This window comes from Symphalangus syndactylus, chromosome 9 (assembly GCF_028878055.3).
Source record: "Symphalangus syndactylus isolate Jambi chromosome 9, NHGRI_mSymSyn1-v2.1_pri, whole genome shotgun sequence".
Classification (NCBI taxonomy): domain Eukaryota; kingdom Metazoa; phylum Chordata; class Mammalia; order Primates; family Hylobatidae; genus Symphalangus; species Symphalangus syndactylus.
Window position 1 is genome coordinate 108048039 of NC_072431.2, and position 236529 is coordinate 108284567.

At 43.9% G+C, this 236529-nt stretch overlaps 1 protein-coding gene across 21 annotated transcripts; it reads right to left on the minus strand.

Annotated features, from left to right (window-relative positions):
- Positions 1–85583: 85583 nt before the first annotated feature.
- MELK (maternal embryonic leucine zipper kinase) lies at positions 85584–191279 on the minus strand. Of its 21 annotated transcripts, none has more exons than XM_055293695.2 (18): positions 191127–191279; positions 181048–181143; positions 179500–179585; positions 172894–173010; positions 167505–167648; positions 164691–164759; positions 162503–162595; positions 154956–155054; positions 132867–132935; positions 130040–130138; positions 120298–120384; positions 111433–111564; positions 105957–106079; positions 97765–97996; positions 93832–93928; positions 92100–92268; positions 88328–88431; positions 85584–86106 (listed from the first exon to the last, which is right to left on the minus strand). In XM_055293695.2, exons 2-18 carry the CDS (start codon positions 181103–181105, stop codon positions 85929–85931), a joined length of 1956 nt encoding a protein of 651 aa, XP_055149670.1. In that variant the 5' UTR covers positions 181106–181143; positions 191127–191279; the 3' UTR covers positions 85584–85928. The 21 variants fall into 21 exon arrangements, with proteins under 21 accessions (XP_055149670.1, XP_055149671.1, XP_063465813.1 ...); XM_055293696.2 differs by having other exon boundaries at positions 167505–167606; positions 191127–191273; XM_063609743.1 differs by lacking the exon at positions 162503–162595 and having other exon boundaries at positions 191127–191274.
- Between the last annotated feature and the right edge of the window lie 45250 nt (positions 191280–236529).

Consider the following 236529-nt stretch of genomic DNA (forward strand, 5'->3'; position numbering starts at 1 on the left):
ACCCGTCCTCTCCTCCCTGGCCTCCCGACCTCCAGTCTGTCTCACTAGACCCCTCTTCCTAAAACGGCACTGGGTCATGGCACTGCTCAGTGGCTCCGGAGAAAGTCCAGAATCCTTACCTTGGCACTCAAGGCCCTTAAAATCTCCTGCACGCCCCCTGCCACGCCTCTGGATCCCACTCACCCCATCTCTTTCCTGCCACTAAGGCTTTTGCTGGTGCTGTTCCTTCCACCTGGCATGCCTGTCCCCTCCCCGCTGTCACCTTACCGGGATGCCCTGACCTAGGCTGGTGCTCTGCAGGCATCCATGGTGCTCTTAGCCCTGCGCTTATCACATGACTTGGCTATCATCTGCCCCGCCACACTCCACTTTCCCCTGCAGATGCAGAGGCTGTGGCTCATCCACCCCCGTGTTCCCAGTGCAGGACAGGGCCTGGCCCAGATCAGGAAATGCATGTGCTTGGAATAAGTGAAGGAAGGCAGCCAGGCCAGAGGCAGCTGGACCCCACCCTGCCGGACCTTCCAGTCCTTCAACAAACATTTCATGAATCCCTTCCTGTGCTAGACCCTAGAATTGATCCTGAGGCACTGACTCAAGTAAGAGCTCGATCCCATCTCAAGGCTGCTCACAGGCTTCCAAGGAGCCCACAGGTTACAGTGGTTAAAAGCACAGGTTCAAATCCTGTCTCTGCTATTTAGCTGTGTGATCTTACACGAGTTTCCTACCCTCTCTGTGCTTGTTTCTTTGTTTTGGTATCTACAAAATGGGAACAACAGCAGCTACCTTAGATGGTGATTTGAAGAATAAACGAGATCACGAGTGTGAAGGTGGTTAGAACCTTGCCTGGCACATTGTTAATGCTCAATGTTACGCTCTCCCAGCTGGTCCCTGCCCTTGGAGCAGCCTCCCTCAGGTGGGTGTCCACAACCTGGTCCTCCTGGCCTCTCAGGGAGCTGGCGAGCAGAGCCAAGAAGGCACAGGCTAAGTTGTCACCCTGATGAGAATGTAAGACCTGGCTCCACCAACTGGCTGTGTGAGTTTGAGAAAGATACATGTGAAATGGGCCATTTCACCTAGAGCCAGTGGAGCCTTTGTTTTGCCTTAGGACAAGCAGGAGGGAAAGAATAATTGTTCTGCCTGCCTCACAGAGCCTTGTGAGGATAGAGCAAGACAGTGGGTGTTCAAGTCCTTTGTGGGCTGAAGAGGGATTATCTAATCAGAGCCACCATGTCCAGGGAGGCAGCTGGGAGGACCAGGCTTGTATGAGCCTGAGGACACGCACAATATACAGGAACCCTGGGACAGGGGGAGGGTGGGGGATCGGAGGGTCACAGATGCCTGACGTCTTGATCAGTAGGGCCTTTGTGAGCTTGGAGGGGCACACCCTGCTGAAACCCCATCCTCCGGCCCCAGGTGCTGATTTCCCGGCCTATCTCCCCAGTGCCTGCTGAGGTCTCCATGACAGCAAGTGCCACTCCCAAGGATTCACCCTGGCCGCAAGGCTGTTCCTATGCCCTTGAATCTATTAAACAGAGCAAAGTGATTAATTATTTTACTGTCTTTATGGCATCAACTTTAACTTGCTTCACATCCAGATTTCCAATTACATAAGCCAAATCTTAAACTCAGGAGGACGTGTATTATTGAACTATTTATAATCAGAGGTTTTCAGAGCAGAGAAAGCTCTGCTAGGCAGGAGCTACACAACCAAAATTAATGATTTGGAGACCAAAAGACAATCTTTCCATAATCAGAGGGTTGTGAGATGCATGCAGGGAGAACAGAGAGGTTGAGTCTGAATCAAGGATGGCAAAGCACTTTCTCCTGAAGGACACAGAGCCCCAGGGGAAGACATCAATTGGTGGGTGGGGTCAGGGAGACACGCTCGTGCCAACAGCAATCAAATGTAGCTTGGGGAATTATCCTCTGAAGAAAATGATGCGACCTAGCTTACCCCAATCACACCAACCCTGGGTGTGAAGGGGGTCATTATGGAAAACTGATGTTTCACTGTTTTATTGTGTCACCTCTACCTGCTAATTCTGGCTGTCTAGCTGCTTCCAGTACCTCTTCAAGTATTTCTGGAAAACTCTTATGTTTTTACCAGTTATCCTCTCAGCTACTGCTTCTCCTCCTTCTTCTTCAGCTTTCTACCAAGTCATGGGAGAATGCCCCCCGCCGCACACACATACATACACACTGCCTCTGTGCCCACCTTGAAGCCACCTCCCACTGGGCAGCACCAGCTTCGCCACCATTGTCTGCACCCTGGATGGTCCACAGCCATCCTGCGTCCCTGTGGGGACTGCCTCTCCCCCACTTTGGCATTGTTCCAAGGAGGCTTGTGTTCCAATACTTTTCAGAAGTTTTATTTGGACCAATCCCCTCCTCAGAGACCCCAGACACAAATCCATGATAGGCTTGGACCAGGAGGAAAGTTCTCCTCCTGACTGGTGGGTGACTCAGGCTGGTTGCCAGGCTTAGTTTATCAACCTGGCTCTCCTCACCACAGGCAGATTCCTGGAGGACCCTCCAGTCAGTCCCCCAGACAGGCTCAGCTCAGGATCAAGTTGGGTGGCTGCCACAGGACCACAGAGGGAACAGAAGCTGTGACATTGTTCCTATTTGTTGAGCTCTGGTTACATGCCAAGTGTTGGGCCAGGCTGTGTCCTCACAGCACCCCATTAGGTACATGCCATTAGTCCCATTTCACAGATAGTAAAGCTGAAGCTCAGAGAGGTTGAGTAACTTGTTCTGGGTCCCATCGCTAGAAGATTGTACCAGGCTCTACCAGGATCCATACCAGGTCTATTGAATGCTATTTTCGTCCATTTGAACTGCTATAATAGAATACCATAGACTGGGTAGCTATAAGCAACAGAAATTTATTTCTCACAGTTTTGGGAGCTGGGAAGCTGAAGGTCAAGGCATCAGCAGATTTGGGGTCTGGTGGGAGCCTGCAACCTCATTCACAGACACCTGTCCTCTTGCTGTCTCCCTACATGGTGGAAGGAGCAAAGAAGCACCCTCAGGCCTCTTTATAAAGGCACTAATCGCATTCAGGAGGGGTCTAATCACCTACCAGAGGCAACCCCCTCCAAATACCATCACCCTGGCATTAGGATTTCAGCATATGGATTTGGGGGGCCTTTGGTAAGTTCAAAGTTTTGACTCTCCCTCCTGCTGCTTGTTTAAGAGCACAAACTCAACAACTTGTTACCAGGATTTTATTTCATAGAAGAAATAAATGTTTTGTTTATTTGTTTTCTTCAAGGAAAGCAGAGGGAAGAACTCTCTCCTTGACAAACGTGGGCACTGGCTTGTTCCCTCCTGGAGTGTGTGTTTGCTGAAGTAAAGCTGTAGTCTTAAAAAGACTACCCAAGAAAATGTATCATGCCTTCTTTAAAAAGCTGTGTGTGTGTGTGTGTGTGTGTGTCCATGGAACTTCTTCCACTTCTTCCTGAGCACAGAACTGGACTACATTTCCCAGCCTTACTTGGAGTTGGGCATGGCATGTGATTGGTTCTGGCCAATGGAATGAGAGAAGACCCATGTGTTCTAGTTACTGCTCAGTCCACAAAAACCTCCCTCAAGTGATCCTCATGCTCATTCCCTTTCATCAGTTTGATACAAATTGGTGTCATGACTGTGGAAACCAGAGATTGAAGGGACAGGGCAAGGAGGTGAAGGAGCCTGGGTCCCTAAACCAGTACTGAAGAAGGACCACCCACCTGTCTAGAGTTGCCAGAATTAACAAAAATGAAAACAAAACATCTAGGTAGGTTTGAACTTCAGATAAGCAATGAATGCCTTCTTAGTATAATCCCAGCTTAGGGGCAGAGGAAACCCCAGCCACCTTTCTGAACCAGTCCTAGATGCTTAGAAAACCTGAGCAGAGAGTTATCACTTGGAAAAAATTATTTGCGGTTTCTCTGAAATTCAAATTTAACTAGGTGTCATATTTTATCTAGCAACCCTATATCTATCAGAACATGTGTCTGGTACTTTACAAGTGAGACATAAACGTCTGTTGTTTGAGCCATCATATAATTAGGAGTTTGCTATAGCAGCCAGCATTACTTTAGCTAATGCCCTGTCACTCTCCTGAGGCATTAGATATTACATAATCCAGGCAGATGAGCTTAGCCTAGCCTGTTCGGTGTCCATGCAGCTGTACATGTCATCAGCTCTTCTTGCCTGGACTACTCTGGTTCAATAAACCTTTGGGGTTTTCTCCCTTCCATGAACCCATTAGAGCACCTGGAAGGAAGAGAGGACTAACTCGGTTCTTGCCCAATCCCCACCCCCAGGAGCTCTCCACTTAGGGTAACCAATAATTCCAGGAGGCCCACAAACAGGTACAAGCTAAGTCTCAGAGGGCGCAGAGATTAAGTCATTCAGGGCCAACAGGAGGGTGGGGGGAATTTGGAGAACAGTAGCAGCAACACTGGGTCCCTCCTGGAAATGTGGCAACAGCCACCATTTTTGACACCCATAGAGCAGGTGCCTTGGTGGACAAATAACCAGCCCTTCCATGCTGGGACTGGCTAGATGAGGACTGTGAGGACGGGAATACAGAATCTTGCAGTTGGATCCCGGGACCCATCGTGGAGGTTTCCGGGGAGTTATTTCTAATGTGGCCCAAAATAAAGAGCCAAGAGTTTGAAGCTTCATAGACACCATAGACACAGGTTCAAGTCCTGGCTTTGCTGAATTCTGTGACCTTATTATGCAGTTTATTTCACCTCTCCAAGCCTCAGTTTCTAGCCCCATATGATGAGATAGCTCCAAACAAGTACTGTAAGAGTAGCCAAGGTGATGAACCCAAAGCGTTTAGCTCATGGTTTGTGCCTAGTAAACGATACTTCCTCTCTGAGGGTCTGGTTCCTGAAGAAGAGAGGTGAGGGGAGCCTACGTTTTTTATTATTCCCCAGTTTCCACTAATATGCCCGTCCTCCACCCCTACTTCCTTGGATCATGGCCTGGAGACCACAGCAACCGTGGTTGGCTTGAAGGAGCTATGTTTCTAATGCCTCTTTCTTTCCAATCAAGGTCAAAAGAGTTTCCATCGCCACAAAAATTGGGTTTCAAATAGAAGCTGGGCTCCAGGCCAGCCCCCAAACCAGCCTCATTAATAATATTGCTAAATCCCTGCCCCTTAATAGCAAAACAGACTTTCAGTGGGTGAGCCTGGAAACTCAATCGCTACTTCTAGCCTTGTTTCTTCAGGCCTGAGCCTTGCTCCTTCAGAAGAGACCCCCTTGTGAAATTCACACCCCAGGGATGGCAGGTGGGGCCTGAGCTCCAGCATCCACATGCTCATTTCCAGCGCCCACAACTCACCTGCTGCTGGAAACACTCCTGTTGATTCCTCCGGAGTCATTACCGTTCGTCATGTTTATCTGCATTTAGGTGCAGTGGGGATTCATGCACTTCAATCTGTCTTTGCTCATGAAGCAATGGCCCAAAAAATGGTAATGACACCTCTGACGCTGCAGCATTACTGTATTCCTCACAGAGAGGGTTGCCAGATATAGCAAATAAGAACAGAACGTCCAGTTAAATTTGAATTACAGATAAACAATGTGTTATTGTGTAGCGCAAGTATGTCCCACCTAAGCATGGGACATACTTATACTTACTAAAAATTCTTCGTTTATCTGCAATTCAAGATTAACAGGGCATCTATATCACAACCCTTCCTCTGCATCCTTCTGGTGCACCTGGGCCATACCAGCTAGAGAGTGTTCACAGTCAAGCAAGCAAGAACTGGGGTGGTTGGGCATCTCCCTCCTCGGCCAGATTCCGACCTGGCTTTCTGTGACACCTGCACCCATCCCAGCGTTCAGCAATAGGACCTCTTGCTTTTCCCTAAACACACACTTTCCCACCCCCAGGCTTTTGCCCACACTCATCTTCTGCCTGGACTATCTGTTCCTCTGTCTCTTTTTCTCTTCTACCTTCCTGCTCTTTCAAAGCTGAGTGCCCAGGCCACCTTCTCTATAACATGCCATGCTCCCCAGCCAGGTGATTCCTTCATCCTCTGCTTTTCCACAGTGCTTAGTGTCTGCCACTCTCTTAGGACAATGAACACTTTCACTGGAGCAGCTGCTCTGTGCAAAGCTCTGTGCTAGACTCTGAGGCTGGCAGAGATGAGCAGGTCACAGACCCTGTCCTCAAGCAGCCCAAGATCTACAGGGGAAAAGAGATATGGATGCAAATAGCCATAGAGGAAACCATTCTGACTGCAAGGCCAGTTTCTAAGTGCAAGCTGGAGAAAGCAAATGGTAGAGCAAGGAGGAAGCAAAGTTCCATTTCATCTGGGGGTGTTGGGGAAGACTTCCTGGAGGAGGTGGAATGGGGCTATGGTAGGATGAGTGGGAGCTTCAACAGGGGACTGGAGTTCCAGGCAAGGGAGTAAATCAGCAAAAGCATGTGGCCAGAAAGGAAAGGACTTACCTGGAGAATAGCAAGAAGTATGGGCAGCGGAAGTGTGGGTGTGAGTGTAGGTGTGGGTGATGTGAATATGAACCCAGAGCTGAAGGCAAGGTCAGGGTGGGGGGTTGCTGAATGACCCCAGTCTGGGGTCTCTGGAAGATGTTCTAAATCGTCAGAACAATAGTGACTGATTATTTTATACTTACCGTGTAGCAAACATTGTGCAGGGCACTTTATAAATGTGTTATCTTATTTAATTTACTTCTCCCTTTAGCCCCTACACTTTATAAATGTGTTATCTTATTTAATTTACTTCTCCCTTTAGCCCTACAGGGGAGATTTTGTTTTCATTTATAAATGAGGAAAATGAAAAATCAAGGGCTTTGTCGAAGGTCACATAGCCTGAGAACGTTGGAGCTTGAACCCTGATCTGTTTGATTCCAAAATCTGTGTTCCACCCACACCATCCTACCATCCTAACGACAATGGAGTGTCATCACAGACTTTGAGCAGAGATACGTTTGAGGCTTGGAACTGACTTGGAAGGGGAGTGGCTGCAGATGGGTGAACCAACTGGAGGCTGATGTCACTCCTCAGAAGAAGACAATAAGTCCCTGACACTCACTGGGCACTGAGAAGGAGATAGGTTTAGTCAACTCATCTGGCAGGGTTGAGCCCAGCAGGCCCCTGAACACACAGCTTCCCTTTGCTTCCCTTCAAGAGCACCAGTGGTCCTCAGGCTGTGTTCCAACAGCATCAAACTTTTCTTAGTCCCTAAGCTTCTGCAATGCCCTCTGGGTAAGCCCAGTGCACCTGATATCTGCCCATGAGAGGAAGAGGCCAGCCCTGAAGGAGAGGGACCCAGCCCCACCCTCTGCCTTTTAGGGTGACCAGCCATCCTAGTTTTATCAGGACAGGTTGGGGGGAGGTTCTCAGAGTCAGGGACTTTCAGTGCTAAAACCAGTAAAGTCCCAGGCAAATTGGGATGAGTTGGTCACTCCACTGCCCAGTGAAGACATCTGTACAGGCCAACCATGCAGGAGGGTGACAACTGCAAAGGAGGCTAGGACACCTTGGGGTGATTAATGTTTGCAGTTGTCACTCTCCTGCACAGATGCCTTCAAGTGCCTTCACTTCCTGGTGGCACCTGGAAAGGGGGATATTTTTATTGTGCCTAGATTCAAAGCAGATGAGCTAAATTCTCTATAGTGAAGTCAAGACTGCACGTGGCTTTGTGTTTCTGTGTCTATGCGTGTATCTGTGGAAATGTGCACAAGAGCTTGTATTGGGATGATATGGGAAATCCTCAACTATTTACATGAAAATAAATATCCTTATTTATTTAGAGGGAATAGAAATTCGCTTGAAGATTATGACCAAGGAAACTCATCTAGCATTTTTTTCTAAGAGAAAAGAAAAAGGAAACTTGAACATCCAAAAATAGGAAAATGGTTAAATTATGAAACTTGTATACAATGAAATATGGCATACTCATTACAAACTATATTATAAAAGAATATGTGATGACAGTAGTAAATATTCATGATGTATAAAAAGAAGTTAATAACAGTATACATGATGTGACTGTTTTTTATATAGACTTTGTTTTTTAGAGCAGTGCTAGATTCACAGCAAACTGAGCATAAGGTGCAAAGAGTTCCTGTACACCCCACGTGCCTGCACACGCATAGCCTCCCCTGCCACTAATGTCCCCACCAGAGTAATGCATTTGTTACAATTGATGACCCTGCATCGACACATCATAATCACCCGAAGTCCATAGTTCACGTTAGTGTTCCCTCTTGGTGTTGTACATTATATGGGTTTGGACAAATGTATAATGATATCTATCCATCATTAGAATATCAGAGTAGTTTCACTGCCCTAAAAATCCTCTGTGTTCTGCCTATTCAACCTTCTGTCTCCCTCTCTCCTGGCAACCACTGAGCTTTTTACTCTCTCCATAGTTTTGCCTTTTCCAGAATGTCATGCTGTATGTACCTCTTCACAGTGGCTTCTTTCACTCTGTAACATGCATTGAAATTTCCTCCATGTCTTCTCATGGCTTGATAGCGCATTTCTTTTTAGCACTGAGTAACATTCCATTATACATTGTCCAAGCTCATATGGCAAGATGGAGCCCAGCAGCCCCCTGAACACATGCGCCATGGTTTATTTATCCATTCACCCACCAAAGGATATCTTGGCTGCTTCCAGGTTTTGGAAATTAGGAATAAAGCTGCTATAAACATCTAAGTGAAGGTGTTTTTGTAGACAAAATAAAATTTCAATTTTTCAGTTCCTTTGTTTTGGGCATACACCAAGGAATACGATTGCTGAGTCATATGGTAAGAGTATGCTTCATTTTTTGAAAAACTGCCAAATTGTCTTCCACAGTGGCTGTACCATTTTGCATTCCCACCAGCAATGAATGAGAGTCCCTGTTGCTCCACGTTGCCTGCTCTCTTTGTAAATCTCCATGACAGGACACAAATCTGAGATGTTACCTGGCATGTCTCCTTGTCTCCCCGGCACCCCCTTTCACCTCACAACCGTCATTCCCCATGAGAGCGTGTCATGCTCCACTCCGCTCCCACCACTATCCCTTGGGGTAGTTGTCAGAAAGGACCAAAGAACAGAAGTCCCAAGCTCTGGGGTTTTCAGTTCAGGATCCACAGTCTAGACGTAGGATGAACAAATTAGGAGGGGCCATGACCCACTAGAATCAGTTATCCCCTGCCCACCCAGACAAGATAAAAGGCACCCAGGCCTGGAGAGGAGGAGAAGTCTGCAGATGAAGCTGTTGCTCAGTTGCTGGTGTGGGACAGCCCTGAACTCTGCCATCTACTCCTTTGGGCCAGATCTCACAGGAGGGGAGAAGATGCTAAAAGCCCCCAGATAAGTGTGGAGCCGCCAGGACACAGAGCTCCTGTGCCTACACCTAGTGCTACCAAGGAAGCAGTCACTGGAGAATACGTGAGTGACATGGTTCATCTAGACATGAGAGGCTCAGGGTAGCCCCGACCCCTCCAGTTCCCTGCAGCCTGGAACTGCATGGAAGGACATTCAGGACATTCTCAAGACTCACAAATGGGGCACTGAAGTTGGCTGGAAGCGGTCATGGGCCAGGGAGAGGTTCATGGCTAGGACAGCCCTCCCACAAAGGGCATGGGCAGATGCAGCCACACCCAGTGGGTTTCCAGCCCAAAGGGGCCACTCCTGCCCAGGCCAGAAGGGAAGAGGCACAGTCCCTTCCTCACCACTTAGCGTCAACCCAGAAGGTGGGATGGAGAGAAAACCCTGACAGGGGAAGCAAACCTGAGTGTGACAGAGCTCAGCTGAGAGCGTCAAGAAGTCCCTGAATAATTGACTTCAGTAAGAAATCGCTGGATTGATTTCTGTGCATCAGGCAGAACAGGAGTACAGGATAGAAGGAAAGCCCAGTTATAGGGAAAGTTAAGTTACATTTGGGTGCATCTACTTTGAACTACAAAATTCCTTCCCATGGACTACACATGCCTGTACACGCATCAGCTGGAAGACCTGGCCTTAAAATGTACACTGTGGTTAATAACACCAGGGATGGCAAGATTCCCAGTTATTTTGATATTCTGTGTTTTTGCTGAATTACCAGGACCCCCTTGGTAGCTGGTTTCTCTGAAGTCTCCAGGGAATCATGTCAGGACAGAGACCAACCTGACTGTCTAATCTTAGCTCACAGGAGTGGATTTGGTCGCTTCCTCTCCCCAGGCCAACTCGCAGAAAGTTGGGAGATTTCCAGAAGGGTTGTCTCTGGAAGGCTTAACCTCCCTCTAAACAGCAGCATCCTTCCCTCCACTCACCCATCACTCTAACAACACACATCCCATAATAGGCAATGGGAAGCATCAGCAAGAGAAGCCAGAGGAACAAACTTACAAATGTGACCTTCATCCCAATTCAGAGATGTGTGCCCTCCAAGGTCTTGACCAGTGACCTCCTGGGACCACATATAACCAACCTCTCACCATCATGTCAGAGGGCTCCAATCAGGGAGGCTTAAGAGCCATTGGGATCATTTACAAAGCCCGGCCCTAGGAGAGAAGGCAAATACTAACACTGCATAGAATTACACATGTGCAGAAGGTGAGGAATCCCAGATCAGACCACTCTATTAACTCCGGTCTCAAAAGAAGGTCACACAGTGTCCTGAGATGAAAAGAGAACACAAAATAACAACAATAAAGCTGTCTTACATCGAGAACTTGTACTCCCAGCTCTACGCAAGTTAATCTTTGCATTTTTAGCATTTCATTCTTACAACAACCTGTGAGTAGGTACTTCCATCATCACTAAGTGCCTGAATATCCTGGTTGGCCAGGACAGCCCTGGTCCATGCCTATTGTCCCAATGTGCTTATTAAGAGTGCCAACTTTCACTCTCAGTAGTGTCCCCATCTGGATGACTTCAACAGTCACCCTAATTATTATCCCCTTTTGTAGGTGAAGAGACAGAGGTTCAGAGAAGTTAGGTGACCTCCCCTATGTCACACAGCTGGGATGTGGTGGGGCTGAGACTTGGATGAAGTCTGTCTGACTCCAGGGACAGCCGACTCTGGAGAGTGCAGGCTGGTAGTGAGGTGCTGTAAAGAAGGGTGCAGCCAGACAGGGGAGGCAGGGGTGAGGTTACTACCCCCCTTTCAGCTTTACGTTCCGAATATTTCTGAATAGGCATGTATCCCCTTTTGCAAATCTCCCCCTAAAAATAAAAGCCAATACAGTTTGTGATTGGGATATTCTCACAGACAAAGACAGTGAGCATTAGAGGAACAGAAGGAACACAGTCCAAGGTGTGTGGAGCTCAGGGACTCTCAGCTCTGAGGCCACATGAAGGAAACCACCTCCCCCAGCCTGCTCAGGCAGCATCTGGCCAGGTGCCCCAGAGCCCTGTGTGTCTGTGCAGCCTCTTCTGCACCTGCCATTGGTGGCGGGCTGGCAGAGATGCAGCAGAAAGGGCCCTGCGGGAGTGCCTGCAGCCTGGTGGCTGTTCTCATCCACTCTTCCTCTCTGAGTGACATCTCTTCATCTGTGAAATGGGCCTGGTAATCCATGACCTACCTGCTTCCTGGAGTTCTGCAAAAGGGAACTAAAAGGAAAAGCTGTGTTTAGGGGTATTTTCTAAAAGCCCAACCACAGGAGCCAACCAAGCCATCAGCATCCCTCTACCCAGTGAACACTGTCCAGGCCTGTGATGTGGTCACCAGGGCCCACATGTCCAGAGCAGGCTCAGCTCAGCTGTGGGGTGAGCGGCAAACAGGGCTCATTTGGTTTGGGGTGATACATTCTCCTGTTAATAGGAAGATTCCCAACCCATTCTTTTTTTAAACCGCCCTCATAGAAGGTGTTGTTTTTTTAACCTTCAAGTAAATTTAAATGTAGTTCCCACCTGGGAGGAAAAGAAAACTGCAGCACTCAGCTCACAGTGTGTTGATCATGTTTCAGGCCAGACACTCCAGCCTCCAGCATGGAAAGAGGAAGTGAAGCTGAAAGGACGGCATTGACGGGGGGGCCCCACGGTGCAGGAACAAGGGTATGATCCCACTTTCAGCCCCTCCACTGGAAGGTGGCCCCTCCCAGCTGAGGCAATGCACACACAAGTCATCAAACCTCCTCTGGAAAATAAATCCTTCCTCCAGGAGCACCCTCTCCCCTTGCACCCTCTCTGACAGGAGGCAGCATGGCAATTTCCAGAGGAATGCTTACTTTGAAATGACAGTGGGACAGAGTGGCGGCCTCTGGGCCGTTGCTGGGAGGACTCCATGAGACCTCTCTGCTGAAGACAGATCCCTTAGTTTCTATAAACAGCATGTGAGGCTGGGCAATAAATGGAACTGGGTTAGGAATCCAAAGGCCCAAATCTGGAATGTAAAATCTATACGACTTAACCTCTGAGTCTCCGTTTCCTCATCCATAAAATGGGACCATTAAACCATGCTCTGACCGCATCCCAGAACGGTGAAGCCTCTCCAGACCATGAACTGGTGGGGAAACTGAGTCCCATAGGAAGGGGTTTCATGATTCACCTACCCTCCAGCCCAGTGCTTTCTCCTTTATCCCTTCCCCTCTTTTCACACTCTCAAAAAAGATGCTCTGTTACTTTGTCGCCAGAACACCATTCCTGTCATATCTGGAGTTTGATTCAAATTAATTCAGACAGAAGGTCTTTGGAGCTATTTTGTCCCCAAAGAAGGATGCCCAATTCCTGCCCTCCCTACTCACAGATTCCACACAGCCTCTCATGTGTCAGTCCACCCTGGGTCACGCCTTCCCACCCATGAGACCTCTGAGGTCACACTTGGCAAGGATTCCTGGACCACTGCAAGGGCATGGCTCAAAAGAAGCCCAGTGCTTTTCTCAACTCACCTTCTCAAAAGTGCACCCTTATCCCCACAAACAAGCCAGGAGAGCAAGGTGATGCCTCCAAGGGATTCCATTTACAGACAACCCTTAGCAGTGACAAGAGCAGGGCGATGACCTTCATAGGAATCCCTTATAGTCACATTTCAGCCCTGGCCCGCGACAAGCTCCACTGACTCCTGGACATAAATTACTTGTTCATTATCAGGCCCCGACATGGGGAAGAATGTCAGCAGCTTGGTTGTGTCTGATGTGGTGGCAGGCATTCTCAGGCTGGTCTGCCACTGTCCATGGTGCTGCTTTGTATGGGCCGGAGCTGCTGCCGTCCTCACCAGGCAGGCTCAGGCCGCGAGCCACCCACCAGCTTCGTGTTTCACTCAGGCAGCCCTAAGTCTTGGGTGCCAGGTGGCAGAGAGAATACACAAGTGCTCACAACAGGGTGGCCAGGTGTAAATGGAGATGGAAATTCAGCACCAATGTCAAGCCTCAGAGTCTGACTTAATACTTAGAGCCACCACTTACAGAGCCTTTGCTATAAGCCAGGTACTAGGCTAAGTAATTTTACATTAGTTGGGATCCTTTGGTTGCAAGTGACAGAAACCCAACTCCAACCAGCTAACCCAAAAGGGAAATGTTACGGGCAGTCCCTCAAATACTGAAACCACAGGAAAAACAGGAATGATGCTGGACCACAAGATAACTGGAACCAGGGATTCAAGGGCAATCCAGTGTCTCTCTCTCCTCCTCTCTGCTTCTTTCCAGGTTGTTCTTTTCTTTTTTTCTTTTTATATTTTTAGACAGAGTCTCACTCTATCACCCAGGCTGGAGTGCAGTGGCACAATCTCAGCTAACTGCAACCCCCACCTCCTGGGTTCAAGCTATTCTCATGCCTCAGCCTTCTAAGCAGCTGGGATTACAGGTGTGTGCCACCACGCCTGGCTAATTTTTTTTTTTTTTTTTGTAAAGACGGTGTTTCACCATGTTGGCCAGGCTGGTCTTGAACTCCTGACCTTAGGTCATCTGCCCACCTTGGCCTCCCAAAGTGCTGGGATTGCATGCATGAGCCACCACACCCAGCCCCAGTTGTTCTTTTCTGATGGGTCAGCTGTACCCTACCTGGGCGAGATCAGAACCCCATGTGCAGCCAACTTCAAGCTTACATCTTTTATCTTTACAACAGACAGGGGAGAGCCCTTCTTTCTCCAGCTACAGTATAAAATCCCAAGGACGGACTCTGATTGGCTGCATTCAGTCATGCGCTCTGGCCAGGGTAGTGCTGTGCCATGACCTGCAGCCCTGAGAACAACCGGGAGCACTTCTTGGGAGAAGGGAAATGCTCAACTGGGCAGAAAAACCATAAAGTTCACGCAGATGTTGGACACATTATCTCATTATTCCTCACAACCATCCTGTGAAATAGGCACTATTATAATACCCATTTTGCAGGTGAGGAAACTGAGACTCAGAAAGGGTAAATTATCTGCCCACTGTCATCCAGTTAGAAAGTGGCAGGGCCAGGGATCAAATCCAGGTCAGCTGGACCCCAAAGCCCAGGCTCTTTGCCTCCACTCATGAACATAGGCTTGGCGACTTGAAGGAGACACTGGAAAATCTTCCCGGTCTTAAAAATGCTGAAGGGTCTGAGCTGAGGGCTTGGCTCCTAGACAAGGAGACATGATGGGGATGGGGAAGGGAGGGCAGAGCAAAAGCAGAGTCCTCGGTCCACAGGCCTGGTCTGTGGCTTCTGGGTTGGGTCTCTTCTTTTTGCTGTGAAGGGATGGTTAGGGCAGAAATTAAACCAGAAGAGAAGGTCCAAGCAATAACCCAGGTGAGCTCAGGGGCTTGTGTGGGCTCCTCCACCTTGATGGGGTTCTGCTCCATTGAAAAGCACTTCTCTCCATTGCATGTCTTTCTCCTGCTAGAGGCTTTATGCGTAGAATAAGAGGTCCTCTTGAGAGGTAGCCTGAGAGGCGAACAGGAGAAAGCAGCCCTGTATCTGGCCACATGTGCCAGAAGGGGAAAAGCTGCAACATGGCCCTACGCCACCCCTCACCTGCCAAAACGCACACAGCAACCAGAGGCTATGAGAGCAGGGAAGAGCCATTCGTCACTTTGGCCATGACTTTTTTAGAGATCATTTTCCCCCACCAGCCCTCCCTCACCACATCTCTTCTCTATCAGCTGTTTCGTAGAGTCAGCATTTTACACAATCCCAGAGAGAGGATCAAGCAGGACTACAGCTCCCATTTCATAGAGGAGCAAATTAAGGCCCAGAGAGGGCATAACTTTCCCAAGGACACACAGCTAGTGTGTGATTTTAATATTTTTGTCATCGACATCAACATCTTCTCTTCCCCAGATAAAATAACAATAGTTTAGTAAAACACATAGCAATATTTACTCAATCTCTGTAAAATTGTGCTGGCATCTTTCCCCAGGTGGGGGCTGGGGTGCAGCAGGGGCCCCTTGGGGCTGCCTTTGGTTGTCTGGGACACACAGGGAAGTCTCAAGTGAAACTGCAGTTACCAGGGAGGATTGTAGAGCAGCTCGCCCGGGCACTGACTCTGAGGGGAACATGGAAACCTGAGCCTACCAGTGTCCGGGCCAGGAGGACTGAGGCAAACCCACAGAGGCAGCCTTGTCACCATGCAGATGGGGACACTGAGGCCCGGTGGTGGAGGGGGTTTGCCTGGGTGCATTCAATGAGAGCTCACATGTGGTGCTCCTCAGCTCTTTCTAGGGTGTCCCTCTGCATGCAGAGAAGCCTTCCCTGATCTCCCTGCCAGAATGGACGCCACCTTCCTCAGAACCTCCCCCACGGCCTCCTTACCAGCACCGCTTGCTATTCAATGCCTGATGCCTCATTCTCCGTCTGCCAGCCCAAGAACCCCTAGAGGGCAGGATGTGGCTGAGTCTTGTCTGCTTCTCCCCCCAGGGTAGACAACAGTTGCTTAACAAGAATTCGAGATGGCCAGCACAGTGGCTCACGCCTGTAATCTCAGCACTTTGGGAGGCCGAGGTGGGCAGATCGCGAGGTCAAGAGATCAAGACCATCCTGGCCAACATGGTAAAACCCCATCTCTACTAAAAATACAAAAATTAGCTGGGTGTGGTGGTGGGCTCCTGTAGTCCCAGCTACTCAGGAGGCTGAGGCAGGAGAATCGCTTGAACCTGGGAGGCGGAAGTTTCAGTGAGCTGAGATCACACCACTGCACTCCAGCCTGGTGACAGAGCAAGACTTCATCTAAAAAAAAAAAAGAATTTGAGGAACTTGAGCACCTCTGGGTCAAGCTGCCCATGCTGGGGGATCCCCTCCAGCTCTAGAAAGGTTACCGTCTGGAGTAAAGAATCCCTGGAATCCTGGCTTCAGAGCAGAATTAATGCAGAGAAACCCACCAGTGCCTGGGATGCCCAGGAGTCACCAGGGCCTCAGCTTCCAGGAGCACTGCAGCCAGGACTACACCTGGCCATCATTCTGCAAGATGGATACCTCTGCCCAGAAAGCACTGCAGGGCAGCGAGGGCCAAGGGACTGTCTAATCCAACCACATCCTCATCCCTAAGCAGATAAAGCTGTCAGCCCCTCTTCTACTACCGAATCTAATTCCCAGAAGCCAAGTCCAGTGCTTGGCACACAAGAAGGGCTCTGCCAAATTTGCTGAATAAATAAAGAAATGTACCAAAGGACAGCTGAATTGGTCAGGAAGGAAATCTATTTATTCATTTATTGAATACCACCTTTGATAAGCTGAGTGCTCCTCATAGCTTACCTCACTTAATACATGACCGCCATCCTCATAAAGAAATGACCCAATCAAAGCTCAGAGAGAAGAGGTGACATGCCCAGTGTCATATCTGACCACAGATAGGGCTGTCCAGTCCCCTTGGGATCTACAGGGAGAATGCCCTGAGGACAGGAAGTGGCTCTTTTGTTCACCACTGTCTCTCAGTGCTCAGCACAGGGCCTGGCTCAGAGGAGATGCCCAGCTGTCCTGTGAGGTTGTGGCTGGAGCCATGATGTCCCCTGGTTGGTAGCAGGGGGCCGTTCTCAGTGGCAGGGAAGAGACTCAAGCAGGCACGTCCCAGGCTTGGTCCCAGGGCCAGGAGGTCTCCTGAGGCAGAGCCCCTCCCCAAGGCCTGCTCCTGCCTCCCCCTCGCTGGCCCTCGTAGGAAGCACCCTGTGTTGCTGGCAGAGGGCTTCCGCAGCCAGAGTCCCCGGGCCAAGCAAACCCCGAGGTCCCCAAACTTTCCACTTCCATAAAGTGCTCTGATCTTGTCAAATTGCTACCAGAGGAGTCATAGCTGAGTGAGCACTTGCCAGGTTCCCGCGGCTCTCCCGAGAGCTGTCACCGTCCTCATCCATCATAATTGAAGCAGTCCACCTGCTCCGGGCCCATCTTTCAACCGCAATGATGGCTGAGATGCGATAGATGTGTCTTGTCATCACCTTGACTTTTTTTGGAGAATGCAAAGGTCAGTGGGGCTCCTGGGGTGGGTGAAGGTGCTATGGGCCCACCTTAGTGCAAGCCTTGACCTCAGGGTGGAGGGCTGAGTGCCTCTCCCACTGAGTGCCTGTCCTCACAATGGCCATCAGCTTTGTCAGGGCCAGAGGAGAGCTAGAGCCTCCCTTCACCCCAAGACCCTAGGTGCCCACACCTGTCTACCATCTGGTTCTGCAGACAGACTCCAGAGGGGCAAGGGAGTTTGGGAGGCACTGGCTTCCATGACACCCAGACCTGGCTGACCCTAAGATACAAACTTTTACATGTGCCTCCTCCCAGCCCATACCCAGGGCCACAAGCCTTGGATTTGCTTGTCAGGCAACAGAAATAGTTGTCGCTGGTTTTCTGCCCTCAGGTCCATAAATTCAATCAATGAGTATGGTTAGGTGCAGAAACACAGACTTCAGGCTGTACTGCCTCTAGGACTCCAGCCCCAGATGGGCCAGCAGAGTCACCTTCCTAAGCAGAGCTCTGCCCGTTCATGGTCCTCCTGCTCAGAGGCTGCCCAGGGCTCCCTCTGCACGCAGAAGAAAGACGAAACTCCTTGGCCTGGCACTGAAGGCCCTGGGGAATGTAGCACCAAAGAAGCTGGCAGCTTGAGGAGCAGTAGGTGCTCCAAAAAGAATCAATGCCCACTTCATTTAAGAAAGAAATTCATTTTGTATCCATCAGAGACGCCCAAGATACAAAGCAATGTCAAGGGAAGAATGAGCTCCGTGTCTCCAGAGACTTCAAGTGCAGCTGGATTATCTCCAGGAAGGCTGCTGCTGGGGCTCTAGAATGAGCTCAGCATTCCGAGAGAGGGGTAGGGGTTGAAGTGGGTAGCCCTGTACATCCCTCCAGCCATGAGTTCTCTGCCACTCCCCCTTCAGCCTTACCTGGCACTGTGACCACCTCCAGCCTTTGCTCATGCAGTTTCTTCAGGCTGCAGTGCCCTGTCCCGCCTTGCCATCTGCAGGCCCCCTACTCAACTATCCTTTGATTCAACAACACGTTTTCTAGCACCCACTCTGTGCTGGGGATATGGAGATGATTAAAACATGGTCTCTGTTCCCAAAACCCCAACCAGCTGTCTTCCTCCTCTCACCTGCCAGGCTGCGACTGTGCAGGCCAGAGCGCTGCTCATTCTACCCACCCCTCCCACTAGGAACCACAGGGTCATCTTCTGCCTGCGCCCAAGGGTGTGAGCAGGCATGGGGGTTCTGGATGGCAGTGGGGAGGAGCATGGGGTAGCACAGGCCCCAGTTTATGGGGACTCTGCCTGGGAAAACCACAGAGCCCCATAGTCCCAGGTCTACACGAGGCCACTTCCGGACCTCAGAATGTCCTGGGGCCAGGCCCCTAGTCTCAGTCAATTCAGTGATTTCAGCCAAATACCAGTTTATTCTCCTCAGATCTGAGTCACGGCCCCTTGCTTTATCCCAAGAGGTCAGTCCCTAACAGGCAGAGGAACCGGGGCCCTATAGCTCATCTGTGTTGAGATGTATGCGCTTGCACTCTGAGTTCTAATGCCATAATCATCTTGAAAACGTGAGGACCTTCCCTCAATAAGGGGATGTTCACCTAAGCAAATTAATTCTCCTCATTGGTGCTGCATCCTACGCACTCCTGCCTACCTAAGAAGGGTTCTGGGGCCCCAAGGGGTGCCCATAGACTGGGCAGAGGAAGGCGCAGGATGGGAGAGGCTGGGACAACAGTCCCCTTCCCTCCTCCCAGCCGTAGTGAGAATCACTTACAGCACAGCCCGGAAGAGTGCTTCTGCCTCTAGGAGCCCCAGATCAGAGCTGTGCACCTGCCCCTTTGGGGGAGGGGGAGGGAAGCTGCAGTTACCAGCTGCCATACCTGTCGGGGGAGCTCAGGATCCATGCAATGGAAGGCTTTTTAGCTGATCCCCCTTGGAGAGGGCAGTGCAGGTCTGAGCAGAGATTCCCGAAGCAAGGACTGGAGACAAAAAAAAAAAAGATACATGGATGAGAGGGTAGCTTGGGGTAGGAATTTCTTCAGCTCTCTACCCTCTTTCTCCCTATTGACACAATCAACAGACGTCAGTGTTCAGTGAATCTGTCATAAAAAGGGTTCAGTGGCATCTGTCATTTTTCTTAAGACGTGAACTCCCCATCCTAAAAGGAGAAGCCTCCATGTTCACTCCATCTCATCCATTGAAACAAACAGCAGGACAAGGGCAGTGCCACAGCTGCCTGACCTTGGGCTGGCCGGAGCCCCCTCTGATGGCACGTGCTGTAGTGAACAGGGGCTCCAGGATTGAAAGGGTGACCCAAGGTCCAGTTGGACGGATCCTGCTTGTTGCTTAGTTAGTGTCCCCATATTCGTTTCCCCCTTTAGCCTGTGAACTCACTGGCAGCAGAGTGAGGGTTGGTCACCTTTACTTCTCCAGCGCCTAGCACTGAGAGTATTAGATATTTTAGGCACAATTTCATGCTAGTAGTTATGCCTTAATTTTGTATGGTACTGTGCTTTTAAAAGTATTTTCCTATCAAGCACCTCATCTTACCCAAAAATCTCCCCTTTTGTAGTAGTGGGCCAAATATTATCCCCATCTGATGGATGAAGAAACTGAAGTTCCATGAGGTTCAGTTAAGTGCCTGCACTCTCCCATGCCACCCCACCTAGAAGCACACAGCTAATCAGTAGCAGCATCTAACCAGGCCCCTGCTCTGAATCTTTTTCCAGTGGCAAATTCTGCCACACCAAGATGACCCAGGCACAGCTAGAAATCTTTGAGAAACACCAAGGCATGGGAAAGTTGCCTGACAACTGTGACCTGGCAAATGTTATTCTGGTTTGTTTTAAAGGAAAATAGGGAAGATGGCGCAAACTAGGGACCAGTGACCTTGACATCAACCCAGTCAAGACTGATGGTTGTGAGCAGCAAGGGACAGACATCAGTAGGAGGTGGCAGGGCCTGGGTGAGACCTTGGCATCCACATTTGCCAAAGTCAAATGCCCATAGACAATTACAATCAACCATGAAAATCTGTGACCAGGAAGTAGAATTTAATGTAGCGGTGTAGAAACCTTTGGTTTCTATGAGTCCCCTGGTTCTTTCCCTCCCTGCCTGCCAAGTGTTCAATGTTTGCCTTAGCTAACTTCTTTTAGCCAAGTCTGTGTGTGTGCGTGTGTGTGCGTGCGTGCGTGTGTGTGTGTGTGTGTGTGTAAAATGCTCTAAATTACCCAGTGCCAGCCACTGCATCCAGGGCCTAGGTTCTGTTTCTTAATGATGATAGATGGCTTTGAAGATGCAGTGGATCAATAGGGTCTGAATTCCTAAACTCTTGACAAGAGCTGGAGAGAACACACATCTCAATGCCCGCCCCACAGAAGCAGACGGAGGCCCTGTCCCTCACAGTCCTTCTTCTTCCATGGTCAGGTAAGCCAAAGGTGGGGCCCCGTGGGGTCACTCTGAGAGAGAGTTCGCCATCCTTGGTCCACTGTGTGGCAGATGGTTGCCCCATGCATTCAACAAACATTCAGCCATCTTATCTGGAAAGGGTTGTGCTTGGTGTTAGGGCAAGGGAGACGGAAAGAGGGAGGAGATGGTGAGGCCTGGCCCCTGTCCTAACGGAACTCAGCACTGTGAAAGAGACCCCACCATATAGAATGACCCCAATCCAGGGTGAGACAATCACCTACCGCTGCGTGCTGCTGTGGGCTGGGCGTTACCGCCAGCTCTCAACATGCACCCTCTCATTTGGTCCTCAGCAGACCCTGGAGGAACTTGCCGCTGTCATCCCCAGAAGGGGAGGCCAGTGAGGTCATCTGGCCAGGGCTGCAGAGCTGGTGAGGTGGAAGCAGGATTTGGGCCTGGAATCCTCACCCACCGCAGATGGATAAAGCTTCAGAGGAGAGGGAAATTACCTGGGCCTGGAGCGGGGGAGCATGGAATCAGGGAAGATGATGCTTGTGGGCTAGACCCCGGAGGACAAGAAGGATTTGGGGGAAAAGAGAGAGAGAGAGAACAGTCTAAGTAGACCCCATACCTGAAGCAAGGGCAGAGGGCAGGCAGGAGAGGTTCAGGAAATGGAGAGAGGCCACTCAAGAGAAGGACTAGTGGAGGCTGAAGCTGGAAAGGTGGTTCAGGGTCAAATGAGGCAAGACCAGGGAGGGGAAGGGGATTTTCCTGAGTGGGGAAGAGGGAGCCACAGAAGGTAAGGTCTCTGTGCGGGAGAGTCACCACCAGGGCAGTGAGCCCAGAAGAACAGCCTGCAGGTTGCATCAACCACGAGACTGAACCAGAGAGCGAGGCCAGGCACGGAAGGCCTGGCCTGTGTACTCCGGCTCCGGAGCACCCCGCGTGGCCCCGCAGGTGCCACGGGAGGAGGAAGGAGGCCGGGAGGAGGCAGCCCGTTCCCCTCCACAGGTAAGTGATTGGATTAAGAGGCCTGTCTGACAGGATGTCCGTTCAGCCGCGGAGGCTAATCAACTTCCCCATCCTGTCTGCTAATAAATCCTGCTCCGGGGACCACTCCGCCTGATGATCTGTCCTCGGGGACCCGCGCAGCCTTCTCCCGGAGAACATCCCGCAGTCTATTAAGGCGGCCGCCGCGCGCTGTCAGGCCTCCGTCCCGGGGAGTCTCGGGAGGTGCCCATCACCCAGGTGCGCCCGCCGGGAGCCCAGCCTTTGTGCGGCCACCGCGGGGGCTGACAGCCGTCCCGCTCCGAGGGGCCCGGACCCCCCAACCCTGGCCGCTCCGAGCTGCCGCAGGCTCTGCGTGCATAAATTAGGAGGCGGCGATTGTGAGATCTATAATATCTATAGAGAAGATGTATAAATAAATTAAAGCTTTAATTATTTTCTTAGATTCGCTGTAGCTCAAGAGAGCTAGTGGAAAGCTGTCGGGGAAGGGGGGAAGGCCTGATTCTCTGAAGCCGCTCTAGTTTTCTTAGCTGCAGTGATTTTTTTTTTCTCTTTTCTTCCTTCTGCTCCCCCAACCCCCAAAAGGCAAGAATTGGGGCGGGGAGACAGTGAAACAATGTCCTTTGTTGCTCAAGATAAAAAGTACATGCCTTTTGACTTGCTTCCAAAACAGCATGCCCCCACCCGCCCATCTCCCACCCCCACCCCGACACACGCCCACACACCACCAGCTTTCTTTTCTGTGAACACTGTCTACAGGCAGAGTTCAATCCCACGTTTTTATCAGTTCTGGAAGAACCTCCAAGGGCGTTATTAAATATGTGAAATACGCCAGAAATATTCAAGCAATCCCCATCTGGCCCTGGGAGGGAGGAAGGAAGGACTGGGAAAGTAATAAAGTGTGTTTATTTTTTAATCTAGATGACATGTTTTACATCATTAAAAAGGACAATTATTTTTAAAATTCAGCCTGCACGCTTCGATGGTTCAAGAGGTCTGCCGCCCCAGAATCCCTCAGAACCTCACTCCACAGGCAGGCCTGGGTCCACCCTCAAGGCCAAGTGACATTTTGAAACATTCAAAGGCAATTGTGAGTTCCTTAGAAAGGCCTCATCTCTAAGCAGCAGGAAGGGAGGGGCCGTCTTATTACTGAGTCACGTCTTATTACTGAGTCTTATTACTGAGTCACCTGGAAAAGAGGGTTTCTGATCCCAAGGCTCAGAGGATCTTAACTTCAGGCAGAGTTTCGAAGCTTGGTGGAAGTTAGATGGAGTTTGAAATGGCTGAGCCTTCACCAAACCACCAATATCTCTGAAACAAAACACCAGTTGTCTCACTATGAAAACCCTGCAGATAGATCTCTCTCCAGAGCTGGAGTTCCTCCCTTCGTGCTGCCACTGGTCCAGGGCCACAGCCTAGTGAGGGGAGCAGCCAGGACATGGCCGAGCCCAACTCCAACAGCAAGCTCCCAAGACGGTTTCTCACCCTCATCCATTTCCTCTCTGCCCTGGACACATGCCAAGAGGTCAGTGTACTAAAGTGTGGGTCTCTTCAAAAGCACGCATCCCTTTTCACTCAGCAAGTGGATTTCTAGGCATGCAATCCTAGAAGTAATCAGAAAAAAATTATGCAAAGATTAGTCTCAAATATATTCACCGCAGCATCATTTATGTTTGGTCAAATCACATGAAGTTGCCATTTTTTAAGTCAAGAACAGTCAAATGTTAGAAATTTTATGTTGTTCAGTTTAATAAAATTAAAACATTAAAAATACTTTTGGCCAGGTGGGGTGCCCATGCCTGTAGTCCCAGTGCTTTGGGAGGCTGAGGTTGGAGGACTGCTTGATCCTAGGAGTTCAAGACCAACCTGGGCAACATGGTGAGACCCTGTCTCTACAAAAAAAAAAAAGAAAAAAAAAACTTAGAAAATTAGTTGGGCATGGTGGTCCCAGCTACTTGGGAGGCTGAGGCAGGAGGATTGCTTGAGCTGTGTCTGCACCACCGCACTCCAGCCTGGGCAACAGAGTGAGACTCTGTCTTAAGAAAAAAAAAAAAAGAAGAAGAAGAAGAAAGAAGGCCAGGTGCAGTGGCTCACCCCTGTAATCCCAGCACTTTGGGAGGCCGAGGTGGGCAGATCACTCGAGCTCAGGACTTCAAGACCAACTTGGGCAACGTGACAAAACCCCATCTCTAAAATTATATATATATATAAAAGAAAGAAAGAAATACCTAAATTTCCAATAATAGGGGGTGGTTGCTCCATTTCAGCACCTACTGGAATACCACATGGCTGTTGGAAATAATGTTGCAGAAGTATATTTAGTAGAAGAATAGTTTAGAATTATGTTAACTGAAAAATAATGTGTACAGTCTGATCACTTTTCTTTAAAAATGAAAAAGAAATATGCAGAGATAACGATGGACCCCAAGATGTTGAAAAGGGTTTTCCCTTGATGTTAGGGTTGCACATGAGTTTTAGCTTCTTCTTTTTGTTTATCTTTATTTTCTGGCTCTTATAACAAATATACACTACTTGTATAATAATAAGTATAAGCAATAAAAGTTTTTTTAAATAATAAAGTGTGGGGCTCCAAGTTGACTCTGCGATGCTGATCAAAGCTGACGAGAGGAGACTGCAGCCCCCACCTGGCCTCCACGGCTCTGTGGCTGGCTGTAGTCATGCCACATGTCATACCCATGTCCCAGGATGTCAGGACAGGGGTAACAGAGAGGAGTGGCACTGAGTAGTAGTCCTCTTGGGCCAGGTCATCTGGGCAACTGCCAACCCCACTGGAGCTCCCTGGCTGCCCAGGGTCTGGCCTCAGAGTAGAAGCAAGAGGGGTAGAAAGCACATGGACAAGGATGGTTTTCACTTGAAGAAAAGCAGGATTTCTCACATCTGAACGTGGCTCCAGAGAAAGGCAGAGTGTAACCCAAGGGTTAGTCATAGATCCACCATGGATTCACCAAGCCTCCAGTCCTCCGTCTTAATGGGGCCAGGTAATACCTGGGCCATACACTGAGGTGTTTTCCTCCACATTTCCTTATAACTTTTGCTCTTGCCTCACTCAAATTGCACAATAGGCGATCAAGTTGTTTCAGCAGAATCAGAGAGAGATTTAAAAGAACAACAAAAAAAGGAATCGGACGAAAGGACTGGGAACAATGCATCATTTGTCAGAGTCAGGTTTTTTTGTTTGTTTGTTTGTTTGTTTTTTCAGCTAAAAGAAATGTAAAACCTGCTGGGCTGGGAGAGAGAACCAAGTCAGAGGTGGGATGCTGGAGAGGCCCTGAACCCTGCCCTTCCCTAGGCTGAGGCCGGGGTTACAGAGATTACAAAAATCTCAGGTGGATTTGGAGAATCTTAAAGTGGAAGGGTCCTGGGCCTTTTCCCCAGGGGAGCCCACAGAGGATAAAGCCTGGCAGAGTTTCCAAGTGCCAAGTGTAGTGTGGGAGGGACAGAGTAGAAACGGCTGTGTGTGGTGTACCTGAGCAGAGAGGGCCTTGGGAGCCCTGTGGCTTCCTGTCGCGGAAGACAGCAGCTGGATCCTCCCATGCCCCTTAGCAGCCTCTAAAGTGGGTGAGATTGCTCTCATCTCTGGAGAGGTATGCTTCGAGAACAAGGGATGGTGGAGCGGCAGTCAGCAGAGATGAGTGTCTTCCGAAACAGAGGCAGCCCCCAGCTCTCTTTTGCCAAGGCACCAAGTGAACCCCCACCCAAACTTTAGACACAATCTGGCAGATGAAGAGGCGAATGAAGAGAGAACCCAAAGTAACCGAGATCACTTGGAATTCTCTGAGATGGCCCTCCTGCCGTGCAGCTGAATGACTCAGAAGAAAAAAATAAGTCCAGGGCTGGACGCAGTGGCTCACGCCTGTAATCCCAACAGTTTGGGAAGCTGAGGTGGGCAGATCACTTAAAGTCAGGAGCTCGAGACCAGCCTGGCCAACATGGTGAAACCCTGTTTCTACTAAAAACACAAAAATTAGCTGTGCATGGTGGCACATGTCTATAATCCCAGCTACTTTGGAGACTGAGGCACAAAAATTGCTTGAACCGGGAGGCGGAGGTTACAGTGAGCTGAGATCACGCTACTGCACTCCAGCCTGGGTGACAGAGCGAGATTCTGTCTCAAAAAAATATATATTAAAAATAAGGCCAGGTGCAGTGGCTCACGCCTGTAATCCCAGCACTTTGGGAGGCCAAGGCAGGTGGATCACGAGGTCAGGAGATCAAGACCATCCTGGCTAACATGGTAAAACCCCATCTCTACTAAAAATACAAAAAATTAGTCAGGCATGCTGGCACGTGCTTGTAATCCCAGCTAATCTGGAGGCTGAGGCAGGAGAATCGCTTGAACCCGGGAGGCAGAGGTTGCAGTGAGCTGAGATCGCGCCACTGCACTCCAGCCTAGGCGACAGAGCAAGACTCCATCGCAAAAAATAAATAAATAAATAAAATTAAATGTAAGTCCAGATAGAGAAAGACAAAATTGTCTTTCTTGGAAACCTTGCAAAAGTTTGTGGCCTGAGAATGGGTGAAAGAATGGTAAGGTCCTACCAAACAGCACATTCTGTGGGTGTCTGCTCAGGTGTTCAGGCAGTCAAGAGGCAAGAATGGCCAGGGTGGACAGATGGGGAAGGCAGGCAGACTTGGACTTGGAAGAACCCTTAGAGACTATTGTGTCCAACCTTTTGGCTAAACAGGTGGGGAAACTGAGGCAGAGGGGAACAGGGAGGTGCTTATGGACAAACATAAACCCATGTAGCACCAGAAGCAGGATCCAGCTCTTTCTACCCTCCAGGCACTGCAAGTGGCCACAAGACCAACAGAGCAGAGTGGGATGGATGGATGGGCACTGCAGAGCCATCCCTGGGGCTGGGCTGGGCTGGTGGACAGTCCTCCAGTCCAGGCTGCTCTCAGAGTCCGGCCCCCGGGTTGGGGGTCCAGGTGCTCACGTGCACACAGAGCCAGCTCATCCCCTGCCACAGTGTCCTGTTAATAATCGCACTAACTGTCTCCACAGCCGTCAACACTAATCTTCCACACAGCCTGCCAGGGCCTGATTTATCAGCATGGAGGGCACGCTCTTAAAGGGTCACAGCCCACCGCGGATCTCCAGCTCCTTTAGCAATAAGTGGCAGAACATATTTTCTCTGCTAACACTACAGTATGTTACAGGATAGATTATTTTAAGAATCAAGACTAAATTGAAACAAGGCAGGCTTGATTTTTTCCCCCAGAACCATAGGAGAGGGTCATCTATCAGTGTGACTCAGTGGACAAAGGACTAGAGAGTGACTCCAAAGCCCAGGGCTGAGGTCTCCGTCTAGTACTTACTGGCCCAAGTGACCTTGGGCAAGTCATTTACCCTCATCAAACCTCGGCCTCCTCAGCAATAAAGTGGGAGGGGGGCATAGTCCTCCATCCTAGTGCATCAGAGTCCTACAAATCTATCAGGGAAACACAAACCCAGCGATGGGAGAATGGAGAAATATACACATACGTATGGCCTTAAACATAGAAAAAACTGTTCAAAATCCCTAATAATCTTAGAAATACAGGTTAAACCTGTTAGAAACCATTTTTTGATAATCAAATTGACAAAGATTAAAAGGTGATAATAAGCCAGCATTAGTGAATGTGGGGAGATATTGGCACTCTCAAACCCGGAAAATATAAATCACGACAACTTTTGTGCAGGGCAGATTTGGCCTTTAAAATGAGCTTGGCCTTTGACACTGCAACTCCAAACATAGGTACTTGTTTAGAGGATTTCCTGTAATGCTAGCACTTTGGGAGGCTGAGGCAAGAGGATTGCTTGAAACCAGGAGTTCAAGACCAACCTGGGCAACAAAGCAGGACCTCATCTTTGTCTCTACTAAAAATCCAAAAAAATCAATCGGGTGTGGTAGTGCACTCCTGTGATCCCACCTACTCGGGAGCTGAGACGGGGGTATCACTTGCCCCCAGGAGGCTGAGGTTGCAGTGAGCCATGATCATGTCACTGCACTCCAGCCTGGGTGACAAAGACCTTGTCTCAAATATATATATTTGAGACAGCGCCTCACTCTGTCACCCAGGCTGGAGTGCAGTGGCTCGATCTCGGCTCACTGCAACCTCTGCCTCCCGGGTTCAAGTGATTCTCATGCCTCAGCCTTCCGAGTAGCTGGGACTACAGGTGTGTGCCATGACACCCAGCTAATTTTTTGCATTTGTAGTAGAGATGGGGTTTCATCATGTTGGCCAGGTTGGTCTTGAACTCCTAGCCTCAGCCTCCCAAAGAGCTATGATTACAGGCATCAGCCACCTTGTCCCACCAAAACCCTGTCTCAAATTATATATATATATATATATATACATTTTTATATATATATATATATACATTTATATATATATATATACATTTATATATATATATATACACACATATATATATATATGGAATTTGTCTGGAGGAAATAATTAACTTCATGAACAAAGACGTAAAAATTTTAGGAATTTTATTCCAGATTCTGCTTATAATAGTGAAAAAAAAAGAAAACAAACCAAATATCTGATCATTAGGGGCTGGTTAAAGTATGATACAACCATTTGATGGAATATTGTATATCCAGTTAAACACATAGGTTCACAGAACCATTAGTAACACAAAATTATTTGTTGTTAGGTTTTCTAAAAAGAAGGCTACAAAACAGTATGCAGAGTAAAATCTATGGAAAAAATTAGTAGAAAGAAATACTCCAAAATATTGACAATGGAGCAATGAGATTGATAACTGAGCAATGGGATTGTAAATGTGTTTTATCTTCTTTTTGCTTATATGCATCTTCTACATGCTCTATGGTAGCCATTACATTTTTAATTTTAAAGCAATGAAAGTCATTTATGGCAATAATAACTATTCTTTCTCTGTCCCCAGGATCAGAGTGATAAACAAATCGGAGGAGCTAAAGAAGCCGGACCACATAGTGGATCATAATGTCACTGCCCGCCCACAGGCCCTGCCTCTGTTCTGTGTCCCATGTACTTGTTGATGACTCTGCCAGGCCTGATCATGCACTGTTTTCCCTTACAGCTATGTACATGCCCATCTCTCTTGGAGAGGTCACTGAAAGTGGGGACCACCACGTCTTGTCATCATCACCCAGTCAGAGCTTGCCCCAGAATGGCTACCCAGTGAATGAATGTCTGTTGAATTACCCTGAATGGCCATCCCCTAGAGCTAGACTGCTTTGGAGGCACCACCCTGCCTGCCCGGTACCTCTGGAGGGATCCATTAACCTTGCTGGGGCCAGACCCACAAACCCTGCTCTCAGCACCATTCCTCCTGGAAGGCCACCCGCAGCTTGCTGGTCCAGGAAAACCTGAACTACAACCCCTCCTCTGTGGGCAGTGAGTGTACAAAGGCTTTCCTGACTATGTGTTCCCTGGAACCCCTTAACCCAGGGCTTAGGTCAAGGATTCTCAGCCTGCTATACTGACAAGGAAACAGAGGCTCTGAGAACTGGAATAACCCGCCCACAGTAGAACCACTGATACGGGGAGGCTCTGCTCCCAGCCCCGAGTCTGGTGCTCCGACCCCATGCTCATGCTCACAGCGTGCTGCTTAGCTCGAAGCAGCAGAAACCCAGATCCAAACAGATTCTGAAACCTGCAGGCAGTGCTGGCTTTGGTCTCCAGCATCACCATTCACTAGCTATTGTTAAAGCAAACTAAACATGGCCTGAGAAGAACTCTGTCCTTCTTTTTTTTTTTTTTTTTTTTTTTTTTTTTTTGACATGGAGTCTCACTCTATCACCCAGGCTGGAGTACAGTGGCACAATCTCGGCTCACTGCAACCTCCACCTCCCTGGTTCACGCGATTCTCCTGCCTCAGCCTCCCGAGTAGCTGGGACTACAGGCACTCATAATCATGCCTGGCAAATTTTTTACATTTTTGGAAGCAACAGAGTTTCACCATATTAGCCAGGCTGGTCTCGAACTCCTGACCTCAAGTGGTCTACCCACCTCAGCCTCCCAAAGTGCTGGGATTACAGAAGTGAGCCACCGCGCCCAGCCAGAACTCCATACTTCTATATTTGAGTCCTTGTGGACAAACTGTAACCTAGCTTAACAGGCTGACAAGATGGAAAACCTAACTTAGGAATATGCACCTGTAACAATAGCTGAGTTTTGGCCACTCCCAGCAGCCACACTTCAACCACTCATAGACCACCAAGTGTTCAAACTGTATTCAAATAAGGCAAATGCCAAACTGTGAGCAATCCAGCTGTTTCTGTACCTCACTTTCGATTTCTGTACGTCACTTCCCTTTTGTTGTCTATAAATTTGTTCTGACCAGGAGGCATACCTGGAGTCTCTCCGAATATGCTGTGATTCTGGGAGCTGCCCGATTCTCGAATCATTCATTGCTCAATTAAATTCCTTTATATTTAATTCAGCTGAAGTTTTTCTTTTAACACTATGTAGCCTTGGAAAGTCACTTTCCTTCTCAGAGCCTGTTTTCTCATCTGTAAAGTGGTCCTAATAACCTCTGTCTCAGAGGGTTCTTGAGAGGATTACATGGCATGGGGAAGCTCCTTGCACAAGATCTAACTCCGAGTATGCAATTTCTCTCCCTGGTCAGATGAATTTTGACAAAGGCCTGCCTCCAGACATGGCTGCCAGGTTGGGCCTTGTTCTGTTTCTCCATGGGAATGGCTCTGCCTTCCTGTGTCCTGAGCTCAGCAGGAGCTGCCCAGGAGGTTGGCCGGCAAACAATGCCACAACCTCCTTCCTCCCCACCTCCACCCCTTCCCCAAAAAAGGGTTCCAAATGCTTTCTATAGCTTCTTTCCTGTGCAGAGAGGGAGGGTGGGAGTAATGAGAATAAGAGAGGAGACTGATAGAGTTGGTCTCTGCCATGGGCTTCACCGTGGATATATCACCTTCTACAGTGCACTGAACGATGGCCCCAGTATCAGGGTCTAATTCCCAGATTAGACTGTGCACTTACCTTATACAGCAAACTAGACTCTACAGGTGTGGTTAAATTGACAATGAGATCGATGATCCTCGATTATCTGGGGGTGGGGGATAAATACAGTCACAAGTGTCCTCAAAGAGAGAGGTAGAGGGAGATTTAACCCAGGCAGAGGAAATGGCAGTGTGGCCACAGAAGCAGAGATTGGAGAGATGTGACCCCAAGCCAGGAACACAGGCAGTCACCAGGGACTGCAAGGCACAAGGAAAGCACTCCCCCTCAGAGCCTGCAGAGAGAGCATGGCTCCACCAGCACCTCCATTTCCACCCGGTGAGACTGATTTGGGACTTCTGGCCTCCAGAACTACAAGAGAATAAATTTCGGTTGTTTGAAGCCACCAGCTGTGTGGCCATTTGTTACGGCAGCCACAGGAAACTGATACACTTACCCTCCCCGAGTCCACATAAAAGTTCTGTGATCTCAAACTCATAAACCCCAAGGACTAAACAAACTTTCCTGTTACATCATGAAGAAAGGGACTCACTCTGGGATTACCCACAGTTATTTGACATCAGATGTCACCTTCTGAATGCCAGAGGGCCAGTACAGGATCCAGCACAACCTTGCTGCTCTTGGAGAAGGGTCAGGAAATCCCAAAAGTGCTTCACCAGCCCCAGAACCCAGTGCCTGGCACAGCTTAGCTGCGCTCATTTATATGCAGGGCAATATGTTTACTTTTGTGTGAGAAAAAAAAAGGGTCCAGATTCTTAAGAAAAGGACAAAAAAAGGTTTTGTAATGGTCCCAAAGAATGCACTTTTCGGAAATGAAACAGCAGCAGAATGAATTGCAAAAGCTACTGGGCTAGTCTAATGTCTTCCTATATAGGCCAAGAAACCAATGCCCAGAGAGGGGAAGGAAGGGACTTACCCAAGGACACACAGCCAGTCAGCCGAGATGAAGCTGCAACTTGAGACTTCCAGCTCCTCCCACCCTGACACACACACACACACACACACACACACACTCACTCACTTAGATTCCCAATACTCCTCAGTTTGCTAACTTTCATCCTCAAGGAGTTTGTTGCATTAGTTTCCAAGGGCTGCTGCAACAAATTACCACAAACTGGGTGGCTTAGAACAACATCAATGTATTGTCCCATATCTCTGGAGGCCCAAAGTCCAAAATTAAGGTGTCAGCTAGCCATGGTCTCTCCACGGGAGAAATCCTTCCTTGCCTCTTCTAATTGCTGGTGGTTCCTGGCAATCCCCATCATTCTGGGACTTATGAGTGCCTCCACATGGCCTTCCCCTCTGCTTGTCTCTGTGGGTCTCTGTCTCCTTGTCTTATAAGGACACCCATCACTGGATTAGGGCCCACTAGCATGACCTCATCTTTACTTGATTACATCTGCAAAGACCCTGTATTGCATTCACAGGTTCTGGGTGGACAAGTTTTAGGGAGGGATGCTATTCAACCCAGTATACATCTATTTATGCTCTTTATCTAGACAGATGAGGATCAGGGGTTTGAAAGCCCAGCAATAGCCTAATAATTAAACATCTGAAGCCTTTTCTCTGTGCCCCTCTCTGTCCTCTGTATGGTAGTAACCTATGGCCAGTTCTTTGGCCCTATCTAGCCTGTGCATTTTTTTGCAGGCAAACACTGTGTCTCCAGCCCCCTAACATAGCCCTGACACAAAGGAGGAACTTGGAACCATTCGCTGAACAAATGAATGAAATGAGACATTTGGAAGCACAGCCGAATGTAATTTCCAGAAGTGAAACAGCAGCTCAATGAATTGTAGCAATGTCTGCGCTCACTTCTCATGCTCTTGTAGCCTGCTGCTTTCACAGTAGGCAACTGACTTGCTGGGGGAGTCCAGCAAATTTCCGGGGAATCTCCCTGTGGGAGTCAGGAACAAAGCTGGCATTTGGCAACTGGCCAGCAGGGGGCAGGATGGTCTCAGGGACAGAGCCCCAGAGGCTGGAGCTTGGCTCCACTTACCCAGCAAGCAAAGCCTCTCAGAATCAGAGCGTTTCTGATTGCAAGGACTCTGCAACCTACTCGGACTCCTCTTTGTTCTTTTTTTATTTTCCCTTTTTTTTTTCTTGCTAGGTCAGTACCAATGAGTCTTCTTTGAACAGATAAAGAAACTGAGGCCCAGACAGGGGAAGGGACTTGCCCAAGCTCAGAGAGAGTTGGAATCCGTAACTCCAGACCCCATTCCCTGGGCCAATTCTAGTACTGCCTGCAGGCTTCGGTCTCCCTGGGACCAACTCTAAACAAACAAAAAATAAAAGAGCTTATCAATGAAACTTTGGTCTTTTTAAAGGGGCTGCTCCCTGATTCAACTAAATATACCCAGTGTATGTGCTCCAACCTGGGGATGCCACTTCCAGAAATGTATCTTAGATGCACACAAGGATGTTCATTGTGGTGGTGTCTTGATAGCAGAGAAAAAATTGGAAGCAACATAAAAATTGAAAACAAGCACTACAGGACTGCTTTAATAAATGATGACACAGCCAGGCCCAGCAGCTCATGCCTGTAATCCCAACACTTTGGGAGGCCAAGGCAGGTGGATCACTTGAGGTTAGGAGTTCAAGACTAGCCTGGCCGACATGGTGAAATCTCATCTCTACTAAAAATACAAAAATTAGCCGGGCGTGGTGGCGGGTACCTGTAATCCCAGCTACTCAGGAGTCTAAGGCAGGAGAATCGCTTGAATCTGGGAGGCAGAGGTTGCAGTGAGCCGAGATCACACCATTGCACTCCAGCCGGGGCAACAGAGTGAGACTCTGTCTCAATAAATAAATAAATAATGACATATCTGTTTTGTGGAATACTGTATAATCATTGAAAATAAATTTTTAGAAGATATTTATAAAGAAAAAAATTATGCTAGAAAACTGAGGAAATAATACATATTGTACTTTCCTAATATTTTAAAATTCCTTGTGCATATAAAATATAATTTGTGGTTCCAGAGGTACTCACTATTTAGCACTAATTTTCTATATATGTATTTTTTTAAATTACACCTTACAATATTAAAATAAATATATTAATTTTAAATTAAATATATACATAGTTTTATACACACACACACACACATGCACACGCACACACACACACACGCTTAGACCTTAGACCTGGGTAAGTGTGGTCCGTGCCTTAGATCTCACAATTCAAAGTGTTCGGCATTTCATAAACACGCATAGGCAAATAGTTATTATGAAGACATAGGCACTTCTGTTACTTGTGACCTGGTGCTCAGTGCTGCATAGCGTAACCCTAAACATTAACTTGGGACTAACATCATCAAGACCCAGGAAATGTGTCTCCAGCTCTTGTCCTCAGTCTTTGAGACAAAAGACACAATGCCACAACACCACGTGGGCTGTGCTTTGGCTGACATCAGAGATGGGCGATGCTTCAGAGTACAGGGAAAGTTTGAGCAGTGGACATGCTTAAGCATGTAAGAGAGCAGACAAACTAATTTGTCAAAAACTTCCTCTCAGGTAGTGTGGAATGCAACATTTTCTTACATAACAAAGTATAGTCTCCCAGCAGTGCCAAGTGTCCATTTCCTTGCTTTTCTTCATGTTCTAATTCGTGGTTCCAGAAGTACTCACTAATTAGCACCATATCTGCAACAGCTGCACCTGACAGCTGAAGACTATTCTGCAATAGCAAACGATTCATTGTACTCTTAAATTTGCCTGTGTGTAGGTCTAGACATAATATGTATGAAGTATATCAATTCTTTACATTGACAACTATGGACCCTGGACCCTGACCATTCAAATAGCATAGAGTTTTGCTATTTTTAATACCTAATGGAATATCATCAAATGTTTTTAAAAAATTTTAATGTCTGCTTTACAGGAATAATTTTCATCTAAATTTTTAATATTTACTCATTGTAATTTGAGTTTTGCCTTTTGGTCTTGACAGATAATTTTGAATGTTTTAGAAGAAAATCTTTCTTAGAAAAAATGATTTAAATATTAAATATTTAAACATATGGTATGTGGAACTCCAATTGTACTCTTGCCCTGGGCGCTTCAAATGTGAGATCTAGGCCTGTGTTTAGAACATAGATTCTGATAGAAAATACACCAGAATGTCAAAGGAAGTTGACTCTAGATTATTGGATTGCTGTGATTTTTATTTTACTCTTTTGGATTTTTTCAATTTTTCTAGATTTTCTAGTATTTAGTCATAAAAAAATGATAAATATATATTTTCAAGTGTTGCATCAGCCCCCAGCCTCCTCTCGACGTGAAATGACTTTCTACCCTCAACCAGGGTCCTGGGACAGGTATCTAACTCTGCCCCCATCCCCATGACCACTCCAGACTTTCAGCAGGAGGGACCCCAGGGGTAGCTCCTCCCTTGGCCCACACTGAGCACTTCCCCCCTTAGCTGGCACCACAAGGCTTCAAGGCTTCACATAATGAGATACCGAAAGCTGCCCCTGAATGCTCTGTGGGTCACACTCTAGACAAACAGTATTCTCAGCCTTGGGTTTCCCACCCTCCTACCCCACCCCCGCGAGCATTTAACTTAGTGCTGCTTTCAGGACTAGGTAGAAACTGGCTGCCCTCCCTGGAGTCTGTGCTGACCTCACATCATCCACAACAGGGTAGAAATGCCCCACCAGCTGACCTTACAGAAGCCTCCTCTGGAGGCTAATCAGGCACACTGGGTGGGGGAAGGTGCCGTCATGGTTCCATGGACCGGTTCTGAGGCCTAGCAAATGGAATTTTCCCACATAGGGAACCCACAATGAAGGGGGAAACTGCATGTGTCCATTGTGAAAAACTAGTAGGAACAAAGATGGAGAAGGCAGGACGTTCTCACTGGCTCCCATTCAGGTCCAGCAGTGCTCTGCAAGGAGTGTAATCTGACACCTGGAGCTTCCCAGGGAGAGTTGCATTCCCTTGGCAGACCATATATCCAGAAGGAAGCTCTTCCTGCAACTGGGAGAGGGGGACTTGGCCACCATGGGGGACCCAAGAGAGTCCCTGAAGTTTGAAGCCAGGAAGCCCTCAGAGCTAGAATCAATCCCTCTGTTTACACCGGAGACACAGAAAGCGCAACTGACTGGCCCCAGGTCCCAGAGCAATCATGTGAGCATGAAAACCAAGAATTTTCTCTTCTGGCACCCCATACAGCCTGGAACTCTCCCTCACATCTGACATTTTAAATTGCACATAGGATACCTGCCACATTCTTCGAGGAGACATACTTAGACCTCAGGAGTTTTTAGAAAAGTGTCTCCACCCAGAAGCCTGCACTGAGCTGCAAATTGAGCAACGGCAGAGGCTTTAACGGCCTTATTCACCACCAAGCCCAGAGGTTCCCAACGTGGTACCTGGTTCATCGATTCTAAGGTGGGTATTTTTTTTCACATGTTAGTATCTCTGAAATTGAGATATAACTTGCATTCTTTCCTTCGTAGTAGGCCAATCATTGTTCAGTATACAATTAATTGATGGCATCTTACATTCAATGAAATATGAGAAAATAGGGTCATAGTGGCCAAAACATATTTGTCAAATAAATAAACAAACCAAGCCCTATGCTAAGGTTCTACATGCATTATCTTGTTTACCCCTCCCCCAAATCCTCCTATGAAGGAAATATTATTCCCATTTTATAGATCAGAAACTAAAACCAAGAGCAATTAAAACCCTTGCCCCAGATCACACAGTAATGGTAGAGCCAGAATCAACATCCAGCTCTAAGGGTCATAGTTCCTTCTGTAACCACTGAGAAATCGAGCCTTCCAATAGAATGCTATTCCCTTGTTGCCAAGTAAAGTATGGTGACCAACCATCTCGGTTTGCCCTGGTCTGAGGGGTTCCTGGGACATGGGACTTTCAGTGCTAAAACTAGGATAAACCAGGGTAATTGATCACCTGATCACCAAGATCAAGAGTCCCTCACTCCTCCTGCCCATCTCTGCCTGCTCCCTCCACATGGCCTCCACCTCTTCCAGGGCCTGCACCCGCGAACAGGCCTCCACCCCAGCTCTTGGGCCCCTAGGCCTGGCAGGAATTCCAAGGGTTTGGGTCCCTCTCTGAATGAACGGCCCCTCCACTCTTCCGTGCCAAGGAAGCTGCCAATGTCCCTCTTTCTCCAAATGTCTCTCACCAGTGGGTGCCAGATCTAGATGTTCATTGGACCTGCTGGGCTCTTCCTACAGCTGATGGAACATCTGGCCAGGTTTTCCCACATCTTCATTGAAATGATGGACCAGGCTATGGCTCCTTAATTCCCATTTCACACTGCTATGTGGATTTCAAAGTTGCTCAATGTTCTCAGGTTCAGGAAGCCTGCTAATATTAGCACTTTTGGACCCAGATAGCAAGAATCCTTTCCTGAAAGAAACTTCTCAGCTCCTCCATCTGAGACTGCAGGAATCCAGACAAGGCCCAGGTTTGCTCAGAAGGCCAAGTTGCTGTTGGGCAGTGCTTCTCAGTGGAGTCCCCAACCCAGGGCTCTTATTACAATGCAGATTCCTGGGCCCTGGCCCGACTTGATAAACCAATCTCCAAGGATGGAGCTCAGATGTCTGCAGCTGCAGGTGGTTCTGATACATGCCGAAAGTTATGAACCACAACTGAGGATAGTTTCAGACCATCACATGGCCCCTGTCTCATGCTTCACCTCACTCCAGACCCTCCTGCAGCTGGACCCATTCAGGGACATCCAGAATCCTAGTGCCCCCACCACTGGGACCCTCGACCTCAGCCCCTTCCTCTAGAGCCCGTCACTGCTGACCCACAGTTGGTCAGGAGGTATCCAATAGCTCCATTCCTATTCAGGGGGATGGCTATGGCCCCTAGGAAGAGCCTGCAGTCCTGCTAAAGTACGCACAGGGGCAATTCCTGGAGCGGAGCAGTACTTACTCCATGCAGGCAGCTTACACACCCCTCCCGAATTCCCCACTCTCTATCACGCCTCACCTGCCTTGCCTACTGTGCTCTCTCCTCTCCTCACCTGAAACACTCCCAGGGCTCCCTGAATTCAGGTCTTTGGGTACTCCCTAGCAGTACCTGTCCATTTTACATGAGCAGTTAATAGATGGATATATGCCACTCCACCCTGACCACAACTCCAGAAATACAGAGGTGGGGGGCTGGATTTTGCCCTCTGCTATATCCCCAGTGCTTAGTACAGAGCTTGGCACATCGTAGCAACCTGAAAAATAATTGTGTAAATGAATATATAAATAAATCCCCACATGATCCTACAAAACGAGAACTATTATTATCCCAATTTTTACAGCTGAGGAACCGAGGCACAGGTTAAGGAGTTTACTCACACTGCGTAGCTGCTAATCGGTGGGACACAACTGGAACCCACCTGGGGTCCCAGGCCTGCAAACTCTTATCCACCACACCAGTGCACCCCTGGGAGAGTCCAGGAGGAGGCAGACCTGGGTCTAGTTTGGTAGCTTGTTTGCCTTCTTGTCCTGAGTCTGGGCAACAACACCACTTATAAAATCTCACTTCTGTTCTTGCTTCCATTTCCAGGCTTCCATTTCCGCTTCTCTTTCTTTCTTCCCTCCCCTCTCTCCTTTCTCAGATGTCCTCTGCCCACTGGGTCCACAGCCTGATAGAGTCACAAAGGCCCAGTGAACCCGTCATAGGGAACTTTTCAGAATCAAGATAGAGTCACGCTGGAAACAGAAAAAGCCCAGCATCCCACCCAGCTGAGTCAGAGAAACAGAGGCAAATAAATATCTAAAAGAATGGGTGCTTTTTAAAAAAAAGTCTGCCTTCGCTCTGAAAGAAAAATAAACAGAGAGAGGAAAAAGCAGCTCCTGAGGATGAAGAAAATGAATATTTGAAAAACTTGGAGAAATAGGTATAATAATGATCATTCGAAGCTGGCTTCCACCCTTTATAGCAAATCCTGATGAGATGCATCATGAAGTGTAAACAATTTGAACAATAAACTTATTGAACCATATACAATTATTTCTGGAGAGAAATGGATGAGCGGTTCGTTAGACAAGTGGAAGAGGTGTGAATGATTCTTAACACTCTGATCTGGCAAAATGGTCCTTGGAAATTAATGGAACAAAAAATTATACCGGGGAAGAGAAGCATCATCAGGAGAAAGCACTAAACATAGGAACCATGAAATGAAAATGCATTCTTATGAATAAGAGAATTAATGAAATGAATTTAAGAAAAGGTCAAGTTGGGGAGAATATCAGATGGGCTGCGGCTCCACAAAGCTTCTCAATTTACTGTGGCATTTGAAGCACAGGATTTTGGAAGTATAAAGTCCCTGAGAAATCATCTGTTCCATGCCCTTTTTCTATAGATGAGAAACCTCAGGTCCAGGGAGGGTGAGTGACTTGCCCAAGGCCACACAGCTAAGTGGGTACTGGTCCTTATGCTGCATGAATGCCACAGGTGGATCAAGGGAAGTTGTGTTTCCATCTTCTCTGGGCTGTTTTTAGTGACAGTTGCCATACTTTAGATTCTAAAGTATAGTTTATTGCCCAATAAACTATTAAGCTTCGAGCTCTGAATAGACATGACCTAGGATTTGCCCAATCAGCAGAGGTCTAGACAGGCTCAGGCAGTGCATGCCCATGTTAAGAACACATGGTCATAGTTCTTTAGATCCTTCAGATTAAACTGCCTGTTTTGACTGAATCAACTAAACAACAACCTCCTAGTTCAGATTCTGACATGTTCACGGTGACTTCTCAATTCTCTCATCAGGATCCATACCTCCTTCCTTTAACGCCCGTTGCTCCATGTTGACCAGTGTCTTTCTGGAACTTTAGATGTGCCTGTATGTCAAGTGGCAGCAACTGAGGTCAGGGGCCGCCTTTTCTTCATCCCCAATGCCTTTCGAAGCACCTAGCTGAGTACCTGGCAGATGGCCAGGGCCCAGAGCATTCTTGAAATGAAATAATTGTGTGAAATATGGCACCGGGCCAAATGGACTGAGAGGCCAAATTTTCCAGCAGCGGCTTTATTGCTTTTATACGCCTGTTCTTCCTAGGGAAACCCAGGGTAGCATCTACCAAGGGACTTGCAGTAAAAGGTATTGGACTGTGCTTAGTCATGGGCTTGGAGTTCCTGGAGGGCTGGAGGGGAGAGAGGCTTCTCTTTGGTGATGGATGGACCCAGGGTCAAACTCCAGTTCTACTCCTTACCATCCGGGCTTCATTTTCCTCATCTGTAACAAGAAGATCATAGAATTTACCTTCCAGAATTGTAGTGGGATTTATTTATTTATTTATTTACTTATTTATTGAGACGGAGTCTTGCTCTGTTGCCCAGGCTGGAATGGAGCAGTGCCATCTCAGCTCACTGCAACCTCCCCCTCCCAGGTTCAAGTGATTCTCCTGCCTCGGCCTCCCAAGTAGCTAGGATTACAGGCACACGCCACCACGCCTGACTAATTTTTTTTTTTTCAAGACAGAGTCTGGCTTTGCCACCCAGGCTGGAGTGCAGTGGCATGATCTTGGCTTACTGCAACCTCCACCTCCCGGGTTCAAGCAATTCTGCCTCAGCCTCCCGAGTAGCTGGGACTACAGTCATGCGCCATCATGCCCAGCTAATTTTTGTACTTTTGGTAGAGACGAGGTTTCACCGTGTTGGTCAGGCTGGTTTCAAACTCCTGACCTCACGTAACCCACCTGCCTCGGCCTCCCAAAGTGCTGGGATTACAGGCATGAGCCACCATGCCCGGCCTAATTTTGTATTTTTTTTGTAGAGACGAGTTTTCACCATGTTGGCCAGGCTGGTCTTGAACTCCTGACCTCAGGTGATCTGCCTGCCTCAGCCTCCCAAAGTGCTGGGATTACACGCATGAGCCACCGTGCCCAGCCTTGAGTGGGATTTAAATTTGACGATGTGAAAAGTACCTGGCTCATAGTAGGCCCATAAATACAGTAGCTTCATTCTCCATCCTGTTTTGTTTGCTTTATTTTGTTTTGTTTTCAGACAGATTCTCACTCTGTCACCAGGCTGGAGTGCGGTGGTGTGATCTCAACTCACTGCAACCTCTGCCTCCTGGGTTCAAGCGATTCTCCTGTCTCAGCCTCCCGAGTAGCTACGACTACAGGCATGCCCCACCACCCGCAGCTAATTTTTGTATTTTTAGTAGAGATGAGGTTTCACCATGTTGGCCAGGATGGTATCAATCTCTTGACCTCATGATCTGCCCGCCTTGGCCTCCAAAAGTGCTGGGATTACAGGTGTGAGCCACCACGCCCCGCCTCTCCATCCTGTTTTAAAGGGACATGGTGAGATAGAAAGTGGCTCAAGCTTCAGAGCTAGGCTGACCCAGGCTTGGTTTGGAAGCCTCCTTCTCCACATACACTTATTTGACTTTGGGCAAGTTATTTAATATCTGCTGGCCTCTGTTTTGTCATCTGCAGAATGGTTATAATAGTACCTACCTTATGTTTTTCGGGGAGGATTAAATTAGTTTAGTAAAATGCTGAGACTATTGCTTGGCAATTACTTCTAAACAAGCGGGCACTAGTATTATGTTCTTCCTTAGTCTGGGGTGTGGTATCCACCAGGCCCTCAATTAGGGTGGGGATTTGTGGTGGGCTCTGTGGATTTGGGGTCTCGGCTGAGAGAGCCTGCCAAGACCAAGGGGCAGACGCTCTGGCTAATTAATGGTGGGAAGCCTTCTTTCCGGTCAGCACCGCGGACAGCTCCACCACTGCCGTCACCTGGATGTGGAGTGGCTCCAGAGGTTCACGGTCCTATACTTTCCAAGGGATTCCTAGCACAGATAACTTTAAAGGAATTAATTTCCTAGTTCTCAGCCTCCATATCAACTCTTTCCTAAAACTGATCTGCCTATGGTAGAAACATCATGCCAGTTTTCTACTCCCACCTCCCCATCCGTAATCCCTTTCTTTTATGGTACAAAGAGACTCCTCTTTGTACTTTATGTCTTTTTCACACTGAATCTTATTACTGTGCATTGTCCTGTTGAGTCAAACCTTTTGGGGTCAAATAAAGGGATGATTCCACAAATGTTGTTCTCAATGTCACCTTTAATCATTATAACCACGACTTCCCAAATCCAGGGCCTCCACAAACATTGGTGCAGGTTGTCCACTGCAATACTGCAGGGGTTGCTATTTACATCATAGCCGATGTGAATGACTTTCTGGAGTTTTGTAGTGCACAGCCTTCCTGGCTGTATGACAAGATTCTGATCCCATCCATATTAAGAGAAACATTTTCAATAAAATTTAGCTGTTTAATAAAATTATTCATTAAAATTTGCAATACATCCATCTTATTTTAATCAAGTTTGTATTACTAATAGTTAAAATGATAACTCAATCCAAAAGAATTTTTAATACTTAGAGGCTTGCATTCATAGGAAATAAAAGGTTCAATTTATATACATCTTTTTGTTGTGGAGAAGTATGATAGGAAAATCAATAAAAGACTTTCAAGCATAAAAACACATTACATTAGGATAAAATTCTGTGGGGGAAGTGGATTGGAAATACAATTTCCTACTGTTAAATAAGAGCTCATTCGTGTATTTTTTAAAAGGATGACTGTGGGTATCAAATTGTTATGATCTCTGTATTTTATTGGACACATTTAAAACAGAAATGCAAGAGTTTTATCTTACAATGTCTATATTTATTATATACCAGACATTACATCCTTTATAATTATTTTAAATTGTTATAAAATATTCTAAACATCGACTTAAATGTTCAAGAAGGGACATGGATTTTCAAAATTGTTTTAGGCTGCATTGAGCAAAAATGGTTAGCCCCACTTGATGTTGTCAACTCCATTTTAAACACTAGCCTGCCCCAGCAACTGGAGGCATCCTCTACACAGAAAAAAACATATTCTCTTTTGGATGTGTTTGTTCTTTGCTTCTCTTTAGACCCTGCTCAGGCTCACAGGTACGGACATCGCTATGTGAGAAAGATGGTCTTTGGCTACCAGACCAGATATGCCTGGAAGTTTGCTGTCATTCTTTTCCTTGCTGAAGAACTTGGGTTTTCTTCTGTGTAACCTTGGGCAAGTGCTTACCTCCCTTTAGGCCCCAGCAATCTCCCTGTTGGGCAAATGAAGGGGTTCAATCAGGCCTCTTCCCACACAGGCCCCAGGAGACTCAGGTGGTGGTTTGAGCTGGTTTCTCCCTCACCCAGGCTCCCTCGCTGTGCAGCTAGTACCACACCTGGTACATGGTAGGCCTACAGTAAATATGCCTAACCGTGTGACAACCCCAAGCATAGAGAGATCTGCCTTTTCCCAATGGAAAGGTCCAGAACAAAGCTTTTGATCAACTTACATGTATAAACTTTTAAAAATATAGATGAGATAATCAAAGTTCTACTTATAATATTTAATTAATTTAAAATTTCAGTTATACATACATTTAAATTCACTCACATGAAATACATTAACATACCAATGTAGTCATAAATTAATGTGTTAATCAGAAGTTAAAATACGATATAAACTCTTTGGCTAATTACAAGTATATTTAGAAACATTGCTTTTTTTCCATGTTCACATTTAATTCATGAACCAATTGTATTCACTCTTCACGTACATCTTTGACATTAGTATCTTTGTCATCACTAAAAGCCACTTCTCGAATCATCTAGCACAGCTTTCCGGAGCATATCATCTTCACTTCCATCTAAGTCATTTAAGATACAGGACGTTTTGCATCATGGATGATGCTGTCACTGGAAATGATACTCCTAGCCCCAAGTACCCATTCGCTATTCATGAGCTCTGCAAACGAACCACTCAGTGTATTGTTTTTTAAAGGGATCGTTAAAAGGCTTGTTTACAACATCCAACACTTGCAATTATAAGGAAAAATGACTAAATCTATGCTTTGTGTTTTCATCTCCATTTTTGCTCCAGTAAGTGACCTTTATAGCATTTGAAACAGGATCGATTGAAGTTACTTTGGACTAATACACTGTTCCCAAATAGCGCTTTGTGGGTCAAAATTAAGTGATTGAGAGTAAGGTCTGTAACAGGAGGGATTTGGTAAGGACTTGAATGGAAGGTAAATCTCTCTTTTTTGAGACATAATGGGTGAGTGGATGAAGTTGAAAGTTGAAGTCTTTGGCTAAATTCAAGAGTCCCTCTCCCAGGTTGAGGTTTATGGAGGGCTGCCCTAGAGGGTCCTCAGTGTCCTTCATTGGAATCTCTCCTGACTGATCTACCCATGTACTGGATCCCAGTTTGGGTAGAGAGAGAGCCCAGTGGCAAGGGCTGTAATCCCTACCCAGTCCCCAGCCAGGTAAAGGAAGCCACGTTGACCAGGTGCAACGTCTGTACAAACAGTGCACCAAGGCTTCTCTGCTGCCACCCTGCTAAGTCTCCCAGTCAGGCTGTGAGGTGGGTATTTATGTGCATTTAGCCATGAGGAAATTAAAGCTCTAGATATTTTTCAACAGCATTTATAGAGACATGAAAACCTGGCCAATAATTAATCTCCCTAGTGGTTACAAACTTCTGCCCAGTGACTCAGAGCTAGCTTTGGAGGTAGACATCCCAGTTTAAATCTTTGTTCTTCTACTTAGAAGACATATGATCAGTAGCAAGTCATTTAATCCTTCTGGGCTTCACTTTTGTACCTATAAAATTGGGATGATACAGGAGGCGGAGTTTGCAGTGAGCCGAGACTGCGCCACTGCACTCCAGTCTGGGTGACGGAGCGAGACTCTGTCTCAAAAAAAAAAAAAAAAAAAAGGCCGGGCGCGGTGGCTCACGCTTGTAATCCCAGCACTTTGGGAGGCCGAGGCGGGCGGATCACGAGGTCAGGAGATCGAGACCACGGTGAAACCCCGTCTCTACTAAAAATACAAAAAAATTAGCCGGGCGTAGTGGCGGGCGCCTGTAGTCCCAGCTACTCGGAGAGGCTGAGGCAGGAGAATGGCGTGAACCCGGGAGGCAGAGCTTGCAGTGAGCCGAGAGGGCGCCACTGCACTCCAGCCTGGGCGACAGAGCGAGACTCCGTCTCAAAAAAAAAAAAAAAAAAAAAAAAAAAAAAAAAAAAAAATTGGGATGATAATGCCTACTTCATAGGGTGTCATGAGGATTAAAATAATAGTTCTTAGCCCAGAAACCAGGAGCCAGTCAACCCATGTGCTGAGTGTAGAGAACTGATATGGTTTGGCTCTGTGTCCCCACGCAAATCTCATCTTGAATTGTAATCTGAATTGTAGTCCCCAGGAGTTGAGGGAGGGACCTGATGGAAGGTGAAGGGATCATGGGGGCAGTTTCCCCCACGCTGTTCTTATAATAGTGAGTAAGTTCTCATGAGATCTGATGGTTTTATAAGTGTTTAACAGTTCTTCCTTCACATTCTCTCTCTATCTCTCTCTCTCTCTCACCTGCCGCCATGTAAGATGTGCCTGCTTCCCCTTCTATCATGATTGCAAGTTTCCTGAGGCCTCCCCAGCCAGGCAGAACTGTGAGTCAATTAAACCTCTTTTGTTTATAAATTACCCAGTCTCAGGTGGTATTTCTTTATAGCAGTGTGAAAACAGAGTAATACAAGAATGTAATATACAAAGAGAACCAATCTCTCCTTGAGAGGACACAGCTTTCCCTGGACAGCAAGTGACCACACTGTTTATCTTTGCACATGCAAAATTGCAAGAAAGAAGTTAAGCTTTAGTTCTAAACTAGCCACCCACCGAGACACAGTGCCAGTGGCTATAGCAAGGGTGTCAGCATGGGACAAGCATCTTAAAAATCATGTCCATGGCTTGTTTCTCTTATTATAAAAAAGATACAGTTCATTTTACAGAGGAGCAAAACCCACTACAATCAACTCTAATTCCCAGAGATAACCACAGTTATTTTTTTGGTATAAATTCTTCTAATTCTTTCTGTGTTGTTGGTTGATGTTTCATTTGTTCACTCTTTTGGTTACAATCATACGTTCATATTTTCCATATTATTTTGAAACTTGCTTTTCTGACCTAACCCTCCATGAACATCTTTCTATGGCATTAACTATTATTTCACATCATTTTAATGATTACATAATGTTCAGTAGAATTGGTTGTGCCATGCTTTTTAAAAACCACTCCCTTTGTTGGAGGCTTTTGAGTGTTCATTTTTCCCATTACAAAGAAGGCCGCTTTGAATTTTATGGTGATTAAAGCACTTGTTCCCATCACATTGGATTTCTTATTAACTTAAAGGGAAAACAATGTAATAATCACTCTCCTCATTTGACAGATGAGAAAACTGAGGCTCACGAAGAAAAAGTGGGTTACCCAAGGTCACCTGGTAACTGGTAGAACAGCATCCAATCCAGGTCTTCTGGGCTTCCAGACCAGCCAGATTCCTGACTTTCCTGTTTTTCATCATGGAGAAATGAATACTCCAAAGGATGCTTATGCCTTTTCCTCCCCAGGAGCATCTGGGTTTAAAGGGACTACGTAACCCAAGTCAGAAACCCTGACTTCTCAATGCAGTGTAGCCCCTTGTCTTCTCTCAATCCTGTCAGCCAGTTTTGTTTTGATAATTGTAGTCACTGCGTTATTATTTTCTTGTTTGTTTAGTTGTATTTTGACCATCACAGTGATTGGGAGGGAGAGGGGGACCGGGATACTAGACATCTTGCGAGGCATGGATTGTGTTCAATTTACACTGACTTTTCCAGGAATGTAACCAACATTTAGTTTTTTAGTTTTGTTCTGTTTTGTTTTCTAGAGACGGGTCTTGCTATGTTGTCCATGCTGATCTTAAACTCCTAGCCTCTAGTGATCCTCTTGCTTCAACCTCCTGAGTAGTAGATCTACAGGTGCATGCCACCCTGCCTGGCTCAGTTTTTCTTTTTTTTTTTTTTTTTAAGATTATTTTACTTCCTTCAACTTAGAGTTTTGTCATTTCAGAAAATGACATCATCAATGGCAACCCCTTCATGGTATTTGAGTCACTGATTCTCTCCCTCTATCGGTCTGCATCTGTGTCTGTCACATTGAAGGCAATTCTAAGTATATTTACCAATATACTTTTTTTAGCCCTTATTTCAAAATGTCAAAGATAAAGAGAAAATGTCATCAACATTCCGTAGGATATTATCTTTCTTCTTACATTCAAACACTCAATAAATAAGTGTAAATGCCTGAGTTCTTCACCGTGCTTTCTCATGTAGTTACGACCAAACATTTGCATATTGAAATACATATTTTTTTTAATTTCTTTCCTTTTATTTCTCCACGGGGTCCAACTGTGTTGAGAACCACTGGCTTGGTCTGCCTCCCCCACTAGAATACCAGGTCCATGAAGGCAGGGCCTTGTCTGCCCAATTCACTGCCCCAGCCCTTAGCACTCAGAAGAGCATGTGATGAAAATCAGTTGAACAAAGGAATGATGGAGGCATTAAAAGATTTTGAGTGAGGAAGATATTTCCAGGCAGAGCTCAGCCTTAGACAAGTTGATTAGGTGACGTTTCTGAAATTCCTTTTCTCCAAGTACAAATTGGGGTGGAAACCCCAATCTGCCTGGATATTGAGAGGATTCCAGGAGATCCCGGGTCTGGAGGTGGCTGGCCTGGTGCCTGGTGGAGGCGAGGGCTGAGTAAATGAGGGTTGTTGTTGTCATGATTAGATTTCTCAAGCAGTAAACCTTAACTCTCTATTTTCAGCTACCCCTCCTTCTCTGCTCAGAATCTGGGAGTTGTTACTAATACATTTTCCTAAGTACCTCCTATTCCCATTTATTTCCTGCCACTTCCCCCACCCTGAGCCTGGGCCACCTTCAATAATCTCACTCTAATTGGAAATTGGGGCTGTCAGGATGACCTCCCTCTCCCCTCCCCGATTCTCACCTTCGTCCCCTTCTCTGACAGATGCGCACGTCCCCACAGCTCTAAGCAGAAGCCACCAACCAGGGGGGTGCCGTGAGGGAAGACTCCCATGGGCACCGTGGCGGGCAGACCTGGTGCCCCAGACTTCAGCTGCCACGCAAGGAGTGAACCTGGCCCCTCTGCCAATTCTCCGTGATGAAATGCCGCCGCCCCCGGGGAGCCGTCTCCGGCCTTCCGCAGTGGCTCGGCAGCAGGTTCATCACACTCGCTGAGAGAAGACATAATCAATTCCCCAGCTGGCACTTTGCGCTGAATACCCACTTTTTCAGCTTGATAGCAGGACTAAATTAGTTATTTAGCAACTAGGCCCTAATTTAGAGCGAGCGAGGGCCTTGACAAGGATCATTGTTCAAGGCCATCCCCCCTTTGCCTTCAGATAGGAGGCCCACAAATCCCCAGAAGGTGATAAATAGACAATTAGAAAATAGATATATTTGGTTAGATCTACAAGGCTCCCTGGCGCTGTCAGGCTCACAATGAAGGGGGCCGGGGTAAATTGGTGGCCAATGAACACCAGCTGCATGGCCATCCGTCCTGCAGACACGCAGCCATATGTGGCCATTTACAGGCCGTCCTGAAGAATAGATCAGACCAATAAGACCAGAGGGAACTAAAAATACTTGACAAAGTTGGCTGCTCTTCATTTAACAAGAATAAAATATCTAATGGGGTGAAATGGAAGCCATCAATCACCTGCTGCCAGAGCCAGCCATAACACCACACTTTTAACTATTAATGCAACTTTTTTTCTCTAAAGTGGGACAGGCGCATCTGCTTTGTACACAGGGTGGATGTTTGGGGAGTGGAGATGAATGGGAGATTCTGGAGAGCTGTGGCAGAGGATGAATTCCAGCCTAAAAATAGGAAAGGGATGGTGGGAATGTGAAATGGTGTCGCTGCTATGGAAAACAGTATGGCAGTTCCCTAAGAAGTTCAGAAGACTTACTGTATGATCCAGCAATTCCACTCCTAGGTGTTTACCCAAAAGAATTGAAAGCAGGACTCAAACAGATACTTGTATGCCAGTGTTTATAGCAGCATTCTTCACAATATCCAAAAGGTGGACACAACCCAAGTGTGTACAAACGGACAAATGGATGAACAAAATGTAGTATATATGTACACTGGAATACTATACAGCCTTAAAAAGGAAGGAAATTCTGATATATGCTACCACATGGGTGAACCTTGAAAACATTATTCTAAGTAAAATAAGTCAGACACAAAAGAACAAATACTGCATGATTCCACTTACATGAGGCATCTAGAGTTGTCAAAGTCATAGAGACAGAAGGTGGGGTGGTGGTTACCAGGAGCTTGGAGGAGGGGAGAATGGGAAGTCATCATTTGATGAATACAGAGTTTCTGTAGGAAAAGATTTTAAAGTTCTGGAAATAGACAAAGATAATGGTTGTACAACTTTGTGAATGTACTTAATGCCATTAAATTGTGTATTTAAAAATGGTTAAAACCACAAATTTTATGTTACATATCTTTTACCACAGTAAAAAAAAGAAATTAATAGGAAAAGGAGAGCAGGCAAGACATTTGGAATCATCTGCTCAAATGGCAAACGTTGCATTCAGCAGCTCGGGCTATTTGGTTATTTTCTGCAGGATGAGGTTTGTCAGTCCACCTGCTTCTTTCAATTCCAAGAAGCAGTCACTGAGCCCTCTTCTGCAAAGAACAAGGTCCTAGGATGTAGGATGTGTGGGAATCTGGCCATGCCTGCCCTCAAGGAGCTTTCATTCTACTGCAGGAAACAGACACATGCGGAAAGAGCGCAAAGAACCACAAGAGCCTGCAGAACTGCGCAAGTGGCGTAGGAGAGGGAAGAGGCAGAGATAGGGAAGGAGAGATGGAGCGTGGTAAGAAGGCTCTGGCATTGTTCATGAAAAGCAGGCCCTTTCGCTGGGGTGAGAACAGGCAAGATTGGGCCAGAAAGAGTCAGAGGAAAGGCTCTCCAAGCAGAGGAAAGAATGTAGACAAAGAGAAAGACCCTAGTGAGCAGGACACACATAACCCATTTGGCAGGACTGGAGGACATGTGAAGGGGAGGAATAGAAGAGGAGGTGGGCTGGATGCAGTGCCTCACGCCTGTAATCCCAGCACTTTGGGAGGCTGAGGCGGGCGGATCACTTGAGGCCAGGAGTTCAAGACAGCCTGGCCAACATGGTGAAACCCCATCTCTACTAAAAACACAAAAAATTAGCCAGGCGTGGTGGTGGCACGTGCCTGTAATCCCAGCTACTCCAGTGGCTGAGGCAGAAGAATCACTCGAACCCAGGAGGTGGAGGTTGCAGTGAGCTGAGATCACACCACTGCACTCCAGCCTGGGGCGGCAGAACGAGACCTTGTCTCAAAAAATAAAATAACAAAATAAAAAATGAAAAAATAAAGATGAGGTGGAAGATGGGGTTGAAAGCAGTCAAGGAAAGCCTTCATTTATTCATTTGTTCATTTAGTTTACAAATATTTGTCAACTATGACATACCAGATATTGGGATTTGTAGAAGAGAGATATACAGGTATAGAAGATAAGGCTTTAAATTGGTCAATTAAGTTCTATGTGTTTGGCCTTATAATATCAGATTTAAGAATCATCTTACAGGACACCACTCTCTGTCCCACGACTTCATCAGGAGAGAAGGGCCCAGATCCTCTTTACCTAGAATGACAACGTCTGCTTTTCATTCCGAGTGAAAGCCCTGCCCCTAACTCATCTCCTAGTCCTGCAATGTTGCCATGAAAGCAATTCTGGCCAGCAGGGAGGAGGAGGAAAGAGAAAGCTGGCACCTGCATCAGTTAAGATGTGTTCAGCTGTAACGGGAACAGCAGCCCAAGGTGGCCTCAGCAATGAGGACATTGATTGGATCCCATAACTGGAAGTCAGAAGTACAGCAGACTCCTGGGTAGACGGATTTGGAGGGTCAGCCTTGCCATCAAATATTCAAGAGCTTTCTCTGTCTGCTGGAAATAGGATACTCACTAACCGATTTCCTCTTTTTCCAGAGCACACACCTAGAGTACATTTCCCAGCCTCCCTTGCAGGTAGATGTGGCCATGTGACTCAGTTCTAACTAATAGAATGTGGGTACAAGGGTACACCTCCAAGCCTGGTGTGCAGAGACCACCCACACGCACGTCTCCATTGTGCCTTCCCTCATCTGCCAACCAGATCCAGAGGACCCCAAGGTCCAAGGGGATTGCAGAACCACCCACCTGGAGGAAGGTAACGCCCTAAATGACCACATGTCCGGTTGCCAGGGCTGCCATAACAAAATACCACAGACTATGTGGTTTAAATAATACATTTCTTCCCTAGTGGCCTGGAGGGTAGAAGCCCAAAGATCAAAATGTCTGCAGTTTGGTTTTGCCTTGTCTTGCACATGGCTACCTTCTCGCTTTGTCCTCAGAGTCTTTTCCTCTGTGTGTGTATGTCCCTGGTGTCTCTTTGTGTGTCATAATTTCCTCTTCTTAGAAGGACACCAGTCAGACTGGATCAGGGCCCACCCTAACGGCCTCATACTAACTTAATCACCTCTTTATTTTTTTTTATTATTATTTTTTTTATTATTATTTTTTTATTTTTTTTTTTTTGAGACGGAGTCTCGCTCTGTCGCCCAGGCTGGAGTGCAGTGGCACAATCTCGGCTCACTGCAAGCTCCGCCTCCCAGGTTCACGCCATTCTCCTGCCTCAGCCTCTCCGAGTAGCTGGGAGTACAGGCGCCCGCCACCACGCCTGGCTAATTTTTTCTATTTTTTAGTAGAGACGTGGTTTCACCATGGTCTTGATCTCCTGACCTTGTGATCCGCCCACCTCGGCCTCCCAAAGTGCTGGGATTACAAGCGTGAGCCACCGCGCCTGGCCCTCACCTCTTTAAAGACCGTATCTCCAATACCTCACTTTCTGAAGTACTGGGGATTAGAACTTGAGCATATTAGTCTTGGGGGAACACCATTCACTAGAATCTCGTGCAAGTTTTTTTCCAGACTCCTAGTTGGGGTTTACAAGATCAAGTAATAAACCCTCTTGTAAGGCATTGAGATTTGGGGTTTGTTTGTTAAGCAGCCAGTGGGAATCATTCTGACTGATGCGCTATCGTTCTGCACTGCAGTCAACAGTGAGCTGCATCAGAAAGCTGGTTGCAACATGGCTGCCAAGAGAATCAGGACTGTCGGCTTCCCTGTTTACATCCATTGATAGAGAGAGGGTCACTTCCAGGAGCTCTCCAGAACAGCGAGGGCCCTCCTTTCCCAGAAGCCCCTAACAAACCTTCCCTCAATTTTCTTTGGCCAGAAATGTGTCACATGCCCATGATCAAGCACCACGACTGGGAAAATGGAATTATTCCGATTGGCTTATATAATAAAGGCACGTCAATTTCCTCCCAAGCACATGACTGCATGGGAGAGGAAGGGATATCAGCACAAAACTGGAATTTTATTAGATGGGGGGAAGAGAGAACAGATGTTGAGAATACAACCAACAACATCTGTTCCGACACTTTTATCAAGGTTCTTTGTTCTAGAGCCTTTAGGGACCAGAGCTCTGCAAAGCCCAGCCCTGTATGGGCAACTTTTAAAAGACCATATAGAATGTAAGGATTTGCAGAGATTTTTTTGAGATCATCTATTTTAAACCAGTCTCTTTATTGTATGAATGGAGAAAGTGAGGCCCCAGGAGTTGGTGGTGATGCCAAGACCGGATGCAGGCAGCCTGACCCCCACACCAGGCCTTCCTTCAATCCAGCAGTGGTTTCCACATCTTACAGCTCCTCAGGAACCCCTGGGGAAATTTCTAGGAATACAGATTCCCAGACCCTGCCCAAGGTTAAATCAGAATCTATAGAAATGGATTCCATCATTTTGTCTTTTTAAAAATCTTTCTAGTTTATTTTGGTTCAGACAGGTTTGGAAATTAGAATATCACACTTTCTCTCTTTTTTTTTTTTTTAGACAGTCTCGCTCTGTCACCCAGGCTGGAGTGCAGCGACGTGATCTCAGCTCACTGCAACCTCCACCTCCCGGGTTCAAGTGATTCTCTAATCTCAGCCTCCCAAGTAGCTGGAATTACAAGCGCCTGCCACCATGCCCGGCTAATTTTTGTATTTTTAGTAGAGACGGGGTTTCGCCATGTTGGCCAAGCTGGTCTTGAACTCCTGACCTCAGGTGATCCACCCGCCTCGGCCTCCCAAAGTATTGGGATTACAGGTGTGAGCCACTGTGCCTGGCCAAGAATACCAAACTTTTTCTAGAGAAATAATTCTTAAATTCCAACTTGCCTTAAGAACAGAACAACTTGTGAATTCAGCTAATCTAGGAATATTATTTTTAAGTCAACCCAGAAAATTAATCTTCTCATGGGCAAGTCATACTTTCTTAGGGTCTCAGTTTCCCTGTCAATAGATGATAGATAACAACCATGATCCCTGTACCGCCAGAGCTATAGTGAGGCCCCTATGAGATGAATGGGACATGAGCATCCTGTGAAACCGTTAAGCACGATTGTCTAATTTGTCAGTCCAAACCCCCTTCCAGCCCAGCTAAGAAACATTTAAGAAAACATACTAAAGGTACTTCTTCCATATGGACTGAGCCATCAATCTGAAAGATCCCACGGCTGGAAAGCCAGGTCCCCACAGATGGAGGCCAGACCCTGTCCTCAACCCACCACCCACTTGGGGAGGCTCCCACTCGGCCACTGCTGAGTTCATGCATTATTCAGTCATAAGAGTCACCCTACAGTGGCCTGCTGGTGTCCTTCACACAGTCTGAGAGTGTCTTCAGGTAGGGCAAACAAGAAACAATAAGCTGAATGACTTTGAACACACCTGCAGAATGCAGATGGGCCAGGTGCTTTGGCAGCGTGGGGCTGAGTGCTCTTCGTGGGGAAGGCAGAAGAGGTCTGGGCATTCGAGGGGACAATGACAGCTACAGAATGTTGGCCATCAGGTTCTTGGTAATGCCTGTGGTTTGGGATTTTTGTAGTCTTTTTTCCTCCAAGAATGTCTATTTGGGTTTATTGTAAAAATTTTTTGTATTTCAGTTTTTAAGCACATGCATGCCTCTTAACCCATTTGACTCCCAAAACCACCGTGTACATAAATAGATTGAATGTTTCCTCTTCTTGAATTTGGCTTGCTCTGCTTGAGTCCTGGTTCACCAAGTTTGAATTCAACGCAGTCCCTCTGCTCACTGTTTTATACACAATGGTGAATGCAAGGACCCTACGTTCTCTTTCTTTTCCCATCTGACTTATGCCAAATAATTCATTTAGCAAATTGTGTTACTTAGGATTCACAAGTAGCAGGAAACCAACTCGAATGAGCTTGAATGAGATAGATGGAGTTTTGTTTTGTTTTGTTTTGAGACGGAGTTTCACTCTTGCTGTCCTGGCTGGAGTGCAATGGTGCAATCTCAGCTCACTGCAACCTCCGCCGCCCGGGTTCAAGCAATTATCCTTTCTCAGCCTCCTGAGTTGCTGGGATTACAGGCGTAGACCACCATGCCCAGCTAATTTTGCATTTTTAGTAGAGATGGGGGTTTCACCATGTTGGTCAGGCTAGTCTCGAACTCCCGACCTCAAGAGACCTACCCCGCCTCAGCCTCCCAAAGTGCTGTGATTACAGGTGCAAGCTACCGCACCCAGCAGAAGACAGAGTTATTATAAGGATAAAAGAGAAGCTTGTGGAACTCACAAACAGGAATATGGCAGGGTCCCAGTGCAAAACCCAGGGGTACAGACTTTGCCAGGACACTCTCTTCATTTCCCTTTTCTGGCTGGATATTTATATCCTCTCTCTCTCTCTCACTCTCTCTCTGCCTTCTCTAGTTCTCTGGTTCAAAGATAAAGAAATATGGTGACCAACGGTGCCTGAGCTTTGCCTCTTAATGTTTCTATTCACTGAGAAGAAGGAAATCTAAGCTTCCTTCTATCCCAAATTTTAAAAGCCCTAGGAGAGAGCTTACTGTCCCAGATAACCACTCCTGGACCAATTACTAGTGGGAACCACCCCACCATATAGATAAAATAGGGGATTAGGGGGTAATCCTAGAAGAAGATGGTTTGGTGCTAGGGAACAAAACAAAATGTGTCCATTACACAAATATTTCTATAGTCCACCACATGTGAGACATTCATTCAAAAATATGTATTGAGCACCTACTATGTGCTAGCCACTGTGGTAGACACTGGAGACAAAGCAGTGAACAAGACATTACCCTTGCAGTCAGGGAGTTTACAGTCTATCTGGCAAGATAGATGACATATAGTTATAGTTATACTCAATAATTTATTGCAGTTATGGTGTTATGAAAAAAGAGGACAGGATAGAAAGGATACACGTGGACAGGATACAGACCAAACCAAGGTCAGGACAGGATATTGACCCTGTTTGGATGGAGGAGAGGTCTTCCCAGAGGAAGAGAGATTGAACCTATGATTGAAGGAGGAGCAGCAGTTAGTTGGAAACTCTACTGAGAACCCTGAAAATTTAAAGATGGAGCGCCATCTTCAAGAAATTTCAATCTAACACAGCAGTGTTTCCAGAAGAACTCCATAGAACATTGGGTCCACAGCATATTAACAAGTTTCCAATTTATAAAAAAAAAGTTTCTGTAGTCAAATACATTTTGGAAACAGCGCACTTAGCAAAGTTAAACTCTTCTTTTCACTGCAAAACTTGTTAGAGATTTTTATATGCCATGGTGCCCTGAGAATCTCCAAAGATATTCTCTTTCTCAATCAAGTCAAGCCTTTAAAAGTTATATCTTCAAATGCAAGCAAAAGTGCTCTGTTGGAAAACCCTATCAACTTATGGAAGGTAAGATACCTAGCCAAGAACACATAGCTCATAAATGATAGCGCATAGACTCTGTGGACCTTCCCACTGGCCTATCTTCTCCTCCGTCTTCCTTGCATGATGATAGAGGTTATAGATGCACAATAACTACTGTCCAGCCTTCTTTATAGCTATGGATGGCCATGAAACCCATTTCTGCTAGGGAGATGTCAGAATTTTGCTTGAAGGTTTGTGAGAAAGACAAGCCTTGCTCCTGATAAAAGGAGAGGCTTATAGGATGAGTTCTGATATGGTTTGGCTGTGTCCCCACCCAAATCTCATCTTGAATTGTAGCTCCCATAATTCCCCCATGTTGTGGGAGGGACTCAGTGAGAGATAATTGAAGCATGGGGGCAGTTTCTCCCATAACGTTCTCATTGTAGTGAATAAGTCTCACAAGACCTGATGGGTTTGTTTTTGTTTTTGAGACGGAGTTTCACTCTTGTTACCCAGGCTGGAGTGCAATGGTGTGATGTAGGCTCACTGCAACCTCCACCTCCCAGGTTCAGGCAATTCTCCTGCCTCAGCCTCCCGAGTAGCAGGGATTACAGGTGCCCACCACCACGCCCGGCTATTTTTTTGTATTTTTAGTAGAGATGGGGTTTCGCCATGTTAGCCAGGCTGGTCTTGAACTCCTAACCTCATGTGATCCACCCACCTCGGCTTTCCAAAGTGCTGGGATTACAGGTGTGAGATGGGGTTACAGGTATGAGCACCCGGCCAATCTGATGGTTTTATGAGGGGAAACCCCTTTCATTTGGCTCTCATTCTCTCTTGTCTGCCACCATGTAAGACATGCCTTTCGCCTTCTGCCATAATTGTGAGGCCTCCCCAGCCGCGTGGAACTGTGAGTCCATGAAATCTCTTTATCTTTATGAATTACCCAGTCTCAAGTATGTCTTTATCAGCAGCATGAAAACAGACTAATACAAACTCCCTCCCTTTCTGCTTTTGGACTCTGTTGACAGCAGATGTGGTGCTCTGAGCTACTGCAGCCATCCTGTGACCATGAGCGGAGACATCACCAACGCCACGAATGTGGTAAAACATAAAGCAGGTGGGAATGGCATTAGCCTTTGGTTGTATTGTTAGGCTGCTGGACTTAACAGAAGCTCTGGATTGATTTCTGGCTATGAATATGCACTTTAACGAGAATGTTCTATTACTGCAGCCCAAGGAACATCCTTACTAATTCAACTCTCAACCGTGGTCATGTATCTTGAAGTTTTAAAATACAGAATGTTTTTCTGTGTAACATTTTCTTGGTAGAATGCCTCTTAGTTTAAATTTCATAGAATGTATGTACCTTTCAATATATTATTTCAGCAAATATTCAAAAGGGAAATTTATATTTATGACTTCAAAAACTCACTGTAGATTTCTCAAAGAGCCAAAAATAGTTACCATTTGATGCAGCAGTCCCATTTACTGGGTATATGCCCAAAGGAAAATTAATCCTTCTACCAAAAAGACACTTGCACTCATATGTTTACTGTAGCATTATCCACACAATAGCAAAGACATGGAATCAATCCAGGTGCCTATCAGCAATGGATTGGATAAAGAAACTGTGGTGCATATGCACTATGGAATACTATGCAGCCATAGAAAGAACAAAATCATGTCCTTTGCAGTAACATGGATGCAGCTGGAGGCCATTATCCTAAGCAAATTAATACAGAAACAGAAAACCAAATATCACATGTTCTCACTTATGGGTGGGAGCTAAACATTGGGTGCACATGGACATAAAGATGGGAACAATAAATAAGAGGGATTTCAAAAGCAGGGAAGGAAGGAGGAAGGCAAAGTTTGAAAAACTACCTATCAGGTACTACGTTCACTACTTAGGTGACAAGATCATTAGAAGCCCAAACCTCAGTGTTATACAATACCTCCGTGTAACTGCATGTGTACACCCTGAATCTACAAAAAAGCCACATATCAGCCGGGTGCAGTGGCTCATGCCTGTAATCCCAGCAGTTTGGGAGGCCGAGGCAGGTGGATCACGAGGTCAGGAGTTCAAGACCAGCCTGGCCAAGATGGTGAAACCTTGTCTCTACTAAGAATACAAAAATTAGCCGGGCACAGTGGCAGGCGCCTGTAATCCAAGCTACTCGGGAGGCTGAGGCAGGAGAATCGGTTGAACCTGGTGGGTGGAAGTTGCAGTCAGCCAAGATTGTGCCATTGCACTCCAGCCTGTGTGCCAAAGTGAGACTCCATCTTAAAAAAAAAAAAAAAAAACCACACCTCACTATGACATTATTAACAAAACAATGACTGAAGAAATTCTCATTATATTCCAACTCCGATTGGTAGACTGTCAGAATCAACATACACAATTTTGAACATCACACCAGGAAACAACAAAAGGGAAGCACACATCTCAGATGGGGCTGGCACTGAAAGAGACACTGTCACTGCACACAAAAATCTGTTGACAACCCAATTGATCATTTAATGATGACAGGGATGTTGTAATTTTTCCATTGTAATGTGATAGTTTATAACATAAATAAAGGCATTTGATTATGCTGTAATTATATTTTTAGGAAATTTTGGTTAAAGATTTTGGGTTGACATGTAACATTGTATTTTATTCCCATCTGAAATAATGGAAAATAGGCTCCAGTCAGCATTTTTGTAGAAAATGTCTGATTTTCAGGAATGGATTGCTGAAAGTACAGATGCCTGTAATTTCCTGTGGCAGGAAACCTGAATTTGAATTGTTTTGGAAATACCTCCACTGAAATACAAATCAATACTCTTCTTGTATTAAGAATCAATATGATAATTGGCTATATTAAGAGTTTCTGCATCTTCTGCAGAACAGCAATTACTAATTCGTTTTCCATAAACCACTGAGCCATAGGCCTGGCTGTGCATCACACCCACCTGAGGAGTCTTTCAAATATATGAGTGTACATGCCCCACCCTAGACAAATTAAACAGTTTCTGGGGATGGGGCTCATGCATCCGAATTTTTTAAACTTCCCAGATCATTCTAAAGTTTGAGAACCATTGCTCTAAACAACAAATTTCTCCAAGAACTTAGAAGTAGGCAGATATTGACATGACAACAAGAATTACGAAACCCACTTATTTCCTTTTTTATTTTGGCTCCCAGGAAACTCAGCCAAGCTTAGTTATAATAACTCTCTTGTTCCTGGTTCTTCAATTAACTCTTTCCTTTCTCCAGATGTCCAGATGCTTTTACCTGGATGTCTCGATGCTTTCATCTTAATCCACTTGTATTACAATAAAATTCCAAATTTTCTGTGTCCCATCATCAGAACTTCCACCTACCTTGACCAACCATTCTAGCATACATGACCACACACACAAACACACACACACACACACACACACACACACCAGTGTTTATCCTACTATTCTACTCCTGGAAGTCACACCTCCTGCTTTTGACTTTTTTTTTCTCCTCCAGTAGTGTGATTGCCTTAAACGTGTTCTACAGTGGTTAAAACCTTGACTAATCCAATTTTCTATGAATCAAGGATATCAAATATTAATATCAACCTACTCTCTGTAGCTAAAAAATATTTTACTTTGGGAACAAAATATATATGGCCTTATTTATGCCTGAATTCATCAACCAGCTAAACTTTTTTGTGTTGCTCTTTTCATAACCTCTGACAAAGTGATGAGGAATTAGACACCCTGTGAACTGTTTTTTTGGCTCTAATGTGTGAGCTGCGCTTCACTAGAGGGAATAAAATAATCCACTGTCATTTCTGTTTTTATCATATTCACTTTTGGCAGAGAATTTATTCACTCTTCAATATATAGTTATTTATGTGCTACAGTCTTGCATTTTTGCATTCCCCAGAGAACGTACCATTAAAACTCTTAATGTGACACCTCATATTTTAGTAGACTAGAAAATAGTTACAATTTTAATTTAAATTGAAATGACTGTGTAATAGCTGGACAAATCAGTTTGAGATCCCCAGAGCTCTTAATTGTAATTCTCCATTGTTTTCTATGCATAAATTTCTTTTCCATAGTGCTCATTTTGAAATATTCACTCATTTTTTCAGCTGATCCATGCTCATTCCAAACTCACTTATTTAATAATTTTCTATGGTTAACAACTTCATGATTAAACTTCAATGTTAAATATAAATGGTTGAAATAATAAGCTTATTAGAGTGTTTAGAAAAGAAAGAGGATTAGACATTTAAGAAATGATGAATTTAAGTATCAAGAGTAAGAAAAGGAGAGATACTAATTCTGGCCAAGAACAAAGCAGAAGCACAGATGTAATAGCATATATATATATATATATATATGGAAAGAGAGAGAGAGAGATTAGAGATATATATGGTACAGGTTTAGTATCCCTTACTCAAACTGCTTGGGACAAGAAGTGTTTCAAATTTTTTCAGATTTGGAAATATTTGCATCATACCGGTTGAGCATCCCGAATCCAAAAATCTGAAATCTGAAATGTTCCGATGAGGAATTCCCTTGAGCATCATTTTGGAGCTCAAAAAGTTTCAGATTTGGGAGCATTTGGGGTTTGGGGATTAGGGGTTCTCAACCTGTGGATATGATGTCTAAGTCTTCTCCAAGCAATGGGGAGAGGAACTTAATATGACAGAATTGTGGGCTGGAAGCAGCTGGGAAGTGTGTGGTCTACTAATTTTATGAACGCAGAATACAAGATTCGGAAAAGGGAAAGATATTTTTCAAAATCAAATTATTTATTAGCCAAGACAAGGCTAAGAGAAGAATCGGAAACGAACTAAAAGAAGGCAGGGAGAATTCTACTAAAGCAGTCAAATAGCCTCTTTGTGTCCACCAACACAAGTGTCAGGACTGAACAATAAATTATATCATAGCCTCCCACTTACCTTCCATGCTGAGGATGTGTTTCATGGCATCTGATTTTTAGTTTAAAAACAACAACATCAGAAAAAAACAATACCTGAGAAACTGTGAGATCAGGTTTTGTTTTAATCCTTCTGGCAATGTTAAGAAGATAAAAATATCTCCAAGAGAAAACTGATGGAGGCCAGGCATGGTGGCTAACACCTGTAATCCCAGCATTTTGTGAGGCCAACGTGGGCAGATCCTGAGCTCAGGAGTTTGAGACCAGTCTGGGCAACATAGCAAGACCTCATCTCTAAATAATAATAATAATAAGGCTGGGCGCGGTGGCTCACGCTTGTAATCCCAGCACTTTGGGAGGCCGAGGCGGGCGGATCATGAGGTCAGGAGATCGAGACCACAGTGAAACCCCATCTCTATTAAAAATACAAAAAAATTAGCTGGGCGTGGTGGTGGACACTTGTAGTCCCAGCTACTCGGAGAGGCTGAGGCAGGAGAATGGCGTGAACCCGGGAAGCGGAGCTTGCAGTGAGCCGAGATTGCGCCACTGCACTCCAGCCTGGGTGAAAAAGCGAGACTCCATCTCAAAATAATAATAATAATAATAAAATAATAATACAAAAACTGGTGGGGTGTGGTGGCACGTGCCTGTAGTCCCAGCTACTTGGGAGGCTAAGGTGGGAGGATCACTTGAGCTCAGGAAGTCAAGGCTGCAGTGAGCTGTGTTTGCGCCACTGCACTCCAGCCTGGGTGATAAAGTGAGACCTTGACTCAAAAAAAAAAAAAAGATAGAAAAGAAAAAAGAAAATGGTGGAATGTCTCTCAAATAAGCCTTGAAAGGTTTGCTCAGCTCCTTTGAACATTGTTGGAAGCAAGGACATCTATTCTTCCCCTCTGTGGCACACACAAAACCCCCAGGAGACACACACACACACACATGCATGCACACACGCACATACACACAAAGGCCTAATAAGAACTGACTGCTGAGCTGTCCCTGTACTTAATGAAGAAGACTTAAGCCACCTACACAAGAGCCATGGAGAGGTTACTGAAGACCTGGGGTCTAATACTGACTCTGGCATTGACCTGGGTCAAGTTCATTTTCCACCCTAGGCCTCAAGTTCCTCATCTGCAGGATAAGAAGTTAGGCCACAGGACCACCCTTCCCTCTAATTTTCCATGGCTTCTCATTCCATCAGTTAACTCCATCTTCTTGCCCTTTATTCAGCATCTACTGAGCATCTTCTTAGGCAAGGCTATGCTTGGCACGGGGAACATCAGAGTGAACAAGACACTGCCCCTTCCCTCCAGGGGCTCAGAGCCTACAGGAATGAGACAAACAGTATAGAATGTGGGAGGGAAGCAAGAGGGCGTTTAGGATAAACATGAAGTTTCTGGCATGAGCTTTGAGTGGGTGGTCATGCCATTGTCCAAAATGGATGGAGTGACCATACAATGTATCATACAAACCAGGACACTTTTGGAGTAAAAGAAAGAATTATTAATAATTATGCTGGGAACAACAGGCTTCAACTGAGACCATCCCAGGCAACCTGGGACATATATCACCCTAAAGATGGAGACTATGCAGAAAGTAGATTTGGGGGGATAGTAGTTTGAGTCTAGAAATGTTGCCTTTTAGGTGACTATGGAACATCCAAATGGAATTGTGCACACAGGGACTTGGGACTCAGGAGAGAGGTCTGGGCCAGAGATACAGATTTGGGACCCATCAAAAGCCATTGAGCCACCAGGATCATCCAGAGAAATGTGAAGAGTATGAAGAGAAGGGGGTCAAAGTCAGAGCCTGGAATTAAGGGGAAGGCAGAGGAAAAAGCTGAAGAGCAGACTGAGAGGTGTGGTAGGAATGGTGGGAAAATCTGAAGATGGGAAAATCAAAGGTAGGCAGCCATGCAGATGGAAGAGGAGGTCAGCAGAGTCAGAGGCTGTGAAGAGAAACAGTGATCACGGAGTCAACAAGTAAGTCAACGGTGCCCTTGGAGATTCCACCTCTGAGCATTTCCTGCACAGCCACACTCTAAGATCACCCTAAAACCTAGAGATTTCTCACCTTACCTTTAAAACAAGTCCCATCTGAAACAGATGCCTGTCTGTGCATCTGATACCCAAAGGCTGCAGGGTACTATCTGATAAGGTTTCACTCTGTGTCCCCACCCAAATCTCATTCCAAATTGTAATCCCCATGTGTCAAGGGAGGGATCTGGTGGGAAGTGATTGGATCATGGGGGGCAAATTTCCCCTATGCTGTTCTCATGATAGTAAGGGAGTTCTCACAAGATCTGATACTTTAAAAGTGTGGCACTTCCCCCCACCATCCTCCTGCCACCACATAAGACGTTCCTTGCTTCCCTTCACGTTCTGCCATGTTTGTAAGTTCCCTGAGGTCTCACCAGCCATGCAGAGCTGTGACTCAATTGAACCTCTTTTCTTTATAAATTACTCAGTCTCAGGTAGTTCTTTATAGCAGTGTGAAAACGGACTAATACAGAAAATTGGTACCAGAAGTGGGTCACTGCTATAACAATACTTGAAAATGTGGAATTGACTTTGGAACTGGGTACCAGGCAGAGGTTGGAAGAGTTTGGAGGGCTCAGAAGAAGACAGGAAGATGGGGGAAAGTTTGGAACTTCCTAGAGACTTGTTGAATGGTTTTGGTCAACATGCTGATAGTGATATGGACAATAAAGTCCAGGCTGAGGTGGTCTCTGATGGAGATGAGGAACTTATTGGGAACTGGAGCAAAAGTCACACCTATGCTTTAGCAAAGAGAGTAATGGCATTTTGCCCCTGCCCTAGAGATCTGTGGAACTTTGAACTTGAGAGAGATTATTTAGGGTATCTGGCAGAAGAAACTTCTAAGCAGCAAAGCATTCAAGATGTGACCTGGCTTTTTCTGAAAAGGTACAGTCATATGCATTCACAAAGAGATGGTCTGAAATTGGAACTTATGTTTAAAAGGGAAGTAGAGGGTAAAAGTATGGAAAATTTGCAGCCTAACCATGTGGTAGAAAAGAAAAACCCATTTTCTAGGGAAGAAACTCAAGCCTGCTGCAGAAATTTGCATAAATAACAAGGAGCCAAATGTTAATAGCCAAGACAATGGGGAAAACGTCTCCAGGGCATTTTCTCCAGAAAATGTTTTCTCCAGGGAAACTTCTCCTGTGATGGGAGGGGCTGCTTAGTTCTTCACGGCAACCCCTTTTATCACAGGCCTGGAGGCCTAGGAGGGAAAAATGGTTTCCTGTGCTGGGCCAGGGCCCTGCTGCTCTGTGCAGCCTCAGAATATGGTGCCCTGTGTTCGAGCCACTCCAGCTCCAGCCATGGCTAAAAGGGGCCAAGGTACAGCTTGGGCAGCTGCTTCACAGGGTCCAAGCCCCAAGCCTTGGCAGCTTCCACGTGGTGTTAGGCCTGTGGGTATGCAGAAGACAATAGTTAAGGTTTGGGAACCTCTGCCTAGATTTCAGAGGATGTGTGGAAATGCCTAGATATCTAGGCAGAAGTCTGCTGCAGCAGTGGAGCCCTCATGGGGAACCTCTACTAGGGCAATGCAGAGGGGAAATATGGGGTTGGAGCCCCCACACAGAGTCCCCACTGGGGTACTATCTAGTGGAGCTGTGAGAAGAGGACCACCATCCTCCAGACCCTAGAATGGTAGATCCACCAAAAGCTTGCACCATGCAACTGGAAAAGCCTCAGGCACTCAATGCCAGTGTGTGAAATCAGCCGCAGGGGCTGTACCCTGCAGAGCCACCAGGGTGGATCTGCCCAAGGCCTTGGGAGCACACCTCTTGCATCAGTGTGCCCTGGATGTGAGACATGGAGTCGAAGGAGAGAATTTTGGATATTTAAGATTTAATGACTGCCCTGTTGGGTTTTGGACTTGCATGGGGCCTGTAGCCCCTTTGTTTTGGCCAATTTCTCCCATTTGGAATGCGAGCATTTACCCAATGCCTGCACTCCCATTGTATCTCGGAAGCAACTAACTTGCTTTTGATTTTACAGGCTTATAGGCAGAAGAGACTTCCCTTGTCTCAGATGAGACTTTGGACTTGAACTTTGGGGTTAATGCTGGAATTAGTTAAGAGTTTGGGGGACTGTTGGGAAGGTATGATTGTGTTTTGAAATGTAAGAAAGACATGAGATTTTGGAGGGGCAAAGGGCAGAATGATATGGTTTAGCTCTGTGTCCACACCCAAATCTCATCTCAAATTGTAATTCCCACATGTTGAGGGAAGGACCTGGTGGGAGGTAATTGGATCATGGGGGTGATTTCCCCCATGCTGTTCTCATGATAGTGAGTGGGTTCTCATGAGATCTGATGTTTTAAAAGTGTGGCACTCCCACTCTCTTTCTCTCCTGCCACCAGGGAAGATGTGCTTTGCTTCCCCTTCACCTTCTGCCATGATTGTAAGTTTCCTGAGGCCTCCCCAGCCATGCAGATCTGTGAGTCAATTAAGCCCCTTCTTTATAAATTACCCAGTCTCAGGTAGTTCTGTATAGCAGTGTGAAAATGGACTAATGCACTATCTAAAAGACCAAACTGCATCGTGGACCTGGAAAGAACTTTACAACTGTAAATACTGTACTGAAGTCCTCTCTCTCCTCTACCTAACATACTTTCTGTCTACAGTGTGAAGCAATTTCTCCTCACCTTCATCCTCATTCCCTTCTGCCTTTGATATTCATAGGTCTTATTGGTCTAGCCTCTACCCTATTATTCTTGCAGCCAAATTCATGAGCATGTGGTCTGAGCTTCTTGTCTCCACATCCCTGCCATTCTCTTGTCTTCCTGAGGCCAAGCTTCTGCCCCACCACACTCTAGAAACTGCCCCTGGCTCCTCCTTGACATATCCAAGGCCCTCTTCTCATTCCCTAGACTCCTTGTCCTCTGCAGCATCCAGTACTTCCAATTATCCCTCCTTCAAAGCTCTCCACTCTTGACTTTGATGACTTACTGTTTCTTTTCTCATTTCTCTTCAACTTCTTCACCTACTTTTTAGGGCCACGGTTTACAAAGGCTGAGTCTAGCTGCAGTTTGCCTAAGGCTTAGACCTAGTCATATATTGGAATAGGGCCATGGGAGATGCTGAGCCATTGGTCAGGGCTTAATTTCTCCTTCCTAAAGCCTGATCCTACACTTGAACTTTCTATCAAGAAACTCCTCCCACTCTACAACCTAAAATCCAGGTCCTAGATTCTCAAGTCAAGGACCTCATAGAATTATTGCCTCTCAGGGTTTGAAGGTGACCCCAAGTAATTTAGTTCCAACACCACCTAATCCTTATAACCCCTCCTCAGCAGTCCCAGTGGAGGGACTCCGATGCTTCTGCGTGAGCACTCCAGGGACAGAGAACTTGCCACTTCCAGGGCAAGCATCTTTCCTTCCCAGACAGCTAAAAAGAAAGTCCTGCCTTCTATTGAGCCAAACTAGACTTATTATACCCATGCATTTGGTCTTTTTAATACTATATGGGTCTACCCAGAAGAGGCCAAATTCCTCTTGCACACATCTTCCTGTTTTTGAAGACGCCTGTCCCATCTCGTCCTCAGTCTCTCCCTGCAAAGCCTGGCCACCTCCATTATTTTCACCACTCCTCACAACACAGCTTCAAATCCCCTCACAATCCTGACCCACTTATCTGAGTGTAACCATTTCCAATAGTGGTGTGTGTGTGTGTGTGTACAAAGGGAATTTCTGTAAGTAGTTCATTTTTGCAAACATCAGGGAACAATTTCCGAGAGGCAGCATGACATATGATGACATAGGAACAAGGTTATACAGAGCCCAGCACATCAGACAGTCTGGAAAACCCTTAAGTGAAGAATGCTTGTCTTCATGAAACCTTGATAATTTAGAAGGGACAATGACTATCAGAAGCAGTCAAGGTCTCCGTTAAATCTGGCAAAGCAAGGCGACTAGAAGGGGGGGGCTTCTCATGCAAGGGGACCCTTTGGTCTTTAGAGACATCATTATCTGTGGGTTATTATCATTACTACAAATACTAATACACTTTTATTAAGCACTGGCAATGACCCAGGGCAAGTGAGTTTAAGTTCATATTATATCCATTTTCATTATCAAGAGAAAAGAGGAGAATGAACAAAGGACTATAATGTGAAATTCTAAAGTAGGAAAAATGAAAAAAGGTTAATTAAAAAAAACTCACAGAGTAAAGAGAAAGGCTCCAACTGTTCGTAGTCAGGAGCCGTGATGGATGGTGGATCTTGTCACCCTGGACTTGTTCCTGTGATTTCTTTTCATCTCTCTCTCTCTCTCTAAAAAAAGATCCTCCTCTTAGTTAAGGACATGGCAGGGACAGGAGAAGGAGTGAGGAAAAAGGAAGTAGACTTTGATCTAAAGGGCTCCTTTGGGCTCTGAAATTCTGCAAATCAATGCTTCCTAATTCTATTATCTAGCCCAAAACAAAATCAAATTTAACATTAAGCATACATTAAAATGCAAAAATAAAATGAAAATATTAAATGCTGAGAGATGGCCCCTTCCCCAAAGCTCTTTTTAGCACCTCTAACACTGAAATATTGAAGTACACCACTCTCACCTTTGGCCTCTGGTTTATGTCATTCAGGACAAATGTGAGAAGTTTCCTGTTAGCCACCAAACTTTTTCTTTTCTTTTTTGAGACAGGGTCTCCTCTGTCATCCAGGCTGGAGTGCAGTGGCACAATCACGGCTCACTGCAGCCTTGACCTCATCAGGCTCAGGTGATCCTCCCACCTCAGGCTCCTGAGTAGCAGGGATTACAGGGATGCGCCACCATGTCTGGCTAATTCTTGTATTTTTTTGTAGAGATGGGATTTCACCATGTTGGTCACTATGGTCTCGAACTCCTGGGCTCAAGTGATCTGCCTGCCTTGGCCTCCCAAAGGGCTGGGATTACAGGTGTGAGTTAGCATGCCTGGCCCACCAAATTTCTTTGAAAGTCTCCTATGAAATTACATCTTTCTTTTTTTCTTTTCTTTTCTTTTTTTTTTTTTTTTTTTTGAGACGGAGTTTCACTCTTGTGGCCCAGGCTGGAGTGCAATGGCACCATCTCGGCTCACTGCAACCTCTGCCTCCTGGGTTCAAGCTATTGTCCTGCCTCAGCCTCCCGAGTAGCTGAGATTATAAGCACCTGCCATCATGCCTGGCTAATTTTTGTGTTTTTAGCAGGTTTCACCATTTTGGTCAGGCTGGTCTTGAACTCTTGACCTCAGGTGATCCACCGGCCTCAGCCTCCCAAAGTGCTGGCATTATAGGCATGAGCCACCGCATCCAGCCTAAAATTACATCTTTTGCTATACACTCTATGTTTGGCCATTTGGATTATGCTTCTATGAAGTTATTCTTCTCCATCAAGGGAATGACTGAAGTTTTCCAGAGAGATTGCCCAAATGAGGCTGAGAATTTAGGACACCAAGCAGGTTAGCAGAATGGACACCTCAATGTAGAAGAGGTGTGCTGTTCAGGCCAGAGCATCTTGGGAGGAAATGTGTATTTTGAGTATTTTTACATCACACAGTGAGCTGTTTGTAGCTACCCCGCTGGAGATACTTACCTTGCTGAAACTTTTTTTTAACTTTTATTTTAGGGGCGGGGTACATGTGCAGGTTTGTTATACAGGTAAACTCTCCACCTTTCCAAATTACACATCAAGTCCTGATGTCATTTGTGATGTCAGCTATGAGGAATCCTAAATTAGGTGTGTATGTGTTTGCATGTGTACAGAAACAAACCTGCAAATAAGCAGTGCCTTACCCAAGGTGTTCCAGGTCTGGAGTCCAAGTGTCTGAGTTCCAAAATCTAGTGCTTTTCTCACTAATGTGCACAGCCTCATAGGCAGTGATTCAACACCACAGCTGGTCTTAGAGAATTCCACTGTGCCTCACAGTAGGAATAAGAGGTCATATGTCAGACCTTCCTCTCATATGCTATGAGAAACAGGTGGCTTACAGTGAAAATTGTGTAGAAAGGATCCACCAAAAAATCTTATGTGTAAACTTGTATGCGTCTTGTTGTCACCCGGTGTGCTTTTCACTAAGGCCCTAAGCAACTTGATGGCAGGATAATACATGTTTTCTTTTCCATATACCACCCAGCACCAAGTATGAAGTTCAAATTTAATAAATGTTGACTGGATAAATGAGCTAAATGAAGTTAGAAGTGAGCCAAGGATGAATAAGCTGGGTGCCATGACATGCACCTGTAGTCCCAGCTATTTGAAAGCCTGAGGCAAGAGGATCACTTGAGCCCAGGAGTGCAAGATCTGCCTTGGCAATATAGCAAGACCCCATCTCAGAGGAGGAGGAGGAGGAGGAGGAAGAGGAGGAAGAAGAAATTAAATTAATATTCAATAAATGGTATTGGGTCAACTAGCTAATCATGGGGCAACATAGCAAGACCCTATCTCAAAGGAGGAGGAGGAGGAGGAGGAGGAGGAGGAGGAGGAGAAGGAGGAGGAGGAGGAGAAGGAGAAGGAGAAGAAAAGGAGGAGGAGGAGGAAGGAAAGGGGTAGAAGGATGGAAAGCGGGAGGAGGAGGAGGAGAAGGAAAAGAAGAAGGAAAAGGAGAAGGAGGCCAGGTGGGGTGGCTCATGCCCGTAATCCCAGCAGTTTGGGAGGCAAAGGCAGGTGAATCACCTGAGGTCAGGAGTTCCAGACCAGCTTTGCCAACACGGTGGAAGTATTCTCCTTGCAAGTATTCACCATCCAATTGTGAACAATTGTCATGCATCCACCATTATAGTATCATAGGAAATAGTTTTACCATCTAAAAATCCTCTATGCTTCACCTATCACCTATTCAACACCCTCCCCCTGCCCCCCTACTATCATTGGCAACAACAAATCTTTTTTTTTTTTTTTTTTGAGACAGAGTCTCAGTCTATCACTCAGGCTGGCGTGCAATGATACAATCTAGACTCACTGTAACCTCCGCCTCATGGATTCAAGCAATTCTCCTGCCTCAGCCTCCCGAATAGCTGCAATTACAGGTGTCTGCCACCAAGCCCAGCTAATTTTTGTATTTTTAGTAGAGATGGAGTTTCACCATGTTGGCCAGGCTAGTCTCAAACTCCTGACCTCAAACGATCCACCTGCCTTCAGCCTCCCTAAATGCTGGGATTACAGGCATGAGCCACTGCGCTGGGCCAACCACGAATCTTTTTAATATCTTTATATAGTTTTGCCTTTTTCATAATGTCAAATAATTGGAATCATTCAGTAGGTAGTATTTTCAGACTGATTTCTTTCACTTAGAAATATAAATTTAAGTTTCCTCTGTGTCTTTTTATGGCTTGATAGCCCATTTCTTTTTACTGCTGAATAATTTTCCTTTGTATAAATGTACCACAATTTGTTTATCCATTCACCTATTGAAGGACATTTGGTTGCTTCCAATTTTTAGCAATTATAAATTGCCGCTCTAAGCATTCATATGCAGGTTTTTGTGTGGACTTAAATTTTCAAACCAATTGAGTAAAGACCTAGGAGCTTAATTACTGGGTTATATGGTAAGATTATGTTTAATTTTGTAAGAAACTGTCAAACTGTCTTCCAAAGTGGATATAACATTTAGTGTTTCTGCTAGCAGTGAAAGAGAGTTCCTGCTTCTCCACATTCTTGTCAGCATTTGGTATTTGTTTGGTGTGTGTGTGTGTGTGTGTGTGTGTATTTTAGCCATTCTAATCAGTGTGTAGTGGTATCTCTTAATTTAAAATTCTCTAATGACAAATGATGTTGCATCTTGTCATATGTTTATTTGCCATCTGTATATCTTCTTTGATGAGGCATCTGTTCAGACCTTTTGCCCATTTTTACTTTTATTTTATTTTTTTTTCTGTTCAGACCTTTTGCCCATTTTTAAATTGGGTTTTCTTATTGTTGAGTTTTAAGAATTCTTTTGTATTTTGGATACAAGTCTTTTTGCAAATGGATACAAGTTCTCGCAAATATTTCCTCCCATTCTGTAGTTTGTCTTTTCACACTTTCTTGATGGCGTCCTTTGAAGCAAAAAGTCTTTTTAATTTTGGCGAAGTCCAATGTGTAACTTTTTTCTTTTGTTGCTTGTGCTTTTGGTAGCATATCTGAGAAACTATTGTCTAACCCAAGGTCACATTTACTCCTACATTTTCTTCTAAGAATTTTTATTTTAATTCTTACATTTAGGTCCCTGATCCATTTTGAGTTTTTATATGTGGTATGAGGTAGGGAATCCAACTTCATTTTTTTTTTACATGTGTATATCTAGTTGTTCTAGCACCATTTATTGAAAAGACTATTCTTTCCCTATTGACTTGTCCTGGCATCTTTGTCAAAACTCAACTGGCCATTGTAATAATCAGAACAATGTGACCCCCTACACACACACAACATCCTAATTCGTGGAATCTGCAGATATAATATGTTACATGTCAAAGGAGAATTAAGGTTGCAGATGGAATCAACGTTGCCGTTTAGCCCACCTTAATATAGGAAAATAATCCTGCAGCATCTAGATGAGCCCAGTGTAATCATAAGCATCACTAAAAGCGAAACAGAGAGACAGAAGAATTCAGAGTCAGAGGGAATGTGACTACAGAAAAAGTCAGCATGATGTGACGTGAGAACGACTTGACTTGCCTCTCTTAACTTTGAAAATAGAGGAAGGGAACAATGAGTCAAAGAATGTAGGCTGCTTCTAGAAGTTGAAAAAGGCAAGAAAATGTATTCTACCCAGAGTCTACAGAAAGGAATGCAGCCCTGTCAGTGCCTTAATTTTAGCCTGGTGGGACTTGTGATAGACCTCTGACCTACAGAACTGTAAGATAATAAAACTGTGTCTCCAGCCACTAAATTTGTGGTTATTATGAGAGAACTAGAAAATAATACAATTATATTGTGTTTATTTTTGGACTCTCAATTTTATTCTCTTGATCTTATATGTATATCCTTATGCCAGTACCACACCATCTTGATTACTGTAGCTTTGTAGTAAATTTTGAAATCAAGAAGTGTCAGGCCTCCAACTTTGTTCCTTTTCAAGATTGTTTTGGTTATTGGGTCTTTGCATTTTCATATTAATTTTAGAATCAGCTTGTCAATTTCTGTAAAAACAACAACAACACACAGCTGAAATTGTGATAGGGATTGCATTGAATCTGCTGGATCAGGTTGGATAGCACTGCCATCTTAATGACATTGTGTTTTCCGATCCATGAACATGGGATGTCTTTCCATTTAGGTCTTATTTCTTTCAATGATGTTTTGTAGGTTTCAGGGTACATGTGTTACACTTTTTTCCTAAGTATTTTTCTTTCTTAATTGTTGTTTTTTAAATTTCATTTTCAGATTCTTCATTGTTAGTGTATAGAAACAAAACTCATTTTTATATATTGACCTTGTATCCCACAACTTTGCAGAACTTATTAGTTCTAATAGTTTGTTTTTGTATGTGTGTATTCCTTAGTGTTTTATATATACAAGATCATGTCATCTGCAAATAGAGATAGTTTTACTTCTTCTTTCCAATATGGATGACTTTCATTTCTTTTTCTAGCTTAATTGCCCTGGCTAGATCTTCTAGTGCAATGTTGAAGAGAAGTGGCAGGAGCAGACATCTTTGCATTGTACTTGATCATAGAGTGAAAGCATCCATTCTTTCGCCATGAAGTATGATCCTAACTTTGGGTTTTCAGGCTGAGGAAGTTCCCTCCTATTCCTAGTTTGTTAATTATTTTTATTACAGAAGGGTGTTGGACTCTGTCAATTCTTTTCTGCATCTATTGAAATGATCATGTAGGGTTTTTTGTCTCTTATTCTCTTCAAGTGGTGCATTACATTAACTTATTTTTAGATGTTAAGCCAACTCCCAGGGCATTTTTAAAAACATCCATTTTGTGCAAAGTTCTATGATTCATATACATTAATTCAGGTCATTTACAGGACATTTATAGACATTCTAATTTCTTCTTTATAAAACTACTGTCTCACAGGCATTAGTTTCATATAGATGAAACTAAAGCAATTAGAGGGATAAAGCAACTTCCTCAGGGTCATGTGTCTAATAAGTGAGAAACCAGCATTACACCCAATTTTGACATTTTGTTCTCCTCACCCTGCCACTCTGTGTCTCCATACTCCTCAAACATCAGTCCCAGGGCAGACAGCTCCCAATGCACAAAAATTACAGGACTAAGGGAAGGATTCTCCCACAGTCAAGTGATCCTCCTGTTACTTTAATGCTTTCAGATAATAGCTGATCATCCAAGGGTTGAGGACGGCATCCAAGTAACTGTTGAATTCTTTCATCTCTCAACATGCTCCTCTCCTCCCTCCAGACCCTTATAATCAAACCCATTTCTAGAGACGACAGTTTTGAGGTATGGACCCCACCTTTAGCAAGCACCAGATTAAAGCCCAGACCAGACCTTCCAGATACCTCAAACCATTCACCTGTCGAGGGCATGAACTCTTCCCCTAAGCCCTCCTGCATAGGGGTAAGGCTTCTCGCTGTAGTTTATCTGAAGATCCAAGACTGATAAAGAAGCACTCTGAACAGTTGACAGTGCTGGATCCTCTTTGAGTACGAGATAGTCTGCCTTTTGACTTCTGGTTGAACCAGATGTCTGTGTAGCCACCACCTGGCCATGAGGTTTTCCTAGAGCAGGCTTGTGCTCTTTCTTCCAGGTCCTTATTCTAAGGCCCTTCCAATCTCCACTATCCTAGATTCTCTGCATTCCAGTCTCATTTTCCGGTCTAATCCATTTTATTCGAAGTTTCCTTAGCTTCTTACCATTTTCCCAACAACATCATCAAGTCGCCTGGGTTCTGAGGATCTGTATCCCCACTGATGCCAGAATAGACAGACCTTCTCAGGGTTCAGCAGTTCACACTTGCATGTTAACCATCGCCATCACCTCACCCTCCTGCTTGTAGTATGTGCTCCAGATGCCGCATTACAAAGTCAAACATCAAAGGCACGGAATCACATCATTTTAATACATTAACCTTCAGGCTCTTGCTTACTCTTTGATTACTCCAAATACTGTTAGACATGGCAGTGGGGGCAGGAGATTTTGCCATGGTAGTGAACAGGAATTCTGTGAAAGATAGTTCTTGCAATAAACTTACTCTCCAAAGAAAGGTGCCTCACAACACCTTACAGTTCAAAACAATACCCAACACTCTGGGAATACCAATGAACATAGGACTTAATATCATAGTTCCTTCATTTCAATCCCTTTTCCAGAGTCTCCCATACCTTTCCCACAGCTTCTTTCAGTTCCTTTAACTCAGAAACAAGCTAAATCTTTGCCAAGGTTCACCCCAAATCCTGATGTAGAGCCTGCTAGATGAGTATTGGGCTAGCCAGAAAAAGCTGGGGCAGCTAGAGTCCATCTACCTAGGAAAAGAGCAGTGAAGTCGCATCTGTATCTGTACCACAGTCTAGAGAAGCACACTCCACATTTATTGCAGTTGGCTCTGCCCCCACACTTGGCAACAGGCACCCCAGATCTGTTGTGTAACACAAATAAACTCACAACAACAAAACTACTAATACCACCACCTGATATCCAGATGTCTTGATCATTTTTATCTTCGTGGTTTCTAAAAGATCATTGTATCTACTATCTTATTTGACAGGATATTATTATTATTTCATTATGAAGATGAGAAAATTGATGGTTAAGAGAGAGGTAAGCTCTCCTAAAGAGATTGTAGATACCTGAGATTTTATAGATAGTAAGTGGGAGTCAGAACTAGAAGCTAAGTCTTGAGACTCCTTGTGCGGTGCTTTCTGCTACTCTCTGCTAAATCTGCTCTTCAGTGCAGCTTCACTATTTGTTTGAAGAAGGGTCCCAGGATATATCTTTATTCAAATATATGTATACATATCTCAAAGTCAATGATAATTATTAATAAATCATCAAGGCTGGACTCGGTAGCCCACACCTGTAATCCTCTTTGGAAAAGAGGGAAAGAATTGAAAAAGTATTTTTTTTTCAGGAAGCTTATGGGACAATCTAAATAAATTAATTCAGATATACTTAAATTACATCATTTTTTAAGACTATCACAAAATCCCACTAGTTTGTAAAGAGATTAGTCTCACAATTATTAATAAATATTTGCATTATAAATCATTGCAAAGAATAGGATTTTTTTAATTATATAATGCTGTAGGCCCTGTATTACATAACAACAGAAAGTTCTTTAAAATGCATGAAATTACAGAGGAACCTAGAAGCTGAAGGTCTTTTGATTATCTTCTTAGTAGACTCTATTCTTATTCAGAGGAAAACACTCTGAACTTGTTACTTTAACAAATAAGAATCACATAAGTCTCAACTGTAGTAAATACACATAATCTGGTCTGAACTGGTAAAGTTTTCCTATACTTCAACAGTTTGTGTAAGATTGCTGCTATAAAGAGGCAATGTCTTAATAAATATCATATATAATCATGCTTTCATATATGGTACAATTTCAGGAGAGAGGTAGAACTTCTATTTCTAGTATAAGAAAGAACATGGACTTTGGAGCCTGCCATACCTGGTTCCAATCCAAACCACTTATAAGTTCTTTGACCTTGAGAGTTATTACTTTGCCTCCCTGAGCTTGAGCTTCCTCTTCTGTAAAAAGGGACACCATCTACCTTGCAGAGTTAACATAAAGATTAATGAGTTAATATGTATAATATGCAGAGTTGTTATATTTACCTAAATCAGGGGTCAGCAAACTTTTTCTGTAAAGGTTCAAATAGTAAAATACTTTACACTTCGCAGGTCATCAGTCTCCATCAAAACTACTCAATTCTGCCACTGTAGCACAAAAGCAGCCACAGACAATGTGAGTATGACTATGTTCCAATAAAACGTCACAAAAAGAGGCCACAGGCTGGCCCACAGGCCAAGTCTGCCGATCCTTGATACAAATTTTTGAGCATAGTGTCTGGCACATAGTGGGTGCTCAATATATGATCGCTGCTGTGATCATCATTTTATTTCTCCCTATTACAGCCAACAAACACCCAAATAATTGATCCATTATCTTCCATATTGTTTACTGGATCACAGATGCTAAGGTTAAAGGAAGCTTTTAAGACAATGGGATTTAGTTCAATACTTAAATGCCTTCTATGACAACATCCCATGAATGGTTGTCCAACGTCTGAACAACTCCAACAACAAGGAAACCACTGTATAAGCAGGCCTTTCTCTTGTCAGGTAGTTTTGAGTGTCTCTGAAAGCTTTTTAGTGTGAGCTCAGGTTCAATGTGATTCAACTTTATGAGCATCTGCTGAGACTCTGATGTGTTCCAGACTCTACTACATGCTGGAAACACAAAGATGAGTAAGATGCAGCCTCTACCTCCAACTTCTCACTGGACTTAGTCTGTGTGATGGTTAATACTGTCAGCTTGATTGGATTGATGGATGCAAAGTATTGATCCTGGGTGTGTCTGTGAGGGTGTTGCCAAAGGATATTAACATTTGAGACAGTGGGTTGGGAAAGGCAGACCCACACTTAATCTGGGTGGGCACCATCTAATCAGCTGCCAGCGTGGCTGGAATATAAAGCAGGCGGAAAAACATGAAAAGACTACACTGGCCTAGCCTCCCAACGTACCTCTTTCTCCCATGCTGGATGCTTCCTGCCCTTGAACATCAGACTCCCAAGTTCTTCAGTTTGGGGACTCAGACTGACTGTCCTTGCTCCTCAGCTTGCAGACAGCCTATTGTGGGACCTTGTGATTGTGTGAGTTAACGCTTAATAAACTCAATACTTAATTGAGTTAATTAAGTTAATAATTAAGTTAATACTTAATAAACTTAAATAATAAATAAACTTAATACTTAATAAATAGGAGATATATATATCTCTCTCCTACTAGTTCTGTCCCTCTAGAGAACCCCAATACAGCCTGCTAAAACAAGTCTCATAATCTCCCGCATGTGACAGTCATTTAGATATTTGAGGGTAATGCCCTGAGTTTTCTCAGGTTCCAAACGCTTAATTTCTTCAACTGTCAGTTCCCTTACCATCTCTTCATACTGCCTTCCTCTGGATGTAAGATTCCTAAATGCCCTACAAAGAAGCCTAGGTGTGGCTGGCCAGTGGATGATGAGGCAGACTTACAACTGTGCAGATTTAGTTTAGTGCCAGCAATCTGATCATACTTGCCTCTTAGGAACTAGCCCGGTCTCATTTGCCTAACTCATGTCTATATTCCTTTAATTTTCCAAGTGGTTCTATAGAATTGGAACTAAATGATAGGCTTTAGATGATATGGCAAACATTGATGTTTTATTTTCCTTAAAGAAAAGATTTAGGCCGGGCGTGGTGGCTCATGCCTATAATCCCAGCACTTTGGGAGGCCGGGGCAGGGACCAGCCTGGCCAACATGGTGAAACCCCATCTCTACTAAAAAAAAAAAATACAAAAATTCGCCAGGCATGGTGGTGTGCGCCTGTAATCCCAGCTACTCTGGAGGCTGAGGCATGAGAATTGCTTGAATCCGGGAGGTGCGGGTTGCAGTGAGCCAAGATCGTGCCACTGCACTCCAGCCTGGGTGACAGAGACTCTGTCTTAAAAAAAGAAAAAAAAAAAAAAAAGAAAGAAAATATTTAGCCTAACTAGCAGAGTACCTATTTTTACTTAGCATTTGTCAGCTGAATTGATGTGATTAACTAAAAAATGTACAAAATTGATGTGAAGACTTCTACCTATCCACTAATGAGTAACAAATTCACAGCTCCAGCTCCCATCTCTCTCTTGGGTTCCAAATAAGTGATTCGTTCTGCATATCAGAAATTTCCACTTGGATGTCATATAGGTATCTCAAACTCAATGTGTACAAAAGTAAACTTAATTCTCTAAAATAGATCCCTCTCCTGTTTTATTACTCCATCTTGGTAAATGGCTTGCCTATCCACCTGGATGTCTAAGTCAGAAAAATCAGCGCATTCTTCATTCCACCCTCTCCTTCCCCTTTGACAACTAAACACTTCCTAAAATCTTATAATTCTACCCAACTCCTGGATTTGTCTCACACATTATCCTTTATGCATTTCATAAACTGCAGGTTGCAACTAATCAATGTGTCATAAAATAAACTGAGTAAGCTTTAATCTGCATATTTAAGAATAAAATAGACTTCTCCCTCAAAGTAGGATAGAATAGTTTGTGGCAGATTAACACTCCTGCAAAGAACTAGAAAAAAAAAGGACTAAAATATGTTTGTTCAAACTACTATGGAAAACAGTATGGACATTCACTGAAGAACTAAAAGTGGAACTACCTTTTGATTCGGCAATCCCACTAGGTATCTACCCAAAGGAAAAGAAGTCATATGAAAAAAACACATGCACACACGTTTATAGTAGCACAATTCGCAATTGTGAAGATACGGAACCAACATAAGTGCCCATCAACCAACCAGTGGATAAAGAAAATGTGGTATATATACGCCATGGAATACTACTCAGACACAAAAAGGAATGAAATGTCTTTTGCAGCAACTTGGATGGAACTGGAGGCCATTATTCTAAATAAAGTAACTCAGGAATGGAAAACCAAATATAAGTTCTCACTTATAAGTGGGAGCTAAGCTATTAAGATGCAAAAGCACCAGAATGATATAATGAACTTTGGGGACTCAGGGGGCAGGGTGGGAGGTAGGTGAGGGATAAGAGACTACACATTTGGTGCAGTATACACTGCTTGGGTAACAGGTGCACCAAAATCTCAGAAATCACCACTAGAGAACATATCCATGTAACCAAAAACCACCTGTACCCCAAAGACTACTGAAATAAAAATTATTATTATTATTATTTTTTTTTTTGAGACGGAGTCTTGCTCTGTCGCCCAGGCTGGAGTGCAGTGGCGCAATCTCGGCTCACTGCAAGCTCCGCCTCCCGGGTTCACGCCATTCTCCTGCCTCAGCCTCTCCGAGTAGCTGGGACTACAGGCGCCTGCCACCACGCCCGGCTAATTTTTTGTATTTTTAGTAGAGACGGGGTTTCACCGTGGTCTCGATCTCCTGACCTCGTGATCCGCCCGCCTCGGCCTCCCAAAGTGCTGGGATTACAAGCGTGAGCCACCGCGCCCGGCCTGAAATAAAAATTATTAAAGAAATACAAAATTTAAAAATGTTTGTTCAAAAGCGTCAGGGAGCTACTGAAGCAATGAGGATTAATAGCCAAAATACTGGAGAGACCTGCAGAGAGCTGACCCCAGGCTTTATCCAGACAGAGGGGCACTGCCAAGGATTAGAGAAACAGCAGAGCTTTTTATGTTTGTACAGGGCTACAGTAACAAAACTGGAGACTTGGGGAGCCTCAAACACATAGTCTCCCCAAGACATTCTGAAGCTGTGCAAAGCTGGAAGTAAAAAATTAAGCCAAAAACTAACCAAAGCAGTTTTCCACAATCTTGTAGTGTTGAAGAAGCAAAACAGATATCTTTCAGGACCTGTTGGGAGCATGGATCTTGGTAAATACAGCAGGCTCTCAGTTGAAAGCCCTGGTTCAGCTGAAAACATCAGTTCAGTCCTGATGGAATTAATTTGATCACCCTTGACCCTCTCTGCCTGACAGAGAAACACTTAATTCTCCTTGAGGAAGGTATCATTGAAGCTTTAACAGTTTTTAATATACAGTATCTAGCATTCAATAAAAATTACTAGACATTCTAAGAAATGTGTTGAAAAACAGAGGGAAAAAATATACAATAAAAATTTACCCACAGGTGATTCTGAAACTAGAGTTTTATTAGATAAGCACATTTTAAAAATTGCTGAGATTTATGTCCAAGAAAACAAGACAAAATAAACAGACGAAAAGATGAAAAATTGCACTGGAGAATTGAAATATGTTTTTTTAATAAAATAAAAACTTTAAAGTTAAAAATACAATAGCCACACTGACGAATCAACATAAGCCAGGTGCAGTGGTGCACACCTGCAATCCCAGCTACTTAGGAGGCTGAAGCAGGAGGATCACTTGAACCCTGCAGCCAAAAATGGTTAATTGGATTTAACTCATTGAGCCCAGGATTAAAGACCAGCCTGGGCGACATAGTGAAAATCCATCTCTTAAAAACATTTTAAAAATCAAAATGTTTACAATTTTAAAAAAGAAATAATCTTTCTTAGTGTCTAGAAAGACTCCATTAAAAAAATAAAGACAATCGATACATAAGTATGACTGCAGATTAGACACAACAAGAAGACAAAGTTAATGAGCTAGAAGGCATGTTAGTAAGTAAACTGAAGCACACAGAGTGGAAAACATACAAAAGGGAATAAAAGTATGTGAGACACAAGGAAAAGGTTTAACTTACATGTCAGTGGAGCCTCAGAAGGAAAGACTAGAGCAGAAGCAGTATTTGAAGAGATAACAGTAGAGAATTTTTCAAAACTGGTAAGACATCAACATAAAGATTCAAGTCTATCAACAAACTCCAACCAGCATAAATTCCAGAAAACAAAATAAACAAAAAAATGTACATCAAAGTCAAAGTCCAAATCAAAAACAAATAAAAATAATTTTTTAAGCAGCCAGAGGAAAAGAAACATTACCTTCAAAGAAGCAACAATGAAACTGACAGCTGATTTCTCAAAAGAAATGATTGAAACCAGAACACATGCAATGACATCTTTAAAATGCTGAAAGAACAGGCAGGAAAGCAAACTTGCCCATCTGGAATTTTATTCCTAGGGGGAAAATCTTTTTAACATGAAAGTAAAATAGTCTTCAAACAAAACGAGAATTTACCACTGGCAGACCTGCACTAAAATGCATATAAAAGGGGATTCTTTATGCAAAGTTGCAAGGCAAAAAAATGACCCAAGATAAAAACACAGAAATGCAGGAGGAAATCAAGGGCAATGAAGTGGGTAAATCTAAATGAATACTAAGTGTAAAACACAGTAACTGCAATGTCTTTTGAAATTTAAAATGCAGACAACAATAATGCAAATTGCAGAAAGGAGTAATGTATTTAAACTATTGGAAAATGTTTGCTTTGTTTGGAAAATGCTATGGTAGACTATAATAAACTAACATGCATATTAAAATCTAGCATGACCACTAACAAGAGAGCAAACAAATGTATAACATTTTAATAAATGGTGAATAATAAAATAATATAAAGTATTTGAACTAAAGGAAGGCAAGGAGAGAAAGATGAGTATAAAATGGGTGGATTAAAAGAAAAACAAATAGTAAAATGGTAGCTGTAAATTCAACTATATAATTATATTAAAAGTAAATTGGTTGTAATTCACTATATGAACAAATTTAAGAGAAAACCCATGTAATCATCTTGATACAGAAAAAGGATATGACAAAATTCAGCATTCATTCATGAACAAAAATCTAAATGAACTAGGAACAGAAGGGCTCTTCATTGAACTGATGGCAAACATCTATGAAAAACCCAGTTAACATCATACCTAATGGTAAAAGAATTATTCTTTCCCCCATAAGATCACGAACAAGGCAGGAATGTTTTCTCTCACCACTTTTATTCAACATCATACTGGAGATCTTTGCCAATGTGATATGGTAAGAATAAGAAATAAAAGGCACAAAATTTGAAAAGGAAAAAAAATGACTTTGGCCGGGCACAGTGGCTCAAGCCTGTAATCCCAGCACTTTGGGAGGCCGAGGCGGGCAGATCACGAGGTCAGGAGATCGAGACCATCCTGGCTAACATAGTGAAACCCCCGTCTCTACTAAAAATACAAAAAATTAGCCGGGCATGTTGGCGGGCGCCTGTAGTCCGAGCTACTCAGGAGGCTGAGGCAGGAGAATGGCGTGAACCCGGGAGGCGGAGCTTGCAGGGAGCCGAGATCGTGCCACTGCATTCCAGCCTGGGGGACAGAGCAAGACTCTGTCTCAAAAAAAAAAAAAAAAAGAAAGAAAAAAATGGCTTTATTCACAAATGACATGACTATTTACACAGAAAATCCTTAAGAATCTACCAAAAAAAGCTACTAGAATTACTAGTGAGTTTAGGAAAGTTGCAAAATACAATGCCAATATATAAAACCCAGTTGTGTTTCTATAATGAACAATTAGAAATTGAAATTTAAAAAATACCAGTTCAAAGGCATCAAAAACACATGGAGGCACTGATGAGACAAATTAAAGATGACCGAATACCATGTTCATGAATCAAAAGAATCAATATTTTTCCTGACATGACCTAAAAAAAGAATCAGAAGTGGACAGATTACTTGAGGTCAGGAGTTTGAGACCAGCCTGGCCAACATAGTGAAACCCTGCCTCTACTAAAAATGCAAAAATTAGTTGGGTGTGGTGGCACATGCCTGTAGTCCCAGCTACTTGGGAGGCTGAGGAAGGAGAATCACTTGAACCCAGGAGGCGAAGGTTGCAGTGAGCCGCGATCGCACCACTGAACTGCAGCCTGGGCAACAGAAGGAGAATCCATCTCAAAAAGAAAACAAAACAAACAAAAAAAACCTCATATGTGCTAGTAACTGTTGGTAGTTCCCTCTACAAACACACTGACCAGAGGATCCATTAATTCCATTCCTGGATATTTACCTAAGTGAAATGAAAACACATGGCTGGGTGCAGTGGCTCACGCCTGTAATCCCAGCACTTTGGGAGGCCAAGGCGGGTGGATCACGAGGTCAGATCGAGACCATCCTGGCTAACACGGTGAAACCTCGTCTCTATTAAAAATACAAAAAAATTAGCTGGGCATGGTGGCAGGCGCCTGTAGTCCCAGCTACTTGGGAGGCTGAGGCAGGAGAATGGCGTGAACCCAGGAGGTGGAGCGTGCAGTGAGCCGAGATTGCGCCACTGCACTCCAGTCTGGGCAACAGAGCAAGACTCCATCTCAAAAAAAAAAAAAAAAAAATGAAAACACATGCATACATCAAAACCTGCACACGGATGATTACAGCAGCATAAAAGCTCAAAAGTAAAAACTCAAAAGTCCTTCAATTGGTGAATAAACACACTTTGGTATATCCAATTGACTACTGTCAACAATATTATTCAAACTATTATTCAACAATAAAAAATGAGCTACTAATATAGACAACCACATGGATAAGTCTCAAAATCATCATGCTAAATGAAAAGAAGTTATACCCAAGTCCCATGTAGTAAATGATTCCACTTATATACTACTCTGGAAAAAAAACTATAGAGATGGAAGTCCTATCAGTGATTGCAAGGGCCTGGGATAAGGAAGGATTGCCTATAATACAAAAGAGCAAGATGAAACTTTTTAGGGTGATGGAAACATTCTAATCTCAACTATGGTGATAGTTACACAACTACATATATTCATCAAAACTCATCAAAGTGTACACCTAAAAAGGGTAAATTCCACCGTATGTAAATTATATCTCAATAAACCTGATCCCCCAAAAGGATTTTAATTTAAAAGTAAATGTGCTAAAGAACTCTAATTTAAAGATTACAATTGTCAGACTAGATATTTATAAGAGAAAATAGAATATGTTGTCACTTACAGTAAGGCTAGGCAGTGCTTCATATATGTTTATATGTGATGGATCCCAAAGTCATTAGGGAAACGTAAATTAAAAGCAAATGAGATAGATACTACTAACGCACTAGAAGTGCTTCCATCATGTGTACTTGTTTCTTGCTGTGGCTAGTGGTCAAAAACTTTTGAGAATCATTGTTTCAAACCACGCCACTTCCCATAGGGATAGAAGATTAATCATACCTCTATATTTTATAAAAATAGGTAAATTGGACTTCAGAAAATTAAAAACTTTTGTTCTTCAAAATACACTATCAAGAAAGTTAAGAAGCCCACAGAATGGAAAAAACATTTGCATATCATATATTATATATATTATCATATAGCTGGTAACAGACATATCTAGAATATATAAAGAACTCTTACAATTCAACAATAAAAACATAACCCAACTTAAAATGTGCAAAGGATCTGAACAGACATTTCTGCAAGAAAGATATACAAATGGCCAAAAGCATATTAAAAACTGCTCTATATCATTAATCATTAGGGAAAAGACAATCAAAACCACAATGCCATACCACTTCACACCCACTAGGATGACTAAAATTAAAAACACAGATAACAAGTGTTTGACAGAATGCGGAAAAGTTAGAACCCTCGTACATCACTGGCAGGATCATAAAATGGTGCAGTGGCTTTGGAAAAACAGTTTGATAGTTCCTCAAAATGTTAAATGACCCAGCAATTCTGCTCCTAGGTATATATACAAGAGAAATGAAAACATGTCCACACAAAACTGGTATATAAGCATTCACAGCAGCATTCATAATAGCCAAGTGGAAACAATCCAAATGTCTATCAAGTGATAAATAAAATGTGACATATCCATACAATAGAATATTATTCAGTTATAAAATGAAGTACTGATATATGCTACATTATAAATCTTGAAAATGTTATGCTAAGTAAAAATAACTAAACCCCAAAGGTCTTATATTGTATGATTCCATTTATATGACATGCTCACACCAGTCAAATTCATAGAAACAGAAAGTAGGTAAGTGGTGGCCAGAGGCTGGGGGGTGGGGTATGGGGAGTGACCGCTAACAGGTATGGGGCTTTTTTGACATGATAAAAATGTTCTAAAATTACATTGTGGTGATGGTTGCACAACTATGAATACACTTTTATTTATTTTTTTGAGATGGAGTTTCACTCTGTCACCCAGGCTGGAATGCAGTGGCACAATCTCGGTTCACTGCAACCTCCACCTCTCAGGTTCAAGTGATTCTCCTGTCTCTGCCTCCCAAGTAGGTGGGATTACAGCCACATGCCACCACACCCAGCTACTTTTTTGTGTTCTTTGTAGAGACGGGGTTTCACCATGTTGGCCAGGCTGGTCTCGAACTCCTGACCTCAGGTGATCCACCCACCTCGGCCTCTCAAAGTACTGAGATTACAGGGATAAGCCATGGCACCCGACCTGAATATACTCTTAAAACCCCACTGAATTGTACACACTTTAAAGGGGTAAATCTTATATGAATTACATCGTAATAAAGCTGTTGTTAAAAAATTAAAAACCCTTTGACAGCTCTCCTTTGCCAAAACACTTATTTTAATGGGGCATTCAAGTACTTTCACGACTTATTTCCATCTAAACTTTCAATCCTCATCTACTGTTATTTCCCGCTTCCACTATCTTCTGCTTCTACCCCAAACACATAATGACATTTTATAATTCCCTGTCTTTGCATGTATTGTTCTCTCAAAAATGTCATGTCCCAAGTTGGGGTGGTGGCTCATGCCTGTAATCCCAGCACTCTGGAGGGCTGAAGTGGGAGGACTGCTTGAGATCAAGAGTTTTGAGATCAGCCTGGGCAGCACAGTGAGACCTTGCCTGTACAAAATGTAAAAAAATGTGCTGGGTGTGGTGGTGCACGCTTGTAGTACCAGCTACTTGGGAGGCTGAACCGGGAAGACTGCTTGAGCCCAGGAGGTCGAGGCTGCAGTGAGCTGAGATCACGCTACTGCACTCCAGCCTGGGTGACAGAGTGAGTCTGAGTCTCAAAAAAAAAAAAAAAAAAAAAAAAAAGAAAAAGAAAAAAAAAGTCATACTCCTCACTCTTCTCTTTCTGAACTCCTATATGTCCTTCAATGACAAATGCTGTTTCTTCCAAGAATTTGTTTCTAATTCCATGCAAAGTGGGTGGGTCCTGCTATGCTACAAATACATCTAGTAAATCCTTGGCTTTACTAGACAGTAGCAGCTTCAGCCTGAGGACCTAATGCTTGTAAGCACTTAGTAAACATTTATTGAATAAATGAATGACAAAACATTCCCTCCACTACCGACCAGAAGGAGTGCTATTTTTTCTCCAACTAGTTTAATTGGTGAAATCCATACCAATATAACTTGAGTTCTAGCCTTTGGAGACCAATAAAATGAAATAAAAATACAAATTTGGGGCCAACATTGAGACTTAGGGAAATTACCATAAAGTAACATTTCAGGGGGGGTTCATAGTTCTGATACTTACCATTTTTTGACCAAACATACTTACTGAAGTCAACACTCTTTTATTCAATATATTAAATGTGTTGTTTAACTCTGGTAACCACAGCTGTGACTTAGTTAACGATCTCAATAAATCCTACTTAAATCAGAGACAGGAAAAAATTATGCAAATGAATTCTTCTCTGTTTTTCTGCCCAAGGCATATTTGATAACAGATAAAACATACTCCAAATAGTCTCTGCTTAATAGTCAGGAAGCCATTTGAGGTTTTATTTGGATAAAAATCAAATACAAAGAAGAGAAGCCTGCTATATTCACAAATGGTTTTATTTCAGAAAGAAATTACACATTAAAGAGACATAGTTAAGAGCTTACATTCACATATGGAAGTGAATCTAAGAAAGTCAACAATTATTAATATACAAAACCACATGATTAAAAAAGACAGTAACAGATAATGACAGATGGGCTTGACTTAGATTCATCCACAAAATAATATCTTTTGTTTAAAAACAAAGAGATATTGGTCTTAAGATAGCTCTTTAGAAACAAGTTGGTAGTTCCAATGAACTTTAAAATCAAAGCGATCATGACAGTCTTTATGTAGGCTGTATCACACCCACACTCATCCGGCAGAATGGAACAATCCATCAATTATACCTTGCAGCTAGATAGGATGTCTTCCACTAATCTTTTGTAAACCCAGGCATCGCCCTTAAGCCGCTGCCTCCTGATACCCACCACATCCGGTTTTTGAAGCTGGCACACTTCTAGTTCAAATTGCATTGTCACTTTCCCAAAATCTGACTGTGTTTGACACTTCAGTGTATAACTGTGAAAAACAAGATAAGAAGCTAGTTAGTAGGAGAACCATATTCTGTATAAGAGTTTTCTAAGCCTCTAGGAGGCCAGTGGAGGAAATGAACCATTATTTCATATTAAGCAATGTATTACTGTTTACAGTTTCCAAATGACCTAGCTATGCTTTAGTAATGGAGTATGACTGGTGTTTTCCCAGAAACTGAACTAGGATCCTAAGAATCAGCATGAAAAGGCTTTATTAGACGTCTCCCTTGCTCCAAAGAAAAGCCCGTTTCATAGCTATACATGCCATTCATGCTCAAGAAATCTGGCATTCTTTATGCAATCCTTTCAACAGTATAATCCGCAAACATTGGGCATTTCCACAACATTCACAACAAAGGAAAGCACAAGAAAGACAATATTTCGTGTGTGAGCCTTGTCAGAAACTTCTGTCTTTCATATAAATAAAGCTGAAGCCAGTAACCTGTCAGAAAGGCACGTGTGTTTCTGAGGTTTTTCTAATTAGTAATAAGAGATAACCTCTTATGATGATCATCACATCACTTTATGGCAGAAAGAAAAGCAGAAGAAAAAGCCCAAGGAAATGGTATATTCCCATAACTGAAACATACGGCATTTATAGCTAGAACTGCTGCATTATCTACTCTGAGAATGGAAAGGCCCAGTCAAAATGAAGCCTGAAACTCATCTTAAGACATATGTATGATCCTGAAAAGCTGTATAAATTTAATTCACGTAATAATTTTTAATTAGTTTACATTCTATTTTAGAGTTTTGTTTGTCTTACCAATCTTCAATAAATAGGACTGATTCTAAGTTTCAATTCCCTAAATACTTAAGGGTTCCTGATTAGGTGCTGTTCCACAGATGTGTGGAGAAGTTACATTGTTTCTGTTATGTACTTTTTTCTGTTTCATACTGTTATCTACCAAAATATTCTTTTTCTTACTAACTTAGTCATGTGTTTTGGGAAAGAGGCTTGATCTCTCAAAAATAAGCAGTCAACATCAGAAATGCCAAAAGGAGCACCCTGCAGTTAAGATTCTTGACAGGAAGATGAGGCATAGAACAATTTAGTCACAAGTTAGATAATAGATCATTGAGAGGCCTGTGACAGAGATATGCCCAGAGGCTCATAAGCCCCAAGCATGAAAAAGAGATCAGAGTGGGAGAGATGTGTTCTGATGAAGCCTGAGAGGAACGCCAGGGTTCACAGAAGGAATGCTTGCCAACATTTACAGGTAACTAAAAACTAAAATTATATCTGCACAAGATTGTTTCTTCAAATCTTACTCTATATTGACTATTCTGTTTACATGTTTAAATCCATGCATGTCTCTTCTGGTTGCTTTAATAAAGAAATTTTAAAGGGAAATAATTGAATGGAAATGCTTAGAAATATGGCCATCTTGGGTAACCAGAAGAGACCTGGCTATTGAGACCAGGAGATCATAACCAAGGAGCCTTTGATGGCATTTCCTTCAACAGCGGGAGAGAGGTAAGGTGAAAAAACTTCCTAAAGCACTGAAAACCCAGGCCTGTAAAATAGCCAGTCATGAAGAGAAGGATTCTGTATAAATCCCTGATTTATTTGAAATGTCTCACAAATTTAGATTATAATTTATAAATATTATTGTAAAGCAGAAAATCAAAGGAAAATAGAGGATCTACAAGAAAGCCAAAAGAATTTTGAATTTTCCTATTTTGAAATAAAGTGGGACAATATCTGTGCTTCTAAAACTTTTATAGCTTGAACCAAACAAAAGAGAATAAATTATAAGCAATAACACTACCTTAAAAGCTTTTGGGAATGAGGTGGGAGAAATACATTTTTTCTAAAGCACAGGGGTGAGGAGATCAACTCCTATTTTCTCTTTTTTTTGAGACAGAGTCTCACTCTGTTACCCACGCTGGAGTGCAGTGGTATGATCTCAGCTCATTGCAGCCTCCACCTGGGTTCAAGTGATTCTCATGCCTCAGCCTCCCACACAGCTGGAACTACACGCATGCACCACCATGCCCAGCTAATTGTTTGTATTTTCAGTAGAGACGGGGTTTCTCCATGTTGGCCAGGCTGAACTTGAACTCTTGGCCTCAAGTGATCTGCCCACCTCAGCCTCCCAAAGCGCTGGAATTACAGGCGTGAGCCACCGCGCCCAACCAACCCCTATTTTCTCAAAGTCCAAAAGATATTAAAAAACGCAACAGCTTGTAAATGTGCTTCTTACCCCTTTTGTACAAAGTCAACATGCTTCTTTGGAAGAATAGACATTATTTCATTCAACAGTTGATCTGGATTCACTAATCTAGTTGTAGTCACATTATAGTGAAGCTTAAAAAAGAAAAAGAAGAGATGAGAAGTAAATTTTTACATCAACACAAAGACCACCACACCAGATCAAGAGTTCCAAAACTCCTCAATATAGTACCGTTTCAAATGAAACTATTTCCTAAAAAATATCTAAGGAATTTACAGTCAACTCTTAGTGAGTTAATGGCACACTAGGAGAGCTTGGAGAAATTATGGTTATTAGTAACCACACCCATAGCTTCCTTTTCATACTTTCATTTTCCTCTCCTACCAATCCTTTTAAAGAAATAAATATTAAAGAGCACCCATCTAACTGTTTGAGCTTTGCCTGTTTTCCCCTCCCCCTTAAGAGACATTAACAGTCCTGAAATGTATACCACGGAAAGATAAACAAACACCATACAAAGTTTGCTTTGTACCTAGTTGGATATGTTTCCTTAATTCTTTCTGGATTATTTAAAGAATATTATAGAGTTCCAGGAGCTGGTTTTATCACAGTTCTATGAGGAAATAAATGTAACAGGTATTCCTTTAAAAAAGTGATGTCATATTATTTTTTCTCATTGACTGAGAGCCTAATTCTCAGAGAGAATTTCATTCCTAATTGATATTTATCCTTCATTCATTCAACAACTATTTTTTGAATTTTACTATGTGGTAGCACTGTTTTAGTGGGTCCTGGACATACAAAAATCCCTCCCTTCCTGGTAAGTACCTTTACTGTCAAACAAAACCGTAGTTTCTATATCTTTTAGGTTTGAGTTCATTGTATAAATAACAAAATGCCTAGGAAGAAAAGTATCCAACTATCTTACTTTTCAAAATAAGAACCTATGGCCCAAAGAAGAGATATAAATTTCTTAAGGTAGTGCTTCTCATAGTGTGATACAAGATAGACAAGGTAATTCTGGGTGGCACATGGATAAATATTTTTAAATATGTATTTGTTCCCATCTGATTTCGAAAACATAATTAACAAAAAAAAAACCCTAATGATATATAAGTTTCCTTTTAAATAAATTTGAGTTTTAAAAAATTATCTTGATTGTGGTAATGGTTTCACAGATGTTATATATAATGCCAAAGCATATTAATTGTACTTTAAAATATGCACAGTTGGCCAGGTGTAGTGGCTCATGACTGTAATCCCAGCACTTTGGGAAGCCAAGGCAGGAGGATTACTTGAGCTCAGGAGTTCAAGACCAGCCTGGGTAACATAGTGAGACCTTGTCTCTGCAAAAAAAATTAAGAATTAGCCAAGTGTGGTAGCATGCGTCCCAGCTACTCAGGAAGCTGAGGCAGGAGGATAACTCGAGCCCAGAAGGTCAAGGCTGCAGTGAGCTTTGATCATGCCATTGTACCGCAGCCTAGGCAGCAGAGCAAGACTCTGCCTCAAAAAATTAACAACAAATAAAATAAAATATGTGCAAGTTTATTATATGTCAGTTATATCTCTATAAATCTATTTGTTAAAGGAGAGTCAACATAACGAAAATACCAGATAAATAATAGTGCACCCAATACACCCATAGAGCAAATGTCGTGAAACTGAGTGTTAATGAAGGGACCCTCTCTTTCGTGGTTCCTGATCCAGCACTCTTTTCACCAAACTAAACTGGCTCTGTTAAGATGATATTAATAATAAACTGAACACCTTCAAATCACAATATAAATTACTGCTTTGGTAAAATAAAGAATGAATCCTAATTTATCTACTTAAATTTTGGATTTTTTATAGACTGCTTCCTATAAGAGGACACAACTACATATGATTTGCTATCTTAAAAAACTAAGGTATTATTTCTACTATCCTTGCAACTCTTCTGGTAAGTGTATAGTTTTTAGTACAGTATTTGAAGTTGGTGAAAAAAAATAAGGTTAATTTCCCAAAGAAAGTCCTTCAGTTTTGCAAAAACTTAAAAGCATTAAAAAATGTTAATGATCTAAAGTTAAAGTTTTCGATCTTAGGACTGTGCTAATTAGGACCATGGGTCTATACATAGGTGGTAAAATGCTCAACACTGATAGTAATCCTTGACATTGGAAACACCACCTTATACTAATAAAGCATTTAATATGCCATGTAGCATCCCATATGTAGAGTCTTGTTTCTACGTCTCAGCCCTGTGAGGTTGCCAGGGTAGGCATTATTTCCAGATTTTACAAATGAAGAAACTGAGGAGATCAGGAATAAAATGATTTATCAAAGCTATACAGTACAAAGCTGGAGCCAGAACCCAGGTCTTCTTATTCCCAATCCTGTGGTTTTTCTCCTACATTCTGGAAGTACTGGAGAACTACCTAGAAAGCCAACTAACACCACAGTAGTTTCTATTGAAAAATGCATTCAGGTTCCAAAATATTTACATAAGTGACCATTTTTAGACGTTATCTGTTAGTGTTTGGTAATCGCTTAGCTTCTCAATAATGTATATATATGTGGTTGAACTAGTTTCCTTAATTTTATTTAACATTTTTCAGTGCAGTAGTACTATGGCTTTTTTAAATCTCAGTGTCAGTGCTTGAAATACTTAACTATCTCCAACCAGAGAAATTTCAGAACAAAAGGATAAAATATGCCTAATAAACAGCCACATGTAACGTAAATGTCTCAGCACACTACATAAGTTCAAGGCAATGACTGCTAGTGGGTAAGTCCTATCTTCTTCCACTTTAAGACAGAACATAAATGAGATCTCAGAACATTCTCCTCTAAAACACCCTTCTGCCGAAAAGCTCAGCATTTTACTTCTTTCAAACCGCCCAGATTTGCTCATTATGAGTCTCAGTGCAAAAACTAAACACAGACCCAGTCCCCAAATGATGGACACACTACCATCTTCTCCCCGGCTTGGGCTCACACCTCTTGGAATGTGTTTTTACTATAGCACTGAACCCAATGTTTCAGAACAACATCCCAGCCTGTTTTCACAGCCAGCCTAAGAGTTCCTCAAGGACACGGGCTGTGTCTCATTCGTCCCTTTACCTCTTAATTACTCCCCTTCCACCAAACAAACATGTATTCATTAGATGTTTGAATGAATGCTCAGAGAGAATCCAAGAGAATAAAAAGTACTTTATATCAACTAACAGCTTATTTTTCCTTTCCTTCCTTGACTAAATATATTGTCCACACCAGTGACACATTAACCCTTTTAAAGCATACTGGGTCTATTAAATAAAATCCACACCTTCTTAGCCAGGCCTTGAGGCCCTTCCGGCCTACCTTCCCCGCTTGCCACTCACTATTTTCCTGACACACACCACACTCAAAGTTCCAATTATCTTCCCATGCATTCAAATATTTCATGAGGGCCTACAAAGTATCCATGAATCAGGGACACAACTGAGCTCAATTCCCCCTCCTTAAGGCAGCTCTCAGCTCTCCATCTGTGCCCCCTGCTTCCTCACCTCCATGTTGCCCCTGTGACTAATCCCTCCACCTGTTCTTGAATATTTGAATGATAGCTGTTTGCTCCTTGAAGGGAGTGACTGTATCTATTTACTGACTGCACAGTAACATGCAGATTTTAGTTGCTCAAAAAACATATATTAACTAAGTGAATAAATACTCAAATAAAAAATACTAATCAATTCATTAGTAAGGTACTGAATGTACCTTAAAAAAAAAAAGGCAGTCCATTAGCAGTCAGCTTCTGCTCCACATGAAAGAATTCCAGCCTGCTTACCTTTAGTCTTCTGGGCCCGTCTCTGGCAGAGCCCTTCCTTTTGCTCCTGGTGAGCACAGTGATAACCTTATCCAACCCCCTTTCAAGGCTCCCAAACACTTTGGCTCCCTTTCTTTTTGGAGTCTCCTCCATATGTGCTTGGTTGAGATCCAGTTCCACTGAGCGGCACCTGAAACAAAACATAAAACAAGGCACAAATAGAGTTGGGCCTCCGGCCTGTGGGGTCCACAAGGGCGAACTTTTGTCATACACATTAGGGTGCCTCATTCAGGTATGCCAGGGCCAGATCACCTCTCTCCTCCTCAGGAAGCACCAAAGCCATCTCCTCCTGGACAGGAGCTGTCACACTTCCACCAGTCAACTGCCACTCAGCAAAACTATTTATCCCCTTCCTTTTTTCATATTTATAGAGAACTTCAAAGAAGAGTACAATGAACACCGGTATATCCTCCTATATTCAACAGTTGTTCATATTTTGCCACATTTGCTTTCTATATGGATATAGATAATATATTAATGTACATATGTATATAGATATATACTGATATATATACATCGATGTATATATCTATATATACACATAAATTTAATGTATGTAGATAATACATTAAATTTACTTATTTGCTAAGCCATCTGAAAGTAACTCATCTGAACATATCATGACACTTTACTCTGAAACACTTCAGTATACATCTCCAATGAATAAGGATGTTGTCTTCCATAAAGACAATACCATAAAGTGTGCTGAAAAGTTTACGTTACATATGGCTGTTTATTAGGCATATTTTATCCTTTTGTTCTGAAATTTCTCTGGTTGGAGATAGTTAAGTATTTCAAGCACTGACACTGAGATTTAAAAAAAACCATGGTACCATTGCACTGAAAAATGTTAAATAAAATTAAGGAAACTAGTTCAACCACATATATATACATTATTGAGAAGCTAAGCAGTTACCAAATACTAATGGATAACGTTCTAAAAATGGTCACTTATGTAAATATTTTGGAACCTGAATGCATTTTTCAATAGAAACTACTGTGGTGTTAGTTGGCTTTCTAGGTAGTTCTCCAGTACTTCCAGAATGTGGGAGAAAAACCGTAAGATTAGGAATGAGAAGGCCTGGGTTCTGGCTCCAGCTTTGTACTGTATAGCTTTGATAAATCATTTTATTCCTGATCTCCTCAGTTTCTTCATCAATAATTTAATAATAATTCCATAATATCATCTAATACCCTGTTCACATTCTAATTCTCCCAATTGTCTTGAAAATAGACAATGCATTTAAGAAATTGCTACAAAAGAATAGCAACTTGAAGGGCTACCTATGCTGCAGAACTTTTCATACAGAGGATTTTCTTTGAAACAACCGTATCTTTACGATTTGGGAGGACTACAATCTGTTCGAGGATATCTGTATTTTACTGGCAGAAGAGAAGGGTAAGATGGGCCTCAGAGAGGTAACTAGTTGGCTGGGGTGAGGACCACTGTCTTCCCAGCCTGTTGTATTTAAGGTGCCGTCCTACTGCTGATCAGTTTCATGATTCTACCCCATGAGGAAGGCAGTGGCTATAGGTCCAGGAATGGCCACAGGTCATCCACATATAAACAGATATTCCTACTCTCCAACAGAATCTATGTGATGATTTACCTTAATCAGGTCTATTAATACATTAAAAAGGAAATCTGGTTACATATACTAAAGATTAGAGTCTAAAAAAACCAAACACTTACCGCCTCTCAGGGCTAATAACACCTGTCATTAACTTGTCTGTTCCTGTTGAATTTACTGGTATTTTAATTGGCGTTTCTTTCAGGCACTGGTTTCTAGCTATTAGAAACAGAACAAACACAATCCATATGCAGCACATACTATGGTTCTGAAATTTCTATTAATAATAACGCATGTATCACATTATTCATTGACTCAGAAATAGTATCACTTGACCTGTGATGTCAAAGGCTCTAATTCTTTCAAGAAATCTTTCCATGTGATTTATAATAAAAACAAAATCATTTTGCCTTGTATGTGTGGCTCTTTTTTTTCTTCACTGCAAATTGAGGCCATGCTTTTAATTTTATTATAAACATCATATGATAAATCTAAACAGATCACATAAATACAAATCTCATAATTACTGATTCTTTTTCTAAAAATAAAAGTCAATCTGTATTTATACAAGGGCCCAATTTATGCTTTTAATTGATCTAGTATTAAAAGGTGTTAATTCAATTCATAGCCCGATTCAACTCATGTTAGGCAAAAAGAACAGACCCTTGTGAAAGCTTGACATAAGTTATTAAAGAGATGTAAACTTTGGCCAGGCACAGTGGCTCACGCCTGTAATCCCAGCACTTTGGGAGGCCGAGGAGGGCGGATCATGAGGTCAGGGGTTCGAGACCAGCCTGGCCAACGTGATCAAACCCCATCTCTACTAAAGATACAAAAAAATTAGCCAGGCGTGGTGGCGCACGCCTGTAAGCCCAGCCACTTGAGAGGCTGAGGCAGAAGAATCCCTTGAACCCAGTAGGCAGATGTTGCAGTGAGCCGAGATCGCGCCATTGCACTCCAGCCTGGGAGACAGAGTGAGACTTCATCTCAAAAAAAAAAAGAGATGATGTAAGCTTTGATTATTTTTTAAATTCTCTGTTCCAGAATTTTGTGTTGTATTCTAAGAAGGGTATTTGCATTCCAGATAGTTTATGACAAATTTGTACTAACAAATCTGGTTATACTGATTAGCTCATGATCTAAAAGTTTTATACCCTCTAGAGATAATATTCACACTATAAAAACAAAGATATAATATCAAAATTTTTAAAAGAGATTAGGGGCTTGGTTTTGTTTATGACTATTTGGCTATATTCTCACTTTCCACAAGAACAAGAAAATAAGAGCAATCAGAAATATCTATAAAAACAGTTTTCATCTTTGTATACAGACAGTATCTATCACCATACAGAACTGCCCTTCAACAAACTGCCAATGCCTGCATTGTGTAGGAGTGACAAAAATGAAATTAATGTTTATGTCAAAAATAACTCACAATGAAAGTAAAATGCAGGGCTAGGCATGGTGGGCTCACCCTCCGTAATCCCAGCACTTTGGGAGGCCGAGTGGGTGGATCACCTGAGGTCAAGAGTTTGAGAGCAGCCTGCCCAACATGTTGAAACCCATCTCTACTAAAAATACAAAAAATTAACCGGGCATGGTGGTGCGCATCTGTAATCCCAGCTACTCAGGAGGCTGAGGCAGGAGAATCGCTTGAACCTGGGAGGCGAAGGTTGCAGTGAGCCAAGATCACGCCACTGCACTCCAGCCTGGGCAACAAGAGCAAAACTCTGTCTCAAAAAAAAGAAGAGAAGAGAAGAGAAGAGAAGAGAAGAGAAGAGAAGAGAAGAGAAGAGAAGGGAATAGAAGAGAGGAAAAAGAAGAGAAGAGAAGAGAAGAGAAGAGAAGAGAAGAGAAGAGAAGAGAAGAGAAAGAAGAGAAGAGAAGAGAAGAGAAGAGAAGAGAAGAGAAGAGAAGAGAAGAGAAGAGAAGAGAAAAAAAGAAAAGAAAGAAAAATGCAAAGTGCCAGTGGAAGCTAGCAATCATGGCTTCAGCCACTTGCTTCCTTAAGTGGCTCTTGTGTTTAAAAAGAAACAACCAATAATAGCTTTGACTAACACAATCTTTCTCATCATGACAACATATGTCAACTGATAATATTTCAGATTATAAAATAAATTCCAAACTACCCACATTGCAAAACCTTCAGAGTTACACAAAAAGTAAAAAATGTCAATAATGGAAGGGATTATGGCATTAAAATTTTTTTAAAAATAAAAAAGCCCTAGGCCAGGCACAATGGCTCATGCCTATAATCCCAGAAATTTGGGAGGCTGAAGAGGGCAGATCACCTGAGGTCAGGAGTTTGAGACCAGCCTGACCAATATGGTGAAACCCTGTCTTCACTAAAAATACGAAAATTAGCTGAGCGTGGTAGCAGGCGCCTGTAATCCCAGCTACTAGGGAAGCTGAGGCAGGAGAATCCCTTGAACCCAGGAGGCGGAGGTTGCAGTGAGCCGAGATCGCGCCACTGCACTCCAGCCTGGCACTGTCTCAAAGAAATTAAAAAAATAAAAAGAAAAAAAGGGAAAAAAAAAAAATCCTTGAATGAGCTAAGGTGAGCTGAGGTCCATTTTATCTCCCTGCCCAATCTCATGATTCACAAAGGGTACTGTATTTACAGTAAGAGAAATAACAGAACAGAAAGAGACCCTTTCATTGGGAAAGAATGCAATAGCAGCTACCATTGCAGGGTAGAGGCTGTGTCACTGAATTCTCATAACAACCACAGGCAACGCCACCGCACACCCCCAACACACACACCATCTCACACACACACACACAAACACACATCATCAGGACACCAAACTGGCCTCACATTTTGGCGGAAAGTGTTATTTGAGTTGATGAAATGGAAAATGTCATTAACATAAAAATGGGACTTCTAGCAAATATTCTGGCAAAGTCTTCCATAATATCTTTATAGATAAGAAGTTAACCCCTCAAACTGGCTATGAGCTCCATTAGTACACTAGAAGCACAATGGTAGGATGTGGTTTCACAGCAGTTCACATGGCAATGCTCCAGAGTTTAGGTTTGTTAGAATCTTAAAACTAGAGAAGGTCACAATTGGTGGGGGGGAAAAGGCTAATAAAGTTTAGGTAACATTTTTTAAAGTGACATAAACAGGATCACTGTAAATAAAATTCCTCTGGGCTCTAATTTATTACTTCATTACATAAATATGGCCCCTATTATGTACTAGGCATCAGGTCTAGTACTATGTACTATGTACCAGACAGGTATGGCCCCTACTACAGACCATGCCATGCTGCAATAAACAAGGCAGAGAGTCTCTACTGTCATGACACTTACCACTCTATCCTAGTGAGACCTAGTCTAGAAAACTCAGTTTAGTTCTAGGCACTGTATTCTAAGAGGCAGACTGATCAAATAGAATGTGTCCAGATGAGGCCAGCAACCAAAACAGTGAAGTATCATAAAGGAAATGGTTTAAATAACTGGTGATGACTAAATTGAAGAGGAAACCAAGGGAAATGAGGAAGTTGTGATAACTAGACAAAGACAGGTATCTGGAAGGGCATCATGGATTCACCCTGTCTGCTGAGGACAGGCAGTAACACCATAGGGCAGAACAGGACCAGACACCAGAACTGGAGATCCAGATAAGTAAAGGCTCAGTGGAGGCGTCAGCTTGAGTCATAAGTCGGGGTAAATGGGCATGCAAGGTCTAAACCTGGGTGTATGACCTTGGGCAAATCACTTCACTCCTTCTGAGTCTCAGGTTTCTTAGCTGTGAAAAAGGGAGTTGGATTAAATGAGCTCTAACTTGTCTTTCAGCTTTGATATCCTACGATGCTATGACTCAATTTTATAAACGTGAAAAAGAGGAAAAACTTGGTATCATTTGAGAAGAAATTGAAATTGACAAATATGCTTTCATTTCAGCTAATGCAAATGACACGATAAAAAAACAGCTTCACTTCTCCTAGAAATTCCTGAAAGCTATGCTAGTCATTTCTGACCTGCTATATGTTTACTTAACATGGTAAGAAAAATGAAACTTCTTACTGCTTAATTCACTTGGCAAATACCTTTTGAGGGTGTAGTGTAACGATTTGGCGTAGTGAGTATTTCTCTCTTATGCTGGTTCTTATTAACTGGAGTCTTTGGCTCAGGAAACATAAAGTACTCTTCATTCTTTACAGCAGACTTAGGAGTATATACATTTTCTTTGTTCTTTAATTTATTTGCAGGTGTTCTGCATAAGGCTAGAGTTAATGATTTAGATTCCACCCCATTTGATTCTGTCCAGTACTTGGTAAACTGGAAAAAAAAAGTTACTAGATAAAGCACACTGAAGAAGAAAAGTCAATTTCTTTACAACATTCCTTAATCATTTGCAAACTACCTTCTACTATTTTTATTAAAATGAATTATCAAAAGAATATTATTGACAATATTAGGAAATTTGAAAATATATAGTTTCCTTTAATACATGTAGATCACTTTAGTCTGTTCTATTGACAGTAATTTTCAACATGATACAGGCTGAGTGTATACACATACCCAGATCCTAGGCAATATTGTGAATGGCCACAAATCAATCGCTAAGAAATGCTTTCCATACCTAGATAGTCACGGCTTGCGTCTGATATGTACCAAAAAAAAAGTTTAGTCAGCAATTAGGGCCGAAAAAACATGTTAAACTACTCTAACAGAAATGTTGGATAAAAAATACTTTTTAATCCTTTTAAATTTATGGTTGAGCTTGCAAGAGAGAAAGGAAAATCCTGAGAGGCCAAACTAAAAACATGAGAATGAATCCAAAGGAGTAACCAAGGCTGAAACTCTCTGCTGCCCTAAGGGCATCTATCTTCTGCCTCTGAACCTATAGCATGTGTTTCTACAGCCACAGAGGCCTTGGGCCTCTGCAAGGTGGTGAGTTAGATCCAAAGCTCCCGTATAAAGCCAGGAAGGGCTATAACTAAAATGAAAGGCTGAGTTAAATATAAATCTGCTCTTCAAAGGGAATAGGCAAGAAAAAGGGTGTCTTGGTCTTGGTTCTGAGGGAGGAGAAAAATGAAGTTTCTTTTAATAATTTGTAAGTAAACACAGGCCAGTCTTCAGATAAAGGTCCAAATTAATACAACCTGCATGGTCCCAGAAACCTCAAGCCTAAATTTAACTTGAAGTAGTCCTAGGCTAAGTTGTGCCCCAGGAACCTGGTAGAAGCAAGCACAACTCCTACCTGAAAGAAAAGCTTCACTCCAACCCAACTCAAGCCCTTAACCCAAGCCTCAGATAATTCCCATGGAGTTCAAAGAAAAATAAACCTACATAAAAAATTCCAAAAGACACAAGCACTATGAGCATAAAGATTTCAGATATTAAAATTATCAAATACAGAACATAAATATGTTTGCATGTTTAAAATAGTGAAACAAAACCATGAGAAAAGAACAAAAGACTACCAAAACTGTTCAAATAGATTTGAAAAAGAATAAAAACTTCTAGAAAGAAAAACATGACAAAAATGAAAAGTGCAATGCACATGTCAAATAACAGAATAAAAGAGACATTTGAATAGAAATATAAATCTGAAATTACTCTGAATGTAGCCAAGACAGAAAAAGATATACAATACATGAAAGACGGTTGAAGGAAACAGAAAATGAAATAAAATGTCTAACATAAGGCTATTCTAAGTTCCAGATATAGATAGTATGGACAAAGCAAAAGCAGCAATTCCCTCTACTTTTTTTCCCAAAGGAAAAGAAATCAATACATCAAAAAGATACCTGCACTTGTATATTTATCTCAGTACTTATTCACAATAGCAAAGATACAAAATCAACCCAAGTGTCCATCAACAGATGACTGGATAAAGGAAATGTGAGATAGATAGACAGACAGACAGACAGACAGATAGATAGAATACTATTCAACCATAAAAAAGAATGAAATCCTATCTTTTGCAACAAGGTGGATGGAAGTGGAGGTTATCTTAAGTGAAACAAGCCAGACACAGAATGACAAATATTGCATGTTCTCACTCATAAGTGGGTGCTAAAAAAAAGGTGTACACATGGATGTAGAGAGTGGAATGATAGAAAATGTAGACTTGGAAGGGTGAGGAGATGGAAGGGGGTTGGTGATGAGAAATTACTTAAGGGGTCCGATGTACATTATTCAGGTGACACCTTAAAACCTCTCATTTGACCACTATGCATGTAAGAAAATTGTACTTGTACCCTATAAATTTATATAAATATTGTTTTAAAGAAAAAGCAGGCTGGGTGGGCTGGCTCACACCTGTAATCCCAGCACTTTGGGTGGCCAAGGCATGTGATCACCTGAGGTCAGGAGTTCAAGACCAGCCTGGCCAACACGGTGAAACCCTGTCTCTACTAATAATACAAAAATTAGCTGGGCATGGGGACAGGTACCTGTAATCCCAGCTACTCAGGAGGCTGAGGTAGGAAAATCGCTTGAACCTGGGAGGCAGAGGTTGCAGTGAGCTGAGATCGTGCCATTGCACTCCAGCCTGGGCAACAAGAGAGAAACTCTGTCTCAAAAAAAAAAAAAAAAGAGAAAGTAAAGAAAAAGAACAAGCAGTGTATTATTCACGAAATTTTCAAAAATTGATTAAAAATACAAATCCCATACATAGAAAGCATGATGAATCATAAACAGGATACATAAAAGAAATCCACATCTCTACTTACCAGATTATACAACTCTAGAGGACACTATTCACAGAGACACCACACAGATGGTGTGTTCCCTGGAGGTGTGCAATGCAGTAGCCCTAACAGTGAAACTGCAGAACACCAAAAGCAAAGAGAAGGTCCTAAAAGGAGCCAGAGAGAAAAGACAGACTAACTAAAAAGGCACTAGACTCAGGTTGGTTTTTCAATAGCAACAATAGAAGCAAGAAGAAAGTGGAATAATATCTTCAATAACATCCTGTGAATCCATAAATATTTCAAAATAAAAAGCTAAAAACATTCAAGAGCTAATACACTGGACACATCAATAGCATGGAATCCAGGAGGGGTAATAAGACATTAAGTGTTCTAAGGCCTTCATATTGTTTAGAAGGAAATTAAAGATACAGATTCACGGCTGGGTGCAGTGGCTCACGCCTGTAATCCTAGCACTTTGGGAGGCTGATGCAGGTGTATCACCTGAGGTCAGGAGTTCAAGACCAGACTGGCCAATGTGGTGAAACCCTGCCTCTACTAAAAATACAAAAATTAGCCAGACATCGTGGCGGGTACCTGTAAACCCAGCTACTTGGGAGGCTGAGGCAAGAGAATCACTTGAACCCAGGAGGCAGAGGTTGCCGTGAGCCTGAGATCACGCCATTGCACTCAAGCCTGGGCAACAGAGCAAGATTCCATCTCAAAAAAAAAAAAAACAAAGGATACAGATTCACTTTATATTTCATTAAATTAAATATGTTAAAAATTTAGAGTAAATATTAAAAGAATAGATCTCAAATAGAAACCAATAAAATGTGGGAGGAAATTAACATAAAAAATCAAGAAATAAGGGGGAAATACAGAAAAAGACACATAGGAAACATAAAAAATGAAAGATATATAATAAATAAATCCATAATAAAAATAAATATAAGTTGGGTAAGTGCTCAATTAAAAAGACAGATTTTCAGTTTGCATACCAAATCTAGCTATGTTTTCTTTTTTTTTGAGATGGAATCTCGCTCTGTCACCCAGGCTGGAGTGCAGTGGTGCAATCTCGGCTCACTGCAAGCTCCGCCTCCCGGGTTCATGCCATTCTCCTGCCTCAGCCTCCCAAGTAGCTGGGACTAGAGATGCCTACCACTACACCCAGCTAATTTTTTTGTATTTTTTAGTAAAGACGGGGTTTCACTGTGTTAGCCAGGATGGTCTCAATCTCCTGACCTTATGATCCACCCACCTTGGCCTCCCAAAGTGCTGGGATTACAGGTGTGAGCCACCGCGCTAGGCCAAGCTATGTTATTTTTAAAGAGACATACCTAAATATAAGGTATCAAAGGTTTCATTGTTTTATTTGTTTCATTGTTTTATTTATTAAGGAAATCTTACTCTCTTTAATTTTATAATAGTTTTTGTATCAGGTTGACCAGTTTCCTCCCATCTTCTTATTCTTTAGGAATGATTTAGTTATTCTTGCCCCTTTGTATTTGCACATACATTTTAGAATCATTTTGACTTATTTTACATCCACTGAAAAGTTGAGATTACATTAAATTTAAAATTCATTTTGGGAAAAATTGAAATCTAGACCTTCAAATCTCCCTATCCATAAACAAAGTATACCTCTTTTCTTTCAGAACTCTGTGTATTAGCCAAAGATCACAGCATTTATTCATAGAAAACAGCTAAGTAGAAACAGTGAGCTTTGAGGTGTTTTAATTTGCCCTACCTATCCCCATTCTCCTCTCTCCAGCTCTGTGATAGCCTTAGAAACCCACAGCCCACAATCACGATGAAAACCAGCAACCTAGGAGCCACTGGAGGGGGCAGAACAGGTTGGAGGTCCTTCAAAGCTTCATGCTCAGAAAACTGTCATTATTTAGCCTGGTCAGTAGTTCCCTAGAAGACCCTACTATGAAAGCTGTCTTTTTTTATTCTTTGTTTTTTATTTGAGATGGAGTTTCGCTCTTGTTGCCCAGGCTGGAGTGCAATGGCATGAACTCAGCTCACCGCAAACTCCACCTCCCGGGTTCAAGCAATTCTCCTGCCTCAGCCTCCCGAGTAGCTGGGATTACAGGCATGCGCCACCACATGCGGCTAATTTTGTATTTTTAGTAGAGACGGGGTTTCTCCGTGTTGGTCAGGTAGGTCTTGAACTCCCGACCTCAGGTGATCCACCTGCCTTGGCCTCCCAAAGTGCTAGGATTACAGGCGTAAACCACCGCACCCAGCCTGAAAGCTATCTTTATTTGACCTTACTCAGAGCCTGCCCAGTATGAACAGCCTTTTCCCCAGCAGCATCTGTTAAAAAGATTTAGAGGTGCCAGGCACAGTGGCTCACACCTGTAATTCCAGCACTTTGGGAGGCCAACACGGTGGACCTCTTGAGTCCAGGAGTTTGAGACCAACCTGGACAAAATATTGAGACCCTGTCTCTACAAAATAATTTTGTAAAAATTACCTGGGCATGGTGGTGCACACCTATAGTCCCAGCTACTCAGGAGGCTGAGGCAAGAGAATTGCTTGAGCCCAAGAGGTCGAGGCTGCAGTGAGCCATGATCACACCACTGGACTCCAGCCTGGTTGACGGAATGAGATCCTATCTCAAAAAAAAAAAAAAATTTACAGGCAATTGTTGCACACTGTGGCTGCCGAAGCAGTGAGTAACAGCGGGTGGTGACCACAATAAACTAACAAAAATGCTGAAAAAATAGTTAGAGAATAAGATGTCCACAGTGAATTGGAAAAGCTCCAAAATATACCAGGGTATCTACAAGCCCAATGTACATGTATAGGATGTGCTCATACCCAGGGCTGTGCATTTGCTCAGGAAAGACTTTAGAAGGGGCTGGGTGTGGTGGTTCATGCCTGTAATCCCAGCACTTTGGGAGGCTGAGGCAGGTGGATCACTTGAGGTCAGGAGTTCGAGACCAGCCTGACCAACATGGTGAAACCTCGTCTCTACTAAAAATACAAAATTAGCCAGGTGTGGTGGCGCACGCCTGTAATCCCAGCTCCTTGGGAGGCTGAGGCAGGAGAATCACTGGAATCTAGGAGGCGAAAATTGCAGTGAGCTGAGATCGTGCCATCGCACTCCAGCCTGGGCAACAAGAGCGAAACTCCATCTCAAAAAAAAAAAAAAAAAAAAAACACTTTAGAAGGATCTAAGATCTCACCTCAAGCTGACCTTGAGGTTCTATACAAATAGGAAGTGAAATCTAATGCACAGTTGTCAGCTGCCTGGCTGAAAGTTGAAGGCATGCCCCAGATGTACACAGAGCCGGCACAAAGACTGAGAGACGAATTGATTCCAGGCATCTAAGGAAACCTCACCAAGCATTAGCTGATCACTATGCTATTGAGCAGAGAAAAGGTATAGTAAAAATATGGTATTATAATCTCATGGATCACCATCATAAATGCAGCCCAACACTGACCTAAACAACTTTACAGAATTAGTTCAGAAAAGTCACTAACCAACAACAACAAACAGCAATAATACCAAATCCTGAGGAGGGGATAAATCTGATTACCAGAGCTGCCACATTATATTATTTAAAATGTCTAGTTTTCAACAATTACAAGACATATGCATGCAAAGAAATAAAAAATTATGGCCGGGCGTGGTGGCTCATGCCTGTAATCCCAGCACTTTGGGAGGCCGAGACAGGCAGATCACCTGAGGTCAGGAGTTCAAGACCAGCCTGGCCAATATGGTGAAACCCCATCCCCATCTTTACAAAAACACACAAAAAAAGGCCAGGTGCAGTGGCTCAAGCCTGTAATCCCAGCACTTTGGGAGGCCGAAGCGGGTGGATCACGAGGTCAGGAGATCAAGACCATCATGGCTAACATGGTGAAACCCCGCCTCTACTAAAAATACAAAAAATTAGCTGGGCGTGGTGGCGGGCGCCTGCAGTCCCAGCTACTCGGGAGGCTGAGGCAGGAGAATGGCATGAACCCAGGAGGCAGAACTTGCAGTGAGCCAAGACAGCGCCACTGCAGTCCAGCCTGGGCAACAAAGCGAGACTCTGTCTCAAAAAGAAAAAAATACAAAAAAAAAAAAAAAATTAGCCAGGCATGATGGCGGGTGCCTGTAATCCCAGCTACTCAGGAGGCTGAGGCAGGAGAATTGCTTGAACCCGGGAGGCAGAGGTTGCAGTGAGCAGAGATCCCAACAATGGGCTCCAGCCTGGGCAGTACAGCGAGCCTCCATCTCAAACAAAAAACAAACAAACAAACAAAAAGGATGGCCCATATACACGAGAAAAACAAAAACAGTCAATAGAAATTGTCCTTGAAGAAGTCCAGACATGGGCCTTACCAAGCAAAGACTGAAAATCAGTTTTTAAATATGTTCAAAGAACAAAAGGAAATGTCTAAAGAACCAAGGGAAAGTGTAAGAGCAATGTCATAATAAATAGAGAGTATAAATAAAGATAAAATTATTTAAAAGAACAAAACAAACTCTGGAATTCAAGAGTACAATAATCGTAACAAAAAATTCAGTAGAGGGATTAAACAGAACTTTCAGTAAGCAGAAGAAAGAATCTGAAACTTGGAAACGGGTTAACTGAAATTAGTCTGAGAAACAGAATGAAAATAGATAAAGAAAAATGAACAGGGCCTCAGCGTACTGTAGGGCACCATCAAGTGTGCCAATATACATGGAAGGGGAGTACCAGAAGATAAAACAAAGAGAGTGGGGCAAATAAAATACTGAAAACTTCCAAATTTGATGAAAAACGTTAATCTATACTAATCTTCATTAATCTAAAAAGCTCAACAAACTTAAAGTCACAATAAAAAGATTATCAAAAGGAAAGAAAAACAGATCAATTGCCACCAAGAGTTGGGAGGGGAAGTTAACCACAAGGGGAATGAGGGAATTTTGAGGAGTAATGGAACTGTTTTATACTGTAATTTTGGTGGTGGTTATACAACTGTATGCATTTGTCAAAACACACAGAATTGCACACTAAAAAAGGTGACTTTACCTATTTAACTACATGTAAAGTATACCTCATTATACCTCATTTTAAACAAAAAAGAAGGCCGAGCACGGTGGCTCACGCCTGTAATCCCAGCACTTTGGGAGGCTGAGGTGGGCGGATCACCTGAGGTCAGGAGTTTGAGACCAGCTGCTAACATGCTAAAACCTCGTCTCTACTAAAAATACAAAAATTAGCCAGGAGAGGCAGCAGGCACCTGTAATCTCAGCTACTCGGGAGGCACGAGAAACGAGAATCACTTGAACCTGGGAGGCAGAGGTTGCAGTGAGCTGAGATCGTGCCACTGCACTCCAGCCTGGCCAACAGAGCAAGACTCGGTCTCAAAAAATAATAATAATAAACAAGAAATAAAGGAGCAGTAAAGAGCTCTAAAATAGAATCTTGGCTTTCTTCAACTTGGATATAATTGACTTCCCTTTCATTCGTATTCCAGTTATCTCTCATAAACATTTTCAGTGGCTTAAGCATTCATTAAATTTGCAAGCACACCTTGGTTTCACATTAGTCTGGTTGTTTTTATAATTGAAACAATAGATTCTGCCTTAAATAGTAATAAAAATTACTAACCTGTGATGTTTGGGGAGTAGCAGCACCTGTTGATAAATTATCTTCACACCAATCATAGTCTATTAATCCCGCCACATAATTTTTATCACTTGTGGTCACATCTTCCAGACTCCGATTATTTGACTATTCAGTGAAAGACAGAATAACTTAAAGATGACAGTACTATGATTCAATATTTAAAATACAGTCATGCATCACTTAACGACAGAGATACATTTTGAGAAATGTGTTATTAGGCAATTTTATCACTGTGTGAACATCATAAAAGGTACTTACACAAACTGAGACGTCAGAGCCTACTACACACCTAGGCCACACCTAGGCTATATGTTATAGCCTACTGCTCCTACACTACAAACCTGTGTAGCACGTTACTGTACTGAATACTGTAGGTGGCTTTAACATAACAATAAGTATTTATGTATCTAAACAAATCCAAACAGAAAAAGGCCGTCCCCGTGGTGGCTCATGCCTGTAATCCCAGCACTTTGGAAGGCTGACACAGGTGGATCACTTAAGCTCAGGCATTGGAGACCAGTCTGGGCAACATGGTGAAACCCCATCTCTACAAAAAACAGAAATTAGCCAGGCATGTGCCTGTAGGCCCAGGTACTTGGGAGGCTTAGGTGGGAGGATCGCTTGAGTCCACAAGGTGGAGGTTACAACAAGCAGAAATTGTGCCACTGCACTCCAGCCTGGGTAATACAGTGAGACTCTGTCTAAAAAAAAAAGAAAGAAAAAAAAAAGAAAAGGTAGAGTAAAAACATGGTATTATAATTTTATGGGACCACCATCATAAATGCAGTCCAACGTTGTCCTTATGCAGCACAAAACTGTATTCCAGGCATAGGGCAAGGCCCTGGAAACAAAAATGAATAGGAGACACTATATTGAAGGAGCTGACCATCCGGTACAGAAAAAGGAAGTCAGAAAATTTCAGTTCAAATTATCAGAAAGGAAAATCTCCAACTCTCAAATAATATGTCTTGCAACATTCTTACGTCATATGGCATACTACTTTTCATTATCACATAATCACTATAATACCAGACAACTCTACTGCAAAGTTACAAATAAAAAGATCTGATAAACTAGAAGATGGAGGGGAAACAACTTCGAAATATAGGTTTCTTCTTTGTAAGAATATACAGGGTAGTGGATAATTTCTACCAGGAAGAAAATTAGCCTTATGAAGGATCTGCTAGGGATAGGACATTTGGGGTCTTGTGCTAACAACGCCACCAAAATAACTTATGTTCTTTCATTCTTCCTTCTCTATAAACTAAGGGTATACTAATTATACCCTGAATTCAAGACTGTGGGTGTACTTGGAGTTTTTATTTCTCCTTATTTCCCTCAATATATTGTTAATCTAGCCAAGCAATTTTACTTGAGTTTCTTATATCTCATCCTTTTTTTCCCAAAGTCTCACTGCCACTATCCTAGATCAAGGACAAATCTTCTCATACCTAGACTATTCAAACAGACAGTATTGTCTCTACCACTAATCTTTCCACTGTCTCAACCAAGGATGACAGAGTTCTCCAGGATTACCAATTACCGTCATTTGGAACTGGACGCACGGAGAGCTAGGCTGAGAAAAATCCTAAAGCTAAGTCTAGGCTTGGTGGGGAGAAGTACAGTGCTGTACCAATGACGGCTGTCATGGGTACTCCAGTAGGGACTAATAGCACACATATCACCCCTGACTGAACAATTGTATACACCACTGGATGAATTTTTCAAAATCATGTTCATGTCTCTCTCTCTTGCTCACAAATCGATGGCTCCTCATTAACTATTGAACAAAGTCTAAAATTCTGATGTGCATTTTCAGGTTCTCTACTATCTGGCTCTTGTCCACCCTTCCAGCTCACTTGCGCTCTCTCTCTCTCTCTCTCTCCCCCTACTTGAACTCTTCTTTTTTAACACAAGTCCAGCCACTGTCAACAGAATACATCAAGCAAAGTTAGGTGCCCCTGCTTTTGCTGATTCCATTTATCTTGCCCTGAATGTTGTGCCACTTCTTTTCCATCTTTCTAACCTCGACTGTTGGTCCAGTTTGGATCCCATGGTGATCATTCCTGTCCTCTAAAGCTCCCCTGGACACCTCTGGTCACTTCTCTGGCCCCCATCATCTACTATGATGCAGTATTATCTATGTATATATATATATGTCTTGCCTCGACTTGACTCTTAGAGAACAAGTATCATACTTTACACAGATTTGTTTCCCAGTAGCCCAGCATGGGGCCTGAAAATGCTAATGACACTGATGATGATGTGGTTATTTGTGATTCTTGGATCAGTCTGTACTGCTGTTTCACTGAAAGGGCCACCTATTGATTGATTGATCGATCAGGATTACTTACTTTCTTATAAACAACACCCCAGAGAAAAGGGATAATTTTATCAAGGGGAAGAACAGTACAACCAGACTATGCGACTTGCTTCATGTCTCAATAATTTGCATAAAGATTAGAAGCAAACCCAAAATTTGATTTCTATTTCACTTCTTGTCATTAAAATGTCTCTTCATCTCCCATAAAATTGATTCAATAATATGACTTTGCAAATAATTAAATTATTAGGTAAATGTTCATTATGTAGTAGATGGAAGATAAGAGTAAATATGTTTCCAGGTCTTTTCCACTTACAACTCATATAAGCAGATCAATTGAGACCAGGCCAATTCAGATATAAGAAAATCCAGGCCAGGCGTGGTGGTTCACGCTTGTGTTCCCAGCACTTTGGGAGGCTGAGGCAGGTGGATCATCTGAGGTCTGGAGTTCGAGACCAGCCTGACCAACATGGTGAAATCCCATCTCTACTAAAAATACAAAAATTAGACGGGTGTGGTGGCACGCACCTGTAATCCCAGCTACTCGGGAGGATGAGACAGGAGAATCACTTGAACCCAGGAGGTGGAGGTTGCAGCGAGCTAAGACCACATTATTGCACTCCAGCCTGGGCAATAGAGCGAGACTCCGTCTCCAAAAAAAAAAAAAAAAAGACAATCCAATGTCTCAGGAAAATGTCTCAGGCCCCTTAACTGAGTGTCGTAAATTTTAAAATTTAGTGAAAGTGATTTTCCTAAGCATAGAGGTATAGGTATCTAATAGCTTTCTCCAATTACCTTGAGCAGATGCAAAATTCAGGGTTTTGCATTTTCCTGGACCCAAATGTGTTACTTGCACCTGAAAGTTTAAAGGGTTTGGCAGTGTGGGCGGGATGAGGGATTGGCTGATTCAAGGAGCCCATGTGCAAAAGAGCTGCCTAGGCACAGAATATTTACCAGCCATTAAAACTCTCTAACAACAGACTAGAAAACCATACAGGAATAAGATTATCTCCCTTCAGAGATTTCTTTACACAACAGCCAGTGTACTGACCAACTAGGGAAGGAAAAAGGGGCAGGTTAGGTCTGGCAGTGACATAAGACCCACTATATCCGTAGCACATGATTGATGAGTACCAAAAGGTGATCTAAATGAGATATTAAAGGAATTTGAGGGAGGGGGAATTCAACAAAAGATCACAAAAGAGGTGGTATTTTAACTTGTTTTTTTTTTTACAGTTTTGAGGCCTATAAAGGTGAAAAAAAAACAAACTTTCATCCACACAGTCAATTGTGTTATCTTGGATTTCATAAACAGGGCCAACCGACTACCTTTCTCTGAGGATGAGGTACAATTTCCTAGTGCTAAGAGTATTTACATTGCAACCTGAATTAATCTGAGGGAAGATGACATTACAAAGTTCCATACCCATCTGGCAAAGTATTTGGATAGCTGAATTTTAAGCCATGGAAAATACGAAGAATCACACAAAACAAGGACTAACACAAGCATTTAGGAATGACATGGTGCCTCTATGTACATAAGCTCCTTCACCATTTTAAATGTCCATGACAGGCCAGGTGCAGTCACTCACGCCAATAATCCCAGCACTTTGAGAGGCAAAGGAGGGAGGATTGCTTGAGCCCAGGTGTTTAAGACCAGCCTGGGCAACATAGCTGGACTCTATTTCTATAAAAAATTAAAAATTAGCCAGGTGTGGTGGCACACACCTGTAGTCCCAGCTACTAGGGAGGCTGAGGCAGGAGGATCGCTTGAGCCTGGAAGGTTAAGGCTGCAGTGAGCCATGATCACACCACTGTACTCCAGCCAGGACAACAAAGCAAGACTTTGTTTCAAAAAATAAAATAAAAAAATGTTTTAAAGTCCATGACAAAACTGAGACAAAGACAGCAAAGTAGAGAAAAATAATTTGGTTATAACAAACACTAATCAACATGCTCCATTTCAGTATGCAAATTTTAAAAGAAACAAAAACCTAAACCCTTAACATAAATATCAAAATATTTATCAAAATATTTCATGTCATATAAAGTATTATATATTCCGTATCACAGAACTTATTCCCAACAATTTTTTTGTTCTCTGCAATTCAGTAACGTGTCCTTTAAAAGTACTTGAATGCATGTAAAAGCACACTTTAAAAAAAAGACTGGAAAGACACAATAAATATTAACTACATCCTACACAGGTAGTTGGTTTATAGGTAAATTCTATTTTCCTTTTAGCTCATCTGTGGCTTAAAAACTTTCTCTCTTTTTTTTTTTTTTAAGACAGAGTCTTGCTCTGTCGCATAGGCTGGAGTGCAATGGCACGATCTCAGCTCACTGCAACCTCTGCCTCTCGGGTTCAAGCGATTCTCCTGCCTCATCCTCCCAAGTAGCTGGGACTACAGGCGCTCACCACCATGCCTGGCTAATTTTTGTCTTTTTAGTACAGACGGGGTTTCACCATATTGGCCAGGCTGGTCTCGAACTCCTGACCTTGTGATCCACCTGCCTTGGCCTCCCAAAGTGCTGCGATTACAGGCATGAGCCACCACGCCCGGCCTGGCTTAAACATTTTCTATAGCCATCAGGAATTGCTATTATGAAAAAAAGGGAGTTGGGGGAGGAGGTTTGTAAAATGCCATGTTAACATTCAGAATTTTAGAGGCCGGGCACGGTGGCTCATGCCTATAATCCTAGCACTTTGGGAGACCGAGGCAGGCTGATCACTTGAGGTCAGGAGTTTGAGACCAGCCTGGCCAACATGGCGAAACCCCGTTTCTACTAAAAATACAAAAATTAGCCAGGCGTAGTGATGCACACCTGTAATTCCAGCTACCCGGGAGGCTGAGGCACAAGAATCGCTTGAATCCAGGAGGCAGAGGTTACAGTGAGCTGAGGTCACGCCACTGCACTCCAGCCTGGATGACAGAGTGAGACTCTGTCTCAAAAAAAAAAAAAAAAAAATTAGAGTTCAACTTCAGAACTTCCCATTTTTCTCATCAAAAATATTGAAATCATAAAACATTTTGCCTCTGACTCCTTGATACCAGAAAGTTTACCTTCCCAGTGGTATATGCACTCAGGAACAGAGAGGGCACGTGGCAAGACACAACAGGCTGTAACACTTACCTTGATGTCTGTGAATGGGGTAGCACTGGCTTGTCCACAAGAGAAAGAAGAAAGCCTTAATCGAACTGGTTTTCCCCGAGCCTTCTTGGCTAGAAGCAGAAGATAGGTAGCTGTGAGGTGATCATACTGCCACTAAAGGAAAAGAAAATCAAGTTGGTTAGAAGACTACTTGTTTGTGGAAATGATGTTCTATCTTTAATTAATTTTTTTCTTCAGTGTAACATTCAGAACTTTAAAAGCCAATAGGTTTACACGGCATATGATGAAAAACAGCAACCACTGCACCACACCTCCACACACATACAATCTCCATTCCCCCTAAGGAACAACTTTTAAACACTTTTAGCTATTTCTTCTGCTATTAATTCTGTATTTCCAAACTAAATGCTTACAGAGCTTAAAATTTTTTTCAGCTTCAGATAGTATGTATAAATTTCCTAGTATGAGAAATATGAATTTAGCTCTACTACAACCTCCTGCCTTTCCCACACATCTCCTCCCTGTATCCTCCTACGATAATTTTATCACAATGTTTAGCTAAGTCAATATTTGCATTATTATGATTATGTAAATAGCATTCACAACTAAGTAGGGATAATGTCCAAAATATTTGTTACCCTGACATCAACCATCAAAATAGAGGCCAAGAGGTCAGTAGGGTCCTGGGAGACGCCTGCCTTTCCAATTATTAATCTTTTAATTGTGAGAAGAGGGGAAGGAGTAGTGTCCAGGGTGTCGAAGGGAAGTAACAGGGCAACATGGAGGGCACTGAAGATAGTGGTTATTTACCAGTCAGTATATAAATACACTAATATTTTAACAACCAATGTGGTCATGCTGGCTGAATATCAGCTCTGCAGCTAAACCACACAGGGTACTATTCTTGCATTTCCATTTTTTTATACCTTTGTTTTTCCTGAAGATAAAAATAAAAGAGTCAGTTATTCCTTACAAATTGAACTCCACCCTTTCCAACACTTTACCTCCTCTCAACATGTTCACACACATCTGCTAACTGCTTCCCCACTTAGAGAGATTCCATCTGATGTCTGCATCCTCTGCTCTACTCTGGACCAGCTCCTCAGCCAGCTACTCAATTGTCAGTCTAGGGATTCCTTTCGCCTCTATCTTACAATGTAGCCCCAGTTTCCTAGATCCTAAGTATTCTTGTTTCTTGGTTTAATCTCTCATTTTTGTGGAACACATCCTCCAGTGACTTCCTGAGGGCGCATGCATGGGAGGTAAATTTTTTGAGATCTTGCATGTCTGATAAATGACTGCATTCTATCTTCACACTTGATTCTGAGTAGGTTAACAGAATTCTGGGTTGATAATAATCTTCGCAGTTTTGATGGTAGTATACTCTTCTTGATTCTAGTACAGCTACTGAAAAACCTATAGTCATTTAGGTTTTGATTCTCCAGCCTTTGTGTATGAACTTTCATTTTTATCTTTGAAAACTTCCTGAATCTTATTATTTTCCTCCAGTTTTCTGAAATTCCACTAGAACAGGCCTTGGTGTGAATCTGTTTTCATCTACTGTTTCACCCCAGGTTAGGCCTGTTCATTCTTGAAAACTCATATTCTTCAGTTCTGGAATATTTCTCTTTTTTGTTTTTAACTTTAAATTTTTTTTTTAGTTTTTAATAAAATAGAGGCCGGGCGCAGTGGCTCACGCCTGTAATCCCAGCACTTTGGGAGGCTGAGGCAGATGGATCACGAGGTCAGGAGATCAAGACCATCCTGGCTAACACAGTGAAAACCTGTCTCTACTAAAAATACAAAAAATTAGCCGGGCGTGGTGGCGGGCGCCTGTAGTCCCAGCTACTCAGGAGGCTGAGGCAGGAGAATGGCATGAACCTGGGAGGCGGAGCTCGCAGTGAGCAGAGATCGCGCCACTGCACTCCAGCCTGGGCGACAGAGCAAGACTCTGTCTCAAAAATAAATAAATAAATAAATAAATAAATAAATAAATAAATAAATAAAATAAAAGAGAGATAGGGTCTCACTATGTTGCCCAGGCTGATCTTGAACTCCTGGCCTCAACCAATCCTCCCATCTTGGCCTCTCAGTTTTAGAATTACAGGCGTGAGCCACAGTGCCCAGCCTGGAATATTTCTTCTTGTATTATTTTTCCTTTTTTTGAGATACAGTCTCACTCTATCGCCCAGGCTGGAGTGCAATAGTGCAATCTCGGCTCACTACAACCTCTGCCTCCTGGGTTCAAGCAATCCTCTCGCCTCAGGGTCCCGAGTACCCGGGATTACAGGCGCATGCCACCACGCCTGGCTAATTTTTGTATTTTAGTAGAGATGAGGTTTCACCATATTGGCCAGGCTGGTCTCCAACTCCTGGTCTCAAGTGATCCACCTGCCGCCTCAGCCTCCCAAAGTGCTGGGTTTACAGGCATAAGCCACCGTGCCCAGCTGTTCTACCTTGCTCTGTTGCCCAGGCTGGAGTGCAGTGGCGTGATCTCGGCTCACTGCAAGTTCTGCCTCCTGGGTTCACGCCATTCTCCTGCCTCAGCCTCCCGAGTAGCTGGGACTACAGGTGCCTGCCACCACACCCAGCTAATTTTTTTTTGTATTTTTAGTAGAGACGGGGTTTCACCGTGCTAGCCAGGATGGTCTCGATCTCCTGACCTCATGATCTGCCCGCATCGGCCTCCCAAAGTGCTGGGATTACAGGTGTGAGCCACCGCACCTGGCCCACCAGGTTCTACTTTTAAAAGATTTCAAATGAATTTCATTTTCAAACACTTTTACTGAGCTTTTAATTTCTGTGGTCACATTTTAGATTTTCAAGAGCTATCTCTTGGAATGTTCATTTTTATTCATCTTATTCCTATGTCAAGAATGAAAATAACTTCTCTTATCTAAGAATATTAATTAGCAGTTTTTAGCCATTTTCTCCCGCTCCCTGCGTGTCTGGGGTTTTTTTTCTCAGCATCTACTTTTTCTTCTTTCCTCTCCCCACCTTATTCCATTTGTTTTGATCTCCGACTTTCATGTTAGAAGTTTTCCTCAAATTTCTAGTGATTTTTGGTGGTCTGTTTCTACTTAAAAGTGAAGAATTATGTTACACAGCTGATTAGAGGTTCTATGTGTATGACGGGGCTGCTCAGTACCTTGAAGGCTCCTCTCTAAGATGAACGGACAGGAACCTGAACTCCCAGCCACTAATATAGTAGGACATTTATCTTAGCTTTTCCCTGGAGATAAATCTTCCAATATTTTCCCCACCATCACTGCAAATAGGACACAAATCCTGGTTTCAGCATTCTCAAAGTTGAATAGGGAAGGGAATTTGAGATGGTGATTCACTGTTCAATATGAAGACTTCGTGCATCCATTTCAGAATGGTTCATCATCCGCATCTGAGCTGTATTTGGTACAAGAATGCCTTGTGACCTCCAGTCTTCTGCCGGGATGGGGAAGAGGAGGCTGTTATGCAGCACAGGTAGAGAAAGGAATCTGGGGTTCTAACTGCTTCTAATACAGGCTTTCACCCATCTTCCTGTTTTTCCTCTTCACTTCCCTGACTTCAGAGGCTCCTGGTGCCTCTGATTCCTGAGCCTTTCTGGAGCTCTCATCAGTTTGCTTGATGCCTTTCTCACTGCAAGCACTTAGCTTTCAGCTTTCTCCAAAACGCTCTGACAACTACCACTTATACCACTTATCTATATCTTCCAAACTTCTAATGACATCCCTTTGTCTCCCCTTTTATTCTGTTTGTAAATGTTTTGCCTTTTTATCCCTTTTTGTTAAGGTTTTAGGAAGTGTTCGATGTAAACTTAGCTGTTCAATCCACTATGTTTAATGGAAAGTTTCTAAATAATGTACTGAGAAAACTATGGGGCAATCTGCCCTACAAAAAGTGTTAACTTTTAACAGTACGGAATAGTCTTTCATGCTATGCAGCCCCCTCACAAAGTACATGACTCAAAAGTCAACTACCAACTCTGTTTTTAGTAATGAATTTTATTAGTTAATAACTTAGATGGCCACGATCATAGTATATGCTTTGAAATTTGCATAATGGCCCAATCAATCTAGTAGGGGAAGCATAAAATACTGTCATAAATTATGAAATGTTGCCTTTAATCCAAACAGGGTGAGGCAAAGAAAGGACAGTAAGCCTTCATGACCGGGTGCAGTGGCTCATACATGTTTTAATCCTAGCACTTTGGGAGGCTGAGACGGGTGGGTCACTTGAGGTTAGGAGATCAAGACCAGCCCCAGCCAACATGGTGAAACCCTGTGTCTACAAAAAATACAAAAATTAGCTGGGTGTGGTGGCAGGCGCCTGTAATCCCAACTATATGGGAGGTTGAGGCAGGAGAATCGCTTGAACTCGGGAGGCAGAGGTTGCAGGGAGCAGAGATTGTGCCGCTGCACTCCAGCCTGGCGACAGAGGGAGACTCCATCTCAAAAAAAAAAGAAAGAAAGAAAAGAAAAGAAAAGAAAAGAAAAGAAAAGAAAAGAAAAGAAAAGAAAAGAAAAAGAGGCTTCACGGAGAAAGTGTCTGGGAAACTATGGTGGGGTGGAAAATATATACTTATAATCACTCTCCACTTTCCAAAAACTACATTAAAGACTTTTTCCCACCCCACATCTATGATAGCCCCATGTACAATAGCCACCTTTTTGAAAGAGATGTCATAAACTGACTAGAAACAATGGCTAAGAAACAAGTTGCCACTTTCTTATCAGTGATGGCATGGCACTACCCAGGCATTGCAAACAATTCCTGGATAGTGCTAAGAGTTTTAGATGGAGTTTCCTAAACATGCCTAGGATTTCTACAACCATCCTCTAAACCCTCCTTTTCCCTAGGCAAAAAAAGCATCTTTTTCATAACTTTCTGGCCAGTGCCACTGTATACTTCTCATTATAAGATGTACAGGAGAGTTCTGTGTTCAATAGCAGATAAATCAACACATTAGTTATGCTTTCAGGTGATGTCAATCCACAAGTCTAAGACAAAGGTTTCCCTTATCTTTTAGGCAATTCCCTCTTTTGAAAGTCAAATGTCTGAAAGTAAAGTGATAGGGTTACCCATGAGAAAGTTCCATTTCTAGAAAACTAAGAACATTCTTAAATCCCCAGTTAAATGTTAAAGAAGTGTCCTGGCACCTGGGTTGAGGAGAGGCAGCTACTAGCGCAGAGGGGCACAGACACAGAGGAGCGGCCCCTACCCTTCCTCTGACCCTCCTCCTGAGGCCTTCAGTGTTTACACACATGGGTGTTTACATCGCAGGGGTGGGGAAAATGGATCTGTCCTGGACTGAATAGGTTCTCGAACACACATGTGACCCTTAGTGAAGGTCCCCTAGCAGAGAACTGGCTGCTGCCACAATCCAGAGCTACTCAGGGCTGGAGGAACAGGGAGACAGTAAGGAAAGCACTGTTGGGAATCTCAAAAGGAATACAATGAGATCACTCAAAATCATGAGACATAGGAGGCTCACCGCTGCATAGAAAAAGCAGTTCCAGAGTGCTGTATATAATATAAAAGTGGGAGTTCTTATGAGTTGAATGTTTGAGAGTAATATTGCTTCTCTCTCTCTCTCTCTGCACAAAGATCAGCAGCACCATACCAGCATATGGATCACACAGAACTAATCTCTCTCTGTCCTGTCTAATCAGCCCCAAAAGTGAAGGCAGAGCTCTCAGGATGTCACAGAAAAACATACAGACCCTGGCTAATCTCAAACCTGGTTTTCCTGAGGCTCTTCAAATTGGAAAGTATGTAGAGCCAGTATGAATTCTCTGAGCTACCCAGACAAGGGTTTCTCAACCTTGGCACTATTGACATCTGACCTGGATAACTATTTGTTGTGAGGGGCTCTTCTGTGCATTGAAGGATGTTTGGCAGCATCCCTGGCCTCTACCCGCTAGATGGCATTAGTACACATACACAAAGCCCAGTTACGACAACCAAAAACGTCTCAAGTCACTGCCAAATGCCCCGAGTGCCAAAATCACTCCTGGTTGAGAACTGACCTAGACCAATACTTCTGAAGCTTTACTAACCATATGAACCACTTGGAGATTTGACACAGATTCCAATTCAGTAGGTCTGAGGTGAGGCCTGAGATTCTTCGTGGCTAATAAGCACCTAGATGCTGATGCTGCTGGTCCTAGACCACACTTTGAACAGCAAGAATCTACAGCACTGCTTCTCGACTCTGGCTGCATACCACAATCAGCTGGGAAGATTTTAAAAAATTCTGATGCCTTGGCCATACCCCAGACCAACTGAATCATCATCTGTGGGGTTGAGACCTAAACATCAGAATTAAAGTTCCCAAGAAATGCCACTATAGAGCCAAGGTGAGAATCTCTGATCTAGAGTGAGTAGCCTATATCCTACTCATCCCTGGGACTCAACGAAGTATGAACAGGGATTTAAGAATGAGAAAAGAGTACAAAGGAAGAAAAACTATTACTTTCCTCACTACATTCTTGATGTTGGTCATGCTTAACTTTCAGAATAACTGAGAAGATCTTTAGAGAACTGTAACACCAGGAAACAACCTCTACTATGCTTTGTTATGTTTTATGCACCAGAAGGAAAGCAAATAATTTGTATTTCCATTTCACTTTTAAGTCTGAAAATTATAGGTAGAGACGTCATAAAAGATACCATTTTAAAGACTTTTTTTCAATGATTATTGAAACTCTAAGTATGTTATTTTTTTTTTTTTTTGAGACGGAGTCTCACTCTGTCACCAGGCTGGAGTGCAGTGGCGTGATCTTGGCTCACTGCAACCTCCGCCTCCCAGGTTCAAGCCATTCTCCTGCCTCAGCTTCCCGAGTAGCTGGGATTACAGGCATGTGCCTCCACACCCGGCTAATTTTTGTATTTTTAGTAGAAATGGAGTTTCACCATGTTGGCCTTGATCTCCTGACCTCATGATCTGCCCGCCTCGGACTCCCAAAGTGCTGACATTACAGGCATGAGCCACCGCGCCCGGCTTAAGTATGTTACTTTTAAGATTCAGATTTTTAAAGTTTGTGGATCTCATACCAATTTGTCCTGGATAAAATGACATGCTATCTGGGATTTACTTGGAAATATCCCAGCTGGAAAGGGAAGAAGGGAGAAAGTGGTAGGATATAGATTAAATTGGCAAAATGTTATTAACTATTGAAACTGAATGGTGAGAACATGGAAACTCAGTGTTGTTATACTATTCTCTCTACTTTGGTGGGTAAATTTTTCTATAATAACATTTTTTAAAATTTCAGTATCTAAAGTATAGTCTTCCATTAAAGATTATCCCAAAGAAAATGTCCTACAATTTATTTTTTCAGGTTGCTTAAATGGAAACTTCAAATTTTCACTAATGAAAGACTGAGGACCATACAAATCTTACAGCAATTCCCAATTCTTACTATTTCCCTAAAGGCATTATCCATGAAAAAGTAAATTACACTACCATTTCCAGATACATTCTGTGTGTCTTTACTTATTATATCATTCAGAAGAATTCCTTTATATTTTCTCCTTACTGAAAAGAATTGTGCCTTAGCAAAGCTTTGTTTAATTTTCAAAAAAAAATTGCTTAAGGACTCCACCTTGCAAGTTAAAGAACAGATAAAGCAAACATAAATCACAGGTGATAGAAGACATAGTACTGGGCCAGGAGCAAAGCGAGGTACAAGTCACCCTTCACATTAGAGACAGCTGTGACTGCCTTGATCTCTTAAAACACACACACACACTAAAAACACAGGTATGATCTAGAGACTGAGCATCTGAAAGAGCCAAAATAATCCAACACCAGAAATCATGATAATGCTTTCATGGTATTTGGTTTGTCCACTTAGGGGTGACGTGACGCTGCTGTTGCTTTCAGGTGAGAAGAAAATTGCTTTGTGTTTACCTCATTTCCACAGCAGAAACCCAGCTGCGTGTTAGAGAACTTTAAAGTAGTCAAAATTAGAACTCTGTCCATTCTTTGTGCACTAGTTTGTTGTTTCTTTTCTTTTCTTTTTTTTTTTTTTTTTTGAGATGGAGTCTCACTCTGTCACCCAGGCTGGAGTGCAGTGGCGTGATCTTGGCTCACTGCAAACTCCACCTCCCAGGTTCACGCCATTCTCCTGCCTCAGCCTCCCAAGTAGCTGAGACTACAGGCGTCCGCTACAACGCCCAGCTAATTTTTTGTATTTTTAGTAGAGACGCGGTTTTACTGTGTTAGCCAGGATGGTCTCAATCTCCTGACCTCATGATCCGCCCGCCTCGGCCTCCCAAAGTGCTGGGATTACAGGCGTGAGCCACTGCGCCCGGCCAGTTGTTTCTTAATTATTTTTTCACTGTAATTCTTCTTCATCAATGTTTTAAGTACGGAGTGTTTATTTTTAAAGAAGATATCTAGCACACATCAGGATTGTGTGGAAATCATATGTAAATATTTTTTAAATGCAATATTTGTACCCATAATAAAATCACAGGTCTGAAAATGCTACACTATTTTTCATGTACTGATAAAATAAAGAACAATGAAACAAAAGATACCACTCTCAAATTGGTGCTGTATTTTTTTTCTTTTTCTTTTTTGAGATGGAGTTTAGCTCTTGTCGCCCAGGCTGGAGTGCAGTGGTGTGATCTCAGCTCACTGCAACCTCTGATTCCCGGGTTCAAGTGATTCTTGTGCCTCAGCCTCCCGAGTAGCTGGGATTACAGGCACACGCCACCACACTCAGCTAATTTTTGTATTTTCAGTAGAGATGGGGTTTCACCACATTGGCCAGGCTGGTCTCGAACTCCCGACCTCAAGTGATCCTCCCACCTCAGCCTCCCAAAGTGCTCGGATTACAGGCATAAGCCACTGCGCCCAGCCCGTGCTGTATTTCTTACCAGTGAAATTAAATCCTCCATTGTTTGCCTGTTGTTTCTGTGATGTACAGAAAGTTCTGTTACGCAATCATCATCGAGGTGAATAAACTACAAAAAAAAATTATGCACTTTATTAACAAAAAATTACAAATATATTCATTGTTTTCACATTTTAAAATCAGTATAATTACTTTATACAATCAAATATCATTATGTAAAACATGAATCTGTCAATTTCTTGCGGAAGAATCAACATTCTCTATAATCTTTTAAGAAGTAAGCATATTCCAGCAAGCATTTCAAGAGATGAGCTCTTTCCCAGCTCTTTATCCCCATCATCATCTGAGCAACTGTTGTTAAAGTTCTGTTGTACAATGCCGGGCACAGTAGTTCACACTCGTAATCTTAGCATTTTGGGAGGCTGGGGCGGGCAGATCACCTGAGGTCAGGAGTTTGAGACCGGCCTGGCCAGCATGGTGAAACTCCATCTCTACTAAAAATACAAAAATTAGCCAGGCGTGGTGACAAGCATCTGTAATCCCAGCCACTTGGGAGGCTGTGGCACAAGAATCACTTGAACCAGGAGGCGGAGGCTGCAGTGAGCTGACACTGTGCCACTGCACTCCAGCCTGGGCAACAGAGCGAGACTGTGTGTCAAAAAAAAAAAAAAAAAAAAAGTTCTGTTGTACAGCCCAGGGACTGTATACCCCCCTTCCCTACCGCAAGACCTGCATTGGTATTTTCATCAAAGAGCAGCCACCTAGGCATCTAAAATCAGTGGCTATACAACAGACTGGTAAAAGGGTGATTCTAACTTGTAGAGCACAGGGTACCTCAGGTTATGTTTACGTTTAGCACAATTCAAGGAGCCTTTACGATGGTGCCATAGATGCCACACAATCATTATTTTGCTGAACCACAACTTTAAAAAAGAATAAGTAAGAGCCTCTACACAAAATTCATTTTGCTTAAGGACAGAAATTATCCAAATAATCCCTACATGATGGTACCTCACCAAAAGTAGGGCTGGAAATGGGTTCTCAGAACCAAGCAAGGATCACTGAGAACAAAAAGGCAGGAATCAGGAATAGCCTGGCCTGGACCTGGAAGGGAGCTCAGAAGATTACACGGGAAGAGAGGCAGAGGAATACGACTTTAAAGTTCATCTTTCCAACATAAGAACTCTCTTAGGCCAGGTGCAGTGGCTCACGCCTGTAATCCCAGCACTTTGGGAGGCCGAGGTGGGTGGATCATCTGAGGTCAGGAGTTCGAGACCAGCCTGATCAACATGGAGAAACCCCGTCTCTACTAAAAATACAAAATTAAGGCGTGGTGGCGCATGCCTGTAATCCCAGCTACTCGGGAGGCTGAGGCAGGAGAATCGCTTGAACCCAGGAGGCAGAGGTTGTGGGGAGCTGAGATCAAGCCATTGCACTCCAGGCTGGGCAACAACAGTGAAATTCCATCTCCAAAAAAAAAACCTCTCTTTATGGCAGCCCGAGTGAGGGATGCTTTACATTCTGCTTAAAGGCCTCCTCTCCAGGGTACACAGAACAGCTGGAATGGTTAGCATCTCCCTCCTGCTGCCTGCAGTCTGTCTCCCTGTGATCTCTGTCCACTGGGAATTGGTACAACATGACGGCTAACAGGCTTTGGAATTAGACAGACCTTAGTTTTAATTGCAACAGAACTTAATAACCATGAGGCCTTGAACATGACCACACCTCTGAGTCTCAGTTTCATCATCTGTTAGAGAGAGATGGTACGTGCCCTGCAATATATGCAACATAGAGCAAGTGCCTAGTACAACATCTCAACAGAGTAGGCCCTCAAAAACTGGTTATTTTCACCAACAGTCATAATTCTATTTCCTCTGTGACAAAAGAGCCTTTCAGAAATTTGCGTATTCCTATTATGAGCAAACTTTCCTCTGCAAGTCTTCTGTTTTCTAGTTCCGCCAACCTCCACTTTAATGATTAACTCCCCTTACCATTCCGGCCCTTTCTTTAGATCACACTCCAGGTTGATACTACACATCAAAGTGAGGTATTCGGAACCAAACATAACATGAAAGAGAGGTCTGCCCAGCACAAGGCAGGGCAGTATCATGAGCTTCCCTTGTTTTGAACATCACACTTGTAACAACGAGCTCAAGAGAAAGTCAGGCTGCCATCATGAAAAGAAACAGTAAAGACGAATTTTTCCCCTCAATTCATATGCTGAAACCTAATCACTAGTGTAATAGTATTAGGAGGTTGGGCCTTTGGGAGGTGAGTAGGTCACGAGTGGGCTGTGCCCTCATAAATGGGGTTATTACACTTATAAAAGAGGCCCCAGGCCAAAGCACAATGGCTCATGCCTGTAATCCCAGGGCTTTGGGAGGCTGAGGTGGGAGGATCACTTGAAGCCAGGAGTTGGAGACTGGCCTGGGCAATACAGCAAGACTCCATTACTACAAAAAAATATTCAAAAATTAGCCAGGTGCAATGGCTCACATGTGTAGTCCTAGCTACTCAGGAGGCAGAGGTGGGAGGATCACTTGAGTACAAGAGTTCAAGGTTACAGTGAGGTATGATCAAGCCACTGCACTCCAGCCCGGGTAAAAGAATGAGACCCTATATCTTTAAAAAAGAAAAAGAAAAGAGGCTTCAGAGGCCTTTCCCCTTTCTCCCCTTCCACCATGTGAGGACACAGCAAGAAAGAGCCATTCTATGAACCAGAAAGTGGGCCCTCATCAAACACCAAATCTGCTGGTGCCTTGATCTTTTTTTTCTTTATTTTTACTCTCCGGAACCCTAGCTCTATGATGCCTTGATCTTGAACTTCCCAACCTCCAGAACTGCAAGAAATAAATTTCTGTTCTCTCTAAGCCACTCAGTTTATGGTATTTTGTCACAGCAGCTCAAACAGACTGAGACAGCCTTGCATTATTGACTGGTATAAGCACAACCTCATGGGTTACAAAGTAGAGACCACAAAGGTTTATACTAGTGGTACCGTGAAAGTCCAAAGTGCTAAGAATAAGTTTTCATTGTGCCACTTTGACTATGACTGCTCCTAGAACTGTAGATTCCCCCTCAAGATGGTCTCAACCTCAGAAGCCTAGACACCTTAATACCTGGTATCCTCTTGTTGATGTCAACACTGCTCAAGCAAGAAAATAAATTTTTGAGGTTCCCTCCATCATCTTAAGTTTAAAAAAAAAATGCTTTTTTTTCAACTGTAAAAGAACCCCACTCTCCCGCAGCCTCCTGCCTATACCTTTACCACAAGGCATATGTGTGAGAAAGGCAGGAGATGGAAGAAGGAGGTTCTACCATCTCTGCTGGGCTCCTGAACTGGAAACAATGAAATGAGTGCAGTAGAAAAGATACCAAGGGTCTAAAAAACATGATTAATCTCAAGCTGTGTTTTCCAAAGAGGATCAATACTTAAAGCGCTCTGAATTCTCAGCCACACATGCTCAAATTAAGTACAAAACTGCATACCAAAAGCTAGCCAATTATTTTGGATTATCCGTGCCTACTACATTTCCTGTTCACTAGGGCAGAAAATGGAACTGACTGTAATTTCTATTTGATACAATACTTGGGTACCAGAACTATGTATGAAAATGGTAGGAGGAGATCATGCATAGAGTTACAGAACAGACAGCATCTATACCTTAAATATTCAAGGAAATCTGAATTTTTTTTAATAGTTCACTCTTGATGAAACACAATACTGAAAGAGAAAAGCAAATCCTTCAAAAAGCAACAACAATCCATCATGCCTCTCCTGTATATAATTCATTTGATCCTGTAACAGCTCTGCAAGGCAGGCAAAAGAGATTAATGATACAACATGTAAAGGTACTCTATAAATGGCAAAACATGACCTAAACATACACAGATTGACATTAGAATATCCGTATTAGAGGTGATAAAATGAAGACTCAGAAAAGTTACTGTGATCTGCCTAAGACTGGCATTTTTCATTCCTGGCCCCAGGTTTTCCTACCATAACACAATGCCACCTCTCCATCACTCTGCTCCAGTAGCTACTTCAGTAGAAACCAGATAAGCAATGCTTGCCACAAAGGCTGCAAATACACAGGACGTGGGCCCTGAGCTTGAATCAGCTAGCCTATCAGATCCATTCCATTCCAGAACCCTTCGGTGTGGGTTTAAATCCTGGTTCTACACTTACTTGTTGTTTGACCATGGGCAAGTTACTTAATGATTCTGTGTCTCAGTTGCCTCATCTGCAAAAGGGGGCAATAATAGTACCTTCTTTGGAGGGTTGGTGTACAGATTAAATGGATTAAAGGAGTTAAAAAAACATAAAGCCCATAGGATAGTGCCTGACTCTTAAAGGTACTATCCTAACAGTTCTACCTATATTTTACCACAGTATAATATACAGAGAGCCCTTACTATAATAGTACACTATTCTACTCTACGTGCTCAATAAATAGTAGCAATTATTAAATTAAATGTAAGGGAGGCCGGGCGTGGTGGCTCACGTCTGTAACCCCAGAACTTTGGGAGGCTGAGGTCGGCGGATCACCTGAGGTCGGGAGTTAAAGACCAGCCTGACCAACATGGATAAACCCCGTCTCTACTAAAAATACAAAATTAGCCGGGCATGGTGGCGCATGCCTGTAATCCCAGCTACTCGGAAGGCTAAGGCAGGAAAATCGCTTGAACCCAGGAGGAAGTGGCTGTGGTGAGCCGAGATCATGCCACTGCACTCTAGCCTGGGCAACAAGAATGAAACTCCATTTCAAAACAAAACAAAACAAAAAAAAAGATGTAAGGGAAACTGTATACTCTTTTGGAACACTCAAAACTTTATATATTTTACTTTATACTATGTCCCAAATAAAAAAAACTCTTGGGGTTGTAGAAAGCAGAGACTTTATTCATTTTGGCATCTAACACAAACAGTAATGTATTCTATCCTATTAGGATCATGGCTGAGAAGATGTGCAAAGCCCTCCACACATGGAGAAATGATGACCCCCAATGGCTGAACACAGGCATTTGCACCACCCACTCTCTCCACCTCACAAGGGGCACATCACAGCTTCCCTGGTTCTGCTGCTACACTGCTCAGATGCTTGCACTTTCTGCTTTTCTTAGGATCTTGGTGTGGTTGCTGTTAGAATTATGTTGTATTTGCTCAATAGATATTAAAGATGTCATGTAGGGCTGGGGGAATTTAGATAAGAGAAGTTTTAGGAGTTGACAATCATAAGAGAATCAGGAGTGATTTCAGCTTAGGCCACATGGCCAATTAATAGTGGGCAGAATAGTGAGAAGGGGCTTGGAGCAAGTATAGTCTATCTTTCCAAGACAAGCTGGCTACTGGGAAGGATATTTACATCGGTATGATTATTCCAGAAAGCAAATACCCCACAGCTCTACCAATTCTATGCTGTGGCATATCTGAGACACACCTCTAAGTTATTCTGTTGATTCATGCACATGTCCTAGTCCACTGCAAAAGTTTTGGTGAGATATCAGAGAATATCCCCAATTATGTGGGAACACTATTAAAATACTTCTATTTTTTCTAATTACATATCTGTATGAGGCTGTATTTTCTTCATTTGTTTCAATCAAAATGACGTTATCAAAACACGCTGAATGCAGAAGCACATGAGTTGTCTTCTAATAAGACAGACTTCAAAGAAATCGGCAAAGATGTAAAGCAATGCCACTCTTCTCACTAAATTTATTTCTTAAATAGTTGTTTTTCATTTTTCTGTTCCCTTATCTATAAATAGGGAATAAGAATTGTACAACCTTGAAAGATACACCTTCCATAGTGGCTCTGGGCTTTGTCACATGGCTTGCTTTGGCCAGTGGGACGTTAGTAAGTACAATGCAAGCAGAGGCTTGAAAAATGCTAGAGCATTAGGGCTTATCCTCTTTCTTCTTTTGAAATCTAGTTGCTGGCCAGGTGCAATGGCTCATGCCTGTAATCCCAGCATTTTGGGAGGCTGAGGCAGGCGGATAACAAGGTCAGGAGATCGAGACCATCCTGGCTAACACAGTGAAACCCCATCTCTACCAAAAACACAAAAAATTAGCCAGGTGGTAGCAGGCGCCTGTAGTCCCAGCTACTCGGGAAGCTGAGGGAGGAGAATGGCATGAACCCGGGAGGCGGAGCTTGCAGTGAGCGGAGATCGTGCCACTGCTCCAGCCTGGGTGACAGAGTGAGACTCGGTCTCAAAAAAATAAAGAAATCCAGTTGCTACATAAAAAAGTCCAGGTTAGCCTGATGGACACATGTGGCCCAGGAAACAGCCAGTCTTTCTAGTGAGGCTTGGACCATTCAGCCCAGCTACAAGTCGACTCTAGCCACGACTCCAGGTAAGGCCTACATAAGAATGGCCCAGCTGAACCCAGCCCAAATATCTGGTCCACAGAATTGTAAATTATTACTGTTTTGTTTTAATTAATTTATTTTTTGAGGCAGAGTTTCGCTCATGTTGCCCAGGCTGGAGTGCAATGGCGCAATCTTGGCTCACTGCAACCTCCGCCTCCCAGGTTCAAGTGATTCTCCTGCCTCAGCCTGCCGAGTAGTTGGGATTACAGGCATGCACCACCACACCCAGCTGATTTTGTATTTTTAGTAGAAACGGGGTTTCTCCATGTTGGTCAGGCTGGTCTCAAACTCCCAACCTCAGGTGATCCACCTGCCTCAACCTCCCAAAGTGCTAGGATTACAGGTGTGAGCCACCGCCCCAGCCAAATTATTGTTTTAAGCCACTAAATTTCAGGGTAGTTTTTAATGCAGCAATAACTAATACACAAAACATCCAAGTCCTATAGTAATATCCACATTTTTACCAAGTGGCCATTTGTTTGAATAAAAGCATTTTTAAGGTCAGGCGCAGTGGCTCACGCCTGTAATCCCAGTACTTTGAGAGGCCGGGGCAGGCGGGTCAGGTGTTCGAGACCAGCCTGGCCAACACAGTGAAACCCTGTCTCTACTAAAAATATAAAAATTAGCTGGGCATGGTGGCGCATGCCTGTAGTCCCAGCTACTCGGGAGTCTGAGGCAAGAGAATCACTTGAACCCAGGAGGCGGAGGTTGTAGTGAGCTGAGATTGCGCCACTGCACTCCAGCCTGGGCATCAGAGCGAGACTCCATCTCAAAAAAAAAAAAAAAAAAAGCGTTTTTTAAAAACAATGTAGAAATAATATTTTTAAATTGTTTAAACTTAAATAACACTTGGTGTTGTTTATGTTTTTTACATATACTCATATTAGACCAGTTCTCAAAGCACGGTCTGCAGATGCCTGAGAGTCTCCAAGGTCAAACTATTTTTATAATAATATTATTTTTCATTTTTCAAAAGTGCTGACATTTGTATGGATGGTACGAATGCAGTGATAAAATTGCTGGCAGCTGGGTGCAGTGGCTCATGCCTGTAAACTCAGCATTTTGGGAGGCCAAGGCAGGCGGATCACCCGAGGTCAGGAGTTCAAGACCAGCCTGGCCAACATGGTGAAATCCCACCTCTACTAAAAATACAAAAATTAGCCAAACGTTGTAGCAGGTGGCTGTAATCCCAACTAATCGGGTGGCTGAGGCAGGAGAATTGCTTGAAACTGGGAGGCGGAGGTTGTAGTCAGCCAAGATCGTGCCATTGCACTCCAGTCTAGCGATAATAGCGACATTCCCTCTCAAAAAAATAAAAAATTAAAATTAAATAAATTGCTGGCACCTTAGTATGAATCAATGCAGTGGCACCAAACTGTACTAAAATATTGTATTATTTGTCATATACCCATAGTTCGAAAAGAAGCCCGTTTCAATTAAGAATTTCCTTGATAAACCAGTAAAAGATATTAATTTTATTACATTTTTAATTTGAGTACGTTTTTAATACTCTGTGTGACTAAACAGGAAGTAGCATAATGTACTTCTACATACCAAAGTATGATAGCTGTGTCGAGGAAAAGCACCTGTGTGACTGAATTATGAGCTCAATTAGCCATTTTTTTCTATTTCTTTTTCTTTTGAGATAGAGTCTCACTCACCTCCCGGGTTCAAGCGATTCTCCTGCCTCAGCCACCTGAGTAGCTGGGATTACAGGTGTGTGCCACCACGCCCAGCTAATATTTGTATTTTTAGTAGAGACAGAGTTTCACCATATTGGTCAGGCTGGTCGCGAACTCCTGACCTCACAATCCGCCCGCATGGAATTCCAAAGTGCTGGGATTACAGACGTGAGCCACCGCCCAGCCTCTTTTCTTTTCTTTTTGAAATAGTCTCGCTCTGTCACCCAAGGCTGGAGTGCGGTGGCGCTCTCAGCTCACTGCAACCTCTGCCTCCCGAGTTCAAGCAATTCTTCTGCCTCAGCCTCCTGAGAACCTGGGATTATAGGCACTACCATGCCAGCTAATGTTTTGCATTTTTAGTAAAGACGGGGTTTTACCATGTTGGCCAGGCTGGTCTGGAACTCCTGACCTCAAGTAATACACCTGCCTCAGCCTCTCAAAGTGCTGGGATTACAGGTGTGAGCTACCGTGCCTGGCCTAATTAGCCGTTTTTTTCAAAGAACACCATTTTGATGAGAAAGAACACTGACCAACTATAGTTATCTAGACTGAAATGTTCAGCAGACATTTTCTCAAAAATGAACCAAGGGAACTTGTCAGTTCAAGGAAAATGACATATTTGTTGTCAATGATAGAATTTGACCTTTTAAGCAAAAATTAGAATTTAGAAAACTTTTATTTGCCACCATGATCTTGGGTGCTTTCCAATAAAGACTTTTCTACTGAGATCAGTAGTGATTTTAAGGAATGTGATTTAATGTTGTATAATGAAATGTGTTAACGTTTGGAAGATCTGCATAACTCAGCAAACCAGTGTTTTCCAAATAACCAATGCATCATGTTATGTGGGGAAAAGATCCAATGGACAGAACAATGGATTTTATGGAATACAGTACAAAATTTCATTGATATGGCTTCAGATTCCACATGCAATTACCCTTTAAGAAACTACCATTTTTTAAGTTTTAATGGGATATCAGAAACTGTCTGAAAGGCTATTAAATTTTTTCTTCCTTTTCCTATTACATATCTGTGTGAGGCTGCATTTTATTCCTTGGCTTCAATCAAAACAACCTATCAAAACAGATTGAACACAGAAGCAGGTGGCTATACAGGTGTCTTCTATTAAGCCAGACTTTAAAGAAATCTGCAAAGTTGTAAAACAATGTCATTCTTTTTGCTAAATTTATTTTGTAAATGGTTATTCTTCATAAAAATATTTGTGTTAATATGTAATAGTTTTATCACGTTATTTTTTAATGAATAAATATTAAGAGTATAAAGGGATCCTCAAACTAAAAAGTTTGAGAACTACTGTACCCTCATAACTTCTCTGGGAAGTAGAACTGGTTTAACCTACTTTTTACAGATGAATAAATAGGTTCTGCAAAGTTAAGTAACTTGCCCAAGATTCCCAGAGCACTGTGACTGACTGCACATGAGAAACACCTGGGAGCTTTTAAAAACTCCCATTAAGTGTTCCAGGATGGGGAGCAGGATTTCTTTTTAAGATCCCAGGTAATTCTCATTTGCAGATGGGGTTAAGGAACCACTGTCCATTAGGTTACAAGTCTCCCAAACACCAATCTGATTAATATATTTTCTTGTATATTTAGACCACATCATTGTAGGTTCTGAATTCACCCAAAGGCCACACAAACTTTAAAAAAAAAAAAAAAAATTCTACTGGATTTCATTTTACTTACAGGATTCTTGCTTTGCCACTCAACAGGATAGTTGTAATCTTGCATGATCCAGGGATGGTTCAATAGATTTTTCATAGAAATCCGTTTCTTTGGGTCCACCTAGTGGCCATTAAAAAGTAGCTAGAGATTAACATTTCAAATAGAGAACATAGAACACCTTTCCTCCTGAGAACTAAAAATGCATCAGAACAGATGTAAACTTTATCATCACAAAAATGCTGTCAAAGACTTCAAAATGTCCTTGGAATAAATTCTTTTAAAAAGGCAACAGAGGCAAGAAAACTATAGCAACCAACACAGGCTTAGAAGATAAATGTTTAACAAACATGAACTTCATTGGTATGGACATTATTCATGAAGTTCAGTCAATCTATTGTATGATGTAATAGTCTTTTGCTGGAAAACCTATTCACGGGAAATAGTCACCAATTTGACATTCAAGCAGCCACAATGCAGGGCATTCATACTGAATATGCAATCTCTACCTCCAATGAGCTTACAATCACACAGAACAAGTTGAAAAGCACACCTTTCCATTTGTAATTTTCAAATGTAAGGAGAGAAAAATTAATCAACAAAGATTAAGGTTATTTTGGAGTCTAGAAGAAAGAGTAAGGCATTTTCAATCTCATTACGGAGATTTGGTGGTCTGGTCCTACTTAATCAAGGTGAGTGAGCCTGAGGTAAATTTTGAATAAAAGATGGAGATGACTTAATAGATGAAAAAACCAGAAGATATTCTGAATACATAATGAAAAAAAATTGCACTAATAGGATACTCATATTTTCAAAGTGTTTCCTATCAATCTCATTTTGTCCTTATAACACTACATAGCAGTGAGGCCAGGCTCAGAACCCCCATTTTATAGATCAGATTAGGTGATACATTGATTAATTGGTAGAGTGCTTACCTAGGCTTCAGCACGCCTATCTTTCACCCTCAGAGGCTCATTCCACTAAATCTGTGGTTCTCAAAGTGTGGCCCCAAGACCTGCAGCATCAGCATCTTCTGGGAGCTTGTCAGAAATGCAAAATTTCAGTCCTGCCCCAGATCTATTGAATTACACACTCTGGGGCTGGAGCCCAGCAATCTGTATTTTAACAAGCCCGGGGTAATTTTGATATCTGCTGAAGTTTGAGAACCACTGCACTAGGTAACAGGGCCCATTCAATAGTACATCAACTCATTCAAGCATTTATTCAGTATCTACTAACATACTTAATGAGCAAGAGTTGGGAATAGGCGGAATGCCGTGGCTCATAACTCTAATCCCAGCACTTTGGGAGACCGAGACAGGCAGAACGCTTGAGCTCAGGAGTTCGAAACCAGCCTGGGCAACATAGCGAAACCTCATCTCTACAAAAAATACAGAGTTTGCTGAAAGTAATTATAAGGAATGAAATGATAAATAAAATTTAAAAACAACCAAAAAAAAAGAAAACTAAAGAAAGAACACAAAAAATTAGGTGTGGTGGTGTATACCAGTAGTCCCAGTTACTTGGGAGGCTGAAGTAGAAGGATCACTTGAGCCTGGGGGTCAAGGCTGTAGTGAGCCAAGATCATAGCACTGCACTCCAGCCTAGGCAACAGAGTAAAACCCTGTCTATAAAAATTTTTTTTAAAAAAAGAGGCCAGGCTGGGCGCGGTGGCTCACACCTGTAATCCCAGCACTTTGGGAGGCCAAGGCGGGTGGATCACCTGAGGTCAGGAGTTCAAGACCAGCCTGGACAACATGGTGAAACCCCATCTCTACTAAAAGTACAAAAATTGGCCAGGCATGGTGGCACATGCCTGTAATCCCAGCTACTTGGGAGGCTGAGGCACGAGAACCACTTGAACCTGGGAACCCAGGAAGCGGAGGTTGTGGTGAGCCGAGATGGCACCATTGCACTCCAGCCTGAGCAACAAAGCAAAACTCCGTCTCAAAAAAAAAAAGCCAGTGACTCACACCTTTAATCCCGGCACTTTGGATTTTGAGAGGCCGAGGCAGGCAGAAAACGTGAGGTCAGGAGTTCGAGACCAGCTAACATGGCTAACATGGTGAAACCTCGTCTCTACTAAAAATACAAAAACTAGCCAGGCATGGTGGCGCACGCCTGTAGTACTAGCTTCAGGAGGCTGAGGCAAGAGAATTACTTGAACCTGGGAGGCAAAGGTTGCAGTGAGCCAAGATCACGCCACTACACTCCAGCCTGGGCAACAGAGGGAGACTCCATCTAAATAAAAAAAAAAAAAAAGAGCTAGGGCCAGGTGTAGAGGCTCACGCCTGTAATCCCAGCACTTTGGGAGGCTGAGGCAGACAGATACCTTGAGGTCAGGAGTTCGAGACCAGCCTGGCCAACATGGCAAAACTCTGTCTCTACTAAAAATACAAAAATTAGCCAGGCATGGTGGTTCACGCCTGTAATCCCACCTACTCGGAAGGCAGAAGCAGAAAAAGCACTTGAACCCAGAAGGCAAAGGTTGCAGTGAGCCAAGATCACGCCACTGCACTCCAGCCTGGGGGTCTCCTAAGGAGTGAGACTCTATCTCCATCAATCAATCAATCAATAATTTGGGAATAAAAGAGAGTGGAACAAGAACTAGTTAGAGAAAACAGAAAATGCTCAAAGTAAGAAAAACCACACCAGCTATGACATATGGTAGGTGTCTAAAATAAACTGGGTTTACAACATAGTTAAGAAAGGATCTAATAGAGGATATTTTCAAGGTAGATATGAGTGGGATTTTTTTCAAGCTAATAGGAAATGATGTAGCACCACAGATACCTTAAAAGTTGAACCAAACAATTACAACAGACTTCTATTATTTAAAAATAAAGTTTACCTGCAGCATTTGTTGCAGCAGCAGAATGCTACTGGGAGAGAGCCACTTGGGAACATCATATTTTCCTCTCTACAAAAACAAAACATTTAAGAGATTCAGGTTCAATCAGCCTTGACACAAATTCCTTAGGTAATAACATGCTGGAGGTTTACGTTTAAGCTTGAAGACTTCACTCAACTACAATACTTGGTAAACATTATTAACTTAAAAAAATCAATTTCTTGGCTGGGCGTGGTGGCTCACACCTGAAGTCCCAGCACTTTGGGAGGTCAAGGTGGGCAGATCACCTGACATCAGGAGTTCAAGACCAGCCTGGCCAACGTGGTGAAACACTGTCTCTACTAAAAATACAAAAATTAGTCGGTCATGGTGGCAGGTGCCTGTAATCCCAGCTACTCAGGAGGCTGAGGCAGGAGAATCGCTTGAACCCAGGAGACAGAGGTTGCAGTGAGCCGAGATCACGCCACTGCACTCCAACCTGGGTGACAGAGCGAGACTCCATCTCAAAAAAAAAAAAAAAAAATCAATTTCTTGCCTTAAAGAACAAAATCGAGCATATTAAATACTATCATTGCCTCTAAATTATCCACATATCAGAGAAGGGCTAGAGCACAAAGAACATAACAGTAGAAAACAAAAATGTCATACACCTTTGGAATCTGTAGTATTAAATGGACAGTAAGTATACACTGTAGTCCATTTTTGTACTGCTGAAACAAGTATTAGTTTATAATCTCAGAGCAATTATCAGTTGACAAAATGAAGCAGCAGAAAAGCATATCTGGTGACAGTACATAGGCTATGGTTAAAAACAGGTCATCCACAAAACAGAATTCACAATCTTTGAGGAAAACTAGCGAAAGCCACTTTCTAAGGTAAATACCTCTTTTAGGACTAAAAGAGACTAAGAAGGCAAATGTATACAACCTAGTATACTCAGAAATTATGGCCACTGGCCGGGCGCGGTGGCTCACGCTTGTAATCCCAGCACTTTGGGAGGCCGAGGCGGGCGGATCACGAGGTCAGGAGATCGAGACCACGGTGAAACCCCGTCTCTACTAAAAATACAAAAAATTAGCCGGGTGTGGTGGCGGGCGCCTGTACTCGGAGAGGCTGAGGCAGGAGAATGGCGTGAACCCGGGAGGCGGAGCTTGCAGTGAGCCGAGATTGCGCCACTGCACTCCAGCCTGGGTGACAGAGTGAGACTCCGTCTCAAAAAAAAAAAAAAAAGAAAGAAAAAAAAAGAAATTATGGCCACCAAGTCATCAAAGATAAGATCAGGGACTTGGCTAAATACTAATACATGATAGAATATCTCTTACAAACCTGCCACACACATTCTCTTTCCCAATTCAGAGGAAGCAATACAACAGTTTCTCACAGCAGAAATCACAGTTTAATGATGCTAAGATAACAGGTTAATTATTTGAGAAAAATTGATTGAACTGTAATTCATAGAACATACCAAAATTAATTCCACCCAGATTAAATGAAAATACAAAACCAGGCTGGGCGCAGTGGCTCACACCTGTAATTCCAGCACTTTGGGAGGCCAAGGCAGGTGGATCATGAGGTCAGGAGTTCAAGACCATCCTGGCTGACACAGGGAAGCCTTGTCTCTACTAAAAATACAAAAATTAGCTGGGCGTGGTAGCAGGCGCCTGTAGTCCCACCTACTTGGGAGGCTGAGGCAGCAGAATTGCTTGAACCCGAGAGGCGGAGGTTGCAGTGAGTCCAGATGGTGTCACTGCAGCACTCTAGCCTGGGCGACAGAACAAGACTCCATCTCAAAAAAAAAAAAAAAAAAAAAAAGAAAATACAAAACCATAAGAGTACTTAAAGAAAGCATGAGTGATTATTTTTAGACTCTTTCTAGACATGACAGCAAAGCCAACAACTATAAAGAGTAATATATGACAAAATTAACGTTTGATATTTCTGTATAACAAAACATCATTGGCCGGACGTGGTGGCTCACGCCTGTAATCCCAACACTTTGGGAGGCCGAGGCAGGTGGATCACGAGGTCAAGAGATCAAGACCATCCTGGCCAACATGGTGAAACCCCGTCTCTACTAAAAATACAAAAATTAGCCGGGCGTGGTGGCGTGCACCTGTAGTCCCAGCTACTCGGGAGGCTGAGGCAGGAGAATTGCTTGAATCCGGGAGGCAGAGGTTGCAGTGAGCCGAGATCACGCCACGGCACTCCAGCCTGCCAATACAGCGAGATTCCATCGCAAAAAAAAAAAAAAAAAAAAAAAAAAAAAAATTCATTAACAAAGTTAACAATAAATTGAGAAAAGGCCTTTTCCAAAGGTCACAGGTAACTGTCACTGACTACTGCTGACTCCCAAAGAGCTGGCTAGAGCATCTAAAACCCCTCCTTCCCAGGGATAGGCATGGAGCCCAGGCAGCAGTGAGCCTTCAGGTTGGGGTCCAGTTGGCCATACATGAGGCTTGGTAAAGAGAAATAAATTCAAGGCTTCATTGCTATAATTCAAAAACAAACTCTGAGCCGGGCACAGTGGCTCATGCCCGTAATCCCAGCACTTTGGAAGGCCGAGGTCAGGAGTTTGAGACCAGCCTGACCAACATAGTGAAACCCGGTCTCTACTAAATACAAAATATTAGCCAGGCGTGGTGGCGCATGTCTGTAATCCCACCTACTCAGGAGGCTGAGGCAGAAAAATCACTTCAACCCAGGAGGTGGAGGTTGCAGTGAGCCGAGATTGTGCCACTGTACTCCAGCCTGGGCAACAAGAGTGAAACTCCCTCTCAAAAACAAAACAAACAAAAAAGACTTTGTCAGTTTCTGTCTCTGGCAAGTGTTAAGGTGCCCTGGCAAGGTATAAATAAGAATGGGCTCTCAGGCTGGGAGCAGTGGCTCACGCCTGTAATCCTAGTACTTTGGGAGGCTGAGGCGGGCAGATCACCTGAGGTCGGAAGTTTGAGACCAGCCTGACCAACATGGAGAAACCCCGTCTCTACTAAAAATACAAAATTAGCCACGTGTGGTGGCGGGCACCTATAATTCCCAGCTACTCAGGAGGCTGAGGCAGGAGAATCGCTGGAACCTGAGAGGCGGAGGTTGCAGTGAGCCGAGATCGCGCCATTGCACTCCAGCCTGGGCAACAAGAGCAAAACTCTTGTCTCCAAAAAAAAAAAAAAGAGAGAATGGGCTCTCTGGGTAATACTGAGTGCTTTCGATAAAGAGAATAAAAATGTAATAATATTAAAAGTCACTTGTAAAATGAAAGTTAGTGTTCTTCCTAGGAAACACTTGTAGGTCAGTCCGTCTACTCTCATCAGAGAGGCTGATTTTTGACCCTTTCTTTTTAGATTCATTGTTTGACAATGCTTCTCTGGGACTTTTATTACTTCTTTAACATAATTGAAAGCCAGCCTGCCATAACATCTTAGGACTCTGAGTGATCCATACCTGTCTGTTTTCCCCTTCACCTTTAAGGTGGACTGATTCTGTAAGAATTATATCCTAGACAGTTCATAAGAACAGAGAACCCCAATGTTGGTACAAGTCAATGGCTTCCTCACCTATCTGCCTCCATCCTTCTAGCCGCATTCATTTACAGTTGGCGTGTGTGTGTGTGTGTGTGTGTGTGTGTGTGTGTGTGTGCTTGTGCTTGTCCTTGTCTTCTTTGTGTTCCCAGACTAAACTGAGGGTCAGGCTGCTACTTCTTTTCTTTTTTTTTTTTCTTCTTGAGATGGAGTTTTGCTCTTGTTGCCCAGGCTGGAGTGCAATGAGTGATCTCGGCTCACTGCAGCCTCTGCCTCCCGGGTTCAAGCAATTCTCCTGCCTCAGCCTCCAGAGTAGCTGGGATTACGGGTGCCTGCCACCACGCCTGGCTAATTTTTTGTATTTTTAGTAGAGATACAGTTCCGCCATGTTGGTCAGGCTGATCTCGAACTCCTGACCTCAGGTGATCCACCCACCTCAGCCTCCCAAAGTGCTGGGATTACAGCCGAGAGCCACCACACCCGGCCTCTTGGGCTGCTATTTCTTGTGGCCCAATAACAAGATGTAGATGAACTGGGGAGGAAGAGTTTTTATTTCTGTAACCAGCCACAGGGAAAAGGCCTGGAAATTATCACCAGACCAACTCAAAATTACAAAGTTTTCCAGAGCTTATACACCTTCTAAGCTATATGTCTACGTGTAAGTGTGCATTTATCTAAAAACATAAGTGACTAACTTCTTTTAAGTTATAACTAAGGTCTGAGTCCCGAAGACCTTCTGGAGCCTCAGTAAGTTTACTAAATCTAAATGGGTCTAGGGGCTGGGGTGATTACCCTTATCTTGTATCCTGCTAAATCATAAAGGTTTGGGGAGTTCCTTTAGACTCCAATGAAATTGTTTGTGTTTTCTTCAGACCCCCAGTAAAATTTGTTTAATCCTAAAAGGGTCCTGAGAAGAATTCCTTCGTTATCTTGTCATGCTTCAAGGCCCTGGAAAAGCCTAGGCAAAACTCTTAGTGGGCTCTTTGTTACATTCCAGCCTTGGTATAAGGGTACTGGCTCAATCAGCTTTTAATGTATAACCTAGCCACTCAGTCAGTGCTGGGACAGCTGTAATGGAGGCCTGCATTAGTGAGACCTGGCCTGCCACACTTGCACTTACATTTCTAACCTAGGACCCTTATTCAGTGCATTTTGTCTTTCATTCGTTTTGGAGGCCCTCTGGAGTTTGTCATAGACCAATTCCTAATTATATCATAAACAATTCTGCGGTGAATGTTACCCTTCATAATTTTTTCTTTTTTTTTTTTGAGATGAAGTCTCATGGCACAATCTTCGCTCACTGCAACCTCTGCCTCCTGGGTTCAAGCCATTCTTCTGCCTCAGCCTACTGAGTAGCTGGGATTACAGACGTGCACCACCAATGCCTGGCTAATTTTTGCATTTTTAGTAGAGACAGGGTCGCATCATGTTGGCCAGGCTGGCCTCGAACTCCTGGCCTCAGGTGATCCACCCGCCTCAGCCTCCCAAAGTGCTGAGATTACAGGCATGGGCCACCTTGCCTGGCTCAAAGTTTGTTTTTGAACTACAGCAATGAAGCCTTGAATTTATTTCTCCCCACCACGCTTCATCTACAGCCAACTGGACCCCAATCTGAAGGCTTACTGCTGCCTGGGCTCCATGCCTATCCCTGGGAAGGAGGGGTTTTAGATGCTCTAGCCAACTCTCTGGGACTCAGCAGTAGTGAGTCACAGTTGCTTGCATGACTGGCCCTGACCTACTTGGCCCCACTCTCGTATCTGAGCTTTACTTTATTCCTGAGACCCAGGCTTTTCGTGATCCCAGTCCTGAGGACTTGCCTTGTTCTCTTTCTTGGCAAACTGCTTATTTGCCCGGTCTCAAATATTTCAGCTTGCTCTTGCCAGGGTCCCATAGAGAGTGGAGATCAGCTTGGAACAAAGAGCTTCCTATGTGCTGATCAAATGGCCGTGAGCTGCCTGAGTCTCTGATCACAGCCTGCTCCTAGAGTGTCCTCTATCAGCTTCACTCCCTGTACTCTGGGTGGTCTTCCCTCTGCTGTTTGCAAAGCCGTTTGCTGCTTACTCTCTGGACACTATCTGTACTGGGTTGAACAGTATCCCTCTAACTGCGCAAGAATCTATTTCTGTTGTTTTAACCCATCACTCTCCAGTATTTTGTTACAACAACCCTAGGAAGCTCATACACTATCTATGAGGGTTTAGCTGCTTCACATCACCTCCCCCATACCAGCATCTGCCCACCTCAAGGACAAGTCTGATTCCAGGTTTCAGCCCTTTCTGGTCTGCTCCAACACACAAACAACAGGCCCATAACCAGATCTATCATAATAAAAAAGACATTATGCCTTTAAATTCTGAAACTGTCATAATAGGAGACATTATGCCTTTAAATTCTGAAAAGTACTCTTAACTAAAAGTAGGAGTACTCCACAGAAACCAAATGTAAAAATAAATACTCAGACCAAAGTACTAAATAAAGAGAGCTCTACCATACTGATTCCAAATTCCTCTTTGCCTTTTTATCACCCCTTTTTATCAACCTATTTTGAATTCTTAAAGTATCTTTTAATAGATTCCCCTGTGCTTTGCTATAAGCTGGCACCATGGAAGCAATCCTATCCAGAAAGAAGCAGAGAAAACAAGTGAATGAGAAGTGTGGTGTTTGGCACATTGGAACAGCAATGGATTGGAGTCATATATTACATTTGAATCCCAGTTCCACCTCTTACTGGCTCCATGGGCTTGTAAGAGTTATTCAGTCTCTCTGGCCCTGTTTCCTAAAGGCTCTGAAAACAAATTGGCTAGGTTCAAATCCAGGATCTACCTCTTACTAGCTGTATGACCTTATACAAGCTATTTAACCTTGCTGTGCTTTAGTTTCTTCATCTAAAAAAAGAAGTATAACAACAAAAATTAGCTGGGTGTGGTGGCGCGTGCCTGTAGTCTCAGCTACTTGGGAGGCTAAGGCAGAAGAATCACTTGAACCCAGAAGGTGGAGGTTACAGTGAGCCGAGATTGCGCCATTGCACTCCAGCCTGGGCGACAGAGCGAGACTCCATCTCAAAAAAAAAAAAAAAGAAGTATAATAACAATACCTACTGCATAGAAATATTGCTAGGATTCAGTGATTTAGTATACATAAAGCACTTAGCACAGTACCATGGACACAGTAAGAGCTTGATAAATGTTAGCTTCGACTGCTGCTGCTGATACTATTACTACCATTATTATTATCTGTAATACAACTAATGCCACTTACAGGATTATAAACCAAGAGAATATATGTGAAAGCACTCGGCATACTGCCTTGCATGTAAGAGACAATAAATATGTATTGAATCTGAAATAAACAGGAGATAGGAATATTCAAAAAAGTAGTATTCCTTTTTTGAGGGCCAGAGATGGGCACATTGGCCAAAAGCCATGTATCCAAAAGTGCTAAATACTCAGTGCAGCAAGAAAGGCTAAAGGCATTCTCAGGAATGTCATAGACTTCCCAATGGAGCACTGCCCCACTGCGGCTATCTCAGAATCTCAGGATTGTCTGGTAAGGTACACATCGTCTAGTCAAGCCCTGTTCACATCACCTCCTGCAATGTCCCCATCCAATTCCCCTATTTGGGCAGAACACCTCTGTAGAGTATCATCTACAAGTGGGTCATAAGGCCTGTGACTCATTACCATGTCCTGACATTCTCAACTTCATTTTCTGTGCTGAAATACTGGCCAAAATAGAGTCCAAAAATGAGCTCTGCTGCCAGGCTTAACCCAATCTCTTATTTGTACACCATGCTTTAAAATGCACAAAACTCTTGTACATATATTTTACCCTCTGTAGTAGGCAGGGACTATTAACCACATTATACAAATGGAGAAACCGACTCTCAGCCAGGGAGATTAAGTACTTGTTCAATATTGTAGGGCACTGGTGCTCAACTGGGGATGATTTGTCCTACAAGGGGACATCTGGTAGTGTATGGAAACACTCTGAATTGTCACTACTTGGAGATTACCCCTAGCAATTAGTGGGTAAAGGTAATGGATGCTGCTAAACATCCTATAATGTATGACAGTCCCCTACAACAAAGAATTATGTGGTCCAAATGCCAATAGTGTTAATGTTGAGAAACACTGTTACAAAGCAAAAAAGGGTCAGAGATAGGACCCTTGTTTCTGCTATTCTTTAAAGAATTTGTGTTTGTTTATTTAAAGAACAATTATCTTGCAAATGAGAGCAAGAAACAGATAACAGTGGGAGAATCCAAGTGAAGAGGGGGAGAAAAGATCTATGGACTAAGCAAAATAATCCTGGGAATTCCAGTGGCTTGAAATTGTTTGTTTTTCACACTGTTCTAAGAGGGGCAGGCCATCTCTCCAATAAATAATCATAATGCTGTAGTAAACTCCGTAATTGTAAAAATATAATTTCATAAAGAGACAACTTGCTCATTTTCTTTAAAATTATAAATTGTAATTGTTAGGCAGCAATTTTATTCTCAAACTACTCAATTTTCAATTGCTAAATTATTTATACTTCCCTAATATTTGTATACCACAGCTGGAGTACAGTCGTGCTTGTCTTTGAATGCAGGGACGACAAATGAATATAGGTGACATTAATAAGATTAATACTCAAGCCATTAGTAATCATGCTAGAAAGCGCAGTTGAGTATTTTGGTTAAAATAGTCAACAAATGCAAAAGATAAACGAAGTCTGCCTTTTAAACAAGAGTTACATACGGTGCGTCAAATATTGCTAGGTTTTTCAATCAAACCAAGAACTGAGGAAAGTGTTATTCCCAAGTGAGGAATTTTAGAACATTCTAGGCAAAGATACATACTGCATGCAAGTGATACGACACCTTAATTAGATTCAACCAGCAGACTGTATTACACTGCGACTCGGAACAATAGTTCTGAGCCAAGATTACAATAAATTTCAAAATCTATAATGTGTGAAATTAAATTCCACAATAATGCATAAAAGTCCTAATTTGAATCAATTTTCAACTTGCAAATACATGAAAAACTAAAAAATGAAATTCAGAGTAGGAGAAACAAAGAATATACAAGTATTAGTAAATACTATTAATTAGGAAGGCCAAATCTCCACTGAACAAGAATTAGACATTTTCGACCATATTCATTCCACTGCAAAGATATTTAATTTTTCAAAACTATCAGAACTTGAATCTCACATATACTATTAGGATATACTTTTTTATTATTTTAAGGTAAGCTCTCTCCCTCAAAGGATTAATCTAGGATCTACTAGTGCATTCAAATAAATAAAAGTAGAAAACACTAAAGTTTGTATGTTGGTACATTCACCTTTTATTGATGAAACAATATACTGATAATAGTATGAATTCCATGGCTGCTATATGAATGTGAACTTGCAGTAACAACAAATGAAGACAAATAAACAGCATAGAGGATTAAGATCCAGACAGGTAAAAATATAGCAAAGGTTAGAGTTAAGTCAATAAATTAGGATCACCATGAATAGTTCCATTTCAGTAAGGTATTAACAAGGTAAGGTATTCAGTCTCTCTGGCCCTGTTTCCTAAGAAAGGCTCTGAAAACAAATTGGCTGGGTTCAAATCCAGGATCTACCTCTTACTAGCTGTGTGACCTTATACAAGCTATTTAACCTTGCTGTGCTTTAGTTTCTTCATCTAAAAGAAGAAGTATAATAACGAAAATTAGCTGGGTGTGGTGGGTAAGTAAAATAACAGTTACTTATCTTATCTTTGTGGGTAAGTCTACAAAACCTTAGTTAAGCGTAGCTGAAACAGAATAAAACTAAAAACCAATACTCGGAACACTTAGGGAGTGGTTCTGTTCTATTCAAGTTTTTTTTTTTTTTTTTTTTTCCTGAGACAGAGTCTCACTCTGTCATTCAGACTGGAGGGCAGAGGCGCGATCTCACCTCACGGCAACCTCCGCCTCCCAGGTTCAAGCAATTCTCTTGCTTCAGCCTCCTGAGTACCTAGGATTACAGGCATGCACCACTATGCCCGGCTAAATTTTTTTGTATTTTTAGTAGAGATGGGGTTTCACCATGTTGGCCAGGCTGATTTCGAACTCCTGACCTCGTGATTCGCCCACCTCGGTCTCCCAAAGTGCTGGGATTGCAGGCATGGCCACCGCGCCCAGGCTCTATTCAGTTTTCTAATGAACAACTTAGTTTAGGGATATTTAAGAAATGTGCAAATGCTGGCAGGTGCAATGCTGGCAGGGACAGCTGTTACTACATGAGTGCAGAATCAAGATTCAAAATTTCAAAAGAAGGGAATGCGGCCCGGTGCGGTGGCTCATGGCTGTAATCCCAGCACTTTGGGAGGCCGAAGCAGGCGGATCACAAGGTCAGGAGTTCGAGACCAGCCTGGCCAATATGGTGAAACCCCGTCTCTACTAAAAATACAAAAATTAGCTGGGCGTGGTGGCGGGCACCTGTAGTCCCAGCTACTCTGGAGGCAGAGGTTGCAGTGAGCCGGTAATCACGCCACTGCATTCCAGCCTGGGCGACAGAGAGAGACTCTGTCTCAAAAAAAAAAAAAAAAAAAAAAAGGAAGAGACTGCTAGGCTGAAACAAGAAAAATTAGAAAAATTGAATGTGAAGAAACAGAAGTCAAAGAACTTATAGCTACTCAGAGCTGGAACGGATCTTGAAAATAATTGATTACTGCAATGCTCTAATGCTGCTGATGAAGGAAACAAGGACCAGTAAGTACCCTTCCGGGGTGACACCTAAAATGCGTGGGAAAGCCTATGCACAGTAATACCTAAATGAATTAGGAGAACTAACCTGTAGCCTTAGTAAATCAGAAAAGATGGGATGTCTGGGAATATTCCCAAATTAATAAGCATAAAAAGATGCTTGGGAGGGGATCCTTCTTCCTCTAGGCATCTGTGATTCTTAGGTGACTAGTAACTACAGAGCTGAGAAACAATATTTCATTGTAGTTATAAGAATGGGCTGCCAGCTTGACTGATAGGGTTCAAATCCCAGCTCTGCTACTCACTAGCTATAAGACCCCAAATAAGTTACTTAAGGTCTCTGTCCCTTCGTTTCTTCATCTGTAAGAGGAAGACAATAATAGCAACCACCTCATTTAGAGCACAGCCTGGTAAGTAATAAAACTCATGCATGTTAAGTATTACTTTTGTGACAATAGGATGAGAATATGCACGCCAGCAAACATTTTATTTTTTCTGAGCAACCATGTGCAATAGCCACAAAGATATGCAACACACACACTTCGGAAAGCTCTATCCATTTGGAGGGGGGAAACAAGGAAGTAGAGAAAAAAGCAGAAAGAATTAAACCACCAAAAGACTGCTACAGATGCTCTAGACAGAAGAGATTTCATTCAGCACAACTCAAACAAACACAGAACTCCATTTCTGGACACCTACAGAGACTTAGACCTGGCCTGCAGAAGGCATCTCCCCTACTCTCTACATCATTTTTTGGGGGTTCAAAACTCACTGAAAACTTTATCATTCCATTTTTTTAAAAAAATCCACATAATACCTCATTTTGTTTTACACATCATACATCTTTATTGAGACTTTTTATGGTCAAGGTGAATATGCAAAATTTTAGCTGGATAAAATGACTCTAGTTATCCTTTATGGCATAGTATCTCATAACCAAGAAGTAAGTATGGTTAGAAGGCTCCATGTTTACAGAAGAATGCCAATCCTAGCCCCAGTTATACTAATGGCCCCTCTTGTTCTTATTCAGCATCATAGAATACCCATAACTTCAAGTAATTTCCAGGTAGAATAATCCCTAATTGACTGACACTCAATAACCTGGCTGAGAGGTATTATATTTATCAAGGGACTGCCTAAAAAATACGTAGAGTTAGGCCAAGCACAGTGGCTCATGCCTGTAATCCCAGCACTTTGAGAGGCTGAGACAGGTGAATCATTTGAGGTCAGGAGTTCAAGACCAGCCCAACCAACATGGTGAAACACTGTCTCTACTAAAAATACAAAAATTAGCCAGGTGTGGTGGTACATGCCTGTAATCCCAGCTACTTGGGAGGCTGAGGCAGGAGAATTGCTTGAACCTGGGAGGCGGAGGTTGCAGTGAGCTGAGATCGTGCCACTGCACTCCAGCCTGGACAACAGAGCGAGACTCCATCTCAAAAAAAAAAAAAAAAAAAAAACTTAAGAGTTGACCATTCACTCATTCTTGATTGGCGGTCTTCAAAGCTGGGGCATGTGTACCACAGAGGATAGGCAAGATGATCACCGAGGTGTGGAAAGAGTATATTAGGACTTCTATTTATATTCATTTTCTAGCTAATAAATAAGAAATCGAGCTTTGTTAATATTTAGTACATGGATTGGCACTGGTACACTCACTAGTCCCTATATAATCTACACTATGAAACACTCTTTTTTTTTTTTTTTTTTTTTTTTTTATTATACTTTAGGGTTTTAGGGTACATGTGCACAATGTGCAGGTTTGTTACATATGTATCCATGTGCCATGTTGATTTCCTGCACCCATTAACTCGTCATTTAGCATTAGGTGTGAAACACTCTTAAGAAAGAATGGGCCGGGCGCGGTGGCTCACGCTTGTAATCCCAGCACTTTGGGAGGCCGAGGCGGGCGGATCACTAGGTCAGGAGATCGAGACCACGGTGAAACCCCGTCTCTACTAAAAAAACAAACAAAAAAAAATTAGCCGGGCGTGGTGGCAGGCGCCTGTAGTCCCAGCTACTCGGAGAGGCTGAGGCAGGAGAATGGCGGGAACCCGGGAGGCGGAGCTTGCAGTGAGCCGAGATCGCGCCACTGTACTCCAGCCTGGGCGACAGAGCGAGACTCCGTCTCAAAAAAAAAAGAAAGAATGGTATTGCAAAGCACTGTGCTTTACAGGAGCACAGTTAAATGGATTTACAGATTATAGTATATGGTTTAATGAAGCTAAATCCTCATTGAATAGACAAGTGGCTCAAGACTCTTGCAAAGAAACCACAGATTGAAGACTATGAATACAAGCAAACAGTAATGGAGCTGACACTTCTACTTTTAGTATATCAACCAAAACACAAAGTTAAAAAAATACCTAATTAGATTTTAAAAGTTGTCTGCAAAACTTGAAATTAGCAAGACTATTTTAAATAAGACTTACACACACTGTTGTTAAAAATGAACCCCAAATCTTAAGTATATATGGCTACGTTGCCATCACGATTCAATTTTCTTTTTCTTTTTTTTTTTTGAGAAGGAGTCTCTGTCTGTCACCCAGGCTGGAGTGCAGTGGCGCAATCTCAGTTCACTGCAACCTCTGCCTCCCAGGTTCAAATGATTCTCATGCCTCAGCCTCCAAAGTAGCTGGGATTACAGGCATGCACCACCACAACCAGAAAATTCTTGTATTTTTAGTAGAGATGGGGTTTCACCATGTTGGCCAGGCTACTCCTGGCCTCAAGTGATCTGCCCACCTCAGCTTCCCAAAGTGCTGGGATTACAGGCATGAGCCACCGGGCCCGGCCTTCTTTTTTTTTTTTTTAAAGACATGGAGTCTATGGCCTGGGCTGGAATGCAATGGTGCAATCAAAGCTCACTGCAGCGTTGAACTCCTAGGCTCAAGCAATCCTCCCACCTCAGTCTCCTGAGTAGCTAGGACTAAAGACAAATGCCACCATGCCCAGCTAATTTTTTTTTTTATTTTTTGTAGAGACAGAGTCTCACGATGTTGCCCAGGCTGGTCTCAAACTTCTGGCCTCAAGCCATGCCCCTGCCTCAGCCCCCCAAAGTGCTGGGATTACAGGCATGAGCCACCACACCTGGCCTATAATTAGATCTTTAAAATCCAGAACCCAGAATATGAAAGCAATTCTCTACAGGCTTTTTTTTAATGATGTTTAAAGTCAAGAAAACATACTAAAGCAAATTCTAGATGAATCAAACATTTAAACATTTTTAAAAAGTGAAACCATAAAAACACTAGAAGAAAACACGGATATTTTAAAAAATAAAGTCAAAAAGCCCTTCCAAATATGACAATAAAAAAATGACAGGCTGGGCACAGTGGCAAATGCCTATAATCCCAACATTTTGAGAGGCCAAGGTGGGAGGACCACTGGAGGCCAGAGACAAGCCTCAGCAATATATCGAGACCTTATCTCTACAAAAAATATTAGCCAAGTGTGGTAGCGCACGCCTGTAGTTCCAGCTACTCAGGAGGCTGAGGCTGGAGGATCACTTGAGCCCAGGAGACTGAGGTTGCAGTGAGCTATGACTGCACCACTGCACTCCAGCCTGGGTGACAGAGCAAGACCCTGTCTCTAAAAAAAAAAAAAAAAGAAAGAAAGAAAAAGATTGATGAATTTCACTAAATAAAAAATAAAAATTCCTGCAGAGCAAAAATAAGTCTTAAACATAACAATCAAAAACAGTGATACACTGTATTGGTGGGGGGGTATGGAGAAACTGGCATTATTATGCTACTGTTGGTAGTTGCATAAACCAATAGGACTTTACTGGGAAGCAATTTGGCGATATCTATCAAAATTACTAATTCACATACCTTTAACCCAACAACTGTTCTAGAAATTTTCTTACAGATTTATTATATTCACAATGTACAAATGACTACTTGGAAATTACTTAAATGTCCATTAACCTAGGACTGGTTAAATAAATTATGGTACATGCATACAATGCAATTCTATGCAGTCATAAAAAGAATGAAGAGGCTCTGAGGTGGGTATGAAGTGCTATGATTTCCAAGACACACTGCTAAGGGAGGAAAACAAAGTGCAGAACAGTGTTTATGGTATGCTACCATCTGTGTAAAAAAAAAAAAAAAACTGGGAAGCGGGTAGCAGAAAGAGAAAATATATAAATATATAATTCCTTACATATGCAGGCTAATGTCTGAAAAAAATACATAAAAATCTGATAAACGTGATAGCAATGATTGCCTCTAAGAAACAGGTTTTATGGCCAGGCACAGTGGCTCACACCTGTAATCCCAACACTTGGGAGGCTGAGGCAGGCTGATCACCTAAGGTCAGGAGTTCGAGACAAGCCTGTCCAACATGGTGAAACCCCCATCTCTGCTAAAACTACAAAAATTAGCTAGGCGCGGTGGTGGGAGCCTATAATCCCAGCTACTCAGGAGGCTGAGGCAGGAGAATCGCTTGAACCTGGGAGGCAGAGGTTGCAGTGAGCCGAGATCACACTACTGCACTCCAGCCTGGGTGACAAAGTAAGACTCTGCCTTAAAAAAAAAAAAAAAAAAAAAAAAAAAGTTTCACATGCTAGATACCTTTAATAATTTTCCAACTTTCTAGCTACTCAGGTTACTCCTCTCATCCAGTCCATCCACAAATCATGTTAGCTACGCCTTCAAAAGACATCCAGACTGTTCTACATTCTGACTGTGGCAATGGTTATATGAATCTATGTATGTGTTAGAATTCATAGACCTGTATATACAAAGGGTCAATTTTACTTTACCCTTTGTATATACAAGTCTACTTTTACTTTTAATTTTGTTAATACAAAAATAATTTTTTAAAAAAGACATCCAGGCCAGAAGCAGTGGCTCACACCTGTAATCCCAGCACCTTGGGAGGCCGAGGCAGGTGAATCACCTGAGTCAGGAGTTGAAGACCAACCTGGCCAATATGGCGAAACCCCATCTCTATTAAAACTACAAAACTTAGCCACGCATGGTAGCAACGACCTATAATCCTAGCTACTCAGGAGGCTGAGGCAGGAGAATCACTTGAATCCAGGAGGCGGAGGTTGCAGTGAGCCAAGATCACACCACTGCACTCCAGCCTGGCTCTGTCTCAAAAAAAAAAAAAAAAAAAAAGACATCTAGTATCTACCCACTTTTTACCACCTCCACTGCCACCATCTCTTATCTGAATCATTACAATACCCTCCTGACCAGATGCCCTGGTTCTCTTCTTCACTTCCTATAGTCATCTCCACATAGCAGCCAGTGTGATCCTGTTAAAAACTAAACCAAATCATGTCCTCAAAAGCCTCCAATGGCTCCCGATTTCACGTAGAAAAAATGCCAAAGTCCTTACAAGAGCCTACCCAGCCCAAAGCAGCTTGACCTCCTGTTCCCGAGGTTTCCTTTCCTACTGCCCTCCTCACTTACTAAACTCAAGCTGCACTGGCCCTCTTGCCCTCCTTTGACAACACCAGGCATGTTCCTACCTCCCAGTCTTTGCTCTAGCTGTTCCCTCTGCCGGAAATATTTTTCTCCTAGATATCCACTTGACATTCTCACATCCTTCAAGTCTCCTTACATCTCACCTCCATGAAGTTTATCCTGACCACCTTATTTAATCATGCAACCTACTGGCCCTTTCCTCCACAACTCCCCCATCTGTACTCCTGATTCCTCTCTCTCTTTTTTTTTTTTTTTTTTTGAGACAGAGTCTTGCTCTTTCTCCCAGGCCAGAGTGCCGTGGCGCGATCTCGGCTCACTGCAAGCTCCGCTTCCCGGGTTCATGCCATTCTCCTGCCTCAGCCTCCTGAGTAGCTGGGACTACAGGAGCCCGCCACTGCGCCCAGCTAATTTTTTGTATTTTTAGTAGAGACGGGGTTTCACCGTGTTAGCCAGGATGGTCTCAATCTCCTGACCTCGTGATCCGCCCGCCTCGGCCTCCCAAAATGCTGGGATTATAGGCGTGAGCCACCGCACCCAGCTGATTCCTCTTTATCCTACTCAATTTTTTTCTCTTTTCCAAAGTACATATCATCTTTTAGTAAAATTTACTTGTTATGCTTATTGTCTTTATAACCCCACTACTAGAAGATAAACTCCACGAGGACAGGGATCTTCCATCTGTTTTATTCACAGATATATCCCACACATCTAGAAAAGTGCCTGGCACATATTAGGTGTTTGGTAACTATTTTACTCCTCCCTAAGGTGAAATGACATCAAATAAATGAGTAAATGAACAAACAAATGAACACATAAACAAGTGGTTGTGTTTCTGATTAGAGAACATTTGAACAGAGACCTAAAAGAAGGAAGGGAACAAAGCATCTCTCCTGGAGAAAACCATTTCAGGTGAAAGGGTAAGTACAAATGTCCTGAGGCAGGCACACCTTAGCATGTTCCAGAAAAAAGGGAAAAAAGAAACAAAAAGGAGGACAATGTGGGTGGCACAAGTGAGGCAGGGAGTAGACCACGAGGGCAGTGAGGTGATGGGAGGCCACATTACACAGGGGAAAACCCACAGCACACAGGGCAAACGCTGGCTTGTACTTGAGATGAGAAAGAGGCCACTAGAGAGCTTCAAATGAAATGTTATGATCTATGTTAGTTAAATGTTATATGTTAGTTAAAAATCTTTCCATAAAGAAGGCACAGGTGGAGTTGAACTTCCAAGCACATTCTACAAAACATCCACAAAAAAATTGTTAAGCTCTCCCCAAGAAAAGTAAAAGAAAGAATACTCCCCAATGTAACTTTATGGGGCTAATACAAATCATGAAACCAAAACCAAATGTACAAAGATAGTTCCCAAAAAAGTACACATTAATTTTTGAGCCAATTTTAAGTCCTGGACAAAATACTGGCAAATCTCATTTAGAAATGCATGTAATCCCAGCCTCTTTGGGAGGCCAAGGCAGGAGAATCACTTGAGGTCAGGAGTTCGAGACCAGCCTGGCCAACATGGTGAAACCTCATCTCTACTAAACATACAAAATTAGCTGAGCTTGGTGGCACTTGCCTGTAATCCCAGCTACTTGGGAGGCTGAGGCAGGAGAATTGCTTGAACCCAGGAGGCAGAGCTTGCAGTGAGCCAAGATGGCACCACTGCACTCCAGCCTGGGCAACAGAGCAAGGCTTTGTCTCAAAAATAATTGCCAGATATGGTGGCTCATGCCTGTAATCCCAGCATTTTGGAAGGCCAAGGTGGTGGATCACTTGAGGTCAGGAGTTCGAGACCAGCTTGGCCAACATGGCAAAACCCCTTCTCTTCTAAAACTACAAAAATTAGCCAGGCACGGTGGCGCGTGATTGTAATCCCAGCTACTCAGGAGGCTGAGGCAAGAGAATCGCTTGAACTGAGGAGGCAGAGGGAGGTTGCAATGAGCTAAGATGGCGCCATTGCACTCCAGCCTGGAGCCATTACACTCCAGTCTCACTCTGTCACAGAAAAAAACAAAACAAACAAACAAAAATAAAACAATAATAGCAGCCAGGCGCAGTGCCTCACACCTATAATCCCAGCACTTTGGGAGGCAGAGGCGGGCAGATCACGAGGTAAGGAGTTCAAGACCAGCCTGACCAATATGGTGAAACCCCGTCTCTACTAAAAATACAAAAATTAGCCAGGCATAGTGGTGCCCACCTGTAGTCTCAGCTACTTGGGAGGCCGAGGCAAAAGAACTGCTTGAACCCGGGAGGTGGAGGGTGCAGTGAGCCAAATCTAACCACTGCACTCTAGCCTGGGTGACAGCGCAAGACGTCTCAAAAAAAAAAATGATAATAATAGCTACATTTATTGAGCACCACTCTAAATGCTTTTCATGGATTAACTCATTTAATCTTCACAACAACCCTATGTCGTGTTATTTCGTCCATTTTTACAGACAAAGAAACTAAGACACAGAGAGGCTAAATAATTTACCAAAGTCCACAGATAGAAAGTAGAGATTCTGAAGATTCTGAATTTCAAAAACATCAATGATATTCTGATTTAATTGCTCTGGGGTGGAACCAATACTCTTTAAAGCACCCCAAGCGATTCTAATGTGCAACTAGGGTTAGGAAGAACTAAATCCATTAGCTAACTTCCCCCACCCTGAGAGAGAGTACATGGACACAGCCAAGGAAGGAGACATTTTAGTGAGGATTAAATATAAAACAAGCAACAAGGGTCAGAAAACATGATTTCCCAGGTGCTTTCCAACAGTGAAATTCTACCATTATCTGTTTCCACATAGTCTTTCTAGAAGTCTAGGAGGTGTAATATTCCGTGTTACACCAGCTAGCAGGTTCAATTCTAGTTCACTTTGGAGAAATCTGTCAGCTTATATCTTTGGGATGGAGTTCCCAAAACAAGAATAGGGTAAAATATCCCAGCAGCTTATAATACAAGTTGAGTATCCCTTACCCAAATGCTTGGGAACAGAAGTGTTTCAGATTTCAGGCTTTGGAATATGTGCATTATACGCTTACTGACTGAATATCCCAAATCCGAAAATCCAAAACCTGAAATGCTCCAGTAAGCATTTCCTTTGAGAATCATCTCAGCACTCAAAAAGTGTGAAATTTTGGAGCATTTCAAATTTTGGATTTTCAGATTAGGAATACTCAACCTATACTAGAATACAATTATTTCAGAATAAAAACCACAGCCCTACTTTACAGAAAAGAGTAGCAAAAAGAGGGAAGAATTCAAGAGGCCAACCTAATATTTTGTAAAAGTATAACTGGATAAATGTTACTGAGCTGCCCAAAGACCACTTCTGTTGACTGGAGCTAAAGCCACAAAAAGATCCTAACCCTACTCTCCCCTGTATCCTGATGCTGATGCAGTCAGGTATGGTTCTACAGAGTCAGGAACTACTACCACAGTCAGCACGCAGAAGCCAAAGCAACGAGCGCTACCCAGCAAAGTTCAAGAAGGCTCAAGAAGGGACAGGAGGAAAACAAGCTGTCTTGGCTACAGCAGCAGGCTCTAGGAGGCCGGCCTCCAGCCCACTGCCTCATTTATCTCCCCTTCACAAGGAGAAGCCTGGACACACATGGGTCCCCAAAGCGGTGTTAATAGCTACTGCTCACACTGCTTCTCTTTGATCCTGCAGAATCAGAGCTCCTCAGTCTTCAAGGAGTTGGAACTATTGCAATTCCATCTCTTCCCAAAGCTATTCTCTGAAGCTTGGGAATCAACTTTAAAGAATCTTCCAAGGTGGGATACAGGAAAAACTATAAGTCAAATAAAAGTTGAAGATTGAACTCAGTGTCCTTAGACTTGGTGTTCTATAGAGTGGGCAAAAAGCCAACTGGGTCTACCACTTTCAACACTGTATGCTACTTCCTAGAAGTGAGAGTTGCTTTAGGTAGTCTCCTCATCTAATTGTTAGAGATCCAATGGTCCAGCTACAAAAAACTGCCCACTCTTCCCCATGTCTCTCCCACCTCTATGCCTTTGCTCATACTATCTGTACTATCAGGAATGCTCTTGCCCACATCCCTTTCTGAAACACTTCTACCCTTCTTTTAAAGACCTGCTCAAACCTCACTTCCTCTAAGATGCCCTCCCAGAGCCACCCCAACTCCTATATTAACTTCATTTACACTCTGTTATAATATGGCATTCCTCACCCTTTGCCATTTTTAGATAGCTTATACCTGTCTCCAACAAGAAATCAGGCCCTGGTGGACAATAATAAATTTTCATAGATCTTTTCTATGCCTTTCAGCATCTTATATAAAGCAGAAATTCAGGAAATATTTGTTAAACAGAATTGGATTCAAGAAGCATTCAGAAGGCTGGGCACAGTAGCTCACACCTGTAATCTCAGCACTTTGCAAGGCTGAGGTGGGAGGATCACTTGAGTGCAGGAGTTTGAGACCAGCCTGGGTAACATAGGGAAGACCCTATCTCTACAAAAAAATTTTTTTAATTAGCCGGGTGCAGTGGTGCAGTGCCTGTGGTCCCAGCTCGTTGGGAGGTTGAGGTGGGACGACCACTTGAGCCCAGGCGGTCAAGGCTACAGTGAGCCATGATCGCACTCCTGCACTTCAGCCTGGGTGACAGAGCAAGACCTTATCTCAAAAAAAAAAAGAAGAAGAAAGAGAGTGAAGCATTCAGAGAAGCTGCTCTGCTAGTCTGACCTCAGTTTGCTATGGAACACAAGATGTTCTTTCTTCCACTTTACATGTCTTCTTTTGTTAGTTTGCTTTGAAATATTAATTCTTTAAAATAATTTTCCTATATTCCTTCCTGTGATTTTTTTCTGATTTTTTAACTGAACATAATTCACATACCATAATATTCACCCTTTTAAAGTGTAGATTTTAGTATATTCACAAAGTTGTGTAATCATCACCTCTTTCTAATTCCAGAATGTTTTCATCATCCCAAAAAGAAAACCCATACTCACAGGCAGTCACTCTCCACCCCTAACCCCAAGCAACAACTTATCTACTCTCTGTCTCTGATATATAGGATTTTAACAAAGCATACAGTAGGTGATCTCAATTGTGGTTTAATTATAACCTGAAGCCAAAATTTTATCTTCCAAAAAAAGAAAAGAGGAGGTTCTTATTTTATAAGTCAAAAGGAAAATGTGATTTGACACAGCATTGTTTTTATTTTGTTATGCTTTTCATTGAGGAAGTATATGCATAGAAGCTTATATATTGGGCCGGGCGCAGTGGCTCACGCCTGTAATCCCAGCACTTTGGGAGGCCGAGGCAGGCGGATCACCTGAGGTTGGGAATTCGAGACCAGCCTGACCAACATGGAGAAACCCCGACTCTACTAAAAATACAAAAAATTAGCCGGGCATGGTGGCACATGCCTGTAATCCCAGCTACTAGGGAGGCTGAGGCAGGAGAATCACTTGAACCTGGGAAGCAGAGGTTGCGGTAAGCCAAGATCACGCCATTGCACTCTAGCCTGGGCAACAAGAGCGAAACTCCGTCTCCAAAAAAAAAAAAAAAGAAGTTTGTATATCATCAGAGTACACCTCAATGAGTTTTTAAAAACTGAATACTGTAGTCCCCCTTATCAGCAGGTAATACTTTCCAAGACACCCATGGATGCCAGAAACCACAGATAGTAATGAACCCTATATGTGCTATGTTTCTTTATATATATATATATATATACACACACAGGTTTGATAAAGTTTAATTTATACATTAGGCAGAATAAGAGGTTAACAATAACATAATAAAATAGAATAATTATAACAATATACTGTTAAATATGTTGTGTGAATGTGCCTTTTTTTTTTGAGACAGAGTCTTGCTCTGTAGCCCAGGCTGGAGTGCAGTGGCGTAATCTCGGCTCTGCAAGCTCCACCTCCTGGGTTCACCCCATTCTCCTGCCTCAGCCTCCCGAGTAGCTGGGACTACAGGCGCCCGCCACCATGCCCGGCTAATTTTTTGTATTTTTAGTAGAGACGGGGTTTCACCGTGTTAGCCAGGATGGTCTCGATCTCCTGACCTCGTGATCTGCCAGCCTCAGCCTCCCAAAGTGCTAGGATTACAGGCACCCGGACTGAATGTGCCTCTTTCTCTCAAAATATCTTACTGTATTACATAAACTCACCAATTTTCAGACCGCAGTTGACCATGGGCAACTAAGACCACAGAAAGCAAAACCGCTGACAAGGGGGAACTACTGTATACAAATGTAGCCAACTCCCAGATTAAGAAACAGAACAGAAGCCCACTCCTTAACCACTCCCAAAGAATAACTATGATTTTGACTTCTAACAGCAGAGAATAACTTTTTTGCCTGTTTTTGTACATTTATGAATGAAAGCATATACTATTCAGTATAGAAAAGTTCTACATGGAAATTCTATGCCTTGTAATACTCACCATAATCTTCTTGTATAAAGCCATTACATTATCATCATCAAATGGTAGAAATCCACACATAAGAACATATAACAGTATGCCCATGCTCCAAACATCTGCCTGAAAGAAGGAAAAAGAAAAATTACTGAAACAAAAATTTAAACATATTTCAGAATGGTAGGACTCTTGATACAATCATAGAATTGTCACAAAGCTAAAAAAGAACTCAGATATCAACCACTTCAACCTGCTTATTCTATAGTCAGAGAACCTGAAGCTAAGGAGGCTTGTCTAAAGTCACCCAGTCAATTGGAGGCCACCCAAGAAGGCCTCTTGACTTCCAATTTAATGCACTCTCCTCCAGCTGGACTCTAACACTTAACAGAAAATAATTTCCAGTAGGCTGGGCTGGATTGGACATGATAAGATGAGACAATTCTACAGTGCTACTGAAGGTTTAGGTTACATATGAAGATTATGTAAACAGGCATGAGGATGTCTTAAAATTTATTGATAATTAGCAAGTATGACTAAGCTGTACTATAAAATTCAATGTAGAGAACTTTAATAAAGTTCAATGATTGACTTTTCAAATGTAGAGGTGGCCAGGCCTAGTGGCTCATGCATGTAATCCCAGCACTTTGGGAGGCCAAGACAGGCGGATCACCTGAGGTCAGGAGTTCGAGATTAGCCTGGCCAACATGGTGAAACCCCGTCTCTCCTAAAACTACAAAAATTAGCCAGCATGGTGGCGCATGCCCACAGTCCCAGCTACTCGGGAGGCTGAGGCAGGAGAATCGCTTGAATCCAAGAGGCGGAGGTTGCAGTGAGCCAAGATCACGCCACTGTACTCCAGCCTGGGCAACACAGTGAAACTCCATCTAAAAATATATATTTTTTTTATTTATATATATTATTCATTATATATGTATATATGTACATATTACATATATGCATACATGTAGACATATATTACATATATACATACATACATATATACATATGTATGTTATATATACATATAGAGACTAGAAATTAGCCTACCAGCACAAATAGTCCTACAAATCTCAAATATATATATATACACACACACACACACACACATATATATATATATACACACACAGAGAGAGAGAGAGAGACTAGAAATTAGCCTACCAGCACAAATAGTCCTACAAATCTCAAAATCCCAGAAAAAAGCTTAACCTTTATATGTGATATCCATGTGTCCCATGAGTCCTAAGCAGTAACTATTTATTCAAGCAGTATTTGGCCTTAGTCAGTAATGATGCCACCATTAGCTGAGGAGAAGTCACAGCTCTTACTCTCATTTGAGCCTTAGGAAATTTTTTTTTTTTTTTTTGGAGACAGGGTCTCACTGTTGCCTAGGCTGGAGTGCAGTAGCACAATCTCAGCTCACTGCAACATTTGCCTCCCAGGCTTAGGAAAGTTTTAAGAGGAAAAAAAGAAAAAGGAGATAGAAGGAAAGGAAGGAAGAAAACAAAGAAAGGAAAGAGAAAACAGTTAAAATAACTTGAGCAGCATCACATATCTGGGTAGTACTTATACTAGATAAGCCGAATCTAACCCCTAGTCCTGTCTACCAAATCATATCAAATTATTGGGACTCTACTATGATGTCTCAAGTGAATAATTTGCTTTGAAGCAAACACCTGATTACTCTTCCAAGTTGCAGGAGGTCAGAAATTGACCATTTATGCCTCAGAGATGTCAAATATTTAATCTATAAATTGAGACACGATGGCATGACACTCGTTCATGGTATTAAATTCAAAGCAGATTGGGTGCAGTGGCTCACGCCTATAATCCCAGCACTTTGGGAGGCCGAAATGGGCCTCCTCCCATCTGAGGTCAGGAGTTCAAGACCAGCCTGGTCAACATGGTGAAACCCCATCTCTACTAAAAATACAAAATTTGGCTGGGTGTGGTAGTAGACACCTGTGATACCAGCTACATGGGAGGCTGAGGCAGAAGAATCGCTTGAACTCGGGAGGTAGAGGTTGAAGTGAGCTGAGATCACACCATGACACTCCAGCGTGGGAAACAGAGCGCGACTCTGTCTCAAAAAAAAATTCAAAGCAAAGAGGTTGCACAGGAAAGAGTGAACTACATAGTGGCTCATGCCTGTAATCCACACTTTGGGAAGCGAGGTAGGCAGATCACCTGAAGTAGGGAGTTCAAGACCAGCAGGGCCAACATGGTGAAACCCTGCCTCTACTAAAAACATTAAAAAAAATTAGCCAGGTGTGGTGGTGCATGTCTGTAATTCCAGCTACTCAGGAGGTCATTGCACTCCAGCCTGGGGGACAAGAGCAAGACTTCGTCTCAAAAAAAAAAAAAACACTGGGCGCTGTGGCTCACGCCCATAATCCTAACACTTTGGGAAGCCAAGGCGGGCAGATCACCTGAGGTTGGGAGTTCCAGACCAGCCTGACCAACATGGAGAAACCCCGTCTCTACTAAAAATACAAAATTTGCCAGGTGGGGTGGTACATGCCTATAATTCCAGCAATTCGGGAGGCTGAGGCAGGAGAATCGCTTGAACTCGGGAGGCAGAGGTTGCAGTGAGCCAAGATCACACCATTGCACTCCAGCCTGAGTGACAAGAGTGAGATCCTGTCTCAAAAAAAAAAGGGTCGGGCATGGTGGCTCATGCCTGTAATCCCAGCACTTTGGGAGGCCGAGGTGGGTGGATAACCTGAGGTCAGGAGTTCGAGACCAGCCTGGCCAACATTGGTCCTGTTGGACTCAAGCAGTCCTCCCACTCCCACTCAATCCCACCAGGGTTGAGTCAAACCCTGTCTCTACTAAAAATACAAAAATTAGCAGGGTGTGGTGGCATGTGCCTGTAATCCCAGCTACTTGGAAGGCTAAGGAATGAGAATCGCCTGAACCCGGGAGGCAGGGGTTGCAGTGAGCCGAGATTGCACCATCACACTCCAGCCTGGGGAACCAGAGAGAGACTTCGTCTCAAAAAAAAAAAAAAAAAAAAAAAGACTGGGCGCGGTGACTCAGGCCCGTAATCCTAACACTTTGGGAAGCCGAGGCGGGCGGATCACCTGAGGTTGGGAGTTCGAGACCAGCCTGACCAACATGAAGAAACCCTGTCTCTACTAAAAATACAAAATTTGCCAGGCGGGGTGGTACATGCCTGTAATTCCAGCAATTCGGGAGAAGAATCACTTGAACTCGGGAGGCAGAGGTTGCGGTGAGCCAAGATCACACCATTGCACTCCAGCCTGGGCAACAAGAGTGAAACTCCGTCTCAAAAAACAAAAAAACACACAAGAAGTCAACAGAAAGATTATGTCTAGGGTTAAACTTAAAGAGGAATAAAATGATAATAACATCTCCATAGTGTTACCAACACTTATTAGAGAAAAGAAAGCAGAAAAAGTATTTTTCAGTTAACTCAAAGTACCTTTACTTCGCTGTTTTGAATTGAATATGAGAATAAATTAACTAAAATCATAAACCAAAGCAAATGCAAGTAAATCCATAAACTACCAGTTGACATGAAAAAATAACTGGCTCCCAGCACTTTGGGAGGCCAAGGCGGGAGGATCACTTGGGCCCAGGAGTTCACAGCCCCAGAAACACAGCAAGACCCTATCTCTACAAAGAAATTTAAAAAATTAGCCAGGTGTGGTAGTGCACACCTGTAGTCCTAGCTACTTGGGAGGCTGAGGTGGGAGGACTGCTTGAGTCTAAGAGGTAAAGGCTACTGTGAGCCATAGTCATGCCACTGCACTCCAGCCTGGGAGACAGAGTGAGACCCTGTCTTAAAAAAAAAAAAAGATAATAAAATAATTGGGAGGAAGAGAGAACTGAAACCATTTCCCATGAAAAATTACTGAAGAAATTAGAGATATTTACAATGGAACATGTCCTTAAAGCACGATCAGGACCGGAACATCAGAATCAACTATTTTATTAGTATTTTAAATGAAGATTCTTAAAGTCTCATCTCAGAAAACGAAACCAAAATCTCTGAGGGAGTTACCACCTTGAGCTCTGCATCATTTAGTAAGTATCTCAAATGACTCCTCAGTCCACTATCCTTTAGACACTCTGAGAAGGATAGGAAGTTGAACTAACACGGACAGGAAAACAATTTAAAATTACATAGGAAAAACCCAGATACACTCAAATCAGCAGATTCTCATCACCTCTAGGAATCTTGTGAGATCAGGCATACGATTATCACTCCTTCTGGGAAACTAAATGGAATAGTGGAAACAGTACCTCACTCCACTCAAATCTCACTCAGTCACCAGCTGTGTGACCCCGCAAAGGCACCAAATTTCTGAGCCTCAGTTTCTTCATCTTCTTTATCTTATGGGATAGGGTAACAGTATTCACTTAAAAGGATGTCTGTGGCCAGGCGTGGTGGCTCATGCCTGTAATCCCAACACTTTGGGAGGCCAAGGCAGACGGATCACCTGGGGTCAGGAGTTCGAGACCAGCCTGACCAACATGGAGAAATCCTGTCTCTACTAAAAATACAAAATTAGCCAAGCATGGTGGCACATGCCTGTAATCCCAGCTACTCGGGAGGCTGAGGCAGGAGAATTGCTTGAACCCAGGAGGCTGAGGTTGCGGTGAGCCAAGATCATGCCATTGCACTCCAGCCTGGTCAACAAGAGCGAAATTCAGTCTCAAAAAAAAAAAAGTCTGTAGAGCTTAATTGAAAATTATTAAAGGTATCCAGCATGTGAAATTCTTTTTTTTTTTTTTTTTTTAAGACAGTCTTGCTCTGTCACCCAGGCTGGAGTGCAATGGTACAATCTCGGCTCACTGCAACCTCTGCCTCCCAGGTTCAAGCGACTCTCCTGCCTCAACCCCCAAGTAGCTGGGATTACAGGTGCACATCACCATGCCTGGCTAATTTTTATATTTTTAATAGAGACAGGGATTCACCATGTTGGCCAGTCTCGTCTCAAACTCCTAACCTCATGATCCGCCCACCTCAGTCTCCCAAAGTGCTGGGATTACAGGCATGAGCCACCGCGCCCAGCCCATGTGAAACTCCTGTACACTGTTGGTGGAAATGTAAGATGGTGCACTCACTATGGAAAACAGTATGGAGATTCCACAAAATATTAAAAATAGAATTACAATATGATCCAGCAACTCCGCTTCTGAATACATACCCAAAAGAATTGAAAGCAGGATCTGAAAGAGATACTTGTACACTCATATTCCTATCAACATTATTCACAGGAGCCAAAGGTGGAAGCAATTTAAGTATCTACCAATGGATGAATGAATAAACAAAATGTGGTATATACATACAATGAAATATTATTCAGCCTTATAAAGAAAGGAAATTCTGACACATGCTACAACATGAATGAACCTTGAGGACATTATGTTAAGTGAAATAAGCCAGTCAAAAAAAGACAAATATTGTATGATTCCATTTACATGAGGTTCCTAGATTAGTCAAATTCATAGAGACAGAAAGCAGAAGGGTAGTTGCCAGGGGAATAGGGTAGGCAGAAATGAAGAATTGTTTAACAGGTATAAAGTTTCAGTTCTGCAAAATTAAAAGAACTCTGGAGATCGGCTGCACAACAATGTGATTATATTTCAGTACTACTAAACTATACATTTTAAAACAGTTAGGATGGTAAATTTTATGTTATGTGTATTTTACCACGATTAAAAATAAAAAGTAGGCTGGGCGCGGTGGCTCAAGCCTGTAATCCCAGCACTTTGGGAGGCCGAGGCGGGCGGATCACGAGGTCAGGAGATCGAGACCATCCTGGCTAACACGGTGAAACCCCGTCTCTACTAAAAAAATACAAAAAATTAGCCGGGCGTGTTTGCGGGCGCCTGTAGTCCCAGCTACTCGGGAGGCTGAGGCAAGAGAATGGCGTGAACCCGGGAGGCGGAGCTTGCAGTGAGCCGAGATCGCGCCACTGCGCTCCAGCCTGGGGCACAGAGCAAGACTCCGTCTCAAAAAAAAAATAAAATAAAATAAAAAGTATCCAGCATGATTCCAGGACTATGATAAACGTTCAGAAAACATTTGGTCCCTTTCCTATAATGCACTAAGAAGGCTACAACATCATTTCTGTGGTATTTCTGCCAAAAATACATAACCTGAATCTAATCACAAGGAAACATCAAATAAATTCAAATTGATGTACATTCTACTAAATAACTGGCTTCCTCAAAAATGCTGAGATCAAAAAAAAAAATAAAGAAAGCCTAAGGAAGTCTTCCAGACTAAAAGGGACTAAAGAGACACAATAACTAAATGCAATAACTAAATGCATCCTGCACCATATCCTAGACTGGGGGGAAAATAAAACTATAAAGGACATTATTGGTACAATTAATACCATTTGAATATGAATTATGAATTAAATTGTATCAATGTTAAATTTTGATACTAAAGTGTGGTTATAAAACAAAAGGTCTTTGCTTTTAGGAAAAATATATATAGAAGTATTGAGTAATAAAAGGATATGATGTTTCTAGTTAACTCTCAAATGATTCAAAAAAAATAATATGCATATATATAAACATAGAGAATGATAAAGCAAATAAGGAAAAATGTAAATAAACGAATTTGAGTAAAAGACATACCAAAGTTCCTCATTCTATTCTTGCACTATCTTGTAGTAAGTTAGAGATTATATCAAAATAAAAAGTCACCAAAAACAGTTCCCATCTGAATCATTTGAGGTCAGGAGTTTGAGACCAGCTTAGCCAACATGGTGAAACCCGTCTCTACTAAAAATACAAAAATTAGCCAAACGTGATGGCAGTTGCCTGTAATCCCAGCTACTTGGGAGGCTGAAGAAGGAGAATCGCTTGAACCCAGGAGGCGGAGGTTGCAGTGAGCCAAGATCGCGCCACTGTACTCCAGCCTGGGTGACAGAGCGAGACTCCGTCTCAAAAAAAAAAACAAAACGAAACAAAAAAAGATTTGGACATGTCCTGAAATAGGAAACCTGTTTAACTGAGCACTTTCTGAGCTTTTCACAACTGAAGTGTTTTTTTAATCTTATGACACTCACATCAGCAAAACTAGTACTCCAGAGAATGGGAGGAGCTGACTAATTTGATAATTTGAGATACAGCAAATATAAATCAGACAAAGCCCACTCCTTCTCAGCCTGGACTCCTACACAGGGCTGCTGGCCTTGGAGAGTCAGCTCTGGATGGACGAAGCATAGGTTTTCTCTGTGCTAACCAGCATCTCTGAAACTGAGCCTGGAACCTTGGTCTTTTGTTCTATCCAGCTAGACTAACCAGTCCAAACTATGGCACTATTTAATACAAAAGCAGCCACAACAAGGACACCAGAAATATCCCTGCTTCATAAGTATATTATATGTTACTATATTTATTGCAAGTTATTAATTTCATTTATAAGTAATCATGTCTCACTCTCCAAACAGACTGAACTCTTGGATTTACAAGATTATTTTTTACTTCATCATTATATCCCCAATGACCAGTGCCTGACTCACTACAGGTGACCAATATAAATGTCTGTTGATTATATAATGAATTAATCAATGAATAATTACCTCTGATCCAAGATATGATTTGCCTTGTATTAATTCAGGTGCTGCATAAGCCAGACTCCCACAGCATGTCTGTAGATGGTAATCCTTGTTACCCTGCCAATAAGATAAAACTGAAACTTATTAATTACAACCCTTAAGAGAATTAAACCTTGATAAACATTCCTTTTTTTTTTTTTGAGACGGAGTCTCACTCTGTCACCCAGGCTGGAGTGCAATGGCACAATCTCGGCTCACTGCAACCTCTGCCTCCTGGGTTCAAGTGATTCTCCTGCCTCAGCCTCCAGAGTAGCTGGGATTACAGGCACGCAGTGTGCCACCATGCCCAACTAATTTTTGTATTTTTGATACAGTCAGGGTTTTGCCATGTTGGCCAGGCTAGTCTTGAACTCCAGACTTCAGGTGATCCACCCGCCTTGGCCTCCCAAAGTGCTGGAATTACAGGCAATGAGCCACCACGCCTGGCCGATAAAAATTATTTGAGCACAAGCAAAGAGAACCTAGATGAAAAACCACCCCACATAATGAAGGATTTCTGCAGCCAACACAATACTCTGTATACATGTGTGCATGCACGTGTGGTCTCTGCTTCTCTGGATTCCTAACACCACTACAACCTGGCATAAACAAATCCTTTCCCCTTAGCTCAGTCAAATCAGGTTCATACTTCCCTAAATGCCCACATACATAAATAAGCCTAGCATATATCCAAGCATCCACGTCTTTCCATCCCCAAGTATCACGGGTGGGGGGAAATTTATTTACTGGACCTTATCTCCAGTATGAAATCTTTACAAATACAGAAGAGCTCTATTTTCTTAGAGGGAAAAAAGCAATATGTTACATAGAACAGTGCCTTGAAAGTCTGTTTTCTAGATGCAGTTATAAGACAAATCACTCCCTTAGCTTCCAGATCTGCTAAAATGAGTAATCTGCTCATCCTCCTCTGCCCTCCCAAAGAAATACCAAGACATAATGAAAACAAAGCTACAGTCCAACAGCTGTATAGAGTTCTTACAGCTGGCAAAGGATTTGTGAATTGTGAGATGTCATTTACACCTGAAACAACATGCCCAGGAGTGCGCTCCTCGGAAGAAGGCCGAGGCAATTCTCTCCCAGGCAACCCCGCTTTCCTTAGATGGTGTCTATGTGGGTAATTCGTGGCAGCCATAAATGAAGGCTCACAGGGTCTGTCACAAACCTTCTCCACTGCCTCCCATGGAGAACAACTTAAACCAGTTTATCTGTTCGAAGTATGTTTTCTCTTTATATGTCTGTCAATGAAAAAAAAAAAACCTTCCTTCTAGCATGTGGCTCCCAGAAAAAAGGCTCCACTGATAGTTTCTGAAGAGCCAAGGGAAGGAGAGAAGAATCAGAAAGAATCAGACATTCTGCCAAAGGGGCAAAATCTGCTTCCCTTTGCACCTAGCTAATTCTGATCGGGGCAGGAAACAGTCATGGGATTACAAAAGCCTGAGACAAGTCTGCAATTTCAACATTCTTAATGAGTGTAGACAGCTCATTTTAGAGATTGTGAGTACCATGATTAGAGAACTCCAGAGGAAGCCTCCAACAGGCAGCCACACAGGAGATCTGCTGCAGACAGCAGAGCCAGAAAGTTCAAAGTCACCTCAAAGAGAAGTTATGCTGGAGAACACCAATATGTAACCATGGAATGCAAATTAAGGAAATATATAACAGTTATAAATTTAGAAGTGCATATGGGCTTTTTCCTTCTTTTAAAAGGAAAGTGGATTGTTTCTCAAAATGTAACTAATTGTTAGTTATAGAACCATTTGGATAACAGATTTGCACTAAATACTCAACTTTTATCTAAACAAACAAAGGCATCATCTAGTGGCAATATACTCAAACTGCAAGCACTGGTCAAGTCAGCATTCTTGCTGTAATAGCCTCAAATCACCTCTGCACTGCAAATTCTCACAGCATACCCATGGAGTCTTCAGCAGGACCAATCCTAGAACTAGGGCAGTGACTCTCAATCTTGATTGCATGTTATGATCATCTAGAGAACTTACAAAAACTACCCATACCAGGGATGAAATTTAACAGTCTTCTCAATGGATGCAACCAAGCTCAATAAAGACTAAGTGGAAGTCAGGACAAAATCACACACTAAGAAATAAATGCATTTACAAAGAACATAGATGCATCTTATTTCTGCACTTACCTTGGGTTTTGCACAGAGACCAAAGTCAATCAGCTTTAATTTATGATATTCATCAAACAGCAAATTTTCCTGGGAAAACAAAGATATTTTGATAACTGTATACTGACTTCCTTATATCACATCCCACCTCTAGCCATTTCTAAAAATGATTTAAGGCTGGGTGTGGCAGCTCATGCCTGTAATCCCAGCACTCTGAAGGCAGACGGAGAGGATTATTTGAGCCCAGGTGTACAAGATTAGCCTGGGCAACACAGCAAGACCTGGTCTCATTTTTTAAAAATAAACAAATTAATTAAAATGAATAAAAATGATTTAAGGTTGTTTCTGTTAAAAAGTCTGGGTACAACAAACTGAAAATGACTAGAAACTAATGAAATGACAAGAAGTATATAAGGGAAAAGAAGGGCTGGGCACGATGGCTCATGCCTGTAATCCCAGCACTTTGGGAGGCTGAGGCAGGCACATCACCTGAGGTCAGGAGTTCGAGACCAGCCTGACCAACATGGAGAAACCCCGTCTCTACTAAAAATACAAAATTAGCCGAGCATGGTGGCACATGCCTGTAATCCCAGCTACTTGGGAGGTTGAGGCAAAAGAACTGCTTGAGCCCGGGAGGCGGGGGTTGGGGTGAGCCAAGATAGTGCCATTGCACTCCAGCCTGGGCAACAAGAGTGAAACTCCATCTCAAAAAAAAAAAAAAAAAAAAAAAAAAAAAAAAAAAAAAGGGCCAGGCGCAGTGGCTCACGCCTGTAATCCCAGCACTTTGGGAGGCCTAGGCGGGCGGATCACGAGGTCAGAAGATCAGGACCATCCTGGCTAACATGGTGAAACCCCGCCTCTACTAAAAATACAAAAAAAAATTAGCCAGGCGTGGTGGCAGGCGCCTGTAGTCCCAGCTACTCGGGAGGCTGGGGCAGGAGAACAGCGTGAACCTGGGAGGCAGAACTTGCAGTGAGCAGAGATCACACCACTGCACTCCAGCCTGGGCGATTACTCTATCACTTCCCCACGAGACTCACTAGCATAAACCATTTTCTTCTATTTTCTCCCTGGTGTTCTGAGGGTCAACTACAAGCAAACACAGTTTGTGCCAAAAGCAAATTTAAATCAAAAGAGTGAGTTCAAATCGATAAGTTCAGTATAAACAGATGGAAAAAGATAGTTTCCGGCCAGGCACCCTGGCTCACACCTGTAATCCCAGCACTTTGGGAGGCCAAGGCAAGCCCATCACTTGAAGTCAGGAGTTTGAGACCAGCCTGGCCAACATGGCAAAACCCCAGGCCTACTAAAAATACAAAAATTAGCCGGGAGTGGTGGCAGGCACCTGTAATTCCAGCTACTCAGGAGGCTAAGGCAGGAGGATCACTTGAACCTGAGAGGCAGAGGTTGCAGTGAGCCAAGATTGCGCCACTGCACTCCAGCCTGGGTAACAGAGCAAGGCTCAGTCTCAAAAAAAATAAATAAAAATAAATAAATAAATAAATAAATATATAAAATAAAAATACAGAAAATTAGCTAGGCATGGTGGCATATGCCTGTAGCCCCAGCTACTTGGGAGGCTAAGGTGGGAGAATCACTTGAGCCTAGGAGGTTGAGGCTACAGTGAGCCCTGATCATGCCACTGCACTCCAGCCTGGGTGACAGAGTGAGATCTTGCTTAAAAAAAAAAAAAAACAAGACATTTGTAAAGTCACACACAATTGACAGATACACAGAATGCTCATAAATGCATCCAAAAAGCCTACCAAGGCCAGGAGTGGTGGCTCATACCTGTAATCCCAGCACTTTGGGAGGCCAGGGTGAAAGGATAGCTTGAGCTCAGGAGTTCGAGACCAGCTGGGCAACATGGTGAAACCCTGTCTCTATAAATAACTAAAAAATTAGTCAGGCAGGGTTGTGTAGACCTGAACTCCCAGCTACTTAAGAGGCTGGGGTGTGTGGATCACTTGAGCCCTGGAGGTCAAGGCTGCAGTGAGCCAAAATTGCACCACTGCACTCCTGTCTGAACAACAGAAAAATAAAAATAAAAATAACACCTTCCAGAAGTCAAAAGAAAGAGGAAAAAAGGCGGGGTATAATGGGTCACGCCTGCAATCCCAGCACTTTGGAAAGCCAAGGCAGGTGGATCACCTGAGGTCAGGAGTTCAAGACCAGACTGGCCTGGCCGGGCGCGGTGGCTCACGCCTGTAATCCCAGCACTTTGGGAGGCCGAGGTGGGCAGATGACAAGGTCAGGAGATTGAGACCATCCTGGCTAACACGGTGAAACCCCATCTCTACTAAAAAATACAAAAAACTAGCCGGGTGTTGTGGCGGGCACCTGTAGTCCCAGCTACTCGGGAGGCTGAGGCAGGAGAATGGCGTGAACCCGGGAGGTGGAGATTGCAGTGAGCTGATATCGCACCACTGCACTCCAGCCTGGGCGACAGAGTAAGACTCTGTCTCCAAAAAAAAGACCAGACTGACCAACATGGTGAAACCCCATCTCTACTAAAAATACAAAAATTAGCCGGGCATGGTGGCCTGTGCCTGTAATCTCAGCTACTCAGAAGGCTGAGGCAGGAGAACTGCTTAAATCCGGGAGGCGGAGGTCTCAGTAAGCCGAGATCACACCACTGCACTCTAGCCTGGGTGACAGAGACACCACCTCCAAAAAAAAGTAAGAGGAAAAAAGAAATCTGATAGGTATGACTGGAGCAACAACAACAAAAAAAAGCAAACCTAAGATAGATTCCTAAACAGATCATTTGTAAACCTAAAAATAACAGGTAAATGATGCTGAAGGTGAGCATCTAACTGTGATGCAGTCACTTACTGGCTTGAGGTCCCTGTGAGCATAGCCCTGGCTATGCACATAAGCAACAGCAGATACTATCTGACGGAAGACAACCCGGGTCTCCTCTTCTGACAGGCGATCCTGGGAAATTATATAGTCAAACAGCTCTCCTCCAGGGCAGTACTTCAATAGCAATGGAATCACAGATATTGTTACAACTTAAAAAATCACTTCACAGAAATTTAAAATAAAAAAGTACACTTAACTCAGAGATATTATTCATTTGACTTTATAGGGAATGGAACCGAGTAAGGTATATTCAAAAGTACACTCTCAGGATCAAACAAGTCAATAATGACTCCAGGAATGAGAACAATAACTCTCTCTTCGAACGGTTTTATTACCAGTAAGTAGAAGTAAAACCAACTACCACTGTGATTTTAAAAAGCTCACCCAGGGTTTTATATTTTTATAGCGAAGTATTAAAACCCATTCTCATCTTAATGTACTCTCATTTAGTGTAATTACCTGAAATTTAAAAAACCAGCAGTAATTATTGTTTCTCTATCCCAAAGACCAGTGGTTTTCAATCTGTACCAGAAGGAGCCCAGGTCTACAGAGGTGTCTCAGAGGCTGCAGAACAGGTACCAGAGCACAAAGCTCAAGGCTTCCATCCCTTTCCCAGGGCAGCTCCACTTTTCTGTGAGCTGGGTTTCCATTTTAGCAGTATCAATTAAAATTACAAATGTATATAGACTTGACCTCACAGTTCCACATTTAGTTATTGTTCTTAGAGACGTACTCACTCATATCAAAAAACAGTACTTTGGCCGGGAGTGGTGGCTCACGCCTGTAAATCCCAGCACTTTGGGAGGCCGAGGTGGGTGGATCAGGAGTTTGAGACCAGCCTGGCCAACCCGTCTCTACTAAAAGTACAAAAAATTAGCCAGGCGTGGTGGCGGGCACCTGTAATCCCAGCTACTCAGGAGACTGAGGCAGGAGAATCGCTTGAACCCGGGAGGCAGAGGTTGCAGTGAGCCAAGATTGCACCACTGCACTCCAGCCTGGGTGACAGAGTGAGACTTCGTCTCAAAAAACAAACAACAACAGCAACAACAACAACAAAAAATGTACTTTAAAGATCATTTACTGCAGCAGCAGTGCTTGTAAAAGCAAAAGACTAGAAACAACTATCTTAGTCCATTTGGGCTGCTATAACAAAATACCTTACATTGGGTAATTTATAAACAACAGAAATGTATCACTCACAGTTCTGGAGGCTGGGAAGTCTAACATCAAGGTGCCAGAAGATTCAGTGTCTAGTGAGGTTCTGTTGCTCACAGTTGGCATGTGCTATGTATTCCCATACGGTGGAAGGGAGCAAACAGTCTCCCTAAAGCCTCCTATATAAAGGCACTAATCCCATTCATAAGGGCTCTGCCCTCATAACCTAATCACCTCCTTAAAGGGCCCCACCTCTTAATATTGTCACACTGGGGATTAAGTTTCAACATACGAATTTGTGGGGAATACCAGTATTCAGATCTAAATGCTGATACTATATAAACTATGACACAGAATGGAATTCTAGGCAGTAATTAAAAAAAAAAAGAGGAAGCTTTTTACAAACTGATATGAAACAATGTCCAATACTAAGTTATTAAGACTATAGATTGATATAGTGGCTTGCAAAAGCATTATGCTGAGCAAAAGAAGCCTAACAAAAGAATAAGCAAAAGAATACTGTATGAGTCATTTACATCATAGTCTAGAATAGATTAAACTAATCTGCTGTGATAGAAATCAGATGAGTAGTTGCTGGTAAGGGCAGGGTGACTATGGTTACAGGGAAAACTTCAAAAGGGCTGGAGAAAACTTTCTGAGGTGATAGAGATGTTTTATACTTTGGGGTGGGAGGTGCATGGGTATATACATTTGTCAAACTGTATACCTAATGTGTACATTTTATTATATGTAAATTATACCTCAATAGGAAATTTTTAAATGTTATACAGTAAGTTTTACAAAAAGAAAACAGCCTACTTCATATTTTCAAATAAAGAATTACAAAATAAAGAGAAATAAAAATGTCTAAAATATCTGAATGTGCTCAGATGGTCTCTAAGATCAATTATTACATGGGAAAAAAACAAGGTGCAAAGTAATAATTTGTGACCATTTGTGTCACACCGTGTATGTAAGCTACACACACACACATATAAAATACACATATAAAATATATGTAGGTATCTACCAGAGACACAAGAAGGCCGGGCGCGGTGGCTCACGCTTGTAATCCCAGCACTTTGGGAGGCCGAGGCGGGCGGATCACGAGGTCAGGAGATCGAGACCACGGTGAAACCCCGTCTCTACTAAAAATACAAAAAAAAAATTAGCCGGGCGTGGTGGCAGGCGCCTGTAGTCCCAGCTACTCGGAGAGGCTGAGGCAGCAGAATGGCATGAACCCGGGAGGCGGAGCTTGCAGTGAGCCGAGATTGCGCCACTGCACTCCAGCCTGGGCGACAGAGCGAGACTCCGTCTCAAAAAAAAAAAAAGAGACACAAGAAAAGTACATGAATGGCTCAAAGAAAATTTGAGGGCCGGGCGCGGTAGCTCACTCCTGTAATCCCAAGCACTTTGGGAGGCTGAAGTGGGCAAATTGCCTGAGGTCAGAAGTTTGAGACCAGCCTGGCCAACATGGTAAAACTCCGTCTCTACTAAAAAATACAAAAATTAACCAGGGGTGATGGCACATGCCTATAATCCCAGCTACTCAGGAGGCTGGGGCAGGAAAATCACTTGAACCCGGGAGGCAGAGGTTGTAGTGAGCCAAGGTTATGCCATTGCACTCCAGCACTCAAAACAGTGTGAGACTCCATCTCAAAAAAAAAAAAAGAAAAAAAGAAAAGAAAATGTGATGACTAGGGTGGGGCATAGTTGCTCACGCCTGTAATCCCAACATTTTGGGAGGCCGAGGAGGGAAGATCACTTAAGGCCAGGAGTTCAAGACCAGCTTGGGCAACAGGCCAAGACCCCCATTTCTATTAATAATATAATAAAATTTAAAAATTAAAGAATATTGGATGACTGGGATGTAGGGGAAGAGAGGATTTTGTTTTTTAATATATACTCCCTGTACCTTTGTTTTTGAGACAGGGTCTCCCTCTGTTGCCAAGGCTGGAGTGCAGTGGTGCAATCATAGCTCACTGTAGCCTGTATCTCCCAGGCTCCTCACCTGAGCCTCCCAAGTAGCTGGGACCACAGGTGTGCACCGCCATACCCAGCCTTTTTTTCTTTTTTTTTTTTTTTAAGTAAAAACAAGATCTCACTATGTTGCTCAAGCTAGTCCCAAACTCCTTAGCTCAAGTGATCTTCCCACCTTGGCCTCCCAAAGTGCTGAGATTACAGGCACAAGACACTGCACCCAGCCACTCTCTTGTACCTTTTAAATTTTCTCTTAGGTTCATGGATGCTTGGGAGATTTTAACAATTCTTTTTCTTTTTTGAGACAGAGTCTTGCTCTGTCACCCAGGCTGGAGTGCAGTGGCACGATCTCAGCTCACTGCAAGCTCTGCCTCCCAGGCTCAAGTGATCCTCCTACCTCAGCCTCCCAGGTAGCTGGGACTACAGGCATGCACCATGACAACTGGCTAAGTTTTTGTATTTTTTGTAGAAATGGGGTTTTCCCATGTTGCCCAGGCTAGTCTCGAACTCCTGGCCTCAAATAATCCACCAGCCTTGGCCTCCCAAAATGCTGCAGTTACAGGCGTGACCCCCTGCGCCTGGCCCTAAGAATTTTATTTGAACAAAGGGATCACCTAAAAATATAAAGAGGTTTTAAAATTACCAAAGAGGTTTTAAAACAAAGAGGTTTTAAAATGTGGGCCATGTAGGTATATCTACAGTGTAGTAACAGGAGAAAATAGCTCTAGATCCAAAACATTCAACGTTATAGTTTTTTTGTTTTTATTTTTTAGAGACAGGGGTTTGTTCTGTCACCCAGGCTGGAGTACAGTGCCACTACCATGGCTCACTGCAGCCTCAAACTCCTGGACTCAAGCAATTCTCCCGCCTCAGCCTCCTGAGGAGCTGGAATGACAGATGCGCACCACGCGTCATCACACTCGGCTTTTTTTTTCTTTTTTTTTTTGTATGTAGAGGCAGGGTCTTGCTATGTTACTGAGGCTGGTTTTAAACCACTGGTTTCAAATGATCCTCCCGCCTCAGCCTCCCAAAATGCTGGGATTATAGGCATGAGAGGACCTGGCCAAAATTATGATTTTTAAAATATGCTTTTAAAACAGTGCTGTCCTGTGAAAATCATGTGCAAATTACATATTATTTGGCTGAGACTAACGAAAACTAAACAAGTTGAATAATACAAGTTCTAAAGACATCTTTCAAGACAAAAATGGCAAGTTAAAAATTGAAATTGCTTGGTTTACATAAAAGACACTGGAAGCTACCCAGTGCTGTGGGTTGAACTGTCACTGGATCAGGGTAAGCCTAATCCTTGGGTCCTTTTAAGAAGAGAGACATTTGGACAGAGACACAGCTACACAGAGAGGAAAACACCATTTGAAGACTGAGGCCAAGATGGAAGTGGTGCATCTATAAACCAAGGAGTGCTAAGGACTGCCAGCAACTACCAACAACTAGCAAAGAGGCAGGAAACAGATTCCCCCTCAGAACCTCCAGAAGGAACCAGCCTTGCCAACATTTTGATTTCAGACTTCAAACCTCCAGAACTGTCAGACAATGAGTTTCTGTTGCTTTGAGCCACCAAGTCTGTAGTAATTTGTTCCAACAGCCCTAGGAAATTAATATACCATATAAAACTAGAATGAGGCTGGGCACGGTGGCTCATGCCTGTAATCCCAGCACTCTGGGAGGCCGAGGCGGGCAGATCACAAGGTCAGGAGATTGAGACCGTCCTGGCTAACACGGTGAAACCCTGTCTCTACTAAAAATATAAAAAATTAGCCAGGCATGGTGGTGGGCGCCTGTAGTCCCAGCTACTCAGGAGGCTGAGGCAGGAGAATGGCGTGAACTTGGGAGGTGGAGGGTGCAGTGAGCAGAGATTGCATCACTGCACTTCAGCCTGAGCAACAGACGGAGACTCCGTCTCAAAAAAACAAACAAACAAACAAACAAACAAAAAAACTAGAATGAGTCCTTCCCTCTAGAAAATTCTAACATATTCTATCTACTAAACCATACTACCCCATTAGGGGTGTATTAGAAAAATGACATTTACATTGAATCTCCAATTTATTATATACATCTATTTGATCTAAATTGATACAAATGGAACAAAACAGGTAAGTCGCTTAACATCTCTTCTAATCTTTCAGGTGAAATGTACTTTTCTCTTTTACTATTGATAAAGTAATCAACTGTTTTCACGTATCTGGAACATACTACTAACCTCAAGAACCATGAATATTTTGTTGGCTGTCTCTAGCACATGGTAGAGTTGACATATATGCTGATGTCTCAGGTTCTTCAAGGCCTCAATCTCCGTTTTGATCCGGGGCAAATCACTCTGTGACAAAACATCATATGGAATGAGCAATAAACTTATTCAGGTGGTGTTCCAAGCTCCAATACTAACAGCTTTAATACTAAGTAGCTGGCCGGGCACGGTGGCTCACGCCTGTAATCCCGCACTGTGGGAGGCCAAGGCGGGCGGATCATGAGGTCAGGAGATCGAGACCATCCTGGCTAACACGATGAAACCCCGTCTCTACTAAAAATACAAAAAAATTAGCCGGGCTTGGTGGCGGGCGCCTGTAGTCCCAGCTACTCGGGAGGCTGAGGCAGGAGAATGGCGTGAACCCGGGAGGCGGAGCTTGCAGTGAGCCGAGACTGCACCACTGCACTCCCGCCTGGGCAACAGAGCAAGACTCTGTCTCAAAAAAAAAAAAAAAAAAATACTAAGTAGCAAAAGCTATCAAAAAGTCCCCAAAAAATTGTCCAACACTACAGAAAAATATAGCAAAATTTATTTGCATGTACATAAAAAGGGCATTGGAGATTTTATGAAAGACAGGTTCAATGTGGGTCAACAGTACAACATCCAGAAAACAATCTCAGACTCCTTAGAAGGTTAGCATTCCAAACAAGGGAAATGACAGAAACACTACTCAGTTATCATGCCTGAGCTACCACTTTCAGCCTCAGCAACACCATTTAAGAAGTATGCTGAGCAAAAAACCAGTGAACTTAGGTGAAAGGTATATGGGTATTCACTGTCTCAGTCTCCTATCTTTTCTGAGGTCTTGAAACTTTCAAAATAAAAAGTTGGGTGGGGAGAGGAAGATAAGCCAAGCTTTAAAAACTTTAAAGGACAGAAGCCTAGAGATATCATCAAGTAACAAGTAAAACTTCATTATAAAAAGGTACCCTGAGGCAGGGCGCAGTGGATCACGCCTATAATCCTCCCAGCACTTTGGGAGGCTAAGGTGGGCGAACCACCTGAGGTTGGGAGTTCGAGACCAGCCTGACCAACATGGAGAAACCCCATTTCTACTAAAAATATAAAATTAGCCAGGCATGGTGCCGCATGGCTGTAATCCCAGCTACTTGGGAGGCTGAGGCAGAATTGCTTGAACCCGGGAGGTGAAGGTTGCGGTGAGCCGAGATCATGCCACTGCACTCCAGCCTGGGCAACAAGAGTGAAACTCTGTCTCAAAAAAAAAAAAAGAGGGACTCCGGGCCAGGCGCGGTGGCTCATGCCTATGATCCTAGCACTTTGGGAGGCCAAGGTGGGCAGATCAACTGAGGTCAGGAGTTCAGGACCAGCCTGGCCAACATGGAGAAGCCCTGTCTCTACTAAAAACACAAAATTAAAAATACAAAATTAGCCAGGCATGATGGCGCATGTCTGTAATCCCAGCTACTCTGGAGGCTGAGGCAGGAGAATTGCTTGAACCCTGGAGGTGGAAGTTGCGGTGAGCCGAGATCGATCCATTGCACTCCATCCACTCCATCCTGGGAAACAAGAGCAAAACTCCATCTTAAAAAAAAAAAAAAAAAAAAAAAGGACTCCGATTGGGTGTGGTGGCTCACGACTGTAATCGCAGCACTTTGAGAGGCTGAGGCGGGCAGATCGCGAGGTCAGGAGTTCAAGATCAGCCTGGCCAACATAGTGAAAACCCATCTCTAATAAAAACACACACAAAAAAATTAGCCAGGCATGATGGCGGGTGCCTGTAATCCCAGCTACTTGAGAGGCTGAAGCAAGGAGAATCGCTTGAACCTGGGAGGCGGAGGTTGCAGTGAGCCGAGATCGCACCACTGCACTCCAGCCTGGCGACACGGCGAGACTCTGTCTCAAAAAAATTTAAAAAAAAATACAAAATTAGCTGGGCGTGGTGGCACATGCCTGTAATCCCAGCTACTCAGGAGGCTGAGGCAGGAGAATCGCTTGAACCCAGGAAGCAGAGGTTGCCATTGCACTCCAGCCTGGACAACAAGAGCGAAACTCTGTATCAGAAAAAAAAAAAGGCGGGGGGCACTCTGCAGTGGCTCACACCTGTAATCCCAGCACTTTGGGAGGCCGAGGCAGGCGGATCATGAGGTCAGGAGTTCAAGACAAGCCTGGCCAAAATGGTGAAATCCCGTCTCTACTAAAAATACAAAAATTAGCCAGGCATGGTGGCGGGCACCTGTAATCCCAGCTACATGGGAGGCTGAGGCAGGAGAACTGCTCAAACCCAGGAGGCAGAGGTTGCAGTGAGCCGAGATCACACCCCTGCACTCCAGCCTGGGTGACAAAGCAAGACTCCATCTTGAAAAACAAATAAAATAAAAAAGGACTCCATCTTAATGAGCAGTGGCTCAGGACCCAATTATCCAGGACTATGCAACTAGATGTCACGTCTTGACAAAGAATCAACTGTAAATTTGACTATCTTGGTATGATAATCTTTTTTCTTTATAGGGAGGAAGCCTGATGACTAAAACCATGGAAGTAATCAGCTGGGCGTGGTGGCTCACACCTGTAATCCCAGCACTTTGGGAGGCCGAGGCGGACAGACCAAGAGGTCAGGAGATCGTGACCATCCTGGCTAACACGGTGAAACCCCGTCTCTAGTAAAAATACAAAAAAATTAGCCGGGCACGGTGGCTGAAGCCTGTAGTCCCAGCTACTCTGGAGGCTGAGGGAGGAGAATGGAGGGAACCCGGGAGGCGGAGCTTGCAGTGAGCCGAGATCACGCCACTGCACTCCAGCCTGGGCAACAGAGCAAGACTCCCTCTCAAAAATAAATAAATAAATAAATAAATAAAATAAAACCATGGAAATAATCAAAATATTATTAAAATCCTAGGAAATAACTAAAATAAGCATAATAACAACAGAAAATATAAAAACAAGTTTAGAAATCATGAATCAATGTCATACTATGCTTTAGAATAAGTTTTGAGCATCAGTGTGATAACATATTTTGTAATAACATTTTGTTTGCTATTTAAGTATTTGAAGTGTTAAAGTAAGTCATACTAAAGTTATAACTGAAATTTAAATTGCTTAAGGGAATTAATCTAATTGATACCCATGTTTAAATGCTCAAGAAAAATGGTTTTAATGCTTTTTTTCTTAGATTAATAAATAGAAAACAAAAAATTGAATGAAACAAAAAAACTGGAGGAAAGCCTGAATTGTCCACTGACAGATAATTTAAAATAATTTCTTATACTGGCCACTGTATGATTTTAGCATATATTTAGGAAGAAATTCAAATAATTTAATGACATTGCTATAACAAAACTACTTACATACTCTCTGACTTTTTTTTTTTTTCTGGAGACAGGGTCTTGTTCTGTCATCCAGTCTGGAGTGCAGCAGCGCCATCTCGGCTCACTGCACCCCAACCTCCCAGACTCAAGTGATCTTCCCACGTCAGCCTCGCAAGTAGCTGGGACTACAGGTGTGTACCATCATGTCCAGCTACATTTTTTGTATTTTTTTTGTAAAGAAGGGCTTTCACCATGTTGCCCAGGCTGGTCTCAAACTCCTGAGCTCACGCAATCCACCCACCTTGGCCTCCCAAATTTCTGGGATTACAGGTGTGAGCCACCGTGCCTGGCTCCCTTTGACTTATTTATGTGTTAATCAGAACTTATATCTTTAACAATTAAAAAAGTAGGTAACAATTGATGTTAAGCCCTATCTCATTCCAACAATAAAAACATCAAAAAATAAACTTTTTTTAGACAAGATCTTGCTCTGTTGCCCAGGCTAGAGTGCAGTGGTGCAATCACAGCTCACTGTAGCCTCAACCTCCTGGGCTCAAGGGATCCTCCCACCACCACCTCCCAAGTAGCTGGGACTACAGGCATGCACAAACACACCTGGCTAAATTTTTTTTATTTTTTGTAGGGACAAGACTTGCCATATTGCCCAGGCTAGTCTCGAACTCCTGGCCTCAAGCAATCCTCTGGCCTCAGCGTCCCAAAGTGCTGGAATTACAGGGATGAGCCACCACACCCAACCAAAAATTATTTTTTATGTTTGATAGTTAATAACATTTACGGCCGGGCGCAGTGGCTCACGCTTGTAATCCCAGCACTTTGGGAGGCCGAGGCGGGCGGATCACGAGGTCAGGAGATCGAGACCACGGTGAAACCCCGTCTCTACTAAAAATACAAAAAAATTAGCCGGGCGTGGTGGCAGGTGCCTGTAGTCCCAGCTACTCGGAGAGGCTGAGGCAGGAGAATGGCGTGAACCTGGGAGGCGGAGCTTGCAGTGAGCCGAGATTGCACCACTGCACTCCAGCCTGGGTGACAGAGCGAGACTCCGTCTCAAAAAAAAAAAAAAAAGAACATTTACAAAATGTTAGGCTGGGAGCTGTGGCTCACGCCTGTAATCCCAGCACTTCAGGAGGCCGAGGTGGGTGGATCACTTGAGGTCAGGAGTTCGAGACCAGCCTGGCCAACAGGATGAAATCCTGTCTCTACTGAAAATACAAAAATTAGCTGGACATGGTGGCACACGCCTGTAGTACCAGCTACTCAGGTGGCTGAGGCAGGAGAATCATTTGAACCCAGGAGGCAGAGGTCGCAGTGAGCCAAGATCACACCACTGCATTCCAGCCTGGTGACAGAGCAAGACTCCATCTCAAAAAAAAAAAAAAAAAAACAGAATGGTAGAAGGAATTAGAAAAAAAAAGATGACTCAAGGTGACTGACTTCAAACACTGGAATGGGTATAGAAGCCCCAGAAAAACCACCAAAAGAGACAGGCTTTATCTCAACATAAAAATAACTTTTTTTTTTTTTTTTTTTTTTTTTTTGAGACGGAGTCTTTCTCTGTCCCCCAGGCTGGAGTGCACTGGCACGATCTCGGCTCACTGCAAGCTCCACCTCTCGGGTTCATGCCATTCTCCCGCCTCAGCCTCCTGAGTAGCTGGGATTACAGGCGCCCCCCACCACGCCCAGCTAATTTTTTGTATTTTTAGTAGAGACGGGGTTTCACCGTGTTAGCCAGGATGGTCTCGATCTCCTGACCTCGTGATCCGCCCGCCTCGGCCTCCCAAAGTGCTGGGATTACAGGCTTGAGCCACCGCGCCCGGCCAAAATAACTTTTTATACATTGTAGCCAAGACCACAAATTGAATGGGCTGCTTTAGGATGTAACAAGCTGTTCCTCCTGGAAAAATTCACATAGAGGAAAAAGAAGCTGATTAGGAAAAGGATTTAATTAGATAACTTCTAAAGCCATTTTGAATAAAATGCTGGGACAGGCCAAGTACAGTGCCTCACCCCTATATTCCCTGTACTTTGGGAAGCTGAGATGGGAAGACTGCTTGAGGCCACGAATTTGAGACCACCCTGGGCAACAGAGTGAGACCTTGTTTCTAGAAAAATGTTTAAAAATTAGCCAAGCATAGTGGCATGTGCCTCTGGTCACAGCCACTCAGGAGGCTGAGGTGGGAGGATCACTTAAGCCCAGCAGGTACAGGCTGCAGTGAGCTGTGATTGTGCAACTGCACTCCAGCCTGGGCAACAAAGTGAGACTCTGTCTCAAAAAAAAAAAAAAAAAAAGCTAGGACATAATATTTATCTATTTACCTATCTATAGTACCAAAATGATTTATATTTAGTAAGAGTATCATAAGAAAATAAAGATGGGGCCAGGCGCGGTGCCTCACACCTGTAATCCCAGCACTTTGGGAGGTCGAGGCAGGCGGATCACAAGGTCAGGAGATCAAGACCATCCTGGCTAACATAGTGAAATCCCATCTCTACTAAAAAAAAAAAAAAAATTAGCCAGGCATGGTGGTGGGCACCTGTAGTCCCAGCTACTCAGGAGGCTGAGGCAGTAGAATGGCGTGAACCTGGGAGGCAGAGGTCGCAGTGAGCCGAGATCATGCTACTGCACTCCAGCCCGGGCGAAAGAGCAAAACTCCGTCTCAGAAAAAAAAAAAAAAAAAAGAAAGAAAAGAAAAGAGGCCAGGCACGGGGGCTCACGCCTGTAATCCCAGCATTTTGGGAGGCCGAGGCAGGCGGATCACGAGGTCAGGAAATCGAGACCATCCTGGCTAACACGATGAAACCCCGTCTCTACTAAAAATACAAAAAATTAGCCGGGCGTAGTGGCGGGCACCTGCAGTCCCAGCAACTCGGGAGGCTGAGGCAGGAGAATGGCGTGAACCCGGGAGGCAGAGCTTGCAGTGAGCCAAGATCGCGCCACTGCACTCCAGCCTCTGCAACAGAACGAGAATCCATCTCAAAAAAAAAAAGAAAAGAAAAGAAAGATGGGACACATTAATATCCAGAAACACCTACAGACTACAGACTGTAGATGGATGCTACAGACTTCAAATATGTGCCACTGCCCTGCATTAAAATCGGAAGAACAAAGTGATCCCTTCCCCCAGATTACTTTTTAAAACCACAGATCTATACGTTTTTTAAAAGCTATAAAAATATTATTCTAAGAGCAGTAACTAGAACATTAGAACAATTCAGGTTTTAATTCACGAAACTGATCTATAAGTAGACTATTTTTAAATAAATTTAAACTTACCCCTAGTGTGTTTTTATCCATGATTTTTATAGCTACCATCTCTCCAGTAAGGATATGGCACGCAAGTTTGACCTTTGCAAAGCCACCTAAGTAGGAAAATGTATTATGAAAGCATAAGCAAGGACTCAAGCACAAACACCTTTTTATATAATTTTAAAAGACTCTATCAAGCCAAATTTTCCTAGAAGTCTGTGGCTTTTTTTTCCTGTTGCTTCTTGTTATCCAATGTCTAGCTGAAGGTTTTTTCTTTTTTTGCCATGATAGTGTATCTCTAACTTTGTAATAAAAAAAAAACATAACTCACTTTAGAAATCTGCTTTATGATTAACCCTGCAATTAAATTTCCTTTATAATTAACACTGCTAGAACACAATATAAAGTTGCTGAGGCCAAAGACAAATTATATGAAACTTCCACTCAGTTTTAAAACTTTGAGGCCAGGCACGGTGGCTCACGCCTGTAATCCCAGACTTTGGGAGGCCGAGGCAGGTGGATCATGAGGTCAAGAGATCAAGACCATCCTGGCCAACATGGTGAAACTCTGTCTCTACTAAAAATGCAAAAAATTAGCTGGGCATGGTAGTGGGCGCCTGTAGTCCCAGCTACTCGGGAGGCTGAGGCAGGAGAATGGCGTGAACCCAGAAGGCAGAGCTTGCAGTGAGCCGAGATCGTGCCACTGCACTCCAGCCTGAGTGACAGAGCGAGACTCCGCCTCAAAAAAAAAAAAAAAAAAACATACATAGGTGTGTATATACGTGTGTGTGTGTAAAGTGTCCCACCCCTTTCACTGCTTTTACTACATCACCCTCATCCACACCACCATCATCTCTAGCATCAACACCTGAATTATTGCAATACACTGCTAACATCTCCCTGCCTCTGCTCTTGCCCTCCTTCATCCAACCTTATATCTACCAAGCAGCCACAGCAACTCTGTAAAAACAAAGGTCAGATTACCCCTTAACTCAAAACTCTCCAATGACTTTAATTTAGAATAAAAGTCAAGAAATAAAAGAAGGCTGTGCGCGGTGGCTCATGCCTGTAATCCCAGCACTTTGGGAGGCCGAGGTGGGCGGATCATGAGGTCAGGAGTTCAAGACCATTCTGATTAACACAGTGAAACCCCGTCTCTACTAAAAATACAAAAAATTAGCTGGGCGTGGTGAGCGCCTGTAGTCCCAGCTAGTCGGGAGGCTGAGGCAGGAGAATGGCGTGAACCCGGGAGGCAGAGCTTGCAGTGAGCCGAGATTGCGCCACTGTACTCCAGCCTGGGTGACAGAGTGAGACTCCATCTCAAAAAAAAAAAAAAGAAAGAAAAGAAATATTTAGAATAAATTTTTTATTTAGAATAAAAGTCAAAGTCCTTGCAATAACTTACAGGGCTTCTCCTACTATTCTCCTCTCTGCTTGCTCCACTTTTTCTTACTGAAGTAGGTAGAAGAATTTTAAAACTGTGTGGGTTAGATGAAAAAGCTCATGCCTACCCAAATAATCTATACTCTCAAATAGTTGATCTAGGCACTGCCTCCAAAAAAAAGTAACAGTTACCTGTCCCAATAGTTTCATGTAATTCATAATATTTGAGAAGTTCATCATAATCTTTCATAGTCCTCTTGCAAGTTTATTTGGAATTAGAAAAAGAACCTAGAAGACACAGAGTACATAATCAATAAAGGAAATAATACCAGATCATCTCGTCCATTCTTGTAAGTGCAAATCTAAATAAGTCTCATGCATTTACATGATACTGAAAAAACTGATTATTGGCCATATGAAAAAAAGGATTCCTATCTCACACCATACATAAAAATGAATTCCAGATAAAGAGTTAAAAAGTATGAAACATAAACCTTTAAAACTTTTTAAAGAATATTGTCATTATTTCAGGATAGGAGAGGATCACTTAAATAAAGTACTACTAATAATAATAAAATTAATATATTAAACAACATTAAAATTAAGAACTTCAGTTGGGCACAGTGGTGCATGTGTTGTCAGCCACTTGGGAGGACAGCTTGAGCCCAGGAGTTCGAGGCCAGCCTGGGCAACATAGCAAGACCACGTCTCTAAAAAAAATAAAAATAAAAATAAGCACTTCTATACATCCAAAGACACCATCAAAAAAAGAAAACCATAAATGCGAGAAGATACTTTCAACAAACATAATAGTGGATGTACATAGAAAACACATAAACTCTGACAAAACAATTAGAAAAACTCAACAGCAAAATAAGCAAATGATACAAAAAACTTTTCTCAGCCGGGCATGGTGGCTCACACCTATAATCCCAGCACTTTGGGAGGCCAAGGCAGGCAGATCATAAGATCATGAGTTCAAGACCAGTCTGGCCAACATGGTAAAACCCCATCTCTACTAAAGATACAAAAAATTAGCCAAGTGTGGTGGCGTTCACTTGTAATCCCAGCTACTTGGGAGGCTGATGCAGGAGAATCACTTGAACCCGGGAGGTGGAGGTTGCAGTGAGCCAAGATCGTGCCATTGCACTCTAGCCTGGGTGAAACGGCCAAACTTTGTCTCGAAAAAAAAAAAAAATTTCTCAAAGAAACACAAATGGCCAACAAAAACATGAAAAAGGGAGTCTCTGAGCCTACTTTGGCTCGGGAGGCTGCCTGAAGAAAAAATAAAAAAAATAAAAAAAAATAAAAAAAAAAGACACGAAGCTGGGCAAGGTGGCTCACACCTGTAATCCCAGCACTTTGGGAGGCTGAGGCGGGTTGATCACCTGAGGTCAGGGTTCAAGACCAGCCTGACCAACATGACGAAACCCGTCTCTACTAAAAATACAAAAATTAGCCAGGCATGGTGGCAGGAGCCTGTAATCCCAGCTACTTGGGAGGGTGAGGCAGGAGAATCGCTTGAACCTGGGAGGCGGAGGTTGCAGTAAGCTGAGATTGCGCCATTGCACTCTAGCCCGGGCAACAAGAGTGAAACTCTGTCTCAAAAAAAAAGGCTGGGTGTGGTGGCTCACGCCTGTAATCCCAGCACTTTGGGAGGCCAAGGCAGGTGGATCACAGGTCAAGAAATGGAGACCATCCTGGCTAACACCATAAAACCCTGTCTCTTCTAAAACTATAATAAAAAATTAGCCAGGGGTGGTGGCACACGCCTGTAGTCCCAGCTACTCAGGAGGCTGAGGCAGGAGGCAGAGGATGCAGTGGGCTGAGATCACGCCACTGCACTCCAGCCTGGGCAACAGAGCAAGATTCTGTCTCAAAATAAAAAAAAAGAGACAAGAAAAAATTATCAGTAGTCATCAGGAAAACCCAAACTAAGACCCCAGTCATACACAATTTTATTATGTATATGATATGTATTTTACTATTATGCTTCACAACTTATGTGAGTTATATATACTGTTAATTATACATCAAATAATATATAAAAATTACTTGTGGCCGGGTGTGGTGGCTCACGCCTGTAATCCCAGCACTTTGGTAGGCAGAGGCAGGTGGATTGCCTGAGGTCAGGAGTTCGAGACCAGCCTGACCAACATGGTGAAACCTCATCTCTACTAAAAACACAAAAATTAGCCGGGTGTGGTGGTGGGCGTCTGTAGTCCCAGCTACTCGGGAGGCTGAGGCAGGAGAATTGCTTGAACCCAGGAGGCGGAGGTTGCAGTGAGCCGAGACCGGGCCATTGCACTCCAGCCTGGGCAATAAGAGCAAAACTCTGTTTCAAAAAAAAAAAAAAAAATTAGTTATAAAAAAAATTAGGTAGATCTTATTGATTTTGTCTCCCTGAGTTTTAAAATTAAGTAGTTTATTTTTAAAAACCATAGAAATGAGTAGGGCCCTGTTATGCACATTAATATACAAAGTCACACTCATACCATCTCTGTCTTACTTGTGGAAAATATCCTCTTGGTTGACTTTTAGAGATCAGCAGTGTGTCTGGAAGAACTGCTAATGCAGTTCTAGAAAACTCTTGAGTTTGCCCTTATTCATTCATTTATTCATACAGATATTTACCGAGCACCTATGATATGCCAAACCTGCCCTTGGCACTAGGGCTATAATGGAGAAGAAATGTGATTCTGCCCTCATGGAGTGTATATTCTAGTGGAGAAGACAAAAGGCAAATAAGTAGACAATAAATTAATAATTATAATTTATAGGCCGGGTGCGGAGGCTCACGCCTATAATCCCAGCACTTTGGGAGGCCGGGGTGGGCGGATCACGAGGTCAGGAGTTCGAGACCAGCCTGGCCAACATAGTAAAACCTGGTCTTTACTAAAAAATACAAAAATTAGGCCGGGCACAGTGGCTCAGGCCTGTAATCCCAGCACTTTGGGAGGCCAAGGCAGGCAGATCACCTGAGGTCAGGAGTTCGAGACCAGCCTGACCAACATGGTGAAACCTCATCTCTACTAAAAATACAAAATTAGCCAGGTGTGGTGGCACACGCCTGTAATCCCAGCTACTCGGGAGGCTGAGGCAGGAGAATAGCTTGAACCCAGGAGACAGAGGTTGCAGTGAGCCAAGATCGCGCCACTGCACTCCAGCCTGGGCAACAAGAGTGAAATTCCATCTCACAAAAATAAATAAATAAATAAATTAGCCAGGCCTTGTGGTGTGCGCCTGCAATCCCAGCTACTCGGGAGGCTGAGGCAGGAGAATTGCTTGAACCCGGGAGGCAGAGGTTGCAGTGAGCCAAGATCAAGACATTGCACTCCAGCCTGGGCGACAAAGCAAGATTCTGTCTCAAAAAATAATAATTACTATTATTATTTTTTTTTTTTTTTTTTTTGAGACGGAGTCTCGCTCTGTCGCCCAGTCTGGAGTGCAGTGGCGCAATCTCGGCTCACTGCAAGCTCCGCCTCCCAGGTTCACGCCATTCTCCTGCCTCAGCTTCCCGAGTAGCTGGGACTAGAGGCGCCCGCCACCACGCCCAGCTAATTTTTTGTATTTTTAATAGAGACAGGGTTTCATCATGATCTCGATCTCCTGACCTCGTGATCCACCCGCCTCGGCCTCCCAAAGTGCTGGGATTACAAGCGTGAGCCACCGCGCCCGGCAACTATTATTATTATCTATATTAAATACTGAAACAAAAATAAGCAACAGTGGTTTCTGAGAAGGTAACAATTAAGCCAAGCTCTAATTCAAAGGATGAGAATTGAGAAAATCAGCCCTGCCAGTAATCAGACTGTGATATTCCTATCAAAACTTGAACAATGGTTTCAATAGAATCCGAACGTAACCATGTAAACAATGTTTCCATACAAGGCTGTTAAAATAAAGATCCTTTATTTGGCTGACTTCATTGTCTTCAATGACATCCTCAGCCCCACCTCATTCTTCCCTCATTCTGCCCCTTTCAACTCACTCTGAGACTACCCAAAATTCTCAAGAGTATGGTTTCTCTTGCTGCAGCAAACTAAATACATCTAATGATTTTTACTACAGATGTGGTCTTTGGTCTGTAGGCCTTAACAGTCATAGCCCACAAAGAATTACAGGGAGAATATTCCAGAAAGAGGGAATTTAGGTGCAAAGATCCTAGAGGAAGTAAAAGTTGACAGGTACTGAACTGAGGCTGCTTTTAGAGGTAACAGGTGATGGAAATGCAGCTCTGGCGCTGGGACAATTGGTTAGCCAAGAGGTGAAGGAAAAAAAAAAACACATTGGATCTCTATCTCACACCATATAAAATCAGGAACAGTTGTAAAGACTTAAAAGCAAAAGACAAATATTTGAAATGTTGAAAACATAGATAGCTAAGGTCTTACCCATACCAAACCTACAGCTAGGAGTGGCAAAAGGAAGAAGCATAAAGATAGCTGGGCATGGTGGCTCATGTCTGTAATCCCTGCAATTTGGGAGGCCAAGGCAGGAGGATTGCTTGAGGCCCGGAGTTCAGGACAAGCCAGGGCAATATAGCAAGACCTTGTCTCTACTAAAAATAAAAAACCTGGGGGGAGGGGGGAGGGAGAGTATTAGGAGATATATCTAATGCTAAATGACAAGTTAATGGGTGCAGCAAAACAACATGGCACATGGATACATATGTAACAAACCTGCACATTGTGCACATGTACCCTAAAACCTAAAGTATAATAATAAAAAATAAAAATAAAAATAAAAAACGGCCAGGCGCGGTGGCTCACACTTGTAATCCCAGCAGTTTGGGAGGCTGAGGCGGGCGGATCACCTGAGGTCAGGAGTTCAAGACCAGCCTGACCAACATGGAGAAACCCCCGTCTCTACTAAAAATATAAAAAATTAGCCAGGCGTGGTGGCCCATGCCTGTAATCCCAGCTACTAGGGAGGCTGAGGCAGGAGAATCACTTGAACCCGGGAAGCAGAGGTTGCGGTGAGCCGAGATCGCACCACTGTACTCCAGCCTGGGTAACGAGCGAAGCTGTGTCTCAAAAAAATAAATAAAAATTAAAAATTAAAATCTAGTCGAGGCCAGGTGCAGTGGCTCACGCCTGTAATCCCAGCACTTTGGGAGGCTGAGGTGGGTGGATCACTTGAGGCCAGGAGTCGCATGCCACCACTCCTGGCTAGTTTGTTTGTTCGTTTGAGATGGAGTCTCGCTCTGGTGCCCAGGCTACAGTGCAGTAGTGCGATCTCAGCTCACTGCAACCTCCGCCTCCCAGGTTCAAGCTATTTTCCTGCCTCAGCCTCCCAAATAGCTGGGACTACAGGCGAACAACACCACACCCGGCTAATTTTTGTATTTTTAGTAGAGACAGGGTTTTGCCATGGTGGCCAGGCTGGTCTCAGACTCCTGACCTCAGGTGATCCACCCTCCTTGGCCTCCCAAAATGCTGGGATTACAGGCGTGAGCCATCGCCCTGGCCAAGCAAGCCTGTTTAAGCCTCAAATTGATGAGTGGCAGATGCCATGTAAACTACCTTCAAATTCTCTGTTCTTCACCCTGCCCTTATCCAGAACTGAGTGACTAGCATGTTACTAAGCCTTAATAATGGCCATGAATTTGGAAGACCTAGAGTGTGAGTTCGACCTCAGAAGTGTGGTGAGCTTATAAAGGAAGACAGAGCTTAATAACAGAAGGCCCTTCATACAATGATGAGTAGTCTTCTTAAAATTGAGGTGGAAAAAAATCTGAATGAAGTTATCAAAACCCCAAAAGCCACAAAGGACATTTTTAAAAAATCATTTTTCTATGCCTGAAACACTGATCCCATGAATCATTTTACTTGGAGAGAAAAAGAAAATTATTATCAGCAAGTAAAAAGCCGGCTGGGCACAGTGGCTCCCACCTGTAATCCTAGCACTTTGGGAGGCCAAGGCAGGTGGATCACCTGAGGTCAGGAGTTCGAGACCAGCCTGACCAACATGCAGAAACCCCGTCTCTACTAAAAATACAAAATTAGCCGGGCGTGGTGGCGCACACCTGTAATCCTGGCTGCTAGGGAGGCTGAGGAAGGAGAATCGCTTGAACCCAGGAGGTGGAGGTTGCAGTGACCCGCGATCACGCCACTGCACTCTAGCCTGCACGACAGGAGTGAGACTCCATCTCAAAAACAAACAAAAATTTGGTCAATGAATAGAAAACTAGAGCAGAAGTTTTAGAAGGAGAAATATCAACACTCAAGAAAAAAATTAAATCGGCTTTAAAAAACAGGGTTCAGGGCCGGGCGCGGTGGCTCACGCTTGTAATCCCAGCACTTTGGGAGGCCGAGGCGGGCGGATCACAAGGTCAGGAGATCGAGACCACGGTGAAACCCCATCTCTATTAAAAAATACAAAAAATTAGCCAGGCGTGGTGGCGGGCGCCTGTAGTCCCAGCTACTCGGAGAGGCTGAGGCAGGAGAATGGCGTGAACCCGGGAGGCGGAGCTTGCAGTGAGCCGAGATTGCGCCACTGCACTCCAGCCTGGGCGACAGAGCGAGACTCCATCTCAAAAAAAAAAAAAAAAAAAAAAATAGGGTTCAGTCTTCAACATCAAAGCAGAAATAGCACACAAAAAGATAACATGCAAAAAGACATTCTGATAAAATAAACAATATTAAGCCATTTCCTAGGAAGAGATCACACTGGACCCAACTTAATCAGTAGGTTGAACATTTAACCTAACAAAATCTGCAGACCAGGGTAGGCAAACATTAGAAGAAGCAAGGTCAGGTCCCAGTGCTGAGGGAAAATTGTTGATAGAAAATGAAACATTCTGCTTCCACTGGAGTAGAAAAAGTTACTCAAGGCAAGGAGATACCACAGAGAACAAATTTATTCTCACTGGGCACCTGAAGGCACAGGATTAAATACTTTAAACAACAACACTAATTCAGAAATATTTTAAAGGGCATTTGTCAGTGGGGCAAATGTGGGGATAAACTGGAACCTCATCCTAAAAACAAACAGGAACCATAGGACTAAGAAATTCCAAAAGGCAATAAAAACAGTAAAAGTATAGAGGTAAACCTAAGGCTCAGAAATCTTTGGAATGCTGATACAGAAGAAAGAGAGCAGGAGAATGGAAATGGAGGAACACTGGACTATAAATCTGAATGCACATGTTTACATTCCATGCAAAGGACTGGGCTATTTCAAATTGTCACTCAGAAAGAAAAAGCAATTTGTAAGATGCTGGAATCACTTCCCAGATTAGGGATTTAAGAGTGTCATAATTAACTTAATAGACTTCTCCCAAAAGAGTTATAAACATCCCATTCATGGCCTCTGGAAAACTAGCAGAGATGGGCAAGTTGTCCATTTAACAACTCAGGTAAGACTGAAGCCATGCACTTTTTTTTTCTTTCTTTCTTCCATTTTCTCTATCTACCCCCTTCTCTCAAATTACACCATGTCTTTGGATGAGTAATACCAATGTGGGCCTAGATTATATCTACTGAATCAAGGGAATATCATTGTTGCTGCTGTATGAGAAAACTGGTGCTTACATTACAAACTGCTACACTAATAGCAGATTATACTGGATTTGTAAATCTTTGTGAATGTGGAGCTGGTTCTAAATATTCTCATGTGCCCTGTTTATCCTCTAGAGTTTGTTAATATAGAATACAGAAAAGCCTTGGGAACAGAGTAACCCAACTTTGTAGCTGCTGAAGGAGGTATATTATCAGTCAATGTGGAAGACAGCCTCTCAACTGTGAATAATGAAGAAGGAAATTAGACCCCAACTAGACACCTGAGTGCCCTTCTGGGCTTGACTAAATAAATAGAAGAATTGGGGGTATACATAATTGGGTTTTGTTTTTGTTTTTGAGACAGAGTCTCTCTCTGTCGCCCAGGCTGGAGTGCAGTGGCATAATCTCGGCTCACTGCAACCTCCGCCCTCCGAGTTCAAGCAATTCTGCCTCAGCCTCCCAAGTAGCTGGGATTACAGGTGTGCGCCACCATGCCCGGCTAATTTTTTGTATTTTTAGTAAAGACGGGGTTTCACCATCTTGGCCAGGCTGGTCTTGAACTCCTGACCACATGATCCACCCACCTCGACCTCCCAAAGTGCTAGGATTACAGGCATGAGCCACCGCGCCTGGCCTATAATTGGGGTCTTTAACTTCTCAGAAGAGCAAGGAATTGGGATAATGAGAAGACGTTTATGGTTAAATTTTAAAGGATAGCAACAAATTGGGGGCATTTTTTAACAATATTATTTGGGCTATTCTATCACTTGCCGCATAAATACATTTACCTTATCTACAGAGCTTGGAAAGACACTGAGGATAATTTCAAACAGGAAGTAGAATACAGAATGGTTTTTTGAGTTTTGTCTGTTTATTTGCTTGAGACAGGGTCTCGTTCTGTCACCTAGGCTGGAGTGCAGTAGCTAGATCTCCGCTCACCACAACCTCCGCCTCCTGGGTTCCAGCGATGCTCGTGCCTCAGCCTCCCCAGTCGCTGGGATTACAGGCATGCGCCACCATGCCCGGTTTTTTTGTGTGTGTTTTTTTTTGTATTTTTAGTAGAGACGGGGTTTCGCCATGTTGGCCAGGCTGGTCTAGAATTCCTGGCCTCAAGTGATCCGCCCACCTCGGCCTCCCCAAGTGCTGGGATTACAAGCGTGAGCCACCACGCCGGGCTCAGAATGGTTTATAATGTGGCCTGTAACACATTTAATTAGCATCCTGCCCTGCTCCCTTGCAAAGGCTTCTGGGAGCACCGACAATGAGGCACTCATTGGGACTGATATGCCCATCTAGTTGGTCCACAGTAGTTACACAGAAAGGACAGACCTTCGGGAGAAACAAGCCCACGAAGGCCCAGTAAGGGCTTTTCTGATTTTCCTGATTTTCTAGCCAGACTCCATGGGAAACAGAAACCAAAATATAAACCAAAGTTAGGAACACTGGCCTCTAAGCAACAATCCAGGCTCCTGATACTCACCTCATTCCACTAACAAAGGAGAAATACCAAAGGTAATTACCCGTCCTAAGTGCTAGGGACCTGATTCCTCTCTTGGGTAGCCTTCCCTGAGTCTACCCTTTCCAGCTCCCACAACCCTACACCAGGTTTCTTGGTGGGAGCAACCCTGCTGCTCCTATTACTGATACAGCATTCGGTGAAAATTCCCCTTTTAGGCCGGGCGCAGTGGCTCACGCCTGTAATCCTAGCACTTTGGGAGGCCAAGGCGGGCGGATCACCTGAGGACAAGAGCTGGAGACCAGCCTGGCCAATTTGGTGAAACCCCGTCTCTACTAAAAATACAAAAAATGAGCCAGGCGTGGTGGCGGATGTCTGTAATCCCAGCTACTCGGGAGGCTGAGGCAGGAGAATCGCTTGAACTTGGGAGGCGGAGGTTGCGGTGAGCCGAGATCGCGCCATTGCACTCCAGCCTGGGCAACAAGGGCGAAACTCCATCTTGAAGAAAAAGAAAAAAAAATCCCCTTTTAGTGTGAGCCTCTGAAGCCACTTTGGGGAGATGATAGGAGAGGATGGATTTGGACTCTGAAAAGGTAGTGATAACACACCTCCTTTTTTATTGGACTGCCCCAGTAAACTGAGTTGTACAAACAGAAAAAACTCGAAACCCTTCTGTCAACTTTTTTCGCGGGGAAGAGTCACGGAAACTGGAAATGGGAAATGGGAATTCACATCTATCGCAGCCTCCTAGGTGGCAAACGCTTGGCCTGAACACCTCTTCAATAACCGTGTTAAGCAGACACGGTCATTATCGCCACTTACGGAGGAGAAAACTGCGGGTCGGAAAGGTCAAATATCTTTTTTTTTTTTTTTTTTTGAGACGGAGTCTCGCTCTGTCGCCCAGGCTGGAGTGCAGTGGCGCAATCTCGGCTCACTGCAAGCTCCGCCTCCCGGGTTCACGCCATTCTCCTGCCTCAGCCTCTCCGAGTAGCTGGGACTACAGGCCCCCGCCACCACGCCCGGCTAATTTTTTGTATTTTTAGTAGAGACAGGGTTTCACCGTGGTCTCGATCTCCTGACTTCGTGATCCGCCCGCCTCGGCCTCCCAAAGTGCTGAGATTACAAGCGTGAGCCACCGCGCCCGGCCTGTCAAATATCTTATCCAGGGAACAGGGCTGGTAAAGCGCGGGGCTCCGATGAAATCCTCCAGTCTCCCGAGAGCCAGGAGCAAACTGGGTTTGGGCCGCTGCGCCCCGCACAGCCCAGACCCCAGCCAACAACTGCGACTGCGGCAGGCAGGCGAGAGAACTGACCTGAGGGACGGACGGCACTGAGGGGCGGCGCCCGACAGAAGGACAGGGGCCTGCTGTCCTGAGAGAAGCGGCTGGTACAGCGTTCCTAGGAAGCTTTTCGATCTCCAGGTTGTGGCCGCTTCCGCCCGCCAAGGGAATCAAATCTCCCGGGCCGGAAGGGGCGGGGCGCGGCGGGGACGCGCGCGGCGCCGGATCCCGGGGAAGCGGACGCGCACGGCAGGCGGGGGCGCGCACAGTGCGGGGGGAGGGGGGCGGTTCTCACCGGGGCAGCGGCTCCTGGTCGCTGTGGAGCCCTGAAAGGGATGGTCGGGAGGTCCACTGGGCTGCGAGGGGTGACTTGAGGCCTTGGTCTTGCCCCGGAGGGCACGTAGCGTCGATATGCCAAGTCTCCACATAACCCAACTTTCTTACGTTCTCTTCCTAAAATTGACGTGCCCTCTGGCAGTCACAGTTCTCATTTTCGTCCTCCCTTGCCCACTGGCCGTTCTCCCACCCAGCAAAGACAGGAATACCTCCCCCTCTCCAAAATGTGTTGCCACGAGGAATAAGAACCCCAGTAGCTGAGACTACAGGCACGCGCCACCACGCCTGGCTAAATTATTTGTGGGTAGAGACGGGAATCTCGCTATGTTGGCCAGGCTGGTCTCGAACTCCTGGCCTCAAGCGATCCTCCCGCCTCAGCCTCCCAAAGTGCTGGGATTACAGGCGTGAGCCACTGTATCCAGCCCAGAAAATCTTTAGACAAATTAAACTTTACAGAGTTGAATTGACTAAAGAATGAGTCCAAAATCCAGCAATCCCTGGAACCAAAATAGGTTCAGAGTGACTCGGGCTGCCATATGTTCAAATAACATTTATGGACAGAAAAAGGAAAATGACTTACAGAAATGGCAGTCAAGTATGGAAACAGCTGGATTGGTTGCAACTCAACCTCTGACTATTGTGAGCACTGTTTAAACAGTTGGCCACCTGTGATTGGCCAAAACTCCTCTGCTGTAACAAGAAAGGTTACAGTCTCTTTACACATTTACGATTGTAGTTGTCTACAATTCACTATGTATGGAGACACTGTTAGGCCAGGTGCAAAGGCTCAAGTCTATAATCCCAGCACTTCGGTGGGGGGCGGGGGCAGATCATTTGGGGTCAGGAGTTTGAGACCAGCCTGACCAACATGGTGAAACCCTGTCTTTACTAAAAATACAAAAAATTAGCCGGGCGTGGTGGCGCGTGCCTATAATCCCAGCTACTCAGGAGGTGGAGGCAGGAGAATCTCTTGATTCTCTCTGCCGGGAGGCAGAGGTTGCAGTGAGCAGAGATCGTGCCACCGCACTCCAGGCTGGGCAACAGAGCAAGACACTGTCTCAAAAAAAGAAAGAAAAGGAAGGAAGGAAGAGAGAGAGAAAGAAAGAAAGCAAGGAAAGAAAGAAAAAGAGAAAGAAAGAAAGAAAGAAAGAAAGAAAGAAAGAAAGAAAGAAAGAAAGAAAAAGAAAGAGAGAAGGAGAGAGAGAAAGAAATTGTTAGTCTGAACTTAAAATGCATAAGGAGGCAGCTTTAGGCTAAACTTAACATGGTCATCTGAATCTTCAGCAAATCATAATCTTTTTGCTGGTGGAGGGTCTTGCCTCCATGCCGCTGAGTGATCAGGGTGGTGGTTGCTAAACGTTGGGATGGCTGTGGCAATTTCCTAAAATAAAACAGCAATGCTGCATCAATGGACACTTCCTTTCGTGAAAGATTTCTCTGTAGCATGTGATGCTGTGTGATACCATTTTATCCACAATAGGACTTCCTTCAAAATTAGTTCTCTGAAACCTTGCCACTGCCTTATCAACAAAGTTTATGGAATATTCTAAATCTTTTGTTGTTATTTCAGCAATGATCACAGCATCTTCACCAAGAGGAGATTCCATCTCAAGAAAGCACTCTCTCTTTGCTCATCCGTAAGAAGAAACTCCCCATCTATTCAAGTTGGATCATGAGATTGCAGCAGTTCAGTCACATATTCAGGCTTCACTTCCAATTCTAGTTCTCTTGCTGTTTCCACCAAATCTGCAGTTACTTCCACGAGTGAAGTCTTGAACCCCTCAAAGTCATCCATGAGGGTTGGAATTAACTTCTTCCAAACTCCTGTTAATGTTGATATAGTGACCTCTTCCCATGAATCATAAATGTTCTTTTTTTGGAGATGGAGTCTCGCTCTGTCACCCAGCCTGGAGTACAGTGGCGCAATCTCGGCTCACTGCAAGCTCCGCCTCCCGGGTTCACGCCATTCTCCTGCCTCAGCCTCCTGAGTAGCTGGGACTACAGGCGTCCGCGACCATGCCCGGCTAATTTTTTTTTTTTTTTTTTTTTTGAGACGGAGTTTCGCTCTTTTTGCCCAGGCTAGAGTGGTGCAATGGCACGACCTCGGCTCACTGCAAGCTCCGCCTCCCGGCTTCAAGTGATTCTCCTGCCCCAGCCTCCCAAGTAGCTGGGATTACAGGAGCCTGCCACCACGCCCGGCTAATTTTTTTTGTGTTTTTAGTAGAGACGGGGTTTCACCATGTTGGCCATGATGGTCTCCATCTCTTGACCTCGTGATCCGCCCACCTCGGCCTCCCAAAGTGCTGGGATTACAGGCGTGAGCCACCGCGCCCTGCCATAAATATTCTTAATGACATCTAGAAGAGTTAATTCTTTCCAGAAGGCTTCCAGTTTACTTTGCCCAGATCCAGCATAAAATCACTATCTATGGCAGCTGTAACCTCACAAAATGTATTTCATAAATAAAATGACTTGACAGTCAAAATCACTCCTTGATCTATGTGGCCTACAGAATGGATGTTGTGTTAGCAGACATCCAAACAACATTTATTTCCTTGTACATCTCCATCAGAGCTCGTGGGTGATTAGGGACATTATCAATGAGCATTAATATTTTGAAAGGAATCTTTTTTTCTTAGAAGTAGGTCTCAAAAGTGGGCTTAAGATATGCAGTAAACCTTAGCCAGCTGTGGAGGCATATGCTGGTAATACCAGCTATTCAGGAGGCTGAGGCAGGAGGATCACTGGAGCCCAAGAGTTCGAGGTTACTGTGAGCTATAATTACTTCACTGCATTCCAGCAGGGGTGGCAGAGTGAGACCCTGCCTCAAAAAAACAAACAAACATCAACGACTTGAGATAGCTGCCAAGGTGTTATATAGTCAGTGCCAGTGTCTTCATTCATTCTACAACGAAGGCTGTCACTTCACACTTGGAAGGTTGCACAGTGGCCAGGCAGAGGCGCTCCTCACTTCCCAGACGGGGTATGGGAATTATAGAAGAAAGCAAACACACAAATTTGACTAAAGGCGATTTTGTGACTTCTTTCTATTGGCCCTGGCAAACCACGGTTATTCTGGATGGAAATAGCCTTGAAAAGGTGATATATACATGAACGTATCTGATTTTTTTTCCCCGTATAATTCTTTTTTTTTTTTTTTTTTTTTTTGAGATGGAGTCTCGCTCTGTCGCCCAGGCTGGAGTGCAGTGGCGCCATCTCGGCTCACTGCAAGCTCTGCCTCCCGGGTTCACGCCATTCTCCTGCCTCAGCCTCTCCGAGTAGCTGGGACTACAGGCGCCCGCCACCACGCCCGGCTTGTTTTTTAGTAGAGACGGGGTTTCACCGTGGTCTCGATCTCCTGACCCTGTGATCCGCCCGCCTCGGCCTCCCAAAGTGCTGGGATTACAAGCATGAGCCACCCCACCGCGCCTGGCCATAATTCTTACTTTGTGCATTTGATATTCAGTTGTGTTTGTAATCACGGAAAAATAAAAGCATATAAAAAAAGTAAATAATTTTAAACCTAAAAAAAAAAAAAGAAATTAGGATCAACTTGTCAATTTCTACAACAACAAAAACCCGTGTTAGGACCTTGATTGAGATTGCATTGAATTTATATAAAACTGTTGGGAGAATTTACATTTTAATATTGAGTCTTCTGGCCTATAAACAAGGTCTGTCTTCCCAGGTATTAATGTTTCTGTCTTCTATTTCTCTTAATAATCTTTTGTAGTTTTCAGTGTACAGGTCTACCATGTCAGCGTTTCATAGTTTTGATGAGAGAGTCAACCTGTCCTTTGAAGATTTGAAGCCAGGCATTGACTTCTTCTCTTTAGCTAAGAAAGTTCTAGATGGCTCCCCTTCCAACCTAGAACTATTTCCTCTACACTGAAAATCTGTTATTCAGTGGAGCCACCTTCATCAATGATCTTAGCCAGATCTTCTGTATAATTTGCTGCAGCTTCTACATCAGCACTTGCTGCTTCACTGTCCACGTTTATATTACAGAGACAGCTTTTTTTTTCTTCTTTTTTTTTGAGATGGAGTTTCGCTCTTGTTGCCCAGGCTGGAGTGCAATGGCGCCATCTCGGCTCGCTGCAAACTTGGCCTCCCGGGTTCAAGTGATTCTCCTGCCTCAGCCTCCCAAGTAGCTGGGATTACAGGCATGCACCACCATGCCTGGCTAATTTTGTATTTTTAGTAGAGACAATGTTTCTCCATATTGGTCGGGCTGGTCTCAAACTCCCGACCTCAGTTGATCCGCCTGCCTCGGCCTCCCAAAGTGCTGGGAGTACAGGCGTGAGCCACCGCACCCAGCCTACAGCTTCTTTCCTTAAATCTCATGAACTGACCTCTGCTAGCTTCCAACTTTTCTTCTGCAGCTTCCTCACCTCTCCCAGCCTTGACAGAATTGAGGAGAACTGTGGCCTTGCTTTGGATTAGGCTTTGGCTCAAGGAATTTTGTGTCTGGTTTCATCTTCTATCCAGACTACTATCTATCAGCAGTAAGGCTGTTTCGCATTCTTATCACTCGTGTGTTCAGTGGAGTAGCATTTTTAATTTTCTTCAAGAACTCTTCCTTTGCATTCACAATTTGGCTAATTATTTGGCACAAGAGGCTTCCCTTTCAGCCTATCAGCTTTGGACATACCTTCCTCACTAAGCTTAATCATTTCTAGCTTTTTATTTCAAGTGACAGATGTGTGACTCTTCCTTTCACTTGAACACTTAGAGGCCATTGTAGGGTTATTAATTGGCTTAATTTCAACATTGTTGTGTCTCAGGGAATAGGAACGCCTGAGAAGAGGGAGAGAGACGGGGAACAGTCAGCCAGTGAAGCAGTCAGAACACACACAATATTTATCAATTAAGTTTGCAGTCTAATTACGGGTATAGTTCATGGTACCCTAAAACAGTTACAAGAAGAGCATCAAGATCACTGGTCCGCTGTGCAGGCTCACGCCTGTAATCCCAGCACTTTGGGAGACAGAGGTGGGCGGATCACGAGGTTAGGAGTTCAAGACCAGCCTGACCAACACGGTGAAACCCCGTCTCTACTAAAAATACAAAATTAGCCAGGCATGGTGGTGCATGCCTGTAATCCTAGCTACTTGGGAAGCTGAGGCAGGAGAATCACTTGAACCCAGGAGGCAGAAGTTGTGGTGACCCAAGATCGCGCTATTGCACTCCAGCCTGGACAAAAAGAGCGAAACTCCATCTCAAAAGAAAAAAAAAAAAAGAGTCACTAACTGGGTAGGTCAGGCCATTTGGGATGTAACATCCTGTTTTTTTTTTTTTTTTTTTCCTTTTTTTGAGATAGAGCCTCGCTCTGTCGCCCAGGCTGGAGTGCAGTGGGCTCACTGCAAACTCTGCCTCCCCAGTTCAAGCGATTCTTCTGCCTCAGCCTCCCAAGTAGGTGGGACTAAAAGCGTGTGCCACCACGCGGCTAATTTTTGTATTTTTAGTAGGGATGGGGTTTCACCATATTGGCCAGGCTGGTCTAGAACTCCTGACCTCGTGATCTGCCCATCTCAGCCTCCCAAAGTGCTGGGATTACAGGCATGAGCCACCGTGCCTGGCCGGGATGTAACACCTTAACATCTCTTTTTTTTTTTTTGAGATGGAGTCTCACTGTGTCACCCGGGCTGGAGTGCAGTGGCACAATGTTGGCTCACTGCAACCTCCACCACCTGGGTTTAAGCGATTTACCTGCCTCAGCCTCCCAAATAGCTGGGACTACAGGCACGCACCACCACACCCAGCTAATTTTTTGTATTCTTAGTAGAGATGAGGTTTCATCATGTTAGCGAGGCTTGTCTTGAACTCCTGACCTCAGGCAATCCACCCACCTCAGCCTCCCAAAGTGCTGGGATTACAGTGTGCCACAGCACTCGGCCGAATGTAACATCTCTACCAAGAATAACACCATTAGCAGCAATAATAAAGCCCACAACAGTCTTTTAAATGATTTATATGCACATCCATGCATCATCTCTATACTCAAAAGCCTGCCCCTCTCTCACAGGGTAATTTGTGCTATTCATTCTTTCATCAGTCACCAATGTCTACCCTGTGCCAGGCCCCGTTCAGGGCAATACCAGAGAAATGAAGAAAAGACACGTGGTTTCTGCGCAAGGGAGCTCACAGACAGAGGAACCAGACCCATAGACAGGCCCATACTACAGTTGGCTAACACTAATGAAGGACCCCATAGAAGCGCTAAATACAAGTGCAGGTAGCTATCTTGTTTAGAGCTCAGAGGGAAGCGATTGAAATATTTTCTACTGGAGCTAGGCCTTGAAAATAATAGAAAAATCCAACGGGGGAAGAAGAGCATTCCCCAGGCAGGGGAAAATATGTGTGCAGAAGCAGGGGGCGAGAAAACACAAGTCACCGTGGAGAAAGGCCAGTTGGGTGGAGCACAGGATGGAAGAAGGCAGGAGAGGAAGAGCTGGTAAGCAGGGGACCCAGTGGGAGAGCCTTGTGTGCCAGGCTAGAGCTGGGAGGTGTGCTGACCAGGAAAAGAATGGATTTACATTTCAGAGAAAGCCAGAGCAGACGCTGGGCCAGCATAGGAGTGTGCCAGGCCTGCCAAGGCAGGGTGAGAGCTGTGCTTCTCTGTTGGCAGAGTGAATGCCATGAATCTCAGTGCCACGTGTGGCTGAGTCATCAGTGGAACGGGAAAAAAAGGCTGGCGTCCAGTCTCTGAAGGTGCCACTCAGTGCAAAGCTCTTTGCCTTCTGTGGGCCTGCAGGTTAGCCAGCCTCGGGCAACAAGCCATGCACAGATTTTACATACAATCCAAGAGCAGGTGGGAAGCCATAGAAAATTGGAGTTTTGGTCACAGTCCTGCTAGAAAAGGAAATAGTTTAAAAATGCTATTATAAATACTTTAGAGATTTGAATTCAGAAACTACTTCAGGAATTTGTTAAATTTTGTAATTTTGATAACTGAACTGTTGTTAGGTGGTTATATAAGAGAAAGTCTGGGCTGGGAGCAGTGGCTCACGCCTGTTAATCTCAACACTTTGGGAGGCCGAGGTGGGTGGATCACCAGAGGTCGGGGGTTCATGACCACCTTGACCAACACAGTGAAACCACATCTCTACCAAAAATACAAAAATTAGCTGGATGTGTTGGCACGCGCCTGTAGTCCCAGCTACTCGGGAGGCTGAGACATGAGAATTGCTTGAACCCGGGAGGCAGAGGTTTCAATGAACCGAGATCGCATCACTGCACTCTAGCCTGGTGACAGGGCAAGACTCTGTCTCAAAAACAGAAAAAAAAAAAAAAAAACACAAAAAAAGAAGACTGGGCGCGGTGGCTCACGCCTGTAATCCCCTGTAATCCCAGCACTTTGGGAGGCCAAGATGGGCTGATCACGAGGTCAGGAGATCAAGACCATCCGGGCTAACACGGTGAAACCCCGTCTCTACTAAAAATACAAAAAATTAGCTGGGCGTGGTAGTGGGCGCCTGTAGTCCCAGCTACTCGGGAGGCTGAGGCAGGAGAATATCGTGAACCTGGGAGGCAGAGCTTGCAGTGAGCCGAGATCGTGCCACTGTACTCCAGTCTGGGCAACAGAGCAAGACTCCGTCTCAAAAAAAAAAAAAAAAAAACTTTGCCGGGCGTGGTGGCATGTGCGCCTGTAATCCCAGCTACTGGGGAGGCAGAGGCAGGAGAATTGCTTGAAATGGGGAGGCTGAGAGCCACTGCATTCCAGCCTGGGCAACAGAGCAAGACTCCACCCCAAAAATAAAAATTATATGAAAATTAAAAGTAAGCCAGGTATAGTGTAGTCCCAGCTACTTGGGAGGCTGAGGTGGGGGGATCGCTTGAGCCTGGGAGGCAGAGGTTACAGTAAGCTGAAATGGCACCAGTGCACTCCAGCCTGAGCAACAAAGCGAGATACTGTCTCAAAAAAAAAAAAAAAAAGTAATAAAACATTTCAGGAATCTTAACTCTGTTTATCCCTTAGTACCCACCACAGAATCTTAACATTGCTATAATCAACAATGATTTATTTCTTAAGTTTCCTTCTCTGCTAGACACTAGATTACGGGGTTGTAAATACATTATTTCTAATCCTGTAAAATAATTATTTCTATTCCCATTTTACAGATGAGGAAACTAAGGCCGAAGGACATTAGGTATTAGCCAGGTGTGGTGGTGTACACCTGTGGTCCCAGCTATTCAGGAGACTGAGGTGGAAGGATTACTTGAGCCCAGGAGTTCAAGGCTGCAGTGAGCTAAGATCATGCCACTGCACCATAGCCCAGGTGACAGACAGAGCAAGACCCTGTCTCTAAATTTTTTTTTTTTTTTTTTGAGACGGAGTTTCACACTTGTTGCCCAGGCTGGAGTGCAATGGCGTGATCTCGGCTCACCGCAACCTCCGCCTCCCAGGTTCAAGAGATTCTCCTGCCTCAGCCTCCCTAGTAGCTGGGATTACAGGCATGTGCCACCACGCCTGGCTAATTTTGTATTTTTACTAGAGACGGGGGTTTCTCCATGTTGGTCAGGCTGGTCTCAAACTCCCAACCTCAGGTGATCTGCCCACCTCGGCCTCCCAAAGTGCTGGGATTACAGGCATGAGCCACCCTGCCCAGCCCCCCATCTCTAAATTAAAGTAAAAAATAAGTAAAAATAAAAGGTGGTGCCGGGCGCGGTGGCTCACGCTTGTAATCCCAGCACTTTGGGAGGCCAAGGCGGGCGGATCACGAGGTCAGGAGATCGAGACCACAGTGAAACCCCGTCTCTACTAAAAATACAAAAAATTAGCCGGGTGTGGTGGCGGGCGCCTGTAGTCCCAGCTACTCAGAGAGGCTGAGGCAGGAGAATTGCGTGAACCTGGGAGGCAGAGCTTGCAGTGAACCGAGATTGCGCCACTGCACTCCAGCCTGGGCGACAGAGCGAGACTCCGTCTCAAAAAAAAAAAAAAAAACGTGGTTAGGTATCTAGTAAGAAGCAGAGCCAGGGATCCAAAGCCAAGGCTTTTTCCACTGCAGTTCTTAGTGTTCGCTGAATTAAATATACGAGTTAGAATAATTAAAGTTTAAGGTACCGGCCAGGTGTGGTGGCTCACGCGTATAATCCTAGCACTTTGGGAGTCCAAGGCGAGTGGACTGCCTGAGCTCAGGAGTTCAAGACCAGCCTGGGCAATATGGTGAAACACCTTCTCTACTAAAATACAAAAGATTAGCCAGGCATGGTGGTGCACCCCTGTCGTCCCAGCTACTCAGGAGGCTGAGGCACGAGAATTGCTTGAACCCAGGAGGTTGGAGGTTGCATTGAGCCGAGATGGCACCTCCACACTCTAGCCTGGGCAACAGAGGAAGACCAAAAAAAAAAGTTTTAGGCCAGGCTTGGTGGCTCACGCCTATAATCCCAGCACTTTGGGAGGCTGAGGCGGGTGGATCACCTGAGGTCAGGGGTTCGAGACCAGCCTGGCCAAAATGGTAAAACCCCCATCTCTACTAAAAAAAAACAAAACAAAACTAACCAGGCGTGGTGGTGGGCGCTGGTAATCCCAGCTACTCGGGAGGCTGAGGCAGGAGAGTTGCTTGAACTCGGGAGGCGGAGGTTGCAATGAGCCGCGATTGCGCCACTGCACTCCAACCCAGTGACAGAGCAAGACTCCGTCTCGCCCAGTGACTCATGCCTGTAGTCCCAGCACTTTGGGAGGCTAAGGTGGACAGATCATGAGGTCAGGAGTTAAAGACCAGCCTGGCCAACATGGTGAAACCCCGTCTCTGCTAAAAATATAAAAATTAGCCAGGCATGGTGGTGCATGCCTGTAATCCTAGCTACTCAGGAGGCCGAGGCAAGAGAATTGCTTGAACCTGGGAGGCGGAGGTTGCCGTGAGCTGTGATCGCACCACTGCACTCCAGCCGGAGTGACAGAGTGATACTCCATCTCAAAAATGAAAAAAAAGAAATATAAGAGACTCTCTGTATTAATGAGAATGATGATGAACACTGATCTAAAGAGCACCCTCATTATTAGGCAAAGGCAAAATGTTATACAGAGGAATATTATGCAATTATTTTTCAAAAGAATTAAGTAAGCCTACTCCCATTAGTATTGCTAAATAAAATAGCAACATATTAGGGACATACCTATGCTAAAAGATCAGCCATTTCAAATTTAAATAGGCATCCTGTATTTTTATTTGCTGTATCTGGCAACCCTAAATGCTATGGAAAGATGTCTGGTTTTTTTTTATGTGAAAGAAATAAGCTACTGAGATACATAAATAGCACAGCCCCACTTTTGTTTAGAAAAATGTGGAAGTATAGAAAAAGTCTGGAAAAATATGTGTTATAGTGTTAACATTCTCTCTAGGGAATGAAATTCTCTAGAGTAGGCATGGAGAGAGAAGACTGTTAGTATTTACTTTCTAAACTACTCTATTGCCTGCATTTTTAATTGAAAATTTTATTGAGATAATTGCAGATTCATATGCAGTAGTAAAAAATAACACAGGCTGGCTGTGGTGGCTCACGCCTGTAATCCCAGCACTTTGAGGGGCCGAAGCAGGCAGATTGCTTGAGTCCAGGAGTTTGAGACCAACCTGGGCAGCATGGTGAAATCCCATCTCTACAAAAAATATAAAAATCAGTCCAGTGTGGTGGCTCACACCTGTAGTCCCAACTACTCAAGAGGCTGAGGTGGGAGAATCACCCGAGCCCAGGAGGTTAAGGCTGCAGTGAGCTGTGATGTCACCACTGCACTCCAGCCTGGGTGACAGAGCAAGTCTCTGGCTCAAAATAATAACAATAATAATAACAATAATAATAATAATAATAATAATAATAATACAAAGAAATCCCTTGTATGCTTTACTCAGTTTCAACCAAGGTAACATTTTGCAAAACTGTAGAACAATATCGGCTGGGCGCGGTGGCTCACGCCTATAATCTCACCATTTTGGGAGGCCGAGGTGGGCGAATCATGAGGTCAGGAGATCGAGACCATCCTGGCTAACATGGTGAAACCCCGTCTCTACTAAAAATTCAAAAAATTAGCCGGGCATGGTGGCGGGCGCTTGTAATCCCAGCTACTCAGGAGGCTGAGGCAGGAGAATGGCGTGAACCCAGGAGGCGGAGCTTGCAGTGAGAGGAGATCACACCACCGCACTCCAGCCTGGGCGACAGAGTGAGACTCCGTCTCAAAAAAAAAAAAAAAAAAAAAAAAAGAACAATATCATAATCGGGATATTGACATTGGCTCAGTAATCCACTGGTCTTATTCAGATTTCCCCAATTTACTCATTTGTATATGTGTACATTAATTTCTATATAATTTTTCACCTGTGTAAGTTCATGTACCTACCAATATAGTCAAGACAATGAAAAGTTCCAACATCACAAGGATCCCTTATGTTGTCCTTTTATAACAACTTCTACCTCCCACTGGATCTATCCCCACCTCTACCCCCTATCCTTTTGACAAACACTAATCTGTCCTCTATTTCTGAAGTTTTATCATTTCAAAATACTATATAAATGGAATTTTACACCATGTAACCTGGGATTGTCTTTTTTCACACAGTATAAATTCCTGGAAATTCATCCAAGTTGTTGTATATATCAATAGTTCATTCCTGGCTGGGTGTGGTGGCTCAAGCCTGTAATCCCAGCATTTTGGTAGGCCCAGGCAGGTGGATCACTTGAGCTTAGGAGTTCAAGACCAGCCTGGCCAACATGGTGAAACCCTGCCTCTACTAAAAATACAAAAAATTAGCCGGGTGTGGTGGCGTGTGTCTGTAATCCCAGCTACTTGGGAGGCTGAGGCAGGAGAATCGCTTGGCAGGAGGCAAAAGTTGCAGTGAGCCGAGATCCTGCCACCACACGCCAGCCTGGGCGACAGAGCCAGACTCCATCTCAAAAAAATAGCCACTGCACCTGGTCTATTATATGCATTTTTTAACAAAATTTTCTATCAAAAAATAATAGACTATTGTGTTAGGATTCTCCAAATTGACATGGCCATTAAGAGATATAAAACTAAGAGGCCGGGCGCAGTGGCTCACACCTGTAATCTCAGCACTTTGGGAGGCCAAGGCCAAAGCGGGTGGATCACAAAGTCAGGAGTTCGAGACCAGCCTAGCCAACATGGTGAAACCCCCGTCTCTACTAAAAATACAAAAATTAGCTGGGTGTTGGCCGGGCACGGTGGCTCACGCCTGTAATCCCAGCACTTTGGGAGGCCAAGGTGGGCGGATCACGAGGTCAGGAGATCAAGACCATCCTGGCTAACAAGGCGAAACCCCGTCTCCACTAAAAACACAAAAAATTCTCCGGGCGTGGTGGCCAGCGCCTGTAGTCCCAGCTACTCAGGAGGCTGAGGCAGGAGAATGGCATAAGCCCGGGAGGCGGAGCTTGCAGTGAGCGGAGATTGCGCCACTGCACTCCAGCCTGGGCGACAGAGCGAGACTCCATCTCAAAAAAAAAAATTAGCTGGGTGTGGAGGTGCACACCTGTAATCCCAGCTACTCGGGAGGCTGAGACAGGAAAATAGCTTGAACCTAGGAGGCGGAAGTTGCAGTGAGCCAAGATCGTGCCACTGCACTCCAGCCTGGGCGACAGGGCGAGACTCCATCTCAAAAAACAAAAAACAAAAACAAAAACAAAACAAAGAGATATAAATATAAGACAGAGGATTAATAAGGAGAATTGGCTCTGGTGATCATGGGAGACACAACAGGGCATCTGCAATCTGGAGACCTTAGTATGCCAGTATTGTGGTTCAGTCCAAGTTCAAAAGCCTCAGAACCGTGGAGCTGATGGTACAGTTCTCACTCTGAGGCCGCACGCTTGATAACCCTGCAGGAGGGTGATTGTAAGCCCTGGAGTCCCAAGTCTGGAAAGCCTGGAATTCTGATGTCCAAGGGCAAGAGAAGGAGAATATCCCAGCTCTGGGGATGAGGGGAGTGACGAAGGAGGAAGAGAAAATCCTTTCCTCTCTTTTTTTTGTTCTATTGGGCCCCTAGACAATTGGATGGTGCCCGTTCACACTGAGAGTGAATCTGCCCTTCTCAGTCCACTGACTGTGAGGAAACCTCCTCACAGACACATCCAGAAACAATGCTTTACTAGTTCTCTAGGTATTCCTCAATCCAGTAGAGGTAACACCTAAAATTAACCATCACAATTATATAAAAATATTAAAACATCAACATGACCAAAACACAAATAAATTCAAAAGCAAACAAAATATGTGGGAAATATTTATCACTTATGTACGGACAAGGGGCCAGCTTCTTTAATACATAATTTCTCCAAATCAATACGGAAAACTAAATCAATAAAAAAACTAAGCCGGCCATGGTGGCTCACGCCTGTAACCCCAGCACTTTGGGAGGCCGAGGCGGGTGGATCACGAGGTCAGGAGATCGAGACTATCCTAGCTAACACAGTGAAACCCTGTCTCTACTAAAAATAAAAAAAATTAGCCGGGCATGGTGGGGGGCGCCTGTAGTCCCAGCTACTCGGGAAACTGAGGCAGGAGAATGGCGTGAACCCGGGAGGCAGAGGTTGCAGTGAGCAGAGATCTCGCCACTGCATTCCAGCCTGGAAGACAGAGTGAGACTCCGCCTCAAAAAAAACAAACAAAAAAACAAAATGCTAACAACCAGAATAACAATAGGGAAAAGTTATGAACAGACAGTAAAAACAAATGACTCTTAAACATATGAAAAGATGTTCATGGCCGGGTGCGGTGGCTCACGCCTGTAATCCCAGCAATTTGGGAGGCCAAGGCAGGTGGATCACAAGGTCAGGTGTTTGAGACCAGCCTGACCAACATGGTGAAACCTCATCTCTACTAAAAATACAAAAATTAGCCTGGCATGGTGGTGCACATCTGTAATCCCAGCTACTCAGGAGGCTGAGGCAGGAGAATCGCTTGAATCTGCGAGGCAGAGGTTGCAGTGAGCCGAGATCACACCATGGCACTCCAGCCTGGGCAAGAGGAGCGAAAACTCCATCTCAAAAAAAAAAAAAAGGAAAAAAATTTTAAGAATGTTGATGATGAAATGAAGGCACTTCCTTTGAGATAGGAGTTTGGCAGGACTGGTTTCACAAGACACAGCTCACAAAGACCCAGCTGATAAAACATACAGTAAAAGAAGCCAGTCAAAACCCACCCAAACCAATATGGCGAGGAAAGCAACCTCTGGTCATCCTCACTGCTTATCATGTGCTAATCATAATACATTAGCCCAATTCTAATACATTAGCTAATCATAATACATTAGCCCAATTACCCCAGTTCTGGAGTTCACCCTGTGACACCTTCAAACCTTAACCAAAACTGGGCACAGTGGCTCATGCCTGTAATCCCAGCACTTTGAGAGGCTGAGACAGGCAGATCACATGAGACCAGGAGTTCAAGACCAGCCTGGCAAACATTGTGAAACTCTGTCTCTACTAAAAATGCAAAAATTAGCCAGGTGTGGTGGTGGGTGCCTGTAATCCCAGCTTCTCGGGAGGCTGAGGGATGAGAATAGCTTGAACCCCGGAGGCGGAGGTTGCAGTGAGCCAACATCACGCCACTGCACTTCAGCCTAGGCAAGAGAGAGAAAACCTGTCTCAAAAAAAAATGAACAAACCTTAACCAAGAGAACAGAAAGCACATAACTAAGAGGGTATAATTGTCAGAGGCATTTGAACTACAGCAACTCTGTCTTGAATAAAGCTGGGTAAAATAAAGCTGAAACCTACTAGGCTGCATTCCCAGAAGGTTAAGGCATTCTAAGTCACAGGATGACATAGGAGGTCAGCACAAGATACAGGTCATAAAGACCTTGCTGATAAAACAGGTTGTAGTAAAGGAGCCAGCTAAAACCCACCAAAACCAAGATGGCAACGAGAGTGACCTCTGGGTGTCCTGACTGCTACATTCCCACCAGCACCATGACAGTTTACAAATGCCATGGCAACGTCAGGAAGTTACCCAACATGGTCTAAAAAGGGGAGGCATGAATAATTTACCCCTTGTTTAGCATATCATCAAGAAATAACCATAAAAATGGGCAACCAGCATCCCTCAGGGCTGCTCTGTCTGTAAAGTAGACATTCCTTTCTTCCTTTACTTTCCTAATAAACTTGCTTTCACTTACTCTACTGACTCACCCTGAATTCTTTCTTGTGTGAGATCCAAGAACCCTCTCTTGGGATGTGCATCAGGAGCCCTTTCTGGTAACATAGTTATCAGAGAAATGATAATCAAGGAAACCGTAAATTGCTGGTAACAAAAGTGGAGAAAGAAAGGGACCTGCATGCAGCCCAGAGGGAAAAAGGATAAGGTTTTTTTTTTTTGAGACGGAGTTTCACTCTTGTCTCCCAGGCCGGAGTGCAATGGCGTGATCTCGGCTCACTGCAACCCGTACCTCCCAGGTTCAAGTGATTCTCCCGCCTCAGCCTCCCAAGTAGCTGGGATTACAAGCATGCACCACCACGCCTGGCTAATTTTTTGTATTTTTAGTAGAGACGGGGTTTCTCCATGTTGGTCAGGCTGGTCTCGACTTGGACTTCCGACTTCAGGTCGGAGTAGCCTGGCCAACACGGTGAAACCCAGTCTCTACTAAAAATACAAAAAAAAAAAAAAAAATAGCTGGGCATGGTGGTGGGCACCTGTAATCCCAGCTACTCAGGAGGCTGAGGCAGGAGAATCAATTGAATTCAAGAGGCAGAGGTTGCAGTGAGCCGAGATCGTGCCATTGCACTCCAACCTGGGCAACAAGAGCAAGACTCCATCTCAAAAACAAAACAAAACAAAACAAAAAAACAAAAAATTAGCTGGCCGTGGTAGCGTGTGCCTGTAGTCCCAGCTACTACGGAGGCTGAGACAGGAGAATTGATTGAACTGGAAGACAGAGGCAGTGAGCCAAGATTGCGCCACTGCACTCCAGCCTGGGCGACAGAGGGAGACTCCGTCACAAAAAATAAATAAATAAGGCCGGGCGCGGTGGCTCACACCTGTAATCTCAGCACTTTGAGAGGCCAAGGTGGGCGGATCACGAGGTCAGGAGATCAAGACCATCCTGGCTAACACAGTGAAACTCCGTCTCTACTAAAAATACAAAAAATTAGCCTGGTGTGGTGGCGGGTGCCTGTTGTCCCAGCTACTCGGGAGGCTGAGGCAGGAGAATGTCATGAACCCGGGAGGCGGAGCTTGCAATGAGAGGAGATCACGCCACTGCACTCCAGCCTGGGCGACAGAGCAAGACTCTGTCTCAAAATAAATAAATAAATAAACAAACAAACAAACAAATACAAAAACTAGCCAGGCGTGGTGTTGGACCCTGTAATCCCAGCTACTCGGGAGGCTGAGGCGAGAGAATCGCTTGAACCTAGGAGGCGGTGGTTGCAGTAACCTGAGATCATGCCATTGCACTCCAGCCTGGGCAACAGAGCAAAAACTCCATCTCAAAAAAAAAAAAAAGAAAGAAAGAAAGAAAGGAAAAGTAAGGCCAGGTGTGGTGGCTCATGCCTGTAATCCCAGCACTTTGGGAGGCCAAGGCAGGTGGATCACTTGAGGTCAGGAGTTTGAGACCAGCCTGGCCAACATGGTGAAACCCCGTTTCTACTAAAAATACAAAAATTAGCCAGGTGTGGTGGGGTGCTCTTGTAATCCCAGCTACTCGGGAGGCTGAAGCAGGAGAATCACTTGAACCTGGGAGGTGGAGGTCGCAGTGAGCAGAGATTGTGCCACTGCACTCTAGCCTGGGCGACAGAGCGAGACTCTGTCTTAAAAAAAAACAAAAAAACTAAAGAGAAAGTTCAGTCTCCCAGAGGGAATGGATGGCAATGGAGGACAGCAGGACAAACAGAAAAAATAACAGCACCACTGTAAGGGGATGTAGGGAGGAGTCAGGAAGGACAAGTGACTCCAATATAGACCAAAACAGAAGATTGGCACAGAAATGGTTGAGAACAAGTCTTGACACCAAACTCCAGCATCACCACTGTTTTACAAAACATGAACACCATGGTTTAATATTCCTGGGTGTTGTGAGAATTAAATGAGATATGGATATAAGGTTCTTGGGCTTAATAAATTATAACTATTATTTCATGCAATTAGACAGCATTAGACTATTTTATTTTTTTAGAGACAGGGTTTTGCTGTGTTACCCAGGCTGGAGTACAGTGGCTGATTATAGTTCACTGCAGCCTTGAAATTCTAGGCTCAGGCAATCCTCATGCCTCCACCTCTCAAAGTGCTGGGATTACAGGCGTGAGCCCACTGCACCCAGCAGCATTGTTTAATTTAATTTAATTAATTTATTTATGTATTTATTTTGAGACAGTCTTGCTCTGTTGTCGAGGCTGGAGTGCAGTGGCCTGATCTCGGCTCTCTGCAACCTCCACCTCCCAAGTTCAAGTGATTCTCCTGCCTCAGCCTCCAGAGTAGCTGGGACTACAAGCACGCACCACCATGCCTGGCTAATTTTTTTTTTTTTTTTTTTTTTTTTTTTTTTTGAGACAGAGTCTCACTCTGTCGCCCAGGCTGGAGTGCAGTGGCACGATCTCGGCTCACTGCAAGCTCCGCCTCCCGGGTTCATGCCATTCTCCTGCCTCAGCCTCCCGAGTAGCTGGGACTACAGGCGCCCGCCAACACGCCCGGCTAATTTTTTGTATTTTTAGTAGAGACGGGGTTTCACCGTGTTAGCCAGGATGGTCTCGATCTCCTGACCTCGTGATCCGCCCGCCTCAGCCTCCCAAAGTGCTGGGATTACAGGTTTGAGCCACCGCGCCCGGCCGCCTGGCTAATTTTTTTGTTTTTGTTTTTGTTTCTGAGACAGTTTCACTCTTGTTGCCCAGGCCTGGGTGCAATGGCGCAGTCTCGGTTCACTGCAACTTCCTTCTCCCAGGTTCAAGTGATTCTCCTGCCTCAGCCTCAAAGACGGGGTTTCTCCCTGTTTGTCAGGCTGGTCTCGAATTCTCGACCTCAGGTATTCCGCCCACCTCAGCCTGAACAGTTGGGATTACAGGGACACGCCACCATGCCGACTAATTTTGTATTTTTAGTAGAGACAGGGTTTCTCCCTCTTGGTCAGGCTGGTCTCAAATTCCTGACCTCAGGTGTCCCACCCACCTCGGCCTCCCAAAGTGCTGGGATTACAGGAGTGAGCCACCGCACCTGGACGCCTAGCTAGCTTTTGTATTTTTAGTAGAGACGAGGGTTCACCATGTAGGCCATGCTGGCCTTGAACTCCTGACCTCAAGCGATCCTCCCGCCTCAGTTCAGGATTACAGGCGTGAGCCACAGTCCCCAGCCTTATTTTAAAAGTAGCTTTGCGCTTGGGCAACTTAGTGAGACCACATCTCTACCAAAAGAAAAAAGAAAAAAGAAAAAAGAAAAAAAAAAAAAGACTAGCCAGGCGTGGTGGTGTATGCCTGTGGTCCCAGCTACTCAAGAGGCTGAGATGAGAGAATAGCTTGAGTCCAGGAGGTTAAGGCTGCAGGCCGGGCGCGGTGGCTCACGCTTGTAATCCCAGCATTTTGGGAGGCCGAGGCGGGCGGATCACGAGGTCAGGAGATCGAGACCACAGTGAAACCCCGTCTCTACTAAAAAAAAATACAAAAAATTAGCCGGGCGTGGTGGCGGGCGCCTGTAGTCCCAGCTACTCGGAGAGGCTGAGGCAGGAGAATGGCGTGAACCCAGGAGGCGGAGCTTGCAGTGAGCCGAGATTGCGCCACTGCACTCCAGCCTGGGCGACAGAGCGAGACTCCGTCTCAAAAAAAAAAAAAAAAAAAGGCTGCAGTGAGCAATGATTGTGCCACTGCACTCCAGCCTGGGTGACTGTCTCTAAAAAATAATAATAATAGGCCGGGTGTGGTGGCTCATACCTGTAATCGGAGCACTTTGGGAGGCCGAGGCGGGTGGATCTCCTGAGCTTAGGAGTTCGAGACCACCCAGGGCAACATGGTGAAACCCCGTCTCTACTAAAAATACAAAAAAAAAATTAACTGGGCATGGTGGCGGGTGCCTGTAGTCCCAGCTCCTTGAGAGGCTGAGGCAGGAGAATCACTTGAGTCCCAGAGGTGAAGGTTGCAGTGAGCTGAGATCGCGCCACTGCACTCCAGCTTGGGCTACAGAGTGAGACTCCGTCTCAAAAATAATAATAATAATAAAATAAAAGTAGCTTTGAAGTATCGTGTTTGAGAATCATGATGATTTATTGTAGGTTCAATGAAGAGGACAAGTCCTACCTTCTGGGATATCACAGCAGTGTTTCTTTCCTTTTACTACTCCTTGAACCTGCGGCTATGGCATGCTGCCACCACCCGGTGGCAGCAGACCCCAATCACGGGTTGCATTGTTAGGCGAGATGACTCTTTTACCAAGATTATGGACAGAAAGACAACAAGACATGAGGCACCTCCTGATGGAATGCACAGCACCGTCTATTAGGTAGCCTTGTCAAAAAAATCAGACCTGAATCCAATTAAGGCTCTGGATCCAACTACCAATGTATAGGAAATACAAGAGAGAAAGGAACATGCTCAACAACATCAGAAGGATGTTGGCAGCAAAATCCACACTGGAAAACTCTACAGAACAAATACCTCGTTTCTTAAAAATAAGTAAATAAATAAAAGTAAGGAAATTAAAAAGCTGGGAGGAGAATCTTCAGATTAAAAATGACTGAGGAGGCCGGGCGCGGTGGCTCACGCCTGTAATCCCAGCACTCTGGGAGGCCGAGGTGGGCGGATCACGAGGTCAGGAGATTGAGACCATCCTGGCTAACACGGTGAAACCCCGTCTCTACTAAAAATACGAAAAATTAGCCGGGCGTGATGGCGGGCGCCTGTAGTCCCAGCTACTCGGGAGGCTGAGGCAGGAGAACAGCGTGAACCTGTGAGGTGGAGGTTGCAGTGAGCCGAGATTGTGCCACTGCACTCCAGCCTGGGCGACAGAGTGAGACTCCGTCTCAAAAATAAATAAATAAATAATAAAAATAATTAAAAAAAAAGAAATCATTGTTAAACTTTTGAGGAGCTCCTAATGCTATTATGATTATATTTTTCAAAGGAAGCACTTTGAAGTTTTCAATGAGCTATGTAATTAAATACAGGTAAATTATAGAATGTCCAAGATTTACCTCAAAATAATCTGGGGCAGAGAATGGATAAGAAGATGGAAACAAAACTGGCCAGTAGTTAACAGTTGTTAAAGCTGAGTTATGGTATTTGAAAATTTTATCTTTGCTACTCAAAATGTCAGCAGACAAGCAGCACAGATGTCACCTAAGAGCTTGTTAGAAATGCAGGGCCCACGCTTGTAATCCCAGCACTTTGGGAGGCCAAGGCGGGCGGATCATGAGGTCAGGAGATCGAGACCACGGTGAAACCCCGTCTCTACTAAAAATACAAAAAAATTAGCCGGGCGTGGTGGCGGGCGCCTGTAGTCCCAGCTACTCGGAGAGGCTGAGGCAGGAGAATGGCGTGAACCCGGGAGGCGGAGCTTGCAGTGAGCCGAGATTGCGCCACTGCACTCCAGCCTGGGCGACAGAGCGAGACTCCGTCTCAAAAAAAAAAAAAAAGAAATGCAGGGCCTGGCAGGGCACAGTGGCTCACACCTGTAATCCCAACACTTTCAGAGGCAGAGGCAGGAGGGTCACTTGAGCCCCAGAAGTTCAAGACCAGCCTGGGCAACATGGTGAAACCCTGTCTCTACAAAAAATACAAAAATTAGGCCGGGTGCGGTGGCTCACACCTGTAATCCCAGCACTTTGGGAGGCTGAGGTGGGCGGATCATGAGGTGAGCAATTCTATTTAAAAAAAGACAACAATTAGCCCGGTGTGGTGGCAGACGCCTGTAGTCCCACCTACTTGGGAGGCTGAGGCAGAGCATCGCTCTAACCTGGGAGGCAGAGGTTGCAGTGAGCTGAGACCACACCATTGCACTCCAGCCTGGGCGACAGAGCAAGACTCCATCTCAAAAAAAAAAAAAAAAATTAGCCGGGTGTGGTGGCATGCAGTCCCAGCTACTTTTGAGGCTGAGATGGGAGGACTGCTTGAGCCCAGGAAGGCAAGACTGCAGTGAGCAGTGATCGCACCACTGCACTCCACTCTGGGTGACATAGCGAGACTCTGTCTCAGAAATAACAACAAAAGAAATGCAGAGCCTCAGGCCCTGCCAAAGACCTGCTGAATCAGATCTGAAATTTAAAGAGATCCCTTGGTGATTCGCAGGCACACTAAACTTAAGAAGCCCCAAATTATATTATTCTGGGCCAGGCATGGTGGCTCATGCTTGTAATCCCAGCATATTGGGAGGCCGAGGCGGGAGGATCACTTGAGCTCAGGAGTTCAAGACCAGCCTGGGCAACATAATGAGACCTCATTTCTGTAAATAAACAAATAAATAAATAAAATTGTATTATTCTGTGGGTTTTTTTTTTTTGATGTGTGTGTGTGTGTGTTCTTTTTTTGTTTGTTTGTTTGTTTTTTGAGACGGAGTCTCGCTCTGTCGCCCAGGCTAGAGTGCTGGAGTGCAGTGGCGCGATCTCGGCTCACTGCAAGCTCCGCCTCCCGGGTTCACGCCATTCTCCTGCCTCAGCCTCCCTAGTAGCTGGGACTACAGGCGCGGCGCCCACCACTATGCCCGGCTAATTTTTTGTATTTTTTAGTAGAGACGGGGTTTCACTGTGTTAGCCAGGATGGTCTCGATCTCCTGACCTCGTGATCTGCCCACCTCGGCCTCCCAGAGTGCTAGGATTACAGGCGTGAGCCACCGTGCCCAGCCGTGTATGTGTTTTTGAGACAGAATTATGTTTTTGAGACAGAATTATGTTCTTGTCATCCAGGCTGAAGTACAATGGCAGGATCTCAGCAACCCCTGCCTCCCGAGTTCAAGCAATTCTCCTGCCGCAACCACCCGAGTAGCTGGGGATTACAGACATCCACCACCACGCCTGGCCAATATTTGTATTTTAGTAGAGACGGGGTTTCACCATGTTGGCCAGGCTAGTCTCGAACTCCTGACCTCAGGTGATCTGCCCACCTCGGCCTCTGAAAGTGCTGGGATTACAGGTGTGAGCCACCCCACCAGGCCTTTCTTTTGGGGGGACGGGGGGACGGAGTCTTGCTCTGTTGCCCAGGCTGGAGTGCAATGATGTGATCTCAGCTCACTGCAACCTCTGTCTCCTGGGTTCAAGCAATTCTCCTGCCTCAGCCTCCTGAGTGGCTGGGATTACAGGCACCGCCCCCATACCTGGCTAATTTTTGCAATTTCAGTAGAGACGGAGTTTCACCATGTTGGCCAGGATGGTCTCAAATTCCTGACCTCAAGTGATCCACCTGCCATGCCTCCCACAGTGCTGGGATTACAGGCATGAGCCACTGTGCCTAGCCATGATAATATATATTAAATATTACATAAAATGTGGTCATCAAATATTGGTTGGAGTGAGTTGGATGAGGTCTGGATAACAAATATTTCTAATTTTCCTATCAGTAATAATTGTATCGTAATTGCAGCATGTTTTTTGTTAAAAATACAGCACATATTGGCACTTTAAGCTTTGCCAAAAAACTCTGAGGTTTTCATCATTATAGATCTCAGGGATAGAAAACTAAAGTTTAGAGGGGTCAAATGAGTCATCCAAGATCCCACAGCCCTTACGTGGAAAAACCAGAACTCAAAACCAGGACTTCTAACTCTTTGTTTTGTTTTTTTTTTTTTTGAGATGGAGTCTTGCTCTGTCTCCTAGGCCGAAGTGCAATGGCATAATCTCGGCTCGCTGCAAACTCCTTCTCCTTGGTTCAAGTGATTCTTCTGCCTTAGCCTCCCGAGTAGCTGGGATTACAGGCATGCACCACCACGCCCAGCTAATTTTTGTATTTTTAGTAAAGACAGAGTTTTGCCATGTTGGCTAGGTTGGTCTCGAACTCCTGACCTCAAGTGATCCACCCTCCTTGGCCTCTCAAAGTGCTGGGATTACAGGCGTGAGCCACCGTGCCCAGCGATTGGCCAGAACTTCTAATTCAAAAGCCCATCTTTTGGTACCACTACATCATATGTCTAGGAATTGAAATGCGTCCTAGGTGTTTGTGGTTTGTTTTTTGTTTTTATGTAATTTGGACTTAGTTTTAGTCTTACATATCTATTTTAAGAAGTTTCTTCTTCTAACCCAGCATGTTAGGCCACAGTTACTTTTGCTTCCCCTTTGAGCTCTACTGACATTCTGCTGGGAAAATAATGCTGCACTAGCTGTAAATCTTATTTATTCTGGAGAAATGATCTCGACCCTTGATTCCCCGCCCCAAGACATTGTCTTGCTCTGTCACCCAGGCTGGAGTGTAGTGGCATGATCTTGGCTCACGGCAACCTCCGCCTCCTGGGTTCAAGCAATTCTCCTCCCTCAGCCTCCTGAGTAGCTGGGATTATAGGCACATGCCACCACATCCAGCTAATTTTTTTTTTTTTTTTTTTTTTTGGAGACGGAGTCTCACTCTGTCACCCAGGCTGGAGTGCAGTGGCGCGATCTCCGCTCACTGCAAGCTCCGCCTCCTGGGTTCCCGCCATTCTCCTGCCTCAGCCTCTCCGAGGAGCTGGGACTACAGGCGCCCGCCACCACGCCCGGCTAATTTTTTGTATTTTTAGTAGAGACGGGGTTTCACCATGGTCTCGATCTCCTGACCTCGTGATCCGCCCACCTCGGCCTCCCAAAGTGCTGGGATTACAAGCGTGAGCCACCGTGCCCGGCCATCCAGCTAATTTTTATATTTTTAGTAGAGACAGGGTTTCACCATGTTGCCAGGCTGGTCTCAAACTCCTGACCTCATGATCCACCTATCTCAGCCTCTCAAAGTGTTGAGATTACAGGCATGAGCCACCGTGCCTGGCCTCAACCCTTGATTTATCTCATCCATAGGAACTTGAAACTTTAGGACTAAAATGACTGAGACATGGGAATAGTATCAATGATGCATGAATTTGTTTGTACATTGAAATACCTGGGGAACTTTTACAATTCCTGATGGCCAGGTCACATCCCAGACCAATTAAACTAGAATCTGTGAAGCAGAGACCCAGCCACAGGTATGTTTATAAAGTGCTCTAGGCAATCTGAATGCACAGCCTAGTTTGAGAGCCAGTCATCTAATGATTCTCAGTAGACACAATGCTACTACCTAGGTAATATTTTAGAAATTTGTGGGCAAATTTTGATTGTCCAAGTACTAAGAATGGCTAAAATAAAAAATAGTGATAATGCCAAGAGCTGGTGAGGATGCGGAGACTCTGAGTCACTCATACTTTGCTGGATGGGACATAAAATGGTACAGCTGCTCTGAAAAATACTTGGGCTGTTTCTTCTTCCTTTTCTTTTTTCTTTTTCTTTTTTTTTTTTTTTGAGACGGAGTGTCACTCTGTTGCCCAGGCTGGAGTGCAGTGGTGCGATCTCAGCTCACTGCAACCTCTGCCTCCCGGGTTCAAACAATTCTCCTGCCTCAGCCTCCTGAGTAGCTGGGATTACAGGCACACAGCGCTATGCCTGGCTAATTTTTGTATTTTTAGTAGAGGTGGAGTTTCGCCATGTTGGTCAGGCTGGCCTCGAGCTCCTGACTTCATGATCTGCCTGCCTCAGCCTCCCAAAGTGCTGAAATTACAGGCATGAGCCACCCCGCCCAGCCAGGGCTGTTTTTTTTTTTTTTTGAGACGGAGTCTCGCTCTGTCACCCAGGCTGGAGTGCAGTGGCGCGATCTCGGCTCACTGCAAGCTCCACCTCCCGGATTCACGCCATTCTCCTGCCTCAGCCTCTCCGAGTAGCTGGGACTACAGGCGCCCGCCACCGCGCCCGGCTAATTTTTTGTATTTTTAGTAGAGACAGGGTTTCACCGTGGTCTCGATCTCCTGACCTCGTGATCCGCCCGCCTTGGCCTCCCAAAGTGCTGGGATTACAAGCGTGAGCCACCGCGCCCGGCCTACTGTTTTTTTTTTACAACCCAAAATAGACTTAACATATGACTCAGCAATTTCACTCTTGGTCATTTATCTCAGATAATTTTTTTTTTCACACACAAGCTTGTAATAATGTTCACAGCAGCTTTATTCGTAATAGCCAAACACTGTAAATTATCTAAAGGTGTTTTTTTTTTTTTTTTTTGAGACAGAGTGTCACTGTCACTCAAGCTGGAGTGCACTGGCACGATTTCAGCTCACTGCAACCTCCGCCCCCCAGGCTCAGGTGATCCTCTCACCTTAACCTTCTGAGTAGGTGAGACTACAGGTGTGAACCAACAAGCCTGGCTAATTTTCATTTTTCTGTAGAGATGGGGGTTTGCCATGTTGCCCAGGCTGGTCTTAAACTTCTGGGCTCAAGTGATCTTGCCTGCCTTGGCCTCCCAAAGTGTTGGGATTACAGGCATGAGCAACCACGCTCAGCCTCTAAATGTCTTTCAATAGGTAAATGGCTGAACTGCAGAACATTCAAACCATGGACTACTACACAGCAATAAAAGGGAATGAGCTATTGACACATAACAACTTGGATGAACCTCAAGTGAATCATACTAAGTAAAAACAGCCGGCTGGGCACCGTGGCTCATGCCTGTAATCCCAGCACTTTGGGAGGCCGAGGTGGGCGGATCACGAGGTCAGGAGATCGAGACTATCCTGGCTAACATGGTGAAAGCCCATCTCTACTAAAAATACAAAAAATTAGCCAGGTGTGGTGGTGGGCGCCTGTAGTCCCAGCTACTAGGGAGGCTGAGGCAGGAGAATGGTGTAAACCCGGGAGGCGGAGCTTGCAGTGAGCCGAGATTGCACCACTGCACTCCAGCCTGGGCAACAGAGCAAGACTCCATCTCAAAAAACAAACAAACAAAAAAAACCCCCCAAAAAACAGCCAATTGGAGGTTGTGCGAGCCCAGATCGCACCATTGCACTCCAGCCTGGGCAACAAGAGCGAAACTCTGTCTCAAAAAACAAACAAACGGCCAGGCGTGGTGGCTCACGCCTGTAATTCTAGCACTTTGGGAGGCCGAGGCGGGTGGATCACGAGGTCATGAGATCGAGACCATCCTGCCTAACACGGTGAAACCCCGTCTCTACTAAAAATACAAAAAATTAACCAGGAGTGGTGGCAGGCACCTGTAGTCCCAGCTACTCGGGAGGCTGAGGCAGGAGAATGGCCTGAACCTGGGAGAAGGAGCTTACAATGAGCCGAGATGGTGCCACTGCACTCCAGCCTGGGCCACAGAGCGTGACTCTGTCTCAAAAAAAAAAATACAAAAAACAAAACAAACAAACAATAATAATAATAATAATAAATGCCAATCTAGGTAGGGCTGGGCATGGTGGCTCATGCCTGTAATCCCAGCACTTTGGGAGACTAAGGCTGGCGGATCGCCTGAGGTTGGGAGTTCAAGACCAGCCTGACCAACATGGAGAAACACCGTCTCCTCCATAAATACAAAATTAGCCAGGTGTGGTGGCACATGCCTGTAATCCCAGCTACTCAGGAGGCTGAGGCAGAAGAATCTCTTGAACCCGGGAGGCAGAGGTTTCGGTGAGCCGAGATTGCGCCATTGCACTCCAGCCTGGGCAACAAGAGCAAAACTCCATCGCAAAAAAAAAAAAGAAGATTCTTTCCTTCATCTTAACTTTAGATAACCTGACAACAGTGTCAACAATGTGCCTTGGAGATGATCTTTTTTTGTTTGTTTGTTTTGTTTTGTTTTGTTTTTAGACAGAGTCTTACTCTGTTGCCCAGGCTAGAGTGCAGTGGCACGATCTCAGCTCATTGCAACCTCCACCTCCTGGGTTCAAGCAATTTTCCTGCGTCAGCCTCCCGAGTAGCTGGGACTACAGGCATGCACCACGACACTGGCTAATTTTTGTATTTTTTTTTTTTTTTTTTTTTGAGACGGAGTCTCGCTCTGTTGCCCAGGCTGGAGTGGAGTGGCGCGATCTCAGCTCACTGCAAGCTCCGCCTCCCAGGTTCACGCCATTCTCCTGCCTCAGCCTCTCTGAGTAGCTGGGACTACAGGCGCCCGCCAACACGCCCGGCTAATTTTTTTGTATTTTTAGTAGAGACGGGGTTTCACCGTGTTAGGCAGGATGGTCTCGATCTCCTGACCTCGTGATCCACCCACCTCGGCCTCCCAGAGTGCTGGGATTACAGGCTTGAGCCACCGCGCCCGGCCATTTTTTTTTTTTTTTTTTTTTTTTTTTTGTGATGATCTTTTTGCGATGAATTTCCCAGGTGTTCTTTGAGCTTCTTGTATTTGGATGTCTAGGTTTCTAGCATGGCTGGGGAAGTTTTCCTTGATTATTCCCCCAAATATGTTTTCCAAATTTTTAGATTTCTCTTCTTCCTCAGGAACACCGATTATTTTTAGGTTTGGTCGTTTAACATAATCCTAGACATCTTGGAGGCTTTGTTCATATTTTCTTTTTCTTTTTTCTTCATCTTTGTTGAATTGGGTTAATTCGAAAACCTTGTCTTCGAGCCCTGAAGTTCTTTCTTCTGCTTGTTTGATTCTGTTGCTGAGACTTTCCAGAGCATTTGAATTTCTGTAAGTGCATCCATTGTTTCCTGAAGTTTTGATTGTTTTTATTTATGCTATCTTTTTCACTGAAGATTTCTTCCTATATTTCCTGTATCACTTTTTTGATTGCCTTAAATTGAGCTTTGCCTTTTTCTGGTGCCTCCTTGATTAGCTTAATAACTGACCTTCTGAATTCTTTTTCAGGTAAATCAAGGATTTCTTCTTGGTTGGATCCTTTACTTCTGGGCTGGTGTGATTTTTGCAGAGTGTTAAAGAACTTGTTTTGTCATATTACCGGAGTCGGTTTTCTGGTTCCTTCTCGTTGGTGTAGGCTTTGTCAGAGGGAAGGTCTACGGATCAAGGCTGTTGTTCGGATTCTTTTGTCCCACGGGGTGTTCCCTTGATGTGGTACCCCCCTGATTTTCCTAGGATGTGGTTTCCTGAGAGCAGAGCTGTAGTGATTGTTATCTCTCTTCTGGATCTAGCCACCCAGCAGGTCTACCAGGCTCCCGGCTAATACTGGGGGTTGTCTGCACAGAGTCATGTGCTGTAGGTCTCTCAGCCATGGATACCAACACAGTATTTATGGTATCTCCCAGGTCCTGCAGGAGCAATCTGATTTCTTCCTGGGGTCTGTGGGTTCTCTCGGTTCTCCTGATCTATTTCTGCAGTACTTCTGGAGCAAAAGTTCACGATGCGAGAGTCTACACACTGCTCTGTCCGTCCAAGTGGGAGCTGCAATCTAGTCCTGCCTCCCCACCGCCATGATCCCTCCCTACTCGACAGTTGTGTATCTTGATTATAATGGTAATTATACAAAGCTAGGCATGTGGTAATGTTATATAAAGCAAGACACGTAACACACACTAATGACTGCAAGTATAATGGGTGAAGTCTGAATAAGCTATGAGGATTATACCAATGTTGGTTTCCTATCTGAATAGGCTCTGTGTATTGTATCAATATTGATTTCTTGGTTTTGATATTGCACTGTAGCCATGGAAGATATTAACATTGAGGGAGAATGGAGTGAAGGGTGCACTGGACCTTCCTAGACATTTCTTTTTTTTTTTTTTTTTTTTTTTTTTTGAGACGGAGTCTTGCTCTGTCCCCCAGGCTGGAGTGCAGTGGCGCAATCTTGGCTCACTGCAAGCTCCACCTCCCGGGTTCACGCCATTGTCCTGCCTCAGCCTCCCGAGTAGCTGGGACTACAGGCGTCTGCCACCACTCCCGGCTAATTTTTTTTTTTTTGTATTTTTAGTAGAGACGGGGTTTCACCATGTTAGCCAGGATGGTCTCGATCTTCTGACCTTGTGATCCACCCGCCTCGGCCTCCCAAAGTGCTGGGATTACAAGCTTGAGCCACCGCGCCCGGCCTAGACATTTCTTTGGAAGTTCCTGTGAATCTATAATTATTCCCCCCAAAAAATGTTTACAAACTATTGAGACGCTATAAGCATGTAATCGGGGAGGGCAGGGATGCCACACTCTCTTCATAGCAAATAACTGCTTTGTGTCTTTTAGGATTTTCCACTGTATCACCAGAGATTCCTGTAAGATAAAAATCTGTTTATAATGATCTGAGCTGATTCTGTTTTACATACACGCCCCCATTCCACATACACACAAAGAGAAGTATTTTTGCATGGTTTTAACATTCACTGAATTTTCCAGGAACCAAACTGCTGTATAAATGTAGGAAAAATGTACTTTGTTTTGTTGGGAACCTTCCAAGTGTTGTTGACCATTTTGGGAAATCATATTGTTTTTGGCCATGCATCTACTAGAATGTGAGTGTTAGTACAACATTCCTGGGTCACTACATTTGTAATTGCAAATTACATGCAGGCCAGCGTGGTGGCTCATGCCTGTCATCCCAGCACTTTGGGAGGCTGAGGCAGGCAGATCACTTGAGGTCAGGAATTTAAGACCAGCCTGGCCAACATGGTGAAACCCCGTCTCTAGTAAAAATACAAAAATTAGCTGGACAGGGTGGCGCATGCCTATAATCCCAGGTACTCAGGAGGCTGAGGCAGAATTTCTTGAACCTGGGAGGCAGAGGTTGCAGTGAGCCAAGATAGTGCCACTGCACTCCAGCCTGGGAACAGAGTGAGACTCCATCTCAAACAAACAAACAACAAAAAACAAATGCACATGCAAGTAGGTAACAGAGAAGATTCAAACTCCTTTTAACAGACTTAGAACCAAATACCAATTATTAAATTGGCAGAGTAATGAAATGCAAATACCATTACATTTCATTAGTAAGAGTTATTTTCTGAAAAGCTAATGTTTTTGCCACTTTATAATTTTGACACAATGCTAAAAAATATTATTGAAATGTACTTATTAGCCGGGCGCGGTGGCTCACGCCTGTAATCCCAGCACTTTGGGAGGCCGAGGCGGGCGGATCACGAGGTCAGGAGATCGAGACCATCCTGGTTAACATGGTGAAACCCCGTCTCTACTAAAAATACAAAAAATTAGCCGGGCGAGGTGGCGGGTGCCTGTAGTCCCAGCTACTCAGGAGGCTGAGGCAGGAGAATGGCGTGAACCCTCGGGGGCGGAGCCTGCAGTGAGCCGAGATCGCGCCATTGCACTCCAGCCTGGGAGACAGCGAGACTCCCTCTCAAAAAAAAAAAAAAAAAAAAAAAAAGAAATGTACTTATTAAACCGTTTAGTTAAGTTTTCCGTGTATTTCAACTTTGATACATTTCCCATGGGTCTTAATCACAATTTCTCTCTAGCAGTGCCATCCCATAGAAATATAATGCAAGCCATATTATAATTTTAAATTTTCTTTTTTTTTTTTTTGAGATGGAGTCACAGCTCTGTCACCCAAGCTGGCGTGCAGTGGCGCGATCTTGGCTCACTGCAACCTCTGCCTCCTGAGTTCAAACTTTAAATTTTCTAGCAGACATATTAAAAAGTTTTCTTTAAAAGGTGAATTAATTTTAATATTTTATTTAACCCAATAGATACATAATATGATTTCAACATGTAATCACTTAGAAAAAAAATTTGGTTTTGAGATAGAATCTCACTTTGTCATCCAGGTTGGCGTACAGTGGTACAAGTACAGCTCACTGCAGTCTCAAACTCCTGGGCTCAGGTGGTCCTCCCCACTCAGCATTCTGATTAGCTGGGACCAATGGTATGTGCCACCATGCCCAGCTGATTTAAAAAAATATATTTGTAGATATGAGCCCAGGTTGCTCTCAAACTTCTGAGCTCAAGCAATCCTCCTGCCTCAGGTTCCCAAAGTGTGGGGATTACCGGTGTAAGCCACCGTCTCTGGCAGAAAAAAAATTATTAATGAAGTATTCTATATATTTTTTATTTTTATTTTATTTATTTTTTTTGGAAAGGGAGTTTTGCTCTTGTTGCCCAGGCTGGAGTACAATGGCGGGATCTCAGCTCACCACAACCTCAGCCTCCCTGGTTCAAGTGATTCTTCTGCCTCATTCTCCTGAGTAGCTGGGATTACAAGCATGTGCCACCACGCCTGGCTAATTTTGTATTTTTAGTAGAGACGGGATTTTTCCATGTTGGTCAGGCTGGTCTCAAACTCCCGACCTCAAGTGATCTGCCCTCCTCAGCCTCCCAAAGTGCTGGGACTACAGGCATGAGCCACCATGCCTGGCCTATACTTTTCTTTTCCTTTCTTTCTTTCTTTCTTTCTTTCTTTCTTTCTTTCTTTCTTTCTTTCTTTCTTTCTTTCTTTCCTTCCTTCCTTCCTTCCTTCCTTCCTTCCTTCCTTCTTTCTTTCTTTTTTTTTTTTTGAGACGGAGTGTCGCTCTGTCGCCCAGGCTGGAGTGCAGTGGCGCAATCTCGGCTCACTGCAAGCTCTGCCTCCCGGGTTCACGCCATTCTGCCTCAGCCTCCCGAGTAGCTGGGACTACAGGCGCCAGCCATCACGCCCGGCTAATTTTTTGTATTTTTAGTAGAGATGGGGTTTCACCATGTTAGCCAGGATGGTCTTGATTTCCTGACTGGTGATCCGCCAGCGTCGGCCTCCCAAAGTGCTGAGATTACAGCGGTGAGCCACCGCACCCGGCCGCCTATTCTTTTTTATACTAAGTGTTTGAAATTGGAGCCGGGCGCGGTGGCTCATGCCTGTAATCCCAGCACTTTGGGAGGCTGAGTCGGGCGGGTCACCTGAGGTCGGGAATTCGAGACCAGCCTGACCAACATGGAGAAAACTCATCTCTACTAAAAATACAAAATTAGCCGGGCGTGGTGGCACATGCCTGTAATCCCAGCTACTAGGGAGGCTGAGGCAGGAGAATCGCTTGAACCTGGGAGGTGGAAGTTGCGGTGAGCCGAGATCGCGCCATTGCAGTCCAGCCTGGGCAACAAGAGCAAAGCTCCGCCTCGAAAAAAAAAAAGAAATTGGATATGTGCTTTACTCCTATAACACAACTCAATTTAGACTAGCTTTGCTCAATAGCCGTATATGGCCAGTGGTTACTATATTAGACAGCATAGTTCTATAGCTTTATATATTTATCCATCTTCTCCTTTGACCTATCAAGAGATACAGTCTCTTAAACCTTCTTTTTTTTTTTTTTTTTTTTGAGATGGTGTCTCACTCTGTCACCAGGTTGGAGTGCAGTGGTGCTATCTCGGCTCACTGCAACCTCTGCCTCCTGGGTTCAAGCAATTCTCCTGCGTCAGCCTCCCGAGTAGCTGGGACCACAGGCATGCACCACCATGCCTGGCTAATTTTTGTATTTTTAGTAGAGATGGGGTTTCACTGTGTTGGTCAGGCTGGTCTCAATCTCTTGACCTCGTGATCCACCCACATCAGCCTCCCAAATTGCTGGGATTACAGGCGTGAGCCACCACGCCCAGCTTAAATCTTTTTAATTAATAGATAATATATGCCTCTACATAAGGTAGAATTTTAAAATAGGAAACTTGGGTGTTATCCTTATCTTTGTGAAAACAAATGGAAATATCATACTTTCTCATTTTTTTCAATTTGACATCTAAAATTTGCCTTGGCACGTGCTACCCCTCCTTCAATTAAATGCTTTTTTCCTTAGCTGGGTGCCTGTAGTCCCAGCTCCTTGGGAGGCTGAGACAAGAGGATCTCTTGAGCCAAGGAGTTGTAGGCTGCAGTGAGCTATGACTGCACCACTGCACCCCAGCCTGAGCAACAGAGCGAGATCCTGTCTCTAAAAATAATAAAATAGGCCGAGCGCGGTGGCTCACTCCTGTAATCCCAGCACTCTGGGAGGCCGAGGTGAGTGGATCACAAGGGCAGGAGTTCGAGACCATCCTGAGCAACATGGTGAAACCCCGTCTCTACTAAAAATACAAAAATTAGCCAGGCATGGTGGTGCACGCCTGTAATCCCAGCTACTCAGGAGGCTGAGGCAGAAGAATCGCTTGAGCCTGGGAGGCAGAGGCTGCAGTGAGCCAAGATCATGCCACTGCACTCCAGCCTGGACTACAGAGCAAGATTCCGTCTCAAAAAATAAATAAATAAATAAAAATAAAAATAATAAAATAAAATGTAGATTTAAAAAAACACCCCGAGGCCAGGCGTGGTGGCTCACGCCTGTAATCCCAGCACTTTGGGAGGCCAAGATGGGCTGATCACGAGGTCAGGAGATCGAGACCATCCTGGCTAACACGGTGAAACCCCGTCTCTACTAAAAATACAAAAAATTAGTGGGCCGAGGTGGCGGGTGCCTGTAGTCCCAGCTACTCGGGAGGCTGAGGCAGGAGAATGGTGTGAACCCCACAGGGCAGAGCCTGCAGTGAGCCGAAATCGTGCCACTGCACTCTAGCCTGGGGGACAGCGAGACTACGTCTCAAAAAAAAAAAAAACAAAAAACACCCTGGATGCGTTTGTGCCACTGCATGCCAGCCTGGTGACAGAGCGAGACTCAGTCTCAAAAAGAAAAAGAACCGCAGGCCTCAGCAGGCCTCAAGGCTAAGACTGGACTCCATGCCAACACATCCATTGCAGCTGGGAAACTGGCCTACAAAAGGAATTCTGGAGAAAGACCTGCCAAGCCCATTTGTTCAGCCTTATGAAATTCTTCTGACCACTCCCATGGTTGTACTTTGTGCAGACCACCCACATGGATACACATATCTCATTGCAGGCCTGCCTGGAGACAAGCCACAGCCACATGAAAACCACCAAAACAAGGCACTCGCGAATCTCTGGCAAGTCACAGGTACCAGTTAGGAACACAATAGCCTGAAAGGGAACTCCTAAGTTTTCACTGCTCTGTGGTACATTAGCCTGGAAAAAGAAGTAACATTCATAACTAAGAGATGCCACAGTAAAGTATTCTTGTAGAACTGTGTGATACAGGATGAATAACCCCAGGACTAACCCCCTGAGTTGGGAAAATGCTGAGCAAACCTTGACTGTAGGATTCCCTGTAACAGTGGCTTGCTGCTGCCTACCAGCAAGGTCTTCCTTGCCCCCAATCACTCTCTCCATCATACAGTGATGATGAACAGCAATAATCCATAGCAAGGCATATTCATGCCCTATGAATGCATAAGTACCAACAGGTGGATTTGTTCACCCATAGAGGAAGAATACAGTGAGGAAAGCAGCCCCTCTGGAATAAATCAGTGCTGCAGAGCTGCCCGCCTTGGCCTCCCAAAGTGCTGGGATTACAGGCGTGAGCCACCATTGCCGGCCTATTTTATTATTATTATTATTATTGAGACAGAATCTCGATTCATTGCCCAGGCTGGAATGCAGTGGCGTGATCTCAGCTAACTGCAACCTATGCCTCCCGGGTTCAAGTGATTCTTGTGTCTCACCCTCCCAAGTAGCTGGGATTACAGGCACTGGCCACCACATCAGCCAATTTTTTTTTTTTGAGACGGAGTCTTGCCCTGTCGCACAAGCTGGAGTGCAATGGCATGATCTTGGCTCACTGCAAGCTCTGCCTCCCAGGTTCAAGTGATTCTCCTGCCTCAGCTTCCTGAGTAGCTAGGATTACAGGCACCCGTCATCATGCCGGCTAATTTCTGTTTTTTTTTTTTTTTTTTTGAGGCAGAGTCTCGCTCTGTCGCCCAGGCTGGAGTGCAGTGGTGCGATCTCGACTCACTGCATCCTCTGCCTCCCGGAGGCGATTCTCTTGCCTCAGCTTCCCAAGTAGCTGGGATTACTGGGGCGCGACACCATGCCCAGCTAATTTTTGTATTTTTAGTAGAGAGCGGGTTTCAACATGTTGGCCAGGATGGTCTCGATCTCTTGACCTCATGATCCACCCACCTCGGCCTCCCAAAGTGCTAGGATTACAGGCGTGAGCCACCCCTTCTGGCCATATCTTTTATTTTTATTTCTATTATTTTTTTGAGATGGAGTCTCACTCTGTCACCCAGGCTGGAGTGCAGTGGCACCTCTTGGCTCACTGCAATCTCCTGCTCCTGGGTTCAGGTGATTCTCCTGCCTCAGCCTCCCCAGTAGCTGGGATTACAGGTGCACATCACAAAGCTTGGCTAATTTTTGTATTTTTTTTTAGATGGAGTCTCCTTTCGCCCAAGCTGGAGTGCAGTGGCATAATCTCGGTTCACTGTAACCTCCACCTTCTGGGTTCAAGCAATTCTGCATCAGCATCCCAAGTAGCTGAGATTACAGGCGCCCGCTTCCACATCCATCTAATTTTTGTATTATTTGATTTTTATTTTTATTTATTTTTTTTGAGATGGAGTCTTGCTGTGTTGCCCAGGCTGGACTGCAATAGCGTGATCTCGGCTCACTGCAACCTCTGCCTCCCAGGTTCAAGTGATTCTCCTGCCTCAGCTTCCCAAGTAGCTGGGATTACAGACGTATGCTGCCATGCCCAGCTAATTTTTGTATTTTTAGTAGAGACAGGGTTTCACCATGTTGGCCAGGCAGGTCTCAAACTCCTGACCTCGCCAGGCGCGGTGGCTCACGCCTGTAATCCCAGCACTTTGGGAGGCCGAGGCGGGCGGATCACGAGGTCAGGAGATCGAGACCATCCTGGCTAACACAGTGAAACCCCGTCTCTACTAAAAATACAAAATATTAGCCGGGCGAGATGGTGGGCGCCTGTAGTCCCAGCTACTCGGGAGGCTGAGGCAGGAGAATGGCATGAACCCTGGGGGGTGGAGCCTGCAGTGAGCCGAGATCGCGCCACTGCACTCCAGCCTGGGCGACAGCGAGACTCTGACTCAAAAAAAAAAAAAAAAAAAAAAAAAACTCCTGACCTCAAGAGATCTGCCTGCCTCGGCCTCCCAAAGTTCTGGGATTATAGGCGTGAGCCACTGCACCCGGCCCAGTTCTAGTCATTTATATCTACCTGGATATCATGTCTGTTTGGGGATACATACCACCTGGCCACTGCTTGCTATAAGGTTGTTGGGAAAATGAGTACAAGTGAGGCAGGCAAGGGAAAAGAGGGTTGGGAATGAGAATGGGGTTATTCAACCCGCAGTCTTCCATATCAAACTCTGGACATAGAAATGCATCAGCTGGTACTTTGGGAGGCAGGCGGATCACTAGAGGTCAGGAGTTCGAGACTAGCCTGGCCAATGTGGTGAAACCCTGTCTCTATTAAAAATACCAAAAAAAAAAAAATAGCTGGGCGTGGTGGTGTGTGCCTGTAGTCCCAGCTATTTGAGAGGCTGATGCAGGAGACTCGCTTGAACTAGGGAGGCAGAGGTTGTGATGAGCCGAGATTGCACCACTGCACTCCAGCCTTGGCAACAGAGCAAGACTGTCTCAAAAAAAAAGGATGTCTCTTCCCCAGCAAAATTGGAGTACACATAGCATAAGAGGTCTAAGTAGACTTTGGATGGCAAACATGAGAAATGACCACAACTCTAGTGTCTTTCCCTTTAATTCTGCCAAAGTATTTTCTTTCTATGGAAAGCTCAGAATAAATCCTACTGATCTCTTACTGGTAATTGCCAAACTCTGTAGAAATTTAAGACATTTTCTTATTAGATCTCATTTTTCGTTTGACCCTGTTGATTACTCCCTTCCTTCTGCAGCTCCTCACTTATTCATTAAAACTCCATTTCCTGGCCTGGATGGGTGGCTCACGCCTATAATCCTAGCAATTTGGGAGGACGAGGTGGGTAGATTGCTTGAGCTCAGAAGTTCAAGACCAGCCTGGGCAACATGGCAAAACCCTGTCTCTACCAAAAATACAAACATTAGCCAAGTGTGGTGGCTTGCACCTGTAGTCCCAGCTACTTGCGGGGGTTGAGGTGGGAGGATTCCTGAGCCCAGGAGGCAGAGGTTGCAGTGAGCTGAGATCATGCCACTGCACTCCATCCTGGGTAAGAGTGAGACTCTGTCTCAAAAACAAAAACAGGCCGAGCTCAGTGGCTCATGCCTGTAATCCCAGCACTTTAGGAGGCCGAGGCGGGCAGATCACCTGAGGTTGGGAGTTCGAGACCAGCCTGGCCAACATGGAGAAACCCTGTCTCTGCTAAAAATACAAAATTAGCTGGGCATGGTGGCACATGCCTGTAATCCCAGCTACTCGGGAGGCTGAGGCAGGAGAATCGCTTGAACCCGGGAGGCAGAGGTTGCGGTGACCTGAGATTGCGCCATTGCACTCCAGCCTGGACAACAAGAGTGAAACTCTGTCTCAAAAAAAACCAAAAAACAAAAACAAAAAAACCTCCATTTCCCATGGCCTGGCGTGGTGGCTCACACCGGTAATCTCAGCACCATCACTTTGGGAGGCTGAGGTAGGAGGATCGCTCGAGGCCAAGAGTTCAAGACCAGTGTGGGCAACATAGCAAGACCCTGTCTGAAACAAAAACAAACCAAAAAACTCTGTTCCCCTTGGTTCTGTGAAACTGAGCTCCCTTGGTTGTACTTGCACCTCTCTGATCATGTTATTTGTGCATTTGAGAGGCCCTTTTCCCTTTCCCTGTCCCACACCTATGAACCGGACTGTGGCCAAATTCTCATTCAGTCTGCTCCCTTCTTTTTGTCATTTTTCTTAAACTGACTGCTGAGTTCAGGTATTTTCATTCTTAGTTCTACAATAAAGAAACTTAAGGTTGTTAATCTTCTTGTAAGTGGAGATTCGGCCCGTTCCCATAAGCCTTGTTATGTAGTGCTCTCCTTTTAGTAAATATCTAAATAGATTTTGCTTTCCTTGAATTTATTTTGTGATATGAATAATGCACAGTCTGCTTTCTTTTTGTTTGCACTTGCCTGTTGTCTTTTCCTAAAGGTTATGTTTAATGTTTCTGCTCATTCATATGTTGCATACACTTGACTTAAATACGTACACTTGACTTCCATCTACTACGCATACTAACCCTCTTGACTTGCGATTAGTTTAAATGCCAGTGGCTGCACACCCATTGATTTCTGAATTTGTGGCCCACTACTAAAAGCACTTTGAATGTCCTTGATATTCTTCATGTAAGAGATACTCCTGGCCAGGCACGGTGGCTCACGCCTGTAATCCTAGCACTTTGGGAAGCCGAGGTGGGTGGATCGCCTGAGGTCAGGAGTTCAAGACCAGCCTGGCCAACATAGTGAAACCCTGTCTCTACTAAAAAGTATATAAAAAATTAGCTGGGCATGGTAGCAGGCGCCTGTGATCCCAGCTACTAGGGAGGCTGAGGCAGGAGAATTGCTTGAACCTAGGAGGCGGAGGTTGCAGTAAGCCAAGATCATGCCATTGCACTCCAGCCTGGGCAACAAGAGAGAAACTCCATCTCAAAAAAAAAGAGATACTCCCTTACAGGGGATGTATCTCCTGTAAGGGGATGAACTATGCCAACTGAATCAGGCAGGGTTCTTTGGTTGCAAGCAACAGAAAGCAGCCATGTTTAACTTAAGGAAAAAATGGTATGAGCTAGCTCACAGAAGAAAGGGAATGGCTGAAGAACCAAATCCCCTATCACTTATAGGGGAACATGCAAATGTATTAAACATAGTGTAAAATGTCTTTCATTCCTTTCCCTTAGCCAGACACTGTTCCAAGCGCTAGGAAACCAGTGGAGAACATGATAAAAACAACTGCTATTTTGAAGACATATATAGCTAGCACTGATCTGCGTCCATGCCTATGGCCCAACAGCCTCTTTTCCTACCACATTTCAATACATACCCTGAATACAACAGCCATGCACTTCCCTGGTGCACCAGACTCTTTAATGTTTCCATAACTTTGATCATGAAATTTTCTCTGTACTCATTATCCTTTCCTGCAAAGTCCTCTCTCACATCTTTGCTTGGTGACCTTCTACTCAGTCTTCAAAAATCAAACAAAACGTCACCACTATTAGGAGATCAACAACCTCGCCCCCGTTTTCCTTTTCAGTTCAAAACTATTTTAGTTATAGTCAAAGATGTTGGCTGATTAAGATTAAAATGTCATTTTCTTTTTTTTTTTTTTTGAGACGGAATCTTGCTCTGTCGCCCAGGCTGGAGTGCAGTGGTGCAATCTCGGCTCACTGCAAGCTCCGCCTCCCGGGTTCATGCCATTCTCCTGCCTCAGCCTCTCCGAGTAGCTGGGACTACAGGCGCCCGCCACCACGCCCGGCTATTTTTTTTTTTGTATTTTTAGTAGAGACGGGGTTTCACCGTGGTCTCGATCTCCTGACCTCGTGATCCGCCCGCCTCGGCCTCCCAAAGTGCTGGGATTACAAGTGTGAGCCACTGCGCCTGGCTAAAATGTCATTTTCATTATTAATAAAGTCTAGGTTGGAGAACATGGCTATGTTTGAGGCCAAATGACCTTATTAATATTTGGTGCTATGCTGGGCATGGTGGCTCATGCCTGTAGTCCTAGCACTTTGGGAGGCTGATATGGGAGGATCTCTGGAGCCCAGGAGTTCAAGACCAGCCTGGGCAACATAGGGAAACCCTGTCTCTACCAAAAAAAAAGAAAAAAACACTACCTGGGCTTGGTGGCATATGCCTGAGTAGTTGGGAAGCTACTCAGGAGACTTAAGTGGGAGGATCACTTGAACCCAGGAGTTTAAGACCAGCCTGGGCAACATAGAGAGACCACACATCTACAAATAATTTCTTTTTTAATTAGCTGAGAATAATGGTGTGCATCTGTGGTCCCAGCTACTCAGGAAGATGAACCTGGGAGGTCGAGGCTGCAATGAGCCATGATTGCACCACTGAGTTCCAGCCTGGGCAAAGGGAACCAGACTCTCTAAAAAAGAAACAGATGGGCCGGGCTCAGTGGCTCAAGCCTGTAATCCCAGCACTTTGGGAGGCTGAGGCAGGCAGATCACGAGCTCAAGAGATCGAGACCATCCTGGCCAACATGGTGAAACCCTGTCTCCACTAAAAATACAAAAATTAGCTGGGCATGGTGGCGGGCACCTGTAGTCCCAGCTACTTGGGAGGCTGAGGCAGGGGAATTGCTTGAACCCGGAGGCAGAGGTTGCAGTGAGCGGAGATCAGCCACTGCACTCCAGCCTGGGCCACAGAGCCGGACTCTGTCTCAAAAATAAATAAATAAATAAATAAATAAATAAATAAATAAATAAAATAAGGCCAGGCACGGTGACTCATACCTGTAATCCCAGCACTTTGGGAGGCCGAGGCAGTCATATCACCTGAGGTTGGGAGTTTGAGACCAGCCTGAGCAATGTGGAGAAACCCTGTCTCTACTAAAAATACACACACACAAAAATTAGCCAGGCATTGTGGTGCATGCCTGTAATCCCAGCTACCTGGGAGGCTGAGGCAGGAGAATCACCTGAACCCAGGAGACAGATGTTGAGGTGAGCCGAGATTGCGCCATTGCACTCCAGCCTGGACAACAAGAGCAAAACTCCGTCTCAAAAAATAAATAAATAAATAAATAATAAAATAAAAAGATTTGGACACAGAATTTTAAAAAATTAAATTTTATTGTAGCTAATAAATTATTATCTTAAAAACATTTCAAATTATTTTTATCTTATTTTATCTATTAGTTATAGAAAAATATTTTTGTGACCAGTGATATTTAATGAGTACAATGTGATTGAATGTATTTCTTTATTCTAAGAATATTTTAAAATAATTTGTGGTATAGAAATTTAAAGGTCTGTTTTTTTGGTTTTTTTTTTTGAGACGGAGTCTCGCTTTCTTGCCCACGCGGGAGTGCAGTGGTGTGATCTTGGCTCACTGCAAGCTCCACCTCCCAGGTTCACGCCATTCTCCTGCCTCAGCCTCCCAAGTAGCTGGGACCACAGGCACCCGCCACCACGTCTGGCTAATTTTTGTATTTTTAGTACAGACGGGGTTTCACTGTGTTAGCCAGGATGGTCTCGATCTCCTGACCTCGTGACCCACCCACCTTGGCCTCCCAAAGTGCTGGGATTACAGGCGTAAGCCACGGCGCCCAGCCAGGTCTGTTCTTTTATTTTTTCTTGAGATAGAGTCTTGCTCTGTCATCCAGGTTGTAGTGCAGTGGTGCGATTTCAGCTCACTGCAACCTCCACCTCCTGGGTTCAAGCAATTCTCATGCCTCAGCCTCCCAAGTAGCTAAGACTGCAGGCGCGCACCACCACGCCTGGATAATTTTTGTATTTTTATTAGCCATTGCACCCAACCCAGGTCTGTTCTAATTTCAGCTTTTGTGGATGCTTTGTTTGGAGACTGTCATACTAAAAAAGATGTTTCACAGTGACATGTAGATCCACGACTATATTAAAACTTGATATCCTCTTTCTTTTTTTTTTTTTTGAGACGGAGTCTTGCTTTTTCACCCAGGCTGGAGTGCAGTGGCTCAATCTCGGCTCACTGCAAGCTCCGCCTCCCGGGTTCACGCCATTCTGCTGCCTCAGCCTCTCCGAGTAGCTGGGACTACAGGCGCCCGCCACCACGCCCGGCTAATTTTTTGTATTTTCAGTAGAGACGGGGTTTCACCGTGGTCTCGATCTCCTGACCTCGTGATCCACCCACCTCAGCCTCCCAAAGTGCTGGGATTACAAGCGTGAGCCACCGCGCCTGGCCTTGATATCCTCTTTCAATTATAAATACTTACTATGCCGGGCGCGGTGGCTCACGTTTGTAATCCCAGCACTTTGGGAGGCCGAGGCGGGCGGATCACGAGGTCAGGAGATCGAGACCATGGTGAAACCCCGTCTCTACTAAAAATACAAAAAATTAGCCGGGCGTGGTGGCGGGCGCCTGTAGCCCCAGCTACTCAGAGAGGCTGAGGCAGGAGAATGGCGTGAACCCGGGAGGTGGAGCTTGCGGTGAGCCGAGATTGTGCCACTGCAATCCAGCCTGGGTGACAGAGCGAGACTCCGTCTCAAAAAAAAAATAAAAAATAAATAAAATAAAATAAAATAAATAAATACTTACTATGCACAGCATTTTGTTGAAATCCAGCTAGTAAATTTTCAACTTCCTTTATATTAATCAATTTTCCTTACAAACTATTTGGAAGATGTGGCACTCCAATAGTTTTAAGAAATGGGTTAGGGCCAGGCATGGTAGCTCATGTCTGTAATCCCAGCACTTTGGGAGGCCGCGGCGGGCAGATGACTTGAGGCCAGGAGTTCGGGACCAGCCTGGCCAACATGGTGAAACCCCTTCTCTACTAAAAATACAAAAATTGAGGCCAGGCACGGTGGGTCACACCTGTAATCCCAACACAGTAGGAGGTCAAGGTGGGTGGATCACCTGAGGTCAGGAGTTCAAGACCAGCCTGGCTGACATGGTGAAACCCAGTCTCAACAAAAATACAAAAAAAATTAGCTGGGCGTGGTGGCGGGCACTTGTAATCCCAGCTACTCGGGATGCTGACGCAGGAAAATCGCTTGAACCCGGGAGGCAGAGGTTGCAGAGAGCCGAGATCGCACCATTGCACTCCAGCCTGGGCAACAAGAGCGAAACTCTGTCTCAAAAAACAAAAATACAAAAATTAGTCAGGTGTCATGGCATGCACCTGCAGTCTCAGCTACTTGGGAGGCTGCGGCAGAAGAATGGGTTGAACTTGGGAGGCGGAGGCTGCAGTGAGCCAAGACCACACCACTACACTCCGAGCAGCCTGGGCGACAGAGTGAGACTCCGTCTCAAAAAAAAATTAAAAATGAGGCCAGGCGCGGTGGCTCACGCCTGTAATGCCAGCACTTTGGGAGGCCCAGGCGGGCGGATCACGAGGTCAGGAGATCAAGACGTTCCTGGCTAACAAAGTAAAACCTACTAAAAATACAAAAAATTAGCCGGGTGTGATGGCGGGCACCTGTAGTCCCAGCTACTCGGAGAGGCTGAGGCAGGAGAATGGCGTGAACCCGGGAGGCGGAGCTTGCGGTGAGCCGAGATCGCGCCACTGCACTCCAGCCTGGGCGACAGAGCAAGACTCTGTCTCAAAAAAAAAAAAAAAAAAAAAGAAAGGCCAGGCGCGGTGGGTGGCTCACGCTTGTAATCCCAGCACTTTGGGAGGCCGAGGCGGGCAGATCACGAGGTCATGCGATCGAGACCACGGTGAAACCCCGTCTCTACTAAAAATACAAAAAATTAGCCGGGCGCGGTGGCAGGCGCCTGTAATCCCAGCTACTCGGAGAGGCTGAGGCAGGAGAATGGCGTGAACCCGGGAGGCGGAGCTTGCAGTGAGCCGAGATCGCGCCACTGCACTCCAGCCTGGGCGACAGAGCAAGACTCCGTCTCAAAAAAAAAAAAAAAGAAAAGAAAAAAGAAAGAAATGGGTTAAAAACCACTCACTGACCTCACTGACCTTCTTTATCTGGAAGATTTTTAAATGATTAACTTTTTTTTTCCATTTTCCATGTGTGTATACACAAATTGTATAGGTGACTCTCATTGGTCTTACAATCAAATCATGTAATTATAGAAAATGCTTTTTCACCATTATAAAATGACTTTTTACATTTATCTCTCCATTTACTTACATGGCTCTTTCCCAGCTTTATTGAGATATAATTGACAATTAGCTGCACTTGTTTAGAGTGTAAATTTTTTATTTTTTTGAGACAGGGTCTTGCTGTATCACAAAGGCTGGAGTGCAGTGGCACGATCATGGCATACTGCAGTCCTGGACTCCTGGACTTAAGCAATCCTCCTCCCTCAGCCTCCTGAGTAGCTGGGACCACAGGCATGTGACATTACACCTGGTTGATTTTTTTTTTAAGGCTCCACCCGTGCTGGAGTGCAGTGGCATTATCTCAGCTCACTGCAACCTCTGCCTCCCAGGTTCAAGCAATTCTGCCTCAGTCTCCTAAGTAGCTGGGACTATAGGCGCATGCTGCCACGCCTGGCTAATTTTTATTTTTCCTTTTTTTGAGACAGAGTCTCATTCTATTGCCAGGCTAGAATGCAGTGGCTCGATCTTGGCTCACTGCAACCTCTGTCTCCTGGGTTCAAGTGATTCTCCTGTCTCAGCCTCCCAAGTAGCTGGGACTACAAGCGCACGCCACCACATCCACCTAATTTTTGGATTTTTAGTAGACACCAGGCTTCACCATGTTGGCCAGGATGGGCTCAAGCTCTTGATCTCATGATCTGCCCACCTCGGCCTCCTGAAGTGCTGAGATTACAGGCATGAGCCACAGTGCCCGGCCTGTTTTTTGTATTTTAGTAGAGATGGGGTTTCACCGTGTTGCCCAGGCTGGTCTTGAACTCCTGACCTCAGGCAATCTGCCTGCCTCAACCTCCCAAAATGCTAGGGTTACAGGCATGAGCCACTGTGCCCAGCCACACCTGGCTAATTTTTATATTTCTTTTGTAAAGACAGTGTTTCACCTTGTTGCCCAGGCTGGTCTCAAACCTCTGGGCTTAAGTGATCCTCTCTCCTCAGCCTCCCAAAGTGCTGGGATTATAGGCATAAGCCACCATGCCCAGCCGTAGTGTACAATTTGATGAGTTTTAACATTTCTCCATACCTGTGAAACCATCAGCACAATCAGGATAATGAACACATCCATTGCCCCCCAAAATATCTCATACTCCTTTGTAATACATTTCCTGACCCTCTCTCACTCAGGTCCAGGCAATCATTGAGCTCCTGTATACTTTATATTTGACGTACGAAGGAACAGATCAGAATATCTACCAGATTCATGTAAGGTTGTGCCAAATAAAAACAGAAAGGTAAATGCTAAGCCCTGTATATGGTATTGTCCCTTCTTCCAAACTAACCAATTATATAAGCTACTACTCCCCTAAAGGAGGTTCTTCCATGTGAATACATGAAACCTGGGATAAAGAGGTTTCTTCCAGTGATGCTGTGCCCTCATCCTGATAGAGTCAGTGACTCCTCTGGGCTCCCACGTTATAAACACCTCTGTAACAAAATGAAGAAAACATTACTCAGCAAAATTCCTGGAGGACTGGAGAAAGATAGGTTGAGACTGCTTTCCATCAGAAATGTCACCGACTCCTTTCTCTTGGATATGTCACTGACCTAAGATTGTCCTCAAAGTAACAAGATGCATCTCAGTTAAGTAATAATAATTTTAATACTAGTCATAGCAATTACTTTTTGTTGAGTATCTGTAATATGCCAGGTCCAGACACTTTTGTAAAGTAATCTCATTAATTGCATTTGACATTTTACTAATTGACTGCAAATAATTCTGCGTGTTTGTTGATCCATAGGTTCACTCTAATCTTGGAGTCATACACTCATTT

Excerpts from the sequence above, each read along its gene's own strand:
- MELK (XM_055293695.2), bottom strand. The coding sequence starts at position 181,105 with ATGAAAGATTATGATGAACTTCTCAAATATTATGAATTACATGAAACT. Across the intron at positions 162,596-164,690 it reads GTCTCTGTGCAAAACCCAAG|GGTAACAAGGATTACCATCT; the intron begins GTAAGTGCAGAA and ends TCTTATTGGCAG. Across the intron at positions 120,385-130,039 it reads AGTGGCAAAGCAAGAATCCT|TTTATTCACCTCGATGATGA; the intron begins GTAAGTAAAATG and ends TTTTTTTTGTAG.